This window comes from Copadichromis virginalis, linkage group LG3, assembly GCF_057382275.1.
Source record: "Copadichromis virginalis isolate Kocher_CV1m ecotype Utaka linkage group LG3, C_Virginalis_male_GT1.1, whole genome shotgun sequence".
NCBI classification, from domain to species: domain Eukaryota; kingdom Metazoa; phylum Chordata; class Actinopteri; order Cichliformes; family Cichlidae; genus Copadichromis; species Copadichromis virginalis.
Window position 1 is genome coordinate 64909785 of NC_140620.1, and position 286979 is coordinate 65196763.

The following is a 286979-nucleotide window of genomic DNA, read 5'->3' on the forward strand; positions in this document are numbered from 1 at the left end:
CCTTAATGTGAGGATAATAGCAGAGCTGAACTGAGGTCAGAAATAGTCAGGAACGGTGTCGACACAGTGAAGTCAGCTGTTTGGGAATTTGTCTGATTATCAGTTTGGGGGGGGGTCGGTGTTAAATAACAAAGGCGGTGTAGGATGGAGAGAGGAGGAGGGAGGGAGCAGTGATGATATGAAGTCAGAATACACATGTGGCAGACATAAGGGGGTCAGACAGGAGCAGCATCAGTCTCTGCTCTGTTTTGTTAATAACGTAGAAAAATAATTTTGTACAATCAAGCTACATCGACGGACGCTTTACCTCACGTACCCTAAAATGAAAAAGTAGTGACAGTAAGACGGAGGCTGCACATGACACCATGACTGAGTTCACAGCTGTTGCTTTGATTCTAACGTTTAAGACTTTTGGCATCGACTCCGTTTTAATAAATGAGTGCTGGGAGGCGTCGTTTGACTTCAGGAGCTCCTGCAATGCTCCTGCGATGCTCCTGCGATGCTCCTGCGATGCTCTTACTCTGCGGGAGAAAACCAAAAACCAAAAGTAGCAAACATGGAGCGATATGACTCGTTTAGATTTTGGGAAACGTGCATTGACAGGTACAGTGTCCTTTTCCCCGCGTCTTTAAAAATAATTCATGCATAGATCCCCCACTGAGAAAACCCTTTTATATACTTTCTCCTTTGTACACATTTTATATAGAACTATATATAATATCATTTCTCTATATCTGTATTTTCAGAAAAATTCTTTCCACACAATAAAAAACAACAATTAAACAAATGCTTCAAACAAAACAACAAAAAGAGAGAAGATGGAAGAAAGAAAATCACGACTGAGGCCAGTTTGGCACTTTGTCATGAGAACATGACAGAACTCTGTTAGTTGACGGTAAATAGCGAAACTCTATTTTTCTTTGGTTTTTCTTCTCCCTCGATGAGAAATGAAACACAGCAGTACTTACTTGGCACCTAAAAATGCTGGTCGAATGAAAGATATCAGTGTTTTCATAGTTATATGTTTAGTGTACGCCTCCCGCCTCCAGACTGCTCAGCAGATCGGGAATTTTTAGAGAAGAGCAGGAGGGAGGCATGTCAAATGAGAGGAAGAGAGCAGTAATAAAACACGGATGTAGAAAAGAGAAGCATAATGTGCACATAACACACAGGAGATGGAAAAAGAGATGACGCCAACGTAAAAAAGAGAAAACAGCGAGGAGCGAGAGAGCATTCGTCCCTTTGACAAATGTTGGAGGTCTTGAGCCTGGAAACAGCAGACCGTCTTTGAAAACAGTATCTTTGAAAGATCTGAGTCACCCACCCCAAACTGCTCATCTGCTGCTGGACACTTCAGTTGCACCTCCACATGCCACCAGTGGAGGGAGCTGCCAAGTTTCACAGCACATGACGCAGCAGGTGTAGTTGCTTTTGGAGAAAGAAGAGAATAAGAGGACAGAACGAAGGCCCACGTCTAGAGGCCTCCCTTCCAGAGCGGTAGCAGAGCCAGTGTTCCTGGTCCCTAGGTGGCGCTGTGTCGGGCCTGTCCCTACTATACCCTGGTGGTGGAGTGGGGGTGGGGCAGGGTGTTGTTGTGGCCGGTGGAGGGGAATGTGTTGAAGGCGTGAAGAGGCTGCATGCTGGTGATGGTGCTGGGGATCACGGTGATGGTGTATGGCGTCATCAGCGGCACGTTGTCGGGGGCGCGGCGCAGCGCCAGGGTGTAGTCGGGAGGGCAGGCGGGCCGCAGGATGTCGTGGGGTCGCAGGGGCTCCATGTCGTGGTGAGCGTCGTGCTCCCAGTCCTTCATCTGCAGGGACATGATCTCCTCCTCCTGGCTGTGAGCCAGGTCGTTGGCGGGGCCGCCCCGCTGAGGGGACAGCCGGTGCCGGCGCATCTCGTGCCGCTTGTCACGCTTGTAGTAAAGGGCGGCGAAGGCCAGGATGTTGAGGAAGAAGAGCGACGCTCCAACTGCAACTGTCACGCTCAGTTCGGTGGAGTAGTCGCGGGTGTGTCCGGGAAAGAGGTCCTGGGGCGGGCGCTCTGAGCCCTCGGGCTCAGGATCTGATGGGAAGGTAGGGTAAGGATGACGAGTGGTTCGAGGAACGTTGTTTCTGGGCCTCATGGTGCCGGGGTCACGGCCTGCGGGGGAGCGCGTAGTGGTGGGAAAGAGCACGTCGTGCAGGCTGTGAAGATGAGGGACTAATTCCAGCCAAAAGGCCACTTTGTTAGCTCTGTAGTTGTCTCTGACACGAGGTTTCAAACCGATGTGAAGGTACTGCTTGTCCTTCCAGTTGAACTTGGTCCAGATGACCTCCTCGAAGCGGTTGGGCTTGGTATGAATGAACTTGGTGTCCTGAGGGACGGGCAGGTTGGGGTCCCTGGTGGAGCATAAAGGTTAAACGTTTCAGTTCAAAGTTATATTCAGTCTCCATTATAAGTAACATGTGGCATCAATACACTGAATACAGACAGGAGGCCCATTCTCTGTGCAACCTTTAAACTATCTAAGACCAACCGGCTGCTCTGGGATCTGGATGCTTTTGGTGAACCAGTATGTTCAATTCTTCAAAGCCACACGGGAATTAAACTAGCAACCTAGATTCAAGTATTCAACATGACTAGAAGGCTATCAGAGAACATACAGTAACGTGTACAGTTTACACTACTGTGACATGAGGCCTACCCAGTCTTTGCGAAGTTAGTCCAGTAAGTCATGACCACAGCGCTCAGCATCACATCGTTCTTGGAGAAGTTGCACGGGAGCAGGTCCGTGGCACCGATCATCGGTACGCCGAACACGTAAGGTATCTCGTCTCCGTGCGCGGCGTCGGCCCACTCGGGCCGCGTCTCGGTTTGGCAGTGGTGGTAGAACGTGTAAAAGTAAACTGGGGACTGAAACTCAGCATGAAGTTTGGCAGTGGCCACAGCTGGTGCCACCCACTGGTGGTCCGTAAACAGGAAGCGAGTGAGAAATCTAGAGAGGAAAAAAAAGTCTTTCTGATAACAGAAGGAGTGACAGGCAGCAGAGAGGAAGCATGACTGCATTATCCAAACATATCTGTACTGTGACTGTGGTCCGGCTGTGAGGGGTTCGCAGGCCGATCTGTCAGAAACACCGACACTGAGATTGGGAGCCCACTACCTGGGGGATGATAGCATTACTGCCCACAGAGCCTCAAAGGTTAAGGCGCAGACACGCCGTGATGTGGATGAGTGGCTCTCTTTAGCACGCTTGTCTTGTTTGATGCACTTCACTGGGCTCACATGTTACTGATTCCATTCTTTACTCGCATGTTTTAAACGCTTAAAGCACTTTCACAGGTTTTGATATTCTTTTGAAAATTCATGTGAACTCAAGCTGTCAGAATTGTAATGTAAGCTTTGATAATTGTCCACATTTGTCATTTTGACGATTATCCGTTTATTTTAATGAATACAGCAAACAGAAAAAAACTAACAAATCACCAAACGCGGCTCCTAATAAGACAAAACCTGATGATGCTGCAAAATGCAGTTAAGTGAGAGGAGGCTGTAAAATGGAATAACTGAAAAAGTGGCAGTGTACAGAGGTGGCGTCCTCACCCTCTGGGTAGCCGTAGAGGTTGTCAACAAAGCTGGAGATGGTGTAGTCGAACGCCGCAGCTGAGATGCCGTCGTTGTCCTCACTGTCGTCCACAAACTTCAGCCCCTCTCCCTGGTTCACTCCTATCAAGATGTCATAGTTTAGGAGCTCCCCCTGGTGGAGCAAATAAGGAAGAACATGCTGAGTGCTGGAACAGAGCCTGTGTGCATCACAAGTCTACAACAGGAAGTGCAGCTGAAGCACAGCTTTGTGAATTGGCAGCATTTCATTTCCCAGTAAACAAAATAAAGATTAGCTGTTGCCATGAAATTCCTACTATAAACTGTAAATACTGCAATATATGCAGGGTTCATACACATTTTTTAGGGTCAAATTCAAGCACTTTTTAAGCACATTCAAGGTCAATTTTCAAGCTTTTCCAGCACATTACCAAAAAAGAAGCATGTTTCACTTTGCATCACCTCAGTAAGACCTTGTAAAAATTTAAACAAATCATCTGAGGTCGATTTAAATGTCTTTTGTTCCCCTTTTGTTAAAAGAGCAGCACACAAAAATACAGAAAAAGGAAACGGTTGCCTTACATGCATATAGTGTACAAACTCAAAAAACACATTCCTCTTAAAAATGCGCAAATGTGAACAAATCAACTTGTTAGAGATCTTCATCTCCACTGTAAATAAACAACAAGCCAGAGAACAAGAAAACTGCACCAAACACCACAAACACCAACAAATTAATGTCTTCTCATCAGACATTGAAGCTTCTTTCCTGTGTGACATAAAAAATAAGAGACAGATGTTTGTTTGTTTTTTTAACTAGTTAAGCACCCACGTTCAGTCATCCACCCATTCACGCACACATTCACACACTGGTGATGTAGCTACAGCCACCCTAGGGCGCCACCAGGCCCTCTGACCACCACCAGTAGGCAACGGGTGAAGTGTCTTGCCGGGTGAAGTGTCTTGCCCAAGGACACAACGACTGAGACTGTCCAAGCCGGGGCTCGATTACAAGGCGAACTCCTAACTCTTGAGCCACGATCGCCCAGTGGGGACATGGGGACATTTCAATTTCCAGCAGGAAGCTCCCCCTTTTTGTTAAACCCTTTAGATCAGGGGTCGGCAACCTGCGGCTCTTTAGTCCTTATAGTGCGGCTCCGCGTGGTTTGGGGAAATAAATTAGCTGAAGTGTATTTTATTTATGTTAGTTCTTTTTTTTAACTTGTAGTTCTAAATTGGAAGATTATTGTGATTTTGCAATATACAAATAAAATTATATTTTGTTATTTTTTCATCGCTCAAAATAAGCGTCACACTCGCGGAAGCCGGTGTACCCGGCGAAACGCCGTGCATTTATCGAGCCTTTCAACCCCAGATAGGCCAATTATGGCTCTTTGGCTCTTTGGGTCTTAAAGGTTGCTGACCCCTGCTTTAGATGAACAGAGTTTTTTAATTAAATACATAATCTTTAATAAATGTTCTCTTTTATAAAATAACAAAAAACTTTTATTATACCTCTATTGAGTAGAAAAAAAACTCGTGTTTTCTGTCGTCTGTTATATAATATTAGGGATGTTTGTGACAATTAATTTCTTAATCGGCTGGACTAACCAATAGTCCACAACCAGGAAACACTGAAATTTTAAGTTAAGTTTGAAAACAGTTTAAAAAAAAATACCCCATTCCAAAATGTCTTGTGACAATCTCATTGGCTTAGGGAGTGATGATGTCATAGATCTTAAGAATCTTAAGTCCTTTGATGTTTTTCCTTAAGTAGGGGTGAGAAACAGCAAGTTTTAGTTCGTTTCAGCAGCATCTGTGTTTGCAGCCTACAAAACGTTCACCACAAGCTCTTCAAAGTCATCGTATACACTGAAAAAAAGGGACTGGCCATCTCTTGGATTTATGTAAGCATCTTGCATGTATTTAACACAATTGCCTCATGTTTTAAAGATAAATGTAACTATATAGTGTAAAAACTACATGATATGCAGAAAGGGTGTATTAAATTGTTTATATCATGTTCAGGTGAAGTAAGTCAATAAGATAGCAACGTTAAATCTCGTGAAACCACGCGTGATTTCATCTCGCGGGCTTTGGATCGTGGTTTAAAAAATGCATCCATCTCAGTCAAGTCGAGCAGCCAACTCTACGTTTTTTGGTATGTCTTGATTTTTTGAATTAATATTTACCATATTTCAGCCAAATGTAGTTAAACGTCTAAAGTGCCGCCATGTAACATGCTAAAAAAGAGCCGTTAGCTTATTTGCTGTTTTATCTGTTATCAAAGAATTGGCGCTTTTTCATTTGAATTTGTCTTTGGCACAAGAGCCGTAATATCACATTAAACCTAATTACGAGGCACTCATAACATAATTTGGTTTTCTGTGTGAATAGATTTGTCAACTGACTCTTCAGTTACATTGTGTATTTACTGCACCGTGGTGTTAGTGAGATTTTGGACATCGAACAGCTTTAGCTAATATCATCAGCGGCATTATGCTAGCTTACATCCCTACCCCTCCTGCCCTCACCTGCTGTCCTTTTGTTTTTGTTTTTGTTTTTGTTGATGCACATTGAGAGACCACATCTATTCTGCATTTCACCAGGAGTCAGCTGATGGATTGTGGGTTCAAGGTGTTATGGTAAGAAAGTATATTCTATTTTCGCTTAAGGTTTCTGTAACTTATAATAGGTTTTTTATAATTATTAGGTGCATGCATACTCAAATAGACCACCCTATTAATACAACTGAGAAATCCAAAATCTGCCATAGGTTTAACTTATACCTGTATGTATTGTCAGAAAGGTGATTACTGGACTCACATTAATGCACACTTGAACTAAAATGAGGTTGTAACTTGTGGGTTGTTGGGTTGCAAATCAGAAATAAACATTTTTTTAATCCCATAAGATCTGGAAACACAGTTTTTATTCAACAAAACATTACTGATTATTAACCAAGCACAGTGCCTGCTGTTATTTCAAAATAATTTTATGTCATTTCAGATGAAATGCAGCATTCCAGTGCATCCCAACCATGCCTTTACAGGTTTCTGACGGAGCTGAGTTTCTCTCTGACAGTCTGCTGAAAGTGTTTGCAAAGTGATCGGGGGAACAGGGCACAAAGCTAAAGGATGTAGCTGCCATGATGACAGTAAGAACTTTAAAATTCTTTAACTACAAAGTGTATATGTATTGCATTAGGTCAGTAAAAGATTTTTATGCTGCATCCATTGAAACAGTCAACTATTACCTGTGAGTACTGATTCCACCGAAAGGATGCCATAATTTTCGTCATGCATTTACTGGCCCACTGAGAAAAATTGATCTTTTTAAAAAAATAAATGTTCTGGAAACTATATATCCATAAAGTGGATGTCAAACAGGAACTTTTGATATTGCTTTGTAGATGCTGGTGTTGCATGTTGACTGGTTTAAGTTTTGGTCTGGGATCATTTTCTTCTGTGCTACTGAAAAGTTCACAAATCTCTGTTTTCTTTGTTATAATACTTTAGGATGACATTAATGCTCAAAGGGAGTCTCATCAAAGTGCTCCACATCTGTGTGAAAGACAATTGCAACATCTTGGTGCAGGAGTTCATGGTGAGTGTTTTATGAGTAGATTGTGGCTTTGCAACATTTAAAAATGCATTTAGTTATCCACTTGATCCTCATTGGACCAGTTAGGACCAGTAGTCCTCTTTAATAATTTGAAGTTCACATGAGGCCTGGTAGTGAACTCAGCCGCCGGCCCTTGAGGCCCCACCCCTGTATTAGGGGTCACATCAGTGTGAAAAAACTTTAAATTTGTCATTCTAGTGAACAAAGGAAAATCCCCCCAATATTTACATTAGCTTTTGTTTGAAAAAAAAAAAGACCAACAGCTAACCAAATTGTGGGGCTGAAAGTCTAAATTCTAACATCTTCTGAGTGACAAAACCTGGATTTCTGATGGGCCGGTGTCTTTCTAAGAAAAACTAATGTAAAGCATTTGAAATTATGTTTTTCACCCTCTCTTAGAAACTCTGTTAGACCATGAATGGCAGCATGGCAGGCCACTCTTTGGCTATAGCTATTTACTATGTTGCTTGCATTGGTTTAAATTACTCTAACATTAGAACTGGTAGATTCAAAAGAGATGAGTTTAAAAAGGAATCTTAAAGAAATGTTTTGTTTTTAACCAGGACTTGACTGAGGCCACTGCACAGATTGAGAAAACCACAATGAACATCTGTCTCCAGAGGATGCGGCAGGCAATGACTTTTCTGATGTTGGCATCATCATCGAGGGTATAGTAGTTCTTCAAGATCTGGATAACGTGACCTTTGCAGTAGCCATGCTGTTTGGACCTTTTTTATTCCTTCAATATGAGTTACCCATCACAACTCTGCTACACTTTTGAGGTGATTCAAAGGGTGGTAATGGAGTTGGAAGCAACTCAGCTCTCAAGAAAAGCTCACAACTAAGACAAAACTGCTCCTGCAACGAAGCTCACTGTTATGCATGTGAGGTGACCAGCTCTAGGTGAGAAGACATTTAAATCTCACACTTGTTCTGCTGCATTTTTGAAGCTCAATTCCAGGAACAGATCGCAGGGTTCATTTTTATATACACTGCAACTGCCATGAGGACGAGCCGTTTTTTTGTTGTTGTTGTTGTTTGTTTTTCCTTTTGCTCTGTACAAGTTCTCTGTCTGTTTGGCAGCATTTTTAAATTTCTCTTTGTATTTTTTCTTTCTTTTACTAGTGAAGAGATGTAGCATGAACAGTTATGCAGTCTAAATATCCCATATGGGCCGTGTGAAATGGTATTTTCAGTTTCATTCAGTTGAAGTAAGGAACGTTGAATATTTCTAAGCTTGCTGTTTTGAACCAAGATGTCACAGTATGATCAGTGCCGTAATTTTTGACAGTCACTGTATCAATGTTATTTTTGCATCTCTTGAATAAAGGTTTTGACCTGCAAGTGCTAATTTCTTTAGTTATTGGGGTAAAATGGGTAATGTTAATAGGAAGGTGTTTGCCAATTCAGTAACCTAATTTAATGTTAATGGAAACTAACATTACCTCAAATTGTTTAGTTATAATTGTTGTTTAACTGAATCTTGACGTCAGAGGCCTTAAATAGAATGTTTTGTATTGTTCTTTCCCAACATTTTTCAAAAGAAAGAGTCTAATTTCTTTGCTGTGATTGATTCCAGAGAACACGGAAGAACTGACATTATTTAACTGTTGATTTATATAGATTCAGTAGTGGAGTAATGTCAGTTTAATTCTTTACCTACTGTCAATGCAGTGAAATTAGACATTTTGTTTTGAAAGGTTACTGGTGGATGCCAGCAACCATCTTGGAAGAGAACAATATAATCTGTTATAAGGCCTCCATTTGAAAATTGTGTATTTGATACTAGAATATAATAGCAAAATGTAATTTGAAGATAACATGTAGTATTTAAGTGACCAAGTAGTATTGGGTAAAAGTTATTGAATGGTGTTGGGATAAAGTGAGAAAATTGTGAAGGATTAAAATATTTCAAGAGCTCAAATTACTTCATCAAAACATGTTTAAGTCACATTTTATCAACACAAATTGCACAGGTTTATTGAACATGAATAAATTGTGTTAATTTAACTCAATTGTTTAAGTTGCTGCCAAAGCAAAACATCTGTGTGCAACAAATGTCCACCATTGAATTAAGTAAATCCAACAACATATTTTTTTCAGTGTAGAAACTCCAACATGTTTCCAAGAAAAAAACAACCAATTCAAAAAGATTACGCCGCCTCTCCTTCCTGGCGTGGCCGGCCAATTTCCCCAAATGGCGTCTCATCCTTCCAAAGGGCGTTAGAGGAGAGTAGGAAGGAAAACTACCTTCTCCAGAAAAAAATGCAACAAATTGAAGAAGAGAAACTTCAACTGGAGGACAAATGTAGACGAATGGAAGCCCAAAATAAAGAGCTGGAAGAAAGACAACAGCGCCAGCCGGACATAAAAATTATTAATGAGGGCTGGGGAATCAAGTTTGCTCAGAGCCGAGAGCAGATTGTGCACCTCATTAAAGAAAACAGGCAAAAGAGTGCAGAACTAAAAGAAATGACCAACCAGCTCCAAGACAAGAAAACGATGACTGATAAGATACAACGGGATCTCCAATACATGGACCGAAAAAATCGGCTCCTCCAAAGACAGCTCCATGAAGCTGTGGAAGAAAAGAAAGAATTCCTCCAACAGAAGGAAGAGCAGGACAAAAAGCAACGAGACATGCAGCACGAACTGAAGAGCATGCAGGAAAAATACCGCATGCTGAAAGAAAGCCTGGATGAAACACTGCGCCAAAATAAAGACCTTCTTCAACAGAAAGAGCAACAGCAGGAAAGACTGAAAGAAGGAAAACGTATCGTCCAGGACTTTGAGTCTAAAAATCTAAAACTGCAAGAGTTTTGTAATCAGCTGGAGGACAAAGCAACTAAAGTGGAAGAAGAAAAGGACAAACTGGAGAAACGCTGCTCACAGATGCAGAGAAGGATCGATCAGATAGCGAGAAACAACTCCGAGCTCGTTAAGGGGATTTTGGTGGAATTCAATAACTTGAAGCGTGAACACACTCAAATGCAGGCGCAAAAACAACAAGAAGACAAAATACATGAAGACCTGCAGCTCACGCTCCATAAATCCAGAAAAGAAACGAGCAGTTAGAAGACAAGCACAAAGAGGTCCAACAGAGAAATGCAGACATGCACAAGGACAAGCTGATACAGGAGGAAACATCCAAACAACTCAAAGACAAGCTTGAAGAACAACAAGCAACATTGGAAGAGGTGGAACAAAGATGTGAGAAACTTGAAGAACAAAACGCAGAAACCATCGATGAGCTGAGAAATCTCATCCTGGAGAAAAAAGCGCTCGTGGAAAAGTGCATGAAAAAAAAGAAAAAATGGTTCCACTTGTTCCGGAGGAGAGAGGCTACTGCTTCCTCACCTGATGTAGCCTCGTCTTGCTCCACCTCTGTTAACCCCCCCAACCAGTCCCGGCTGTTGACTGCCCCCTCCTGAGCCTGGTTCTGCCGGAGGTTCCTGCCCGTTTAAAGGCAGTTTTTCCTCCCCACTGTCGCCAACTGCTTGCTCAGAGGGGATTGTTGGGCTTTTCTCTCCTCTGCCTTGTTTCTTCATTTACTTGTTTAACTTTTTTCATTATTACTTCATTTTACCTTGTTTCTTCATTTACTTGCTTGTTTAACTTTTTTCAACTTATCTAAATAATAAACCAATTAAATTTATCCTTTGAGTATTTTTCATCTCATCTTTACAGAATCTTTCCAAAACATTTTCAAACATTCAGATCTGTCTTTTATTTTCTTCTTGAAGCCTCATAAATGGTGAACTAAAAACCCGGAACATGGTTTGAAACATAGTTTCAGCTGAAACTGGCATAACATGCTGTGTGTGTGTGTGTGTGTGTGTGTGTGTGTGTGTGTGTGTGTGTGTGTGTGTGTGTGTGTGTGTGTGTGTGTCAGGATATCACTAGTTAGGTCATCATGTTTAGACTCATTCACTCCAAAATTATTTAGGCCAAATCTTTAAAACAGTGTCATTTCATACACATTTTCAATTCACTTCAATCGCACAAATGCAGAAATAATTATTTGCAGTATCTTATTTATTATGAGAATGTCATGCCTGATCATTTGTACCTACACCACCAAAAATGGGGGCAAAAGGGAGGAGATCATGTTTAATCGGTTATAAGAAAAGGTCAGAAATATAAGTGCCGACATGAGCAGTGTCCACAGAAACCTCTGACTCTCAGCTCAAAGCTCATATAAACCATTTCTACAACCAGCAAACAAACAAAGACACCGAACAGTTAAAAGAGCAGTGACGTCACCACGAATCTGTGGTCAGGTAATATCCATGTTTTGATTGATGATTTTCTGGAGTTAAATGTGAACCGAAGCATATTTTGGGTGTTATATGCTATTAAATACTTTTTAATTTATTTAAAAGTATTTAATAGCATATAACACCCAAAACATGCTGGGTGTGGAAATAAGAAAATCTAAATTTCCTCTGTTTGAGTCACAGTAACTTTGACATAGTAACATTTGCAGTAAGTCCTAAATGTTCACCTTTAAAATCCCTCCCTCTGTTCATTTTGCCCACATCATGTTTCAGTGGTTGGCCTCAGGTTCTTCAGCTTCCTGACAGTCTGAAGTCAGCTGACAGAGTTTCACCTGCTAAATACACAGAAAATCTTGTTAAAGCCGCACAGTTTGCCCAACAGTAATATTCCCATTAAGCCCTTTCTAAACACTTTATAACAATGTGTCATCACTAAATTATAAACTTCTTCTCCAAATCTGCACGACTGCACTTAGTCACAGACTTTATTTAATTGTCCTGCGGCTGCTATCATATATTTTACCAAACAGTTCTTCTCACACAGTCACAGATATATTTCTCTCAATGCAAACTTCACTCATGTCTCAGACAGGAAACTTGAGTTTTTCTTTTTTTTCTGTCCCCACTCATTCAACTAATTTGCATATTGAGTCACATCTCGAGAAGTTGCCCTGACAACAGAAATGCATATTCAAAACATTGCTGCATAATTCAATTATTATTCTTTTATTTTTATTTCTACAGTCGTCACTTCTTTTGCTCAATCAGCTGGAAACCACTTCTAATTCACTATTTTAAACCTGCTTTAAGCTTCTAATCACTGGTTGGTCCTCCCAGTCACTTTTTCCTTGTCACAAAAGTCGCTCTATTGTCCTGCAACTTCCTGAGTTATTCCTCAGCTTCAGCCTTTAAGTGTGTTAAATCTACACCATTCAGCATTTATGTCATGTATTCACATTCATGAGTGTAAGCATGTCTTCATTGCGTGTATGTTGTGTATTCATATTAATATTGAGTGTAAGCTGGTCTTCGTTGCCTCGATGTGTTTTTATAATCAGATTTAATTCCTGCATCTTTGCGCTGAACTGTGGATTCAAACTGTCTCACTTCTGATTCTCTCCAAAAACAATTTCACATGTGACAATTTCTACATGTGTGTTTTCTATTTTTCTATTCATTTATGTATTATTAGTTCATTTATTTCTTTATCTCTCTCTCTCTCTTACTTTTTTTTATTTACCTTTCTGTTGCGATGCTCTGGATGTTTCTAAACCCCACAAATGCAGTCTCACTGTTCAACCCAATTTTCCTATGCTGGCATCCTGGCAGCTGCACGCTTGACTTTTCTCAGTTCATGGGCAGTTATTTTGCGCCTTGGTTTTTCCACACGCTTCTTGCGACCCTGTTGACTATTTTGAATGAAACGCTTGATTGTTCGATGATCACGCTTCAGAAGCTTTGCAATTTTGAGACTGCTGCATCCCTCTGCAAGATATCTCACTATTTTTGACTTTTCTGAGCCTGTCAAGTCCTTCTTTTGACCCATTTTGCCAAAGGAAAGGACGTTGCCTAATAATTATGCACACCTGATATAGGGTGTTGATGTCATTAGACCACACCCCTTCTCATTACAGAGATGCACATCACCTAATATGCTTAATTGGTAGTAGGCTTTCGAGCCTATACAGCTTGGAGTAAGACAACATGCATGAAGAGGATGATGTGGACAAAATACTCATTTGCCTAATAATTCTGCTCTCCCTGTAGACTTTTGTCTTATCGCCTTAACCTCCATGGTCTCAAATTCTTTAAGGATATAATTTCTTTTAACCGGATTTGGGCAAATTTCATTTATCAAAATATTCCTGATCACTTTGTTTGTAAACCTGCTGTCACCAAATTCAACTCCAGCTATGCAGAGCTGCCTCAGTCCAGGAGAAATTTTAGAGTGCACAATATCTTCTTTTATCATTGATCTCAAAGGGACTGGGATGGCTTTCACTGGGGATTTATATCTCTTAGCAGTACATCTTACATCAAATTTCTCACAAAACGTCTCATGTTTTAGTAAGACCCCATTATCATCCATAAAATGAGCTACAGCCCAAATCCCTTTAGATCTCCATTCATCCACGTACACAGATTTCCTACACAAACGGATATACCTGTTGTTCCATATAGGGGTGTTGTGAGGAGTAAAGCTATGTTTATAGATTAATTTCCAGTAGAGACGGACCTGCTGATGGAAAGCTGAGAGTTTAACAGGTAACGAACTGCAATCAAAGTCACAACGTAACAAAAAGTCTATTCCACCCATTTTGCCAAAAATCACATTGGGAATAATGTTCCAAAAGGAATTTTTGTTCCTAATGAAAGATCTTAACCATTTCAATTTTAGTACACCATTCATAACATCAAAGTCAGTGGCATTAGCCCCACCCTCTTCATAATTCTTAATCACATCATTTTTCTTTATATAATGACATTTGTTCCTCCATATGAACCTAAAATTAAGAGTATTTATAGATTTAATTAGTTTTGGAGGTATGGGCAGAGAAAAGGCTGGATAGATGAGTCTGGACAGACTGTCCATGTTGGTTAGCAAGATTCTCCCAAACAGAGTTATGTCCCTTTGCAGCCACATGTTTAAAATTGACTTACACTTTTCTATATTGGTACAGATATTCTTATTTTCTGTTGATGTCTTATCCTTGCAAATTACAATGCCCAGATACTTCACCTCTTTTTTGATCTGCATATTATTTATTGCTTGCAGGGGACACTCATGCAGAGCTAGAATTTTGCATTTATTAATATTCAGCTGTAGGCCAGAAGCTTTGGAGAAATGGTTGATCGCCTGCAAGGCTAAAGGAATCTGGTCCTCATTTTTTAGAAACAGGGTGGTATCATCTGCCAGCTGACTGATTATTATCTGTTCACCCATCACAGTTAACCCCTTAATGTGACTGTTTTTAATCAAAATAATTCCTCTGACACAGAAGACCTACATTCCTGGTTTAATTCTTGCTGTCAAAAAATCATGGACTCTGTGGCTCCTTTAAAAACCAGGCAGCTTAAGGCTAAACCTGAGCCTTGGTTTAATGAGAGCAGTCGTGCTGTTAAGAGGGAATGTCGTCGAGCAGAACGGAGGTGGAAAAAGGATAAACTGCATGTATCATTTCAAATTCTCAAAGACTGCTGGCATCGCTACCAGAACACTGTTAAAGAGGCAAAAAGGGAATATTTTGCAAATATTATTTCTTCCAACTGTCATAACCCACGTGTGTTATTTAGGACCATTGACACTGTTCTTAATACTCCTTTGAATGTCTGTTTGGAAGTTTCTCCTGAGATTTGCAATGATTTTCTGAACTTTTTTATTGAAAAGGTTGTCACCATCAGGGCTCTTATCACAGCTCCTGACTCTGACCCCTCTGTCTCTGTCCCTTGCGCTGCTGTTTTCACTCAGTTTGAGCTTGTGACGCTCTCCTCTTTAGAGGATGTGGTTCGCCATATTAAGCCCACAGGTTCCCCACGGGATCCTGTCCCTCCACAATTCTTTAAAGAAATTTTTCCTAGTATACAACAGTATGTCCTTGACATTATTAACAGCAGTCTGTCTTCTGGTGTGGTTCCTGCAAATTTCAAACATGCAGTAGTACAGCCACTGCTTAAGAAACCTGGCCTTGATCACACAGTTTTAGCGAACTATAGGCCTATTTCCAAGCTGCCTTTAGTCTCCAAGGTTTTAGAGAAAATTGTTTTTAGTCAACTGAAAGATTTTCTAGATGAAAATGGAATCTTTGAGGTTTTTCAGTCAGGTTTTAAAACCCTTCACAGCACAGAATCTGCATTACTAAGGGTTTTTAATGACATCCTTCTGGCATGTGATTCTGGTAACCATGTTGTTCTTGTCTTGCTTGACCTAACTGCTGCCTTTGACACAGTAGACCACAATATTTTAATTTCTCGATTACATGATGTAGTGGGTATTGGTGGCACTGCACTCAATTGGTTTAGGTCTTATTTGTCAGATAGAACTTTCTCTGTCAGCCTTCTCGGTTACGAATCGTCTTCTGCTCCTCTGTCATGTGGTGTCCCACAGGGCTCAATTTTAGGGCCACTGCTCTTTTCTCTGTATCTACTGCCTCTGGGTTCTATCCTTAGAAGGCATGGGATCTCATTTCACTGTTATGCCGATGACTGCCAAATTTATTTGACACTAAAACGCAAGGATGCCATCTCCATAAAACCTCTCTTGACATGTCTAGATGACATTAAAGCTTGGTTGGCTCGAAACTTTTTAAATTTTAATAAAAAGAAAACAGAAGTGTTGGTGTTTGGACCCAGTGGTCCCTGTGAGTCCTCCTCTGTTGTTTTAGGATCCCTGGAAGTCTATTTTAAATCTGTTGTTACTGACCTTGGTTTTAAGTTGGACAGTGATTTTAAATTGGACAACCAAATCAGAGCAGTGGTGAAGTCCAGTTTTTATCATTTAAGGCGACTGGCAAGACTAAAATATTTTCTTTCGAGGCAGCACCTTGAAACAGTGATCCATGCTTTTATTTCTTCCCGCCTGGACTACTGTAACTCACTTTATGTGGGGGTCAGTCAGTCATTGCTCTCACGTCTGCAGCTGGTTCAAAATGCGGCTGCACGACTCCTAACAGGAACTCGAAAAAGAGAGCATATAACCCCCGTGCTGGCCTCTCTGCACTGGCTGCCTGTGTCTTTTAGAGTTAATTTTAAAATTCTTATGTTTGTTTTTAAATGTCTACACAGTCTTGCCCCGCCTTACCTCTCTGAGCTTCTTCATCCCCACATACCCTGTCGGTCTCTCAGGTCAGCTGACCAGCTGCTCCTGGAGGTACCGAGATCCAGGAGGAAGCTCAGAGGGGACAGGGCCTTCTCTATTGTGGCTCCAAAATTATGGAATAATTTGCCCATGCATGTTAGAGAGGCCCCTTCACTGTCCACTTTTAAATCACGTCTTAAAACCCACGGCTTTTAACCTCGGTGAGACTTAGTTTCTTTTTTAATGCAGTAGTTATTTAATTAATGATTTCACTCTTCTTTTATTTGTTTTTTATTTATATCTCATGTAATTTTATTTTACAGTTCCAATGTACAGCACTTTGTGTCAGCTGTGGTTGTTTTAAAGTGCTTTATAAATAAAGTTGATGATGATGATGATGAAAATAGACAACAGCTCAGCAACCATGATGAACAGAAGTGGTGAGCTGCTACATCCCTGCCTTATCCCTCTATTAACCTCAAACCTTGAACATGTACCATGTTCTAGCAAAACAGAGCTGTTAATGTCATTATATAGCATCTCTATAACATTGATAAATTCCTCTCCAAAACCAAAAGACTGCAGAGTTTTTAATATGAACGTATGTTCAACTGAGTCAAATGCTTTGTAAAAATCCAAGAACAGGATGTACCCTCTCTCTTGGATTAATTCACTGTATTCAAGGAGATCCAAGACCAGCCTAATATTGTTATGAATTAGTCTTCCTTTCAAAAAACCTGATTGTGTTTCACTGATAATGTTTGAGATGCCTTTCTTTAGCCTCTCAGCTACAGCTCCAGACAGGATCTTATAGTCAGTGTTTAGTAAGGTGATGGGTCTTAAATTGTCTAAAATTCTTTTATCCTTACCCGATTTAGGGATCAGGGTTATCAGCCCTTGTTTCATGCTCGGCATCACTTCTTTTTTCTCTATCGATTCCTTTAATGCATCAAACAATAAAGTTCTTAGGTCCTTCCAGAAGAATTGATAAAAATTAGTAGTGAGTCCATCTGTCCCTGGGGACTTGTTTAATGCCATTTTCATGACCACCAAATCCAGTTCCTCAATTTTAAGCTCTGAATCACACAGATCTTTGAACGGCTTGTCAATACATGGGATGAGATTATGAATCTTATCAAAGAAACTATCAGAATCAGCTGCTGAATATTCTGAGGAGTACAATTTGGAATAAAAAGTGAAGACTTCTTTTCCAATCTTTCTGAAATCTTTACATTCAGTCCCATTTATCAACAAGCTTGAGATTAGATTTCTCTGCTGTCTGCACTTTTCCAGCTTACTAAAATATGATGAGTTCTTTTCACCTGCCTCAATCCACTTGGCTCTCGATCTTATAAAGGCACCCTGGGCTTTCTCTAGGTAAAGATCGTCTAATTTAGTTTGTAACTCCATCAATTTATTCTTTTCTTGCACGTATAGTTTTTCTTTACTACAGCACTGAGTTATTTCACGAAGTAAATTACTTTCATATTCCCGTTTTTCCCTGTTCAGTTCTTTGCAGAATTTTATAGTGAATTCTCTGATTTTGAATTTAATAAGTTCCCATTTCTGTATATTACCCACTACTGAGTCATCATTTTTTATATCTGTAATTTTATGTCTAATTTTATCACAATACTTGTCCTTATTTAAAAGGCTGGCATTAAATTTCCAATATCCCCTGCTACTACGTTTCATCCTTGTTGGTTCTAAGACAAGATCAATGAAACAGTGATCAGATAGGGGTGCTTTGGAGATTTTAGATGGTGAAGTACACCTCAAAATGTCATCGCTCACTAACCAATAATCAATTCTTGACCTGCTTTCTCCATTAGGTTTAAACCATGAATAATTCTTAACTCCAGGATTCAAACTTCTCCAAATGTCTGTAAAATTATTATCACTAGAAAAGTTCTCAATAATGTTATTCTGTTGCCTCCTTCCTAAGCGAGGAGGCCATCTGTCCATCCATTCATCTGAGGTCATGTTCCAGTCTCCTCCTACTAGGATGTAATCTGTGGGGTACATAACTTTAAACTCTGAAATAACATTTGTTAGATTTTCCAATAGACGTTTATTTTGACCTTCGTTATTATGTCCATAAAGATTTGTAACAATTAGAAATATACCTTCGCTCTTCAAGCTGCAGTTGACCAATGACCCTCACTATCAGCTTTATATGTTATAATCTCCCCTGGGAACTTATTAAAACAAATCGCCACACCTCCAGATCTGTTAGATCCACGACTGAAAAGAATCTTGTCTCCCCACTGATTAGCCCAAAAGGTAACATCGGCATCCACAGAGTGAGTCTCTTGTAAAAACAGACAGTGACATTTTTGCCCCTTGCAAAATAAAAAAAGTGCCTTTCTCTTAACAATTTCCTTCAAACCCCGAACGTTTAATGAACCAAAAGAAATTTTTGAGTGAACCATAATAAGAGTATGCTAAGAAAATAACTTTTTTTTAAAAAAAGAAAAGAAAAATATATAAACATGAGTTTAAATTGTAACACTTGTCACCAACTCAGTGACTAATAACCTTTAACTTTAAGTAGAACTCTTTTGTCCCATTAATAATATTCCACTGTATACAGTCTTACATCAAGTCTTTCATTCAACGTCGATGATCCTCCGTCCTTCGATGTATCCATGAGGACCCCGGAAAAAGGCCCGTTTCCCAGCCCGTCTGGCTTGTTCAATTTGCGGCCACAGCCGCCTCCTCTCTTCCCAGTCCTCCCGCGGCAGTACCTCAGCGAAGTGGAAACCCCCGTTCTTACAGACAGCCGAATCTTTGGTGCGACGCCAAATCTCCTCTTTCACGTGTCTCAGAGCAAACAGAATGATGATATGTCGGACCTTGTTCTCAATCTTCTTCCCAACTCTATGCACCACATCCACAGATTCTTCAAGCTTTGATATCATATCAGGTGCGATCTTGCCAAGAATTCCAATAACCAGCGATCTGACACCTTCATCTCTTTTCTCTTCTAATCCTTTAATCCGGAGGCACCACCTCATTTTGTACCTTTCTTGCTCTCACACTCTCTCCTTGAGATCGTAGTTATCTTTGGTCAACTGCTCGTTTCGTCTCTCCAACTCTTTAACCTTTTGTTTACATTCTTTCACCTCCTCCGAGTTGAACTGAACCGCTTTGGCTAGGCTGGCTAGCATCGTACTAGCTTGCTTGCATTGCACACTCAGGTCAGCTAGCTGCTCGTCCACTCTTTTTTCAAGGTTTTTTCTACGTAGTCATGATCCGTTCCTTCTCTGCTGTCTTCCTTTCCATCACATGGCGATGTTGTTTCTTGTTTTTTGAGGTCGAGTTTGAATTTAGCAGGTTTAACTATACTTGGGGCAGTCATTTTACTACTTTCGAGTGGAAACAATAACGAACACAAAGTAAATTCTGGGACAAGTTCAACGAGCTCCTAATTCGTGCGACTGCTCAACTCGCCATCTTGCGCCACCGTCTCACTACTAGATGAACTTGTGACACACATCTGCAGCAGAGGCTGAGTGGCTGCTCTCACACCTGGAGCATCCAAATCGACCCACAAACACGCTGAAAGATGCAATGCCATCAATGTGGATTGTCAAGACTGAGAGACCTCTTCCCTCTGACCCCTCCCCAAACCCTCAAACCCTCCTACCCACCTCGACATACAAACTCTGTGTGGCTTCACGTGTTCTGTTGATGTTTACATGATCGAAATAACTTGAACACAAACACAAACAAACAAAGAGGAAGACCGCACCGGAAGGAAACAACTACAAGTCCCAGCATCCTCTGTGTTTAGGGAGCAGCAGTGAAAGTGAAAGCAGGAGGAGGAAGGTGGAGCTGAGGCAGGTGAGTGTTAACATGAATATGTTTCTTCTTATGACATAAAATAATTCCACGCTGTTCGTGTCTGTGGGTGAAATGTGAGGCCGGTCGGCTCCTCTGAGCGCTGGTTTCCTGTAAGTAGAGAGGAAGTGAGTTTAGCTGAGCCTCCGTTTAGTGTGAGAGAGCAGGAGGAGAGTGAGAGCTGTGCTGAGGCAGGGTGAGTGTTAACACCGCTCTGACATTACTGTGTCTCTGTGGCGGGAACAACAGGCTCCGTCAGTGGAGGCAAAAATAATCAGACTTTGGTTTTTCAAAGGAAACAACTTTATGTCGGAAGTTCCCGCACGCTCATTGGATAACGATGTGTCAATCTCGAGCTATTAGCCAATGAGCGTGCGGATTCACAGAAAGACCCGCCTTTATCACGGGACTTTAAAAACTACAATGGCGACAGAAACTCCGTGAGTGGAGTTCAGGGTGACGTTATGAAACTGTGACGTTTGAGCCACTTCCCGTTGATCGTGAAACTGATGGTTTCTGGTGTTTGGGTCTGTTTTTCTGTATTTATGCAGATAAAGTGTAAACTCAGATGAATTATACCATCAAATGTTAAAGGAAAATATCAGGATGAGTGTCTGTGAGCTGAGAAGGACGTGAAGCGAGCAGTTTATCCCAGAGCTGAAGCTGCTCTGTGTGCAGAGATGAGCTCAGATTCCTGCTGTGATTGATCAACAGTCACAGAAATGTAGACTTGTAGTTATTACTGCAGTATGGTCACAGCAGATACTGATAAACATGTATTATGAGGATGGATGATCAAGTTTCTCACTCTCTCCTTTAAATCTCAGTTTTTTCTTCTTCACAGTTTATCTGTTAATTTATTAATGAATAACACTGAAAGAGTTTCTGTTATATTTCCCCTTGAACATCAGCTTATTAGGGCGGCATTAGGAAATAGCCCCCCTCCAAAGAATGAATAAATGAATGATGATAATAATAAAATGATTCAAAAGCAGAGCTCAGAGTGGTAGAATGGTCAAACATGGATCCACGGGTGGTTCAACTGCATTTGGTGACGTGACCAAAGCAAATCTTTCAAATAATCCCACCATCAACGGGATGTTGTCTCCTTTACTACGGTTACTTTACTTGGTCACCGTGTGAATTTCTTTGAAATGAACCAAATTCTTTTATTTGTTGGTTGTTGCATATTTAACCTCTACAGTCAGGAAAGGAGGAGATGAGGCCTCAACAATGTTGGGTTGTAGCTGTGCTTCAGGTTAGAGTGAGTGTCCATGGAATAAATGTAAGTCAGTGAACTGGAAACATGACTGTGTTCAAACTTTGTTTCCTTTTTATAATGAGTCTAATCAAAGGTGGACAGAAGTATCTCCACTGTGACTTTTCTGTGTCACCATCAGAGCTTCTGCACAGTGTTTCTGGGGCAGATAACATTGCAGCATTATGGAGACATTATGGAGACAAAAAGAAAAGCGTCTGGACTTCTTTAAGTTCAACTTAAAGAAATCCAGACGCTTTTCTTGGACTGTTCAGTGTTGAGTCTCATTCACACACTCCCTCAGACTCTTCACACACACTGATTTGCTGACATAAACACACTCCTGTGTGCTTCACACACACACTGAGGACCATCTACAGACTGTGAGCTCCGTCTTCTTTGTCTTTGGAGCCGAACTCTGACAAAGTTAGGAACAAAACTTTCTCCAGCGTGTGAACTTTCCTCCTAGACTCAGTCTGAGCAGTCAGACCACATATTTCTAAAGCAGCACATGAAGGTGTGGCTCACACACACACAGGTGAAGGAAACAGCTGCAGTATTAAAAACTGCTTCACTGTCTACAAATATATGAACTGAATGTTTCTTTCAGGCTGTAAAAACCTTATTTATCCTCCATTACAGTCCTGCATTCAGAGCATTACTTCTGTTATATTAGTACATGTATTTTATTCTGATGAACACATGAAACTCTGAGCTGGATTGAATCCATTGAATCAGAGTCCAGGACTCAGACTAAACACACTGAATGTGTCCTGAGCTCGGCCGCTGTTCCACAGTAACTGCTGTCAGAGTCACTGTTACTGAGTTAGCTTAGCTAGCAGAGCAGCTAGCAGTTAGAGTATGAACTCTGTAAGCAGTCAGCTCGGTCCTGGACATGGTTACTGACATAAAGCTGCTCTCTGCAGCCATGTTTGACCTGCTGCTTTGTAGGACTACAGTAATGGAGGATTTGGAGGCTGAACTGGGCTCTGTGACACTTTTTGTAGTGAACTGATGAAAGCTGCGTCTCAGATGGATGTTAGTCCAACACATCAGACACGACCTCTGCAGCTCTCAGTTGATGTGCACATGAATGATTTGTGTTTCCTCTGCAGGTGAAGGTAGAAAGTGTGTGTGAGCTGATGTGAACTGAGCAGCATGGATCAGTGTGAGGACAGAGAGGAGGGAGTCCCTCCCTCTAAAAGCACTCTGTGTGGGGAACATGAGAGCCAGACCAAAGCTCAGAGGTGAGATGACCATCTCTAACTGTCCATGACTCTTCTCCATGTCACAGCTCAGCACTCACATCACTGCTCCATCATTATTCACACTCATACCTCTGTGTGTGTTGTTTTAAAGCCCAGAGCTGTGGGGCGTACCAGGCTCAGCTGGACATAACCCTGAAACTAATCCAGAGCCTGGACCTGAACCCAGCTGTGTTTCCTTAAAGAGCAACGAGTCGAAGGGTGTTATTGTAAACTTTAACAAAAGACTGTTATGTGACAAAGAGTAAGTACATTATTTTTATGAGATTGTTCATCATGTCTTTAATTTAATGTTTCCAGTTTTTCCTTCCTGTCTCATGAAGCTGTGACATTTATTGTTTTTCTTTTAGGATCAATAAGAGGCCAGAATCTCCTGGACCTGAACCCAGCTGTGTTTCCTTAAAGAGCAACGAGTCGAAGGATGCTGTTATAAACTTTAAAGGCTGTTCTTCTGCTGCTGAGAGGTAATGTGTGTCTAGATGTTGTTCCTGACTCTGTATTTCTGAATAAATCCTCATGTTTAATATCAGCTCAGCTCTTTTTCACACATTTCTATGTTGGTATGTGAAGCGGTGTGTGTTGGAGTGTTTCCACAAACACAGCAGTCAGAGTGGAAAGAGTGGATGTTGTAGGAGGTGTTTGTGTAGTGAAGAGGCTGAGTGTCTGTAGGACTCCAGCTGCTCCAGCAGGTGTCTCCTTTGTGCTTTGCTTCAAACACAGTGTAGGGAGGAGCTTCCACTCAGGTGTTTCAGGTGTTGCTGGATGGAGGAGGACAAATAGTTTTTCCCTTCAGTGACACTTCAGCAGCTCAATGTTGTGGGAGATGTTTGTCTTTATGAAGGTTTATGGATTATTGTTCTTACTTTGGTTAAACTGAGCAATACATTTTCCATCTAACATTTAAAGTAAATTTCCAGGTGAATAAAAGATCTGCAGCTGCAGCCTCTGTGATGTTTCACAGTCTGAAAGTAACAAATTCAACCAGAGTTCAAACAAAGGCTTAATATACGTGTGTGTTTGATATAATGCCAACAAGTACAAACAGGTGTTCTTACAGGTCTTAATCACAGAGGTCTGATAAGTCTGGTGACTTTCACACTCAGCAATTTTGCTGCCTTTTATTTTATATTGGCCTTTTTAAAGCCCTTCAAAGTCTCCCACATTCATACAGAGCTTTTAACACCAAACTCCTTTACAGTCCTTCTCCTCTCACACACGATCACACGACTGATTTGTCTGCAGCAGCTGTGTTACTGCTAGTATTTTATTATGTGTGTAATCTCCTCATATTGTTCCTGTGGTTTAGTTTGACTTCCTTCTGCAAACTCAGCTGCTCTGTTGCTGATACACGTCTCCATGAATATGATTGATCAGATGCTGTCAACACCATGTGTTTCATGTGAGCGCTCAGCTGAAACCCTGGGTTGACTTATCGAGTTAATAACAAGCTTCACGTGACTGTGAATGCTAAAGTGAATCAGATAAAGGAAAGAGACCCTGCTAATGTTCGACTCACTTCTTAGTGTAGATCCCAGGAGGAAGTTCAACATAGCCATTCTTTGTGCTAGCTCGACCAAACCTGAGACCACAGTGCAGGATAATGATCATCATCTGTCTCTGTCAAGGACATTTAAAATCCACAAATAACAAACATAATTATATTTGATCATTAAAAATGATGATTAAACAAAGTGTCAAACATACTTAAGTAGAAGGACTGATGTTTGTGTTAAAATACCCTCTTAAAGCTGAAATAATGATTCAACTTCTTTACTCAAGTAAAGGTAAAAGAGTACAGGCTCTGAAATGTACTCACAGTATTAAAGTAAAAACGCCATCTTTGAAGGAAATTTCTGCCAGTTTTTGTGCAAAGTTCCCTGAATTTCTACCTCCAACATTAATATGAGAAAATTATCTGAACTTTTATTCTAATGAATTTAATCAGCTTGAACATTTTGTAGCACAAAAGTAGAAAAAACCCAAAGGGAATCAAAAATAGCTCCGTTTGCTGTTGCCTGCATTGTAGATGGGCGGCTTTGCCTCAACACCTAAACAGGAAAATGAGTTTAGTCAAGTATTAAAGTGGGATTGAAGAGGTGAGGAAACCAGAGATCAGGTGTTGTGGTGCAGCATTAAGATAAGATGGGGCCTGATTATTTAAGACCTTGTATGTGAGGAGCAGCCAATGAAGGGAAGCCAAAACAGGAGAAATCTGCTCTCTCTTTCTAGTCCCTGTCAGGACTCTTGCTGCAGCATTTTGGATTAGCTGAAGGCTTTTCAGGGAGTTTTTAGGACTTCCTGATAATAATGAATTACAGTCTGGAAGTAATAAATGCATGAACTAGTTTTTCAGCGTCACTCTTTTTAGCGTTTTTTAACAACAAGCTTCTGTCTATTAGGGCTCTTGTCTCGCCGACTGCTGCCTCAGATCCGAGTCTTTCTCCTGTGTGCTCAGCTGTCTTAGAGCAGTTTGATCCCGTCTCCCTTAATGACTTGACTGCGGTAGTTCGTAACCTAAGATCATCACACTGCCCCTCTGATTGTCGCCCCCCAACTACTCTTTCAAGGATTGTCAGGTTGGAGATCGGCCTATAATTAGCTAAGACAGCTGGGTCTAGGGATGCTTTTTAAGTAAAGGTTTAACTACAGCCAGCTAGGGATGGGTACCGTTTAGATTTGAAAACCTGCTAAATCAGAATCAGTTGCTGATGACGGCTTTTTTCTTTTCCATCAATCACGTATAATCTTAACTCAAAGTGAACATAGACTTGATTGCTCAGATCAGCCAATTCAAAATGCTAATTCAATCAACTCTGAGTTTATTTCTAGACTCAGTTTGTTGGCCCTGCACCTTAAAACTATTCCCTGTTTGTCCCTCGTGTTTTTTGGATATTGTTTTCACATCTTATGTCACGGCTAGCGGGGCGAGCCATGTTGAATTTAATAAAGGACCCAAGATGCCAACACTGCTGTGAAGTGAGTGAGCTTTATTGAAACGGTGAAGTGCAGTGGAGATGGCCTGTGCAGAAGCTAAGATAACCTCTACTGAAAAAACTACAAAACTAACCTGAAACCTTAAACGGAGACACGGGGAGACAACACAGACGAACCAGCAACAAGCAGGAGAAAACAAAGGGCTCATATATATATACACAAAAGAGCCATCAGGGAATGAGAAAAGGGAGACACAGCAGGATTCATTGGACATAACCAGACAAGGGGAAGCAAAAGTAGACACACTAACGTAGGACATGGCACTGTCAAAATAAAACAGGAAGTGAACACAGAGACACAATACTAACACAGTACAGAGGGAACACAGAAACCAAAACCTCAGAACTAGAAAATCTTAATCAGAATGAAATTGTAACAAAAGACAATAACAATCAAAACAAAACTACTGAGTCCACAGACTCGGGACATACATCGGCTCAAACTGTGGTCATAAATATTTTGTACTTGTAAATCAGACTGTGTAGTTGTGAACTGAGTTTTGTAACATTGTGAAACAAAATATCTGGAAAGTTCATGTTTTTGCGTTCATTGATTTGTGTGTGTAAAAATGTAAAAATGTAATAAATGTAAGAAACATTAGAACTACTTTTGCTGACACAAAGTTTGGCGAGCACTGCAAGTTGTCCCTTTAAACCAGTCACTGATATAAAGAGAGCACCTTGTTCCAGGGCATCTGAGCATGGAGGGAAAGCTTTATGCAGGAGATGGTAAGAGCTGTTGGGACTAAAGAAACTGAGCAGAAAACTGTCACGGCGACGGATGGCCGGTACTGAATAGGACTCAGGTGCAGAAACCCAGAGCGGAGACGGTAGATGATTTAATAGTTTATTACGGTTAAGTGCAAGGGGAACGTGGCTAGGGCGAGGGAACGAGGCCTGAGAAGTGGAACGGAGCTGAGTGGGGAACAGTCACACTGAGGGGAGAGGATATAGAAGTTAGGCAGGTAGTGAAGGCAGCTCAGAAGTGGCCAGTATAAGAGCAGCAATTCTTACTTTGCAGTTAGGGACCTGGAGTGTTTGAGAGGGGGATGATGAAGATCCAGGGGAGGCTGAGTGGCGTGGAAAGGCTGACCTGAGATCCGGGGCTCCAGATGGAGTGTGATGGCAGGAGGGCAGGCAGGTGAGGCACAGAGGGATTTCCAAAATGATCACTAGGTATTCCGAGTCCGGAGGTGGAGTGAGCCAGGGTGGGTACGGCAACTGTAGCACAAAAGAGTCCTTGTTAGTAAGATGAATCACAGCGAGAACTTGAAACACAAGACCTGTTACCAACATGGGTTGATGACGAACTGGCAGTGAGTGAACATCGATGTGTGGTTTAAATCCCTCTGGCTTGATAGCCTGCAATAGGCTCCAGGTGTGCAGGAGCTGGAGTTGGCCCTGCCCAGGGGCGGATCCCAGGTCAGTTCAGGAGCCTAATGGAAACTCCAGCCACCCACCGTAGACCATGACAAAAACTACAGACATCTGGAAACTGAGTTGTTAATTCTCAGTGGGATCAGCAGGACTAGCAAAGCTTCACCATGACAGTCATCTGATTGACTGAACCCATCCAAACATCACTTCATGGACCTTTAGCTTGTGTCTGTGTGTGGACAGACATAACATGAGCTAATTATACATTACTCCTCCACAGAGTGGACCAGCAGAGAGCAGAGGTTTCCACTGGTCAGTCTGCACAGCAGCATCAAACACACCTGGACTCTGTGGTTATGGTTTGTAGTACTACGTTTACATTTGTTCTTTTCAGTCACCTCTATGCTGCACTTTGTGGACCAGGGGATTGTCAGTGTGTCCAACATAAATCAGAGTTTGGGCTCCATGATTTCAGTCAGATTGGGGTGACTGTAGCTCAGGAGGGGAGCAGGTCAGCTACTAGTTAGGTTTGTGAATCAAACCCTGGCTGGCAAATGTACTGGGTAACGTACTAAACCCAAGCTGCCCTCTGATGCATCCATCAGAGTGTGAAAGAAAGTATTTAAGCATAGAACAATGTGCTTGGTTGAATGAGGCATGTTGTATAAATGCTTTGTGTGCACAGAGTATCAAAGAGAGCTATATAAGTACCAGTCCATTTACCACTGGGTAATTCATATAGTCTTCTTTTCCAGTGGCTGGAGGACAACATCACCATGTTTGTGAAGAACGAGCTGAAGAAGATCCAGAAGCTTCTGAGTCCAGATCACCCAGAAACTTTAAAGAGCCAGATGGAGGATGAGGAGATGTTTGAAGAAGAGGATGAAGATGAAAGAAAGAGCTGCAGAGAAGCATTTCTGAAGATCACACTCCACTTCTTGAGGAGACTTAAGCAGCATGAGATGGCTGACCATCTGCAGAGCAGTAAGAGAATTTCTCTAAAGACTGAATATTGATCTTTCCTAATAGCTCAAGAAATGGACCAATAGACATTCATCCTTTCAGGGTACTGAAAGGCTATGATATTTATTATATAATATTTTTTTCTGAATTTCTTACCTTCAGAAATATTTGCTCCACTCTGTAAACGAGAACTTAAAGCCCAACTGAAGAAGAAATTCCAGTGTGTGTTTGAGGGCATCGCTAAAGCAGGAAGCCCAACCCTCCTGAATCAGATCTACACAGAGCTCTACATCACAGAGGGAGGGACTGCAGAGGTCAATGATGAACATGAGGTCAGACAGATTGAAACAGCATCCAGGAAACCAGACAGACCAGAAACAACAATCAGACAAGAAGACATCTTTAAAGCCTCACCAGGAAGAGACGAACCAATCAGAACAGTGCTGACAAAGGGAGTGGCTGGCATTGGGAAAACAGTCTTAACACAGAAATACAGCCTGGACTGGGCTGAAGACAAAGCCAACCAGGACATCCAGTTCATATTTCCATTCACTTTCAGAGAGCTGAATGTGCTGAAAGAGGAAAAGTTCAGCTTGGTGGAACTTGTTCATCACTTCTTTAATCAAACTAACAAATCAGGAATCTGCAGGCTTGAAGACTTCCAGGTTGTGTTCATACTTGATGGTCTGGATGAGTGTCGACTTAATTTGGACTTCAACAAAACTAATATCCTGACTGAAACAAGAAAGTCCACCTCATTGGATGAGCTGCTGACAAACCTCATCAGAGGGAACCTGCTCCCTTCTGCTCGCCTTTGGATAACAACACGACCTGCAGCAGCCAATCAGATCCCTCCTCAGTGTGTCGACATGGTGACAGAGGTCAGAGGGTTCACTGACCCACAGAAGGAGGAGTACTTCAGGAAGAGATTCAGAGATGAGGAGCAGGCCAGCAGGATCATCTCCCACATCAAGAAAGCTCGAAGCCTCCACATCATGTGTCACATCCCAGTCTTCTGCTGGATCACTGCTACAGTTCTGGAGGATGTGCTGGAAACCAGAGAGGGAGCAGAGCTGCCCAACACCCTGACTGAGATGTACATCCACTTCCTGGTGGTTCAGGCCAAAGTCAAGAGGATCAAATATGATGGAGGAGCTGAGACAGATCCACACTGGAGTCCAGAGAGCAGGAAGATGATTGAGTCACTGGGAAAACTGGCTTTTGATCAGCTGCAGAAAGGAAACCTGATCTTCTATGAACCAGACCTGACAGAGTGTGGCATCGATATCAGAGCAGCCTCAGTGTACTCAGGAGTGTTCACACAGATCTTTAAAGAGGAGAAACAACTGTACCAGAACAAGGTGTTCTGCTTTGTTCATCTCAGTGTTCAGGAGTTTCTGGCTGCTCTTCATGTCCACCTGACCTTCATCAACTCTGGACTCAATCAGCTGGAAAAACAACAAACAAGCTCTCAGACAGAGAAATACTTCTACCAGTGTGCTGTGGACAAGGCCTTACAGAGCCCCAATGGACACCTGGACTTGTTCCTTCGTTTTCTCTTGGGTCTGAAGACTAATCAAACTCGTTTGCAAGGCCTCATGACACAAACAGGAAGTAGCTCAAAGAGCAATCAAGAAGCAGTTCAGTACATCAAGAAGAAGCTCAGTGAGAATCTGTCTGCAGAGAAAAGCATCAATCTGTTTCACTGTCTGAATGAACTGAATGATCGTTCTCTACTGGAGGAGATCCAACAGTCCCTGAGTTCAGGACGTCTCTCCACAGATAAACTGTCTCCTGCTCAGTGGTCAGCTCTGGTCTTCATCTTACTGTCATCAGAAAAAGATCTGGATGTGTTTGACCTGAAGAAATACTTTGCTTCAGAGGAGGCTCTTCTGAGGCTGCTGCCAGTGGTCAAAGTCTCTAAAAAAGCTCTGTAAGTTATAAAGTTTTTATTATTTAATTTGGTTGGTATGTTATGGAAAAACACACTGCATCAACTTCTGTTTTGTTTTTGTCAAAATCACTGTAATATAATCACTGTACCTTTATATACACGTGACTTGTATTAATGCTGCTGCCCTCTTGTGGCTAAAGTGTAATTATGTTCTTGTTATTAGGGAGGATTTGAGAGTAACATGCCAAGTGAGTCAGCACCTTCGCTTTAGCTTAAAAAATCCAAATTCTTATGTCATCAGTTATAGTTGCATGTATTCATTATCATAACTTAACCTTTAATATTGATGTCTTAAATTTATTTTGAGTAAACTAATGTTAAGGTTCAAATATTGGGGAAGGAGAGTACAAACAACCATGGTCCAGAACTTGGTCAAACAATTGATTTTAATGAAATACACGCGTGGGAAGACCAGCTCCGTTCGCAGACCGGGCTGATCTCCGACTTAATCAAAGCATAAACAGATATTTTATACCATCAGGGCTTGAATTTAATGACGCCCCCTCATACGTCACAAACAGAATATATGCATACGTCAAATCAAAACCACAATGACTTTTAACACAGTTTAAAAGAACATTATCTCCTATCTTCATGGCAGGTACTTCCTGTCACTGCCGGATGCTCGCTTATCATCTTGACACATCAGCAGCGGTTCTGCGACAAACTGCTCTTTTGCAACCCCGAGCAAAACATGATTAAACTTCCACCTATAAATGATTCTCTTTAACTAAGTGTGTGTCTCGTCCTTAAAGGCTCCTCAAAATAACCTGCACTTAGACTCTGCTTTCGGTTTCAGTTCTGCAAAAGACACACTCTTCAAACCTGCAACTTCCTGTCAGCCTGCAACTTAGTCTTTCTGAAAGACACACACTGTTTAAACATCTGAATGCAATATCAATTCTGTAGATTATATTATTAATGCAATGGTAATGATGATGATTATTAACAACAGCAGCAAAATATCTCTCCAATCTCAATACTCCCTCTCTCGACCTCTGGAACACCAGAGGTCACAATACATTATGTTGGGTCACTCCTCGGCCCACTCAGCTGCTTCCATGTCCATCCATGGCATCATGGACATCGGGGTCACCACTCCCGCTCTGACCCTCTCTAGCCGTCCTCTGGCTCAGCAAATCAGACAACCTCATGTCCTCTAAGTGGCCCAGTAATAAACACCAGCTCCCCCTCGAGAACACTCCATGCGTAAGATTAGGTTTTTTCTGCGTCCCTCTCTTGTGGTCCATCATGCCTCGGGCCTCCAGGATCCTCACCCCCCTGTGGTCGCCGAGATCTTGTGTAAAGCAAACCAAACACCTTTTCCTGCACCTCCCTAACTTATCATCTTTGGGACTCTTTAATCAAAAGCCTGATCCTAATTATCTTCTTGACTTATTGACTTGTATTTATATATATTCTTCAACGTTACTCATCATTTTAAAACTCTTAAAACGCTGCTTTCACGTCCCTGCATGCGTTTCCTGTCGCTTGCCTTATCTAATCATCAACATCCTGTACACAGAACTCTCGCTGCTGCAAGGCCTCCACTCTGACCTAGAATCTCCTTTCACAAGAAAATCATTATAAGCGCCTATTCTACTAAAAGATCCAAAAAAAACAACCACTTTAATCAATTAAGTTTAAACATATAAGCAATTACTCCTGCATACATTTTATCATAGCTAAACGCTGCCTTGAAACAACTCCTGTGTGTTAACACCAGTGTTGGTCAAGTTACTTGAAAAAAGTAATCAGTAACTAATTACTGATTACTTCCCCAAAAAAGTAATCCCGTTACTTTACTGATTACTTATTTTCAAAAGTAATTAATTACTTAGTTACTTAGTTACTTTTTAAAAACACGATTTACAACCTGAATAGGTGATAAAGCGATAGATCTTTCAGCCCAATTCTACTTTTTCTGCATAATCCATCATACAAAATGTAATCAAATGGAAAAGTCTCTTTTTTTAAACTTGTTTTATCAGTTTTAATCTTTTAATTTTATGCATCAAGCAAAAATTTAATTATATGCAACATTCTCTGACTTGAATAAATTAGTTTAACATTGAAACCTATTTTCTGCACATTCCAGCACATAAAATGAAATATTTTTTGTGTTTACACTCAGTCTTTCAAATAGATGCAAGTAAAACACAGCAGAAAATAAATAAAATCAAAGACTAGCGGTCCTTTGGCTCTATTTTCACCTGTAAAGCAGGACTGGGGGTAGGCGGAGGTTTACCCTGGTGCAGGTGTGCCGCGGTCAGTTGAAGAATCCGCGAGTTTCTCTGTGAATTTCCCATTACGTCGTTGCGCACTCGGTGCTTGCTTGGAAGTTTAGGGTTTTTTTTCCGCTGTAAAAGGTTTTCTTCCCACGCACAACGGACACTAATGTTTTTGTCACTTTTTATGGAATCAAACTCAAAATAAGGTCAGTACTTCCACGCTTTAAACGCTGCACGCTCATACTCTCTCCCACAATCGATTTATGATCCATTGTTGATCTGCACACAGCTGTTGTCACTAACGGCGCACTCGCTTAGGTCACTGTCGTGAGACATTCTCGCAAAAAAATCACGGTTTTAGTAACGCAGTAACGCAGCGTTCCTACGGGAAAGTAACGGTAATCTAATTACCGATTTTGCAATAGTAATCCCTTACTTTACTTGTTACTTGAAAAAAGTAATCAGATTACAGTAACGCGTTACAAGTGACGCGTTACTGCCCATCTCTGGTTAACACTAACTTCATTTTAAAACTCACATTTCCTATGTTATAACCTGTTTTTGGTACAGCCTTTTTATTTCATCTTGCTCCTTTGATGTAACAATACCTTCTCATTCTAGTTTATCAGACTTAACCAAAATATATGCTTTCCTTCCTTTGGTCCTTCTCTAAAGCAAGAAACTCCTATTCAGTTCCTCTTTTCTGTCACTTGTTACAGGGCCAGCTCAAGTTCAGTTAAACGCTAAATTAATTTGAGGCCTTTTGCCTGGAATCAATACTGTCATGTGTGTTTATGGACTCTATATGTCTGTAAGCGTGTGCAATCCTTCAATAACTCATATCATCCTCACAGTAGATTGGCTAATCATAGCGCTAGCCAAAGGCTCATGACCCTCAAGAGACGAATTGAGCCACAACTCCCTTAAAGGCACAAAATGCAATATGTATAAAAAGTCATTTCTACGTATAAGCTCTCCCCTTTATCCTAAAAATAAATCTATGTAATATCTGTATGTGTGTCTTCTATTCATTAATGTAATTGTCAGTTATTTTCTCTCTTTATTTTACCTTCTTCTTGTTTACCTCTTTGTTTGTGACGTGGACATCCCTAAACCATCCTGAGTTCCGGCTTCAATTTCAACCCAATTGTACCCTCTATTCTCGCAGTCGAACTCGTCTGGGCTTCACCTTCCCACTGGCCCCTGTGCCCTTCTCTTAGTGTCCTTTGTTGTCTTGTGCTCACCAGCAAACACAGTCTGTTTCTTCTCTGTTTCTTCTCCGTTGCTCTTTTCAGTATTTTCCTTTTAGATTAAATCCCAGCCTGGCAAAATATCCCATTCAGTGTCTTTAAACAGTTATGTCACACTGTTCTTACCAGCCTGCAGTTCACCGTGCATTTTCCATCACGTGCTTTTCTTCCATGCTGCTGCTGGTATCGTCAGTGTAGTTTCAGTTGCACTGTCTTTTGCCTGCTGTTAATTCTTGAAGTCCACGATGTTCTGTCGGTCTTCATCAGGAGATTAACTGTCCTATGAGCTTCTTCTCAGGATCGGGACAAGTGGGAGGTCAAGCTGTAAAATTTTAAGCCAAAATCTGGCCTGTTTTCCTCCCAATTCTGTTAATCAATGGTTTTGTACTCAAGATTCTAGGTTGAAAGAAGTCCACCTGTATTGACACACTAAAGCATACAATTAATATCCTTTTCATTTCTTTTCTTAAAACCTCCATTTGCTTCATCTGCCTGGAGTTTAACTCGTATGTTTCTCTCTCTGTGTGCTCACTTGTCACAGTCAGTTCCTTTTATGGGCATGCAAAGTTCCTGTCACACACACCATTTCCTGTCAACCTTGCAGCTGCTCAGAACCATATTTTCTGTTTCTATCTCTCCTGTTTTGTTTTTTTTACAGGCTAATAAAACTCTTGTTTTACTACGTCTTGATCTAAAACAATTCACCCTTATTTCACGCACACACTTCTAAATATACTAAATTCTTTGCGTTTGTCAGATCGTCTCACACACACACCGCCTTTTCTCTCACACTTCCACTTCTGCACTCACTCTACTATCAACTTTCATAGTGTTATTATTATTTATTATTTTGTACAAATCACACCCAATCACTCAAAGCCTGCTACTCACAGCATTCACACACTTAAACTGTGACAAGAGTTGAGGAATATACTCACAACACGCTTTCCTAAGAGTATTTCAGACATGCCTTTCATAATCAGAAAGAGCAAGTCAAAGAAAACAATTGAAACCTCTATTAATTCTCACAGCACACACATAGAATAGAAAAAATAAAACACACCAGCATTTATTGCTGATGAGAGGTTACTCCTAAAAGTAATATGTTAGTCTTAAATATATACAGTGCACTCACTATATTTATACATCAAAACTCAGTCAATTACTATACATCCACTACGGCAACTCAAAACTTTATTTATAGCCCTCTAATGAACATAAATGGCGTCTTAAACACACACTCAACAATGTTTGCAGCAGTATTTGTAAAACCAACTGTGGTTTAAACAGTTCACTGCTGACTAATTTGCATTTTCACACTCACACACACACAGTCTAAAAATAGCTCCAGCACTGCCTCAGACTCCTTTCACACAGAGATCTCTTATTTTATATTACAAAGACGTCTTATATTTACAACCACTGTCACATCTGTCAGCTTTAGCGCCTAAACAATTTCGACAAATTTAAGTTAACGGTCCAACCGATAAAGTCCAACTTTTTTGTGATCAATTAACCAGTATCTGTCCAACAGTTTCTGGCCTCATCTCTAAAATCCCTAACTCAATTTAAAAGCGTCAACCAACCCAAACTTTGCCTGAAGCTCTATTTTTGGCATTTCACAGCCAAGGCTTACCCCGAAGTTTTAAGTTAAAGTTACACGCCCGAAGTCCAACTTCTGCTGGCCAAAAAAGCGCAGACTACCGTTCCAAACGGTAAGGAGACTCTAACTCCTAGTTATTCTGGAGTGCCCCAAGCTCCACAGTGACCAACTGACTATCCCTCTTCGAGGACAATGCCTAAGCGTCCTTGGCATTGGCAAGCGTTACCTCTGAGCACTGCGCTTCCTATCAGTCCAACTGACGTTCTTGAATAATTTATAATACTTTGGAACAACAGTAAAACAGCCAAAAAAGTGTAAGACTGAAGCAGGTCCAACCTTATAACCAATACGGGCTCCACCCCAAACAATAACCAAATTCCCTAATATACTAAAATCACTCAGCAGTCCAACTGCTTTCCACGGTCCAACCGTATTAAATCCTTTAGCGGTCCAACCGCATTCAATCATTTTTAGCAGTCCAACTGCATTAAATCCTCAGTACTGTCATGAGATTCTCATCAAAATCAAAGCAGACATTCCCCAGTAATTTCAGTGAGTAGACTTTAATTTGTAATGTCCAATTTGGCACACTTTGGAAATAATTCAACAGGTAGTGCCTTACCTTTGGATAAGCGGCTTAGAACAACAATGAGAAAAAGAGAGCTGATTATTAGCTCATCAAAACACAAAACAAAATCACAATGAATTATCGGTTAATTTCATTTAAAATAATTCATTAAGTATTTATGTACAATTCAAATTAGTTAATTACATATTTTGTTGGTTTGTTTTCTATTTTAATTATTTTACTGACACATTTAATGAATTATTTAATGATGTATTTATTTAATTCACGTTGCTACTCCTGGCCCTGCATCGCTGTTCATAAATACATTTTATTTGTCAGCTTCACCCATCAAAGTCAGGGGGCGGGGTTAATGCTGATCAAGTCAACACCATTGCTTTGGTCTGGTGGGCGTTCTTTTAGTGGGCTTTTCTCAATACTAAGTAGGCCTACACACCAGGGTTTGGACATGTGTGGACCCAAACTATACTTTTACCCTTTTTTGTGTGTCACCAAATACACTTTAATATTTTCTAGACAAGAATGTAGTGGCATAATCTTTAACCTCTTTTGGCTCCAAACAGAAGTGACAGACTTGAGCAGGGTTCATTTAAAGGCTGACAGAAGTGGAGTGGTGACGGGGAGATGTTTGACAGGACAGTGTTTCAGCCTCCACAGGTTCATGTTGTGCTCCATCAGTCAGTGAAGATGAAGTCAGTGCTGACCAGGCTGTAGAGTGTGTGAGGGATGTGAATGAGGATGATGAAGATCTGATGATAGCAGATAAAAACAGGCTGCAGAGACTTTGAGCCATACAGGGCACACAGTGTGTGTACAGAACAGCTGAAATCATTATGGAGGCCTCACTGGAATATGGAAGCATCACAGTACAGCTTCAGTGAAGCATTAAAGTCTCTGATATGAGATGAGAAATGAAGCAGCCAGAGCTTTTTCATGAGTGGAAACCCACTGTGACTGTGAGCTGCTGCTACAGCCTCCAGATTAGCCAGCAGCTCATCCTGCTCAACATGGACCTGTGGTCAGAGTGTGTGCTGGATAATCCGGCCCAGGATGAGGCCAAACTGACATGGGATGAAATGTCTGTCACATAATTGAGCTTAGTGTAGTTTCATTTCTGCACAATTTAAAAACAACCAAAACTTTGTTCTGTCTTTTCTATGTTATACTGTAGACTTTCTTTGATACTGTGTCCAAAAGGAGCAGCTTTTACTTTGAAGGGGAGCCGTCTCTGTTTCCTCTTCAGGTTGGATGATGGAAGCAAATTAGTAGCTGTGTCCCAAAACGTCGGCTGCATCCTCCAGAGGCTGCATTTGAAGGCCGATTACGTCACAGCCAGGCGACGAAGGCTGTCCGTATTTGTCGACTCCTTCAAATGTGCCCGACAAATGCGTCCTTCATTTCCCCGAATTTGAAGGATTCGTCGGGTGTGTCCTTCGTGGCCCACCATATCCCAGAATTCATAGCGCGGCCCAGCCAAATTTCAGCTGCCAACAATGGCGGCAGCTACTAAGTTTTCAAATTACTCTTATTAATCTTTCTGGGTCACAAAATAAACTTTTAACATATTTTCAGGCGAGAAAGTAGCTGTGTAAACTTCAAATATCTGCTTGGTTTATCAAGACATCGCATATTTGCAAAAGTGTGCCGACGTTTTCGGAGACGTCTGTTACCCACCCGCTCGCTAGCAAGCCGGGGGGTTCAATGGTCACTCCAGCCGGCGAGAGCAGCGGACGCCCGGCTTCATCGTTTTCAGACCCCGCTCTTTCGCTACTCAGGTGAAACACGATATATAAGTCACTCGGAGAACTTAAAAATGTAATTGTTTGCCTTTTTTCTGTGTTTTATTTGTTCCGGAGTAAATCGGTTTGGCTGAGATCAAAGTTCCTCCGGGATTTTCACACAGCTGAATAAACGTTAAACAGGAAACTGATTAAACAGAAGTGTGAGACGGTCGAGAATTTACGCCAGTGTCCTGTTATATTTTAGATAGCAAGGAGCAGACGGCCGAGTTTATTAAACTCCACCGACACAGCGGTGACGCAAATCTGAAGTCTAGACCGTCCCATTTCACAGCCTCGCACTTCCAGCCTTTTCGGTCTTTGAAGGACCCGGCCCACGTAGACCGCGAATACCGGGTCCTCCGAAGGATGCAGCCGACGTTTTGGGACAAAGCTAGTGTGTGATGTTCTTTCAGTGTTGCACTTTGTAGACGCTCCCTGAGCACTGGTCTCACAGCCAGCTGCACATAGAGACCAGTGTTGTTAGTCCAGGTCAGAAGATGACTTGTTGGAATGAAAATGAGCTTGTAGTTTGTCTGCTTTAATAATGTGACTGGAAAAAGGTGTTGGACTTCAAATATGTCCATTTCTTTCACACTTCACCTTTAAAAGTGAAGCCTTGTGGTTCCTGGAACGGAAAAACACGACTTTTTCAAGTCTTTGTCCTGTTTTTATGAGAAATGTACGACTTTAATGTGAAACATTCAGAGTTTTTTCTCTTGTTGTGTTTGTTTGAAGCTGCTTCCTGTTGGCTTCAGCTGTTTGGAGTTTCCATTTTCTAAACTTCTACATTCTGAACCTTCTTCAGCTCTGAACAGATGATGAAACACTGAATGATTTCAAGCTCACACTTTGTCTAATAAACTTACATCTTTCATTCTTTATACAGATTGAGGGACTGTGGTTTGTCAAAGATCAGCTGTGATTATCTGGCAGCAGCACTGAAGTCCAACCCCTCCCATCTGAGAGAGCTGGAGCTGACCTGGAACTACAAGCTGCAGGATTCAGGAGTGAAGCATCTGTGTGGTTTCCTGGAGAGTCCAGGATGTGGACTTGAAACTCTGAGGTCAGTCAGCATGTTTTAGTTGTGCTGAGATGAATATGATGTGAAAGTTGTGCTGACACTAAACTGCAGACATCAGGCTGATATTATACTGATCCACACTGAGGATCTTCATGGTAAAGTCTGTTTTCTTCTTCTCTGGTTTAGTCCATTGACTGCAGCAGAACAATGTTCACATTTCAAACAGTGAGACTCAACGTATGGCCCGCGGCCCACACGCGGCCTGCCCACCTTTCCTGATTCAGAGAGAGGGGACCCTGATTAACTGTGTAGTGTTCTTCCTCACAGTTCTAAGTATCAGACACAACAATGAATAATCCACAGCTGACTGTCTTTAGCAGGTCAAAGGTCACGGCACACAGCAGACAGTGGGAAATATTATAACTCTGATCATTTATCAGCACATATCCATATGTATAAAAACAAAGCTGACACTGTGAGACTTGATCAGAGGTGTGATCATCACAGCAGAGGCCTTTGTGTCAAAGTCACTGAGGATCAAACAGAAACACATGAAGCAGATTTTCCTGTTCTGGCTTTTTATAGCAGATAACCTTCAAAATATTCTGCAGTCCATCAAAAACTGAAGCAAACCATGAATCAACATGTGAACATGAGCTGATGCTGCTGAAGTGAAGCAAAGTTACAGAGGTTTGATTACAGACACAGCTGAGAGTTTGTAATCTGTCATCATTTTAAAAGATTTACATTTCTTCAGTATATCCACATTTGCAGCTGGTACCTCAACCTCCACTTGTCCAACACAACTGCTGTCCACTGCCTCCATGACATTGTGATTTTGCTGTTGGTCTTCTGTCAGATCTTCATCAATCACTTCTGCACGGGGCACACCTTCAGACTCTGCAGCTGCATAACGAAAGCCTGTAAGATAAAATTAGACATAAGGTAAATGTACACCAATATTCCAATGACAGGTGTGTGATTCATCTGGAAGTTATGTGCGGATTAGTGTACAGTGATAGCAATTTAGTATGTTTTTAGAGGGGGGGGGTTGTTTACCTCCGATGGGTGCTCTTTTTCGCTTCCGTTGCGTACGCCTTGAGTGCCGGTCCGAGTCTGATACAGGTATGTCGTCATGCCCCATGTGCAGTGTTGGTGCCCAGTCTGGATTTGTTACATCCATTTCATATGCTGGTTTGCCTGCAATAATGCCAAATCATAAGCTACTCAGTCGACATGATGTGGTTCTGCAGCATCACACATTAGCATGTTTTATCTCATTATCTATGACCTCAGCATGTTGAAAATAACACTAAAAGCCTTTCAAGAGTGATATGAATTAATTTAGAACTCACCGGAAAGAAAATGCCGTGAGCAAACCAACAAAAAGCTGGGGATTGCAGAGAACTCGATATCCGCTCGTCTCACCGCTGCAATCCAAGCCTGACGTCTTTGTTTAGTAATATCGGATACATGGGATCCCTCACGTTGCCTCCAGGATGGAAAACGATGAAAAGAGAGCCCGTTATCCAGCTTCTTGCCTTCACGATCGTGTGATCTAACGTTGCAACCGACAACACAACACGTACGATCCATAGCTGAAATGGTATCCTTTGGCTGGCCTACTGTCATGGCGGAAGGGGGCATGGCCCATCTCCCGTGACATCACGCTCCAAAGCCCTATAGGTGGGAAAATGTACCATGTCGACCAATCAAAAATGATATGGAAACATGACATTTGGTTGTTTAGCAAAAGGGGGAAGTTTTAGGAGTGACCGGCAAGAGAGAGCGAGTGAGCGAAAGAGAGAGAGAGTTTTGATACGTGAGAGATTTGTGACGTTTACCGTGTTTGGTCTCAAGTTAGTTTGTTGTCTTGTGTATTTAGTGTGTAGCTGTTGTTTTGTTTTGTGTGTCAGTTCTACTAGTGATCGTCACAGTTGCTGCCTTAAAGCCAACAAAGGCAGATTGCAGTGTAAACGCTGAGTGACACACCTGCTGTCAGACCTGCAGGTTTATCCCTGTGCTGTTCTCATATGTGTTAGAGTGACACAAACTATTGTTTGACACCTGATTGTTCTGTAAATAGTTTGAAATGATTATATGAAAAACGTCTGAGCCTTGGCTGCATTTTTTGGTAAATAGTACCATATAACTTTGTTGTTTGCAAAACGTGTGCGTATTTTTAAAAATGTACAATCTCTATTTGCATTTCAAGTTATGAAGATGATTCGTTAAACATGTGTGTGGTTTTTACAGTCAAAATATCACTTTCTACTTGTATTTAAAATTTTGTCTGAATTTAGATAAATTGTGCTGATACAGTTGGTCAAAATGAGAAAATAACAGATTGGCAAGATAAACTGTTTTTAAAGGTAAAATATAGAGGCCACATCAAAAGTAGTCAAGAAGGGTTAAAGGCTAAAAGCAAAGTTGTCACCAAGTACTGTTTATATTTGTGTGTATTGCTGCAGCTTTTTTGAGTATTAATTTGGTGCCTTTGTGTGAAATAATGGTATTGTGAGTGATCCATATAGTCACAAAGAATAGCCACTTGTTTCTGTGCTACCAAAGTTCCCCGGCTTTCATTCAAAATGTGTTTATCGTCAGCACCTGCACATTAAACTACTTAAACATTATAAATGTCTTCAAGCTCACACTGAGGCCTGTGGGGTACTATCAGCCACTGAGACAGTACACACATTTATATGTGTTTGTATATGAATATTTCATACTTTAAGACTGCCTGTTTATTTAAGGGAGATGAACAAAATACATTGGAATTGTACAAAATAATATCATGGATGATAAATTAAATAGATTTTAAGTAGATGCTTGTGCATTCTTAAAGTCTTATATGTTGAACTGAACTATGTGATCTGTTCAAAGCCTTAATCTTAATTTGAAGTGAAATGTGCATTTTGAGTTTATACACTATGTATATAAGGCGACCGTTTCCTTTTGCAGTATTTTTGTGTGGTGTACTTTTCTATGTCTTAACAAAAGGGGAACAAAGGTGTTTAAGTTCACCTAGGATGATGTGTTTTAATTTTCACATGGTCTTGCTTGAATTTGACCCTGACAAAGGCGTATGAACTCTGTCAGCTGTTTGGAGTTTCCATTTTCTAAACTTCTACATTCTGAACCTTCTTCAGCTCTGAACAGATGATGAAACACTGAATGATTTCAAGCTCACACTTTGTCTAATAAACTTACATCTTTCATTCTTTATACAGATTGATGGGCTGTGGTTTGTCAGAGATCAGCTGTGATTATCTGGCAGCAGCACTGAAGTCCAACCCCTCCCATCTGAGACAGCTGGACCTGAGCCTGAACAACAACAAGCTGCAGGATTCAGGAGTGAAGCATCTGTGTGGTTTCCTGGAGAGTCCAGGATGTGGACTTGAAACTCTGGGGTCAGTCAGCATGTTTTAGTTGTGCTGAGATGAATATGATGTGAAAGTTGTGCTGACACTAAACTGCAGACATCAGGCTGATATTATACTGATCCACACTGAGGATCTTCATGGTAAAGTCTGTTTTCTTCTTCTCTGGTTTAGTCCATTGACTGCAGCAGAACAATGTTCACATTTCAAACCTTCAAAGAAGAAGAAAAATCCTCCACTGGATAATTCACTGTGAAACTCTCCAAGTCTTCATTCCACCTTAAAGTCTGTCTGACACTGAAATCCAAAGCAAAATGTGCGTTTGCTTTACAGACAGCAGTCCAACACAAACATACACACATCATCCAAAACACAGTCCAACATCCAAATCTCCTCCACTGCCAGCATGAATGATGGGAAAGAGAAGGAGGAACACTCTGACATTCAGGGTTAGAATGAGTTTCATGAAGCAGACTGTGAAGATCAAAGCTGCATTAGAAAGCTTACATGAATGAATGAGTGGACAGAAGTGGACAGAGATCATCTGAAGCACTTCAAAGGCTTTAAATCAGCACATTTCTCTTTATTCTTTATCAACTCTGTTAGTTTCTCTCAGTTTTCTGTGGAATGAAGCTAACAGCAGGCTAATAAGATGCTGACCAATAGGTTTCTATTAAAGGTTGTAATTTGTATATGAAAAAGTGCTTTGGCTCAGCAGGGATCAGCTTACAGGTAGAATACAGCTGCTGGATGGGATTAGCATGTCATAGCTATCTACCAAACTGCTAACTGGGGGATTTCAGGCCATCTATGGATCATTTTTGCTAACTGTTTATTCAGCTTAGGCTCACAGGGCTGCAGCCTGTGCCCTAGCTGTCATAGGGCAAGAGGCGTGGTCCACCTGCACAGGTGAGCAGTCCATCACAGGGCCAACAGAGAGAGACAGAGAAGCACTCTCTCACATCCACACCTACAGCCAATTTAGAAGCACCAATGAACCTAAGCAGCATTTCATTGGACTGTGGGAGAACATCCAACCTCCACAGAAAGGCCAACAAGCTTCAACCTACAACCTTCTTGCTTTAAGGCACTAGTGCGAACCACTTTTCCCCATTTCAGCCCAAATCCTGCATCTTCCTGTTTCTGACTCCAGGCCAGCTCCACTAACACTTTCTCATCAGACACTGCCACCTAGTGGAGGAAGTCTTAGTCCCATTTGAAGCTTCAGATGACAGTTAGTTCCTTTACAAAGAGGTGGAGGTGGTGGGGCCACAGCACCATCATCACTGAGTGCCATAGGACACTTAACCTTTGTTTCCATGTGCTGGGAACTTCCTGTTGTTCCAAGGAGGACTGGAAAATGTGTGAAAATCTCCCAGTCAGTTCCTCACAGCACACTTCAATCATTTCCCTCCCACAGCATCAGGACCAGGGCTTTTTCTCTCTTTGGTCCCACTAAGAGATTTCCACACAAACACCTCATCAGTGGGACTCTCAGAGCTACCAGCCCTTTGCTACAATCACAAAGCTCTTCATTGAAATCAATGATATCAAAGCTGGAATCCAATGAGTCCAAGTCTTCTGCTGATTCAGCATCACATTCATCTTTGCTCCTTGTCCTGCATCCCCACCATGGACTTCATTCCTTTCCAAGCCAGCCTTGAGTGTCCTTTATTCAGCTCATCCTCTGCTTTACTTTTACACCTGATTTTAGCTGCTTTATCTCTCTTTCAACAAGTTTCTGTGCCTCAATCTTTTTCTTCTCTCCCTCATAACAAGACAGCTTCTTCTGCCTGAGAACATGTTGGAGTGATTTACTAATCCAGGGCTGCTTATTGGGGAAAATACTTCCTGTTTCCAAAGTAATCCCCATTTTTCCCAGAAAGAAATGTAAGTAGAAATCGATGATCTAAGTGAGAACATGAGCCTTTAAAAAGTCCCAGTGGGTGCAGTCAAAGCAGTCCCTCAGTCCCAGTATAGAGTCTTTGGTCCAGACTGGAACAACTGTGTGCCCAGTTTGAGCTCTCTTCAGTGCTGTGACCTGACAGACCCAGAGGGGCCATCACATCACATTTAGAAGCTCCCCTAATGGAGCCACAACACATGTCCAACACTTAGTCTGTCTTGTTGGACCAACTGGAAGAAATGATTCAAGGACTTAGTCACAGAACAGAGATTCAAATCTCCAAAATCCAACTGGCTGCATCAGGACATATAGTCTGAAACTCTGCACAGTTTCCTGTTTGAAGCTGCTTCCTGTTGGCTTCAGCTGTTTGGAGTTTCCATTTTCTAAACTTCTACATTCTGAACCTTCTTCAGCTCTGAACAGATGATGAAACACTGAATGATTTCAAGCTCACACTTTGTCTAATAAACTTACATCTTTCATTCTTTATACAGATTGAGGAGCTGTGGTTTGTCAAAGATCAGCTGTGATTATCTGGCAGCAGCACTGAAGTCCAACCCCTCCCATCTGAGAGAGCTGGAGCTGAGAGGAAACTACCTGAAGCATCCAGATGTGAAGCAGCTGTCTGATCTTCAGCAGAGTCCAGACTACAGACTGGAGACTCTGTGGTCAGTAGAGTGATGGAGTGAGTGGGTGGTGCTGTCAGCAGTATTGTACTAAACACAGTCAGTATGAAACAAAGATCCAGTGTTTCCTGTAAAGCTGCAGCTTCTCAGTGAAGCTGTGAGAGGAGAACGGTGACAGGCTTCAGGATTGGACACAAACACTTCCTGTTTCTGACCTTTATGGTCACCATGGTAACGGCTGACACGCTCTGATCAAACACTGTCAACAGCCAATCAGCTCTCTGAACAAAGCAGCACGCAGACCAATGTCTGCATTCATTTCCAAGTTTAAAGCAGTGAAGAACACAGTCTGTAGGTGAGGAAGAATTTAGTGAGAGCAGATGTTTGGATGGAATTCCTCCAGTTAACAGCTGGAACCGTCCATCTGGATTGTTGGGCTTGTTGTTGGGGTTCCTACAGAGCTCAGAGTGGACACACCAAGGTTCTTCTAATGAATGAAAGTCCAAACTCAAACTAGGAGGGAAAAACATTTTCATCAACTTCAATAAAAATCCAAAGATTAGAAAAAGTGAAGCAACAATGAGTCCTAGTACAGTCCCAGCACTGAAGTCCCTGCTGCTCTTTATACTGGATGTGCTGCATCACTGACTGACAGCTGATGAAGAGTCTCTGGAAACACTCGTTTATCTCCTCTGCTCTTCCTTCTTCTCTCTGCAGGTGGAGGTGATGATGGTAAACAGGACGGTGTGTGTGCTGAGACAGGAGGAGCTGTGTCCTGATGATCCAGAGAGGTTGAAGCAGCAGCAGCTTGTGTGTAGAGACGCTCTGACTGGGCCATGTTACTGGGAGGTGGAGAGGAGAGCTTCATCCAGCAGTGACTGACAGAGGAATGAGAAGAAGTGCAGATGACTGTCAGTGCTGCAGAGTGAACTGCTCTGAGAACAGCTCCACTGTCAGACACAATGTAGAGTCCAGCATCATCCCTGTGTGTCCCTCTGGATCTGACAGAGGATCATCAGTGTATCTGGACTGCTCTGCTGCTGCTCTGTCCTTCTACAGTCTCTGCACAGTCTCTGTCTGACTCTGGCTTCAGACCCTCCTGGATCAAACTCACCTGGAAAGACTTTCAAACATCACTCAATAGATTTGAATACAGAATATATTTGATATATACTGTAGATGTACTGTAGAGTTGCAGTTTGTCACTTGTAAATACAGTCTGTGAGCAGCTGTGAGCTGAAAGATCTTTCTAGAAACAGGAAATGTTTTCACTCTTCTGTTGCTTTTTCATATATTTCCACAACATTAATATTGATCCCACCTGTCTCACCTGTTTCATGCTTTTATACATAATAACAGGACACGTGTGATCTGAGCGCTGCTGTGGTTGCTGTGCTGCACGTCTTCATTTAGATAACAGAGACATCTAGTGGTTCAGAGGGAGAACTGCAGGAGGTGGAGCTGTGTTTTAGCGTGGAAAACTTTTTATCTTTTAGGCGCAGATACAAATATGACAAGTATCAGTGTGAGATACAAAAGGTCACATCAGTCAGCAGAGGGAACAGTGATCACACAGCAATGTAAGAATAGAAACATAACAGTGAATCTGGACATGTATACAGAGGGAAGCAAACAAACAGGATGTAACACTACATTAAAGCCACAAATGGGAAGAAAACAAAGCCAAAGGAAAATATATTTGATCTCAGGAATCCAAATCAGATGCTTTAGAGCAGGGGTCGGCAACCCTGGAGGAGCAGAGACCCGAGGCGGCCGCCGGTCCGAGTGTCAGGTGAACTGAGCTTCAGGTAAGAAGTTATGACCTGCAGTCTATCTGGGTCAGATAGGCCGTCGCATATAGGTGGACGTTCCGATAGCCAAATCACTTCAAAACTTTGAGTTATGTTGCCCACACAAACACGGGGAGAACATCCAACCTCCACAGAGACTCTCTCTGCACTAAAAGCACAAAATAAAAACCACACCGTCATGTAATTTAAGAAACTGGTCTTAAAAACAGTTAATCTAATATGTCCACATGGAGCCCGTGTTAAGGTCCGTACTGGGCTTCAGAACATCAAGTGAACAACGTCAGATGGGACCTGAGTGCGTTGTCTCCTGATAGAAAGTGCTGAGGATCAGAAGGACTCAGGGACAACACGATATCTGTCCAGCAGAGGGCGGCATTATTCCAAACGGCTCATCGAACTATTAAACAAATGCACAGACTGCACAAACACAATGACTGCAACTCACAACGAATTACACCAATTACTACACCAAACTACAACATCGGCCTATGGCATCAATTAGTGCATAAAGCATACATCAAGTTACAGCCAAAAATGCATCACAATGACTCAAGCTGGGGTCAACAGGTTTCCCCTCATGCTCACCCGACCTTTCTGCTCATCAGGTGCGGTGAACAGATGAGTGCAACCACATTTATCACCTAACACGCCCACGAGTCACGCCCCACACCCGTGCACCAATACAAGGTGTGCATTTAAACCAACCCTCTTAATCCAAAACAAAAGGGAACAACTCATATGGCTCCTACACTTGTGCTCAAGAACTCAGTCCTATATTTTAGGTTATTCTGAATAAATCGTTCATGCCCTCTCTTGGGAAAGAAGCTGTTGTGGTTCCTGGTCCTAAATCTAGTCGTCCAAAAGTTCTAAACGACTTCAGGCCTGCTGCCCTCACCTCAGTCTTTGAACAAATCATCAGAAATGTGATTATGGAAGACACTGAACTTCAGCTTGATTCAATGCAGATTGCACATAAGCCCAACAGAGGAGTGGAGGACGCGCTTTTGATTCTACTTCACCTGATTGTCAAACATGTAGAGAGTAAAGGACTTCAGTTCATCGATTTCTCTGCTGCTTTCAATAACACAGCCCCAGATTTGAATCAAAAGACTTTTAGAACAGTTTGAAATCCGGACAAACCTGAGCAAGTGCAGTCATATAAATATCTTGGGGCCATTGAGTCTGTTTTATCATGAGAATGATGCAGGACAAAGTCTTATAAAAGCAGCTTTGTCCCTGCTGCCGTCACTAAACTTAATAACTAATAACTGTTTTTCTGATTTGATTCATCGCGTCTAATTTCCAAATATGTGTCTGTCAGGTTTAAATCGATGTGTGTGTTTGTGAAGGGATGACAAATGCTATTATTTTTCTGTAAAGCAAATTTACGTAAAAGTAAAGTAACCTTGATATGTCAGGATGTAGATGTCCCACCCAAAAACGTCATCAGCCCTGAAACATTGGTACTATTCCAGGCAGCATTGCTGTCCACACGTCCATCAGAGTGTTAGAGGCGGCTGTCACAGATGTTGCAGTCTGCTCTCTGTTTCCATGAAACAACCACACTTGAAATGATCATTAAAGCTACCTGTACTAAAGGAAGCTGAGAACATGGCAGACGTGGGACTGACTGTGATCAGACTGTGACGATTGTTCTTGAGCAGATCTACAGGTCAGCTGTTCCACATCATGTTTCTAGGATGGAGCCGTTTGGAATAATGCCGCCCTCTGCTGGACAGATATCGTGTTGTCCCTGAGTCCTTCTGATCCTCAGCACTTTCTATCAGGAGACAACGCACTCAGGTCCCATCTGACGTTGTTCACTTGATGTTCTGAAGCCCAGTACAGACCTTAACACGGGCTCCATGTGGACATATTAGATTAAATGTTTTTTAAGACCAGTTTCTTGAATTACATGACGGTGTGGTTTTTATTTTGTGCTTTTACTGCAGAGAGAGTCTCTGTGGAGGTTGGATGTTCTCCCCGTGTTTGTGTGGGTCCTCTCAGGGGACTCTGGCTTCCTCCCACAGTTCACACACATTCAGGTAGTGGGGTTAGGTTAACTGGTGAATAAGTGTGAGCGTGAACGGTCGTCTGTCTCCTCACCCTGTGTCTGCTGGGATCCACTCCAGCTCGTACATGCCCGTCAGGCACCGTCCTCATACCTGTTCTGGTAAATCCAGTCCTGGAAGACACAGCTCACCTGGAATCTGTGTTCATGTTATAAAATGTTACATTTCATTAGAAGTTGGTTGTATTCCAGTTTTATGTTGCAGTTTTCACTTTTGAAAGGGAAGGTTAGTCCAGCTCAGTCAGATGCTGAATGCTCTCTTTCAGTACGTTGTTGTATTAAACGATGACTCAGCAGACGACACATTGTAGCCATGTTAAAAATCATGCAACAGACCCTTGGTCACGATGTCATTGTGGGGATGTCTAAAGGCTGGCTTCCTTCTAATAACTGTAACAAGTGTTTATGGCGCTCGTTGTGATGCTGGGTCAAAGTTCAGCCTCTGAAGACCTCGATGTGTTTGAAGTTATCCACAGGGTGCGAGGTCCACTTCAAAGGTGTTCTATGTTAGATGTTGGTCAGGTTAATCAAAATGGAAACTGTTGAACGTTTCAGAAGTTTAGACATTAACCAACATGGTCCAGCACTAAACATCGTAAAGCCTTTAGTTTTTGGAGAGAGGATGCTGCCATCAAATTCAAAATGGGCTAATATTTTTCTTTAAATGTTTCATTTTCTCACTTTGTTTAAAATACTGGTTTATAGGATTTGCAAATGATTGAATTCTGTTCTTAATCATATTTAACACAGCGGATCAAACGTGGGGAAGTGGGTGTTATATTCAGATTGTGGGATACATTTAGGAAATGTAAAACTTTTGATGTTAATGTTGTTTATTTGCAGGGTTTAAAAATAAATGTGTTTATTGTTTGAAACTCATACTTGGCCTTCTACTCTTCATGGCTGCTTAACCAAGCTAACAGGGTGGACAGTCTGAGGAGCTGGGAAAGAAAAGCGTCTGAACTGCTTTAAATTTCTTGAAGACATTTTATCCAAGAAGTTTCTTCAGTTCTGAGAGAACGGCGCGGCGGTGGGTGTGGATAATGTTGCCGAAAGAAAACGGCGGAAGAGGGGCGGCTGAAGAGTAAACTTTCAGAAGTAAGTACTGAATATTATGTCACTTATTTATGTGCAAATGTTTAATAATGAAGAACATTAAAACATTCCTGTTGGCCACATGTTGGCAAAGTTATGTGACATTAGTGATGTTTGTACTTTCAGCGTTTACTTGGTTTTAAAGCCTTTACTTTAAAATATACGCTGTTCAATAGTCGACCTTAATCCTACAGAGAATGTGATGATTTTGTGGATAATTAAAGTCAGTCATTTATCCACAAACACAACAAGCTGAAAGTCAGTGATGCTGCTCGGTTTGCAGTCCTGAATATCACGGCACAAGCAGGATTCACTGCACTGTTAATGTTAGCTATGTTATATTGCTGCCTCTGTTCGGTGGTGTCGAGCCAAACGCACTTTAACGTGTGTTTGAACGAGCTGACGGTTCACTCGTTAAGCTGAAAGAAAGATGCTTTAATCACAGCAGTCACACATGTGTCCACTGCACCATCTGGGAACTCTTCTTGTTTAGCACTCGTAATAACACAAACACTAAATCCTCCTTCTCTGGTGCTGTTGTGTAGCAGTGTGTACACCTGAGACTGTCACCTGTCTGTCTGTCCTGCACAGGGCTGAACTGGGACAAAAAATCGGCCTGGGCATTTTGACTAGAGACCGGCCCACCAAAAATGTGACGTCATTCAGGGGTAAAAACTGCAAAGGATTCTGGGAACTTGTGGCAAGAGGTACTAGCGCATGCAGGCTTTCAATTGAACTCAGCTACAGAGCGATAAAAAGAAACACAAAAAATAGCCGGTGTTGTGCCAAAAAGTGATTGTCTGCCAAAAAGTGATTGCTGGTATTTAAATTGCTATAAGTAACTTGTTGGGCTATAATATGTGAAACATATGTCAAATGCATCCCTCATGGATGACATAAAGTCATCTCTCCATCTCCATCTCCTGCTCTTTTATTTCTCTCTCTTGCTCCATCTCTCTCTGCTGCTCTTCTGTCTCCTCTGTCACAGACTTCTCCACTTTTGATGATAAATCAGCCTGGTGCAACATGTAAGGATTGGCACAATTTGTTAAGATTTTGAGGAGTTTGAGAAACTAACCTTAAGCATAAAATAAAATTTACTATCAGTAACTTCATAGCACCCGCCCAGCAGTATATAAACTCCGTCATGCTAGCTAGTACCAGTTATTCTAAGCGACTGTAAAAAGTCAGCACAACGAAAACAAACTACAACTAAACTTGGTTTATATCTGACACAGATAGACAGCAGGTCATAACTTCTTACCTGAAGTTCAGTTCCTCTGCCACTATGACCGGTGGCGACCTCGGGTCTCTCCTCCTCTTGCCTCCCCTTTCCCTTATCCACCTGCTGGCCTCCACCACTTGCTGATGTTGCTAAATCTGTGGAAGCTATGCCACAGCTACCGCCAAACAATTCAGTTATTTTTACACATTTGGCAGCGTCTGCCTGAAGGGCTTGTTTCTTTTTGGCCCTAATTTTTTCTGCACCTTCTTTCCTTTTTTTGTTCTCCATTTTCTTTAGTTCATCTATAAGATTGCTAAACAAGGGGGAGGGTGCATCCGACCTCCTCGGCTGTAATTGGTCCAGCCCAGAGTCGATCATGACCAATTGGCCAATCCAACACCTTTCATTATTTATACCCTTCCAAAAGAAAAAAAAAATCGATCGGCCCATAAAAGCGGCCCACCGGGCAAATGCCCGGTATGCCCGATGGCGAGTCCAGCTATGGTCCTGCACTCTCTCTCTGTTTCTTTCTCTCTGATTGTGGAATAAAAGTATGAACATGTGTTTATAAGTCACACTTGTGTTTGAATCCTGCAGCTTATCACACATTTGATTTCCATGTGTGACGACTGCAAGTGTCCAGAGTGAGGACAGACTGAGGGAGCCACTGCTGCACATCATCTGTGAGGCTTTGCAGCCCTGATGATCCACCAGGACAAACTCAGCAGTGTGTGAGGAAGAGGAGGAGGAAGAGCCAGCAGCAGCTGACAGATGGAGAGAATAGACAGACTGTTCCCTGTTTGTGAAGGACTGCTAGGAAAGTTTAACATAACTGTCTGTCCTGAATCAGTCTTATTAGGTAATGTTCAAATAATGTTGTCATCCCAGTGTTTTCAGTGTGGGAGAAAGTACTCAGGGCCTTCAAGTTACACACTATGAAAGGCAGCAACAAGTTTAATGTTCAGAAACCTAAAGTCTGTATCAGCAGCAGAATGGAGCTAAAAATAAATGTTTGTTTCAGTTCTATGAAGCTTTGAGTGTTTTGGATCAGTAGCACTGCTGTGTTTGTTGCATCATATTGCTGTAATTGTTTATTTGCTTTATATATTCTGAGCTAAGTTGATCTATAGTGTTACATCATATTCTATAAGGATGTTATGTGTTTGTAGACTTTCTGCCCAGTTTGACCCATTTAGCAGAAGTCAGCCTGTTTAAGGCTCTGATGTCTATTCTGTATGACTTAAAGCAGTTATGACATGGTCTGATTTTCTCACCCAATAAAGGAATATTTCATTTATCAGTCTACTCTTCATTCTATCAGACACAGTTATCACAGCTCGTACATTTGCTTTTTACACATATATGTAAGCACTGAGCCACATTTAGTAATGCCAACATATTAAAATAACAATATTTCTCTCTTATATATGATACATCTATATACACACTGTCACAGATACTTGAGTGTCTTTGAGTGAAGATTTAAGGTGATAGGAAATATAAATAACTGCAACTTGAATCTTTGACACAGAGTTCATGCTTCAGAGTTCAGATGTTCAGAGTTCATGGACCGTTGAGGCTGCGAACTTTAAGGCTGCAGACCCTGAATTGGGATACAGCCATCGACTGTGGAAACCTTGCAAGTGGATCGTAAAGGTTGTTACAGAGTCTTTCATGTCTAAATTTGCCGTTAATAATTATATAATTGTAGGAATCATCTAGTTTGCTTACACTGATTACGTTGGCACTTTGTTAGCGCTACAACAACGGTCAGACCCCCGAGGCATCTAAACTTTAGTAAGAATGTGCACTTTTGACACCTCTGGTTAGCATTTAGTGGTCAGTTTCAAACGTATTTGATTTTTGCTTGTTATGAACAAATTCACTTCACTACTTTTCACGATCTGTAACATCAATGCACATTGTTCCATTTACTGCATATTGCACTTTATTCATGTCTCTCATTCCACCTGCAAAAACATTGTAAAGGTCGTCACAGAGAGTTTTATATATGTATAAATACTAATATTCTCTATTTATTCTGTTTTATTGCCAAGATGTTAGTTAGCCTTTGTTCAGTTGTCTTTTATATGTCAATAGATACGTATGTCACAAATAAAAGTTTCTTGTAAATTATGTTTTTGTAAAGAATTTTCTCCCAAATCTCTTACATGCTAACTGTAACGTGTTATTTCTGCTAAAACCTGAACTTAAATGTGTATATGGTGTTTATCTGTTTTTCTCTCTGTTTTAGATGCAAATATCAAATTGGAGTTCTGCCTCCAGGCCAGAATTGCAGGAATGCACCACGTGTTGGCTGTTTCACTGCCCTCTGTGCCCCACTCTCAGCCCTGCTGTCAGGGCAAAGATTGAGCAGCATATAAATGGACACATTCAAAGTGCTTTGCCTTTCAAAGGTATGTTGGTATTAAATATACCTCATAGTTAAAGTCATAAATATGCACTTCTTTTCAGCACCTCTGCAGGTCTTTGTTGACTTAAAAGTTATTTTTCACATTCTATAGTTCAGTTCATTCATCAGCGAGAGAAAAAAGTGTTTTCATTAAATATTTTTCCTGTTCACCACATTTCCTGACAGCTCTTGTGATCCACACCATTTTGCTTTCATTATTGAGGACGGCTTGGATATTTTTGTTAATATGTACAATCTGATTGTTAGATAAACTGACTGCATTCTATACAACTACATTTAAATTACATGTTTTTTCTTTTTTTCTCTCTTACAGACAAAATGATGTGCCGGTGCACTTTCACTGCCCTTCTGTAACATGACAGTCATACAGCGTGGGGATATGGCAAGGCAATTATTGTCATGTCAGCATTCAGGACTGCTCCCCACTGAACTCTCCGTGGAGCCCCGTCTCCCTCTCCATGTCTCGTCTCCAGCATCTAAACCATTTCCTGAATCTTGGGTAGAACATTCATGTGCTCCACCCTCTGTGCTAAATGAAACTGGGGCTTGTGGAAAGTCCATGAAAATGAAACGTCCTCACTGTGGTCTTAGTCTTCTTACAAAAAAACTTCAAGGCTCACATGATGAGGAGGCATTCAAACAGGTCAATAGATGTTTGCCTGGCCTGTCATCCACAGTGTTTTTGTGTAGAGGGACTTCTTCCTCTTTGTTTTTCAGTTTGCAGAGGACATGGAGCTCTTTTTAAAAGCATGTGCTGATGAGCAGAGACTACAGGTCAAAGCGATGTTTGACATTTAATGGACAGATGAAGGCACTGGCTGTTTGTTTGTGTTTTTTATCTGTTGTTTGTTTTTCAGTGTACAGAATTCCAGTTAAACTTATTATAAAATGCTGTTCACTTGTTTCCATACTTATAGTAAAAAATGTAAGTGTAAATGTAACAGCATTGTTTATACTTGTAACTTCAGAGTAAAAAGCTTATTGTTGATATTAACATTAATGTATTATCCTGTAATCAATAATATTTTTATGCATTTTACGCATTAACCCTCTGATCTCTATCCTGGCCATTTGGGGCCACTTCACTTCTCCTTGTTTGACTGCTACACTGCAGTGGACCAAAAGAATGACGCAGGTTTGATCTTAAGGCTCTAATAGTTGTGTGTGTTGTGCATGACATTGCAACGCAAACATGTATTTGCAAGATAGACTGGAATAAATTATGATGCATCAAATATTACACAGGCTGCAGTGAATTGTTGTTGATACAGGTTATTGAGCTTTGAGTTTCCCAGTCAAACGTAGCTTTGACACACATGCTAACACTCTTACTCTTGTACATTTCATAACAAGACACCAAAGCCAAAATATTAGCTCTCAAAAAAAATTCAAAGCTGCAGCTGCAGCACACACAGCAACAAACACTGTTAGTAAATGTGTCCTGGAGTTTCTGCAGGTGCAGAAAGTGCTGCTGCTGTAAGTCAGCCTAACAGCTTCCAGATCACTGATATTTCTGGAAAGATGGCAAGAAGGGCATCACTGCTCATTTCTACAATCTCCCAGATCTTGGAATACAAGCCCCTGTCCCATGAAAACCACTTCACAGTAGTAGGAGTCCACTAAAACCTACAAATGAAGAGTGATCCTGGAAGAAATAGGGCGCACACTAGTGACCTCAACAGTTGCAAGACAGCCTTGTCCCCGATGCTTATATGAAAAAAAATATGAAGATTTATGAAACCATTAGGACTTTATTACTGTTTTATCTGAAAAGCTACTGGTAATATTTAACCTAACTGGGATTTAAAGTGTAAAAAACAGAATGTAGATAAAATTTTGGTTTTGATGAAAAGGAGTGGAGCTTGTGAGCCACAATGTAAGCAGTGTTGCTTTGCTGACATGCACTCGATGCTGGCAGTACAAGCATTGTAGTGGTTCTTATATTTTTGTAAACTAACTGTATAATATATTGAGCCATTCAACAGTACACAAATGTTTGTAGGCTCCTTTTTGTATGCAACCTGCATGTCTTTCTGAATTAATTGTTTGTTTATATCATGTTTTTCAGGAAAAAGAAGAAGTTAAAGTCAAGTGGAAGCCTTGCTCAACATGGTATGTAGTAACAACTTTGTTGGACGGGAACAGACATTCATACTGTTGATAAATAGTTATCACCTCAATTTGAATTCATGTATTTGGACTAAACTAAATTGGGAGCTGTTAGCTGTCAAGCTGCTCCTCTGTGAGGAGCTTGATAGCTGTCCACCTCCAAAGTCCATTATGAGTTTTGGAGGTGGACATGGTCAAGACTTTTAAGAGTTGGCATAAGACTTTACTTCTTTATAGAGCTTATAGTTGGGGCTGGTTCAGGTCAGCCCTTAGTTATGCTGTCATAGCACCAGACTGCTGGGGGTTAGTGTCTACTCGTGTCATTGTATATATCCAGGAATATGTGCCTGAGGATAGTTGTCATGAAATCAATATTAAATCAAAGTTTTCCTTAATGACCACAGCTGGCATGAGTTCTCCAAAGCTGCCTGCTGTCTCAGGATCTGTCTCCAAAAAGAACCAGGGAGCGCTAACATGTTATGTTCTAGACTGATGAAGAAAATGCACATTAAACATAGTATAAACTCACTATGTTAAGTAATGTGAAGAGGATGCCTTTAGCTCCTATTGGGTTGGTTCCTTGATCAGTGCAATACAGAATCATTCATCTGGTTTGATGTAATGTCCTTCAAACACGTCAAAATGAGGCTCTGTAGTCTGTGTGGCCTCCACATGCCTGTATGACCTCACTACAACACCTGGGCATGCTCCTGATGAAGTGGCAGATGGTCTCCTGATGGATCTCCTCCCAGACTCCAGGACTAAAGCATCTGCCAACTCCTGGACAGTCTGTGGTGCAGTTGGTGGATGGAGTGAGACGTGATGTCCCAGATGTCCTCAAATGGATTCAGATCTGGGGAATGGGCGGGCCAGTCCACAGCATCAATGCCTTCGTCTTGCAGGAACTGCTGACACACTCCAGCCACATGAGGTCTAGCGCTGTCTTGCATTAGGAGGAACCCGGGGCCACCCGCACCAGCATTTAGTCTCACAAGGGGTCTGAGGATCTAATTTCAGCACCTAATGGCAGTCAGGCTACCTCTGCCGAGCACACGGGGGGCTGTGCGGTCCCCCAAAGAAATGCCACCCACACCATTAGTGACCCACTGCCCAACCATCATGCTGGTGGATGTTTCAGGCAGCAGAAGGTTCTCCAATATGTCTCCAGACTCTGTCACAAGTACTTAGTGTGAACTTGCTTTCATCTGTGAAGAGCACAGGGCGCCAGTGGCAAAGTTGCCAAGCTTGGTGTTCTCTGGCAAATGCCAAACATCCTGCACGGTGTTGGGCTGTAAGCACAACCCCCACCTGTGGACGTCGAGCCCTCATACCACCCTCATGGAGTCAGTATCTGACCGTTTGAGCAGACGTGCATATTTGTGGCCTGCTGGAGGTCATTTTGCACAGCTCTGGCCTTTCTTTCCTACCCCACAGTACCTTTCCTTATCTTTTGTTTCCTACTCTTTTACTTAGTCTTTGATCACGGTTGTCTTTCTAGATAATTAATGTCATTTGTTCTGGGGCGAGTCACTGGCTCGGGTGCATTCTGGGACTGTCAGTTCACCAGTGTGCTGGCATGCTTCTTAACAAACACACCACTACAGCAAACATCTCAGTTGTACTTGTTGATTTCTTCAACAAAACACTGAACAAAACATGTCCTTGTGAGTGTGCTGCCTGGTGCTTTTACATTTTGTGGTAATTTGAGCAGCCCAGAAAGCATCCCATGAATTCAATTATGTTATTGTATCTGAACATGTACACGAGTCATTAAATTAGATGGGAAAGAATGATTCAGGGTAAACAACTGCACCAAGGGAATTACATTTTTCTTCTCAACATGTAAAATGTCTGTTGATAAGCAATTTCTGAAACAGACATTATAAAAATCACATTAAACAGATGTGATTAACTTTTTATTCTAGCAAACATAACATCAATGATGACACAATCAGTCTTCATCAGAAGTGCTCAAATCACTCTCATCGTCTGGAACGTCCTCCTCCTCCTCCGAGTCCATTTCCAGGAGTGGTTGGTGGCTGAGGATTCTCTTGTACACGTCCTTTACTTTGAGCGTTTCAGCTTTCAGTTCACTTTGTTTTTAAACCAGGCTATGGAGTCCTTTCTGTGCATCCTCCGACATGCCAACAAGGGAGGCTGTAAAAACAACAAAACTATTAAATATAAGTAAAACAAACAAACAAACCTCACCTCATAAACAAGGAATTAGGATCATGTAATTAAGCTTTTTTTTAAGGGAGAAGGCAGTGTTAGCTAGCAACCCAAATATAGGTAAAAGATCCAGTAAGACTTTAGCATCTGCTATTATTTTCAATCAATTCATCACCAAATGTATAAATAAATAAAAGATGTGCTTACAGTCTGAGGAGATTGTCCCCAACACCACAGATCGCATTCGCAACACTGTCCAGTGATGCTGCATCTCCCTGCAAAGGATCATCTCCTCCTCTCTCAGGCGCCTCACAGCCATCACCTTCTCAAAGACCTTTCTCTTTGTCCGGAGGTCAGCAGCAGCTGCAGTTTAACAACATCAGATGGGAAAACATAGCAGCATATTATGATTCAAGAACAAAACATTCAACTGCTGCTCAGATACTGGGAGTTTGTTTAAAAAGGATATTTAGAAATCAAGAGCTTACGTTCACTTGTGCTCTGCCAGGGCCAAACGTCGCTCTGCATGAGGGCATCACTGGATACGATTTGCTTTGTTGCTTGTTTCCTTGTTGTAGTCGTCAACAGCAGCCGCCAAGCGTTTCTTCTCATCTAAGATGACCTTGTGAATTCTGTGTCGCCTCTTGTTGCTATCTGTAAATAATCATAAAAAGGAACACCTTCACATAATGCATATATTTACATTTTAATCTACACTCATCAATTCGTTTGCTAGAACAAATCACATCCAGCTTAAACAAACCTGGATCTGATTTTATTCTGTTTACAAAGTAGCTGTACAAGCTGTACAAACTGAGCATCAAACGGTCCGTTTCAAAGAAACTGTGACACCATTTTGTCTGTAAAGACTTTGTGTTCGCACTCTGATGATGACGACAAGCTCCTCTACTCGTGCCTGCAACGCTCCAAGGCTGCCATCAGTTTGATCCGTTTCTAAGTGAGAGGAATATTAATCAGAACACAGGATGAGTAACAGTCACCAAACTACAGTGGACTCTGTAATCACTGACTTGATGATATTCATTATAAGACATCTGGAGCCTTCATGTGCTGCATTATCATGAGATAACAAGTATGTTGGTGTTCAGCTTTATAAAACCAACTAGTACGACATCACTTCAACCCAGGTCCAATCCAATTTGATCAAACGCAACAACTCTGCCATCAATTCTGCTTTTACAAGCTTATTTTTCATTGTTTGTTGACACTGTCAGAAAGATCTTAACTCTAAGTTCTTTAATGAGGCCATGGTGGGTCCTGTTGTTATACACGAGTGCATTATATTGAGACTCACCTTCAGCCCACTGCTGCAGTGTGTCGTCATCCACACCCAGCTCATTTCTGCTCGCATTCAGGCTCCACTTGTTCTCTAAGGATCCTTATGATCTAAGAATACATTAATAAATGTCATTCATATGGACATTTTTAGAGTACTGGTGTTTTTGCCCCATTACCACACACATTAAAATGGGTGTTGAAAAAATGACCTTTAGATATCTCTGGCTCAAAGTGCGGCCCAGTTGTTCCACTTTCCTTTTGTTCCAGCCCAAAGCCAGGAGGCTCAGCATGTCTGTTCGCCCTGCATTTCAGTTAGTATACAAATAAGAATGAAAGAGCAGGAGACTGAGTGGAATCTCACACACAGACACACACCTGCTTTAGACATGTACTTCGTTGTGATGGCCGCCCTAGACAGGAAACTGTTTACTTGTTCCACCTCTTCTCCAACTGTAGAACCGTCCCCATCCTGAAACGCACCTCCCCATTTGATCTATAGAAAGGAGGTCACAATACATGACTGCTGAATTCATTCAACCTTATAACAAAATGTCTTAAACGTATCCAAGACTACAAGCTGCAGTATACCTCGCACATCCAAGTGTGAGCTACTCAAAATGAAGTACACATTAAGATAAAGTCAAGTAAATAGTATTACGACAACACCAAGAGAAAAACAAAATAAATATCCACCCATCCAAATATGTATCCACACACACACACGTATGAGTATATGGTTATGGCGTTAACGTCATTTTAACAAGATTAACGCTGACAGCACTGATATATATGTGTATCTTACATCATTTGTGTGTCTCTGGATGTATTTCACAAACTCAGCAACTTCCTCATCTTTCTCAATGAAGACACCTTCAAAGTTCCCCTGCTCTGAAGTGCTGAACGAACACGGTGACAGTTGTTTGAAAAGAAACATCAAAATACAATTTTTGTACAAATCCATATTTGATTTATGTACACAATGCATAACGTACCTTGCATTTGATTGAAAGCGATAAAGCTTGCAGTTTCCATCAACTGAGACGGCGAGCATGTCTGGAGTGCAGGCAGGGCAGCTAAAGCATGGCTCCTTGCACATCCTGTCCACCTCACACTTTACAGCACTCCACTCCAAGAAACTTTTGCTGAAGGCATCAGCTGATATTCGGCCAGTCTTTTAAGTAGAGGACAAACAACAGAATATTCACGGACAGTCATCATAAACATTGATTTGCACAATTTCCTTAAACTTGACAAATTTAGAAACTCACCCTTCCAAAATGGGCTGTTCGTTCATCCAGCACTTTGACAAAGGCCTTAAGTGACATCCCTGCTGCAGCTTCTTAATGTCATAGAAAGACTGAAAGACATCCATTGAAAACAGGGTGCAGAAATTTAAGGTGCCAGGCCAATATCCACCACCCTGGAAGTCCTTAACTGAGGGGGACCACATTAGGCCACAGCTGGTGCAGCTCACCACTGGCAGTGCAAGGTTATAACGGCCTTTAGGAAGGATAAGGAGAAATCCAGTCATGGCTCAACAAAGACATTCATTTTTTCCCATGTTGTTTTCAAAGCGGTCTGGTAAATCCAAATGACCTTTGACAGGTGCCCACATATACTGCGGGCCGAGGGTAATTCAAAACAATGTAGCAATGTACAATTTGCAATAAAACCTGCAAACACATCTATTGTGTATGTACTGTGTGACAAAAGAGCAACTTACCATTTATGGTTACAAGAGCCACAATTGCACCGGGTGAAACCTCAACGTTACCTGCTGGGCAGTCACACACAGTCTGGTCTTTGCACAGGCAACAGCCGAACTAACATTAAAAACACACAATATATATAAAAAGAATTGGAAATTAAATGATACACAATAAATATACAATAACAGCACACACTCATAGTACATAGCAATAAATGCATAAGACTTAAAAACCGTACATATTGGATTGTGAAACTCTGATGAAGGCTGCAAAAACCCTCCTGTTACTGCCTCTCTGCTGTGCAGGACAAAGCGTGTGTGAACTGCAATATCACAGTCAGCACAAAGGAATGGAAGAGGCAGGCAGTCCAGACACCTCACAACTACTTGTTTGCCACACTGACACACACGGTGTGACTGTGGATCCAGAGTAGCTAACATATTGTCTATAAGACAAGGCCTGGCCTCTTTCCACTTTAGCAAGGACACCATGTTTCTGATCGCCCAGTGAGTAGCAGCTGCCTCAGACGACGTCTCACAAGTCATGGCTGCGTCCTCTTCTCCATCCTCCAACAACTGAAGGAGCTCCTGACGAAGCACCTCAGTTCCACACACTAACAGAAAAAAAATAAAGAAACTCTTCCACAAAGTGAAAAACACTCTAGGCAGTATGTTTCTTAGGACTGCACAAAAGCCCTGCCTAACTCAACTATAACAACAAATATAAAAGTAAAGGAATCACAATATATACAAGAAGGTAAAGTACCTTTTGTTGGGTTGACACTGGCAACATAACTAGGTTCTTCACGTGGACACTGATGCTGATCTGCAGACACTGGGGGGAAAAAGAGATTGAAGAATATTTACTTACTGAAATTCTTTGGTGAAAACAAGTTGTGAGATAAAATCAATGGTTGTGAGAACACTGACCACGTGGCAACTAGTACTTCGACTGGATGATGGTCTTTGAGGAATAAAATCTCCCTGTCTGTCAAGGGCGGCATCACTTACATTTTGATTAGATACCTTGAGTTTGTAAATGATCAGATTACATAATTGGAATACAATGTATCCAATTCAGGGTTGCAGGAGGATGAAGCCTATCCCAGCTGATACAGGACAAAGACAGGCTGCCAGTTTATTGCAGGGCTAACACGATATGTGTAACAGAAAATCCACTTAAATGTTTGATATTTCTTATAATAATCATAATTATGACTATTATTTAAAGGTTTCTTTAAATAATACATTTTGATTTTTTATAACCTCTAAAATATAAACCTGAGCTGTTTCAGATTCTGACCTCTGACCTCACTGCAGCTCCCTCTTGGAAGTACGTCTGCTTCTTGTCTACCCCCAGTGATGACCGCCTGCCCTTGATATCACGTACTGTACCTGAGGAACAAAAAAGGACAAACACTTGCCTTCATTTAAGAAGTACATTCATACAGAGGTAATCTATGGAAACACACTAGTTCACCCTTTGGGAGAAATCAGTTCCTGTGAAACATTTCTGTAAATGAACATCATGTGGAGAATGAATGAAATGAGTTCTTCAGGTGACTCAGCAGTCCCACACTGACAAATGAAATCTAGTTAAACTATTAAGCATATTTGCTCTTCTGAAATCTGTGTTAAACAACAACAAACATAAATTAGTAACAAAAATACAGCTGAGTAGAGGCTTTACAAACCACCAGCAGCCATAATGCTAAATTTTAATCTTCAAATGTTTCTGAGCCGTCTTCAACCTGCTTTTAACACATTAAAGTCCCACAGTCAATGCAGCCTGACTCAATCCTAGATGTTCAGCACACAGAGACACAGAGGTGCCGTTTAAAGTTTAGTGATAACCTGAGTCACTGATCATTTGCAGTATTACAGAGTCTGGCAGTCTTTGCATGATGTCCACGTCACTGTGAGTTTCTAGCTGACTCTCAGGTGTGACAGGTGTGCCAGCAGGAAAGAGTAATAATAACCTGCATCCTGAGGTTTGTCATGCAGGATTAAAGCAGCCAGGCTTTGTTCACACAGCTAGGATTGTATTTTACACTGACCCTGGGTCAGTATAAGTATCATACAGTTTAAACGAAGCACTGAAACTTGCACATATTTATTACAGATGCACTGAAGCTAATCGAGATATTTGCTGTCAGTCTGTGGCTGCGATTAAACACTTTACTGGAAACTTTATTAACTAGTAACTTCATCAGTCATGACAGAAGCTAATATTTCTGTGCTAACATCGTTTAAACAGTAACAGCTTTCCTCCAATATAAGCTAACGTTTACACCGTAACTTTAAGCTAGCACCATAAAGACGGTAAAACACGTAATAACATCTACAAATGCATCTTAAAGCTGTTATATTAGCACTCGGTGTATTACTAACATAACCACATTAACATTACTGACACTCGCAGACTTTTAATAGTCATTCTATAAATGCTGTCCGTTTAAATGGTCTTACCTGGTGGTCCATATGGTCCATAAGTGAAGCAGAGGGAGCCTGACCATGCGTCACACGTTTGACGAGTTGGGAGTGAGAACGTGTTGGGCTATAAGGAACACACTCACTTCCTGAGCCCTGGGCAATAAGAGACGTTTTGTGTTTTATGATTTATTGATATGTTTGATCCTTTCTGACCTGCGTTAATGAAGCAGTCATTAGAGCACCATGTCCGCTAGAATAGTTCTGTAGTTTGATGCTTGAGTCGTTGCAGACTTGTTGAAACTCCCTCACCCGTCAAAGCAGCGTCTTTGTTATTCGCGTCCAGCAGATGGCAGTGTTTCACTGTCTGACGGCTGTCTGAAGCTTCAGCTGGATTATCCGTTTGCTATGTTTGCCATGTTACAGTGGGGAGGAAAAACTCATTTTTAACAGGAATATCTAGACATGAGTGATTACTGCAGTGGGGCACTATCTGTGCTATCTATAAGAAATGTTAGCAACAATAAAACTCTGAGGATCAGGGCTCCATTTCACTCCAGTGTTCAGTGGCATTTTAAAAGAGTGAATACCGACGCTGAATGTCTTTGTAAAGCAAAAGCACTTTGTTAGCCTTTACAGAGCAAAGCTATGGATCAATGTGCAGTGAAGAAAAATCGAGGTGGCCAGTCTGTCCTTTCCTAACCAATCACAGAGCTCCTTACATTGTTGCGCTGGAGAATAACTAAATATAATATAAAGATGATATTGAAAATAATCTTTTGTAGAGTCACTACTTAGTGGGCAGAGGACAGTTATCACTTTGCTGGATGCTTTAAAGTCGCATGTTCTGTATTTGCTGTATGCAGATTAGCAGGATATTAACAGATTAACAGCTTTTATTAGACTTCATATGATAATCAACAGTGAAGTGTTTCTCTTTCAGTGTTTATTCTTGCTCATTGAATGATCTCTGTTCAGATAATATGCTGCACTCATCTCATGTTTCTTTAAATACGGCATCACTTGTCCAGCTGTCAAACTCTGAAAGAGTTACAGTTTCACCACTGAGCACTTTGAATGGTTATTCTTTTATTTAAAAGCACTTATTCTAGCTGCATCATCAATACGACAAAAACAGTGACTTCAACAAAAATTTATCTAAAAATATTTAGGGGGAAATGTTCCTACACCCCTCATGTAAATGTTACATCTCCAAAAGGGAGAAATAATCAGAATAAGGCGTAATCATTGTCATGATAATAATGACCATGAAAATGAAACTAGGCCTACCTTTAGTTCAGCACACTCAGTGTTGCATAAAGACATGCGAACATGCCATCATCCATTCTGGAGCCTACTTTTAAAAAGAGCGAGCTGTTTATTCTGGCTGAGTAGCAAACAGAACCAACCATGAAAACCTAAACTGGGAAAACACTCGGAAACCTTGAACACTGGGAATATGGAGACACAGGGGTAGGTGAACAGACACTGACAAAGGACAGAGGAAAACAGAGACAATATATATAAGACAAGAAGTAACACAGACACCCTTTTCGGTGACAAAAATGAGAAAATATCCAGTGAAAGGCAGTTCTCTTGGAAAAACTGCCTTATTGATGTCAACGGTCAGAGAAAAATGTCTGATAGGAAGGCAACCGTAGCTCATACAACCATTTGTTGCAACCAAAGAATGCAGAAGAGCGTTTTGGTCAGCTAAGAACAGGAAATTGAAGCTACAGTTCTCAAAATTTGACATGAGAAGATTGGATAAATGTTGCCTGGTCTGATGAGTCTTGATTTCTGCTCTGACATGCAGATGGTCGGGTCAGAATTTGGCATAAATAGCATGAAAGGATGGATCCATGCTGCCTCATGTCAGCTGTGCAGACTAGTGGTGGTGGTGTCACTGTGGGGGGGAGGGGCGGTATTTTCTTGCTGAAACGTTACATAGTGTGTGTGTGTGTGTGTGTGTGTGTGTGTGTGTGTGAGAGAGAGAACAACTTGAAACAAACTGCAGCAATAAGGGCAAACTAGTGCACAGTTATGTTTACGTGAGCGTTATTTTGTATGCATTTGTACAGTTCCATAACTGTGAGAATACATTGATAGCATTTAACTCTAGTAACAGGCATTTGTACCAGTAAGCATGAAAAAGTAGGGAAAAGAACTAGTATGTAAGCACTGACTAGTACTGTAAAGTATATGTGTATATAGGGCAATCGTGGCTCAAGAGTTCGCAGTTCATCCTGTAATTGGAAGGTTGCCAGATTGAGCCCCGCCTCCGACAGTCTCGGTCGTTGTGTCCCGGGGCAAGACACTTCACCCGTTGCCTACTGGTGGTGGTCAGAGGGCCCGGTGGCGCCAGTGTCCGGCAGCCTCGCCTCTGTCAGTGCGCCCCAGGGCAGCTGTGGCTACAATGTAGCTGCCATCACCAGTGTGTGAATGTGTGAATGACTGAATGTAGTGTAAAGCTCTTTGGGGTCCTTGGGGACTAAGTAAAGCGCTGTACAAATACAGGCCATTTACTGTGCGTGTGTTTATGCTCAAGTGTATGAATAAATTAGTCAGTTTTAAACAGTTGCAATTTAAACAGTAGAAGAGTGGCACTATATTTATATATTTATAAAGAATTTCAAACAACAATTAATTGATGCTCAAAGCAGGTTTATTTAATTAATATCCAGATTTCCAATTAGTTCCCAATTCATTCAGCAGCAAATCACATCACCACTCACTTCAAGTCCCGAGCCTAAAAGGATTGCAGCGAGTCAATCCAGTCCAAAAACAAGGAACTGTTTCCTTCAAAATGATGACGTCATCTTGCTGGTGATGGAGGCTCGAATAGGTTGCGCGTGAGACTCCATTATCAGCAATATCTGGTATGAATGTGTGTGGATGTATGCATGTGACTGGACTGTGACGGACTGACGACTAAAAGTTTAACTGACTTGATATTGAGACAAAAACGGTACCGACTTTAGGATTAGTGAATGTCCACAACAATTCACCCAGCCTGTAAAAGAAGGGTGGATGTTTTGTCTTGCTTTGTTTTGTTTTTGCAAGAACAGAAGGATGATAGAGACTAAGGGGGGAGGCTGTAGCTTCACATGAGTGTGAACTGCAGACTGAACCCTTTGGTTGCTCATTTTGAGTTACTGATGTTTGCATTAAGAAAATTGTGTTTTTAGTAGCTGTAGTTCGATTAATGTATCATATTATATGGTTGGGAATGTTAAATGCTAAAGTGAAGAAAAGGTTTGATTCCACTCATGACGGAGCAGGTTATTATTAACCATAGCAGGTCACTGTAAAGAGTCAATTAACTTTTATAGAGGTAAAAAAAACAAAAAAACAAAAACCTCCACTGAGGTCTATGAATAACAGGGGAATGATAGACTTGCCACACTCAAAATGGAGATATGTAATGATAAACACTGGTCCCCGTCTTTTGGGTGCTTTCTTGAAATAGTCAGCAATTTAAAAGTAAGATAGACACAATGTCCTCCTGAGACCCAGGGAGGAAGAAAAAAGAAAAAAAGGAAAAGCATTTTCCTTTTTTCTTTTTCTTTTTTTCTTTTTCAGATAAATCAAGTGTTGGGACGGTAAAAAAAACACATTACAAAAACAAAATTGTTTTTAACCAATTTTATTTAAATTTTACAACATGTGCACTACAGTGCACAAGGGGAGTTCATTGATCACGAATGTGAAACTAACAAAATTCAAGAGCTATTTAAGAAAATTAAAAGCTCCACTGAATTTGTTGTAAGCAGGATATTAAAACTTATTTATATAACAATATAATAATAAAAATGTAGATCAGGGACCAACTTAGAAGTCACTGACACTTCACTAGCTGTAAGCCATTGGTTCAGGAACAAGTGATTGCACTGGGCTTTCTATTTCACAAAAATCAATTCATTTATGATATCTGAGGAAGTACTGTGATTTTTTTATTTGGAGACACAAAGCAACATTTGGCACTTCCCACATCTCACATATGTTTTACTGTTGCACCCAACCATTCTACAACTGAAATGCCTTGGACTGTTAACCATCTCAGGCAAGTGGAGGGAACCATATTTTGCTACACTCTCATCTGATTGGGGCCTCCTTTTCTTGATTTTTGGAGAGAACTCTTCATTACTGGTATTATTCAGGTCTTGTTCACATGTTTGTCCCTGGTTTCTCAGCCAAGAGGAGCTTGAACTCCAGATACTGGGAGTTCTTTTCGCACATTGAGATCATTGATAACTTTCAGCAAAGACGTGATCGTGTAGAAACAATCAGGTGTCATGGATTCAGCTATAAATGCGACTCTTATTTTTTACTATACTGGAAATCATTCCTGCATTTTACCCATATTTTATTTTTAACTCAAAGCAAAAATTCCAGATTCTCCTACATGTTGGTTTTGGACCAGATAGGACGACAGATTTCAGGTGGCCCTGTGTTTTTCTCTATCACATCTGCCACTGCATCTCGATAATCTTTGTGTGGCTCCTCCTGGGTTCTCACCCTCTCCTATCTGGCTCACATGACTCTCATCTTCTGAAAAATCTCTGTTTGAATCTCGCTCAATTATTCTGTTAAGAATTCTCTCTGCCTTTGTCAAAGAGTTGTCTACTAGGAAAAAGTGAAATAAATATAAGTACAAAGTCCCGACGTGCACTAGAGTACACATTAATAGATTAGTCATGTTCTCTGTGAAACTCAATAAGCCTAATTCTTAAAGACCCCTCAAATTATTTACTAGATGTTTATTTTTTTGAAAATTAATAAAAATCTGAGTTTAACAAAACATTTTAAATGTAAATATCAAGCTTACCTTTCTTTCTTCCTTAAAATGTGCTGGTGGGCATGCCAGCCATTTTGAAAAGGTGGGAAAACAATTGGCAAGGCCACACCCCCACACATGTGATATAATTTTAAAGGTACTGTTGTCCTCTCTAAGAAACATCAGGACTTAGAGGAGTGGCAAGTAGAGTATGAGAGCTACAAGAAAAAAACTAAATGTGTACTACAGTGTGCAAAAATGAATTACTGGGTCATCAGGGGGTTATGAGGGACATTTATAAAACTAAAAATCCCACAAACCTTGAAGTGCACTTGAAAAGCTCACACAAGAAGGTTAACCTAGCTTACCTTGAAGAGCTCATCAGGGGGAGCACCCCCCCCCCCCCCCCCCCCCTCCTTGAAGAGCTCCCCCACTTAACCAGCATCCCCAGAAAACAGCTAACCCCAGATAAGGCAGCGTGATGCGTCCCGAGACAACAGGACTGGGACATCTAAATAATTGTGTGAGTCAATCGCCTTCAAAAAGTTTATCAATTCACTTGAACCAAAATTAGGAACACCCGGTGCTGCAAGAGTTAATAGTCTCAATACCCAAGGATAAGCGGAAGAGCATGATTGATATGATGGAACTGGGATTTGGTTACACTTAATTTTTGCAAAACACAACTAAAACTATAACTGAAACTAATCAAAACTAAACTGAAATTAAGGATGTTCAGAAAATAAAAACTAGACTAAACTAGCGACTGATTGGTAAAAACTGATTACAACTGGTAAAAATTGAAAATCTGGAGTCGAAGCTAAATAAAAATAAAAACTAATGAAGATGGCAAAACGTTTAAAACCCTGGTCCATGTTATAAAATGGATTGTCGGAACAGCCAGCGTTAAAGTCACCTTTGACAGTCCAGACTAAGATGGCGTTGAACATCTTCAGGGCGGAAAAGGGTTGGTGTGACCAAGGTGTGGTTTGGCTTGTTGTATGTATATTTTGAGATCATATGGCTCTGGATGGACCAGTTACCAGGCCATGGAAGGAGGACAGACTCATTGACTGAGGAGAAGGAATTTTCTGGGATTGGAGATCCTCTGGGTGAGTGGTTGACTGAAAGCATGCATAAAATAAAATTTATCTGTTGTTATTGATTGGTAATAGATTGATAATTGGCCACATTTACAGCTGTATTGACTTGTTGTGGACGTAGTCGACTTCAGGTTTAAGCACTCTAATCAACAGGTTGAAAATAGTGACATTAAAGGAAGAGTATGCAGCGCCACCCTGTCAGACGCCAGTGACGGTGGAGCTCAGTGATGAATCAGGTGAGCTGCATTCATGGTTGACTCATAGCGGAGTTTCCCCTGCTGTGGTCAGTAAGGGGAGATCAGGGGGAAATAAGATTTAAAAGAGGCATTTATAAACGTTTATGTGTCAAGTGAAACGGGATAAAAGGGGGTGTTTTACTCTTATTTTGGCATCAGCTTTATTATTGCATCAGAATCATATAACTAGCATTGCATTAAACATTTATTGAAGTTTTTGACATTGTACTAACATTTGTGTTCCAGTGATTGTTATAACCGCAGGTTAATTTTCTATTTACAGGTGTCAGGATAATCATACGATCTTCTATTGCAGGTGTAACCATGATCATTTTCAGACATATTGCAGTTTGTTGCTCATTATAGAGTTGTGCTCAAGTTAATAAGGGTTAAAAGCTACAGTCAACGCGATGTTTGGCTGATCTATGGTGTGGAGTGACTTCGAGCATAGAGGGCCGCACGCGCTTACATAACATTGATATCATGTTATTCTTTGTGATTTTTATTCAATTATGTCTTTAAGCTAAGTTTTAAATAGTGGCAGTTAATTAAATGACATTCATTTAAGATTATATACTTGAGTCAGAGCATCATACGCAGATCAACTTAACAATCTGGGAAACCTTGTAGCTGCCTAACCTTTTCTTTGAATGTTCTAGCTCCGTTGATTTGACACATTGGAATGTGTCAAAAAAAGGGGGGGGGAGTTGAGTTTTAACATCAAACAAGGATTATTTGAACATTTTTATAACTTCATTTGTGTCTTTAATAACTTAGGAATGGTAAAGCTTAAGCTAATAGCGGCCCGAGAAGTTTCCGGTCTTTTGTAGAGAATCAGTGAGAAGCATAAATCATTATTTCCATGTGTAAGCATCAATCATTGAAATGAACTGAATAGCGTTTAGAAGATTTGTTAATTTGTTTATCTTTTGTTAAAAAGAGTGGTTTCAATAAGTTTCAGACACACCTTGCAAATGTGCTTATGATGAGTTGGCACTCGGCCTTTTGAAGGTCATAAGCTTCGTTCGGCGTGATGGTCCGGACTGATAAAGTGTAGGAAATGCCTTGAGTGCAGAGGGCTAAATGCAAACACGCTTACACACACATAGGATATGATTAGAATAAGTCCCTGGGACATTCTGAATGTTTTAGACCAATTCTGAATCACTAGAAGGTCAGTAGATAACAACATTAGATTATTAGGGTTAGGAAGAGAGGTGTTTTGGTTTTCTGTCTCTTACAGAGAAAGGGACAGACACCAGACGAGGTCACAGATATGCGAGGATCCTCCGCAGCAGAGACAGACACAGTGACTGCCGAGACATCAACTGGGTCCAAGTGTCATGGCGTTTGGGCTCCAGCTAGTCACCACAAAAGGATGGATCCCATAAACACAGTAATAACCATGAAGGGGTTGGCGGAAATCCAGGAACACCAGACCAACGAAGTTCGAGAGGCTCTTGGGCAAAAAGGGGGACGCGTTCCTGATCTTTTTCTGGAGGATACACAGATCGTTGTTTGAAATCGGGGCAGAATAATCCCCTGATCTGTGCCACGACTGAAGGGTTGTCTAACCCCTGAGGTTGAAGAATGAAGAGCAGGGCCCTGTTTCAGGAAGCCGGTTTAGAAAACTCAGAGTGAAAAATGATACTCAGGGTTGAGTAACCCCGAACTGTCCAACTCGGAATATTCGGTTTCAGAAAGGCTGATAACAAGTAGTTCAATCAACGCGGAGTTGCTTTAACCCCAAGTTAAGCACGCGCACGAGGATACATAAAGCCCTGATAAGCGGAGCACAGATTAAGCGAGTCACCATGGAGACGGAGGGAAAGAAGGCGCGGTCAATGTATTTTACAGCGCTTGAGGCCGAAATTCTGATGGCAGCATATGCCGATAACATGCAAATTCCGCGGAAAAAAGTAACACAGCCTCAGCTGCAAAAGACAGGGAGCATGCATGGCAAAACATAGCCGACAGAGTCAATGCGTGAGTGTTAATTTAAACATTGATCTAGGGATTTCCACCCATTTAACACGTTGTTTTATCATATGTTATTTTATTTGTTATTTTATACATTTTATTTTGTGATGTGATGTGAGCGCAGGTGCAACCCAACAGGCCCCAAACGTTCCTGGCAGCAAGTAAAAATGAAATATAAAAATATAGTCCAAACAGGTAAGGTGTAATTGTATTATGAGCCATAGTGCTTGGTCTGTTTGTCCCATGTAAATCAATTGCAGTTAGAGGCTACATTAATTTTCTTTCTGTAAGCACTTATTGAAATTATCTGAGCACATTACAAGTACATATTTGCTTACTCTGTATGCTCAAATGTGACCCGTTATAGCCAACAGAAAAAAAGCGGAGGCCCGAAAAACAGGTGGGGGTCCTCCACCACCACCACTCACAGAGGCTGAGCAGTTGCCCTCAGCCAAAACAGTGGGCGCCCTGTGGCCGAAGGCATCTCTGCGGGGACATCCTCTGAGTCAATAACCCCGCAAGACACAAGTGCCTACATAGGGGGTAAATTCAAAATAATACATGATGTGCATACATCCTTTCTTCACAGTCACCTTTGCAGTGCTGCTCATTCATTTGATAAACTCTTCACCATAATGGATTATTTTGTAGTGAAGTTATTTTCCTACTGATTTTGCCTTCCCTCAGTCTTGGTTGTCTTTGAGAGCATAATGACAATGAAGTGTAAGGTGCTTGGTATGTTTGTTAATTGCCATTTGGTCCCTTGTAAGTTATAAGTGACCTGTATAAACCTCATATTCTATCAGTTGATGGTGGTGGTGTACTGCATCTGGTGCAGCCTCCTGTTGAGCCAGACCAACATGCAGTTGTGAGTAATACTCCACAGATTATATGAGTTTACAGTAGAACAGCAATGTTGTTTATTTCTTTACTACAGGAAAATAATGAAGAAACATTGACAGCTGTTACAGAGGAGGAAGCAACAGAGACACTTTATGAGGTTTACATCTTTTAATACTTTGTGTACAGGAAACACAGGCGACCAATAAAGCCAGTTGAACAAAAAACCTGTTTATTCTTCTTTCAACATGTTGAGGTGATGGGTCAAAGGAAATGATTGTGACATATGGTGTCTCTGACTGCTCTTCCATCTTGTATGTCCGTGGGAGGGTCAGGATGTTCATGGTTTGGATCACTGCTGATGTTTGGTTCAGAAGGACAGTGTTCTCCTCTAATTGTGGCAATGTTGTGAAGAATCACACATGCCACAATAATGTCACATGCCCTTTCTGGGGTGACCCTGAGTCTTTGCAGGCACTGGAACCGGGCCTTAAGCATTCCGATAGTCATTTCAATTCTGGCTCTTGTCCTGCAATTAGCCAGATTATATCGCTGCTGTGGGCCCGGTTCAGGGTCAGGGTAAGGGGTAAGCAAATAGGGTAAACATGGATACCCCCTATCACCAAGCAAGTAGCCAGTGAACTCTCCTAAGACAGAAGGATACACTTCAGTTCAAATGTCCCTGAAGCAATTGGTCTTTATATATTTTAAAGTATTCTCAACTCACCATGTCCAAATTTTGTGCTCAGTGTACATTCACGGAATATTTGTGAGTCATGGACAGAGCCTGGCCGCTTGGCTTCCACATTTGTGATAATGTTGGCAGCATCACATATGATCTTCACAGTGCAGAGAACACAAATTAGCATCCATTACTATGATGAAATAATCTGTTAGTTTGAAATGCTACAGGGAACTATGTACCTGCACATTAATGCTGTGGAACGACTTCCTGTTCACATAGTCTCCTTCATTTACTGAAGGAGCAATGATTGGAATGTGAGTACCATCTATACAGCCAATCACGCCTGGGAACCCTGAAAATAAATGTAGAATTTAAGTAGTAGTCCAGGTATCACCACATCATACATTACGTTTTGGTCACCTTGATACCTGCAATTTTGTGGCATCCCTCTTTGATAAATCTTGTGGGTCTGTGACCGGGGAACACCACAAACGAGTACAGGAGACGTTTCAGTGCAACTGTAACATTCCTGACTGCCCGACAGACGGTAGCCTTGGAAACGTGCTCAGCGTCACCAATATTATACCGAAAGCTCCCGTTTGCAAAAAACCGAAGTGCAATACAAATAATATGTAATGGACTGAGCGCATGTCCGCGATGTGTCACATGCGTAATATATGGCCTGAGGATGTTATTCAAATAAATTATAGATTGTGCTGAAAAACGGTAACGTTCACACAGAAACTCATCAGGAAATGATAAAATGTCCAAACGCGCTCTGATCACTCTCTCCCGGCGGAGAGCTCTGCGGAGAATTTGGGCTTCAACATCTACTGGCTCTTCAAGGAAGGAGCACGCCATGTCCGACACTTCCTACTGTCAGGTTTCCGACAAAGGGGCGGAGACAGTCAGGGTTAGTTGTAGTAAACCTGCTAGGGGGCAGGTTAGCTTCACGGCGTGTGTCGTCATAGTGACTCACTCAGGCTTCAGCTGAACTCGCTTTGTGAAACCGAAAAACCAGAGTTTTCGTTAACTCAGGGTATACTTACTCAGTTTTTCCACTAAACCGGCTTCCTGAAACAGGGCCCAGAGGATCACCCAACTGGAAGACACTGGTAGCTGCAGCAATAAAATAAAGGCTAAAAGCTCCTTGGACAGAGGTTCTAGTCTGAGTACGTCGGAAGGGTATAAGGTAGCACCAAAATAAAGCTGTGGGAGAACTGGGGAGTGTCATCTGTACCTGCTATTGTTGGAATAATAGTTTTTCTTGCATCTGAACTGCGCAAACACAGAGGTCATCTCACATATGGTTCGCCCCTCAGGGGGACAAAGGGCCTCAGGAGTGAGAAGAGATGAACCCGGCGACACTGGATTATAGGGTGTTGGTGAGCTCATTATTCTAACGAGCTCATCAGGGGGAATTGTTAGATTATAATATTATTTTATGCCATGTTATACCCCTAATTAAAGATTGTGAATTATTATGTAGTTTTAGTTTGCATCATTCTCCTGAATTAGAAGAAGATGATAACTATTGCATTTGTTAAACTGATTTGCATTACATTAGACTGCTGATTTATTGTGGATGAATGATATTGTTTTATGATGCATTATACTGCTGAGTTATAAGAAATACTGTTTGCAGAAAGTCATCACCTTATTGGTCTGATTAGAAGAGAACAGAACATACTGGAGTTTTCTGCCCCATCTCAGCAGGAGCAGATAAACGGGGAGCCAAGGTCGTAGCTTAGGCGCCGTGTGAGAGAAAGGATGTGAATGTTTAGGCTTTTATGATAAGGTGGAGGCACCAGAGGCTATAAGAGTTTGAGCAATGTGTAAAGGATACTGGCAAGTGGCTTTGGCACCAGAAGCGAGAGAGCTGACAGCCTTCAAAACTCCTTTTGGTATGTACCAATTTAAAGTCATGCCATTTGGGCTTCAAGGTGCACCAGCGACATTCCAACGATTAATGGACCATGTACTGAGAGATGTGTCAGCATTCTCTGCAGCATATCTGGATGACGTGGTGGTGAACAGCCAGTCCTGGGAAGAGCATGTCATTCACCTACAGAAGGTGCTACACTCCATCAGAATGGCTGGACTGACTATCAATCCCAAGAAGTGCTCCATAGCCAAGAGAGAAGTGGAGTACTTGGGCTTTGTAGTTGGCTCTGGGAAGATAAAGCCGCAGGTTGGAAAGATTGAAGCAATTCAGTCCTTCCCAGTTCCGACAACAAAAAGGAAGGTGAGAGGTTTTCTGGGTCTAGTAGGCTGGTACCGGAAATTCATACCTTCTTTTGCAGAGCGATCCACTGTACTGAATGACCTCACAAAAGGCTCAGCCCCCAACAAAGTGCGTTGGACAGAAGACTGTGAGCAAGCATTCAGAGACCTCAAGGAAGCAGTTTGCACACATCCAGTTCTACACAGTCCAGACTTCAACAAGCCATTCATCTTGCAAACTGATGCTTCAGGAGTTGGCCTTGGTGCTGTCCTTCAGCAAGAGGTGGATGGTGAAAGAAGGCCTGTGGTGTTTCTGAGTCGGAAACTACTCGACAGGAAGACGAGGTATTCGACGGTGGAGAAAGAGTGCTTGGCCATGAAATGGGCTATTGAGGCCTTGAGGTATTATCTTCTGGGACGTCACTTCACTCTGGAGACTGATCATCGTCCCCTCCAGTGGTTGAACCGCATGAGGGATGCAAATGCCCGCATTGCAGGATGGTACTTGTCTTTGCAGCTTTATGACTTTACGGTCCAGTATAGGCCAGGGAAGTCAAATGTGGTTGCTGATTGTTTATCTAGGATGACAGAGGACTGAAGCACTTCGCGCTCAAGAGAGGGAGGAGGAAATGTAAGGAAGAGGACTCCCTTACTGTATTTTTTTTTTTTTTTTGTGCCTGTCCCGTTTGGCTCTTTTGCCATCAGAATTATTGTCTAAAGGCAAAGAAAGATGCCCAACGGATTTACTTTACCAAATTGACCATCCCAGCCTTGCCGTAATGGTCCATTTGATTCACCTTTTATTGTTCATTTCATTTTCACTTACTGAATACGGGACAGACTTGACTGTATTTATTTATATTATATGTATAGCACTTTAGAGAACACCTTTCACTTTATTAAAAGCACCTTATCAAGCAATTTATGAGCATTGCACTTTAAGCATGGATTTGCACACAAGAAGTTTAAATATTTATTGACTATTTATTGGGAATTTTAAAATCAGTTGGTAGCCTTATTTCAGATCCTGCACAGCTGCTCCTCATCAAGGAATGTGGTGGTTGTCTGTCAGGAGAGAAGAATGGTGATTGAGATTGTGATTAAGGTTTACCAGTAAGGAAAACTAATGCAAACGTGTGTGTGAAATCTAGGGATAAAAGTGGTGCAAATAAGTGTTTGTAAGTTAATGATTACTCACCTTTCTTGCCTGTGTCCTCTTCAAGGTGTTTGGGCAAATGTTTCCCCGGGGGTCCAGACACCATTTAAAGGTTCCGGGAGAGACCATTGGTAAAGAGAGTGTGGTGAATCTTTTTGTGCTTGGGTTTCTGGGTTTTTATAATATTGGGTTTGGTGTAACATTAAGTGTGAAATATTTATTAATATGTAAATGTGGAAATGTATTTATGTATTTATTTATTCTAATTAATATATTGTATACTGTGGTGGAAGGTTGGGATTTAAGAATTTACCTGAGAGTGGAATAATGGTTAAGTCTGTGACAGCTGAACATATTTAAGGCTGCCAGTTGTCATTAGAGGTGGATTTTTTGTGCCGTGAAGAAGCTCGACAAGTTAATTGTTGTAAGGAGAGCCATATAGCAAATAAATACTTTGTTCCACTACACTTGCCTTGGTCTGTCTCACTGTGTTTCCAGCCGCTAAGGGCCGCCCTGTTACAAGGACAAACAGCAGCACATGTTCTCTAAATGTTTGCAGTCATTTTTAAATGACGCTGATACTACATGAGACATTTTCCACATTTATTGTCTTTGAACAGAGAATAATAAAGCCATCAAACATACACAGGCTTCTGCAAATACAAACTTCTGTGGTGCATTTGATGACCTGCAGAGGAGAACAAGTCGGGCTTTTCAGCCCTAACACAACAAGAACAGCTGTGGAACCATTGGCCATTTGCCATAGTGTAGCTGAGTCAAAACAGCCCAAGTGCTGAGAGGGAAAACATGATGATTTATGTAAAGTCATAACTGGCTGCAGCAGCTGAGCTTTGACCTGTGAGCTGCAGCTTAAGCTTCTTTTATGGTTCAGTGTTTAATGTTTAAACTGTTTATGGCTGCACACACACCCACAGTCAGGTTGTATACATATTGAAATATTATATACAGTGTGGCAGCTGACCTTTGACCTGCAGGCTTCAGACTCATTGCTGGTGTGAGGTGTTTACTATTGAAGCTTGCAGACACACCCACATCCTCTAATTTGTTCTCAGGGTTGTTCAGTGTGTTGGAGTTGGAGCAGAAACCTGCTGCAGGTTAATTATTGATCAAACAATATCACACAAGGTGCAGCAGCTGACCTTTGACCTGCGAGCTTCAGACTCATTGCTGGTGTGAGGTGTTTAATACTATTGAAGCTTGCAGACACACCCACATCCTCTAATTTGTTCTCAGGGTTGTTCAGTGTGTCGGAGTTGGAGCAGAAACCTGCTGCAGGTTAATTATTGATCAAACAATATCACACAAGGTGCAGCAGCTGACCTTTGACCTTTGAGCTTCAGACTCTTTGCTGGTGTGAAGTGTTTAATGTGACTTCAGCCTGCAGACACAGAGGACTGATGAAGCAGAAGATTGTCTCTGTTTCTACACAGACCTGGTCCAGACAGCAGAGCTGCAGAGGGAAGACGTTCATGGGAAGAAGCTGAGTAAGTGCAACGTCCTCTTTGAATCCTGGATCAGGAAGTGAAGCCGGGGAATATTTGGTGTTTCAATAAGGTTTCTGTCTTTGACTCAGTCTGCTGTCACTTTGTTTCAGAGAGAAAAAGAGATTTCAGATTAACTGCATTATATGCTGAGTAACTAAATGCTGCTAGTCTGTGGTGTCACTCCCAGCAGCATCACGTCATTTCTTTACTCTGACCTTTAACATCAGTTAACTTAGCTAGCAGAGCAGCTAGCAGTTAGAGTATGAACTCTGTGTCAGCAGTCAGCTTGGTCCTGGTGGTCACCTGGTTTCATGTTTGCTGATGATCCAGATGTGTCCACATAATTATTTATTTCTGTAAATGTAAAGACTTTACAGATAAACAACAGCAGCCCTCTGGCTGGACTCTAACCTGTGAGTTTCCTGTGACTGAAACCACAAGCTGACATTTTCCTTCTGAAGCAGCTGAATGGATGTTTAAGTTTACCTGCATACATGGTGCAAATAAACCCGCTTTGGATGGTTTGGAGGCGGAGCCCAAAGCAGGACAGGATTCTAATGTGATTGGTCACTTTGATGAGGTGGCTGGAACTCAGGTGGTCGAGCAGGTCACCTGCTAACCAGAAGGTTGGTGGTTTAATGCCAGTCTGCATGGTGTCCTGGTGAATGTTCGACAGGAAACACTTAGACACATGGAAAAAGTGCTTGTGTGAACGTACAAGTTGTGTAAAGCTTGTGTTTGAAAAATAAAGTTTATTTCTTATTATTTATTTTATAATAAAGTTTTTTCCTGTGCAGCAGTGGAAATACTGACAACTATAGCTGGATTATTTATTTGAACTCTTTTAAACCAGAGGCTTCAGACGCAGGTTCTGCAGCCTTTAATGGTAATAGTCAAAGTGTGATCGGTGAATTGTGAGCAGCAGAAAGGAGGAAAGCACTAATGCTGGCACAAGGGGCCACAAGCCAGTGTACTCCAAGTGCCAGCCTGGGTAAATGGGGAGTGTTGCATTAGTAAGGGCCTTCTGAACTAAAGCTTTACCAAATAAAATGCGTGGATCATAATGAATAAGACTGTCATGCTACTGATGGCTGAAAGAAAAGGAAGAGGAGGAAGGAGGCATGTTAGGAGTAGGGATGGGTATCGTTTAGGTTTTATCCGATACCGGTGCCAAACCGGTACTTTTGAAACAGTGCCTGTGCTTAATCGGTGCTCGAATCAGTGATTAAAGAATGGAGAACACAAACTTTGTCCAAAAACCTCTCATGTTTTTATTTTTAGCAGTCTCTTTTTTTCTGCAAAATGATAACCAAGTTAGCCTTTTCTGTTGATACAAGATACCTCCTTTGGTTGGAACCGGTGCTTAAAGAATGGAGAACACAAACTTTGTCCTGAAACCGCTCATGTTTTGTTGTTTTTTTTGTAAAAAGATAACAATGTTAGCCTTTTGTGCAGCTATAGGGCATATATGGTATCACTCTATCAAACAAGAAGACAGCAGCATGTAACTACAACGGTGTTTGCTTGTTCACCTTACATTAATGTAATAACGTGGTTAGCCTACTCAACATAAATTACACACAAACAACATTAAGCTACACACGCAGAGAAGAACGGCTGCTGCTGCCGTCATCATCCTCATCATTTCTGCTCCTCTGGCAGGGCTAGGGGCCAGGACTCTCCTCTTCAGGTTCTTGGGGGATGTTGCTAACTCCGTGTCCGATAACAGGCACCACACCCGCAGTAGTTGTGCTCGGTGTGAGGTCTTGCAGGAAGCTATCAAATACGGTGCATTTCTCGGCTTTAAAAAAAAAAACACTATGCGTCGCCGGGTGTTTCATGGTAAACAGACTGATTCTTATATAGCGCTTTTCTACTCTCCCAGAGTACTCAACATGCCACATTCACCCAATCACACCAGCACTTTATCTGTACTCAGTGCTTTCTAAGTACATTCACACTCCGAATGTGGAGAGCAAGTTGGGGTTAGTATCTTGCCCAAGGATACTTGGCACGAGGAGCCTGGGATCGAACCATCAGCCTTCCGACCAGTAGGTGACCAGCTCTACCTCCTGAGCTACAGCCTCCCTGTTTCACCAGATTCGAGGTGTTACCTCCTTTGCACAGTATCAGCTTAAAGCACTTGTTGCAGGCTGCTGAGTTTGCATCTTTTGCTGTGAAGTACAGCCAGACTTTGACCGCTTAGCCTTGGGCATTTTTAATCTGTCGCTCTGCTCTAAAAGAACATACGTACCGGGGCCCGCCTACTATCCTTGGAAAGGTAAAATGATTGGCTAGAATCCAAAGTGTATGACATCTCAGGAAAAAAAAGCACCAAAATGTGCACTGCTTTTCAGTCTGGTTACTACCGTTTATGTCAGACCCGGTGCCATAATGACATCAGATACCGGTGCCCATCCGCAGTTAGGAGGCAATGGTAGAGAAGGAAAGACAGGAGATGGTAAATGGCCTGCATTTGTATAGCGCTTTTCTAGTCCATAGGACCCCAAAGCACTTTACACTACATTCAGTCATCCACCCATTCACACACTGGCGATAGCAAGCTACATTGTAGCCACAGCTGCCCTGGGGCGCACTGACAGAGGCGAGGCTGCCGGACACAGGCGCCACCGGGCCCTCTGACCACCACCAGTAGGCAAACACGGGGTTAGTATCTTGCCCAAGGATATTTGGCATGCAGCCAGGGTGCAGCCTGGGATCGAACCACCGACCTTCTGATTAGTGGCTGACCTGCTCTGCCACCTGAGCTACAGCCACCCAGAGTGGAGGTGATGTATCTAAATGCATCTGAACAAAGCAGAAGTGCACACCAAACTCAACGGATAGTCAAATGTAGAATCACAGAACAGAACTGCAGGCTGAGTTTGGATGTTTGTCTTTCACACCTCTCTGTGTCTCACACACACAGTGACGTCAGACACAGTCACACTCACTGTTCCATCTGCTTTGTGCACAAATTCATTACTTTCTTCCTTCAATGATCTACATACTACGTGCTGCCCAGTGAATACTTTGCAATGTATTCCATCCCCTTTCAAGGCAGAATTACCCAGTTTATTCCCCATTACAAGACAACAATCAGTCACACTCACACAGACCACGTCTGGCCCGCACTCGCTCACACGTGCGTTTACCCACCAATGAGAGCTCTATCCTCCTTACATATTGGTGGATAAACCAAACACTCAACGCCCTCAGCGGCAGAGGAAAAACCTCCTTTCGGTGGAGCAACCATCCTTAACCCTCCTTAAAAACTGGCGAAGAAACCAGACCTCCTTAGAATAATTAAAAAACTGGTGGGGAAACCAGACCTCCTTAAAAAAAATAAAGAAAAACCGGTGGAGAAACCAGGTAGCTTCTAAAACACCATCTGTTTTAGAAAACAAAACAGATGGTGAATTCTTTAGAGAATTTTCTAGAAATCTTTTTCTTTCAAAACAGAATTCAGAATATTGATCTTTGACATGGAAGCTGTTTCTACAGGATCCTGATGGACACTCAAAGCTTTTAGAAAATGTTCTCATTAGTTGTTTGCAGCAGAATATCAACCGATGTGAACCAAAACAACAAAAGTGCTCTGCACATGTGTGTGAGACTACAGATTCTAGAATCAGAACTGCTGATTTCATTACTCTGAACTTTTAAAGGCAGATTTTGTATCTGAGAGCAGGGACACTTGCTGTGACTCGTCTCTGCAGAAGGTCAGGGCTCTGATAGTTGCAGTTAGCGGGTGACTTACTGGGCAGGTGGATCCTGAGTGTCTGTTGGAGTCAGGGTTCATTATGGTCCTGGTTGCTACTGGAAATAAAGAAACAAAAGGAGGGTGTGATGTTCAGGAAGTACAGACTGTAGCTCAGCAGGTAGAATTACTAACTGGAAGGTTGGAGGTTTGATCCCTGGCTGCTCCAGTCTGCACGCCACGGTATCCTTGGGCAAGATGTGGAACCCCGACTTGCTCTCCGATGCATCCATCATAGTGTCATTGTTAGAAAAAGAAGTGCTTGTGTGAATGAAGCACGCTGTATAAAATGCTTTGACTGCTCATACAGAAAAGCAGCTCATAAGAACTGGTTCATTTTCCAGATAATTCCACTATTAAGACAACAGACATTTGGGAGGCTTTCTCTGAGAGTAACACTGAAAGTCTTGCTGCTCCTCCACAAAATGAACTTCAGATTAAAGACACAGCTCAGCTAAACACAACTCAAACTAATCTACACTATTTTTCTTTATTACGCAGCGTTTTTATAACTATTTCCAGATGTTTCTAAAGATGAAAACAGAATTAAACTCCAGCCTGATGCGTTTCTGAGGTTCCTGACTCTGACCGTCCCTCAAACGCCTCTCTGGGCGTTTCCTTCCGTCGCTTTTACTTTCGCTTTCGTGAATGTTGTGGTGCAGTTGATCGTCTTATTAAATTCAGTTCTTTGCATTCTTTTGGCGGCGAAGAAAAACTGGGCTCAAAGTGGTCAAACTCAAAAAATGATCTTTATTTTACATTCCCGGGAACGGAGAACTGTTAGCCGCTATCATGCACCCACAGCTCTGAAAAAAAAATCACAAGCTGCATGTGTATATATATTTCTGCTACGTCACATATAGTTTCGATCAAAACAACTCCTTACATAGTAGCAGTTGATGACAATGACAGCTGCAGAGTTTGTGTCTGATGTATTAAGTATGAAACACTGTTGGGTTAAAATCTGGTCAGAATGAATCCAGGTGCAGGTGTGTCAGTTTAGGACCACTGGACTAACATCCAAGTGCTCACAATATAAAGTGTATTCTGTAGTAACATCCTGGTGTTGCAGCAACAGTCCCACATGGAAACGTCAACACTCAAACTCAAAATCTCTTTTTGTCAACAATAAAATGACAGCAGACCAATTTGATCAAAGTTGGTAAAAAGCTTCAGAAATTAGTAAAATATTAAAAAGTGTCTGGATGCTCAATCATCCAGGTAAGGGTTAGGTTAGTAATGCTGTGATTGCAGACATTCCCCAACTCTCTGTGAATGGGACTCATGGCCATTGATCAGTGGTTGTTGATCAATGGTCATGACCTCCCAGCCATTGTGCAAATGTCCTGTTTATAAGGTTGGAAACCTGCAGTCAGCTGAGACTGAAGGAGTCACCTGGATGAGTCATGAAACGTTTCTCCCACTGAAAACATCCAGATGAACAGAATCAACTTTTGGGGATTAAAACGTGTCTGAATCAATCAGTGGGTGCTGAGTGGGTCAGTCAGTGTGTCGCTGGGCTGATTTGTGTTTCCTCTGCAGGTGAAGGTAGAAAGTGTGTGTGAGCTGATGTGAATTGAGCAGCATGGATCAGTGTGAGGACAGAGAGGAGGGAGTCCCTCCCTCTAAAAGCACTCTGTGTGGGGAACATGAGAGCCAGACCAAAGCTCAGAGGTGAGATGACCATCTCTAACTGTCCATGACTCTTCTCCATGTCACAGCTCAGCACTCACATCACTGCTCCATCATTATTCACAGGAACCAGCCTGGACCTCCACCCAGCTCTGTGTCCTGTAAGAGTGACGCGTCTAAAGATGACTTCATTAATTTCAAAGTCTCTGCTGCATAGAGGTGAGCTGTTAGTAACATGAACTCTCTGATTTAAATGATTTTGATGTTTCCTGGTTTCTAAAATGCATCTCTGTAGGAGAGCAGTGTCTCCAAGGACACACAGGCTCAGCTGTAACTGTCAGTTTATCTGGTTTAAGACACATTTGGACTCAATTGGCTGTTTTTAACTATGTATTTTAATCAGAGGTGTAAATCTAGACCTCACACATCTGGATCCTAAACTATGATAGAAACAGCTGCTAGCAGTGGGTAGTTTGACTTTGATACGCTGCTCTAGAAAGCAAACAAAGGTTTGTGCAGCTCCTCTTCAGAAAAGTGTTCAGAGAGCAGCTGCTGTATTAGACAAAGGCTCGTCCTGTGAGCCCAGATGTGTGTAACAGCTGGATGAAGGAGAACCATCACAGTCGCGTCTCCATCCCGCCTTTATTAATGAACTTCCTGTTGCTTGCAGATGACAGGAACACAAAGTGTTTGTGCCACGTGATGCTGCAGGATTTGTTAACGTGTCCATGATGGTAACATCTCCTCGTCTAACTGCAAACACATGAGCGCTCCTAACGGCAGCTATCACAGCCACACAGGCAGACTGTGTCTCACTGTTGCATTCAGGGACATTTGTTTTCCTGTAAAAAGCTGAACTCTAATCTAAGAGGACTGTTACTGACAGGAAACAGCTGCATTATCTGCAGTCTGTGTGATCACAGCTGCTTCAATCACTTCATCAGAGAATTGATCATTGAATAAAACATGTTTGTGTCTGCAGAGGTCAGAGGTCACAGTCTGCAGGATCCAGCTGTCCGTCTGTGAGGAGTGATGGGTCCAAAGGTCAACCTCCACACTTCAGTGCTGAACCTGGACCAACGAGGTCAGAGACCTGTGATGACTCCTTTACATGTTTGTGTTTTCCTGGATAAATATGACCAAAGATTCATTAAAAAGATAAAAATATTAGACTTTGTCCTGTAGCGCTGTGTGGCAGGCAGGATTGGACCCAAACACAACAGGATGAAGTCAAAGAGGCAGCTTTATTTCAGCTGTGAACATGCAAACAGCAGAAATAAGGAAACATAACTGTAGGTTTGCAGTGAATGAAGCCTCAGCTCGACGCTGCACTTTGTCCCTCTTTTCCTTCTCCAAACAGCCACATCAGGAGTCTTTGATGGAGTTTTAAAATATTTAATTACAAATGTCCAAAGATGGGTTCAGGATGCCTGAATCCACAATTATTAAAGCTAAAATAGTTCACAGGGTTTGGACTTTGTTAGGTGACGAGAGAACATCAAAGTGTTTTTTATCTTTAAACAGTATTTTTATCACTTCAGTTGCTCTCACAGCCCTGTTTGTTATTTTACCAGAGCTCTTATGTTTCACTCAGTGCTCCCACCAAACACCTTGGAGGACACATTACAGGGAGTGCAGAATTATTAGGCAAGTTGTATTTTTGAGGAATAATGTTATTATTGAACAACAACCATGTTCTCAATGAACCCAAAAAACTCATTAATGTCAAAGCTGAATGTTTTTGGAAGTAGTTTTTAGTTTGTTTTCAGTTTTAGCTATTTTAGGGGGATATCTGTGTGTGCAGGTGACTATTACTGTGCATAATTATTAGGCAACTTAACAAAAAACAAATATATACCCATTTCAATTATTTATTTTTACCAGTGAAACCAATATAACATCTCCACATTCACAAATATACATTTCTGACATTCAAAAACAAAACAAAAACAAATCAGCGACCAATACAGCCACCTTTCTTTGCAAGGACACTCAAAAGCCTGCCATCCATGGATTCTGTCAGTGTTTTGATCTGTTCACCATCAACATTGCGTGCAGCAGCAACCACAGCCTCCCAGACACTGTTCAGAGAGTTGTACTGTTTTCCCTCCTTGTAAATCTCACATTTGATGATGGACCACAGGTTCTCAATGGGGTTCAGATCAGGTGAACAAGGAGGCCATGTCATTAGTTTTTCTTCTTTTATACCCTTTCTTGCCAGCCACGCTGTGGAGTACTTGGACGCGTGTGATGGAGCATTGTCCTGCATGAAAATCATGTTTTTCTTGAAGGATGCAGACTTCTTCCTGTACCACTGCTTGAAGAAGGTGTTTTCCAGAAACTGGCAGTAGGACTGGGAGTTGAGCTTGACTCCATCCTCAACCCGAAAAGGCCCCACAAGCTCATCTTTGATGATACCAGCCCAAACCAGTACTCCACCTCCACCTTGCTGGCGTCTGAGTCGGACTGGAGCTCTCTGCCCTTTACCAATCCAGCCACGGGCCCATCAAGACTCACTCTCATTTCATCAGTCCATAAAACCTTAGAAAAACCAGTCTTGAGATATTTCTTGGCCCAGTCTTGACGTTTCAGCTTGTGTGTCTTGTTCAGTGGTGGTCGTCTTTCAGCCTTTCTTACCTTGGCCATGTCTCTGAGTATTGCACACCTTGTGCTTTTGGGCACTCCAGTGATGTTGCAGCTCTGAAATATGGCCAAACTGGTGGCAAGTCGCATCTTGGCAGCTGCACGCTTGACTTTTCTCAGTTCATGGGCAGTTATTTTGCACCTTGGTTTTTCCACACGCTTCTTGCGACCCTGTTGACTATTTTGAATGAAACGCTTGATTGTTCAATGATCACGCTTCAGAAGCTTTGCAATTTTGAGACTGCTGCATCCCTCTGCAAGATATCTCACTATTTTTGACTTTTCTGAGCCTGTCAAGTCCTTCTTTTGACCCATTTTGCCAAAGGAAAGGACGTTGCCTAATAATTATGCACACCTGATATAGGGTGTTGATGTCATTAGACCACACCCCTTCTCATTACAGAGATGCACATCACCTAATATGCTTAATTGGTAGTAGGCTTTCGAGCCTATACAGCTTGGAGTAAGACAACATGCATGAAGAGGATGATGTGGACAAAATACTCATTTGCCTAATAATTCTGCACTCCCTGTAGTGTGATTTAGATTTCATTGGTGTAAACACCAGTCACACAAGCTAACCCATGGAGGCAGCAGCAGGCTTTGTGTTTGGTCTGTTGGCTTAAACAAAGAGAGTTTAGTTTGTTAGCACAAAGAGCTGTCAGCTAAAGCCCCGAATGCACTTTGAATACAGACGAACTGAGAAAAACACTTTAAATACAGCAAACAGTCAAACTGACCACATGTTTTTCTGCTGATCATCCACAGCAGTACGTTTAGCATTCATGCTAGCAGCAGGCTATGACTGTCCACTCAGCACCAACACAGGTAGGAGTGAGCAGTGATGAAGCAGGACTGTGGGCAAGTTTGAGCTACAATCCTATTGGCTTCTCAGTTTCTCCAAAGAAAAGGGGAAAAATTCTTGGTGTTGTGAAGATGTGAGTTGGTCTTGTTGTCGTGGGGCTGGAAGGATGCTGGCAGTGAGAGGCTTTTCATACAGTGTTCAGTAACAGAATGAGAAGAAAGCCACTGCACATGAAACAAGGTGCTCGTAGTGTTTGTTTACTGTGTTTGTGCCACAATGTCAGATCAGTTGTAGATTCACATGCAGACTTGTCCAGTGAAACCAGTGCAAGTACTGCAGTACAGAGCAAAGACTAAGCAAGGGTGTTATTGTAAACTTTAACAAAAGACTGTTATGTGACAAATAGTAAGTACATTATTTTTATGAGATTGTTCATCATATCTTTAATTTAATATTTCCAGTTTTTCCTTCCTGTCTCATGAAGCTGTTACATTTATTGTTTTTCTTTTAGGATCAATAAGAGGCCAGAATCTCCTGGACCTGAACCCAGCTGTGTTTCCTTAAAGAGCAACGAGTCGAAGGATGTTGGTCTAAACTTTAAAGGCTGTTCTTCTGCTGCTGAGAGGTAATGTGTGTCCAGATGTTGTTCCTGACTCTGTATTTTTGAATAAATCGTCATGTTTAATATCAGCTCAGCTCTTTTTCACACATTTCTATGTTGGTATGTGAAGCGGTGTGTGTTGGAGTGTTTCCACAAACACAGCAGTCAGAGTGGAAAGAGTGGATGTTGTAGGAGGTGTTTGTGTAGTGAAGAGGCTGAGTGTCTGTAGGACTCCAGCTGCTCCAGCAGGTGTCTCCTTTGTGCTTTGCTTCAAACACAGTGTAGGGAGGAGCTTCCACTCAGGTGTTTCAGGTGTTGCTGGATGGAGGAGGACAAATAGTTTTTCCCTTCAGTGACACTTCAGCAGCTCAATGTTCTGGGAGATGTTTGTCTTTATGAAGGTTTATGGATTCTTGTTCTTACTTTGGTTAAACTGAGCAATACATTTTCCATCTAACATTTAAAGTAAATTTCCAGGTGAATAAAAGATCTGCAGCTGCAGCCTCTGTGATGTTTCACAGTCTGAAAGTAACAAATTCAACCAGAGTTCAAACAAAGGCTTAATATACGTGTGTGTTTGATATAATGCCAACAAGTACTAACAGGTGTTCTTACAGGTCTTAATCACAGAGCTCTGATAAGTCTGGTGACTTTCACACTCAGCAGTTTTGCTGCCTTTTATTTTATATTGGCCTTTTTAAAGCCCTTCAAAGTCTCCCACATTCATACAGAGCTTTTAACACCAAACTCCTTTACAGTCCTTCTCCTCTCACACACGATCACACGACTGATTTGTTTGCAGCAGCTGTGTTACTGCTAGTATTTTATTATGTGTGTAATCTCCTCATATTGTTCCTGTGGTTTAGTTTGACTTCCTTCTGCAAACTCAGCTGCTCTGTTGCTGATACACGTCTCCATGAATATGATTGATCAGATGCTGCCAACACCATGTGTTTCATGTGAGCGCTCAGCTGAAACCCTGGGTTGACTTATCGAGTTAATAACAAGCTTCACGTGACTGTGAATGCTAAAGTGAATCCAGATAAAGGAAAGAGACCCTGCTAATGTTGGACTCACTTCTTAGTGTAGATCCCAGGAGGAAGTTCAACATAGCCATTCTTTGTGCTAGCTCGACCAAACCTGAGAGCACAGTGCAGGATAATGATCATCATCTGTCTCTGTCAAGGACATTTAAAATCCACAAATAACAAACATAATTATATTTGATCATTAAAAATATGTTTTCACTTAAAAAAGCATGAGCACACTGGTGGATTACAGAAACATGAAAACTGGTTAACAGTAAAGTTAATTTAGGCGTAAACAAAGTGTCAAACATACTTAAGTAGAAGGACTGATGTTTGTGTTAAAATACCCTCTTAAAGCTGAAATACTGATTCAACTTCTTTCTCCAAAAGTTGATTCAGTTCATCTGGACGTAGCGTTTTGTGGGAGAAACATTTCGTCTCTCATCCAGGTGACTCCTTCAGTCTCAGCTGACTGCAGGATTCAATCTTATAAACAGGACATTTGCATGATGACTGAAACCAGCCCACTGAAGGAACAATGGGCTGTGAGGTCAGTTCCTTAATCTTAATTATGCAATTCTCATGACCATTGATCAACAACCACTGATCAATGGTCATGAGTACCATTCACAGAGAGTTGGGGAACGGCTGCAATCACAGCATGTAAGATGGTGACAGATGTACCCTTAGGCCCCCTCCTCAATTCAGAGATGGTCTTTCCCTTTTCACGTAAATGGCCTCCTTGACTCCGCCCTCAAACCAGCGTTCCTCCCTGTCCGGGATGTTACATCCTCATCATTGAAAGAGTGTCCACTGGCCTGTAGGTGTAAATAGACTGCAGAGTCCTGGCCTGACGAGGTGGCTCTTCTGTGTTGTAGCCAGAGGTTGTTTGGTTTCCCCGATGTATAAATCCTGCCAATCGTCCTGCACTTAACAGCGTACACTATGTTACTCTGTTTGTGTCGGGGGACCCGATCCTTGGGGTGGACCAGTTTTTGGCGCAGCGTGTTTTGGGGTTTAAAAGCCACAGAGACCCAGTGTTTAGAAAAAAATGCGACTCAGCTGCTCCGACACTCCTGACACATATGGGATAGCTACAGGTTTTCTCTTAGGCAGCGGTTGTCCTTCTCTCCTGGATCGACTGGAACTTTCTTTAGGAGCCTTTCCAGCTTTGACAAAAGTCCAGCTGGGACACATTTACGCTACGTCCAGATGAAGAGAATCAACTTTTGGAGATTTACTTTCCTGGATGATTGAGAATGCATCAAGACGTTCCTCCTAAAGTGTTATTCAGAAAAATGACAAAAAAAGTTTTAAAAATAAGGATTAAAATATTAAAAACTATGTTTTTGAGTTTCCTGATGTAGCACAAAAATATATGAACATAACTGTATATAGGACAGATATTTCACGGTTCTTTTAGGCAGCACCAAAAAACAAAAAGACTATTTTAAGCTGTCTGAGGTAGTGAGTCAACATGTCACACTGGGTCAAAGGTCAGGGAGTAAAAGTGTGTTTTAAAGGAGGTTTAAAAGCAGCGAGTGAAGGAGCCTGTCGAGGTAAATCGTTCCATAACTGATCAAATTCAGTTGGTGGACCTCTGTGTGAAATCAAGCATCTGGTTCGCAGAGAGGATAACCCTCACATGGGCTGTACAACATTATATAGGGAGACATTGTATTTTTATTTTATTTTTTATTCCTATTTATTCTATTTATCCCCTTTGTATATTTTATTTATATCTGTCTCTGTATTTAAGTGTGTGTGTGTGTGTGTGTGTGTGTGTGTGTGTGTGTATATATATATATATATATATATATATATATATATATATATATATATATATATATATATATATATATATATATATATATATATATATATATATATACATATATATACATACATAAAATAATAAAACAATTCTGTAACTGTAACTTCGGTCGTTGCTGTGCTTTTTGGAAGTCGAATTTCCCAGAGGAACCCACCCGAGGGATTAATAAAGTTCTATCTTATCTTATCTCTTATCTTATCTTAAAAACAGAGATTATCGTAGCCATCGCTCTCTCGCATGGACGTGGCAGTCTTGCTGTCTGCTGCGAGTCCTCCCCGTACCTCCGTGACCTCGTCTGGTATCTGCTCCCTCCTCTGTAAGAGACAGTAAAGGAAAACACGTCTCTGCCTAGTCTTGAAAATCTAATCTTATCATCCATTGTTCTTCTAGGGCCTCTTCTTCTTGTGGCCTCAGCTAACTGCTAATATTTAAATGGCTAACATTAACATGTGTGCCAGCCAGGTTAACATTTATGATGAACTATGATTAATTAACTGATGTTGAAACTGGAGCTTTACTGACCTCTGAAATTCCTCCTAAAGTGTTATTCAGTGTTGTGACAGTCAGCTGCTTCAGCTGCTGCTGGGATGGGCTGTGGCAAAGAGAACAGAGAAAATCTAAATCAGAGTTTTTCTCTGAATTAAAAGGAAACAACAATATATTCTACATGGTGAAACTGATGGTTTCTGGTGTTTGGGTCTGTTTTTCTGTATTTATGCAGATAAAGTGTAAACTCAGATGAATTATACCATCAAATGTTAAAGGAAAATATCAGGATGAGTGTCTGTGAGCTGAGAAGGACGTGAAGCGAGCAGTTTATCCCAGAGCTGAAGCTGCTCTGTGTGCAGAGATGAGCTCAGATTCCTGCTGTGATTGATCAACAGTCACAGAAATGTAGACTTGTAGTTATTACTGCAGTATGGTCACAGCAGATACTGATAAACATGTATTATGAGGATGGATGATCAAGTTTCTCACTCTCTCCTTTAAATCTCAGTTTTTTCTTCTTCACAGTTTATCTGTTAATTTATTAATGAATAACACTGAAAGAGTTTCTGTTATATTTCCCCTTGAACATCAGCTTATTAGGGCGGCATTAGGAAATAGCCCCCCTCCAAAGAATGAATAAATGAATGATGATAATAATAAAATGATTCAAAAGCAGAGCTCAGAGTGGTAGAATGGTCAAACATGGATCCACGGGTGGTTCAACTGCATTTGATGACGTGACCGAAGCAAATCTTTCAAATAATCCCACCATCAACGGGATGTTGTCTCCTTTACTACGGTTACTTTACTTGGTCACCGTGTGAATTTCTTTGAAATGAACCAAATTCTTTTATTTGTTGGTTGTTGCATATTTAACCTCTACAGTCAGGAAAGGAGGAGATGAGGCCTCAACAATGTTGGGTTGTAGCTGTGCTTCAGGTTAGAGTGAGTGTCCATGGAATAAATGTAAGTCAGTGAACTGGAAACATGACTGTGTTCAAACTTTGTTTTCCTTTTTATAATGAGTCTAATCAAAGGTGGACAGAAGTATCTCCACTGTGACTTTTCTGTGTCACCATCAGAGCTTCTGCACAGTGTGGAGAAAGATCCAGAAGCAGAGCTGGACTGCAGACAGCCAGTCAGAGCAGCTGTGTACAAAGTAAGACTGAACATCTGTCTGCTGATGGACTCATTTCTGAAAACTGGACTTCTTGTGTTGTTCAGACATTGAAGAGTTTTCTTTCTCTTTAGTCTCATTGTTTTTCTTTCTTTCAGCAGATGTTGGTCTGCAGGAGGTTTTAGATGAACATAAGATCAGTCTGAGGAGGAGATGTGAACGTGTGACTGAAGGAAGTGATGAAACAGGAAGTAGAACCCTCCTGAACAGGATCTACACTGAGCTCTACATCACAGAGGGACAGAGTGAAGAGGTTCATACCCAACATGAGGTGAGGCAGCTGGAGACAGCTTCCAAGATGGACGCCCTCCATGACGCTCCAATCAGGTGCCAGGACATCTTTAAAGCCTTACCTGACCAACAGAGACCCATCAGAGTGGTTCTGACCAACGGCGTGGCTGGTGTTGGAAAAACCTTCTCAGTGCAGAAGTTCACTCTGGACTGGGCAGAGGGCTTGGAGAACCAACATGTCAGTGTGGTGGTTCTGCTTTCATTCAGGGAGCTGAACCTGATCAGAGATGAGCAGTACAGTCTTCTGGAGCTGCTCCATGTTTTCCATCCAACATTACAGAAGGTCACAGCAGAGAAGCTGGCTGTCTCTCAGCTTTTGTTCATCTTTGACGGCCTGGATGAAAGCAGACTTTCATTGGATTTCACCAACAGGAAGCTGCTGTCTGATGTCACACAGAAGTCATCAGTCAGCCAGCTGCTGACAAACCTCATCCAGGGGAATCTGCTTCCCTCGGCTCTCGTCTGGATAACTTCCCGACCCGCAGCAGCCAATCAGATCCCTCCTACATGTGTTGACAGGCTAACAGAAGTACGAGGCTTCACTGACGCCCAGAAGGAGGAGTACTTCAGGAGGAGATTCAGTGATGAAGAGCTGTCCAGCAGAATCATCTCCCACATGAAGACATCCAGGAGCCTCCACATCATGTGTAGTATCCCAGTCTTCTGCTGGATCACTGCTACAGTTCTGGAGCACATGTTGACTACAGAGCAGAGAGGAGAGCTGCCCAAGACCCTGACTGACATGTACTCACACTTCCTGCTGGTTCAGACAAAGAGGAAGAAGAACAAGTACCATGAGGGACATGAGACGAGTCCACAGGAGCTGATGGAGGCTGACAGGGAAGTTCTTCTGAAGCTGGGGAGGCTGGCGTTTGAACATCTGGAGAAAGGAAACATCATGTTCTACCAAGAAGACCTGGAGCAGTGTGGTCTGGATGTGACAGAGGCCTCGGTGTACTCAGGAGTTTGTACAGAGATCTTCAAAAGAGAGTGTGTGATCTTCCAGAAACCAGTCTACTGCTTTGTTCATCTGAGCATTCAGGAGTTTCTGGCTGCTGTCTACATGTTCCACTGTCTCACCAACAGGAAGACAGAGGTGCTGAAGAACTTCTTGGGACAAAAATACAACGAGTCCTCTCTGGATGATTTCCTGAACAGAGCCATGGAGAAATCCCTCCAGAGTAAAAATGGCCACCTGGACCTGTTTGTTCGCTTCCTTCATGGCCTCTGTCTGGAGTCCAACCAGAGACTCTTAGTAGGTCTGCTGGGTCAGACAGAGATCAGTCCAGGAACCATCCAGAGAGTCATCAACAACCTGAAGGAGATGAACAGTGATGAAATCTCTCCTGACAGAAGCATCAACATCTTCCACTGTCTGATGGAGATGAACGACCTCTCAGTACATCAGGAGATCCAAGAGTTCCTGAAGTCAGAAAACAGATCAGAGAAGGAACTCTCTGAGATCCAGTGCTCAGCTCTGGCCTTCATGCTGCAGATGTCAGAGGAGGTTCTGGATAAGTTGGACCTGCAGAAGTACAACACATCAGAGCGGGGACGACAGAGACTGATTCCAGCTGTGAGGAACTGCAGAAAGGCTGGGTGAGTCCAGATGTGATCATTAGCATCATTGATCAGTGTAGGTTAGTAGTTTAATGTTGAAAATAAAATCAGATTGTAACCACAAAGTGTTTGTGTCCGTACGCTGCAACCTTCCACACCATTCCTTTATTGTACAGACTCAGCAGCAGCTCCATGGATCCCAAATCCAAGAGTGGAGAACAGATTTGAAGTGTGTCACATCCATGCAGTCACAGCTGTTTCCACCATGTTTCCACTGATATTAATCCTGTTCAATGACACGTTTAATATCAGTGAATATGTTCTTTAGGACGTCCACTGACATGTTTAAGTGTCCTGCTGGAAATCACTCAAATCATCCATGAAATCCATGAAAAATCCTTTTAGTGTTTCTAACTTCAGCCTCTGTCCTCTCTCTCTCTCCATCCTCCTCACTGCTTCTTTCACTGATAATCACACAAACATTGTATTCAGCTACAAAATAACACAATAATATCATCTGATGATCATTATTATAAGAGCAGGATCCATATTTGATATCAGAGTAACACACTGCTTGGTTATGTGCAGTCATCATCAGTGACTGTGGGTCAAACAGAAGCTCTCTGATTGGTTGCTGACCTTGGTCACCTGTCCACTCTCACCTGTTTGTGTTTGCTCTCTCTTTGCTGTCTCCATCCTCTCTCTCCTTTCTCTCCCTCTCTGTCTTTGTACGTCACTCAGGTCCAATGGAAACAGTGACATTTACAAACCAATCAAAGACAAACTGATCCATGTCAGGTTATAACAATATTCAAAGTGAATACAGGCTGCTGCTGGACACAGACAGGTAACATCATTTTGACTTGCTGTCACCTGGATCTGGACTCATAAACACTGAAGCCCTGAACAGGAATACAAATCATTTTCTACCAACTAGCGACACAGCAGCAGATAATGGCTCAGAAAGCTAAAATGAGCCAATCATTTCTGTGTTTAGTTCCCCTGAAATCAGATCTGATATCAGCAGCTCTGAGTTCATTCATCATTATTGTCCAGTGATGAGATTTCTGCTCCGTTTGGTAACAGTCAGCAGGTTTTTCCTGCGTGTGGACGTGAACAGTCGTACCTGACAGCAGGTAGCAAACAGAGATCATCTTTCCAGCTGGAACTCTTCACTGAGCTGAACTCATTCAAAATGTTCTGGAGTCAAAACAGGAAACAGTCCAAATGTGTGTCTTCACTCTGACTCTGGATCAGATCTCAGTGACAGACTGTGGACATTATGGAAGCCTAAATGTGACACCATCTTCCTCCTTCATCTGCAGATTAAAGCCAAACAAAGATTCTCATTAAAAGTCTGCAGGTCTGAGAGAGACTCAATCGTTGTGTCATGTCAAACACAGTAAGAGGAGCTGAAGCACAGATGTGAAGAGCAGATTCATCAGATTATGACCTCACTCTGTTTTGTCTTCATATACATTCAGTCTGTGTTTATAATGCAGATTTTCTGCTTTTATAATAACACATTTTATATTTTCTATCATCACAGACTGACTCAGTGTGGACTCTCAGAGTCTCACTGTGAAGTTGTGGCCTCAGCTCTGAAGTCCAACCCCTCCCATCTGACACAGCTGGACATGAGTGGAAATAAAGACCTGCAGGATTCAGGTGTGAAGCTTCTGTGTGCTGGACTGGAGAGTCCAAACTGTCGACTGGAGACTCTGAGGTGAGTTCACTGACTGCGGCTGTTGTTGTTTTTCTATATTTCAGGTCTTTGATGTTTGAAACTTTCTTCAGTTCCTAAATGTTCAGGATGTGTCTGAAGACAAATGTGAAGGAGTTTGAGTGCTTTCAGAAATGTTGTCTTTCCAAACGACTGAACAACAGTTTTTCCTTTTGGCTCCAAACAGAAGTGACAGACTTGAGCAGGGTTCATTTAAAGGCTGACAGAAGTGGAGTGGTGACGGGGAGATGTTTGACAGGACAGTGTTTCAGCCTCCGCAGGTTCATGTTGTGCTCCATCAGTCAGTGAAGATGAAGTCGGTGCTGATGAGGCTGTAGAGTGTGTGAGGGATGTGAATGAGGATGATGAAGATCTGATGATAGCAGATAAAAACAGGCTGCAGAGACTTTGAGCCATACAGGGCACACAGTGTGTGTACAGAACAGCTGAAATCATTATGGAGGCCTCACTGGGATATGGAAGCATCACAGTACAGCTTCAGTGAAGCATTAAAGTCTCTGATATGAGATGAGAAATGAAGCAGCCAGAGCTTTTTCATGAGTGGAAATCCACTGTGACTGTGAGCTGCTGCTACAGCCTCCAGATTAGCCAGCAGCTCATCCTGCTCAACATTTCCTCACCAACTTTAATGGAAGTGTGATGTTTTCAGCTGGAGTGATGGTCAGGGTGGCCTCCCTCTCCTCTTCTTCTCCTCTTCCTCTTTCATTTGTAAAGCCACTTCTGCTGCTTTCATTCATTTGGAAGTCCTGTAGCTGAGTTTGGGAGAGACTAACAGCCTCGGCAGCAGAGGGGAGAAAGGCTGTAACACCACCACTTTACTCTGTTCTACCTGTCACATCATTTTATCAGGAAACAAATATGCTCATGTTTTTACTATGTTTGTCTTGAAGATGTAAGAAGATCACTGTTAAGTCTAATTGTTGAATGTTGCCATTGTGTTTCTTAAATTTGTACAGTCTTAGTTCAAGCAGTAGGATCAAAGCCATTCCTTTGATCCTGGCCACCTCTCCAACCACTCTGTGCTGGGGGAGGTTTTATTGTAGATACATCCTATCTGGAAGATCTGTTTCTTTTGATGTAAACTTCCTGGGTTTATGACCCTTTGGTCAGCAGGAGGTCTCTCACACACACACACACACACACACACACACACACACACACACACACACACACACATTCTCACATAACACACACACTCAGTGTATACATTTACATACAGTCCTTGTCTATGTAACCAAACGGGGTTGCAGGGGGAGGTGTTTTGTAAACTATTGTTTGAAGTTTGTCAATAAAAGGCAGCGAGAGGAGGCCACCATTGTGGTCATTTCGACGTGCTGGTCACAGATGGAAGGGCCTCCCTTGCGCAAGAAATCGATCGAACACTGTTGCCTTGTTTTTCTTTCATGGGAATAAGTCCTGGATACAGCGGGGTCTGAGTTTAGACCCAACAATCACATGGTGCTTTTTATTATTGTGTTGGTTTGTTTCCTGTCTCTTGGATGGAGCCCAGCTGTGCGTGGCCCCTGGGCCTGTGGTCAGAGTGTGTGCTGGATAATCCGGCCCAGGATGAGGCCAAACTGACATGGGATGAAATGTCTGTCACATAATTGAGCTTAGTGTAGTTTCATTTCTGCACAATTTAAAAACAACCAAAACTTTGTTCTGTCTTTTCTATGTTATACTGTAGACTTTCTTTGATACTGTGTCCAAAAGGAGCAGCTTTTACTTTGAAGGGGAGCCGTCTCTGTTTCCTCTTCAGGTTGGATGATGGAAGCAAATTAGTAGCTGTGTCCCAAAACGTCGGCTGCATCCTCCAGAGGCTGCATTTGAAGGCCGATTACATCACAGCCAGGCGATGAAGGCTGTCCGTATTTGTCGACTCCTTCAAATGTGCCCGACAAATGCGTCCTTCATTTCCCCGAATTTGAAGGATTCGTCGGGTGTGTCCTTCGTGGCCCACCATATCCCAGAATTCATAGCGCGGCCCAGCCAAATTTCAGCTGCCAACAATGGCGGCAGCTACTAAGTTTTCAAATTACTCTTATTAATCTTTCTGGGTCACAAAATAAACTTTTAACATATTTTCAGGCGAGAAAGTAGCTGTGTAAACTTCAAATATCTGCTTGGTTTATCAAGACATCACATATTTGCAAAAGTGTGCCGACGTTTTCGGAGACGTCTGTTACCCACCCGCTCGCTAGCAAGCCGGGGGGTTCAATGGTCACTCCAGCCGGCGAGAGCAGCGGACGCCCAGCTTCATCGTTTTCAGACCCCGCTCTTTCACTACTCAGGTGAAACACGATATATAAGTCACTCGGATAACTTAAAAATGTAATTGTTTGCCTTTTTTCTGTGTTTTATTTGTTCCGGAGTAAATCGGTTTGGCTGAGATCAAAGTTCCTCCGGGATTTTCACACAGCTGAATAAACGTTAAACAGGAAACTGATTAAACAGAAGTGTGAGACGGTCGAGAATTTACGCCAGTGTCCTGTTATATTTTAGATAGCAAGGAGCAGACGGCCGAGTTTATTAAACTCCACCGACACAGCGGTGACGCAAATCTGAAGGCTAGACCGTCCCATTTCACAGCCTCGCACTTCCAGCCTTTTCGGTCTTTGAAGGACCCGGCCCACGTAGACCGCGAATACCGGGTCCTCCGAAGGATGCAGCCGACGTTTTGGGACACAGCTAGTGTGTGATGTTCTTTCAGTGTTGCACTTTGTAGACGCTCCCTGAGCACTGGTCTCACAGCCAGCTGCACATAGAGACCAGTGTTGTTAGTCCAGGTCAGAAGATGACTTGTTGGAATGAAAATGAGCTTGTAGTTTGTCTGCTTTAATAATGTGACTGGAAAAAGGTGTTGGACTTCAAATATGTCCATTTCTTTCACACTTCACCTTTAAAAGTGAAGCCTTGTGGTTCCTGGAAGGAAAAACAAAACTTTTTCAAGTCTTTGTCCTGTTTTTATGAGAAATGTACGACTTTAATGTGAAACATTCAGAGTTTTTTCTCTTGTTGTGTTTGTTTGAAGCTGCTTCCTGTTGGCTTCAGCTGTTTGGAGTTTCCATTTTCTAAACTTCTACATTCTGAACCTTCTTCAGCTCTGAACAGATGATGAAACACTGAATGATTTCAAGCTCACACTTTGTCTAATAAACTTACATCTTTCATTCTTTATACAGATTGTGGGACTGTGGTTTGTCAGAGATCAGCTGTGATTATCTGGCAGCAGCACTGAAGTCCAACCCCTCCCATCTGAGAGAGCTGGACCTGAGCTCCAACTACAAGCTGCAGGATTCAGGAGTGAAGCATCTGTGTGGTTTCCTGGAGAGTCCAGGATGTGGACTTGAAACTCTGGGGTCAGTCAGCATGTTTTAGTTGTGCTGAGATGAATATGATGTGAAAGTTGTGCTGACACTAAACTGCAGACATCAGGCTGATATTATACTGATCCACACTGAGGATCTTCATGGTAAAGTCTGTTTTCTTCTTCTCTGGTTTAGTCCATTGACTGCAGCAGAACAATGTTCACATTTCAAACAGTGAGACTCAACGTATGGCCCGCGGCCCACACGCGGCCTGCCCACCTTTCCTGATTCAGAGAGAGGGGACCCTGATTAACTGTGTAGTGTTCTTCCTCACAGTTCTAAGTATCAGACACAACAATGAATAATCCACAGCTGACTGTCTTTAGCAGGTCAAAGGTCACGGCACACAGCAGACAGTGGGAAATATTATAACTCTGATCATTTATCAGCACATATCCATATGTATAAAAACAAAGCTGACACTGTGAGACTTGATCAGAGGTGTGATCATCACAGCAGAGGCCTTTGTGTCAAAGTCACTGAGGATCAAACAGAAACACATGAAGCAGATTTTCCTGTTCTGGCTTTTTATAGCAGATAACCTTCAAAATATTCTGCAGTCCATCAAAAACTGAAGCAAACCATGAATCAACATGTGAACATGAGCTGATGCTGCTGAAGTGAAGCAAAGTTACAGAGGTTTGATTACAGACACAGCTGAGAGTTTGTAATCTGTCATCATTTTAAAAGGTTTACATTTCTTCAGTATATCCACATTTGCAGCTGCTACCTCAACCTCCACTTGTCCAACACAACTGCTGTCCACTGCCTCCATGACATTGTGATTTTGCTGTTGGTCTTCTGTCAGATCTTCATCAATCACTTCTGCACGGGGCACACCTTCAGACTCTGCAGCTGCATAACGAAAGCCTGTAAGATAAAATTAGACATAAGGTAAATGTACACCAATATTCCAATGACAGGTGTGTGATTCATCTGGAAGTTATGTGCGGATTAGTGTACAGTGATAGCAATTTAGTATGTTTTTAGAGGGGGGGGGGGGTTGTTTACCTCCGATGGGTGCTCTTTTTCGCTTCCGTTGCGTACGCCTTGAGTGCCGGTCCGAGTCTGATACAGGTATGTCGTCATGCCCCATGTGCAGTGTTGGTGCCCAGTCTGGATTTGTTACATCCATTTCATATGCTGGTTTGCCTGCAATAATGCCAAATCATAAGCTACTCAGTCGACATGATGTGGTTCTGCAGCATCACACATTAGCATGTTTTATCTCATTATCTATGACCTCAGCACGTTGAAAATCACACTAAAAGCCTTTCAAGAGTGATATGAATTAATTTAGAACTCACCGGAAAGAAAATGCCGTGAGCAAACCAACAAAAAGCTGGGGATTGCAGAGAACTCGATATCCGCTCGTCTCACCGCTGCAATCCAAGCCTGACGTCTTTGTTTAGTAATATCGGATACATGGGATCCCTCACGTTGCCTCCAGGATGGAAAACGATGAAAAGAGAGCCCGTTATCCAGCTTCTTGCCTTCACGATCGTGTGATCTAACGTTGCAACCGACAACACAACACGTACGATCCATAGCTGAAATGGTATCCTTTGGCTGGCCTACTGTCATGGCGGAAGGGGGCATGACCCATCTCCCGTGACATCACGCTCCAAAGCCCTATAGGTGGGAAAATGTACCATGTCGACCAATCAAAAATGATATGGAAACATGACATTTGGTTGTTTAGCAAAAGGGGGAAGTTTTAGGAGTGACCGGCAAGAGAGAGCGAGTGAGCGAAAGAGAGAGAGAGTTTTGATACGTGAGAGATTTGTGACGTTTACCGTGTTTGGTCTCAAGTTAGTTTGTTGTCTTGTGTATTTAGTGTGTAGCTGTTGTTTTGTTTTGTGTGTCAGTTCTACTAGTGATCGTCACAGTTGCTGCCTTAAAGCCAACAAAGGCAGATTGCAGTGTAAACGCTGAGTGACACACCTGCTGTCAGACCTGCAGGTTTATCCCTGTGCTGTTCTCATATGTGTTAGAGTGACACAAACTATTGTTTGACACCTGATTGTTCTGTAAATAGTTTGAAATGATTATATGAAAAACGTCTGAGCCTTGGCTGCATTTTTTGGTAAATAGTACCATATAACTTTGTTGTTTGCAAAACGTGTGCGTATTTTTAAAAATGTACAATCTCTATTTGCATTTCAAGTTATGACGATGATTCGTTAAACATGTGTGTGGTTTTTACAGTCAAAATATCACTTTCTACTTGTATTTTAAATTTTGTCTGAATTTAGATAAATTGTGCTGATACAGTTGGTCAAAATGAGAAAATAACAGATTGGCAAGATAAACTGTTTTTAAAGGTAAAATATAGAGGCCACATCAAAAGTAGTCAAGAAGGGTTAAAGGCTAAAAGCAAAGTTGTCACCAAGTACTGTTTATATTTGTGTGTATTGCTGCAGCTTTTTTGAGTATTAATTTGGTGCCTTTGTGTGAAATAATGGTATTGTGAGTGATCCATATAGTCACAAAGAATAGCCACTTGTTTCTGTGCTACCAAAGTTCCCCGGCTTTCATTCAAAATGTGTTTATCGTCAGCACCTGCACATTAAACTACTTAAACATTATAAATGTCTTCAAGCTCACACTGAGGCCTGTGGGGTACTATCAGCCACTGAGACAGTACACACATTTATATGTGTTTGTATATGAATATTTCATACTTTAAGACTGCCTGTTTATTTAAGGGAGATGAACAAAATACATTGGAATTGTACAAAATAATATCATGGATGATAAATTAAATAGATTTTAAGTAGATGCTTGTGCATCCTTAAAGTCTTATATGTTGAACTGAACTATGTGATCTGTTCAAAGCCTTAATCTTAATTTGAAGTGAAATGTGCATTTTGAGTTTATACACTATGTATATAAGGCGACCGTTTCCTTTTGCAGTATTTTTGTGTGGTGTACTTTTCTATGTCTTAACAAAAGGGGAACAAAGGTGTTTAAGTTCACCTAGGATGATGTGTTTTAATTTTCACATGGTCTTGCTTGAATTTGACCCTGACAAAGGCGTATGAACTCTGTCAGCTGTTTGGAGTTTCCATTTTCTAAACTTCTACATTCTGAACCTTCTTCAGCTCTGAACAGATGATGAAACACTGAATGATTTCAAGCTCACACTTTGTCTAATAAACTTACATCTTTCATTCTTTATACAGATTGATGGACTGTGGTTTGTCAAAGATCAGCTGTGATTATCTGGCAGCAGCACTGAAGTCCAACCCCTCCCATCTGAGACAGCTGCTCCTGTACTACAACAACCTGAAGGATCCAGATGTGAAGCAGCTGTCTGATCTTCAGCAGAGTCCAGACTACAGACTGGAGACTCTGCTGTAAGTAGAGTGATGGAGTGAGTGGGTGGTGCTGTCAGCAGTATTGTACTAAACACAGTCAGTATGAAACAAAGATCCAGTGTTTCCTGTAAAGCTGCAGCTTCTCAGTGAAGCTGTGAGAGGAGAATGGTGACAGGCTTCAGGATTGGACACAAACACTTCCTGTTTCTGACCTTTATGGTCACCATGGTAACGGCTGACACGCTCTGATCAAACACTGTCAACAGCCAATCAGCTCTCTGAACAAAGCAGCACACAGACCAATGACTGCATTCATTTCCAAGTTTAAAGCAGTGAAGAACACAGTCTGTAGGTGAGGAAGAATTTAGTGAGAGCAGATGTTTGGATGGAATTCCTCCAGTTAACAGCTGGAACCGTCCATCTGGATTGTTGGGCTTGTTGTTGGGGTTCCTACAGAGCTCAGAGTGGACACACCAAGGTTCTTCTAATGAATGAAAGTCCAAACTCAAACTAGGAGGGAAAAACATTTTCATCAACTTCAATAAAAATCCAAAGATTAGAAAAAGTGAAGCAACAATGAGTCCTAGTACAGTCCCAGCACTGAAGTCCCTGCTGCTCTTTATACTGGATGTGCTGCATCACTGACTGACAGCTGATGAAGAGTCTCTGGAAACACTCGTTTATCTCCTCTGCTCTTCCTTCTTCTCTCTGCAGGTGGAGGCGATGGTAAACAGGACGGTGTGTGTGCTGAGAGAGGAGGAGCTGTGTCCTGATGATCCAGAGAGGTTGAAGCAGCAGCAGCTTGTGTGTAGAGACGCTCTGACTGGGCCATGTTACTGGGAGGTGGAGAGGAGAGCTTCATCCAGCAGTGACTGACAGAGGAATGAGAAGAAGTGCAGATGACTGTCAGTGCTGCAGAGTGAACTGCTCTGAGAACAGCTCCACTGTCAGACACAATGTAGAGTCCAGCATCATCCCTGTGTGTCCCTCTGGATCTGACAGAGGATCATCAGTGTATCTGGACTGCTCTGCTGCTGCTCTGTCCTTCTACAGTCTCTGCACAGTCTCTGTCTGACTCTGGCTTCAGACCCTCCTGGATCAAACTCACCTGGAAAGACTTTCAAACATCACTCAATAGATTTGAATACAGAATATATTTGATATATACTGTAGATGTACTGTAGAGTTGCAGTTTGTCACTTGTAAATACAGTCTGTGAGCAGCTGTGAGCTGCAAGATCTTTCTAGAAACACGAAATGTTTTCACTCTTCTGTTGCTTTTTCATATATTTCCACAACATTAATATTGATCCCACCTGTCTCACCTGTTTCATGCTTTTATACATAATAACAGGACACGTGTGATCTGAGCGCTGCTGTGGTTGCTGTGCTGCACGTCTTCATTTAGATAACAGAGACATCTAGTGGTTCAGAGGGAGAACTGCAGGAGGTGGAGCTGTGTTTTAGCGTGGAAAACTTTTTATCTTTTAGGCGCAGATACAAATATGACAAGTATCAGTGTGAGATACAAAAGGTCACATCAGTCAGCAGAGGGAACAGTGATCACACAGCAATGTAAGAATAGAAACATAACAGTGAATCTGGACATGTATACAGAGGGAAGCAAACAAACAGGATGTAACACTAGGTGCAGTTTATTTTCCTTGTGCTGACTTTTTACAGTCAGTTACAATAACTCATACTGTGTACTAGCTAGCATGACGGAGTTTCTATACAGCTGGGTGGTGCTATGATGTTACTGATAGTGAACTTTATTTTAGTAGAGTTTCCAACCGTCCTGTAAAAAACAGAATCGTCTCGTATTCAGAGAAAATATTACGCAATTTGTCCCGGACTTCAGCTAGAATGGAAAAGACACAAAGCTGGATTTATTCTGTGTCTTTACACTGTCATTCTCTCCCCTCCCTCTACTGTTGCTACTTCAATCATGAAACTGATCAATGATCAGCTGATCGGCTTTTCTCTCTTGTTTGTTTATCGCCCACTTTGCGCCAGAAAGAGGAAACCAGCGGATGTCGCGCTAAACAACAGCAGCACGTTTAAGCTTGATCAGCTGTTGTTAGAATTTATTTAATATTAATTTCTAGTATCAGCTGATGTTTGCTGGAGCCACAGCTGTAAAGCTGCTGGTCAGGATGTCGGTTTGGATATGTGGTGAGGGGGAAACATGAAGATGAAACCAGGAGACGTCCTTACTGAATCATCAGAGCTGAACAGGTGATGGAGAAACAGGTTTACCTTTTAGGTGACATGAATGTGTTGAAGGGAAGTTATGAACTGTTTCTGAGAGACAAATAACACCAGGATCCTTTTCTAAGTAGCTGACAGTTATACCAACAAGACTCTGGAGTTCATGGAGCTGCATGTTCACCTGCTGGACATCACTACCTGACAGGTTTAACTGTCTTCAGAACATTGCAGAGGCCTTATTGACAGTATTCGGCTCTACATATCTGTGTGAGCAGATTTTCTCTCACATGAAGAGAGTCCTCAGGTCTGAATGCTGGACACTCGGAGACCTGTGTCTCTGAGTGGGAGACCAGAGATCACATTAACATGTGTGTCTCTGTATTAAGAAACATGACATATTGGCCCAGTTTATTTTTCTTATCATTGTTGTGAGGAGACCATAAATAGCATTTGTATTTTCTGTTGTACAGTTCATTTGCTGTTATGGATAAAAAGTCTTTTTTGTTTCAAAATAGCTGATAAATATTCGCTGATAGCTGCAAACATCTGCGCACAAATATAATCCTATGAAGTGGTTCTATATAGTGTGTAATTTATTGCTAATGCAATCATATGGCACATTGACTTCTGAGGAAGTTTTAGATGCACTCATCATCAGAAAGGTGTCCGACCTAAACCAGGAGGTTTAGAGTATCGGTGTCATGGTCCTGGGTCAAGCGACCCAGTATTTGAGTTTCATGTATCTTTTGTATTCATTTGCACCTAGCTTAGTTCACCTAGTTAATTTCTAGATTGCAGTTTAGTTTTGTTCCTTAGTTGTTTATGTCATCTCCCCCTGTACTAAGTCTCCCTGGTTCATGTGTCATGTCTGCGTGGTTATGTTTAGTTCTTGTCATGTTGATCATGTCATCTTGTCAAGCTGACAGCTGGTAACTGTGCAGGGGCGGATCTAGTAAAGTTTTGCCGACCTAAACCAGGGGGTTTAGAGCATCATAGAGTTTTTGTGGTTTGTTTTCTTTAAGTCATTTCACAGATTTTCTCTATAATTTCAATTCCTTGAATAAAACAACAAACTTAGGGGATGATTTTGTAATCCGACTTTATGTATGAAAGATTTGACTAAACGTAAAACAATCTTCCAACTCAGTCGTCATTCTTATCTTGTGAAATCAAACCAAATGTTCTGTTGTCTCTAAATCAGGGATTGATGAAATCTTTGGTTGCATCCATTTATGAACATGTTCTCATTCATATTAAATCGTAGTCTAAGTCCTTCTTTAGAGGGATAAATGTCATTCATTATCTTCAAATGTGTTTCTGTTGTTTTGGGGGGAAGTTTGAAGTCCATTGTTCAAAGTCTGTTAATGAAACTTTATGAAGTTTATGTAGGATGTTTTTCCTATTTTGTATTTGTTTGAATTATGATGTATTTCTGACTCTTTCTGCCATGATGCCAGGTCTCTCTTGAAAACAACATTTTTAATCTCAATTAAATTTTCACCTGGAGAAATAAAGATGATAATAATAATTTTGTCTTCAGGGAATCATTTCTCTGTAAAACAGCTTCTTCTGAAACTCTTGTTACATTTCTTGTTTATTGTTTGCTGGTTGTAGAAAAATGTCATCGTCTCTGTGTGAACTTAAACTCTACATGTGGTGTCAGCTATAAACGAGGTCTGGAAGTTTATGTGAAGCTCTGTCTTGCTGCTCAAGTCTTGTTCTCTCCATCTGCACCTCAGCCATTTGAAATCTTGGCCTTAACTATTGATCTGTTTGGAAATCAGACTGTTGTTGGCTGCTATCAGCCTCCACCTGCTTCCCCCAGCACATCACCGTCTCTGGTTCAACTTTTATCTGAGCTGCATTTTAATGACGTCTTTCAGATGGATGATTTTCATTGGGACTGGCTTTCTTCTGTGTCTGATGATTTTAAGGCACGCTGCTTGTTTTTAAAACTGACTCAAATTATTTAAAGCCTCACACGCCATGATCCTAAACACCCAGATAAATCTGCTCTTATTGACCTTTTTTAACTAATATGCTGCGTAAGTTTTCCACGTCTGCAGTTTTTGCCAACGACCTGAGTGATCACTGCGTAGTTGGTGCTGTGAGAAACACTAAAATCTCACGCTCCGAGCCCGCAGCAGTTTGAACTGGGGTCGTATTAAACAGGCTGACAATGTCAGTTTGGGAACATTTACAGGAGAGTTGTGTCTACTTTGTGGACAGACACGCCCCTTTTTGCCAGGTCAGGGTGAAAGGTCGGGACAGGCCAGGTTTGGTTCAGTACCGGCCGATCTCCTACATGAGAGAAACCAGGCCTGGGCAGGAAGTCTGGCTCTGATGCTGATTGGCTACGTTTTCATTAGCTGTGTAATCGGATTACTGCCTCCATCATCAAGATGTAACTATTTTTTACTTTAACGACTGACAGTCCAAACGACCGTAGGAGGTTTTGGCAAACTATAAAGTGTCTCTGCCAGCTGTGACTCCTCAGAGCTTCCTCCTCACTTAAATATCGACTCCACTCCTGTGTCACACAAAACTGAAATGTTGCTTTAACAAACACTTTGTTGCTTCTTGCTCTTTGTTCAGCACAGTATCTGATGGTAAACCTCTTGCACACAACTCTGCTCGTAGTTCCTGCTTACTGATACCTTTTCCTTCACACCTGTCACAGTAGAAGAGGTTTGTAAGGCTTTGAATAGCCCCAACACCAGAAACTCGTCCTCACAATCGTTCTCCTTCCTTCTTGCACTTGGCTGCAAATATCATAGCTGAGCCAGTGTCTTATATTTTTAATCTTTCTCTACAACAGAAGGCTTTACCACAGATGTGGAAGTGTGCCTCTGTACTCCCCCACTTAAAGCTGGTGATTCTTCAACAGTTAGTAATTACAGGCCAATTTCCAAACTCTGTGTCTTATCTAAGGTTCTTCAAAGGCTGGTAAATAATCAACTTCAAAGTTATCTGGATGAAAATAGGATTTTATCTTCCTTCCAGTCTGGTTTTAGGAAACTGCACAGTACTGGAACTTCGATAAAAGTTCTCAAAGACGTCTATGAAGCCCTGGATGCAAAGAACTACTGTGCAGCAATACATGTGGCAAAAAAGTGAGGTGTTGCCAACCATACTTGCCAACCTTGAAACTTCAGAATAAGGGAGACATTCAAAAGGGCTGTTGGGGGGGGTGGTGATAAATACATTTTACAGGGTTTATTTATCGGGTAAAATACATTAAATGTCACCGTTATTATTGGCTGGCCGGAAACAGCGGGGGTGTCCAAATTCAGAGGCTGCTTCCACCTGAGGACCCGGCCTTCGCGGTCTAAAGAAAGCCGGGTAGTACGTCACGAGCTCCCTCGGTGGAGTGAAACTGCCGTCTGCTCCTTGCTATCTAAAATATAACCGGACACTGACTTAAACTCTTCTGTTTAACTCATTCACTGCCATTGACGTCTATAGACGTCAATTACGTTTTTCAATGGGAGGGGCCAGAATACAACCTCGGGCAGCTTGTCAGTGAATTTTATTTTTTCATATATTTGTAAATAAATTGTTTTGATAAAACATAACCTTTCTCAGTGTTATTTCTGTTTTATAGAAGTGAAAAACTATTTTATATGTTAGAGGTGTCACAAAGCAAGAAATATTAGTGTCAAAAATACATTTCTGCTTGAAATGTATTTTTGACAAAAAGCTCGTTTTCTCCCTTTTTTTTGGTCAAAACAGGCATTTTTGGTGGAACCCACCTCTCTTCTACAGCTGATTACTAAAGAATGGAAAATGGTAGAAACAAGCTTCTTTTTTTTTTGGATGAAAGAAGAGAGTCTGTTCTTCATTTTGGTAGGTTCTCTGCTGGACAGATATCGTGTTGTCCCTGAGTCCTTCTGATCCTCAGCACTTTCTATCAGGAGACAACGCACTCAGGTCCCATCTGACGTTGTTCACTTGATGTTCTGAAGCCCAGTACGGACCTTAACACGGGCTCCATGTGGACACATTAGATTAACTGTTTTTAAGACCAGTTTCTTGAATTACATGACGGTGTGGTTTTTATTTTGTGCTTTTAGTGCAGAGAGAGTCTCTGTGGAGGTTGGATGTTCTCCCCGTGTTTGTGTGGGTCCTCTCAGGGGACTCTGGCTTCCTCCCACAGTTCACACACATTTAGGTAGTGGGGTTAGGTTAACTGGTGAATAAGTGTGAGCGTGAACGGTCGTCTGTCTCCTCACCCTGTGTTAGCTGGGATCCACTCCAGCTCGTACATGCCCGTCAGGCACCATCCTCATACCTGTTCTGGTAAATCCAGTCCTGGAAGACACAGCTCACCTGGAATCTGTGTTCATGTTATAAAATGTTACATTTCATTAGAAGTTGGTTGTATTCCAGTTTTATGTTGCAGTTTTCACTTTTGAAAGGGAAGGTTAGTCCAGCTCAGTCAGATGCTGAATGCTCTCTTTCAGTACGTTGTTGTATTAAACGATGACTCAGCAGACGACACATTGTAGCCATGTTAAAAATCATGCAACAGACCCTTGGTCACGATGTCATTGTGGGGATGTCTAAAGGCTGGCTTCCTTCTAATAACCGTAACAAGTGTTTATGGCGCTCCTTGTGATGCTGGGTCAAAGTTCAGCCTCTGAAGACCTCGACGTGTTTGAAGTTATCCACAGGCTGCGAGGTCCACTTCAAAGGTGTTCTATGTTAGATGTTGGTCAGGTTAATCAAAATGGAAACTGTTGAGTTTACACATTAACCAACATGGTCCAGCACTAAACATCGTAAAGCCTTTAGTTTATGGAGAGAGGATGCTGCCATCAAATTCAAAATGGGCTAATATTTTTCTTTAAATGTTTCATTTTCTCACTTTGTTTAAAATACTGGTTTATAGGATTTGCAAATGATTGCATTCTGTTCTTAATCATATTTAACACAGCGGATCAAACGTGGGGAAGTGGGTGTTATATTCAGATTGTGGGATACATTTAGGAAATGTAAAACTTTTGATGTTAATGTTGTTTATTTGCAGGCAGTGGCGGTCCTAGCCTGTTTGGCACCCTGGGCGAACAATCCCTCTGGCGCCCCCCCCCCCACACACACACACACGAAGACACAAATCCTTACACACATTAACATAAAGCTGCTGCACACACACACACACACACACACACAGAGAGAGAGAGTATGCATTGTATGCAGACGGCTACCAAACAGCCATCATAATTCGTCATACAATGAGAACAGGACAAATCAACAATTGACAAGGACTAATTAATATTTAAATCTGTAACATAATGTATTGTTTGGAGTTTAGTCTGTTACTGTTTGTTTTTTTACCATTTCTTCTTGGAGCAACTGTAACCCACATAATTTCTGACTCACTCTGATTCTGATAGTTTCAGGATGACCTGCCATTATCCAATCACACATCTGCTTACCTGCATCTTTTGCTCGTTTCTCCTCCTCTTCTTTTCTATTTTTTCTAAGTTGAGCACCATGATGGCTTTGAACTTTTCTTGTCCATCTTCCATTGGTTTTAATTTTGCACCCCAGTATGAACACAAATCCCCCAACACAAGGATCACCACAACATGATCTAATAGACCGACACCTTAGTTCACAGATTCACTTCATCTAGGGTGCATTTCTGAGATTTCACACAACCCAGGATTCAAATCATGAATACATAATGGACTTGGATTTACAACATTATAAATGAAATGTGCTCTTTTTGGAAGCAGCAGGGGCCCCCTCCCCTCAAACTGTAAATTTAAATTGTTATTGATCCTTTACCCCTGGTCCTAAAGTGTATATTTATTTTCTTACTCTTCTTATTGTTTGTTTACTTGCACTGCTGTAACTGGAGCCTCGTCATCTCATATCTCTGTATACTGGACTGTCTGTAGCAGAGATGACAATAAAGTTTACTTTGAGTTTGGCAGCGAGCAGGCGCACCGAGGGCTCTCGCGCTCACTTTCGTGTATAGAATTTCGAAAAAACATTGGTGCAAATTATAAGTCTGTATCATGATGCCTGGTGTTTTTGTGTTTGTTGGTTTGTTTTTATTTTTCTTTATTTTGTGAGTTGGTTATTAGATGCTGCTCCAGCCGGTCAGAGAATCCCCCGCCCTCTCCTCTCAGTGCCGCAGGCAGCAGGCGCACCTTGCAAACGGAGGGCGCCCTTACTCCCAAAACCGATAGGTGCGTATGCAATTCCCAATATGCGCTGGCTGACGTCGGGGCAGCATGAGTACAAGCAACTTTTTTTTTTTTTTTGCCGATGCCCATGATGCCGCCCCGGGCAACCGTCCGTGTCGCCCGTATCTGAAACCGCTACTGTTTGCAGGGTTTAAAAATGTGTTTACTGTTTGAAACTCATACTTGGCCTTCTACTCTTCATGGCTGCTTAACCAAGCTAACAGGGTGGACAGTCTGAGGAGCTGGGAAAGAAAAGCGTCTGAACTGCTTTAAATTTCTTGAAGACGTTTTATCCAAGAAGTTTCTTCAGTTCTGAGAGCGACTGTGGAGAATCCCAGGTTTAGGTCCGGTGTGAGTGTCCCCCTAAGAGGGTCATGGACTCCCTATTGATCCTCTGCCTAATCACGCAAGCCAAGGTGTGAAAACGGGTGTAGGTCACAATCAGCCAAGGGCTGTATCCCAATTCAGGGTCTGAAGCCTCAAAGGCCGCATTTTAAGGACGATTACGTCACAGCGACGCGACGAAGGCTGTCCCAATTCAAAGGCTGCTCGAAATGCGGCCCTCAAATGCGTCCTTCATTTCCCTGAATTTTAAGGATGTGGCGGTGTAGACTTCATGACCCAACATATCCCAGACTCCATAGCGCGGCGGTGGGTGTGGATAATTTTGCTAAAAAAACGGCGGAAGAGGGGCGGCTGAAGAGTAAACTGTGAGAAGTAAGTACTGAATATTATGTCACTTATTTATGTGCAAATGTTTAATAATGAAGAACATTAAAACATTACTGTTGGCCACATGTTGGCAAAGTTATGTGACATTAGTGATGTTTGTACTTTCAGCGTTTACTTGGTTTTAAAGCCTTTACTTTAAAATATACGCTGTTCAATAGTCGACCTTAATCCTACAGAGAATGTGATGATTTTGTGGATAATTAAAGTCAGTCATATATCCACAAACACAACAAGCTGAAAGTCAGTGATGCTGCTCGGTTTGCAGTCCTGAACATCACGGCACAAGCAGGATTCACTGCACTGTTAATGTTAGCTATGTTATATTGCTGCCTCTGTTCGGTGGTGTCGAGCCAAACGGACTTTAACGTGTGTTTGAACGAGCTGACGGTTCACTCGTTAAGCTGAAAGAAAGATGCTTTAATCACAGCAGTCACACATGTGTCCACTGCACCATCTGGAACTCTTCTTGTTTGCACTCGTAATAACACAAACACTAAATCCTCCTGTTTGTAGCAGTGTGTACACCTGAGACTGTCACCTGTCTGTCTGTCCTGCACTCTCTCTCTGTTTCTTTCTCTCTGATTGTGGAATAAAAGTATGAACATGTGTTTATAAGTTACACTTGTGTTTGAATCCTGCACCTTATCACACATTTGATTTCCATGTGTGACGACTGCAAGTGTCCAGAGTGAGGACAGACTGAGGGACCCACTGCTGCACATCATCTGTGAGGCTTTGCAGCCCTGATGATCCACCAGGACAAACTCAGCAGTGTGTGAGGAAGAGGAGGAGGAAGAGCCAGCAGCAGCTGACAGATGGAGAGAATAGACAGACTGTTCCCTGTTTGTGAAGGACTGCTAGGAAAGTTTAACATAACTGTCTGTGCTGAATCAGTTTTATTAGGTAATGTTCAAATAATGTTGTCATTCCAGTGTTTTCAGTGTGGGAGAAAGTACTCAGGGCCTTCAAGTTACACACTATGAAAGGCAGCAACAAGTTTAATGTTCAGAAACCTAAAGTCTGTATCAGCAGCAGAATGGAGCTAAAAATAAATGTTTGTTTCAGTTCTATGAAGCTTTGAGTATATCTATTCTGTGTGACTTACAGCAGTTATGACATGGTCTGATTTTCTCACCCAATAAAGGAATATTTCATATTTCAGTCTACTCTTCATTCTATCAGACACAGTTATCACAGCTCGTACATTTGCTTTTTACACATATATGTAAGCATTGAGCCAAATTTAGTAATGCCAACATATTAAAAGAACAATATTTGTCTCTTGTATGTAATACATCTATATACACACTGTCACAGACACTTGTCTTTGAGTGAAGATTTAAGGTGATAGGAAATATAAATAAATGCAACTTGAATCTTTACTGAAGCTCAGAGTTCATGTTCACTGCTGTAATAACTAATAATGATTAATATAGTGACTATAATATTGGCCATATTATATTTACATTACCACAGTGAGATGACTTTAGTCTCATGAACAACATTAACTAATTGTTATTTACTAACTAATCTTAAATGACTGTTCAGTACAGAAATGAAGCCCAACAATCATGTTTTACAGTCCTGTGGTCTCAGCCTCAGATACTTATCACATCACACAGAGCTCATGTAGAAACAAATGTACAAAATACGTCCTCCTTCATTTCTGTCAAACAAAGCTGTATGAAACGTTTCCAGCTGTTACTATCATGGTTGCTAGGCAACCTGGGCAGCGCTACGAAGGTTAGACAGTACTTTAAGGTTGCAGACCCTGAATTGGGATACAGCCATGGTTTCAGGTGAACCCACTGTGAAACGTAGCCCCACCCTATCATGTGACTTACTGAGGTCAGAAGGCCCAGGATGTGAGTGGGCAACAGTGGACAGTTCAATTACAATTAAATGATATCTTGCTGTTAGCTTTCTGTTTTAATTTCTATGAACATTTTACTCAGTAAACTTTAATGCATTAGAAAGCATGTATTCAATATCAGGTATGGGTGCTGCATTGAAGAACCTTTTAAATGCAGCAGAGACCAGTCTAATATGTTTGCAGTAATGGGAAATGTCCAAACGCTTCTTTGGTTTCTAAAAGTAAACTTGAGGCACCTTCAGTTTTAAAAACAATCAGAATTCTTAACATTTCAGTGAAATGAAATAAAAACGTGGTCTCCCAGTTGTTTCTATGAAGTGAATCATATACTACAATTGGGTTTATGATGTTACGCCTGCAGTATATCATTTTAAAAACTCACATGTACAACACTCCTGTAACTCTGAACACAGGCAAAGACAGAAAACTCTTGCGTGTTGGCACTGCAGCACTTTAAAAAGCCACCGAGTGCACTAGACCACAGATGTTTAGGTCACTGCAGTAGGGACGTCAGGGGGATGAACCCTGACAGTTTAAAACTTGGCCGTTTATGCAATGAAAATAAAGATGAAATCTATAACACTGCGTGAAGCCACCTCACCTAACTGGTCCATTAGCATTCCTCCAATTTTGTGTAAAACTGAACAAAGGTGGAATGAAAGTCAAAGCTTCACATTACACCACCTGTAGTCATACATCACTGCATGATTAAGACGAAAGCCACAGCACTCTGTTCAAAGAGAATAAGACAAACTAGGGGAAACACTCAGACTGTGCCAAATCCAGTCTTTATTCAGGAATCCAAAAATACCAACAAGGTTATGAACCGGTCCATGACAGTCCAGTGGTAAAGAGAATGAACATGCTTTGAAATACAAGTCTGAAATGGATGGTCTGCATTAAAGGTACATACAAAGCACATAAGCACATCTTGAGTTTTCACAAAAGCTATGCACATCCTGTACTCTGTATCGACTAGGTTTGGTGGCTGTGAGCTCCTTTCAAAGCTGTGAAGATTAAAAACAGAAAGGCCAAATACACGTATACATCCAAGACAAGCCGGCTGGAGCCGCCCCCCGCCCCCAAAAACCTGCAGGAGAGGGGAGGGGCCCACTATTAAAAAAACAAAACAAAAAAACCCAAAACAGACCCCACCCAGAGTAGTAAATGCACACTACCATAAAATAATGTAAGATTACTAATCTAAGACATTTAACCACTTGATGCAGACTTCATCCTGAGATGGCACAACTTGCTGAACCCTTCAGGTTATACAGTCTTCTGCTGGCCCTTCTTCCCGATCAGAGACTTGTGGATGTGTGGGATCACGCCTGAAAAAAAAAATCAATGTTATAACAGTTTATATACTTGAACAGTTAAGTTTTAATTTCAGTAACCACTTTCAGCTGCTCCCTTGTAACAAAGAGTTGCCACAATAGTGTTGATGTTACAGTTTTACACCAGATGCAACACAAAAGGGATTTGTGCCTCAACAAAATGTGTAAACCCCTAGAGTACGAGAGTATAAGACCGTAACACAGTTCTCTGTAATGTTCGTACCTCCGCCTGCAATAGTGGCCTTGATAAGTGAATCCAGCTCTTCGTCTCCTCTAATAGCCAGCTGCAAGTGGCGTGGGGTTATACGCTTTACTTTAAGGTCCTTTGATGCATTTCCTGCCAACTCTAGAACCTGAAAGAGAGACAGCCTTTACAAAAAGATCAACACTTCAAGCAACGAAGTGCAAGATAAACGGAGCTTAGGGTCACCTCAGCAGTAAGGTATTCGAGAATAGCCGCGCTGTACACCGCCGCGGTGGCTCCTACTCTGCCGTGGCTCGTTGTTCTGGACTTGAGGTGTCTGTGGATACGGCCTACCGGGAACTGCGGGGATAATGACACGAGTGAACAGAAGCAAAGCCGTGCTGGCCGCCCGATGAGAGCCCGCCACCGACAAAGAGCCACTGACTTTTGGCTAATAGCTCGTGCTTGTGCAACCGAGAAAATGAATGAAATTTGGGGACAAACCTGCAGTCCTGCTCTCTGAGAGCGCGAAATCGCTTTGGTCTTGGTCTTTCCAGAGTCTTTACCAGCTTTACCACCAGCCTGTAAAACACCAGTACTATTAGTGTGCCTCCGCCGAAACGCGCCTTATTGTAGCCCAACATTAACTTAAGGTCCGCTTAATATTCGCTAGCCATGCTAGCGCTTCCCCAGTGAAGCCAGTGGGTATTTAGCATGCTAATCCACTACACCAGCCAATGCTAGCGGCCAACTGTTAACTAATAAAGAAAACGCAACGCTACCAAATAAAGATTTATTTCAAATAAACTACCTAAACAGAGTGTGTCGTTATAATATTTTGTTAATACGACATATAATACGTACCATATTTAAAAACTTACAAAGAAACTCTGACTCGGCAGCCAAAATAATATCCTCCGTCTACACTGAATATCGACTGTTGTTTGAACTAGACCCCCTCCCCCCCACCGCGGGTCGTTATATACAGCCATGGCTACCCGGATGACGGCAGTCACGTGATTACCGCTGAAGCTTTTCAGCCAATAAATGAGCTCTCTGTGCGGTTCCGTTCTAAGAGCTTATGGGTAATGTAGTTTATGTGGCGTATCTCTTTCCCATTTTATATCGAAATGAGCTGGCTTTAGTTTTTCTTTCACATGGCATTAACTTTTAATTTAGTATAGATAGAAGTCCCCACATACATTCATCTTCTTATCTGCTTATCCAGTTTAGGGTTTAGCAGGCAGAAACCTATCAAAGTTGATGGTAAAATTAAATAGCCCCATTTGGTCAAGCCTCGCCTCAGTGCGCCCCAGGGCAGCCGTGGCTACAATGTAGCTTGCCATCACCTGTGTGTGAATGTGTGGATGACTGAATGTAGTGTGAAGTGCTTTGGGGTCCATAGGGACTAAGTAAAGCGCTATACAAATACAGGCCATTTACCATGTAGTTTAGTATATGAAGCACAGCAGAGTGCTCACCCCGCCTCCCCCACGTACCAATTATCAGGGTCTTGCACGTTACCTCTTTTCTAAAAACACATATGTACTCGAGCAGAGGTCAGTGCAATAGCCTGGAAATCTAATTGCTCTGAATATCATTTAACTCTAAGGTTGGGAAATTGCTGCTATTCTTGTATAACTGGAAGAACTTTGCTGTAGCAGCATGATCAAATGTTTAAAATAATGGGATTCCCTGTGCTGACTGGGACAACTGGCCACACCATCAACAGGATAAAGCAACCAGCCACAAGCAGACAAAGAAAGCAAACTGAAGAAAAAGTTGGTGCTCTGTGTTTGAAGTAATTTAATTACAGCCTGCATCAATCCATCCATCCTAAATGAATGTTGAATGAATCTCTGTGTGTTACATAGATGTCACAAGCTACCTGTAAAAATTCCCAGGCAGAAAGAGAGAGAGACAGAGCAACGGCCACTCATAAAGATCAGCCAGAAATCTATCACTTCCTACAGCTGTGGCTCAGATATGCAAGATTTTAGCCAAAGACTGGGTGTAGACTCTGTTCCACTCAGCCTTGATAAGGAAATGGCTCGAGCATCATAATGATCTTTTACACCACTTGTTCCAACCACCCCAGATGATACAGGAAGAGGTGAAAAGTCGTCGACCAAAAGGCCGTTCAACCTGAGCAAAAGCCTTCTCGGCACAAAAAGAGATACAACTGAATCCTCCCTGCTGTGAGCAGGGATATACTGTAGATGATATCAAAGTCTCTGCATGTTGAAATGAATATGCCCACAGGGTATGAACTTTGTCTGATCCAGAAGTATGATTTTGGCAGTATAAGTTTTCAGATGCTTAGATCTTGGTTAGTCGTTTTGCTTGGACTGAGAGGAGAGATACAGGTCTGTACTATGAGATGAAAGTAGGGTCACAGTTCTGTTTCAAAATCAGAGCGATCCTGGCCAGATAAAGTGAATCCAGTACGATGCCCACTTCTTTAGACTGATTTAACATTCAAAGGACCGGGGACCAATAATATGCTCTATGCTTGTAACAGAAGGACCTGTCAGTCTGTTTGTGCAGCTTTCCAGCTGTCACACTCCAGCTCAGTCCGGCACTGCTCGCAACAGCCGGCTAAAAGAGAGGAGGGATGATTAGCTGATGGAGATCTGCTGTGTTGGTCAGCGTCCTCTGACCCCACCCCCACCCCCCTAAGCAGGAGAGGAAATCAGCCATGGGTCTGCTGGGGGATGTGTGGTGTCAGGGGAGGCTGACTAACACAGCAGATGGACTTTGAAAAAATAAATAAATAAATCATCAGAACTTTTTGTAAAGTCATAAGAAGAGCTGTCTTGTTGGCTCTTTGTTGTACATGGCTGCATCACAATACTGTAAAATCAGTAATATTGTAGTGTGAGCCATCATGTCCTGGTTATGGAGAGATCACATCCACATGAGGGAAATACTGAGTGTAGGAGAGAAAGAGAGGGACAGCTCAGAAGAAAAAGGCATAAAGAGCGTGAGAAGCGCTGATGTCATTTTTCCTGCTGGGACTTGAGCGGAAGCAAAAATAGAAAATAAATAAACAAAATCTTTGGTGGGAAAATAGTGCAGCTGGAGAGTAGCTGACTGGGTCACTGATGAAAGACAAAAATGAAAGATAAAAATAGCTCAATGTGTTGAGTGAACTAATCCATTGCGCTAGTTATTACCAGCCAACACGGGAAATTCAACCTTTAAAGAGTGCTGAAGGAATGAGCTTTACAAACCCAACGTTATTATTTGGCATTGGTTCAATATCCATCCATCCATTCGCTTCCGCTTATCCTTTTCAGGGTCGCTGGAGCCTATCCCAGCTGTCATGGGGCGAGAGGCGGGGTACAACCTGGACAGGCCGCCAGTCTATCGCAGGGCCAACACACAGGGACAGACAACCTACTGGCAATTTGGATTAACCAATTCACCTATCCCCACAAACTGCATGTCTTTGGATGTTGGGAGGAAGCCAGAGTTAACCCACGCAAACACGGGGAGAACATGCAAACTCTACACAGAAAGACCCCGGCCTGATGGTGGAATTGAACTCAGGAACTTCTTGCTGTGCAGCAACAGTGCTAACCACCGTGCCACCGTGCTGCCCCTATTTTTCAATTATTACTGAGCACTTTTTCTCTGACTCGACCCCAAGCAATATCAAAGTAAATGGTAAATGGCCTGTATTTGTATAGCGCTTTACTAGTCCCTAAGGACCCCAAAGCGCTTTACATATCCAGTCATCCACCCATTCACACACACATTTTACAAGTCCTTTTACAATTGTAAACTTTTATATTTCGGTCACTAAAATGCCACCAAAGCCGACTAAATGAGGAAACCTGATCCAGCCTCGCCTCCAGCTTCTCCTGATGAGCCCTTGACCTGTCCTGAGTCGGGGACTGGGGCCCAGGCCACCGATAGTAACCGTGTCAGCACTCTCAAAGTAGAGTAGGAGAGTTTCACCTAACTAAAAGTAACGGTTACCGAGATGCAGCAATCCCTGTCCACCTGTACTGACGACATCATCAGCCTCCAGAGAAAAGTGGACCATCTAACTAAGGCGGTGGCCAAGTTGGAGGATAAATATGAAGATTTGGAGTCCCGGTGTCAAAACATCCGCATCATTGGTGTTCTGGAAGACGACCAATTGTCAGCGTCCACGGATGCCGATTTGCAGTTGCTAAATGTTTCCGGTTTATACTTCACGTTTTGAGGAGTGTATTTTTCTTTCTCTTGGGTAACTTTATCTTTGATGTTCAAAAAATGTAGACTTTAAATGTTAGTTTCGTACTGGTTTACCTCAAAGCCAGTATTTTCACCGCAGGCATTCTTGGTTCCTGAGAATAGTGCCTAATGTATTTTTTCATTCTATACTGCATGTCTAGTTCTGTCGGATTCACCCAGTACTTAGAGGTGTTTTTTCATTGCGCTATCTAGCTGTAAGCATAAGTTTGTCAGTGACTCCCATAGGAGTCTGCAGTGTTCCTTTGTTTGAGGAAAGACAGAGTGAAAGCAAGGGGAGCTGAGCTCCTGGACCAGGTACGCACTGCTCGTTTTTTCACAACACTGGATTTGACCACGGGCTGGCTGGGTACTACTGTCAGTTCATGCCAGGCTTCACGGAACTGATCAGCCCGTTGACTGATCTCGCCCCAGGTCTGGTCCAGTGGACGAAGCAGTGTCAGGCAGCGTTCGTACAGAGAAGGCTGTGGCGGAGATGTGGTCCCTGCCTCAGCTGCAGGGGAGGGGTGGTGCAGCGAGCTCAAGGGGCAGTGGCAGTAGGGTTGGAGGGACAGGTGTGCATGATAAAACTAATGAGGTTTCTCTCCTTTATATAGTGAAGCTGGAGACCACTGTACTGGGTACTGAAAGAACACTCCCAATGTGACAAGCATGACAGGGTGTCGGGTCGGTCGTCACATTACTCTGTGGGGAACCCCTGCTCTACACTCCAAGTAAAGGGGATCAGCTGCCCGAACATTTACATGAGCAGGAAACTGTCAGAGCAGGAGGCCAGATACACATCAACTCTCTTTATTATTACCTCCTGGGCCGCCCTCTGTTCGGATGCACTGGCTCCACTGCATGAAGGATGCCAATGCCCAGAGTCTATCTGTAAAATTAGCGGTAAAGTAGTGAAATTAGGATAAAGTGATGCTCGTTTTGGCAGCACGGTGGCACGGTGGTTAGCACTGTTGTCACACAGCAAGAAGGTCCTGAGTTCAATTCCACCATCAGGCCGGGGTCTTTCTGTGTGGAGTTTGCATGTTCTCCCTGTGTTTGCGTGGGTTCTCTCCGGGTACTCCGGCTTCCTCCCACCGTCCAAAGACATGCAGCTTGTGGGGATAGGTTAATTGGATAATCCAAATTGCCACTAAGTGCGAATGGTTGTCTGTCTCTGTGTGTTAGACTGGCGACCTGTCCGGGTTGTACCCTGCCTCTCGCCCCATGACAGCTGGGATAGGCTCCAGCGCCCCCCGCGACCCTGAAAAGGATAAGTGGAAGCGACTGGATGGATGGATGGATGGATGATGCTCTTTTTTATTTTCAGGCATTTTCCATGTTAGTCAATGAAATGTTTCAAACTTGTCCACAACTTTAGCCTCATGTGTGCTTTCCCTGGCAGTAGTAAATGCATAAAAATAAAGCTGTTATGATAACACTGAACAAAAACTTGCTTCCTTAAAAAGACTTAGTTTACAATTCAGTATTAAATATTACATAAAATAAACTATATACAAAGTGTCTTTGTGCATGTAGCCATGGTTCATTGTCTGGGTGTTTAAATTAGTCTATTATTATATTATAATTCCCAACTTGTTTGAGCTGCTGTGCACCACAAACAAGTACAAGCAGAATGGACTTTAACAGCGTTTCCTGCTGATAAAAACCTCCCTTATTGGCCTTCATACTACAAAAAGTCATTAAGCTATAAACGGGTAAACGACAGAAAAATGTCTCTTTTTTACTTTCTACTATACAATTTAAAAAAAAATTCACTGTAGTAATTTTTATGACCACAGTTACACACAGCAACACAGCATGATTGAAAGATGTACCCTTAGGCCCCCTCCTCGAATCAGAGATGGTCTTTCCCTTTTCACGTAAATGGCCTCCTTGACTCCGCCCTCAAACCAGCGTTCCTCCCTGTCCAGGATGTTACATCCTCATCATTGAAAGAGTGTCCACTGGCCTGTAGGTGTAAATAGACTGCAGAGTCCTGGCCTGACGAGGTGGCTCTGCTGTGTTGTAGCCAGAGGTTGTTTGGTTTCCCCGATGAATAAATCCTGACAATCCTCCTGCACTTAGCAGCTACACTATGTTACTCTGTTTGTGTCGGGGGACCCGATCCTTGGGGTGGACCAGTTTTTGGCGCAGCGTGTTTTGGGGTTTAAAAGCCACAGAGACCCGGTGTTTAGAAAAAATGCGTCTCAGTTGCTCCGATACTCCTGACACATACGGGATCACTACAGGTTTTCGCTTGGGCAGCGGTTGTCCTTCTCTCCTGGATCGGCTGGAGCTTTCTTTAGGCGTTTTTCCAGCTTTGACAAAAGTCCAGCTGGGATAACCACATTTACTCAGGGCCTTCTTGCTGTTCTTCTGCCTCCCTGGCTGCTGTGTCTGTGGGGATGGTGTTCGCTCTGTGTTGTAGCGTCCTGATGACACCCAGTTTGTGGGTGTCCTTAAATACTGATCCGTATATGTAGGTTTACGGTACACGTCAGCTTTTAGATGTCCCCCATTACTGATGGAAATCTCACAGTCTAAGAAGGCTAACTTGCCACTTTTCATATCTTCCCTGGTGAATTTGATGTGTCGGTCCACAGAGTTAATGTGATCCATGAATTGTGGAACATCCTGAGATTTGATTTTCACCCAGGTGTCATCCACATATCTGAACCAAAGGCTTGGTGGTGTTCCAGGGTAGGATAGCAAAGCCCTCTTTTTTGCTTCTTCCATGTACAAATTGGCCACGATGGGTGAAACTGGGGAGCCCATGACACACCCATGTTTCTGCCTGTAGTACTGACCCTGACTGCCTGAAGTAGGTGGAATGAAGACAGTTCAAACACACTTGGTCGATGCTGAGAGTGGTCCTGTTGCTGAGGTTGGGGTCATCCTGTAATCTCTTACGAACTACCTCCAACACTTCTGTGACTGGGATGCAAGTGAAGAGAGATGTAACGTCGTAGGAGACCATGGTTTCATCTGCCTCCATCATGACATCTCTCACCTTCTCAACAAAACCCAGGATGTTCTGGATGTGGTGTTCAGAGCTGCCCACCAGCGGGTTGAAGATCGAAGCCAGAAAATCTATCACCTTCTTCCTGTAACCACAACCTGGGTCTGGTTTTAAGGCCTCATAAGTATTTTTGTCTATTTCTCATGACAGTCTTTCTGGTTTAGCAGAGCTGTGCACCTACCCTTGTCTGAAGGATGATAATATTGTTGTCATTACTAAGTGATGTGAGTGCCTTCCTCTCCTCCATGCTGCATGGCTCTGTCTTCTCCATTTGGATCAGTTTTGGGTGTCCTCTACGGCGAGATTGGTGATTGCGTCCATCCACCGCTTCTTCGGTCTTCCTTGCAGTCGGCAGATCCAGGGTCAAGTCAGAGGGCTGTTCTTGACACCAAATTCTCCTCACTGCACATGACGTGTCCATACCACTGTAGGTGCGCTTGCCTCATCTTCTTTTCAATTGGGGCAACTTCGAGTTGTTTTCAAACACCTTCATTCGTCACATGATCCAGGCGGGTTACGCCCACCATCCACCTGAGCATCTTCATCTCCATCTTCTGCTCCTATAGGGCCACCGGCCGTATGACTCTCTTGTTGATCTTAGCTTTGAGGTGTTTGGGCATCCTCTTAACGCACTGGATGCCAGTGGATTCGCACCATTTAGGCCATGCTGCGTAGGCTCGTGAGCCTACATCCGGAGGGTCTGGTGAAACCCCAACACCACCTCCTCATGGTGCCAGCTGGAAACAAGGATCCTTGGTCCTGGGCCAACGGTGTGGGTCCCTGGCGACACATGACGTGACACATCGGTCAGGGCATCTTTTGTCACATCACATGGAACGTCAGCTCGGTTTGGATCAACATGCTAGGGTGTCCCCCCGAGGCGACTCGCGACGTGACTAATATACAAAGGCAGACAAATGGTTAGTATGACACAACAAAGAACTGAAGTGAGACAAAGGATACAACTCTTATATGGCGCTTTTCTACTGTCACTGAGCACTCAAAGAGCTTTATACAACTCGTGCATCCACCCATTCACACACTTTATCTAAGGGTTTTAGTGCTTCTATCTAACATCCACTCACATTCATGCTCTGATGGATGCATCGGAACATGGGCGTTGCCCAAGGCATGCAGACTAGAGCAGACGGGGATCGAACCACTAACCTTCCGGTGAGTAGGTGACCCGCTCTACCACCTGAAATGAAAAGCACAATGTGCACATTTTGTGCACAGCTGGAACAGGTAAAACAAAACACAGGACACAAAGCTAAATACAGTGCACAGGAGGGAAGAAGCTATAATAAAACAGGAAATAACGAAACGTGAACATCTGACACCAAAGCTGACTTAAGAACAGGGAACAGGGTAAGAAGATTGAAGAGTAGGGAATGACTTTAACTGTGGATAAAAGTAGGGAAATCAGAGAGTAGACTCATGAAAAATAAACTCAGATTTAAACTTAAATACAAACTTCAAAGGATGTAAATGAAGAGCAGACTATGTGGAAAACGTCATATTAAACAGAACTAAAACATTATGCTACGCTCAGAATCCAGGACCATGACAAAGTTATGGTGGAGAATAAACAAACATTATTTACACTGTAATTATCAACGATCAGTCAGAGAACTGAAACAACACATTGCCAGAAGAAATAAAGGGATAAGAAACTGCATTTCTTTAATAATGTAAACTATTTTACAACCATCACACTTTAAAATGGGGACATTGAATGTAGATTAAAGAAGGACAAACCTATGATTCCTGCAGGATGATGAATCCTCCATATCAACTATTTATAAACCCAAACAACCCTCCAACAAGAGCCACACACTGCAAACCGGAATGCATCCGAATCACAAACACACAGTGAATCACTCTATAACTATAGCTATAGTATGTCTCATATGGATGCTTAAAACATGAAAATACTGGACACAGTAATATTGAATTTAATCCCGACGGTACTACAATGAAAATGAAAGATTAAAGAAAATTTCATTAACTTCTGCCTTCGTTTGGAAAAAGCTTGTGTGTGATTATGATTGTGTTGTAAAAAGTTTACACTCTGAAACTTTAATGTAGATATAAATACATTTATTATATTAACAGGCTTCACATAGTCTCCGCCTCCTCAGTCTGCCTCAAAAATACTTTCATTGAGGCGACGCCCATGCTTCCCTCTACCCTCGCGTTGGCCGCACCCCTTATAACTCCCGTGAAAGCTACGTCGACAAACACAGCGTTGCTTCACTTCCGGTCAATCCTAACAAAATAAAACCCAGAATAGGCAACATAACTGCGTTCCAACGCTTAATAGACAAAGTTAATTCAAATGGCCATTTCATCTGTCTTAGCTCAAAGCGATTAGTTTTTCAAGACTTTTGAATAATTACAGATTTAACCAGGAGTGCTGTGACTGCACAGAGGCTTTAAATTAATCCTTCATGGACACTGATTTGACTTTTGTTTGGCAATATTAGTAAATGAACACCAACAGGCACGGGATTTCTGTACTCATCAATAGAGGTCAACTGGCAGATAAAGTCTGCAGGGATATTTGTGAACTGAGCAGTGTCTACATTAAATTTCCCAGCGCTGCTGACCAAGTCGACCACGGTGTGGGAGGTCGCCAAGAATGAGTATTTGTGTAGGTGGCTGTCATGTTTCCATCAGCTGCCCATCAGCACCTGGTGCTGAGGGTTATGCAACCATACAACTGGATTTCAGTCATCACGGTGAGCGTATGTAGTCGTAATTTCTACAAAGATCATTCTAGTTGGAAAGGTGGAACTTGTGATTCAATATTTCTTTTTAAATTCTACGCTCGGTTTCAGAGAGGATTAAATGGTCACAGTAACCTTTTTACTAATTCTATATCTCAGTTCAACAATGAGCAGCAAATATTCAACAGAAATCATTTCTGCACAGTTTTCATTTAATATATGTATTTTGAACCCATGAATACTTTCAGCACTATGTATGATTACTTATCCTTATGAGGTTTAACCCACGTGTTCTAATTTAACCTTACTTAACTCAGTCCTGATTATTGTAGAGTTTAAGCCACATTCAGGAAGGACACTTAAATATTCTGTAATGAGTATAGATTAGGGCCTCCTCCTGTACTCCTGGACCAAACCAAGCCTTGTTCAGCAGCAGCTACACTTCCTCCGTGTCCTGAGGAAGAATAACCTGGACCAGAAGCTGATGCTGGCCTTCTACTGCATCCCTTGCATCCCTCTGGCCATTCAGACTGTTAACAAACACTATCCCTCCCACACCCCACCCCTACCCACCCACTTACCAATCTGAGCCATGGTCTGATTAACCTTCATCAGTTTCAAAACTGTAATGTGCGCCCTCCTCCTGTTTTGTATATGGTTCTCTTGTTTGTATGTACTCCTCTTGGCTGTTATTAATTCTGTCTATACAACTGTTTATATTTTATTCCACACACACATTCACCAGTGTGTGAATGTGTGTGTGAATGGGTGGATGACTGGATGTGTAAAGCGCTTTTACCATTTACCATTTCATGCACAGTTAGTGTGGAGCACCCACAATTTCACCGTACATGTACAATGACAATAAAAGGCTATTCTACTTTTCATGTAACCTATCAACATTTATTTCTCTATATATTTCTTTGTGATGGACCGTACATCATTTGACATGTAAAGCGAATAGATATGTGCTGTAAAGCCAGTTCATTCTAAACTGAACCCTTATGATAGTGCCAGTGTTACAGTTCCCAACATTTTGCAATTCTTCTTCATGTAACGAGGAGCCTAGAAGTCAAAATCTGAACCTAAAATTATCACAACTGACGATAAAATGTCCAAACCATATCATCTATCGCTAAAAATGAGTTTAGTTAGTTACTTAAAATATGCACAGTTGTCAGGATTGTGAGCTCTTTTATTGGTGCAATGTTATTTTTCTGTTTGCTCTGCTAAAAGCCTGCCACATACAGAGCAGCACTCATAACCGTCGGAGGTTTACTACACTATTTTATTTTGGTTCTGGTATTTTATTTTGAAGGAGAAACCCGGGCTTCCCGTAAAACAGTTGCGACATTTTGTAGCTTGGCGCGACTTCCTGGAAGATTGACAGCCCCTGGTTCAGTAACGGAATCGAGAGCTTCCGTTGTTGAGCGAAGCCTGCGTTAAAAAAAGAAATAATTCCCTGCTTTGAAAGTGTCCACGAAGAACGCCCACTCTGGATTTTACACGGACCTACAGGGTATGAACGTGGAGTGGCCGCTTCAAACAAAGTGTAAGAGGAGGTAGACCTGTACGTTTGATGGCTGCTGGGGATGGAGCCCAGCTGCCTGCCACAGTAGCGGCCAGTCGTAGCGTGGAAAAAGCGCTCGAGGAGGCTGCCACGAGCGGGGCTCTCAACTTGTCAAACCGTAAACTGAAGGAGTTTCCTCGGAGCGCCAAGAACTATGACCTGTCCGACATAACACACGCAGGTTAGCTTGTTTTTCACTTTTCTAAGTAAGTTGAAAAAGCCTGCCATCATGCTAGCTTTAATTATGAGAGACGCCTTTTGTTGTATCGCCACCTGCTTCTTTCTGCTCAGGGCGAACACTCATCCTTCCCCTCCCCGCCGCGTTGCACAACACTGTTTTCAAAGAAACAAGTTTCCCCGATCCTGTCCTAGCTACATGGCCAGCCTCTCTACGTTTTAACTGACTTGTTTTATATGTTTCATAGCGACTTCTTGCTTCGGCAGGTTAACGTGACTAACCGTATGAACGTCAAGTATCTCTAACAGGGATTCAGCCTCGTACAGCTGGCCCGTCTCCCACCGGCCTGAGCGGCGCCGTTAGCGGCCAATATAACTCCCAAATACGTTTCTGCTTAAGAGCTTCAAACATATGAGGTTGTAGTTCCGTTTCTAGTTGAGCACAGTCATAAGTATCGCTTTTAAGAAAGCTGCTATTCTCAGGAAGCTAACTTCCAACGAGAAAAGGAAAAAACGCCAGACGGGTTCCTCTTCCTCAACTTATCATGTGAAACCCTCAACGGGGTTTAGACTTTGTGTTTACCGGTGATTCATGCTAGTTATCATTATCAAAGCAGAGTGCTGTTGGTAACAGAGTAAAAGTAGTAAAAACAGTGAAGTAGGTGTGGATTAGCCTAGCGATGGTGAAAGAGGATTACCTCATCCAAGCGGGTGAAATTAGTCTGATCGCAGTGCTGCTGCTGCTGCTGCTTTGCATATTGTAACCATCTGGCTCTTTGCTTTACGGGCATGAGTGGGGCACTCATGACTGTGGGGGATAGCTGTGTACAGCATTAATGTTGGGATGTCGTGGTTTTACATTAAAGATCAGTAGTGGAAGAAGTGTGAACCTGTTCAAGAACCTGTGTTGGATGAAAGAGTCAAGCACAGCATTTAAAGCCACTACTCTGTTGTGAAATGGGCCCTCGTGGCCTGAAGGAGAGGCATCTGAACGACATCCTCTGCAACAGTGACTTGATCAGCTTGCAGCAGAGAAACTGGACTTGAAACTGGGCTAGCTGGTTAGCAGCATCTGATCTTTCAAAATAAGAGGTGGGATCCAGTAATCCCCAACAGTAAAAATCTTTTGTAACATTTTTTGGGCGGATTCGGTTCAGTGTATATAGGCCCAAATCACAACAGTCACCTCGGCACTTTAGGTAAAGACTTAACGCTAATACAGATAAACCCAAACAACCACATTCCTCCTGATTGTTGGCAACAGTGGGAAGGAAAACTCCCTTTTAACAGGAAGAAACCTCTGGCAGAACCAGGCTCAGGGAGGTCAGGCATGTGCTGTGACAGGGTGGGAGGCTAAAAAATAAAAGCTAAAATAAGCTGCAAAATATACCTGGACATCTATTAGTTACAGTATTGCTGTCCTAATCTTTATCATTTATCTGGGTGTTTGAGTTTATCCATCAGCTTAAGCTCTGCTTTCTCTCACTGTGTGGTGACTGTGATATGAAAGAGGCTACGATGCTTGGATTCTGATTGGGTGTTTATGTCCCAAGGCCTCGCTTAAATGCCTACTTGACACATCATTTTTCCTGTGTGTCACTCAGTCAGTGCTTTTTGATAATAAAGGATGAGGAAGTATTTCAGGCTTTCATCACTATATCATCAAAGTGAATGCCGCTGAGACTGTTAATGATAATTCTGTTTACATACTCTTCACTCTATAAGGTTAAGTGTATGAATTGAACATTTGGAGACTGAAGTCTTAGCAGAGAATTAAATTTTCAGATGCAGTGGTGCACAGACTTTCATATACTACGCGTTTGTGGCTTGATTGGAGAAGCGGTGACACACAGCCCTTTAACAAATGTGTTAGTTACTTAATAAAGCATTTTTTATTTAAAGTTTAATACATTTGCGAGGCATGTGGCAGAATCTTGAAATCAGCGTTTCAGTTGTCCTCATTAACAAGGCAGCTGCTGACATCTGTCATTCACACTGGCTCACAGTGACTCAGTTGTTGTTTAGCAGGAAACAGTCAGTTTTGTAGCATCTAGCCTGTATTTGAGTGTCTTGCCTAATGAGATGCTTTGAGTTTCACAGAAGTACCTGGTAGTTGTGCCTCCTGACACAGACGTTATATCAGCAGAAAACTGCACCCACTGATTCTGTGATTGTAAGGGACGTACTCAGCTAGTGCTGATTCACCAAGCTGTTCTGGAGCTATAGTGCTGTGAGGTTAGGTTTCGGCTAATCCCCAAGTATGCTTCAATGCAGCAAGCAGATTAAATGGACTGCTGAGAAACTTAGGTAACTTTTTCTTAAGCATTTTAAGAAGAAAATTGTTGAAGAATTGAAGTTGTCCTGTAGTGTCGTTCGCCACGTCTCCAAATTCCTAATAAAGGCTGCTGGGGTCCTGCTGGTCGTACAGCTATGCTGAGAGCACGAGGGGATTTGGACAGCCGGCACTGAGAACCCCAGCTGCTCACTTGGTGTGTGTGTGTGTGTGTGTGTGTGTGTGTGTGTGTGTGTGTGTGTGTGTGCGTGCGCGTGCGCATTTACTTATGTTTTACATTTTTCATATAGATACAGTTATGTGCCAAAGTCTAGAGACACCCATCATGTCTTCATATTTGGAAATGAAGCGTATAAGGCAAAAACAATACGATAGAGTACTGGTATTACCACCTCGGTCCCATACTGTTATTTATTCTAATAAATCCTCCTCGGTCCTGTCCCTTCTGGTTATTGACAGCTTCTGTTTGTGAGGCTCACACATCAACATCAGAGCTGATTCTAGACCTGACATCTCAGATAATGTTGGAGTAATTATCTTATCTTGGCAAATCGACCGCAACAACATTCTTGCTTTAAAAAAATCTCATGTATTGCATATTTGGTGATACATAAACAAAAGTATGTTAGAACGTACTTTTTGGGACACGTTCCTTCACCATTGCTCCTGGTGATCCTGTTTGAAATGCATTCTGTGATGACTGGCTGCCTCATGTCCACACCACCACCCGTTCAATTGACGGACATCGTTCATAGCCACCAACAGCTTTAGTGAAGGTTACAAATGATCTTCTTATGGCCTCTGACAGTGGACTCATCTCTGTGCTTGTCCTGCTAGACCTCAGTGCAGCGTTCGATACTGTCGACCATAATATCCTATTAGAGCGATTAGAACATGCTGTAGGTATTACAGGTACTGTGCTGCAGTGGTTTGTATCATATCTATCTAATAGACTCCAATTTGTTCATGTAAATGGAGAGTCCTCTTCACACACTGAGGTTAATTATGGAGTTCCACAGGGTTCAGTGCTAGGACCAATTCTGTTTACATTATACATGCTTACATGTATAATGCAGCTGCAGCAAGAGTCCTGACAGGGACTAGAAAGAGAGCAGATTTCTCCTGTTTTGGCTTCCTGTTAAATCCAGAATTCAAAATCCTGCTCCGCACATACAAGGTCTTAAATAATCAGGCCCCATCTTATCTTAATGACCTTGTAGTACCATATCACCCTATTAGAGCACTTCGCTCTCGCTCTGCAGGCCTACTTGTTGTTCCTAGAGTATTTAAAAGTAGAATGGGAGGCAGAGCCTTCAGTTTTCAGGCCCCTCTTCTGTGGAACCAGCTTCCAGTTTGGATTCAGGAGACAGACACTATCTCTACTTTTAAGATTAGACTTCAAACCTTCCTTTTTGCTAAAGCATATAGTTAGGGCTGGACCAGGTGACCCTGAATCCTCCCTTAGTTATGCTGCAATAGGTGTAGGCTGCTGGGGGACTCCATTGATGCACTGGGTGTTTCTCTTTCAGTCACCTTTCTCACTCACTATATGTTTATACACCACTACATTCAATTATCAGTTATTATTAATCTCCAGCCATCACACTGTCAGCAAGGGGCAGAGAAAGGGTGATGGAGACCTTATTGATGTACTGCTGACCAACTAAAGAAGTCAATGATATTAGGCCACATGTGATTATCTTATTTTCTGTAAACAGCTCCATAGTATATCTTGTTGAGTCTGGGTAGAGACATAAATCCCTTGGGGGTTCTTGTCCACACTTGAGCAGTTGTGTGTGGGCATAATGTAGGTATGCTAGCACCAACCCCTGCAGGGGCCCACAGTGCAGTGTGTGTCTGCCCACGGTGCCTCCACAGGGGATCCAAGGGAACATATTTGGGAAGTGTTGCTAGAAGCTACAAAGCTATTCTGTACTTTGTGAACTGGGTGAACACACTTTAACACACAGTGGGTAAAATAAGTATTGAACAAATTAAATATATTTCTAAAGATGCTAATGAGATGAAATTCTCACCAGACGTCTGTAGCGACCCATTCAGCCCACGGATGCTAAAGAAATTAATCACAGAGGTCCATAAGTTATGTGTAATAATGAGATCTGGGCCAAAATCACACCTGAGCAATTCGTGCTACTACAAATATATGTACTACGAAAATTGGTGATGTGTTCAATACTTATTTTACCTGCTGTGTGGCTTCAGTATGGATTCTGTATGGCTTCGAGCCTTGTTGTCAGTAGCTGGCATCTGCTCTGTGAGAGAGAGGTCTTATTTCCTTTACTCTGCGGATGTGGGCGGCATGTTCACTCAGTCTTTAGTTCTGCTTTTTCTTCTGTGAGCCTCCCTGCTTTCCCTTTCCGATTACCGAGCAGGTTCTGTTAGCCAGGCACCATGTTTCCATCCAGCTGTCATGTCAGTGTAAGAGACTAAAAACATCACAGTGAGTCAATGAACCAACCAGCAGTTTCCTCAAACATATCCATGGGAATACTGAAGGAGCGTCTCATGAACTGATAAGACTGGATGGGACATCTCATTGTGAGGAAAAGGGTTTTCTTTTTTGTTGGTGAACAGGGCAGCCTGGTGGTCTTCATGGATGGCTCTGTTAATCAGAGTCTTTCACTTTAGTTCAGAGTGAGTTTTCAGTATGACATCTTTTCATGGTGGTGCTTTTAGTAACAAACAGCTGTTTGCTTTAAAGGTTGCTGCTGTTTTTTCTCTCTGATCCAGAGTCTGTCTTCAGCTTTAAGGACGATAACTAGTTTGGGTCTGTGGCCTGTGTGTGTCTGTGTGTAGTCAGAACTCCAATGTTCCCATAGCTGTTGGTCTTCAGTGTGTAGGAAGTTGTGAGACATGTTACTGTTATTTTGATCTGTTTGTAAGGACTGACAATAGTTTATGGTTTGTCCCATCTTTCTAAGCCCCGCCCCTCCCTGAGCCTGGTTCTTCCAAAGGTTTCTTCCTGTTTAAGGGGAATTCTTCCTTCCCACTGTCACCAAAGTGCTTGCTCATAGGGGGTCGTCTGATTATTGGAGTTTTCTGTGTTCTTGTGGGGTCCTTTTCTTACACTAGTAAGTGACTTGAGGTGACTGTTGTTGTGATTTGGTGCTAGTTTAAATAGAGCTGAACTGAACGTTGTATTTGGAACTTGAATAAGTTGCACTGTATGTGAGTGTAGAGTTTCCTCCTGCTGATATGTTTTCTTTCCTTGTTAAAGCTGTTTGTTGTTGTTTAACCACATTGTTTTAAATGCATTAAATTCCAACAGGTCCGGGCGATCGTGGCTCAAGAGTTGGGAGTTCGCCTTGTAATCGGAAGGTTGCCGGTTCGAGCCCCGGCTTGGACAGTCTTGGTTGTTGTGTCCTTGGGCAAGACACTTCACCCGTTGCCTACTGGTGGTGGTCAGAGGGCCCGGTGGCGCCAGTGTCCGGCAGCCTCGCCTCTGTCAGTGCGCCCCAGGGTGGCTGTGGCTACAATGTAGCTGCCATCACCAGTGTGTGAATGGGTGGATGACTGGATATGTAAAGCGCTTTGGGGTCCTTAGGGACTAGTAAAGCGCTATATAAATACAGGCCATTTACCATTTACCATTATTCAGGAAGTCGTAGCCTGCTAACCACTACAAACTGGATGTAAATTCCAACAATAAGTTTCCATTTTTCCAGTTAAAAGTTTAAAGTTAACCTGTTTCATTAAAAAAAATATGAAGTAATCTACCATCTTCAATTCCCAAAAAGGACAGCTTTTACAACAGGGCAATAGCCCTGATCAGTGCAAATAGCTGACCTGACTGGCTACCTCCCTGGACTTTTTTGGGGGGGGAATGATGTTTAAAACAATAATAATATTTATATTTATAACAAGGTGCAATTATAATTAATGTGCAATAATAACAGTTTGCAATACACATGCACTTATTCTTCTTTTTTTTTATTACTAAGTTAATATACTGTGTTGTGTTGTTTGTGTTGCGTTGTGATGTGATGTCTCATATCGTGTTGTGTTATATGTAGTGCCGACGTAGGACAGTTTTCCAATCTCATTGTACTATGTATGACTGTGCAATGACAATAAAGAGAGTTATCTGATCTTAAATAGTCCGGTATAGGAGAAAAAATAACACGTTCTGTGTTACGGGGCCATGACAACACACATGACCTAGAGACCACATGATCCATAAACCCAGGTCACATAGTCCTGTGTTTTTCCCTGAAACACAATCTACTACTATTGGTGTGTAAATAATCGAATTGTGTGGAGAGGACCGCCTCCTCTATAATGAAAGCTGAGGCCGTCCCTCTCTTACGTAACAGCAGATTCACTGTGCAAGTGGGTAGAAGACGGGGCCTCGAGGGGTTGAAGTAAATACTGTATGTGCACATATACCCATTTATTATTATTATTGTTATTATTGTAGCAAACGTCAAAGTTTTTACAATTTGATAGATGAAATATGTGCTTCTTAATAATGTGGCTGTAGGTTGTTGGTGTCTTTAATCAAGAGGTAGGTTCAGGCGAGTTTAAATGAAAGGAAAGTAGTTTAACAGATTTATACGAACTGTAGTTTAGGTCAGTTATGGAGCCTCCCTGTTCTCAAACTGTGCAACTGCATTTAAGACATAAGTGCTCAGAGTTTCTAGAACACGTTTGGTGCCAGTACAAACCTTTACGTCACTGGGTTTGGTTGGTTGGTAGCAGTTAGACTTACAATAGTTTCTGTTAGCTAACCAGTGACAAAGCTGATAACTCAGTGGAAAACAAACTAAAACTAAAAAGAAGTCTTTAAACAATGTTATTTATGTTTTTACCTCCAACCACCATGGGACATTTATTTAGTTAGATTTAGTTTTTCATGCCCATCATGCATTGTGTCGTATTATTTGTTTGTCAGTGTGCTGAGCAGCATGTTCTGCCTTTTGCATGGACACACTGAGCTTTGCATATGGAGCTAAAGCAAAACCTGCAGTCTGTATGGCTTTAACAGAACGAAGACGGGAGGTGTGACAGGATAAAAGATAATGAATAAAATAATAAGGGCTTCAAATAATGAGGCAACATTCTCAGTCTGTTTCACATGAGTCAGACAGAGCTGCTAGTTATACTGCTGGTAGGAAACACGCTGCTGGAACACGCTGCTGGTTAAGATCGGGTCATATCCAAACATCTCGCTATGATTTAAATGGTAACTTGCTGCACGTCTCCATCACTCACAGAAACATTTAGATTCCCACCTAATGAAATAGTGCAGTTTCTGTCTACTCTCACACACGCTGTACCGATTGCCTTTAGCTTCTGTCTGTAGTGCTGCTCATCGGCTTGCTATCACTAACACTGTAACAGGAATCCACACAGCCACATCCTGTCTTTCAGCAGACACAGAGTTGTGTTGTCACTGGCAACATTGCGAAACAAACAGCATCAGAACAGACGTTGTGGTCTGATGCTGTCTTATGAAAAAGAGCCAGGGTGAGGGGAAGAGGTAGCTGGTTGCTACATGGCGCTAAACCGAATGTATAATAAAGCTTGATGTCACTGTAGTCGCTCACAGCAGCAGGAATGCTTGTTCAGTGCATATTTAATGCTGTAAAGTAGTCAAATGAGGTCATTTCCAAGACGCGTGGTTGGTCGAACTCTAGTAAAGTAACTTTAGTCTATAACTGTCAGTCAGTATTAGATGTTCTGACACACACGAATACAAATGTAAGGTTGTCTCATATGTCGAGCACTTGTTGCTAAGTTGTTTCATGTTATTACAAAAAGCGACGCACACGTTTGCCTACAGCCTCTCCTTGTGACTCATTTATTTGTGTCTTCTCAGTTCTTTTGTTGTCTCCTGGCAGTGGTGCCTGCCCACTAACTCAGGCTCATGTTGTTAACGTGAACACACCTCAGCACAGGCAGGTGGAGAATGTGCAGGAAACGTGATATGGGACAATCAGTAATGGAGCCAGTTTTTCATAAGATCTGCTAAACAGATCCTGCAATGACAGTTTCAAATCTGGATTCATCACTCTGAGCTGTGTTGCTACTGATTTTCAGTGCAGTGTTTGTGTAATTGGATCCACCTCAGTGTTTATCTCATTTCCCTTCCTTAGAGATGGCTTCTTGACAACACATCTTCCAATGAGAGTTTGTGATGAAGCGTCTGCAAACAAAGGATCAGATTTCATTTTAAATGTCATTTTTAGCCCCGTCACGTCTTTGAGTTATCCAGTTCCCTCTAATTGTTTTAAGCGCAGCATGCTAAAGGTGCCAACATTTTGGCTAATAGCTTTTTGGGAATCACCTCATTGGTGCAGAAATACTATTTTTATGATGTCAAACTGTAATGTTTGTGTCTATGTTTCACAAATTCAACTAAAGAAATATTATTTTATTTTGTTTGTAAAATGTGCTTATGTTGTTTATATGATATCAGCCACCGCAGTTAAAGTGAACAACAATGAAATGCTATTTCTATAATATGTCATTCACAATGTGGTCTTCACCTGGTCAGTTTCATGCAGAGCATCAGTCACATCCTAGAAACGACTAAAGCTGGTAAATAAATGTACAGCAGGGGTGGACAGCATAGCCAATGGATTATATAATGATATTTATATTTACATAAATACTCGACCAGGTACTTGCCCAAGTACTCGCCCAAGTACTCGTGGGAGACACTGCTGTGTTTTGTAGTAGTGGTGACTTTCTCATGAAACATAGATGCGTTTTGTGCAGATGAAGTCCAGGTTATGTCCATCTGTCCATCTTACCTGGATAAATATTCAGACTTTGAAGGCTGTAATGTTTCAGTGTGTCAGCTGTGATCAAATGAAGCTCATAACACAAACAAACGTGTGCTGAGCAGCTCCTCAGGCCCGCTGTTATGCAATACAGGGTGGAACATAAGAGGGCCGATGACTTCATTTGACTTTTTTCTTTTTTAAACAATGAGTTTAAACCTGTTTGATGTCTCGAGCTCGTGTCCTGTGTTATCATGCTGTAGGTGTTTGGAAGCCCTCCACAGAGTTCTGTCTGATCAATGTGTGAGAGGTGACGTAAGTGTCCAGGATAAAGCCTCCTGCAGAGCCTGTAATTAGATGCAGAGCTTTGCTCTGACAGGAAAATCCTCCTCTTTCTACTGATCTGTTTAAAACCTTCAGCCCCCTTTTAAGCCTCATGATCTGCTTTCATTGTTCCAGTAAATACACCTTCCCTACTTTCACATTTTGGAAAACTTGCCCAGCTCCAGCTGAAGGTAAGGCAGCATAATAACAGATATTTATTATTAAAAATGAATTTATTCTGACCAGTCAGGTGCAGAGGGTGAATTAAGTATTTAAAAGTAAACGTGCTGCCATTGTGACCGAATGTCAGTAATAGCCATGCAATCCACACATGCAAAGAAATGAAACAATAGATGTTGACTTGTGTGTAATGACACAGTGAAACAGGAAAGTATTGAACAAAAATGTATTTAATACTTTGTACAGAAGCCTATTGATGAGGACACGTCCTGTATAGAGAAACTAGTCACATGACTTTGGCCCATTCTGCCACATAAACAGTGCTCCATAACCTGCTCCATAAGCCCCTACTTTGAACTCTGACCTTTAGCTCTTTCCACAGATGTTCGATTAGAGTCAGGCGATTGGCTGCGCCAGCTTTATTTTCTTAACCAATTCAGTCTCGTTGGCCGTGTGTTTGGGATCATTGTTTTCATTTCATCTTCGTCATCCTGGTAGCAGAAGGTCTCGGTACGTCTTCCATTCATCCTTCCTTCAGTTACATGAAGCGTGCCCAGAGCGTGCTGGTCCTACCTCCAGACGTGTCTCATCTGACCAGTTATTCACAGGCTCGTCTGAATGTTTGTCACCAATCTTTAAACACGCCTCACCATGCTTTCTTCTTTAGCTCTGGAGTGTGTGGTGAGGGTGAGCGTAGGCCATGGCGCTCTTGGATCTTGGAGAACTCTTCTGATCATTCTTCTCACTCGTCTGTCTGGCATCTCGTGGCGAGCACCTGCTCGCGGTCTTTGCTTTTGGAGCCGTCAGTATGTTTTCCAACAACAGGTTTGTGAAGAGAGAGAGCTCATTGGTTTTAACCCTGATCAGATGTTTCTTGTGGGGCACCTCAGTAATGACTAGAGATGGACCGATCCAATATTACGTATCGGTCCGATACTGACCTAAATTACTGGATCGGATATCGGAGAAAAATAAAAAATGTAATCCGATCCATTAAATATCACGAAAGCACCTCATAAAACTTGCAACACGCCGTACCTCACCTCAGAACGTTAGCACTCGGAGCAGTATGCATCACGTGATAGAGCGGCTGTGGCATGCGGGACCTGTCGGTGGTCTGGATAGCATTTGGAGCTTCGCTAGCAACCCGGCATTTCATCTCCGACAAAGTTATCCCGAGAGAAGTAAAGCAAGTGTGTAAGTCCATCTCTGAATGTTTGTAAAGCATTCCTGCGTTAAGCTTACCAAACGATATATGGAGCGACTGCCTCTTCTGGCTGCTACTTCAATCATGAAACTGCTTAATGATCAGCTGATCGGCTTTTCTGTCGTGAGTCTCTCTTGTTTGTTTTTGGTCCACTTTGCACCAGAAAGAGGAAACCAGCGGCTGAACAACAGCAGCACGTTTAAGCTTGATAAGCTTTTGTTAGAATTTATTTAATATTACTTTCTACTCGAGGATCTTTTTCTACGTAGCTGACGCTGGTAACTGTGCAGGGGCGGATCTAGCAAAGTTTAGCCAGGGGGGCCGATAGGGCATTAACAGGGAAAAGGGGGCACAAAGACATACTTTTCTTTCTTATTCTCATTTAAAATGTCTAGCTTTTAATAAATAATTATCCGAATCTTACACCCAAAGTTTTAATTTGATGTAAAATGAATAGAAGTCAATTACTGTATATAGTAACTATTAAGTCTAATATATATACCCTAGTAAGCTATAGTACTTTTTCCTTTGGAAAGGTACCATCTGTGCAGTCTGCAATTTTGTTGAAGAAAGATGTTGAATCTATTTAATATTTCTTGAAAAATAATTGATTTCTGTGCATTTTTTTTCACACTGCATCAAATTAAGGTTGATTACGTCGATTAAGCATCATGAGGTGGAGCGTGAGGGGTGGTTCCCTATTTTTTATTTATTTATTTTTGTTGTTGCTGGGAGTTGGAACCCTATTAGTTAGGTTGCTTAATATTTACGCTAAGTACTCTTTAAAATACCAGAATAGGGAGGATGGTGTAGGTCTAAGTTTATTAGATTGATCAGTATTGCTGAACTATGAAATATATTTTTTTTTGCATACAGGTATAACAGAATAGCTTTAGTGTAGTTGTTGTTTTAAACTTGAGTATGAACTTATACAAAATGCAGCAAGATATTTAAAAAACAGTTTTGTTGATTAAAAAACACTATATCGGATTCATATCGGTATCGGCAGATATCCAAATTTATGATATCGGTATCGGTATCGGACATAAAAAAGTGGTATCGTGCCATCTCTAGTAATGACACACCTTTTTATGGCCCATTAGTTGGATCTCAACCAGCTGATATTCATCTGTACTAAGTGGGAGGACTGGTTTCTAGTTACTGGTAGATTTCAGCTGGTCTCATGACTTTCCATGTGGTTTTGCACCTCTCTTTCTTCATGCGTTCAATCCTGTTCCATTTCTTATTATTACACATAAATTATGGACATCTATGGTTGGATTTCTTTGCGTCAGGAGCAGCTTTAGAAATATATTTACTGGGAAACTTGGTGACGTGTACCTGCTGTATGTGATGGACGTGTTGATATGCCAGCTCACTGTCTGCCATATCATTTGTGGCAATAAACAAACTCCATCCATTGCTGATACGGTTGAGAACAAAAAGCATCAATGAACCTGATGGATGCACAAATGCTGTGAAATGTCACGTTCCAATGAGCTTCACCATGATGTCTGTAGTTAATGGCATTGACAGTGAGGCGTTATGGTTAATCTGACAGTGTTTATATGTATTTAGGTCCCTTATAGCAGACGTTGAGCTTCAGAGCTGCCGTCTTACTGCTGACAGGGTTCATTACCCTGTGTTTTACTGTGCCCTCTGGCCACAGCACAATCATTGATCCACAGCAGCTGTTAACGGCTCTCTGCTCACTGTCAGAGTGTCTGCATATGGACCAGGGCTCAAACTGGTTAGGCCTGTGACTTTTACTGGAAAATACCCACAGAGTGTGACGGTGGCACAGGGCAAGTGAGAGCTTGCTATAACCTGCATACTGTTTTTTCTTGTTGTGTGCTTTTTCTTGTTTATATTTTTGATCCAGTTTCTCCGAGCTAATAATCGCTGACCCTGTTCTTAAGCCTGGTGAAACATCTCCACACCCACTGTGGTAATTTAACGGGAGTCGATCCAGGTCAGCAGGTATCCTGAAGTGGCCGATAATCCTGTGAGACAGGGTAACACTGAACGACCTGTGACATGAAGGTAGAGGGTTACTCGCCACCCCTGCAGAAATGAATATATTCAGGTCTATATTTGTACACATGCATTACTTACCCTTGATATTCAAGACGCAGAAAGTAGCTCTGATGATGTGTTAGCTTAACAGCGATCCAACATTTGTTCCTGCTTGGTTAGATTTGAACTTTTTCCAGAGTGTGCAGCAGCATGTGCAATGCTTAGCAATGAAAGTCGTTGTTACTTCTCATTGAGTGAACACATACAGATCTAGCTGGTCTGAATTTTCTTTGATTGAAATACAGCCAACAAGGAGGAGTCATTTAATAACCATAAACATGATATATATTTATATTAACAAAGCATTTTTATATCTAAGTAATCGAGCAATGACAGGTAAAGTGAGTCAGGGAAAAGAAAACGCAACATTCAAACCTAACAAAGCTAGCAGCAGTCGTCCATCAGACCAGCGGACCAACAAACCGTGATGAAAAACAAACTTTGTAGCTCCTCCATCCACCGCTGTTTGTTTCACACAGACAAGTCTGCTGTAAGCCTCCACAGGGGGTTTCAGATATGCAGATGAACTGTTAACTCAGACCACGTCCACACCAGCCCGGATAGATTTGAAAACGCCTGAAAACGCTCCGCGTCCACACTAGTGTTTTCAGTCGTTTTCACAGAGTTGTCCGTCCACATTGAAACGGCCGAAAACGCTTACGTTGCAGTCCTGCGTGTGCGCGAAACGCAAGAAGATTCGACCTGCCTCATTTCTGTCTGCTGCTTATTTACTTTCTGGCTCTTTGAAACGTCGCAACAAAAAGTTTTTTAAACAGACTAACAATGAGGTGTTGTTGTTGCTGCGAGTAACACAAAAGTACAAAGTTGCAAAAGCGAGTGAGAATTAAAGAATTTGAAGAAAAGCTCTCTGGAGCACGTGCAGGCTGATATTAATCTTTAATAGCGCTGTCAAACAAAACTGCTGTATAATGCCCTCTGCTATCTATGTTTAGTTGGTCACATGACTGCATCACATGACTAAAATGTGTCATCATTTTAGAAAGTCTGTGTTTTCGAGTGTCCACGCTGCGACGGGACAGCTCCGTTTTGAAATGTATGCGTTTTCGAGAGTGTTTTCAAAACGCTGCATTTTTGCTTGAGGAAAATGGCGTCTCAGTGTGGACGGGAGGCCAAAACGGAGAGAAAACGCATTAGTGTGGACGTAGCCTTAGCTTGGTGCCATCTTTAAATGATACAGCTCGCTGAAGGCTGACGGCAGCCGTCATAGTTTATATGGAAGCAAACAGGGGTGAGTCTAAAGGGGGGCCCGGGGTGTACTAGACCACATTTATTTCAAGGCTTTCATAACATTTTTAAAGTGAAATAATAATAAAATTTTGTCTTAATATCTAAAAATATGAAATTGTAAAGTTTTTCACAGGCCCATAAAAAAATACATGGACCAGTAAAACTGAGGCCATGAGGGTGTTGGGTGGATTTTAACATGTGCACCTTCATAACGTCTCGTTGCCTCCTATTAATGTCAGAAACAACACAGAGCATTTTTTAAGCCTTAGTGCAGTTTGCATATTTATCTTATTTACTCTGTATTTGACTGTACTTGAAATTATAGATTTTTTTTCAAGAAAATGTTTTCTTTAGATAATGACACTTTAATGTAGCACGTAAATACAAATGTGGTAGTTAAACATTAAAACATTGTTCATTTTGTCTTTTTGCTTTTGTATAATCACTCGATTAACTAATAGAGTAATTGATAGATTATTACAGCCCTACACACTATGTGGACAAAGTTTTTGTCATATATTTGAGTTTCTGTTCTGCTTCTTCAACACGCGTTTTACTTTTTTCAGTTCTTAATGTTTTGTCTTTTGGGTTGTGTGCAGCTGAACTGCTTTGAGTCCCAGAGTGGGAGCGAGGACTAAATAATAAGAGAATAAAATAAATGTAAATAAAAAGAACATTCAGGTTTTTTAATCGTATATTAGATTTTATAGAGTATCGTGGATTTGTTCTCTTCACCTCTACTGTAGACACTGAAGGAAGTAAGAAGCTGCACCGTGTGTCCTGACGAGGAAATCCAATCACATTTCAGCTCAGCTGAATGTGAGTTGATTCCCCAGAGAGGACAGAGAAAACAGCAGTGTTTGAAGAGAGCTGGTCTGAGTCAGCTTTGACAAAAGGTTTCAGTTCTTATCATGGTGACGTGCTGGGCCTCCTCCTGCTCCTCGCTGTGGAGCGTTTCTGCTTAATGCCAGGCTGAAACACAGCAGGACACTTTCTAATGTGAAATCAGTCTGACTCTGCTAACAAGGTCAGCAGAGTTTGGGCTGGTGAGGTTTTCTTGGGTAAGGTTAGGGAATAACTAGCCGACTAATCATCGGTGTTGTCACTACCTGGTACCAGGCTTACTAGTCATTTAATCTATTTCTTAACTAAACTGAAAGAGATTTTACAAAAACTCCACACCCACACAGTGACGGTGTCCTGTTCTCACCAGCCGAGATCTTTGATTTAGGCTTCAGCAGGAAATATTTGTAGACCTACGACCTGCTTGTGCTGGTGTGTTTGGTGCTAATTACTGTACCGTGTGTTTGTGTCCCAGTTAATTATCTATTTGTTTTTATGTGTTTCTGCCCATGATAGAAAAAAATTACATGCAGTAACCTTTTCCCTCCTTAGTCTCTACTCTTTCGTGAGGTCAGACATATTTGTCCCTCCATTTCTTTTTATGTTCCCTCATGTCCTTTCAGATGATGTCAGCAACCTCCCTCTGGGAATTTGCTGACATTTCTGAGTCCTTATATTGGTGATTGTTATCGTCTCACTCATAAATGAGGAAACTTGCATCTAAAAATTAGCCATAAATGTCCAGGAGGATCTGATGGTATCGAACGGCCCAATGACAATAGTTGGGACCTGCACTGACCCAACGTTAAGTTACATTTTTAGCCCTCGGCCATGAAAGGCTGATGTGATATCGTCGTCATTATGCCAGGCAGGAGGTGGGTGACCGGAATACCCGAGGTTATGAATGCAATAACTCAAGAACGAAGCAAAGTAGGAGTTTTACACTGATCCCATTGGTGTATCTCTTAAAAATCTTGGAGTTTGATGAATCTCAGTGACCTTGACCTCAAAGTCAGGGGTCAGAGGTGCAATAATTCCAGATAACAATGCGATGTAGGATTTTGAAATCAATGCAGGGGCGTGCACATCAGGATATACCTCGGGTCACAGTGTCGGGTTTCAGGGGTGTGTGCGATTACATAGACACAGCTACAGCACAGATGTCCTGTTGAAGCATGAACATGTCAGCCTCTGACCTCTGACCTGAGATTCAACCTTGTTTGAGATTATTAGTGGATACACTCGTGGTATCAAATGCAAAGTGCTAGGTGACTTCTTTCAGGGTTATTGCATTCATGAGATTATCAGGAAACTTGACCTTTGACCTTTAAGTTTACCAACATATACAAAATATAAACAAATAAAAACAATTTGTAAAGTAATTAAAACAAAAAAAATGTATCAAGTTGATCCTTTGACTGCATTTGTTCATTTAAATGTCTAATTTGAGCTGAGACGTGACTGCTGCGCCACGCTGTCTTCATGGTGACTGACAGTGTTGTACAGTAATGTGAAAGGCAGGAGGCGGTGGTGGTTAAGTCTATGCTGCAGGTTTTACAGTGCAAGCTGCTGTATGTGGCATAAAACAAAGATCTCATTCATAAAAACATTTAATAAACATTTGGTCCATTTTAACATTTGTATCAATGTATCTACAACTGTTGAAGTTTGGGCCGTTTGATGTTTTCCAGATCTGTCAAAGAACCGCCTGTGTGAGCTGCCAGAGGAGCTGTGTCAGTTCATCTCCCTGGAGACACTGAGCCTGTACCACAATGGGATGCGGTCCCTGTCCTCCAGCCTCAGCAACCTGCAGGCTCTCACCTACCTCAACCTCAGGTAACTCCTACACACCGCAACACGTGACTCTGATTACTGCACTGCATTGTTTAGCAGTAGCGTTGTATTCTGTTGTAGTAAGTAATGTTGTGACAAATGTAGACCTCCAACAGTTCTTAGAGCCGTGGTAATGGAAGAGCAGAGGTAACGCGCTTCTGTCGTAACGTCAGATGGAGGCCAGTCCTACTTCAAAAACAGTGAGAAACACTGTTACTGCAGCTGTTCTGCAGCAACATTTGAACATTTCTGGCAAAATGGAAACAGGTTTAGCTTTGGTCCTGAACTATTTTAGGTGGACTGTTGGGCCACGTTCAGTCCAATAAAAATGCTGTTTTTGTTCATATAAAATGATACATTTTAAAAACAAACTTACTGAGTAGTCAGCAGTCATAGTTTGGTATCAGTGACACAAACAGTGATCATTCCATCTGTACACTGTTCATCCAGTCTATATAAAACAATCATGGGCTGATCACTAATCCAACTGTTGATAATAATCAGAGAGCACACAAATGCTCTCAGTAGGCTGGTAGAACCAGGCGCTGGTTAGTGCAAAGGCAGCAGTCGGTAATCAGGTTCACCTCTGAGGCGAGCCTCTGTGTCTTAGTGTTTGTTAATGTGGGCCTGGACACTTTCATTTTGCTGTTGCTAGGAGACAAGGCGAACCCTCCAGGTTGTTGTTAGTTAGAGCAGGAAAAGTGCAGCTCACAGCAAACACACTGTGTAACGTAGTAAAGCATCTAACTGTGTTTGTGTGCAGTCCCAGGTCACACCTCCTAAACTGCATCACTCTCTCTGTGACTCCACAGTCGTAATCTCCTGTCCAGTTTACAGCCTTCGGTCTTTCAGCTCCCCCTCCTTCGAGTGCTCATCATCAGTAACAACAAGCTGTCTTCACTGCCCGCCTCCATATACTCCCTCACACAACTCAGACAGCTGGTACGACACACTCACACCGTCATTTCTCCTTGAAATGTTCTGTTTGTACTGTGGAGGGTACAGTGGTACCCCTCACAGCATCCCTTTCACCTTCCTGTGATTCACAGTCAGACGTCCAGTCTTACAGTTTAATCACTGTCACATTTCTGTGTTGCAGTTTTCCTCTTGGTTTATTAGTTTTTTCTCTCTCAGGATGTAAGCTGTAATGAACTTCAGCGTCTGCCAGCAGAGCTCGGGCAGTTGGAGTGTTTGAGAGACTTGAACCTAAGAAGGAACCGGCTCACCACGTTGCCTGAAGGTACAAATAAACTTGGAGCCCTTTGCCACTCATGCTTACTTGAAAATCCACAGTAGGAATAGAGAGTGCTGAACAGGCCAATCAGAGAGGGAATGTAGATAATATAATATAGAAGTGAGTTCTTATTGGATCGACGTCCAGTGGTGAAGGAGTTGAGGTTTCAACTGTATGAAGTCAGTTTAATGTTTACGAAGCTCCAAGCCCGGCGCGACTGACTCTTACCTTCTCTGTTCCCCACACAGAAATATCCGAGCTGCCCCTCGTTAGGCTCGATGTCTCCTGCAACCGAGTTTCCCATCTGCCTTTGTGCTACCGTCACCTCAGGCATCTGCAAAGCATCTCACTGGATAGCAATCCACTGCAGATGCCACCAGCGCAGATCTGCTCCAAGGGCAAATACCACATCTTCAAGTACCTCAACATGGAGGCCTGTAAGAGGAGCCAAGAAGAGCTGGAGAAACACCTGAGACCCACTGGATTTAACAGCTGGTAAGGACAAAGGTCTAAGAGATAGTCAAGACTTCTTTAACTGGTTGGGTTAAGTCAGTGAAGACGCTGTGTGCAATTTCCTGCTGTAACAGTCAGATCCTAAGAACACGTGTGACGATACATATTTCTATGTGGAGGTGCTACGCCAGCGTGTTTGGATTGTCTGGATATTATAATCCTGTAAATTTACCTCTGTGAGTAACAAATACTTTGGAAGTTGATTTCCTAAGCGAGACAACAAAATAAAATGATACGACCAAGACACAAACTGTGGGATTTGGTAAATATAATGATAAATGCAGATTCACTGTGTAACTTTATTAGCAGCGTCCTCCTGAAATGCGCCAACAACATTTAGCGTAACTTCCTCCTCTGTGCCTCTTAACGCTTTAAACCCCAACCCCAATGTTCTCTGGTCGCTATGGTAACGCATAAATATTTCTTTCAAAATAAGACGCACAACTGCAACACGGGAAAAGACCCAGGGAAGCCGAGTTAACGATAAAAACCCTGAAAACTGGCAATTTCACATCCAAACCTCAACTCTCGCGGCCCCGTACCGGTCCGTGGCCCGGGGGTTGGGCACCGCTCAGTATCCATCTACACTCAAATGAAAATAGTACCATTGTAATTCAATGCATTCCATTTAGCCGCCCAGTAACATTGTAGTACTTGAACCAAGGACAGAGATAAGAGGAGTAACTCTGCTGTGGGAAATCCACTCTAACACTGCACCAGAGCCTAAAAACATGAGTCACTGCCCTTTAGAGCGGCGCTCTTTCACAGTTTGCCCCGACTAACACAATGTTTGCTCTTCTTCATTTTAATGGGTGCTTATGGTGTTTTCCCTGCAGTCTGTCAGACCAGGAACTGTTTCCAGGTCAGTTAGGAGGGCTGGACTCTGGCTTCAACAGCGTTGACAGCGGCAGCAAACGATGGTCTGGGAACGAGGTAACGTTACAGGATACACACTGTCACATGTGACTGCATTATATATTCTTCTATTAATATCTATAATAGTGGATATAAAAATGCATTGTGTAGTATTAGATAAACAGATCAGTGTTTCACTGACATGTGCTGTGTGTTCAGTCTGCTGACGACTTCTCAGAGCGCTCCCTCCGCATGGCTGAGGTCAACAGAGACCAAAGTAACCTGGCGGAGGAAGAAGAGGAATCCAACAGAGGTGAGGAAAGAGGCACAGGCCATAAATCATTGTTTGTGCTGTGAGACGTGTTGAACACCATCGTACTCTTCACAGTGAATGGAAATGCGGAGCAGGTTGACTTCATTGACAGCAGTGTGACAGAGGAAGAGGACGACATCAGGACCAATACATCCACGCCTCCTTCGGTACCAGTCATCCTCACGCCGATCTGCAGCTGTCACGCAGTGTCGTGTCCTGTGTTTGTGTTGATTATGTTGACCGCGAATTGGTTTTTCAGGATCAGAAGGACAGATCGTCACCGTTGCAATCCCAGGAGTCAACAACATCCAGGTCAGTGGTGTGAAGCACAGTCAGAGCTTTGCATGGCTGTATCACCTGCAGTAGGTTCAAACCTCAGAGCGCAGGGTCTGCTCTGTAACACCACAAGCAGAAATCTGAATTCAAAATTAAAAGAGGAATATTGATTATCTGCACAAATCTCACCTCCCAAAGTGTAGCTGCAATACTTGCTTTGTGCAGCACAAAAGTTCTCCAGGTTAAATATGTTGCAGGTTCACACAACATGAATCCACTTCATACTGTATTATAACACTGGAACCCAGAGTGATACATGTTATTAGAAGAAACTTTAGGCCTTTAGTGTGATTGAGCAATGCTGATGCATAACTTTATATTCTGCACACAGCACACTAAACAAAACAAGACTTGGCAAATATATTAAGACTGTTTGCATTTAGTTAGCTAAAAGCTAAAGCTTTGGTAGATGTTGGTGGTGGAAAGTGGTATTAAGGTGCAGTGGCTGATGTCTGTGGTGTAGAGATTGAAGAGGCCCCCTGTGGTTCCCTGTGTTGCTGATCACCTGGTCAGACACGCAGTGTTGAAGACGCACATATTCTAGTCTTCCTGTCAGGTAATCAACAATCCAGGACGAGCGAGGCATCCACCTGCATCGCTGTCAGATCATCACCCAGCAGGTCTGTCTGATGCTGCTGAATGCACCAGGAAACTGAAACAACATGACGCTCACGCTCCTCTCTGGCTGGTCCAGGGCGTAGACTCGATTGAGTAGGTAGATGCTGGTGTCCTCAGCTCTGGTGTCAGTCTAATGTCAGTCCACATCTGGACCCCTTCAGTTCATCTTCAGTGTCGGCTTGTTATCTGGGTAACAATGGAGGGACAACAGAGTCTGTGCAGGAGGTTATGCGCTCAGTGATACGCTGGGTGAGCCCACTGATGTCCTCACCGTGGGTCTCAGTGGGGGCTTGTCACCCCAAAACAGCCCTCTGACCACCGGTCACACTCTGCATCTTCACAGTAGGCACATAGAGCTGAAAGGAGGAGAAACTGTATGCCTCCCTGACATTAGCATCGACTCGGTCCGTGGCACAGACCACGTCCTGTGTGAAGGGTGGAAGTGTCATGTCCAAGGTGACGTGGTTGAAGTCACCCGAGACAGCAATGGAGACGCCAGGGTGCTGATTCTGTAACCACGCTGTGGCCGAGTGGATAGTGTCACGTGCACTGTGGGTTAGTAGAGGAAGGAACATCCACAGCCACCAAGGTCACGTGGGTAAATTCACTTGCAAATGACACAACTCGAGTCCAGCAGCGCACAGTTCAGGCACGCAGTGGGCTCTGTGATGGAGACGTGAGCAGGGTTACACCAGCTGTTAACAAGAACAGCCTCTCTCCTTTCTGACGATCTGAGGGAATGTTTGACTCGGTGTGACGATTGTCGTGGACCTTTGCTCGCACTGCCGTTGTGATAAAGCTTTTTGTATTTTATGCTGGTGGGTGAGGAAAACTGGAGCCATAGTGCCATGTGTGACTTTTTAAGATCAAATATTTGACATTGACGGGGTTTTGCTGTTTCTGATCTTGGACTTTTCCTACAGATTTCACTGGATCAGCATGATGTTTGGGAAGTTCAGTCCAAAGACCTCTGCAAAGCTTTTGAGTTGTGGTTGAAGGGTCTGTCTGTGGTGGTATGTCCAATTCCAGTCAATCACCACAGGACCAGTCCATCCCAAGTTTGAGATGCTTGATGAAAGTCCGGGTCTGGAGGTATCAGACCCTTTCATACCTGTCACTTGTGCTCAGGGTGAACCTGCTCTCATCTGTGGAAAGGACGGAGCACCGCTCCTGGACCTGTCAGGCCCCAGGGCAGGCAGTGAGCACAGGGCCCAAGTCTGATTGTTGGTCAGAGACGGTCACGCTCGTGGCTTGCTGAAGGTCATTTTGTAGCTCATGGCACAAAGGAGCAGATCCTGGTAATGCTGTTGGGTTAAGCACCTTCTCTGGCAATGTCAAGCTAGAGTTAGCTGTGTCCTTCATGCTTCTGAGACTGTGCTGGGAGGCAGCAAACCTTGTGTCAGTGGCACGTATTGATGTGCCGTCCTGGAGGAGTCGGACTACCTGTGCAGCCTCTGTATGATCCAGGTGTCAGCCAGTCAGCAGGAACACTGACCAAACTCAGCGGCTTTCACCTATAAAACCATTTTATTTATTTTGGACTTTGTCTCATTGTTGCTCCTGTTAGTTTAATTAATAGCAGAGCAGCTCCTTAGATGACCAGATCAGTATCTCACATGTTGAACCGACTTGATGCCATTCTCTGATTAAAACGATATTTGGAACAGCGTATGTGTTTTTCTTTTGTTTAGTTGTGCACGTTTAGCCCTCCGTATTTGCCCGACTTCCTTTGGATAAAGTAAAAGGTTCAAACGTCTGTGAATGTAAATCGTACGTAAACATCAGTAATGGGAAACATTTGGATATGAAAGTTTGTGTTGTTGAAGAGGAATCAGAGTTTAAATGTTGGAAGCTTCCTCTCAGAGAGTCCTAGTTTAGTTTGTATGTCAGCAGCGTCTCTAACAGACAAGCTGCCAGTGATAAGTAATAAGAAGTCCTGGAAGTCGGCTCACGAGCTTGGAAACAATCGGATAAAAAACTCTGATTGTATCCATTTTGTGTCTGTCACTCCCAGATCTAGCCTCCACATCGAGCTGGGCTCTTCATCTTCAGCCTCCTCGTCTCCTCTGTCCCCCTCCAGCCCCTCCCTAGAGGAGCGAAGGAGACCTGGTACCTTGTTTATCTGGCAGGAGAGAGAACGGCTTCAGCAGCAGCAAAAGGAGAAAGCAAGGTTGATACTGACGGAGATATTCTGCTTTTAGCGTCTGCACATTTCTTTTATTTTGAAGATGACTCGGCGTTTCTGCTTACCTTACGTGTCCCTCGAGTCAACGCTGTAACTGTGCTCTCACGTCTAATTATACGCTGTTGCCTGTCTTAACCTGTTATTTTGTAGTTCGCTGAAGTTCTCCACCAAAACAGGAAGTCATGTGGCCACTGCACAGCAGATGGGAAGTAGTTCATGGTAAGGATGGCGTGCAGATAAACACACGTGAGGCCTGCCATAGAGACAAACGCCTGTTCAAAAATCTATGTTAAAGTGGTAACAAAGGGCTGAGGTTCTGCTGCTGATAGTGGCGTGTGTCTCTCTCTAGTGGTACATCACCAGAAAGCAGCAAAGCAGAGAATGGCACATCTGGCCTGCGACACAGATGTGCAGTGAGTACTGTCCTTGTCTTCAGTTCACTGAGGTAAACGGGTTTGTGTGTCTGCTGTTTTAAATCACACTTGTTTCTCCCTCAGAGCGCTGACCAAATGAGCACAGGCGCTCCTTCAGTCTCTCTGCAGCGATCGAGCAGCAAGACAGGTAACAAAGGAGAGAGAGTGTGTGTGGGTGGAATGTTTCACAATTACACGCTCTTTTAAATCCCACTGTGCAACATGTGCTGTAACACATCAAAGTGTAGTTCCTCAGAAGCGCACATTTCAGTGAAGCAATCAAGTCTTCCACATACGAGTGGTTGCAGTCACGCTTTGATGAAGAGGAGCCGTGTTGTAATTATGAAATATGTTCGATTCAGTTTGTATGTGTGTGTCATTTTGTGTTGTGATGTGAGTGAGAGTGCGTCTTTAACACTTTGCATTGTTGACGTTTGCATCAGATTTCCCGTCCTCCCCCAAGACGTCCCCTCCTCCTGGTCAGGCCCAGAAACCCAGCAGCTTCCTGTTTCGGACGTCCTCTCACAGCAGCGTCAAACCCACAGGTACCCAAAGAACACGCCACAGCGTCACTCCACAATCCACACACCTTTACACCTTTATTTACCTGTCTGCTTTCAGGGGCCATCTTTTCTCTTGGGGAGTCTGGCAGAAGCGAGTCTCGCACGACGCTGCGCTTGCCTAAAGAGGAAAGACCGGACATCACTCAGCTACGCAAGGTCAGCCCCACAGACCAACACTTCCTCGTGATCTAAACGGGAAACTGGACGCTTGGTGTCACAGTCAGGCTCCTCATAGGACGAACTAATAAGAGTTGTGTTAGTGTCATGGCACCTGAGTGGGGTCTACTTTAAACCATGACGCTCTGTGTCCTTAATCAGACTCTAGAGTCCCGGCTGAAGATCACTCTACCAGAGGATATGGGTGAAGCTCTGGCCAATGGCACCATCCTCTGCCAGCTGGTGAATCACATCCGCCCACGCTCTGTGTCCATCATCCACATTCCTTCCCCAGCGGTGGTGAGTCTGGAAGCCTTGAAACGAAATATGACGCTGCTGTTAGCAGTAGAGTCTGTATGACTCACCTGGTCATTGTCCACTCACCTGTCGGTCGCGTCACCTTTCTTTGTAAAACAAGCAGTTTGTGAGAGCTGCAGCGCGTCTGTGCAGATAAAGTCGGCTCGCTATGATCAGAAACACGAAGTGCTCCTACAGGCAGAACGATTCATGTCACAACTAACACTGCTGTTACATATTTGTAGCTTCTTCCTACTTCCTTCTCAGATTTCACATTAAAAGCTTCCAGAAGATGTTGAATGTGAAACAGCAAAGAGAGTGTAAAAGTACAGCTGCAGCTTCCTGCTGTGATGGAGAATAACTCGCGTGTGTGTGTGTGTGTGTGTGTGTGTGTGTGTGTGTGTGTGTGTGTGTGTGTGTGTGTGTGTGTGTGTGTGTGTGTGTGTGTGGTTCGCAGCCCAAACTGAGCCTGGCAAAGTGTCGACTCAACGTGGAAAACTTTGTCGCCGCCTGTCGCCGGCTGGGAGTCCCCGAGGTAACGTGTGCATGTCCCGACGCTGTCCTGGTGTAGTCTGCTGTGATGACAGTGCTTTGAATCAAGTCTAAATCTGCTTTTTGCTGTTCTGCCCTTTGTCCTGTCGTCTCTGATGTCCTAGCTTTAACAATATAACTACTCATATTGTCTTTCTGTGCGTTTGCGTGCGTGTGTGTCCTCTCCTGTCCAGACTGAAGTGTGTGTGTGCTCTGATGTGCTTCTGTGTAAGCTGCCCAATGTGCTGCGCTGTGTGACAGCCCTGCTGGCCGTGGAGGGGGAGGAGAAGGACCGGCCCCGCCTCCACTCCTCGCCTGAGGCTTCGTCGTCCTCCACCTCGCTGCTGTCCGCAGACTTCTTGCTCTTCTACTGTGCAGTCATGGCGCTGCTCTACGTCCTCTACTGCTACCTGCTCCCTTAAAGCAACGACATGTGACACGGAGTACGTTCGCCATAGCAACAGGCTGTTAGCATAGAAAGCAAACGGTGCTCGTGTTGTAAGACCTGTAAGTGTGCTGCTTTGTACTGGTGACTGAACAGAAGCGCTCCGTGATGATTGTCTGTGTCACAGCTGCCTGCACCATCACCAACCATCTCCTGGAAGTTCGTTTAAACCTGGGTCGCTCCATTAGTGACAAGTGAAAGGTAACTGCTATCTGTCCTGATGACACTGGTTATACTGGTGGAAGTCTGAGGGAAACAGAGCCCAGCTGTTCTGTGTATTTGAAATCTCAGGTTAACCAAGTGTCTCATTAGACATGCAGGAGGATGTTCACAGAGAGAAGCTGTGACCAAGTCTCACTGTGTGTGTTTGTGTTGTTGGGCTCGATGCTTTGCATGATTCACAGTTCCTGATGTTTCCTACGCTGGCCCTTGCTGCAGCCCTCTCCCCTCCAGATAATCCTCGCTCTTAGCCAGTCTGTCTGATTAGCTGTACCTGACAGGTGGGCGGGGCCTCTATGCCTGACACACCCATCTAAGGGATCTCTGCTTTTGCTGACCTCGTGAGGAGCTCATAGAGAGCATCTGCACCTCATTATTTAATACAAGAATACACAAAATAAAGGATAATGTTTCCTGATGTGAGCGAGTGAAACATGCCTGCGCTTCAGCAGGGGGCGCCGTTACTGCCTCAGACCTGAGGTTCAAACCCCTCCAGGACGCTCTCTGTGTCAGCTCCATTACTGTCAATGGTCTGTTTGACCAATCACGGTTAACCCTGACTCTAACCTGTCTGTATAAATGTAAACAGGTCATTAAATTATTGCTTTATTTATTTTGTTCTATGTTTGGTTGTCTCGGTGAAACAAGTCCAACATCTTAGTAGTTTTAAAACTTTGTGAGATTAGTGTGCGCACTTTAAGTCACTCCAGCAGGTCAATTAGATGTATCCAGGTAAAATAACCCTGTTACAAAGTTTCCTTTGGAGATTCACAGATGTGATTGGCTCAGCGTGGAAACTTTGCTGTTTCTACTCAGGGCCAGTGTGTGCAACCAACATGACACACTCGTTACTGCAGCTGTTTAACCCGCAGGACGAGACATTTGGGAGATTCAGGCTACATTCAGTGTTTGAGCAAATATTCAAACATCTGAAACTCTGAGTGTAGGCGATAGTGTTTCACTGGGAGAAATAGGAAATGAAAACGGTTTCCTTTTAGCTTCATACACGTCGTCACTTCAACTTCCTTAAAAAAGTTGCTGTGCTTCCTTTCCTGTGATGAGCCCTGATTAAAAGTCCCTCTGTGTAACTCTGGGCTTTCTTTATGTGCTGACTTTATTATTTCTATAACTTTCTGTTTGGCTTTACAGCAGTGTCCTTGCTAAGTGAGTGAGTGTGCACATCACCACAGCCTGGTGTTGATCTCACCTCAGACCTTCTCGTCTTCCACTTTAAGGAACTCTGAGGAGCCGGTTTAGCCCGTCAGCGTGGTGTAAACTTCCTGTGATGTCACTCTGCTGAGACACAGTTTGTTGTTTATTCATGATGAGTTTGGCACTGCTGTTAGACGTAACAGCAACTGAATCAGCCCGCTGACTAAAATGGGAGATTATTCATGTAAAAACCATTGATTTAAAGACGATGGCTCTTTTTACAAACGATTCATTTCCATCACTGTTGTTGTTGTGGGACTAAAACTAGACGCTGCAGTCTGGCTTTTGGCTTCAGGGCCACTTTACCTAAAGGCTGCTTCAGTCTATCAGCTGTATGTTGTGGGCCAGCTGATTGGATCAGTTTATATAAATGGCACCAAATATGAAGCGACAGTAGCTGCCTCGAGCCTTTAATCTGACGAGATGAGAGAGCAGCACAGCTCAGAGCGGCGAGCAGCGCCTTCCTGTTACACGTGTCTATTGTTTCATATGAACTTTGGTTATCCCAGACTTACCTGTAATTCTCTATGTAAATAGATTATGGGCTCATTTACATGTAGCACACTGCATTCATCATTATTATTTAATGTGAAGCACTCGGTACCTGAATCAGAAGCTATTGTAAATTTAGTTGTGTAACAAACGTCTAAACAAACAGTAAGTGTGCACATTTGTGTGTGAGCACTTACTTCTGTGCTGTAACTGTGCTGCTTGGCAGGAGCCGCTGTTTCCCCTTAAATGTGCCACATTTGTGAGGAAATAACAGGACAAACTTGCCAGACCTTCTCTGCTGATGCCAAACAGCTTATTCTGCTTGTTGGATTGAAACACGACTCATCGGCCTGTGGAAGAACCGTACGCAGGTACAGCAGCCTGGGTTCATGCAGCTCACACGCTGCTGTTGGACGGCCTCTGACCAGCATGCGTCACAAGTCAACTGGTGTGATTGTGTTGGTTAGTCTGGGACAAACAGGCTGATCCTAGGAGTGTTTGATGGGACTGAGGTCAGCACTGTGGCTAGGCTATTCCAACCTCACCGTCCCCAAACTCTGAACAGAGCACCTTTGGCGCATCTCCCACCAAAGGTGCTTTCTTACCTTATCAGGTAAGAGTCCCGTTATGTCACCTCCACACTTTGACCTGTTCAGGCTCCAGTCAGCACCTGACTGTCAGCACCACATGGTCAGCGTAAGAGTGTCAGAATAGGCTGCTTGGTGCTGACAGAGAAGCTGTGGCAGGTTTTCATGGTGAAGGACACGCTGTGTGAGAACAGACGCCTCGTTGCAACAAACAGCGTTTCCTTACTTTCTGTTTAAAGCTTATTTAACAATTCTCACTTTCTGGAGTTCCTGTTTCAACAGGTTCTTCTGAAGGAAATTTTATTGTATTTATTGTTTTATGGTGTTTAAATTTCTATTTTTGTAGTGGTTACAGACCAATGACCGAGCAAAATCAAGGACACAAGTGTTTATTTCAGTTTAGACATGATATATGAAGTAGGTGCAAGTGATAGTTGTAGAAGCTGAGCTCCGTTCACGATGGCGATGTTGGCTCTGCTCCGCCCCCTCAGTGTGAGTGCAGTGGGATTGATTGGCTCTGGTGTGAGGACGCTGTTTTATACTGATTTAGATTTTTGTCCATTGTAAAACCAAAATAACTGCTTCTTATATCTGACAGTTTTATGAGCACTCTGCTGTTGTTTCAGCTCAGATGTATATTTTTGTAGGTCAAACTGGACGAACACTAACTGATAAAATCCACAATGATGCAGACATATTCTTTAATGTTAGTCCAAATGCATTTGTATTGTATATTTCTACACCTTTTACTAACGAGGATGATTTTTGACTCTGTCTGTTGTAATTAAATGATTTCAAAAGAACTTTTTGGTGCTTCTCTGCTGTGTTTGCTTTGCTGCTGTTGTCTTCCTGCAGCTTCAGTGTCTCATTTTGTGAAGCTTACATGCGTCCACCTCGCCTCCTGAAACTGTCTCATCTGTCTTCATTGTCGACCCGTCATGTGTGAGTTGTGACAAACCATCAAACTAATATCAAAACTGCTAATGAGTCTGAAACCTCTCGGTTCAGTTTTTTCTGTTAGAAGAACAAAAACCTTTCAGAGTTTCTATAATACAGTGACAGCAGCATCTGTATTTCAAACCCATTTAAACACCTGCATTAGTCCTGAGGCAGCTCGTGCTCACACAGGTAAGTACACACAGTCAAATGCATCATCTTCAGTAAAGAATGAATACGTCAGTAAAAGTCATGCTCTGGTATTCAGGGGGACATTTGCACTGTGATGTAGCTGCATCCTCTCATTAAGTGACAGGACTCCTTGGTTTTGTCTCATTAGCAAAGTTTTTCAAATCTGATCAAACCACACTTAGAAATATGCAGCATTATCAAAGTTATAAAGCTGGACATACTGTTACTTTGATATTAATGAGTGACTGCTTACTGGTGAATGTGTAGAAGTGTATGTTTCTTACTTGGATCTACTTCCTGCTCTTTCCCTCCCCTTCCAGGATTCTTTGTGTTCACCTCAACTCATCATGGAGGACGAAGGCCTGAGTCGGTTGGCCCAGACTGTCCAGACGTTGTCCGATCTGGCAGACCAGCGAGCCCCAAAAACATGAAGCCTTTGTGGCTGCTAGCTCAAAGCAGTCTCGGCACCCCAGTGCCACGCCAGCAGTATCTCAGGGCCAGTGTTTTATTTTTATATGCTTCATATTTGATCAACTTTACAGAGTTTGTATTAAGAACAGCTTTCAAATTTCATAAAAAAGGTAACGGTTCAAATAGATCTGTAAATCACTCAAGCGCTCGTTGTATCCGTACCATTTTAGAGAGTCTGTGACGTTTTTGTGTACCTGTAGTCGTACTGCAGTGAGTTCAAAACAAACACAAGTGGTTAATGAACAATAAAAAATATATCAAAGCTACAATTTGTTGATGTGAGCGATGGAAAACGGTTTCTATGACTTGAAATATGAACTGCGAAGGATGCAAGTCGTCAGTTCAGCAGGAACCAGCAAGCTGCTCTCACTGCCAAGCACGCTGGGAGGGTAAGTTCAGCTGAACATTATCAGTGAGTTGCTGCAGCTCAATATTCAGTCCTGACAGCACAGTAAACAATAACTTAATGTCACTGCTTTCGCCTCAGAGTTCAGTTTGAATGAATGTGGGTCACTCGACGCGTTCCATCTTCTAACCGTAGACATGGACAGAACCTGTTGCGTGTGAATCTGGTTTCCTTTAGTTCCATGATGGTCTGCACGGCCTGGAGCACACCAACAATGAAAGAATCACCTGAATAATTTCTAATGGTTCTGTTTGCACAGCAGCTCTAGGACCAAAGGCTTGTGCCATCCCTTATTTCTTTATTTTGCCAAAAAAAAAAGCAAATGAAGTGATTTATTGCAATGTGCAAACATAAATGGGCAGTACATATGGAAAAAAGATTCTAAAGATAAATTATACAGCCTGACTTTTTTTTGCTATTACAAAGGCTGTCTGCAATGTGTAGACATAATAATGGTTCATCCCCTGGGAGCAGACCAAAAGTGGCAAAACAAGCAGGAAACCGGTAAACGTTGAAGTCCGAGTTTGAGTCTTTCCAACCGCTATACCACACCATACCACGTGGGGGCGGTATAGTGCCTAACAGCTAATGGCCAATCGTCTTCAAACACAAGAAGAAGAGAGGAAGCGGAGGGAGAGTGTGGAAACAGCTACCCCACACTTGACTTCATTGAATGAGATTCAACATCAATTAGCGTTTGTTTTGGGTCAGTGTTGTGCACACAGAATACGCTCACATTCTGTCAGAAGAACGCGGATAGAGATTTCTACACCCCTACAGATCAAGGGTAAGCATGCAGTGGCAACATTTAGCTAGGAAACAAACACACACTGGGCGGTTTATTTTTCTGCTAGCATGGTATCTGCCTACAGTCCGCTTAGCTAGCTGAGGACAACATGGTTATAGCTCAAAGGTTAGCCCGCACACTCAACAGATAATTAAAGAACTCGGCAAATTTGAATAACTTCACCTTATTCCTTATGTTCGTGTTGATGCTTTGGTTGTCAATAGTCATGATATATTATAATAAAAAGGAGTTTGCAGTTGGTGTGAGCTTTATTCAGTCTAATTTGATGAAACAACGGTAAGCTAGCTATTAGCATTCACGAGATAGCATTGGTGTAGACTATTTCCTGCAGAAGTGTTCATAATGGAAGAGTTTTATTGAGAAGAGGATTTATTTGGTAATTTATTTTTTTAATCCTGCACGTAAACAGTTAAGTCCATAACTACGTGTAGTTCCTGTCGCTTTTTGTCGATGCCGCTGTCATCACACAGTGGTCGGAGTGAAGCTAGCAAGACAAACTGCAGGACTAACATCAGTGAGCAGGATAAGTGAAGCAGCGTGGAGGCACCGGGACGTGTATTCTGTCTGTGTAGCAAAGCCTGTGGCTGCCCACTGAAACGGTCCCACGCGTTAGTTGTAAAATTACGGCGTGGGGGTTTTAGGTCATTATTACTGCCTTTATATTCCTAGTAGTTGTTTTGTAATAATTGTGCCAAAATTAGCTTCAGTACTTCGTAACAACAAGTCAAGACTATGTAACGGCTTGTTTACATTCCAAGTGTTCAGTAAGATTAGAAAAGCGCTGCCATGTCAAATTAATGAAATTTACTAATACTTCTACTTTTTATTGAACCATAGGCTTTCATTCGTGTGAAGTTGTCTTTTATAGGCTACTTATGAATATGTTTTGTAACCACCCAGTTCTTATTTTATTGTAAGACATGGCGGGTCCACGGTAGCCCTAAAGTGTTAGAGACTCCCCTACAAAATACAATATCCCAGGCTATCCCAGGGTCCTGAGTGTCCTGTACTGCCTATGGAGCACTGTCTCAGTGTTGGATCTATGCTGAATCAGATCAACTCATGTATAAATGCTGTGAAAACACTCAACTGCATATCATTGTAATTTACAAACTAGAATAATCTGCATGGAAATGTGTACTTTCATCTTTACATTTTGGTATATAACACTGCATCTCTATGAAGCAAAGTGATTCATAGAGTTTTCTTTTTGTCACTTAAAAATCCAAACAGACAGAAGCAGCTACTGTGTTATTCTGATGTCCACTGTGGACTTCATGAACTGACTGTATTCTCTCCCACCGTTGCAGACTGTGTTTGTTTGTAGGTGACGAGCTGGCGCAGGTTGTGGGTTTTTCTTGGATAATGCGAGACAGTGGTGGTAGCCTAGCCCAGAACCGCTGGCAGAGAGACCTGGGTCTGACCGCTGTGGGGCAGAACGACACAGGAGGAGGTTAGCACTCACTGTTTGTGTGTAAAATATTTACCCCCCAGTAGGGTGGACGTTCAGACCACTGGGTCAGGCATCTGTGGAAACCCTAAGAGGTTGATGGACACGAGGTCACTTCCATTTTTGAAATGAAATGTCACAACACACAACACTTAAAAGTAAAGAGGAACAACTTTACGGAGTTACTTGTGGCCTTCATCAGGGTCATCATCACCCTGATGACGTGTTGCTGGAGTCCCTGCACTGACTTTCTCATCCTCTCTGTGCCCCTGAAGTTAAATGTCGGTGATAAATGAGTGAATATTCAACAACAGTGTGGTGTAGGTTTATAAAACTTGCCTCAATTTGTTTTCCTTTTTCTTTATTGTGTCTCATGTATGTTTTAAGAACTTGCTTTTTATGCCATTTTAAAAAAATCGATCTAGTAACCAGTGAAGTCCAGCAGTGAGCTGTGGCCCTCAGGGGCCCCAGAAAGTCTTTGATTTCAAAGTCTTCATCAGGGGTGGGGAACTCCAGGCCTCGAGGGCCTGTGTCCTGCAGGTTTAGATGTGTCAGCTGATTTAAATGACCTCCTCAACATGTCTTGAAGTTCTCCAGAGGCCTGTGAATGAACTCGTTTGATTCAGGTGTGTTGACCCAGTGTGAGGTCTAAAACCTGCAGGACCTGAGGCCTGGAGTTCCCCACCCCCGATCTACTTGGTATCTAAAACGTGGACGGTGTGTGAAACCAGCATGCAGCTTAGGTTTCCCACCAGGATATTTCATTCATTTCATCGAGGATGGAGTGATCACAGCACACATCGATACCTTAATAAACACGGACTGAATGTATGCACACATGCTCTCATCTTATTATAACTGCTGCTTTTCTATAGTGTCTTTAAGCTCTTTTTGGTGATCATACAACAAACACTAATCAGACTCTGGTAGTCTCTCTTTGCCAGGATACAAAGGATGTCGGATTAACCGATACTAAACACACAGACGAATGATTGAATGTGTTCCCAGGCAGAACGTTTCCTCGTGGTTTTGCAGGGTCGACCCAAATTTGGACATACTTTTCCAGATTTCGATTTTGACAAGATCCCCAACGTCACTGAGTGAAATGAGGCCAAAAACCAAACCTCCAAAAATAAAAAATTAATGATGTCCCAAGGAAAACTGAAGCAGCAGCTAGAGCTGTTACTTAAGGCTGTGTTCAAATATTCAAAGTAAGCCTGAGGGGGTGACTCAAGGCCTTTGGACAGCACTGTGGGGTAGATGTTATTTTTTAGTGAAATGAAGACGATACGATGCTTTTTTTAATGTGTCAGAGGTCCATGCTCACTACAAATGGGATAGTTTGGCCTGTTGGTAGGTGGTTGCTAAGTAATGTGATACAGATAAGTACAGATAAGTGTGCCTTGTTTATATTGTGTAGGAAGAGCTCATAGATACATTGTTACCTGTTGTAATGAGCTGCAGCAGTACTTTTGGGCTGTCGTGATGCCTGATTGGTCAATAATCACTGCTGTTTGTTTCATAGGTGGGATTCCAGCGGACCGCCTCATAGTCCCAGTGTCAGATCACAGTGTATCCACCCCCATGCACCTGAGACTGGAACATAAAGAAAAGGTGTGGACGGGTGAATATGTAGTGGATGAGGAAGATGGCATAGGTGGGACTGAAGCTGTAGGTGACGATGAAGTTAACAACTTTGATGGTGAAGACATGGGTAAGTTTGACAGCAAGAGTTTGGAAAACAACGAGGATGAAGATGTTGAAGAGGATGGAGACCAGGAGGTGGAGGAGTGGGGAATCTCAGATTTTTCTTCCCAGTCTTCCGAGCACCTTCATTCACAGCAGCACGATCATCAGAGACCAGAACAGAAGGCTGAAGAGATCGGCGAGGCCCCCGTAGCTCACGCACTAAGCCAGGCTGAAGCGGGAGACTTGTTTAGGTCCCGCCTAAGCAAGTACAGGGCTCTGAGAAGACTCGGGCGCTTGCGATGCCGTGGAGGTCTTGGATTTCGGCTCTCTCAGCACTGGAAGAGCTGGCGCCAGCAGGCCCGGTGGATGTGCTCCGTAAGACCCAGGTGCAGCCACAAAGGGCAAAGGAACACTCAAAGAGAACAGAGGAGACTGAAACGGTATGAGGGCCCCCCGTACGGGCACGAGGAGTATGACGGCAGTGATGACGGGCACACAGAGTCTGACAGAGGTACGTATTCGTGTGGGAATGCTAAGTAATGGGAATAGCAGGCATTTAAAATGATATGTTTTGTCAGTGGCAACAATCAGAGTACCATAACAAAAGTAACAGATGTTTTCAGTCTGCTTCAGTCGCCAGTTTTACTGCTTTTGTGAAAAAATCCCCACGAGGCATTTGAATAAGTGGGAATAATAATACATTTCCATAACCTGCAGTGACACCAGCTGTGATACGCTGCAGCGTCATGCTTAGTAGAGTTTAGTTTAGCCTCCCTGTTACTGTTAAAAGTTGCAGTTAAGTTACCTTTGACCCAAATTGATTTAACTGTTATTTTTGGAATTTGATAAAAATGCCTGAGTCTGCAGATTCCATAACAAATATGATTTCTTTCCTTTGGCAGATCAGCAAATAAACGGCTCCTCCTCAAGAAAGCAGGAGGACCGAGTGACCCTGGAGGCAGAGGTCAGGCCGGCAGAGCTGGCTCTTACTGAAGAACACACAAGTTGTGTGAATGGTATGTATCACAAATACTTCTAGCCTTGCCTTAAATGTTTGTGCAGTACCAGCGTGGGCAGCACGGACGCTCAAGGTCGTGAATGTGAGAACGAGGCGACGTAGGCGCTTCAAACTTCTACAGCATGGGCATCAAGTCTTGGACGAGTTTGAATATCAGCGAGCTGAAGAGGTCAGGTTTTCTGAATGTGAGAGCTTGTGAATGAGGCGACGTAGGCTTTGAAAATGAAAAACATCGGTGTGTCTAGCAGGAGGCTGACGGGCAGCAGCGGTGATTGCCAGCTCGCATCAAACATGACGTCTGCTCTGTCTTAATACCCAAAGACTTGAATCAGTCTTGGAGTTAAACACGTATCCTTACTGAACAGTCTGAGCTGCAGATGCTGAATGTGTCGTACTGATAGTGAGGAAGGCTGTTTCCACATAACTGTTTTCATGTTCCTTACGTCACATGTCTGAGTCGGGGGGACACTCTACACGGCAGCCCGGGACCCCATAACTCGAGATTCATCCAGCTGTCATTGCTTTTATCTCATATATATATGGAGGCACCAATCAGTCCACACACTTGTTGCTCCTCCATAATGTCCTATTATCCTCAGCTGTAAACCTCACGTAACAGCTGCTTTGACTGCAGCGATCCGGACTTTACGTCCAGGGTCTGAGGTGTCCGCTGTCTTTGTTGGGTCTAGAGTTTGTCTTTAGCTGTGAGTCTCTAAACTGCTTTTAGACTGACACGTGTTTCCTGCAGTGCGTCCCTTCATTGTGACTGGGTGACGTCCTGGTTCATGTCCGTCCTTGTGTACCTCCCTGTTGTGTTTCAGTGTGCGCTGCTTCTCATGTCAGCATCAATGTGAGGTCCTACAGTGTTCATGTTACAGAGTGTACTGTAACACATGCTCACACATGTGTGATGCATCAGTAACAGTTCATGCTGTGTCTGTGGCCTTGTATGTCTCGTGTGTAACTGTGTCAGCAGTGCCGTGTCGGTCCAACCTGGTTCTGTAAAGTCTTTCTGGACCCGTGTAAAGCAGAGCTGTGTCTTTGTACCCACTCGTTCCCTGTTGTTGCCTCTGTGGCAGGTGGGTCAGATTATCCTAGTAATCGAGTATTCCACTGATTTCCATCATTGGCCAAGAAATATTTGGATGTCATTAATGAGCCGTGATAAGAGGAAAAGACGTCTCAACATGAACTGCTCGTTGGTTTCATCTTACAAATGTTTTTCATTTAAAGTTTGACATCTGTCAAAAAACAAATGAAACCTTTGTGTTCATGTTCTCAAATAAACTGTTTTCAGCTTAGCGGTATCGTTTTCATGAATGTGGTTTATATGAAATCTAAATGAAGTACAAAACTAACGAGTTGCTGTGCTTTTGTGGAAGACTGACACTTCTGTTTAGTGTGTGTGGACATTAAACTATGGCAGCATCATCTTCACTGGTGCTTTTTGTTTAAAAACTGGGAGCTGTGGGGCTTAACGTTGTCACTCGCTGCTCCCAGATAGTTTGAAATGTGGGTGAAACGCTGGCATTTACATGGTGACAGCTAAGAGTTAAAGTGAAGTATTGACACAAAGAATATGAGTTGAATATAGACTATAGCTCGACTGCACTAAACACTGAACATGAATAATGTGGCGTTTCCACAGTGCTGCAGCTGCACACTGTTATTTATCCAGAGGGTAGCAGGGAGACCGTTTGTATGGTTAACATCATGTGTGATGGAGGCGGAACATGTGAACGTTAGCAGCACGTGAGCCAGAGCTTGTACAGTCTCACAGGTTTGTAACCCTGCTGCGTCACAGCCTTGTGCTCTTCATGGAGGAGCACAGAGTGTGTTTCAGTTTGTGCTGGACGTCCTCTGTTGTTGAACATCAGCCAGTATGAAACTCACTGCTCGGGTTTGCTCATTGTTGGTGCTCGCAAATGTAAATGCATGTATCTCAGCTGGACATGTTGTATGATGTTACCTGTATTATACCTGTGTGTGGCGCAGCCCTCATTCATGTGGCTGTCATCTGTCTCGAGGTATTCTGGAAGAGTCGCTACGGCAGTACGGCAGTTTGATCCCCATCCACGTGGATGATGTTGTGGAGAAACTTCAGGACATCTTCAATGAAAACTTCTCACACCCACACAGGTGAGACGTGGTGATACTGTTGTGTTAACAGTGTTCTGTGTTGTTACCATCCTTCTCTCATCCTTCTGTGCAGTAAAGGTTAAGCTGGTGTCCATATCTACGCTGTAATCTGCAGCACTACTCTGAGGGCGGTTGAGACCACGTAGAGCTTCAACACCATCACTTACTGATGCATATTTGAGACATGTGTGCGTCTCGTAATCAAATGTGTTTTGCTCCTTCAGGATTTTCTGGATAACTTGGGAGCATTTCCCACTATTGAAGTGTGTTTAGCTCCAATTTCAGCCATGTTGCATTTGGGAATGAAGCAGTTGATAAGGGGCCCCACCGCCTGACGCCTGCTGTTAAACAGGTTGTTCCCTCCTGGGACTTAGCCGCAGTGTCAGAGTTTCAGGGCTGAGTTTTGAGCCTGTGGAGTGTGTGGGGATGAGTGAATTTTATGTAGCAATACTTCCTGTGGAAACTTTCCCTCCAACCACAGTGAGGTAGTTCTGCTGTGGACCTGCTAAGTCCACCAGAGGAAGGTGGACCCTTTAGGGGCTCTCTTTTTAAGGGTGTTGCATCCCCACACATGTGTTAGGGTTTTGTTTTTGGCCTTGATGTGACTGTGCACTCACTGGACTCTTGATGCTTAGCATGCTGTTAGCTCCATACCGAGCTCGGGCGTGTCCTCGGTCGAGGTGTTATAGTCTCTGGAGCATGCAGTCTCCTGTAGTGAGATACACACTGTTTGGTTACACGAGCAACCCCAGTTCTCTGAAAACCAAAGCCGGTATCTCACCATGCTGCCGGACTTCATGGTCACATCAAAGAAACACTTGCCTGGTGTGGAGCCAGGGGCTCCTATAGAGGGGGTCTGGGGACCCTGTGTGCTTGAACCATCTTCTTGATGTGGTGGAAGCGGAGCTCCCGTGATTGGTCACACCAGGATGGCATACTTCATAGCTCACTTGGTTTTCAGAGAACCGGGGTTAGTGTGGCTGTGAACGTAGAGCAGGTCATCTACTCATCGGAAAATTGGTGTTTTCTTTATCCATTAGCTTTTCCAGGCTGCATGCTTCAGTATCCTTGGGGAAGCTGCAGAATCTTGAGTTGCTCGTGAGGCATTCAGCGGCGTGTGGAGATGGATAAAAGCTCTTAGATGTACAGAAACATGCTTGCATGAATGTTTGGGTGAATGAGACGTTAAGCTTTGTTTTCACAACTCACAACTTAATGTTCACAGAATCACTATGTAACTGCAGTTGTTTTGTTTTTGCAGCAAAGGTGTCCTCTTTCACTTGCTGTAGCGATCCTTTGATTTGGGCTGTGTAGTGAAAGCTTTCATTAGCGATGTCTGAATACATGGAGCTAACTGTACATCTGATTTTGATTCGTTCTTCCTTAGAAAAGCAGTGGTCCAACATCTAATACACTCCTTCCACCGCTCATCAGGATCTGTTGTAGCTAAAACCTTCAGAGTCAACTACAAGCGGCATGTTCTGACCATGGACGACCTGGGCACTCTGTATGGACAGAACTGGCTCAATGACCAGGTATGCTAGTACACTCTAACTGGGGCTTTTGGGGGGAATTTTGACTTAATCTTAGGCATTAGTGCACCTAAGTCCAAAGGGAGTCATTAAAATGTGATTCAGTACACCTGTGTTGTTCCTGCGGTGGCACATTTTAGAGATACTGCTGTTAATACTTCGTAACTTGTACGTGCTGTAAATGATGCAGGTGCATGGCATCGGCTGAGTTAGGTACGTCAGTATATGTTCTCGTTCTCCAAAGTCCAGATGTTACAACATCCAATGTTTCATCATCAAGAAAAGCAAAACAAATTAAAGCTGTGAGCAGTGATGACAGGACACTCACTCTTTGGTTTATTGTAGAGTCTTTACGTTCCAGAATAAAGTGCCATGAAGCGACTGCTGTTGTGCTTTGGGGCTATCGAAGTTAAACTGAACTGAATTGAAAATTTCAGTTGGCTGGAGGTGGAGTGGTGCAGTTGAGCCATTTCCTGTAATCATATTTAAATCAAACTCCTCAACGATCACGTCAAATATGCAGGTTTGTGCTTCCTGTCGTAACTTTGAGGCAAACTGTAAAACAAACTACTGAAGACTTTCCAAACCAAGGTTTCAACATTCCTTGTCAACCACAAAGTGTAATATCTGGAAATGACAAACGACAGACTTCCTGTTGGGTTTGTCTCAAAGCTTCTCTGAACTGGGCCCTGTGCTTCGTACGTCGCTTACTACATCCAAGATCAAATGAAACATCCAAGATCAAATCATCGCGCTAACCGTGAGCTCGCTAATCCGGTTCCCCGAACACACCTGCTGTTGACGATTACTACAGCTGGACGCAGTAATGTGACATCACTGGGTGCCGTAAAAGGGGATACGCATCGATAGCAGAAACAGTGATCGGCAACCCGCTGATTGGTTGGCGAAAATGGCGAAGGAGCGCGCTCGGTATTTTTCGGCAGCAGAGCAAGAACTCTTGATTGAGGGATTTCAGGAGTTTCAGAGTTTAATTAAAACGCAAGGGAACACTGCAAAGGCTGCAAAAGCAAGGAGAGAGGGCTGGCAGAAAGTTGCTGACAAATCAAACTCGTAAGTAATCCAATAATAACAATAATAATGGAGTGGATTTATATAGCGCTTTTCAAGGCACCCAAAGCGCTTTACAATGCCACTATTCAGTCACTCTCACATTCACACACTGGTGGAGGCAGCTACGGTTGTAGCCACAGCTGCCCTGGGGCAGACTGACAGAAGCCAGGCTGCCATATTGCGCCATCGGCCCCTCTGGCCAACACCAGTAGGCGGTAGGGTAGATTTATCATATCACACCATATTATCCAATATTATATTACATTATATTATATTATAATATGTTATATTATATCCCCTTTCACATTAGAGCCACAACAGGACCCACTAGAACATGGGAACAAGTAAAAGTGAAATATAAGAATATTCTACAGAATGGTAATATTTATCACTTATATTGCTTTTAGTCTCTTGGACAGAGACCCTGGAATAATCTGTTTGTTTGTTTATAACAGCAACCAAGAAAAGGGCAGAGCAAAAAAAGACAGGTGGTGGTCCTGCACCCCCTCGTCAACAAGTTGGTTAAGTGAATAATATCCTCACGGGAAAATCGATATCTCTCTATGAGCACACTGTCGCGCTGAGCTAAAGGATCCTGTCTATCCCGCAATATACGCTGAATTCTGAGGACTCTCCTTATCAATCTTGCACCTTCCGCATAAACGGTCGCATAAACGGACAGAATATGACTGCGACAGACTTCCCAAATCCACCTTCGCTTTTATAGCCGTGGTCTCTCATCTTGATTACACGAAGTAATTTGCAATTACTACTCTGAAATATGAATTACATCTGTAATAATCACATACATGTAATAGAATGTTAATAGTACATTTCCCTTTTTTAGGAAATGACCTGTATGTATCTGTGTGACATCAATAAAAGGATCAAGTGCTGCATTATCTTTAGTTACATTGATGTTATTTATTTATGGTGAAACAGTGGAAAAATATCGCTGTTGCTTTCGTATGAATGACGCGGACATACCTGCGTGGCTGCGATCTAATCCTGTTTACATAAAGTAAACCTGCTCCCGAGCAGGTTTACACTTACGGCTCTGTTGCTATGACAGCAAGTCCCGGATGAGCTTCGGGGAACCGAACGATCCAGGATCACGCGAAATCGTCAACAATCTAATCCAGCTAACTTACTTAGCGCGGTACGAAGAACAGGCCCCTGATCTTGGAAAGTTGCACACGTGTACCAAATTTCACCCACACAGGTGGAACCATGTATGCAGAATCATTTTGTACTGTCCACATGCCAGACCCATAAAATATGTACGTTTTCACCAGAGCAGATGCGTGTGCAAAGTTTAGGCCCTCAGCGAGGCTTTAAAATCAGACTGTGTTTATGAAAACGGCTGCTTGGTTTCACACTCGGGCCTTAAAAGTAAAGAGAATTGTATCAAAAGTGTTGCTGCCTGAGAACATTTCTCTTTGCACTTTAATTCTTACATTGTTTTTGTGTTATTCAGGTGATGAACATGTACGGTGAGCTGGTCATGGACTCTGTGCCAAAGAAGGTGAGGAAGCTGCAAACGAAACTGTTGCAGCTTGTGCTGTGGATGGTTTACCTACCCACAGTTATTATTGTGTCGTTGCAAAAGCCATATGTAACATCTTCTGAGATTCTTCAGCCTTGTTTGAACCTTCTGTGCTGAACACACTGAAACCATGCTTCACTCGATACATCAGTGCACAAGATCAACTACATCAAATACTTGATGTATCATAATGAAAACAGCCACTCAGAATATATAAGCTGAGTATACAAAGATCTTACAGCTGTGATATGTTCCTTCGTTTTTCATTGTTATTATGGTAAATATTTTTGTGGAGGGTCTAATAACTGAATAATAATAATAATATATTTAGAGCAGAAACTATTGATTATTTGAATTGGTGTAGTTCAATTCAGTGTTAATTATAGAGCACCAAATCAACACAGTTGCCTCAAACCGCTTTATATTATCAGGTTGGAGATCCTACAATAGTGCAAAGAAAACAGAAAAGCCAACAATCACATGACCCCCTATGAGCAAGCGCTGTGGTGACAGTGGGAAGGAAAAACTCCCTTTTAACAGGAAGAAACCTCCGGCAGAACCAGGCTCAGGGAGGGGCGGGGCCATCTAACGGGATCTGTTGGGGTGATGGAGGAAGACGGGACGAAGACAAGCTGTGGAAGAGATTAACAGTAACTAACAATTCAGTGCAGAGAGGTCTACTAACACACAGTTAGTGAAGAAGAAACACCCAGTGCATCATGGGAATCCCCCAGCAGCCTACACCTACTGCAGCATAACTAAGAGAGGATTCAGGGTCACCTGGTCCAGCCCTAACTATATGCTTTAGCAAAAAGGAAAGTTTGAAGCCTAATCTTGAAAGTAGAGATAGTGTCTGTCTCCTGAATCCAAACTGGAAGCTGGTTCCACAGAAGAGGGGCCTGAAAACTGAAGGCTCTCCCTCCCATTCTACTTTTAAATACTCTAGGAACAACAAGTAGGCCTGCAGAGCAAGAGCGAAGTGCTCTAATAGGGTGATATGGTACTACAAGGTCATTAAGATAAGATGGGGCCTGACTATTCCTCATCACTTGATGTTTGCTGTCTGTACTGTATCACTCTCTGTTCCTTTTCAAACATACACTGTTGTTTTTGTGTAGCTTATCTGTGTAGTCGATTTAATTGGAAACTTACAGATAACGTCTTATTTCAGAGTGTAATCTTCACGTGGTTTGTCCAGAGCACTCTCTGATTCACACACTAGTTATTTTCAGTTTTCACTCACTGTGTCTTCAGCGATTCACTAGCTTAGCTCATAGCCGACTTGTTAGCAGTGTGGCCTCTTGACCTGTTCCTCCTGCACTTTCCTGCTCATTAGGTCAGATGTTAATGAATAAGAAATACATGTAATAAATGTAGCCCGTTTGTGGAGGCCAGGATCACTGATTGGAAAAACCCGTAACTAGCCAGGCCGCTGTAGCCGGTGCAGTCAAAGGTAGCGTAGGCTCCGTTAGCTCTCCCCTGGCAGATTGACCTGAGAATAAAAAGATGGCTGGGTGACGGGGATGAGGAAGCATAGTTCTAAACAGAAGCCCCCGGTACACCACCAACACCTTCTTGTGTCTAATCGTTCTGCTGCCAGACAAAAACAAACCAAACTTGAGCAAATGATTTAAATACAAATAACCAAGAAAGAACAATATCGTGTCCTCAACAGCACCAAAGAGTAAAACAGTTAAATGTTAAACTTTAAACATTGCGTCCCTCTCTTCTAAGTCCCTGTTAGTACATTAATTAATAAACAAATGGATTTACCTGGTTACAGCAGGATGATTATGTTAGTTTAAAGGGAACCCCGGTTATTAAGACATGTTTGCGCTAAAATGTGTACTGTGCTTTCAATAACACATGTGGTATTAAAATATACTAAATGTTTTCCTTCTAAGCACATTTTATATAAAACCGATTTACCAGTAGGTCGCCATTGTTATTTACTTCTCAATGCACTCTGGGTAGTGACGTCACACGGTTGCACCGCATCCAGTTCACAGTTAGCAGCGCACTGGAAATCACTTCTGTTCAACCTTTCCAGTTTGAACCAGAGCAAACCGAAAACAGTCAACCAGCACTTAGTTTAGATGAAGATGAAAACAATCCGTCAAACGATGACGAGAGAGTGAGGGAAAACTACTGGTGTCTATGCGGCTACTGCTTGCCAATGGCAACGGCGTCTCAGAGCGTTTGTCTTAATCCAGATGTTCTTTGGGCAGCCCTTGTTAGCCTCCATGACCGGTATCCGGTCTTTAAGTGATAACGTGATGAATCCTGCTTCCGGGCCCAAAGTAGTCTGCCTTTAATAAGACTGTTGTGTTTTTAACATGTTTTAATGTTTTGTATCTTGTTCGATTTAAACTCAACAAGCCCCTAAAAACAGTCAGTGATCACTGTCGGCTTCTCACGGTTTTTATTACCGCCAATCATTTTAAAGCTCAGATTTTAAACCCTTACGATGTAACTGCAGCCCAGCCCATGTAGCAGCAGTATATTAATGACTAACCTGGTATTGTGGATGGATTATCTCAGTCCTGACTGAAGTTTGGTCCGTTTACAGCATCCTGCCATGCGATTACATTCGTCCCTAACCATTGGGAACTCTCATATGAACTTTTATCAAGTGGGAAAAAAGTCCTCAGTTTGTTAGCGTTCATCCTCCAGCTTTACTGTTTATGTTATGCTAACATAGCGTTCACGTAGCACATCATTATATACCAGCTAGCCCAACTTCAGTAACCCTACAAACGTCACTGCTGTTTAGTCTTCATTTATGTTGGAGGAGATAGCAGAGCTGTACGTTTGAATTTGATAATAAATCTCTCAGTCAGAACACAGTGGTACAGGTACAGTGGAACCCCGGCTTACAAAGACCCCATTTAACGAAAAATTCAAGTTACGAAGGCACTTAACGGCAATATTTCTGCCCGTGGTACGGCAAAGTGCCCGCGTAACGAAATGGATAATATAGAAAATTTTAAAAAATTAAATTAAATTCCATAATGTTATGTACATGTACGTATGTATGTATGCATGCGTATGCTTTCTTCAACCTCCTCCACCAAGAACTTCGTCTTCAGCCAGCATCGCCTCACTCAAAAGGCGATGGAAAAAGGTGCTTCGACTTAGGAAAATTTGACTTACGAAAGACCCTCTGGAACGAATTAATTTCATAATTCGGGGTTCCACTGTATATTATATTTAGATGGAAACTAGTGAGCTAACTTCCTGCTAACTCCTAATTCAGTTAAATGTCATAAATTCAGTTTTCATGGATCCCTGGATATTAAACTTAATTGATACACCTGGCAGAGCAGCCACACTGATCATTTTATTACAGATGAACAACTTTAGACAGTTTTTTAACTCTCAGTAATGCCGCAGTGATCATTTGACTTTTGCAGCTGAGTTTGGGCCCAGACATGGCTAATAACATCAGACTCAAAGACCGCATAGTGCTGGTCTACCAAGTCGTAACCAGGTAATAGGCAAGTTAATTAATACGGTTGCTACACTTTAAAAAACAAAACAGGTTAGCTGAACGAAAGCACCTATACTACCGACAACCAATACACGTCATCGTCCCAGAATGCATTGTGTGCGAAAAAACATGGCTGCTCCCACGGCTCCAAGATAGTTTCAACCAACAAAGATTTAATGAATAACAAATTTTTTTTAGTTTTTCTCAAGTATGTCTTTATGTAGTGGAGATAATTTGTAACATGTTTAGAGTAACTTGTCATAATAGTCGGGGTTCAACACCCCTGAGTCGTTCTAACCATCGGAAACCTCGAAGCACAGGCCGAGGTTTGAAGGCCTGATGCTCAGCCTTGTCCACCCCAGCTGGAAAAACCAAAACCAGTCTTATCTGTTGTTCTCGTCCACCTGGGCCTCACAGAGTTTGTCTGAATGCTAATTGATGTTCTTTTTATAAAGTGTGGAAACACGCCTGGCAGGATGTGTGGCTATCAGCAGACGGGTATAACGAGCTGCCAATTATGGATTAAGGAGCTTTTTTCCTTTTGCTGTCATGTTATGATGGTAAAAAAATAAAAAATAAAACGTTGGACTGTGCCAAGTCCTGTCTCTGGCTGCGATGACTGGAGCCTTGCTGCTCCCGTAGTAATGGTCTGTGTAATCCCATTACTACAGGTTTACTGTCATCAATCAAAATCATTTTTTTTCTTTTTCAGGTCCATTTTTTCAACAGCTTCTTTTACGATAAGCTAAGGACAAAAGGCTACGAAGGAGTCAAGCGGTGGACAAAAAATGTAAGTGAATGTGGCCAACATACTCGGAGTAGTTTAGCAGCATATTAACACTTTGTATCAATATGCAGGAATAAAACAATGAGGAGTGTCGTTAGAGCTGGATGATAAAAGACATTCAGTCTTGTCTTTAAATTACAATGTAACACAAATTTATGAAGGTGGTCTAAATAATTCAGACCTCTCATGCAGACAGTTGCAACTAAGAACTTTCTGAACATCAGTAGCACATTTCAAACGTCATGACAGGCTGCACACGAGTGGAAACCGTGTTTCATCTGCTTAGAAGAGTTTGAGTTTTTCATTAAGTCGGTACATAATATCAGAGTCAAAGAATCTCTATACGACTCTGTGTGTGATGCATGATTGTATGATCTGCACTGGTCTAGGTTAAAGCCTCACTGTCCGTGGGGTTTTCTTACACATCTGGAGTAAGAGTGGGGAAAACCCTCTGCTTTTAAAACTACACAGATTAGTCTTCTCACTTTACTAACTCCACAAAGGTCTTGAGCCAGCCGCCCATTTCTTGAAGTCTTTGCTTCCAAGGAGAAAGACCCGAGTGGTGTTGAGCAGTAGTTTTTTTTTTTCTGGGGGATGAAACATTGTCACAGTTTCGAAACACATAATTGGTTCAGATTTCTTTTGTTTGAACACTGCCGTGTAGTTCTGTGACCAACACGGTGACAAAAAGAGCTTTTTCCTGTAAACTCCTGCAGATGTTGGCATTGTATGCAGTCAAGAAACTGGACAAGTGGAGGACAAAAGTAGTAGTAGCTGTCTTAAATATCTAAAGAAGCAGGGTAAACTGACAACAAGCTGAGGAGTGCCAGACAACTCAACAACTACACTAAAAATTGGTGGCAACCAGTCTGATAGAGTGATGCGTCCAAATGTGAGATTTTAGCTTCAGATTGTAGATGAACAGGTGCAGTAACGGTCTCGTCTGTACAACAGAGACTGCATGTCAGCCAGCTCAGGATCTTCTTAAACCTGAAGTAATACTGAATGCAGAACAAACTGAGATTTTGCGCCACCCTTCAGTTCCAGCTGGAAAGCATCTGACTGCTTTATTTTACAGCAGCGATGTCAAACACACAGGTAATGCAGCAAAGACCTGGATAGAAAAACAATGAAACCTGGTCAGTCGTAGAATGACCCACTCAGGGTTTGGACCTCAGAGATGTTGAAACTGGAATCCTCAAGATTCCTCCCTTTGTTCCCTTTGTTCCCTTCTCAAGGGAACAAAGGGAACAAAGAAGACCTTTGGACTGATCTTTATTCAAGCTAGAAAGTTTTTACTGAACCTGACCTTGGAGAGTTCAGGCTGGTCTCACCAAATGTATTTTTGCCTTAGATTTCCATGTGTGTTTGCATGTTTCAGTACATTTCTGACCGTTGACCATTTTCTGATGGCTCAGTGCTGTAAATGTCAGTTTGCTTCAGTTTGAACTTTCAAAGAACGTTGTGACATCAAAATGAAAATGAACATATATTTTTATGTCTTAGTTTTTTTTTTAGATCTGACTGTTTATGTGCTCTTTTCATTCAAACATAACAAAGCCTGAGCTGTACGCACAGTTGTGTCTGCTCTGTGCTTTGGCTTTAGATGGAAATCAGCTGTTTGTCCAAACACCACTGTGGTTCAGCTTTTTTGTTTGGTATCTACTGACACTACCAATGGACCATTTTGATCTTCTCTGGGATCTTTAGTCAAAAACAAGGCGTCAGACTAACTTTGGTTAAGACAAAAGTCTAGTTTGTATTTCAAACATAAGAGCTCTGCAGCAAGCAGAGCACGGAGAGTTCATCTGAAACTGAGTCCAGTTCTTTCAAACTTCAAAGGTTCTTTGTTACAAAATGAACTTAAACTGTCTCCTGTATAGTTTCAGATAAGCATGTTGTCTTTACATGATTACTGTTACAGCTTGTTACAAACCCCTGAAAGGAGCCGCCCTGACTCGCTCTTTTAGTGCTTGAATAAAAAACAGTCAACTTTATACGTTTAGTTAGCTGCTTCTCCAAGTTAAGATTTGAAAGCCCGTCCCAGTTTTCATGAGAGGAATAATATAAACAACACAATTACAATTTATTTTTTCAAAGGTTTAAACAGAATATTTTTTAACATTTAAATTGTAATTGTTTATCCACAGTTCCAGCTCACTTGTAAATATAAAATAGTTTTGGTTTCTAAATCATCCTAATATTATACACATAGAAGGCACATCATCATCATCATGCAACCTTACGATCTGATGACTAAAAAGATCCCACGAGTGTCTGGAGATTAAAGTTTTACTTTAAAGTTTTTTGTTGAGATAACGTGTGTGCCTCCGTTTCTGTTCGACCCTGATCATCCAGCATTGTTGAGCAAGGATATGCCCCGTTCCTCATTTCTTAGTTTCCTGCACGTTTGTCTTGTTCACACATTTTAAGATAATCAAACATAATGAAATATTAGACAATATTCAGTCCTGCTGCATTGCCCACCTGTGGTTAAGCTTACTGAGTGACCTGATGGCTGGACATGGTCAGAATTCATGGTTGAATCAATTGCAGTCGTCCAGGTCCCGAAGCAGCAGAGCAGCCATGGACATTACTCCGTCCTCGTCTTGTTATATTAATATATCATTGTTTAATATCACATGTTACCATATATTATCATATTCAATGCTGTTAGTTTTTTGAGAATATTCTGTGTAAAACTCTTTGATCATCAAGGTGTTTTTGGATAAATGTGAGTAAAATTAGTTTGGTCTGAAACGTGTAACAAATATACACCAAAGCAATGAAATACTTGCATGTGGTTTATCTGCAGTACCTGTAAAATCCCATGGAAAAATGTTGTGACGGGTTTTTATAGAACTGAAAGCGATGATGTGATGACAGCCTTACTCATCTGCTTGTCTTAATAGGAAGAACATACTTCTCACATTGTTAGCGTCTGGCTTTGTTTGGTTCATAACTGAATTAGCTCTTGGCTAGCAGCCGCATACACCACTTTACAAGCTTTTCCATCTGTGTGTTGGTTACATTGCTTCAGACCACATTAGGAGCACTGCTGGCTTAGTGTTACAGGGTGGGGGCATCGTATAATTGAAAACCGACAGCTTAACCAAGATTTTTGTTACGTCTCTCAAACTCTCGTTTATTTCTGTTCATTTATCAGGTCGACATCTTTCAGAAGGATCTGTTGTTGATCCCCATCCATCTTGAGGTCCACTGGTCGCTGGTCAGTGTTGACATTCCTCGTCGAGCCATCACCTACTTTGACTCTCAGAGGACTTTGAACAGGCGTTGCCCAAAGGTAGGGATGTCACACCTATAGTGTATCCATGAATCTACTGCTCAAAGTCAGAATCTCTGTTTTTGGAAACAGGTGTCTCAGTCTCTTTGAACATGTTCATTTTGATTCCAGCACATTTACAAATACCTGCAAGCTGAAGCCATCAAAAAAGACCAGCAAGACTTCCTGACAGGATGGACCGGCTTTTTCAAAATGGTAACACGACTTTTCTTTATAACACTTACCAAAGCTCTGGTGAGACTTTGAGTAAAAATCAAACGAGAAGTAGACTTTAGTTGAAATGGTACCATTGCTAATGCTAATGTATTTGTAATGTTGCAGAATGTGGGCCGCCAGAACAATGACAGTGACTGTGGGGCTTTTGTGTTACAGGTGAGTTTTCTACAGTGTGCATGAGGGCTGGGTGATATGAGGAAACTCTAATATTGCCATATTGTTTGGCTATATCGCGATATGTCTTGAGCAGCAAAGGGGGTGGGCTGCAGTGTGAGCCTCAGTGAGGTCGGGTTTTTTATGTAAATACCAACATGTGTGGTATCCACAGAAACTTTCAAGTCTCAGCCACAAGCTCATAGAAACCATTTCTGCAAACACCAAACGGCCAACACAACAATTAAAAAGGTTATGTGCCTAAACACAAACAACAAAGCCACACTCAGCTTCATGTAACCCAGCAAACGTCACATTGTCTAACATCAAAGGTTTCGTCACTCTCCAACCAAAACGATCTGAACCAGCAGCAAAAGAAGGCCACAAATATGCTTCAGGAACGATAAACAATAACGTGAACGGTTTCCTTCAACAGAGGCCGTCGTAGCTCTAATCACAGCTGGTGTATTTAACGTTTCCTTTGGTGTGTGGGGAGATGTTGACATGCAGAGTTTATTCATGTTGTTCGACAACCTTCTCGTGAAATCCAGACGACAGCGAGTCCGAAACTCCCGCTGTCACCATATTTCTCCCATCTGCTAGCATATAAACACGCATGCTCAGCACAGTGTGGCAGGTAGAACATTTTCCAGCTAGGAGGGGGGATTGATGATGCATTTGCAGCGTGCGGGAACCTACACTCGATGGTTACGATAAAACCATTTTAACCATCGTACGTATCAAATATACTCGATATATCGCCCAGCCCTGATATAAACACGAACTCTCGTTGTTGAGAGCTAGCCATAGACAATTTGGATTAGTCTGTTCCACTTCTTTATAGCATTTATGAGGGAAACATGTACCTACTGCATAGATGGTAATTACCACACATCAGATTGTTTTAAATGTGTTTCAGTATCTGACCCTGACCTTTCCTTATCTGCTATCCTGCAGTACTGCAAGTGTCTGGCACTCGGGCAGCAGTTCAACTTTGGGCAGCAAGACATGCCCCGCCTCAGAAGACAGATGTACAAAGAACTGTGTCACTGCAAGCTTATGGTGTGACCCTTCATTTCCATCGTTTGTGGCCAGCTACACCTGCTCCGTCCCTGAAGTCTAACAGGATGGAGGGACAGTGTTAAAACAAGAGGAAAATGGGAGCAAGTGACTGGGGGAAAATAAACATTACAAACCTAACTTTTTCTCTTCCACCATGCAGAGAAATTCTTCTAGATGCGAACATTGTTTGACTTTATTTTTTCAGGTTCTGCTTCCCTCGGTTTGTTTGAAAAACACTGATTTAAATATCTGTCATAGTTCTTTGTGGTTGTGAGAGGCCAAGACTAGCTGTCTTATTTTGGGGATGTGCTAGTTATCCGTGTAAAGATAGTCCACTAGTTTTCTGGTTGGAGAGGGAGCACTGAGGTACGGAAAAGCCTGCGTCCAGGAGGTATGAAGGGAAGTCCCACAGTGGAGTTTGTGTTTAGAGGGCTGCAGTGACTTTTCCATCCAGCCAGTCATTACTTGACATCTTTGCAAATGAAACGTACCCCATGCAATGGCCACCGTTGTGGACGAGCTGTTCAGCACAAAATGTTTGCCAGTGTATTACAGTGTGAAACTTCCATGTACAATATTTTTAACTGTTTCCTGCGGTCTGCTCAGCTGGAGTTTAGTGGGAATCCATGGTTATGTTGGCAGGTAAAACTTTTTTCTGGTGAATCTCAGGGAAAGTTGGATTTCTGCAGCATCCATGAGTCCCGCCTCATGCTGGCCCACACAGTAGAAACTTTCCCCCTCGATCGCTTTCAAGTCATAAACCTTGAAAGCGATTGAACTGAAATGGCTCAAAGAAGTATATTTACAATGCATTTAATTTTTAATGTGTTTCAATCTCTGTCAGTAATTGTGGTAACATGTTTGGGTTTCATAAAAGATCAAGAAAAAAGACGATTTGTTTTTTTTCTTGTTATTTTTTTTGTTTTTGTTTAGATTTTCTGGTTAGTATAAAAGCCATTTTGTTGAGGACCACAAATACACACCAGGCATATGTCCACAGTGGAGATACAGTGCTCTCTTATTCTTTTTATAACAAAAGAAAACTTGTGAATAGTTGTTTTTGGCTTTGCTTTTTTTTTTTTCCAAGAAGGAGCTGATGCAAGAGAGCTGTTTTATATATCTTCTACAATACGTTATGACTGCTAAAAATAAAAATATGTGGCAAACGTGTGTGTGTGTGTGTGTGTGTGTGTGTGTGTGAAGGTTTTCACTCGTCCACATCATAGTAATTGAAGGACTACGTTCAGTTTCTTCAAGACGTTTCGTCTGAGAATCAGTCCCAGATTTTAAGCCCTGTTGTCCCTAAGAGGGCCGTTGACCCCCTATTGATTCTCTACATAATCACATGAGCCAAGGTGTGAAAATGGGGTGGGTCACACTCAGCCAAGGTTTCAGGTGAACCCATTGCCCCCCATCATGTGACTTACTGAAGTCAAAAGGCCCAGGATGTGTGTTAAGGCGTCTGGGAAGGATCTCAAAGCTGTATCGTAGATGGCAGACGCTGTCGGTGTGAGACGCCACGTCTGTTCAAAGAGGGTCGTTCACTCCTCTTTCAAACCTGTGTCCAAAATGTGGACATTAGCATTTTGAAAGAGTGTGTTTAACCGGCACGCAGATGTAGACAGCTATGCAGTCTCCATCAGAACCACTGTTTCTTCCTGCAAACGGGGAACACCCCATAAGCTCTGCAGATGTAATTTAGTCCTAGTCAAACTTTCTAGTCACAAACAGCTTGTGGGAGATTGAAATGACCTGTTGGCTCAAAGAACTATATTTACATTGCATTTAATTTTTTCCTGTCTCTGTCAGTGATTGTGGTAATATGTTTGGGTTTCATGAAAAGTTAAAGTAGTTAGAGGTCTTCTTGGGTCATTTCTTCATCACATTATGGTTTGTTCCTCGTGATAGTGATCCCAGTTCTGAACTGTCTGCTTTGAGCTTCCGTGCTCTGTGGCTGCACCAAACCAGACTCTTTCTCTGGGGAAGCTGGGGGTGCACAGCTGACGGCCTTGAACATGTCGCTAAACTAACTGCATCTAGATATTATAGGATATCATTCAGTCCCATATTGATTGCATCATCCACAAAGTACAAAGGGGGCCTTGCAGTGACTACTACCAGGATGTGGTGGGTGAGGGGTGTGAATGCGTGCCTCATTAACCTGCAGTATCAGGTATTCAGCCAGCTCTTTGCAGAGGGGATGGTTGCAGACCCTTTCACACTGATACCTGCTGTAATGGGCGCTTCGATCACTGCCACAACACCTTTTCACAGTCCCTTTCTAACGGCTGTGAAAGTGAGGAAAGCCACTGCAGTATTTTTTGTGATAGGTGTCGACACTCAGACGATACATAAGCACTGAGAGAACAAGTCGTAACCAAAACCCAAGTGCTTTTTTGTTTTTGCTGCCCACATGGTGTGAAGTCCAAATCGGCCCCATACAGAAAAGCAATACCTGATGAGGGAATCCACAAAGAAAAAGCATCAATCTGTGTAGAAAGTGAATATTAGTACAGTGGTACAATCATCTGATGATCTGGTGAATTTGTAAGTTTGCTCACAAAGAAATGAGCAGCCTAGTTGTTTATGGTAGTTTAATTTTAATGGAGACAGAATATTAGATCAAGAAATAAAAAACACATTACATGAAAGTAATAAAACCCCATTTCAGAGCAAATATCTGAATGATTCTCAGCACATGTAGAGACTAGAAAGACACGATGGGTTCTTCATATATATGATAACACTTAAAAAGTTCTAAACCAGGTACAGATGCCACATTATTGTCACTGGGACAATGTTCAGTTTAATTTCATGGTGTCATTTTGTGGTTATGGTTTTTTTTAAAGCATTAAAATGTGCCATTATAGACATTAGTTTTTCAAGCTTTATTTATTTATTTACATTTATGGAGCTAACCTACTGCACTGTCATTAGATTTGTCCATTATCCAGATTCAGCACGAAATTGAGATAATCAACAGAAAGTTTTTTTTAACTCTTTCCCGTGATAGAGTATGAGTGAATGTAAAGAGCAGTGTGTTGATGCATATTACACAGGAGCCTCATTTCTGATAGGCTGTAAATACTCGACGTAATGCTGGAACATTAACACGTTGCATGACCCGAATTAAAAATTGTGTTTATTTTTAATTTTTAAAAATTGTGTTTATTTTTAATTTTTAAAAATTGTGTTTATTTTTAATTCGGCGTTTTTTAATGTCTGAACAAAGCAGCGGGGACACACCTGGGCAGGCGGACTGAAGAAACCCGGTTGCGTCACCAACGGATTCCGTAAAAACTGAAACCCCGCCTCTTTGGCTAAAGAACTCGGGCACGAGCGTGAATTACGAGCATACTGTAAACGGAAACGGTCCGCCCCGTGGGTCTGCTTACTTTTACGTGACGTAGAGCTCGTCCAATCGCAAGTGCCTGTGGGCGGGACCACAGCTAAGTGACGGTGAGCTTTTACAATGAGAAAGCCTCTTTGTGCGCATAACCTATATAAGAGATTTCTGCTGCGGATTCTTTCTTTGAAATAATGTCGGCTGAATATGATAACAGGTAAGGAGGGCTACTTTTGGTCGCATAAAGTGTGAGTTCTAGGGCGTATTTTCTTCTTCAATCCGTCATATTTTACTTGATGTTCTCAAGAATGCAGATTTTTAACCGAGTTTTGTAGTCGAGTAACATTCGGGGACTTTTTGTCTTAGATGAACATTAGGACTCTGCGCGTTTCAGGAGACGAGTGTGAAATAAGATTGAATGTTTTAGATCGTTAAAGTCATGCTAGTCAGAAGTTATATTAGTCTTAATGCTTCAGATGTGGATACAGACTGCGGTCGTTATCGGCATCCGGCGACAGCACGTGAACAAGCCTGATGTAGGCCTTTAAAAATTCTTCCTCTTTTCATTTGTAGTAACTTGATATTGAAGCCAAAACATCGGAACTACGATATTTTCGGGTGTAATACACGTAACGAACCTTATTTTGTCTGTAAAGGTGAATTAATGCCGTTTCGTGCTGTTCGATGGAGTCACATGGTCTTAGTACGGATGGTCGGCGTTTTAAACAAAGGCCGCTTTAAGGCCGCTGAAAATGGTCGTTTTTCCACTTACACACGCTGCATGTGGTGGAGCTGTGTGCTGCCTCCATAAAGCGCTGTGCCTTACGTGTCTAAATGAACAATAGCTTTCGCCGACTTTCGCCGACAGTTACAGACTAGCAGGCCCTGTTGCTAGCAGCTAATGCGGAGCAGGCCGCGGCGGAAAGCCGCGAAGCTTCTTCTGCCGCTTTCTTCATAGCATCGCGGACAGCTCTAAATGATCCGAACGCTTTGAACACAAAGATGTCGGCGTTTGTCGACTACTTGGCCACATTCGACGTGGCTGTGGCTCTGTTTCCTCCGTGAAGCGTCCACCCGCCCCTGTCTTTTCCTCCCTGAATGGAGAAACGACCATCTTGATTGTATGTAGCAAAAATGGCGGCCTCTCCACAAGGCCGCGCGTCACAGCACAAGGGGCGAAGGCTTCTTTTTTCATGCCAAGTTTGGGAAGAATGATATAACGGCGAGCCTGGTAATGATTATATCAGCACGTTTACTTAAAGGGGGATATTTTTGTGCCACAGAAGATTCTTTTTATTCTCATTATTCGTGGGCAGAGAGGATTTAGTGCATTAAGGTCATTTACAAGTGCAGCTTGAGAGGAAAGATAACTGAGTTTCTGTCATTCACAGAGACAATGGCCCTGAAGGCATGGAGCCAGATGGGATCATTGAGGTAAGTCTCCTATGAAACTCACCAACACTGTGACGTTCTTCACAGCACAGCATGTAATGAACTGACAATAAACCTGTGCTCTTTCTAACCTTTCCAGAGCAATTGGAACCAGATTGTGGATAGTTTTGATGAGATGAGTCTACGTGAGACCCTGCTCAGGGGAATTTATGCCTATGGTTTTGAGAAACCTTCAGCTATCCAGCAAAGGGCCATTATGCCTTGTATCAAGGGTAAGCGTGCTTCAATATGTAATGATGTGTTTCTAACACTTAGCAGTTAACAACCCCAAGAATTCCCTGGATACTAAATTGCACATGTTTTAATTTCAGGTTACGATGTGATTGCTCAGGCCCAATCTGGCACTGGGAAGACTGCCACCTTTGCCATTTCCATCCTTCAGCAGATTGATGTGGAGCTGAAAGGCACTCAGGCTCTGGTCTTGGCTCCCACTAGGGAGCTGGCTCAGCAGGTAGGCTTCCACACCTGCCCTCTTACACTAGTGACATATTGTGCTATTGTTTCTTAAGGATCTCTCATGTAGCCTTTTGCATGGCTTAACGTCTGGTCTTTGACTTTCTTTCAGATTCAGAAAGTGGTCCTTGCCCTGGGCGACTACATGGGAGCCAGCTGCTATGCCTGCATTGGAGGGACCAACATCCGCAGTGAGGTCCAGAAACTGCAGGCTGAAGCCCCACACATCGTGGTGGGAACTCCCGGACGCGTCTTTGACATGCTAACTCGCAAAAACCTTTGTAAGTCTTCCTGAGAAGGAGTTAAATCAGGCTTAGTTTGAAATGTGTGACCACAAAGAAAGAAATTAACACGAGTCTCTGGTGACTTTGATCACCTCGGAGGTCAGTTATTGTATAATGCTGTATAATGATGAAACCCATGCGTGTCAGCTGACACTGTAAGCCCCTGCTGTGGTGTAGCTGTGGTCGGCGTTCTGCTGGCTCGAGCTTTCATGACAACAGAGGTCCAGAGGCATGATCATACGTTCATTATTTCTGAATACGGCACCTTTACACCTGAAGACGCTTCATTACCGAAACCTCATTAGTGGCACGTGATTCCTAAATCCAACATGAATCAGTTGTATCGGTGTACAAGCGTATGGCTGTGTTATGTGCCCGTATGTGTAACATGGTGGTTCCCTTTTTGCAGCTTCTAAATACATCAAAATGTTCGTGTTGGACGAGGCTGATGAGATGCTTAGTCGAGGATTCAAGGATCAGATCTACGAGATCTTCCAGAAGCTGTCGAGCAACATCCAGGTTAGAACTTTGGTGTCAGCGCCGTAACGGCCGAGCCAAAGATCCTTGCTTGAAATATGAACTCTGCTTGTAGCTGACGGATATCTCTGTAAATCTTTTTAAGGTTGTCCTACTGTCTGCCACCATGCCAGCTGATGTTTTGGAGGTCACAAAGAAGTTTATGCGTGAGCCTATCAGAATCCTCGTGAAGAAGGAGGAGCTGACACTTGAGGGCATCCGCCAGTTTTACATAAATGTGGAAAAAGAGGTGAAAAACGTGCACTCGCTTTCCCTGTAATCAGGGTGTTCATGCTGAGCTTGCTGTGCTAACAGTCTGACCTGGTGGTCCTCAGGAATGGAAGCTGGATACCTTGTGCGACTTGTACGAAACCTTGACCATCACACAAGCTGTGATCTTCATCAACACAAGGAGAAAAGTGGACTGGCTTACTGAGAAGATGCATGCCAGAGACTTCACAGTTTCTGCTCTGGTACGAACCTCTTTGTGTGACTGACACATTTGGTACAAGTGTGGAAACTTTCAGTGCATGTTGTAAGATTTCATTCTGTCTTTTCAGCACGGTGACATGGACCAGAAGGAGAGAGACCTGATCATGAGGGAGTTCCGCTCGGGCTCCAGTCGAGTCCTTATTACCACTGACCTGTTGGTATGTAACTGCTTCTTATTAGTGCTGTTTGCAGTCCAAGGTTCCCTCTCCTGCCAGCTGCAGTGTTGGTAAAGGACTGAAAGTTCCTTGGTAGAGCAGAGATCTGCCCTCCACTGTAGCTGGGTTGAAATCCCTGACTCACAACTAATTGGCAGATTACATTTATTCCTGTAGCTCACCTGTGAGAGTTCTGGGTAAAGCTGTGGTGGGTCATAGAAACTGGACCCACCACCAGTTTGTATGTGGGGTTAGCTCTTATTCAGGACATGAGTGCAAAGAAACATCCAGTTTACGACCCAATTTTAATTGATAGATGGCCATAAAGATCAAACTGAGGTTATTGTGCTCGGCCCTGACAGCCAGATTCCTCTTGGATGGCATGACCTCGGCCTCCTGTTTGACCAGGACATGTCCTTCAATGCACATATTAAACAAATATGTAAGGCTGCTTAGCATCTCTAAAATATCCTGTCTCAGAGTGATGCAGAGAAACTCCAGGGGAAGGGGGGAGCAGTACATTTTCAGAGACCATCCTTCTCCTGCTTTGGCTCGCTGTTAGATCCAAAATTGAGTTGTGCCATGTAAGTAAAGGTGTTTGTTTCTTCTCAGGCCAGAGGTATTGATGTTCAGCAGGTTTCCCTTGTCATCAACTACGACCTGCCAACCAACAGGGAAAACTACATCCACAGGTGAGGACATAAACGGTTTGCAGACATGATTGGCAGCTATGCACAACAGGCAAATGAAATGTTCACGTCAACTCTTTGTCCAACGTGAGCATGAGCAGCAAACCCAAAGAGATGATATCTGCAGTGACGGTGATCCCTTTTGTTTTTGACAGGATCGGTCGGGGAGGTCGTTTCGGCAGAAAGGGAGTAGCCATTAACATGATAACCGAGGATGACAAGCGAACACTGAGGGACATTGAGACATTCTACAACACCACCGTGGAGGAGATGCCCATGAACGTGGCCGATCTTATCTAGAAGACTCCCCGCTTCTGTTTGTCCACCCATATCCGATTGTTTTAGAAGTAAAAGCTTGTTTCCTACAATACGAATACTAAAAACTTCCTTTTTCTAAATTCCACCCTGAATTTACTCAGCATTTGACATGATTTTGGAAGAATGACTTGCTGACCCGCTCCATTTGCCATTGTCTTTTATCGACCCTGAAATTTTCCCAGCGGTTAAATACTCTGCTTCACGCCAGAACTGTTTCCAAAAGCACATTTAAAGTCCAGTGATGACATTATACTTGCTGATTGTTGGCAAAGAGACACTGTTGATTTGCAGCTTGTGTGAGGTTTGGCTGTTGCAGCGTCGGTCGGCTGACCCGAGCAGTCTGGACTCGACGGTGTTCTGAATGAACAGCGGTGTGATTGACTAGCTCAGTATTTAAACAATCTTCAGTGTATTTGCACAACGCACGCCCACGGTCATGTTTACAGCAGGTTTTGGGTTCTGGAAGTAAACAGGACATGATCAATAAAATGAGCTGTACAGTGGCTGACAAATTTGATCCTCTTTACTGCTGTGCTTCTCTGCTTTTCCTCCTTTCCCATTGCGGCCGTAACCCTGTTCAGCCATTTGTACAGTAGAGTTCAGATGAGGAGTGCTTGCAGGCAGAAACGGTGAGTTGTAGCGATTTGGCCTCCTGACCCAGATCCAAGCGGCTTTTTGGTTTTTATTTTTTTTCCCCGTCTCCAGTTAGTTGAGATTGGAGTTTTTTTTGTTTGTTTGTTTGTTTGGTTTTTTTTTTTTTTTTTTTTTTTGGTTTTTTTTTTTTTGTTTTTTTTTTTTTACAGGGAATATAAGATTTCAAATGGTTGTGGTCATGTTTTGTAACCTACCTCATCCAAATCTTATAGATGAATGGGGAGTGTCATCTGGACCAAACTACAAATATAAAAGTATATAGAGATTTTTATCTTGCTTTCCACTCCACCAAAAGTTTCTGAGCTCTCGTATTATGAGGTGTGTGCTATCAGTGCTAATATTTTTTATTTTTCCCCCAAATGTATGGATTGTTTCCCCTCTCTTTTTTTTTTTTTTTTTTTTTTTTTTGAGACAGTGTATCAGGTTTTCTACATTGGATACTGTATAGTATTTATTTTATTGGTCTTTAAAAGAAAAACAATAAAAACATCCTTTTCTTTTCCTTTTCTTTAAAGCTGTAAAGCAGCCCTCTGTTGGCCAAATCCTGTGTGGTGTCTACTTTTGTGGCAAAGCTCACTCAGTGACGTGGGCGATGGAGTGGAGCAGTCAATGTTAGAGCTGGAACTCTTATAATATTCACATCTTCAGACACGTTTGTGTCCCATCAGAGGAGAACGTGTCAGTGTCTCTGTTGCATTTCCCATCATTTATTTTCCCGTTGTCTTTTTTTTCTTTCTCCCAATTAAAGAGAGCTCATTAAGATCTGAATCTTCATTAAAAAGAGACAGCCCTGAGACAACAGGAGCGTCATAGGACTGAATTAATTTGCTCTTATTCAAATATTTGGTGTTTGTGTGAAACGGTGTTGAGGTTGACTCACCCACCGTGGGTGCAGCAGCTACAGACCGTACCAGTTTACTGAGGCTGCGGCTGGTTGACGGACTCTTGCATAGAGTGCAGTTCTTCATAATAAAGTACTAAACATGTAACGGCATAAGGCATGTCTACGATAAGGTAAAGATACATGTGTGCATTTGTAATAAAGCTGGAATATAAAATGATGAAATAGAGACGCATACAGTGTTTTTCCTGCTGAGCAAATAGAAGCTGTCTGAGAAGCAGCACCATCAGCATGTCCTGCAGGAGGCCAACAAATGTATGAACGATAACGTCTCCGTCCACTAGAGGGAGACGTCGATTCAGCCTTGCTAACATAATCAGCCCTGTACTCTCTGTAGCACACATGCACACTCTTGTGGATTTGCATTTTCTTTCTCTCCCAGCCTGCTGGAGGAGCGACACTGACAGTTTATCCACAGACTAATTTCCAGCTCACAGGCACAGACGTAAGATAGAGAAATGTTAGCCCTGGGATGGACGGGCAGCCTTATTCCAGCTTCCCGTGGTTCTATAATCGTGTCTGCACAGCCTCAAAACATGGTGCACAGCTCAACTTTGTGGCCTGCTTCTCAGGTTAGGTGGTCCCTTTTCCAAAGGCGCTGTTTGTGGTGAATGTACCCTGTGCCCATCCCCCAAATGCCACATGCACACTGTGGGTACCAACTCGCTCCCTGTTGGGTGTTGGATCGCAGGGTTGAGAGATGGTGGGATGGGGTGGGTGGATTATGTGAGTGTGAGGCTTGTAAAAAGGCTGCCATGGTCTTTCTTTGTGTGACGGATGGCTGGGAGGCTGAACGGGCCTGTTTTGCATGATAAGAGAAGCCAGCGTAGGGAAGAATAGAGGTCTATTCAAGCCCTGTCATCCAAATCCACCCTCCTGCACCAACCCATCACCCACCCCTTCATCATCCATCCCTTCATCATTGCATCCCTCCTCCTTTCTTTTCACCTTCATTTTCTGGCCTTCCCTGTTTTCATTGGTTATTTCTCCCCCTATAAATCTATAGCCTTTACCCACTTCTCTGACCTCCAAACCCCAGCGTATTTTATCCAACTTTATTTCTGTTCATTCAGATTTCCCCTCCTTTCCATCAAGCTGTTTGGACTTTGATGCGTTCCAAAACATTTGAATCTCATCATTATTTCGTGGGTCTGCTGAATGAGGAGATATAATGGAAATGTCACGGTCCAAGCTCTTTAACATTAAAAGAGTCTCTGATTCTCTGACATGTTCACAAAGTCAGCAGGAGATAGTACGGCATAATTAAAGTAATCGAAACAGCCACATCGTACTCTATTATCATTCTTTAAGGCTCTGATTGTGAGTACTAATCAGAGCTGGCTACATTGTAGAGGTCTTTACCTTCCAATATAAAACACGTTGTTGTGATTTGGTATAAATAACGTTGAAGTTCTTGGAACTAAATTCGACCCAAACTCTCATCTGAAGCTTCTCGTTATGATTGTCTCATCAGTGTTGGCTTTAAGGACACTCTGATAACTGATGTTAACACATGATTTGGTTACGTACCAACAGAACAAACACTTTTAATTCAGCTTTTTCAAGCAACTTCACTTCACGGTGATAAAATCATTTTACAAAACTACCAGGGTTGTCGACATTGCTGCAGTCGTTTGCTGTGGTTCAACAAGACTCGCACATCTCCAAAGTAATCCCAGTACATTCTTAGCGACTTTCAAGCTCCTCCAAATTAAACTGTCAAGGACTTTCAATGGAATTCAAGTCAGAGCTTTTTTACTTGTTGTTCTGAAGGTGGTTCACCATGAGGGATGTGTGCTTGGTGTTGTTGTCATGTTGGAAGATAAAGCAGCGACCCAGACCCAGCTTTGCTGCCGACTGCTTCAGGGTTCCAGATTTTCCCGATTCCTTCCACTTTGACGACATTCACAGTTCCAGATGCTCCGAAGCATCCCTGCAGATTAGTACTCTCGTCATTGTGTGTCACTGTGGGGATTGTGTTCTTTCTCCAAACATAAGCAGCGTCTCTATGGCTAGTTCTCTCTGACCAAAGGACGGGCTTCCAGTGTGCATAGTCTTTCTCCAGGTTGTCTTTAGCGTATCTCAGTCTGACTTGAAGGTGTCTGCACAGTTTCCATTGCTCTGCTTCCTGTGCAGGGTGCAAGTAACTGTCTTCCTTGAAATAACAATTGTGACTGTCCTACTGGGGTCACTTGTGTGTCGGCAGTTGTTCTGGGATCTTTGGATGCATCTCTCACTAGTCTTTTACTTCCTACCTCTGTAAGGCTTGTTCTGGCTCTCTTTGAGTTTCTCGATGACACTTCCACTCCAGTTCTTGACAGTTGGAACTTTTCATATCCACCTCCTGAGTTATGAACACCAACATATCTTTTCCTCAAGCTAAACTGATTTCTTTCGCTTTTGGCATGAAGCTTTCTAAAGCTGCAGCTCAAACTTCTGTTGGATGTAAACTGGAAGATAAGCCTCAGTCAGATTTTACCAGCTACAAGTTTTACAAAGCCATTGCACACCCATGGTTTGTGCTATTACTCAATAACATGGTTAGTTTTCAGGAGCTATTTTTACATAATTCTGTTACTGTGTGCAAATAATTTACTCTTTCTAGAAAAACTTTTAGGTTTGAAATGCTAAGTTGAAAGTCTCTTGCTCTTTTAAAAACTCTGGAACCAGAGCTGCGTGTGTGAAACAGTCCCGACAGGCTGTGCGACACAATATGTCTCTGTTGAAATGAAATTATTGGATCTTTGATGGTTTTTCTCTTGCACCTCCCTAACCAACCAGCGGCAGCATGCGCTCCTCTCTCAGCCTGGCCCTGGCTAACAGTTAGAGGGAGTTGTGTCCCCCGTGTTGCCCACAGAGGAGCTCTCATCGTTGGGGGTTTCTTTGTGATATTGTCGGACGGTTACCCCGCAGTTTCAAACACTGTTGTTGTTGTGCTTTATAAATGAAATCGAACTGGTTATAAACACAAAACCCTGTTTACTCTTTTAGTTTTTGTTGTTTGTACTATTTCAACTTTCATGATTATAGATACATTTATATTTGAGGATCTTTCGAACCATATTTTAAGCCCGGAGACGCGTGACAGCCTGCGTGGCTGCCTCCACGGACAACTTTGCTAAAACCTCGTTTTCAGTATATAGTTTACAGTTGCCCGGGGATTATTAAGATCGTCTTGTCTTACTGGAATGCTTCCTCTCACCAACTCCGTCATCAACAAGTGTCTCACGCACCCCCGGAGCCCTTTCATTTGCAAATGCACACGCACAGAATGAAGCTTTTTGCCATTCCCATTGGTTCATGCCTGACTGCACGAGAATAGGAGAACTTTGGGAGTGAACAGACAGATGAGTTCAGTGTGTGAGCTGGCTGTCTGACAACAAGTGGTTTTCCGTAAACTCTTTCACTGCACTGAAACCGCAAAACTTTACTGTGAAAGTGTATCTCAGTGCTAGTTTAATGACTGCCTCGAGAGACTTTTAATTTAAGAAAGGGGGGCAGGTTGTCCGCTGCAGTCTCACGGGTGTGTCGTGCGTAAGCCCCGGGGAAACGTGTAACTGAACCTGGCCAAAAGTCGCCAGATTGACGGCGACGAAGGCTCCTGAGTGCTCGATCGTTTATTTGTAACTCAACTTTCCTACTTTTCCCAGCATGTACAGCATGATGGAACACGAGCTGAAGCCGACTGGCCAGCCCCCTTCTCATCAGACCTCCCAGGGAATGTCACCGGTCACCGGCACCATGACCGGGAGCATGGGCAGCAATGGAAACTCTCACCCGAGCTCTAAAACGGCATGCGCACCTGGAGCCGACCCCATGGATAAAGTCAAGCGGCCCATGAACGCTTTCATGGTCTGGTCCAGGGGGCAGAGGCGCAAGATGGCACAAGAAAACCCGAAAATGCACAACTCTGAAATCAGCAAGCGGCTGGGGGCCGAGTGGAAACTTCTGAACGATGCTGAGAAGCGGCCTTTCATTGACGAGGCCAAGCGGCTCCGTGCGGTCCATATGAAGGAGTACCCTGACTACAAGTACAAGCCACGACGCAAGACAAAGCCTTTACTCAAAAAAGACACTCAGGTAGGCAAGTACCCACTGACAGCGGGAAACCTGCTGGTGGCAGCGGCACAGAGCCAAGGTGGGAGCCCCAGGATGGAGAGCTATGGCTGGGGCCCCACCGGAGGATACGCCGGCATGCAGGGCGAGGCACTGGGCTACACACAGCAGCTCCACCGGTATGAGCTGTCAGCTCTCCAGTACCCACCTGCAATGACGGCGCCGCAGACGTACATGAACGGGGCCAACTCATACAGGTGAGTGTGTGTCTGCGTTTCTGCAAAACAACAACCGCGCATGTTCCCAGCGCTCGTTAAAGATGGCAAAGCGCGCAGATACGATACTGAGCAGCAGCGTTTAAACTGTAGGTTACTTCTTCATTGAGTTCTCCAAACTCAGGTCAAAGGTGTTCAAATCTGGTGGAAACGGAGCGTGCAATCCTTCGTTAGTGCGACTTCATGGTTCCTTGGACTTTCACTCGGTGAATTTATTTCTCTGTGCTGAAAATCCCCTCACTGTTATATTGTTTTACATAATTTCCTTGGGGATTTATAAAGTATCCTGATTCTGATTTTAAAAAACGAGTCTGAGAAATGTCTTTTTTACTGAATGAAAATTAAGATACCAGAAATAAGTAATGCTGGATGTTCTCAAACTGCCACAGGACTCATCATGCTGAGTTTATTCAAATGAGGCACATATGTTGCATCCATTCCCACCGAATCACAAAGAAGTCCACATATGATTGAGCAACGAGGTTTGTCTGCATTCCTCTGCCTGCAGTCTTTATCAGTATAACTTGTTGGCAAGCAGGCTTGCTCCGTGTGTGGTCCCCTGCCCACAGACCCCCGTCCAAACCATTGTCCTGTGTTAGGGGAGATTTTGCCTCCTAGCACAGATCTCATGACCCTAAACAAAGTCTGAACACTTGATAAATTTTCAGGTGTAAGGATGGATGCTGCTGCAATTTATTGCAGTAGTTCCCAGTTTGATTGGTTCTGCTGACTGGTCTGCAGCTGTATCTGTCACTGCATTTTTAATACAGCAGTGGAATCATTGAAGCTTGAGATTTTTCCTTTAAGCTTTTAAACACAAGTCGAATCCAAATTGTAAAAATTTTCTCAGACAGTATTTTGAAGATTTATCAGGAACACGTATCAACTTTATAATCCATCCAGTCTCTTCCAACACTGAAAATATCTCTCTACATGTATTTAATGAATGCATTTTAGTGTCGAAAATCAAGACAAGTTTGCATCAGTGTACATTAATACGCATTTAACTATGATAGAGGATTCAGATAGAAAAGCAGATGTACTGAAAGAAAACAGCTGTGACACATAGACCAGTCAGTTTTCCTACAAAATCAAACATAGTCTGCTGTGCGCTCACTCATGTCTGTTGTAGAGTTCACGCTGTGGTTTGTTAACATATTGGGAATTTTTATACGTGATGATAGCAACAAAATCCCCAGTGCAAGATAAAAATATGTATGTATAAATTCTCAGTGTAAGAGAAGTAATTCTGTATTTCGCTCTGCGGCATTATTATCTATGTTACACAGAACTGAAAATATCTGGTGCTTAAAAGTTAACTGGATATAATTACTACACCGGATTCAAATAACTATTGCAGAGTTTCCAGTAATGCAGGAGTGTGTTTGATGATAAAGTGCTGTAACTAGCTCGGTGCACACTGGTTTTTATGGTGGACAAAGACAGGACAGAATTGTAGTTCAGCAGTACATCCTGACGTTTTTATTCCAAAACAATTACGTTGTTTTGATGTTGTTTAACTTGTAATGCCGTCTTCACCCCACAGCCCCATGTCATACAGCAGCAGTCCACAGCAGCCCAGCCCTGTCACTATGTCCATGGTGAAATCAGAACCGGTGTCCCACTCTCCTCCCACGGGAACACCAAACCACCATCGGGGGGCTTTGCAGGGTGACCTCAGAGACATGATCAGCATGTACATTCCTGGACCGGGAGGAGATGCCAGCGACCCTTCGACAGCACAGAGGGGCTACACCAGTGTGCAGCAGCACTACCTCACTGGAACGGTTCCTCTCACACACATCTAGGACTGACGAACAGTTCACGAGCAGCTAGAGAGGAGATGGAATCGGGTGTGGAGTACTTCAGAATGTCAGCATAAAGAAGTTGTGAAGTTTTTGATGATGTGTCTGCAGTACGACAAGTATCCGAATGTACTCTTTGGTGCCACGACGCATCCAGGCCACACACGCAGCGCTGAGACTCCACCCACCACCCTGCCACAGACGTCTCTCACTGAATGTCTGGAGTGAAGCCGGGGTGTCTGTTGTACATAACATGTAATATTTTCTAGTGTTTTGTGTATTATAGAACTTGTGTTTTAGAACCACCCTAAATACTTGCGATACTGGCTTTCATTATGGTTCCAGCACAGTCAGTGCTGGTTGGACTGGTTCCCGTGGCCACGTCTTCGAATGGCGACTGTCACTTTCTGCCATCTGAAATCATGTGATAGCCACATCACCTGAGCTGCTGGCCATTTGTTAGTGCTGCTGTGACGCGTCAGCAGGAAACTCGAGAATGAAATGCACAACTTGAATAACAGAGCTTTTTAAAATCTAACTCTTTGCCATGTGGCTTTGGTTTAGTAGCCTTGTGTTAGATCTGGACTTCTACTCTTCAGTTACATTTGAATGAAATGAAACAAACTTCTGTTGGACAATCACCACCGTGTCTACGAGGAAAAGGACTGGCTTTGTGCAGTAGTACCTCCTACATGCAGTAATACAAGCAGCCTCAGTCAGAATCACACTTTCAGCTCTAAGATCTGACTGTGTTCACTGTGTGCAGGTGTTTTATTTGCTATAATTTAGTTTTAGGACATTTTCATGTTTCGATGCATCGATCTGAACTGAGCATGCTGAATTTATATTCATGTCCTCTTGCGCTAGGCAGGTGTAGTATTTCTTTTTCTATGCTTTTAAATAATTGAAAGGATTTTTATGTGAACTGCTAGATTTTCAGTTGGTCTTTCAAATGTCTCCATACAAGGACGCTGGATTGGAAAAAGACCAGAGTTGTTTTTAAATGAACTGTCAGTTGTATTTTTATAACTTTTAAAGAGAATGGATGCGTGTTCCTGATTAAACCTCAGAAAACCTTTATTCTTGTTTCTAAACTTTTTGCAGTAACAAACGTTGAGATAATGCTAATTTCTTTTTTAAGTTTAGTCCTGGTTGGATTCAAAGTGTGATCTTCAAACACAAGCGGGACATGTCAGTCACGTACTGTGATATAATTCTGTTCTAGTCATCATAGCTGAACTATGTCCAGCATTCGGGGTTTAACCTGCCCAGTGTCATGTGTAAGTTACCGTAGGCAGCATTTATGCAAACAGTATGTATATGAAGCTCTTAGACTAAGAGTCTGATTCCTTTTTGATGGAAAAGATTTGTGGCTTTCATAACAACATTAATAAATTAGGTATATGCCAACACGTTTCATGAAAATGAAATTACAGCAGCTCACTTTGTCTCCAATCCAATAACTCACTAATCCAGCCTTCATGCTCTCGCCGGCTTCTTAGTTTATATTGTAATCATTCATCCATTTGCACAGTGCTGGGCTGGATTAGGTGGGTAGGTTGTGGGTTAGAATACTACAATTATATAGTGAATACAAGTAATTCTGGAAACGATTTCCCCTTAAAACTACTCAAGAGAACAATCATGAGCCACATTTACACAGACTGATGATTCTGACATTGTTTTAATACAATTTGATTTTTCACCATTTTAATGTCGGCCTAGTATTTACCTGCTTTGACACTTGAACTTTTATTGAATTATAATATTTGCATTATGAATGCAGTATGAGTGTACCCCACTATAAGCCTTAATGGAGGGTTTTGAGTACGAACGGCGGTCAGGATTTAAGTCAGCACTTTGTCCAGGCCGCTCCAAAACCATTGTTTTGTTCACTTTTCCCCTTTTTAAAGGGGACTGGTGTGTTTTAGATCATCATTCTGCTCCATAACCTGAAACCCTGAAGGCCGAACATCATTTCATGCTTCAGGGCACAAACTGACATCCGACATCCTCCTTTGGGATTTTCTGGTAGAGAGCAGAACTCATTGTTCCATCAATTTGCAAATTCGTGGTTCCAGCAAGTCATCGATCCTGAAGCACCAGAGCAGCCCCAGACCGTCACGCTGCAGCCATGTTCGACTGTTGGTAAGGTTTCATTTTTATGAAACGTGTCGGCTCCCAAAGTTGACACCAACAAACACTAACACATCCCTGATGGATGGGACAGAGTTACATTTCTGTATCAGACTCCTGTGATTTTCCCCGAGACTTTTTAGCTCTTTTTCACTCTGAAATCTATGAATGCCATTTTGTCCCAGTCTATTTCTCCCTGTTGAATCATGAACACTTAGCTGAGGTAAGTGAGGCCTGAGGTTCTTTTCATGTAGTTCTGGTTCTTTTATCGCCTCCTGGACACATCAGCGACACAGGCTTGGAGTCATTTGGTAGGCCGGTCACTCCCGGGAAGACAGCCGCTCTGCTAAGTTCGTTGATAATAGTTGTCACCGTGGTCCGCTGGAGACTTGGACATGATATCGATGATTTTGTTTCTGATCCGTTAGTGAGTTTCTTTAGATCACAACATAAAGTGTTGCTTTGAGATGTCTTAACCTTCACTTAACCCAACTTCACTTAGCCCGGTTTAAGTGATTTGTTGTTCATCAGTTCTGGCAGTAATCAGGCCTGCGTGTTAATTTATGATTTAAAAATGGACAATTCCTTTTTCACTTTGGACCGCAGGTTTGGTAACTTTGTTCCTCTTAATAAATGAAATTGTCCTTCAACAGAAGGACAGGACTTTTGTTTTACTTGGGTTATTGTTGCCTAATATGAAAATTTGTTTGAAGATCTGAAAACTGTTACAAATATGCAAAAAAAGAAAAACAGGAAAACCTTTTTTTCCTGTTGTCACAATGTTCTGAGTTTATCAGTCGTAAATTTTTGCTTTGCATCAAAAAAAGAGAATCTTTGACTTTAAAGCTGAATTGAACAAGTTTAAATTGTGTTTCTCAGCATTCCAGAGACACTTTTCCTCCTACCGGGTGGAGCCATTAGCTCTGCCCGAGGCAGGATAACACTTGGGACAAAAATGAACTTAAAGCGGGAGAACACAGGGGATCATGTGATATGGGAGGATGAATTTTGGGGGCTGGGAAGGCAGGACAGGGTGTCCTCTATTGTCCCCAGAATTATTTAGAGCTCGATTATTTACTTTCTTATCTTTACCCTCTTTAAAAATTCACTTTCCTTAGTCTCTTCCTTCCTTTAGACTCGTCTTTCCTCCTCCCCCACGTCTTTCCACAGAAAAAGCGAGTGGATGGCCCGTTCGTAATTGGCCGTTTCAGAAGCACATTGTCCGTGGCTTTTCAAGTCGCAGGTGCATATAGTAAACCCAGAGTCCCCGCTCCTCCCCTGGGCGTCTTTGTTCCCACTCCCCGCTTTCCTCACTCCCCCACCGAGCAGAAAATTAGGGTTGCTTTTTAGGACTTAGTCCACAGGCTTAACCCTTTCACCGAGCAGCGCCTTTCTCATGGAAATGGGAGGGAATCACGCACTGGCTAATCGGTCACTGAGGGGAGGGGATAGGATCCTGAGGAAAGGGAGAAAAGATGAGCGCACCGAGACCAACAACAGGAGGGGCATAACAACATAGAGCACATATAAGAGACTGCAAAAACCTATAGCTTCTCAGCCCTTCAACATGACATATTTTAGGGTGACACACATCTCTATATCCATCCATCTCTTGGAAGGCGGTATGGACCCTCCTAGGATGTGGACCTTTAACACTTTCCCACAACACTCTTGATTCTTAAAATGTAAAACAGGGATCTTTTAGGGAGTAGCTATAAAAATATAAAAACCAAGAACAGCAAACCATGTGACATGACAACAGAAGTAGCACGGGAACAATCGTTGACCATTTGTTCTAAGTGGGAGACGTTGAAGCACACACGTTGGTGTTTTTGCTGAGGTCCATGGGACCATGCGAGGATAGGAATTGGATAGAAGGGGGAGAAAGAGTAGTGTGGGAGGAGGAGGAGGTGGAGGGAGTGTCAATGGAAGGATTTTCTGGTCCAGTACATCTCCTCACCTAGCAACAAGCAATGAGGCTTCAAAAAGTGGTTGCCATGGATATGCCAAGAGTGACTTAAAAGTCTTTACAAAGAGCTGCAGTCATTCTCTGTTTGTGTGAGTGTTGTGTGTGAGCATCAGGTGGTGGTTACCAACAGAGCTTTAAAGTGTGATTCAGTGTTTACATTCAAGATTCAATTTAGTTTTATTTAAATGACAACAAATCACAACAACAACAACTCTTTATTTTGTAAGGTAAAGACCCAAAAACCTGAGATCCACAAACTCTTTGCAGGACGTGGACGTTCTTCAAAGTTAACCGGCGAGTAAATATGCACACGTTCAGCTCTCAGTCTCTGGTTTCTGCATCACTTCACTGAACTTATAAGAAAACAGGAAAAAAATATGTACACACACACACACACACAAGCCCGTTCAGCTATCTTAGTGAGGACCTTCATTGACATAATGGTTTCCCTAGCCCCTTACCCTAATCTTAACCATTAAAAATGAATGCCTCACCCTTACTCTAAACCTGACCATAACCTAATTGTAACCCTGACACTAAAACCACATTTTGAGCCTCAAAATGGCTTCACACTTGTGAGGACCGGTGAGTGCGTCCTCACAAGTGCCTGTTGGTTCTCACAACTATAGTAGAATGCAGATTTCGGTCCTCACAAAGATAGCTAGACAGGAACACACACGCGCGCACACACACACGCGCACACACACACACACACACACACACACACACACACACACACACACTCTTTATGTGATGATGCAGAAAAGAAAAACTGTAAACCTCCAACTTAGAATCACAATATTTTATTTCAGCTGAAGAGAAATTCAATATAAGGATATGTTGTGTCGCTCGCTGCTGTTACAATACAAGTCAGTGGAATATATATGATAAACAAATGTGCAATGGTTACTCGTCGTGTTTCCTCCACAGGGCCTACAGATTTAACCCTGTGATGATTAAAACCAGTGTGAACCACAATCAGGGAAACTGCATCAAAAGGAATGTAAGGACAGTGCAGGGAGGGAGAGGACTAGAGCAGCAGCTCGACCCATAATTTAACCCCACCACCAAAGCTGTTCATCATAAAAGCTGAATGATCAGCCTGGCTTGTTACAATTTCACCTGTACGTCAGTCAGGTGCACATCTATAATACCATGTGTCCCAAAGGCTTTGTACAAACATTTCATGTGTAAGTTTGGTCTTCCAAGTTTAAAGACACACATAGTGTCTAACGAACATGTAGATGGCTCTCTGTTATCCACGTTTAGTGACGGTTATTTGTCTAATCCTCTTTTTTCTTCTGAGGTGAACTGTTCCAGTAGTAAAGAACCTGCAGAGTAATAATGCCGTTACAGGTTGAGGATATGACGTAGGTGAGCGCCATCAGTGAGTCTCCAGTTTCCTGTAAAAAGACAGCATAAAGCTCAATAATTTACTTTTTGCAGAATGTGAACCATGTCCTCTATAATGAGATCTTAGTTCAATAAAGAGCTAACGCTCTGATGAGGAATGGTCCCCGTAAAAACTGCTCAAACCAGGGCAAAGACACGGAGGTGTGCATTGTATTTTAATCGTCTCACCTGTACTGAGGTAAAGATGCGTGCGAGGGACCCAGCGAACAGCAGGAAAACAGACACGGCGGAGAGCTGGCCGGTGTGACCGTTAGCGTAGTTGGTGGATGCCTGGATGAGCTGAGAGAACCGGACAGATTATCACGTGTTACTCAAGCTCGAGCGTTTGTTTGTGGAGGCTGACACGTTCTTCTATCTGCATGTTGTTAGTGGACACTGTAAAGATGGATTCATCTGATGACACGTGTTAGCTGACATATCATACACACAATGAGGTCTTGAAAATGTATTACAAGCTAATCACTCTGAGTACTGTCAGTCTGTCTGGATGCACTGTACTGTGTTACAGGAATGCCTGAAAAGACAACGTCTGAAAAAAGCTACAGATGATTTAAAACCACGCGTGTGACGTGTGCAGGCCTACCCTCCCAATGATGATCGCCGGCATGTTGAAGGCCTGCAAGGAGGTAACCACTGACATAGGAGTCACTGGAGACAGCAGCAGGACCAGCAGGATAAAGTATATAACCATGAATAGGAGACCTGCAAGGGAAGCAACATGTCGATGTAACAATGTTAAACTGAATGATTCGTCTCATGTGGAAGCACGTTTCCGCCACAAAAACAAACAAACAAAAAGGTATCCGTTCAGTTAAGACTAGCTGTGAGATGTAAAATGTCTTTTTCATGTATATTTTGGTATTTAATAACATCAAGGGGAGAAGTCAAACCATTGGTCACAGTTATACGCCACATGAATACATGCTCGAAGCGACTATAAGCTTCACAAAATTCTACAACGACCGAAGCAGTTCTGGTAACAGTTCAGTTTGCATGAAGTCTTACCTGTGCTGGTTCTTTTTCCATAATGCTGAATGAGGAAGCCAATGGTGACTGTTTGCAGCATGAGGAAAAGAGCCTCACCCCAGGAACTGCAGTGACATACGGCATAAAGAAAACCTGGACCCTTAATAAACACTGATTACAATAACATGCAGAATTCAGAGCGCCTTGTGTCCATTTCTACTTCAACCAAACATGGTCCAACCTGAAAGGGAAGTTGTTGGCAACACTGTAAGCCATTGTCCCTGTGATCGCCAACAGCTCCAGCAGCACAGACTTGAAGCTCAGCCCCTCAGCGCTCTTCGCTCCAAGAAGCTTTAAGATCTGAGGAAGCTTCACTGTTAAAAAACAATTGGGGAAAAAGTTATAAAATAATTTAACACACAGTACCGTACAGAAGTCCTGCACCGCCCCTCGCCTCTTTATATTTTCAAGGAAAATAGGTGGAAGATGGGTGCAGCGATTTACTGAAGCAAACAATACAGTGTATACACTACCAGTCAAGAGCTTGAAATGGTACAAAGTGTTGAACTGTCAGAGGTTAAACAACATAATGCTCATTCACAATGATACAAAAAGCCCTTTTTCAGGAACAACATGGGCTAACAGTTTGAAGCTGCTCTGCAGCAGTGCAGAAGCTGCTGCTCCTACAGCTCCAGCCCCCTCTGTCTGCATAAAGCAGTGCTGGACACACTGTGGTACCAAAGCCTCGTCAGCATCAGCTGAACAGTGCTGTACTGCAGAAAGTAGAGTGATGTGAGGAAAAGGCGATTAACAATGAAAGAGAGACAGAAGATCACAACACTTATACATGCAGGTCTGAAAAAAAAGAACAAGATGGAGAGCTTGGAAACACGGAGTGTCCATCACAGCCTCCAGACTGAAACCCCATCGAGCTGGTTTGAACTGGACAGAAGACTGAAAGCAAAGCAACCATAAATTCCCACATTCATGGGAACTTCTGCTACAGATACGGGAGAAGATTTGATTTCTGTTGCAGAAAGAAGCCACGACTGTGTTCAGCTGTTACATTTTGGTCCATAAAGTGATCCCATGATTTCTTTTTAACTCCAATTGCTTATTAATTATTTTATTTATTATTGGTCTGAAAGGGCCCTTCATAAACTCCAACTTCTTCAAAGTTCTGCAGCTCGGGTCATAACTTGCACTCCGTGAAGAGCTCATATTACCCCAGCTCTTCAGCAGCTTCACTGGTCGCCCATAGAAGCCAGGATAAATTTTAACATCTTACTTCTTACGTACAAGTGTATCCATAAATCTGCTCCTTCATATTTGTGTGAGCTGCTCCACTGTTTCCCTCTCAGATCCTCATCTGCTATTCATCTTACTGTTCCTGACGTCTTCTCACAAGCTGGCTGTAGTTAAACCTTTACTCAAAAAGCATCTCTAGACCCAGCAGTCTTAGCTAATTATAGGCCAATCGCCAACCTTCCTTTACCTCATGATATAAAGCACCTTGAGGCAAATATGGGCCTATACTACATAGGATATATGACTATAATTAATTATTTCACTAAAATTAAATGAAATTGATGTTTATTTATAATTAAAAACAAATAAGCCAAACAATATATTCTATCTTTTGATTGACTAAGGCAGCAATTCAGATAACAGCAGGTACAAAGAGAGGTGGAGGAAGCATTTTACCCATCACTGATCCCAGTATGATGCCGATCCCCAGGCCTTTGCTCAGTACAATCTTCAGACATGGCACTGGAAGAAAACACAGGCTGAATGATTATCAGGACCTTTGGAATGTAATGTCTGCAGCAATACATTCATTATTTATTATTATTTTATTTATTATTTTTTTATTTGCAGTAAAGGAAAACAGTTAAGTGAAGAAAAAAAAATCACTGCACTGTTAAACTGATTTTGAATAAAAATCGTAAAGTTGCAAAACAAACCAAACAAACAGGCCTTTGTTTCTACAGCAGGGATATTAAAGTTAACTGAACCTATTAGTGAACAAACATTTAGGCATCTTTAATTTCATATTTAGTAATAAAGCCGAAACTAAAACCAGAAAAACTATTTTGGAAACTAACCGAAAAGGAAACAACTCAACTCGGTTCAAAGCATCCATCAGAATCAGAAATACTTTATTAATCCTGAAGGAAATTATAGAGTAATTTTTCTGCTGTGTATCTGGGCTCAGGTTGCAAGTCTGACTGAGGCCAGGCAGGAGGTAGGACATGGCTGGAACACGTCACCTAGCTGGTGTCCAGGATTCATCCTAGTGGATGCCTCCGCTGGCTCCTTTCAATGTGGAGGAGCTATGGCTCTACTCTGTCCCTCTTCAATGACCAAGCTCACCATTTCTGTAAGGGAGAGCCCGGCCGCTCTTTGAATGAAACTCATCTCTTGGCACTTGTAGCCGTAACCTCTTTAGTCACTACTCAGAGCTTGTTCCACAGGTGAGGTAGGAATATAGACCGCTAAATCGACAGCCTTGCTCTCATACTCAGCTCTCTCTTCACCTCAACAAACTGCGTCCGCATCGCTCCAGATACCGCCCCAATCCGGCGTTCCCCTCGCTCAGGAACACGACCCCGAGAACTTCTGTATTTCAGGCAGTAACCTATCCCAGATTCAGAGTGGGCTCGCCACCCTTTTCTGTCTGGGAACCATGGTCTTTGACATGGAGGCGCTAATTCTCTTCTCCACAGACAGCTCCAGTGCAAGCTGGAGGTCATGATCCCAAGAAGCTAAAAGAACCGCATCGCCCGCAAAAACCAAAGATCAGATCCTGAGGCCCCCAAAGTGAACAAGAACAAAAACTAATTTAAATATTCAATTATAATAACTCTGTACCACAGTCTGTGTCGTAAATACATTTTCCTCTCTCAATAAGATTCACTTCTAACTCCAGTGAAACAGAACACACGGCAAACAGGATTACACTAAGTTTACTTCAACATTACAGAGATTGGAACTGCCAGCGTTTCGATTTTGTGAAAAAGAAATCACGGAGACATTTGCTACAATTCTTTTATAATCTCACGAAAATGAAGCCATCTGCTTGTAAACCTACATTTGTGAATAATGAACTTGGCAAAAATCAGCATGTGATTAATAAGAGAAAAGGTAGAATAATCAGAGCTAACAAAACGACGTTTCTACAGTAAATGACATCGTGACTTAAATCTGTGAATCAACTTTAAAGACATTTCCTTCACCTGATTTTTTAAATGAACTTTTTGAAATAAATTGAGAGAATAAAAACACAAATATTCCTCCAATAACTTTTTCCCGTTTGCTGTTTTTCTGACTTTGTAGTTCGTAGTTGGAGTAACAGAGTGGAACTGACACGGTGTTGCCAGTCGTGTCGAACCCGTGTTCAGGTACATTCGTGTCGTTACTTTGTAGCAGACTGCTGGTTCAAACGAGCTCCCTCATTGTTTGCATGCAGCTGTATTCAAATATCGTTACATTTTAACTAAGCGTTCCGACACCACATGACTCACTTTATTTACACCTAACGTGGAAACGTCGCTCGTGTCCTGTCATCAGACCCTCAGAGTTACACTTTCCGGGAATAAACTGCGCTTGTCAAACTACGACGAGCCTCTTACCGTCTAGAAAGTTGAACTTGAGGAAGAACTCGTCGTAGCATGATTCTGGCATAAAATATGTCAACAGAAGCCCTTTGAAAGGATCCATGAAAGACAAACCCTCAACAACAACGGCTTCTTCCGCCATTGTCAAGATGTGACGTCGCCGTTAATGTGTAACAGAAACAAGATCCCACCGGTTCAAATGACATCACAAGTGTTCCGCTAACAGTGTGCTGTCATAAAGTGCTCGACTCCATCATGTAACATTACAGTACGTGTTTAGTTAATTTCTTACATATATATCAGTTACACAGGTACCACCTAAAAGATAAAAACAACATTTCTAGAAGCTGAAAAAGTGTCTTTTACAAACGATGGAGCTGTAACTAACTGTAAGGGATCGGATAGCAATCAAATTCACCGCATTATTACAGTGGAATTAAAGTAAATCACACTTATTATGGTTTTAGGTCGATTACTATTTCAATTCAATTTCTATAGCCATAGTTCACAAGAACTAAGCCTGACGCTTGGTGACAGTGGGAAGAACAGGAAGAAATCTCTGACAGAATCAGGCTGAGACATCAGGTTGGCCATCTGGCACGATCGTTTGGGGATGAGGAGAGAAAGCCAGAGATCAACTAATAAATAAATGCAGAGTGGTGTATAAACACACAGTGAGTGAAAAAAGTACGTGAAGAAGAAAGACTAAACCTTTTGTAGTATAACCAAGACAGGATTCAGGGTCATCTTATCCAGCCCTAACTATGCATTTTTTAATAAGGAAATTTTTAAGTGCAATTCTAATAGTAGAGACGGTGTCTGTGTCTGAGCTGAAGGCTCTGCCTCCCATTCTACTTTTAAATACTCTATGTAGTTAAACCACAAGTAAAGCAGCAGGGGCCTGAAGACATTGTGTGTGATGAGAATGATTATACATTTGATTCTGGACCTAACAGGGAGCCAATGAAGAGAAGCCATTATGGGCAAAATACACACACTATTTCTAGTCCCTGTCAGGACTCTTGCTGCAGCATTTTGGATTAACTGAAGGCTTTTCAGGGAGTTTTTAGGACTTCCTGATAATAATGAATTACAGTCGTCCAGCCTGGAAGTAATAAATGCATGAACTAGTTTTTCAGTGTCACTCTGAGACAGGATATTTCTAATTTTAGAGATGTTGCGCAAATGGAAGAACGCAGTCCTACCAGTGGGATTCCATTAGGACAAGCAAGGGAAGCAGTTTGTCAAATCTAAAACATAATTTAAGATTTAGACCAATCTCTGTCCTTTCAGAATCAGAAAACTTTATTAAGCCTTACGAAAATTATGTCTTGGTTTTTGAAAAGAAAGCTATTGAAACAAATGAATACTCTAAAATACTGAGTGAAAGTCAAAGAAAAAAGTGAGGAGAAAAAGTCAGGAGCAGCTGAAACAGATTTGATCATAAAGCTCCTGTCTGTTAATATGTGCATCCAGCCTTTCCATTACTACCATCTTGTGGCTGCAGTTAGCTATTGTTGCTGAAAGCTGTATTTAGTCTCATTACAAAGTGTAGTCGTCTTTCTCTCTGAGGGCTTTTGGTGTTCTGAGATCCGTTATGATCTCCACTTTCATATGGAAAGGAAGCTAGAATTAACAAATAGATGAGCTTCACTTATTTAGCATAGTAACAGATGAGTTTCCTTTTAGAAAACATGAAATAAGACAAAAAGTCAGAGAGATCAGATAGAAGCTCAGAGTATGGGCCAAGTGAACACAAATAAAACCGTGTTTGAGTTTTCCAGGGTAGACAAGCGTCAGGCTTTGAAACGAATTGAAACACTGTCTGTGTCTTTGGTTGCTATGCTACAGGGGGTGATTGCTGCCATTTCCTCGCTTCAGCCTGTGCGGCAAGTATTCAGATAGTTAGTATGGGTCGGGGTGGTGCTTAAACTAACATAATCATAACCTTTATGTTTCTGTAAGACAGAGTCAATCAATATATTAATTCATCATTCATTTGTATACTAACAGGGACCTAATGTTTCACTGTGTTACTCTGTGGTGGAGCTGTGGACACTATATTGTTCTTTCTGTGCGATTTCCTTTATGTTTAACTTGTTTTTTGGTTAGTTTGCTCCATCATCTGTCTACACTTAGCTATTCTGTCCATAAAAGCTATGACTAAAACTGCTGATAAAGGGTAACAAAGACACAGTCCAACACCTACTGGAAGCTAGTTGAACTTACTGCTGGCAATACAAACCAAGCTTTATGGTTGTACAGGGATTGAATGGCCCCTAACAACAGGCCAGACACCTCATACTCCAAAAGCACCCAGAGGATACCCTGAGATACCTGGTTAGATGCCTTCTCCTTAAAAACACGTGTAGACTGGTTGGGCAACCTCCCACACCCCCCCGAATATCCTTGAGAGGATAACGAGCTGGTCCAGTGTTTCAATGACCAGGATGAAAACCACATGTGTCCTCCTGAATCCAAGGTTCAACTAACAGATAAACTCTCTCTTCATTACCCTGGGATAGACTTTATTGGGGAGTATAATCCCTCAATAGTTGGAGCCACATCCTACAGGCCCCTTCTTAATCAGGGGAACCATCACTTCAGTTTGCCCATCTAGAGGCCACCCCAACCTCAACGTTGCAGACACATGTCAGCCAGGACAGTCCTAAGAGATCTACGAGAAACCCAAAGTCACCTTACAAAGAACAAAATTAATAAAAGGAACAATAGTCATAAAATACATAAAATAAGTTAAAATTGCAAAACAGAACTTGACAACAGATCAAATCAGCACTAAAGTGAATAAACCAGTTTGAACAGATGTGTTTTGAGCTGTGACTTAAACACAGAAAGGGAGTCAATATTTCTTATGGCTGGAGGAAGAGAGTTCCAGAGCCGAGCGACTGAAAGCTCACTGAAAGCTCTGTGACCCACAGTGATGAGACCCGCGGACGGAACAGTAAGATGAATAGCAGATGAGGATCTGAGAGGGCGGGAAACAGTGGAGCAGCTCACACAAATATGAAGGAGCAGATTTATGGAGACACTTGTACGTGAGAAATAAGATTTTAAAATTTATCCTGGCTTCTATGGGCAACCAGTGAAGCTTCTGAAGAGCTGGGGTAATATGAGCTCTTCACGGAGTGCAAGTTATGACCCGAGCTGCAGAACTTTGAAGAAGTTGGAGTTTATGAAGGGACCTTTCAGGAAGACCAAACAGGAGGGAATTACAGTAATCAATCCAGGACGTAATAAAACTTCAGTTTTATTACTGTTAAGTTTGAGAAAATTGGAGGAGAACCATGAGCTTCAGCTTCCCTTGTAATGCAACTGAAGCTTTGCTTGAGGTGGAAGTCGAAGAACTGGCAGACTGGGGCCTCAGACATTCCCAGTGTCTCATCCAGAAGCTTCTTCAGTTCCAGGCTTCTCGGATATGAAGTGACACGTCTTCAGGAAACTTAAGAAGTCCAGTTGCTCTTATTTCTAAACTCTAGATTCCCATGACCTAGATGATGGTGAACCTACACAGACCACTTGACCAGCTGTCTTACTGTGTCTTGTGAAACAACATACATCGTCTTTTTTCACGAGGGTGTAACTATCTGTATGCTGGCATCTGTCTTATTTCCAGCCATTTCATTTCCTGCTTTCTGTTCCATCTCTTCATTGTCTTTATTCTTATCACCACACTGTGTTTGTGCTGAAAGAGAAATCATTTCCTATGACTAAAACTGACTCTGAAGTATGATCTCATTAACTCATCTACAGAAGGCGTTTTGCAGAGGCCGATAATCACCACAGACTTTTTTTTAATAATAAAGAGAGTAAAGTCCAGAGTATTATTTCAGCTTTATTCTCAAACTGATCAATAATATATTTTTCTGAATAAAGCCCTAATACTCCTTCGTGCTTTGCTCCAACCCAATGACTATATAAAAGATGCTTTCAGTCGTCGGTTTAAACCCGCAGTAACAGATAACAACCATTAGAGGGCAGCAGACTTCTCTGTTTATTCCGCTTTTTCAGGAAGAAGAAGAAACGCTCCACACCACTTCCGTAACTGCAGTGATGGAGGTAACCTCTGGTGGATGTTGTTCCCTTAAGAAAGTCCCTCTGTCAGAGACGGAGTTGGATTTCTGCGGTCAGGCGTATTCCGTGTCCGTCCTGAAACCCGGATATTGTTGTCCGGAGACTGACGGGAACTTCAGAGCCGACGGGACCATCACTCTGATAACGGGACTGAAGAATATCCTGGTCGACACTGGGGGGCCGTGGGACCGGGACTTCCTTCTGACGACCTTAAAAAAGAGAGGTTTGGACCCAGAAAACATTGAGTTGGTCGTGGGCACCCACGGACACTCAGACCACATTGGAAATCTGAGTCTTTTCCCAACTGCAAAGATGATTGTAGGATATGACGTCAGTGAAGGGGACAGATACAGTCCCAGCGAGCTGGCAGAGGGACAGACTTACACCGTTGATGAACATGTGAGTTTTTCATTTTTGTCACAACACACACTGAAATTTAAAGGTTGAACCGAGAGATTTATTTCTTATTTTGATCTTCATTTAGCTGGAATACAACACACTGAAACCACCGCGATGCAAACACGGACTGTGTGTGTGTGTGTGTGTGTGTGTGTGTGTACCAGTTGTCATTACTATTTACGCAGTAATGAACTATTACACTATTTACATTTACATAATTACCTTAGGGATTAATAAAGTATTCTCATTCGGATTACATTAATTCTCGCTGAAGGCATCAGAACTATGAATAAACATGAAATTCTGTAGTAAACAAGAAAAGTGTGAAATAACTCAGGACATGTTTGATATTTCAGGTTCTTCCAAACAGCCTTTGCTTTGAGTCCTGCTTTGCTCCCTCTTGGCGTTCTCTCCATGAGCTTCATGAGGTCGTCTCCTGAAACGGTTTCCAACAGTCTTGAAGGAGTTCCCAGAGATGCTGAGCACTTGTTGGTCCTTTGCCTTCACTCTGAGCTCCATCTCATCCCAAACCATCCACACTGGGTTTAGGTCAGGTGACTGTGGAGGCCAGGACCCATCAGACCAAAGCACAGATGTCCTCTGGTCTAATGTCCACTCCTTGTGTTTCTCAGCAGCTGTTTGACCATAAAGGCCTGATTCACACAGTCTCCTCTGAACATGTAGAGATGTGTCTGCTACTGGAGCTCTGTGTGGCATCTATCTGGGCTCTGATCTGAGCTGCTGTTAACTTGTGATTTCTGAGGCTGGTGACTCGGATGAATGTAGAGGGGACTCCTGCTCTTCCTTTCCTGGGGCGTCCTCATGTCAGACAGTTTCATCGTGGTCTTGATGGTTTTTGTGACAGCACTTGGGGACACATTCAAAGTTTTAGCAGTTTTACAGCCTGACTGAGCTTCAGTTCTGAAAGTAATGATGGGCTGTTGTTTCTCTCAGCTGATTGGTTCTTGCCATAATATGAATTCTAACAGTCGTCAAATATGGCTGCCAGCTGTGCACCAACCTGACTGCTGCACAACACACCTGATGGTCCCAACCTCATTAAGAAGGCAAGAAATTCAGCAAATGAGCCCTGACAGGCTCACCTGTGAGGGGAAACACGTCAGGTGACCCCATCATGAAGCTCACTGAGAGAAGGCCGAGGGTTTGCAGCGCTGCCAACAAAGCAAAGGCTGGAACTTAAAATATAAAACATATTTATCACGTTTGTCTTTACTACATAATCCCATATATCTTGCTTCATATAGGTGACGTCTTCAGTTTGTATCTACAATGTAGAAAGTAGTAAAAATAAAGAAAAACTATTAAATAATTTCAACAATAATCTCAAAATTTGAGTCCTGTGACAGAGTTGGTGATCTCGTTGGTTTTTCTAAATGTATGTAGTGTTTTTAAATAGTCTTGTTTCATCCACAGGTGTCTATAGTTCCCACTCCAGGCCACACAGGACAAGATATCAGCGTGCAGGTGAAGGGGACCTCAGCAGGCACCGTGCTGATCGCAGGAGATCTGTTTGAGTGCTGCTCAGACGAGAACAGCTGGCGGGATCTAAGTATGAACGCTGCAGTACACGAGGTCAGCCGCCAGGAGGCCTTACGTACTGCCGACGTGATCATACCAGGACACGGACTTCCATTCAGAGTTCTCAGGAACAAGTGACTCCAACTTGTGAATTGAAGGGACTTTACTGAATACTAGGAGCTCGACTCGGATCATTCAAGCCAAAGTTAAGAACTTCTGGCAGGAAGACAAACTTCCACATACACCACTGTGACACTGAATGTAGTTTTCTGTGAATTGCTGTGGGATTTTCTACATTTCTGCCTTAATTCGCTTACCTTTCACAGTGGACTGAGAAAAAACATTCTCTGGTTAATGTTAAATGAACTCATAATAAAACTTGTATGGACTTTTCAACATGTAGCTGCAAAATTGTGGTGGAACCACTGACATCAGCACACGACACAAATGAGGTCAGTGACAGGAAATGTTTATTGTTCCACTATTAAAGCCTCAAATATCAAACTGGTGTCTACAGAACATTTGTTCACAAAGAAATCTCCATTGTTTCTTTATCACTGTTGGTCAGCAAGTTTATAACCGATCCTGAACTTCCAAAGAAATCCAAACTCCGTTGTCTGTAATCATTAATGCGTCATCTAATAAAGACTATTCAAAACGAGCTGGGTTTTGAAACGATGTAATGGATTAAAGACGAAGAAACAAACTTTTCTGTCCCACATGTGAAGTTAGTCTCGGACATACAGCTAAACAAACAGGTGAGCCTGAAGCTACATGTATCTGCTCGTGTCTGGTTAAAGTCATTTCCACGGCCCAAAGACAAATTCTTCTCTGAAAAGATCAAAATCATCGACGTACCCTCACACAGACCCACAGCTTGTTATCAGTGTGTTATCAACACAAATGCATGGAGGTGCATCTGTGACATGTGACTCAGCTGATTTAGGGCTCGTGATGAGAAAATACATTTTCTTTTTTAAACATTTAGTGCTGTTGACCTTTAGAGGACTCTATATCAAAGAAGCAAGGATCGATGAGTTAAAGAGAACTCCTTTGAAGGGGTGATTTGTTAAAGCCCCACCTTTAGCTGCATCTGAGGACCCATGAGAGCTAAAACACAAACATGAACATTTTATCTGTAAACTTGAAAATGTGGACACTTGGTGAAAAGCAGAACTCTGCAGACTCAGCGTGTACAGGAGGGTGTGCGACGAGCCTCCTACATAAACTGTCTGCAGACTCACTCGTTCGCACCGTCGCGCTCTTCCTCACTGATTTGAAGAACTGTGGGAAGAACTATGGCCCACTCAGGAAGTCAGATATGTGGGAGGGTTGATAGGAGGAGGAGGACCAGCCAGTCTGGATCCTGACATGCAGTTTTGTGTGTGGTTGATATCCGACTGTGATGAAAGGTCACGTGTTTGACGATTTTAAAAAAACAGCAGAAAAATAGAAAAAACAAAAACTTGAATTAAAAAATTTATTTTTACATAGTGAAAATATTTGACAAACACGAGAGAGCCGAATTAAACTCTACAGATTAATATGTTAATATGCCACAGCATGTCTAATACTGAAACACTCTTTAAGCCTGACACTTGTTCTGCTCCTTCAGTCACATTTACATCTACATAGTTCTGCCACTGTAGAACTATGTAGCCCCAAAACGATGCCAGTTTTGGGGCTTGTTTTGTGTTTTTTCCTATTTCCGTTGTGTTTTGTGTTATTTTGCAGCTTTTTTCTATTTGCTGTTGTTTTCTTAAGTTGCAGTCCACTTGACCTCTCAGGGTCACTGTTAGTTGGGGTTTGGGGAAGGTTGGGGTAACATCCTGTCAGCTGTGACTGAAGAAAGGTTTGTTCCACTGATGTTTCCTCCAACATCCAGATGAACAGAACCCGGGTGATTTGCTCGCCTCTAGAGGGATCTCTCTTCTAAGATATAAATATGATGTAAATTTAACATCAAGCTAGAAGTAAATCAAGCTCAGCATTATTCATGTAAGCCAGTCAATAATAACTAAAACTTAAAAAAGACAACGAGCCTCGTCTGTTTTGTCACATGACTTTGAATTTAGAAAATAGTCATTTTTATTTTAATACAAAGATTTTTAGATCTGCTTGGAGATGACCCAATAACATTTGTAACATAATAAATTTTGTTTATGTTTACACAAACAATAACGATATGAGAGCAAACTACAGACTGTGTGTGGATACATTTCCATAACACGTACAGAAAATGTAAAGAAAGTATTCGTACCACACACACGTGTGAAAACTGAGCAGAGAGAAGCTGACCGATGTCAGCACAGGAAGCTGCCTTGTGGCAAAGATATCAGCTCACCACAGAAGTGCTCTTCTTCTGCTTCCACTGGATCTTTATAAATTTAATCATCAAACAGGTAAAACTCACACTATCAGCGCATTTACAAATTACCTTTAAACACTATTTTATACTATTTAACACTATTTTAGTACTTGTCACTCAGCTCTACAGAGGGTAAAACCAAACCAGAAAATTGTGGGGAATGTTATTTGTGTATCTTCCTGTCCTTACCTTAGTCTGTGTGAACGACATGAAACTGAAAGAAATGTACTGGTTTGAAAATGCACTGACTATTTCATGTTATTTCAAACATACACAAATAATGTTTAGAAACAGAGATACTGTTGTACCTTTGCATGTCTTCATGGTGTGAAATGTTTTACAAATTGTCAAAAAAACAAAAACCCAGTAAACTAAAGTAAAGCGCAACATTTGGCCAAACGTGGATTTTCATTTACAAGCTCTCAGCTAAAATCTTCCAGGTAGCCAATGACTTTTCAGCTATTTGTTATAACCAAATGGAAATGTTACAGTGAATGAGCTGTAAACCCAGAGCACTTGTATGATGTGTAATTATGAAAGGTAACATTAGAAGTACTTTTAAGTACTCTGCAATAGGCTCTTATGGTGGATTTGGGATCTTGTAACAAAAGAATACATAGGACGACTAATTTTTCATCATGTCCATTCATTTCTTTTCTCACATACATATTTGAGTAGGTTGGGGGATATGCATGGCAACATATGTGATAGACTGTTTTACATTCGTCCTCCCAAACTACTTAAGGACATATGCCATTTAAAGTGCTATCTTTCCTGATAACGTGTTAGTGAAGCAATAAGTTTATACTGTGTATGTACTGTTGGAGCTACAATGCCTTTTGAGTACAGCTTTTACAGATTATGTAGCAAAAACTCCACAGAGGGGGATTATTTTTCCACGATTGCACCCTGTGGAAACAGCTTTGCCAGACTCCAGATTTTTATTTCCTGTGCGTACACGCAGCATGATGTGCTGTTCTGTTATGAATGGTTAAACTGGAGGCATGCAGACTAAGTGCAAGTGCAAGGCCTAGACGAGAACAGGCAAGAGAGCAGGACTGAGTTGCATGTTCTCAGTTAAACACATGCACACACTTGGGCCATATGGTGGTGAGGGTTTAAGTGAAGCCAGTGGACTGTGACTCGAGGAACAGATATGGTCTGGGGGAAGGAAGACAGGAGAATTAGTCCATGCATCATTTTCGAGTAATCTCTCCACAACCATAATTTACTCAAATGAGAGGGATACACTGAGTCCAAATTCCTCGGAGTCATGCAGAGAGGCTGAGAGGGTGAGCAGGCAGGAGAGGAGAGGTGGAGTTTTGAGAAGGAGGTGCTGTAAGAAAAACCATTGGGTGCAAACATGTTAATCTCCTCCCTCAATAGCTGTCTTACCTTCTGCTGCTGTGCTGGAGAAGGGGAACTGGCCACGCCCATCTGCCTGTGCCACCAGCACGCACTCTTCTCGCCTCAGCCCCCAGCTCCTCACTACCACTGCCCCAGCCTTCTACCAAACTCGTGACAAATAAGCTCTCCAACTCTATTACCTCACACAACCCTCGTCTTCCTCTCTCCGTGTCCACTAGAGTTGGATGTCTTAAGACCTGTCTTGGTCTCGATACCAGTCTCGAGACCACTTTTACGTGGCCTTGGTCTTGTCTCGACTTTGTCTTGGTCTTGGTTTTGGTCTCGATACCTTGTGGTCTTGGTATTGTCTTGGTTTAGGCGGTCTTGACTACAAGTCTAGTGTCCACTCAGTAATCTCTGCTCCCTTTTCTTCCCATAGACCGTTCAAGTCCTCCGCCAGTTATCCCTGCAATCCCAGAACTGTTATTGTTACTCTGTCACTGTAGATAAGTCATTTACACTCTAGCTAAATGCGTACTGTGATCTGCTGCTGGGGTCCGCCTGAGTTGCTCCTAACAAACTCACCTTTAAAAAGACTTCCGCTTTCTTACAGTCAGTGGAGAATACTGTGCTAACATCCTCCTTCACAGCACGAGGCGGCTCTATTCCCCTCTCTAACATGTGTTCAATCACATTGAAGCCAGTGATTGGCTCCTCTGCCACCCTATCTTCCTGAGCTACTAATACTGGTACTAGAAGCTTTGACTGCGGAGCCTCTTCTGTGGGTAACCTGAATGTGATTTCAGCCCACCCAGCAAATAGCCAATGATAGAGCTCAATCATCCTTGTAGTGTCCCTTCAGTGGTATGAAGCTGTGCGAGGGCGAGGTCTGTTTTAATCACTAACATATTGCAAAGACTTAGGCCTGACGACGGCTTCAGTAATTCCAGCTTCACTGTGATTCGTTTTAAGTCCAGTTTCGATTTGGTGAATCAGGTTGGAGTCTGACAGTTTGTCTTTCTTACACCAATTCAGAACTGTGTGTGACTGTGTGTAGTCACTTCAGTGAGCTGCTTCACTTATGGTTCTGATCAGCGTGTGCTTCTTTGACTGTTTCCCAGCTGAGATAGTAGTTTGTAACATTGCTGCCGTAGTAATCAAAGAAGCTTTATGTTGACATGACATAAGTTACAGTTATTTGATTGACGACATCTGAGCTGAACATGAATTGTTCTTTGATACTTAAACCTGCAACAAACCTGTTTTTTTCATGCATTATTTTTTCTGCTTTCTCACAGGTCACGATGTCCATCAGCAACACCACTACCTGCACCAATGACAGTACGAACCACTTCGACATCATCCACGTGTGCTTGTACTCCTTCATCTTCATCGTGGGTCTTACTTTGAATGTTATAGCTCTGGTATTTTTTTTTTGTCAAATCAAATCCAGATCCCCAACAGTTGTCTACATGACCAACCTGACCGTGGCGGACTTTTTACTCATCCTCACATTGCCAGTGAGAATCTACTACCACCTTGGATTAGAAGGCATTCCTCTGGTGTTGTGTGATTGCCTTGGCTTGATCCTGAAGGCCAACATGTATGGGAGCATCTTATTCCTCGCTTGTATTTGCTTTGACCGCTGTGTCGCTGTCAGCTTTCCTATGTCTACAAGAATTCAGAGAGCAAGACAGAAGTCATGGTTGATTTGTCTTGGAGTCTGGATACTGTCCTTTGGTCCAAGTGTGCCAATCTACATCCTCAAGCGTGAAAATGTTTCTTTAAATGTTACTAAACATTGCTTTGATAACCCACCGGTTTATGCCACACAACCAGCAGTAGTTTTTTCCACTTTATTTCTGGGGTTTGGGCTCCCTTTAGCAATTATGCTAGTATGCTCCTGGATATTGGTTCATACTGTTCAAAAAAGCACTGTGGCTCAGACAAATCTGCTGAACAGCAGAAAGATCCGGAGGATGATTGCTACAAGTCTGCTTATTTTCCTATTCAGTTTCTCTCCATACCATGCTACCCTAGTTGTCCTCTCCCTGCACAGAGAGCCTATAACCTCTAGAACTTGTAGCGGTATGCACCCCATGTTGGCTGCATACCGCTACAGCCTGGCGGTGGCTTGTCTAAACACAGTGCTTAACCCCATTGCGTATTATTTCACCACAGATACCTTCAGGAAGAACATGGTGATAGGCACTGTTCAAAAGATGTTCCCCCTGTACAATCTGAGTTCAGGGCAGAGATAGCTGAGTGCTCACAATAGCTGAAAGATGTTGGAGGATCTCTTAGTCCCACTTAGCCCCATGGGTCACTGTTATCCTGAAAGGTGCATTCTGGGCATGTTTTCCTCAGTTGTCTGTATCTGTCTGTCTTTGGTTTATGTTCTCACCAACATCATCACCAGCACGAGTTCTGTTTTTCTCCTTTGTGCTCTTTCCTTGAAATACAAGCAGACTGTGAAATGACTTTTGCTTTTCTCTATATTGCTACTCAACCTTTAACGTCTTATTTATGAGGTGTTCTTTAAATGAGGGTCCTTCCAAAAGGTTCTTAACTCACTGGCATTAATTTTAGTTTTAATATCAAACCTGCAGCACAGCACAGTGCAGCCAGAGACACTGTTTCATCAACCACCAAGGCACGTATTATGCTTGCACAATACTAAGCCATCACAGGGAAGTGTTTCTCCACAACAACACATCTTGCATAATCTTGTATATACTATGTCTTCACAATGGTCATAAAGGTTTTTTTTTTTGGTTTTTTTTACCATGCAATAACAGATTCTAAAAACAAACAATGTAATGCACAAAGCTCATGGAGATGCAATAAAATAATATTCTATTATAAAAAAGTAGAAGATAATATCTTTTATTATACACGTTTGAACTACGTAAACATGAATTGCTATTGCTCTGCAAGGGTCCATTTATTCTGTTCCAAATTTTTTTAGTGCTGTCCGCATTAATGCGGCAAATCTCAGCGAGTTAAAGTGGATCGCCCCGTGCATAGAGCTGCATGGCATCAATGCGTTAGCGTGGTTAGCTCGTCAACACGTTGATGCTGTGCAGCCCCACGCACGGGGAGATCCACCTTAACTCGCTAACTGAGATTTGCCGCATTAATGCGGTCATGGCGTTAACATCATTTTAAAGAGATTAACACTGACAGCACTAAAAAATTTATATAAGAAGCACATAAACAGATTATCTGATTATTAGCAGCTAGCGGCTACGTGACTCCCGCTGAAGCAGTAATATTGTATTTAATTTTTCACACACTGCTTCTGTGTGTTGGCTTCGTTTTGTTAAATAAATAATTATACGATGTAATACGTCTGATTTTGTTGTTCACCTGAAATTGTATGTGCATCATCTGAAGACCATATTATTTATTACTATGTTCTGTTATGTTGGATAGCACAGGGGCCAAGACTTGATTGTATTCTTTCATCATTTCTAAACCTGTTTCCAAAAAAGTCAGGACACTGGACACAACAAATCGAATGTTGTAACTTTATCTTGCAAGTTCAGCACCTGGACTCTTTTACCAGAAAGCAATGCTGTTGGAAACTGTAGATAATGCGTCTGGTTAAAAGCCCATCTCTGAAACAGAGCTTGTCTGTACACCAGCATATTGCAGCTCCAAAACATGTATAATGAATAAATGAAATGATATTCTTGTATTCTCTGTGTCAAGTCGCTAAATGAAAAGTCCCCTGCTGTTATCTCCTGTCTCTTTATTGTTGTCTGTCCACTTTGAAAAGGTCACAAAACTAAAAAAAACAAACAAACAACAACCTGGTGGCTGTTTTATTTTGCATTCTGATTGGATGAGGACATGATGATAACAACCTTCAATCATCCTCCTCATTAGGTTCCTCATCGTGGGAGTTTCAAAGGAATATCAAAATTGGACCTCTTAGGCTTCAAGTTTGCTTATTTCAGCCTTTATGGCCAAACATTTTGTTCCATCAGTTTACTGGGGAGTTCTCACTAAAGTAAGATTGTTGGGAAGTTGGAAACTTTATCCTGGCTTTTCATTGTAAAGCAGTGGCTTCTTAGGTGCTGAGCAGCCTTGGAATTGTGATAAAGTGAATTTAAAGTCAAATAATCTTTCTATAAACACATTTTGGACTAAATGTATGAATGCATGATGCATGAAATAGATGCAGCAGTTATGCGATAAATCTAAAGAAATCAAACCATCGATGTGTAACAATAAGAAAAGATGCGGGGAAAAAGTACCGAACACATAAAGAAAGGGAAATCACATGGAAAGTCATGACATCAGCTGAAATCTGTCAGTAATTAGAAAGCAATCCTGTCACTTAGTACTGATTATTATCAGCTGGTTCAGGCCTAATTGATGGCCAATAAAACGTTGTGTCATTACCAATGTGCCACACAATGGACATTTCATGATATATAAAACCAGTGAGCATCTAAGGACTGTTGCAATCGTATTGCTGCGAAACATAACGATGACATTGGTTACAGAAGAATGTCTAAACTACCGAAGCTTCCACTGAGGACTCTGGGAGCTGAATTTGCATGAATGGAATAATGTACTGAGACATTCCTGACAAAAATCTACCAGGAGGATGAACAAAGAGTGCATGTTTCAGCAAGACAATGATGCCAAACACACGGCCAAGGAAACTCTAAACTGGTACCAGCCAATCAGCTGCCCTGAATCCAAATCTATGGGGAGTTATAGCACAGGCCACGGGACCTTCAGGATTTGAATGTGTGGGAGAATGGGCCAAAGCCACACCTGAGCAGTGCCTGCAGCATGTTTCTTCATACAGACGGTGTCTTCAAAGGTCATTATACCTCAGCATCATACAAAGTATTCAACTTAAGAATTTACACAGCGTTTTTCTTGTAATTACAATTGTTTGCTGAAGTGAATAAAACAGTGTGCTCTGTAATTGAAGGGCAGGAACAGCTTTGGTGTTTCAGACTGTGTGGCCACCCATGGCTCCAACACCATTGTGAAGTTTGCTGATGACACAGTGGTGTTGGGTGCCATCTCCAACAACGATGAGGCGGCCTACATGGATGAAGTGAAGAATCTGGCATCGTGGTGCCAGGACAACCACCTCCAGCTGAACGTCTGCAAGACCAAGGAGCTGGTGGTGGACTTCAGAAGGGGTCAGCACAGAGACTACAAGCCCATTATCATCAATGGAGCTCCAGTGGAGAGGGTGCAGTCCTTCAAGTATCTTGGTGTCCACATCTCCTCAGACCTGACATGGGCTGCCCACATTCAGGTCCAGACCAAAAAGGCTAGGCAGCGCCTGTATCACCTACGACAACTGAGGAAGTTCAGGGTCTCTCCAAAGATCCTCAGGATTTTCTATACAGGCGCTGTGGAGAGCATCCTCACACAGAACATGACATCGTGGTTCGGGAACAGCTGTGTGAAGGACCAAAAAGCTCTCCAGAGAGTGATCCGTACAGCAGAACGCTGCTGCAGGATTGCTCTCCCCCCACTTCAGGACACCTACACCAGGAGATGCCGGACTAGAGCAGCGCAGATACTGAAGGACCCGTCCCATCCTGGCAACAAACTGTTCCAACTTCTGCAATCTGGTAGAAGGTTCCGCATCTTCCGGGCAAGGACAGAGAGACTCAAGAGGAGCTTCTATCCCCAAGCCATCCGTGCCCTAAACACACACACCCGCCCTCTCACATCATCTATAATTGACTGAGACAGGACTCTTCCAGACACTAAACCAAGGCACAATGTACATTTCAATTCCTTTAATTTTAAATATGTTTATATTGTCTATCCTGTAAAATAGTCAGATATCTATTCATATTAATGTACAGAATTCACCTGCTTGCTGCTGCTACTGCACATTCACCCAATGTGTATATACTATATATATATATATATAATGTTCTTCCTCTACACCCCCCCCCCCCCCCCCCATTTTTTTGCACATGTCGAGGAGTGTGTCAGGCTACATTTCACTGTGTGTTATACTTGTATAACTATGCATGTGACAAATAAAGAACCTTGAACCTTCTGCTTTTGCTTTGACTGCACAACTTTAACAGACAGATCTTTATGAGAAGTTGAAATTGTGTTCATGTCTGTGGCTTCCTGTGGTGTGGTTGTCTATGTGTGTGATCTCTAAAAACAACAGACCTTAGACACAAAGGCTCTAGTTTTGCTGTAACTTCCTCTTGTTCAAACTGAAATGCTTGAATGTGTAAAGAAACTGTATTTTTACTTGTGAAAAGCATGCCGCTGTGGCTGTTTCTTTGCGAGGACCAAATTAAGTTTAAAATCAACATTTAGAATCAAAGCAATCGGAAGGTTCAGCTGAGAATGCTACTTTAAAAATCTGAACACTTCATCCAGCATTAGGACCTGGAATATCAACCATGTCTTTATTGGAAGGCTACACATTTTATTTTTCATCATACAACTGTACAGTTTTACATTGGCATCAGATCATTTCCCTTATGTTTTAAAGTAGTATAATAATGTAATATTTAAAGACACACAGAGGTGGATCAGCCCTATAATAACACATCAGTAGAGCAGAGAGCAGAGTACTGCACAAGCCTTCAAATGAAAAAGTATAAATACTCAGAGGGTCTCAGGCAAGGAGGCGTTTGCTAAATCGCTACTTTAGTTAGTGGTGGATACGCGACGATTCCTGACCAATAAGTGCTTTTATTTTTGTAGCTATGGTACAGAAGTGTTTGTCATTTCGATGTATTACAGTGACAATGTAGGACAACTATTAATAACAAAATGCATTAAAAATAAAAAGAAGAACAGCATTTTTTCACTTTTTCTAGGATTATACTTTCTGGCTTTGAAGCTTTATCAGAAGCTCACAATCACATCTTCTTTATAATAAAGGCTGTAAGGACATATCTGCAAATACTCAGTCAATCAATCAGAATAATTGGTTGATGTGGAGACCGAGGCCACATGGACGACACAGTCGTTACTAAACACAGTAGCATTCCTACGTTATGGTGAAACGGTTTACATATTAGTTAGTTATTTGTACACTTGGGCAATGAAGCGTACATCTCAGTGTAAATCATGCAGTGTAAAATATAAGCTTTTGGTGACTCCAAGTGGTTGAACAAAAGGATGGGAAAAGTTCTTGCAGACATTCATGTAAAACTGAACATCAGCAAGAACATCTACTTCAAAATGATCAATAATTTATATTATTGATCATGAAAACAATGTGCACACTTACATTCTTGGGCAATGCACAGTACCTACAGTGCATCTCGTAAATTAATTCATTTGTAATCCAAAAACACAAGATTGTTTAAAAGGCTTTTTTGAGTTAATTTTCCTTTGTTAGGATAATCTGTGAGCACTTTTTTGTTTCTTTGGCTGTAGTGTTTAATATGATGGTAGGTTCTAAAAGATTTACCGCAAAACAAGTCTAATTTATATCACCAAATTCCACAACAATTCCTTATTTAACATATCACCAGGACCGTTGTGAAGTGCCAGGAAGATTGCAAAGATTTACACTCCAGGGAAACTAAACAACCTCTTGCTGAGCCAGTGGCACAACACAGAAGAGCTAACTCTCCTAGGCTTGCAGATTTAACTGAATTAACCAACATGCCACTTTTAATGAAAGTAGAAGACAATCTGACTCGAGGGAAGTCTCTGTCCCTATCACTCATGGGAAGGATTGCTTCAAGAAAAATGGTGGTTTGATTATTTTATGTGATCCCGAGTGAACCATCAGCTGCCTGGTTCAGATCTCTGGATTCGTACATTTCTAAATTCCTTTGGAAATATAAACCTGCACGTATCAGCTGAAAAATGCTACAAAGGGCCAAGGATAAAGGAGGACTAGAGCCGCCTAACTTTCAACACTACTTTTTAACCAACAGGCTTCAGTTCATCTCCGGATGGTTAAAACACGCCCACTAAGATGAGCCTTGTAGAACAGGCACTGTGCAATAATCTGGAGATTTCTGACCATTTATCAGCTCAAACATCAAACGACATGAATGCTTTAAAAGCATCAACATCAGCTCCTCTCTGACAGCATGGTGGGAGTTTCTAAAAATAACAGTCTTCATGAATCCCATGCAAACGTACACCTATCTGGAACAATCCGGACATATTACAAAACAATAATATGATAAACTTCACAGATTGAAGTCGTAAAGGAATCAAATACTTGGAACATATTTTAGAAGGAACAGACTTTATTCTGTTCGACAGATTAGTTCTACAGTACGGGTTCAACAAGAAAAGATTTTTAGAATATCAACAAATTAAATTTATAATAAAAAAGAAATTTAAACCTAATCAAGTCTAAATGAAAAACACCATCAAGTGTGCACAGTTTCTCAGAACTCCCAAGTTATATATAGGACGCTCCTGTCACGGCCTGGGGGGTCAGCAGGACGTTGATCGGCCATTTCTACCTTTCTCTCTCTCCTCCTCTCTGTCGCCGGGGAAGAACTCACTGTGGGTTCACGCCCACGGAAGGGGAACACACCTGATGCCCATCAAGGCGATCGGCATTTAAGCCAGAAGGAGTCTGCTGGTCTTCGCTGGATCGTTGTCTGCCACCCGTCAGTGAGAGTCAAAGTTACAGCTCAGTTAACATTGTGAACGTTGTAATTAATTCTCGTTTCCTCGTCTACAGGACTCCTGGATACCTTCCCGTGTGAATCAGTGTGTGGAGAGTGGAGAGTGGACCTGTGGTCATGTGTGTGTGTGGAGAATTGGAGAACGAGTGACTACCCCTTTGGATTTCCCTGGAGCGCCGTCCCTCACCTTGTTGTATATAGCACTGCCCTGCACTTCCTGTTTATACACCTGGTGGATTCTGTAAATAAATTCTTGTGTACAGCTGATTCTGGCTTCCTGCGCTTGAGTCCCCCACGCTGAACCGTAACAGCTCCCCAAAATAGATGAATCAATATCCCTTCATATTATGTCTGTGAAGGTTCTCAGTCATCCAGGTCATCGAAGTCTAAAGAGCCTGGAAAGAAAAGTTTCTTGAAAAACTTCAAGAAGTCCACACATTTTTCTTTAGAAGCTGCTTAGATCCCTTCCTATTGGGAAATGGGCGGTGGATCTATCAGTCAGAACAAACTTCTGGTGTTAGATTTATTTAAAAACCCATCCATCCATTTGTCCTTCTCAGGGGCGCTGCAGCCTACGGAGCCCATGTTGTACTCGTATAACGATGCATGTGACAAATAAATAATTTTGGATCTTGAATTTAGTTTCTGGTTTTCTTTAATGAGTTTTAGATCTTGGGTTTTGTTATTGTGCCTCCTTTGTGCTCCATGTGTCACGTCTAGTCAAGTTTTCATGTCTGCTCTCATGGTTTCCTTTTTAATTTTGCGTGTCTGTCTCACAGATGCAGGCTCCCCCCACCTACGAGCCTGCATTTGGGCCGTTTCATGACAGCTGCCGGTCACGGACAATGACTCCCACCCTCTCCGTAACACACTGAAGAGCGATTTCTTCAACCTTGCAGTCTGAGGGAATGACACAGGAGGTTGTTCCTGCCTCCCTCTATCAAACTAATGCATCTACTTGGGTCAGACCTGTTAGGTATTTTAGTACCATGGGAGCATTTACTGGATATTGTTTTATAGTGACATTATGCAGGAAAACTCTGTCATTCAATAAGGCCCCTTTTGTTTTAGTTATTTTTCTCTTTGACCCAAGAATTGATGTGTGAGAATCACAGGCTGGTACAAGGTTGAAATACCACAGAGATCACTCCCTCAGCTACATTAGTTTCTTAATCTTTTAGACGCCTGTTGAAGGCCAAATGGTTTGTTTCAGATTTCACTAATGTAAGAACTCTTCGTTTTGTGCCTTGAAAATATGTCGCTGAGATAATCACAATTGTAGCTGAACTAATAAACTACACAAAGGATGCTTCTTCACCCAAGGGCAGGAAGACACTGCCTTATCTTGGTCTGTACTGGTTTAAACTGATAATCTGCTGTCTCATGAATTTTACCCTCTATATAAACTGTTGTACTTGTGAATAAAGTTGAGTCACTTTGGGAAGACAATCTAAAGCAGTCTCTGTTTTCTTGTTCTCCCAAGCTGCTCCCGAGCTGCTCGTACTAACACGCTGAATGGCATGCTTGAATATTACTTGAGAATATATTTGACTGTGTTACAGACTAAGGGACATTCTCTGCTGATAGGTGAAGGTACATTCTCTGCTGATAGACGTCCACGCCTCGGAGGAAGCCGATCCACGGAGTAGGCCCTGGAAACAGTTTCCTTCAAGACCCACACACTGAACCAGACACTCTGTCACTTTTTGTACGCCACAAAGTATATTTGTGCACCTGTGCACTCACACCTGTAATATCCCAGAAACATTAGTGTTAATACTTTAATATTTATGTTTATATCTCTATTTCTACACTTTATATGATTGCTTGGTGTCTGTTGTACGTTTCATTGATTCTGATTCTGAAATAGTCAACGATTTGATCTAGCTAAAAATTAAGCCATGTACGAAAAACAAATGCTGTATTCAAATTGGAAAGACAGCAGCAATGTGGAGGATTCAGTCAGCAATTTGAAATAGTGCAGTATATGCAGATTCTGTTTCCTGTAAGCTGTCAAGAGTCTTTTATCTAACTTAAACTTGTGATGTTACTATTCTAAAACGAATTCAAAGCTCTGAATTTCTAAAATAACAATCACAACCCATTAAACGTTCACAAGATGACCACAAGATGTCTCTGCAGCACGTGCCGTGGACAGCGCAAAAAGCAAAGAAACACAAAGCAGGACAGACAAATGCGTCTGGAATGAAAGTGCGAGAACAGAGATGCTGTTGTTAAAGGTGAAACATGACTATCAACATACTTTAGCTGCAGTATAGTTTGTAACCAGTGTGACATAAACTAACTAACAACGCGCAGTGAATGGTAGCTACACAAAAGCCTGTTTCATCACGTATTTGACCCCGGGATCTATTTTTTCTCCAAGCTTCATTTTTTAATTGTGGTGAACTTCACGTAGCTGCCTGATGCGCATTCTGCTCATCAGTGGACTGAATTGTCTTTGGGTCATCAGTAATAAAGCGCCTTCAGGCGACTGTGGTTGTGATTTGGCGCTATATAAATAAAATAAACTTGAATTGAATCAGTATAATTCAGGGTTGTATATTATAATAAACGTGTTGAGACATTTTCCAGCTCACATGTATTCATTACTGTTTCCCCCAATACCGAATTTAAAACTTTTTTATTCAGGAGCTAAAGTTAAAAACGGGAAAGTGGGTAAGTGACGTGTCCGTGATGGTGTTTGTGTGGCGCAGAGGAACCACATGACACGGTAACTTCAGAGGTCTTTCTCAGCCGTCTGCTGAGCCAACAGGAGCAGTGCAACAAGGACGCCCTTTGTTTTCTTCACTAACCGGACACCGCTATACGAGGAAGACCTGCTGAACCGCACCGTGAGTGTATTTTGCTTTTAAAACATCCAAACAGCGACGTTGTAAACTGCGCAACATCAGGGTGTTAACCTGGAGGTGGCAATAAAACGAGGCAGTCTGATTTCCCTTTAATGAAACATAAAACTTGAATCTGAAGTTAAGACAAAATTATTAGAGAGAAAGATTTGTGACAGGTTTATTACAGCTTCACAGCAGTGAAGCATTAACCTGCCTCACGCCTGTACCTTCTTACTAAAGGTGTAAAAGGTGGCACTGAATCATGGAGCATTCTTAGTTTTTCACAGGAAAAGTCATTTTACAAAAGCATAAACGGTGCAGTTTGGTGCACATGATGTCACATTGATTCAGGGATGTAACACTGATGTTGTAAAACGATTCCCTTCATAAGGCTTTATAAAACTTATAAAAGCTTTATAAAAATAAACTGACACAGTTTGTTTTCTCTTTTTTCTGATAATGTAATGATGAGTATTACTGTACTTGTCGTCATTATTAGAAAACCATGCTGGGACAAAACATTAACGCAACCACTAAGCACACCGTTACTTATTCTAAACACAGTGACTTCATCAGTTCCTCTTTGCAGCTGTTTTTGTGTTTAATAGAACAAAAGCAGATATCGCAGTGCATGTTTTCTTGTGCTCGTTTTTGTTACGACTCTCTGAACTGGGCCATGTAGATTAAAGTGGAGTAGACTCTGGTCAGGAGCAGCAGGTGTTGTGCTCCTTAACAAAGGCACCAGTGAACTGATAAGAGGCTTTGCTTCTAAATTTAGAATCAGGACGGCTTCCTGTCCCCACAGTGTGAGCAGTGGTGAGTTTCTGCAAAGTTAACTTGTTTTTTAATTGGGAATTAATTACATTTAAACTCCTAAATAAATACACACTTTTAGATTCTGGATTTGCTTTTCGGATTTGGGGAATTTCATTGCCCTGCGACAGACTGGCGACCTGTCCAGGGTGTACCCTGCCTCTCACCCTAAGACAGCTGGGATAGGCTCCAGCACCCATGACCCTGAAAAAGGATAAGCGGAAGAGAATGGTTGGATCGATGGGAACTTCATCTAGTTTTTCAACTATGTGTCCATCCTGAAGTCTTGGGAAAATGGAGTGTGTGTAAATGAATGCAAACAAATCCCCAAATACACACTGTCATGGTCCTCGGTCAGTTGTTTTCAGTGTTTTGGACTGTTTTGGTTATTTATCAAGGGATGGTTTTTTATAATGTTTAGGTTATTTCCTGTATTGGTTCTCTTTGTGAACTTAATCCAGTTATTTGTTCCAAATTCTTCCCTCAGCGTTTCTCCCTCTTGTGTGAAGTCTGTTGTATTAGGTCACACATCACTTCCTGTTTTATAGAGAGCAGCATAAACACAGTTGAGCAGATTGTGTGAATCTTCGTTGTAACTGCATTTTGCGTTTCATTGTTTATAACACAGTTGCTGCAGGAGGAAGAACATGGAACGCTATATTAGATATTAACTGATAAAAGTGTGATTAGCGGTCTGTGATGTATGGAGGACAAGAGTTACACAGCAAGTACATCAAAGAAAATTAGATGTATTTTATTTTATATGCAAAATGAGAGGAGGCTGAAGGAATATAAATGTGCCTTTAAGAAACATTTTAAGAAATATAAGGAACAACTCTTCTGAACACTGTGCAAAGGGGTCTCGGGATTAGGACTGCAGATTGATTCAGAGGCTCAAATTATGGTCATAAATATTTTGTACTTGTAAATCAGACTGTCTAGTTGTGAAGTGAGTTTTGTAACCTTGTAAATCAAAATATCTAAAATGTGTGCCTAAAAAAGATTTGTATTTGTAAAAGATAATTAAACAAGTTACAAGTTGTTTGGTTAATGTCTGTTTACGGATAGAAGGCAAAAAAATATGTGTGAAGCTTCCTGTTCAAGTTCCCTCACATGCGTGTGAGTTTCAACTTGCACATACAAATTTTGACAAGATTTTTCTTCCTTTCAGCTGATTGGTCGATGTCAAGTTGTCAGGCGTCACACTGTAGAGAGAGGGCGAGTGGACCCAAATGCAGGACTCGCAGGCAGATTGAAGGTGTGGATGGTATTTATTAGTGAGGCTGGACGGACAGAAGCTATCTGAAACTGAAAGACTGGCTGACTGAAGTAGACCTGGAAACACACCTGTGGATTAGACGATGATAAGACGAGGAACTGAGAGAAACTGAGGGTTTAAATACACCGGCTCATGATGGCAAGAAACAGGTGAGTACACACAGCTGGACTAAATCTAACTAATGACACAGGAAGTGGAACATACACACAGTCCGAGGCTAACACAATAAAACAGGAAATGTGAAAACTAAACAGTGATAAGGTCCAATACGGAAAACACTGATAAGAACCCTGGCGCTTTACTTAACTTCAGGTCCTGGAAGGGTAATACATTTTAAAGATGGAGGATGGCGACAGCCATTCTGTTCATGCAAACATCGTTGGGTCTGCCGTGATATGTTTGACATGGGACTTTTGCTCCTGAACCTCTGCGCACAGCGTCTGGAGACCGGGGCTGTACGAAGTCACTTTCATCTTTACGCAGGACTGTAAGCTGTTGTCTGTGAGGCGTGAGCGGTTTTTGTTTTTAACATAGTTCATGGTGGAGAAAAGCTGCTCAAATACGTATGAGGATCTGAAGATCGACAATCCACAAATTAGGCATTGTCACGGTTTGCCAGGGCAAGCCGTGGGGATGTGGGGATTTTATTTTTTTCAAGATATTTCAAGATCACGATAATCTTCCAATTTAGAACTACAAGTTAAAAAAAAAACTAACATAAATAAAATACACTTCAGCTAAATACTTTTACAATTTATTTCCCCAAACCACGGAGCCGCAGTATAAAGACTAAAGAGCCGCATGTGGCTCCGGAGCCGCAGGTTGCCGACCCCTGGTTTAGTTGAACAAAAAACAAAATCATTGTCCAGATATATCTTTTTGAATATCACGTTTGGTTACTACACTGTGTAATTTTTCGAGGTGCACATTAGAAAAGTTGCTCCCATTAAACGTGATATTCCAAAATATATATCTGTGTGGATTCTGGAGACAAGGCAATCTACAAGTAGTCCTTGGTGTGTTGTATAAAGACGAGCAGTACTTAATCCAACCAGGAGTTTGTCGACCCAGGGCAGTGAATAAGCATCAAATAATCCACAGAGAACCATATAGACCCATCTTTCGCATCTCTTCCCTTAACCAAGTGCTTTTAGCCTTCTTCATGCTTTCAGGTGGCTAATGTGATATACCTAATGTGTATGTGTTAGTCCCTGTAGGGAAATTACTCCTCTGCATTTAACCCATTCACCCAGTGAAGCAGTGGGCAGCCACCAGTGCAGCACCCAGGCAGCAGTGTGTAGGGACGGTACCTGGCTCAGGGGTACCTCAGGGTAGCCGTTCAGTGGATTGAAACCCCTGACCTTCCGATCATGGGGCAACCACTACCTTTGTGACAGAGAGACAGAGAGAGATAACAGGCAGGAAAGCATGAGAAGATTCAGGGACAATGACAGCCCCTGTCTTTATGATGGATGTTTTTAAATGTATTCCACTACAGATTAATTCAATTCAACTTTATTCATACAATAACAACAGTCACCTCAAGGTGCTTTATATTGTACAGTATACCCTATAATAATAGATACAGAGAAAACCCCAACAATCATATGACCCCCTATGAGCAGCACTTTGGCGACAGTGGGAAGGAAAAACTCCCTTTTAACAGGAAGAAACCTCCGGCAGAACCAGGCTCAGGGAGGGGCGGGGCCATCTGCTGTGATTGGTTGGGGTGAGAGAAGGAAGACAGGATAAAGACATGCTGTGGAAGAGAGACAGAGGTTGATAACTCTCCATAGCTGGACTGGCCATCGGCCCACCGCCTGGTGTCAATGCTTTTTTGTTGTCTTTCTTCCCTTAACGGTACAAACAATGAACGGTGGTGGATTGGCCAGATGCTGGCAGATGTGTAAAAATAAGTCAGTTGTTTGGTGGTGGCTATGGCGGAGCTTCCACAGAGGCAACAGGTGGATGAGGGAAAGGGGAGGCAGGAGGAGCAGAGACCCGAGGTAGCAGCGGCCGGAGTGTCAGGTGAACTGAACTTCAGGTAAGAAGTTATGACCTGCAGTCTGTCTGGGTCAGATATAAACCAAGTTTAGGTGGAGTTTATTTTCATTATGCTGACTTTTTACAGTCAGTTACAATAACTCGTACTGCGTACTAGCTAGCATGACGGAGTTTATACAGCTGGGTGGTGCTATGATGTTACTGATAGTGAACTTTATTCATAAGGTTAGTTAGTAGAGTTGCCAACCGTCCTGTAAAAAACGGAATCGTCTCGTATTCAGAGAAAATATTACGCGTTTCGTGTTGATCTGAAAAGGAACACAGTTTGTCCTGTACTTCAGCTACAATGAAAAAAAAAACCACACAAAGCTGGAGTCATTCTGTCGTTACGCTGCACAGCTGTTTCTTCTTCTCTCATTCTCTCCCCTCCCTCTCCTGTTTCTACTTCAATCATGAAACTGATCAATGATCAGCTGATCGGCTTTTCTCTCTTGTTTGTTTATCGCCCACTTTGCGCCAGAAAGAGGAAACCAGCGGATGTCGCGCTAAACAACAGCAGCACGTTTAAGCTTGATCAGCTGTTGTTAGAATTTATTTAATATTAATTTCTAGTATCAGCTGATGTTTGCTGGAGCCACAGCTGTAAAGCTGCTGGTCATGATATCGGTTTGGATATGTGGTGAGAGGGAAACATGAGGATGAAACCAGGAGATGTCCTTACTGAATCATCAGAGCTGAGCAGGTGATGGAGAAACAGGTTTACCTTTTAGGTGACATGAATGAGTTGAAGGGAAGTTATGAACTGTTTCTGAGAGACAAATAACACCAGGATCCTTTTTTATGTAGCTGACAGCTGGTAACTGTGCAGGGGCGGATCTAGGAAAGTGTTGCCAGGGGGGCATGTAGGGCATTAACAGGGAGAGGGGGGCACAAAGACATACTTTCTTATTCTCATTTAAAATATCTAGTTTTTATTAAATAATTATCTAAATCTTACAACCAAAGTTTTTATCTGACGTAAAATGTATAGAAATCATACATATACCAACAAGACTGTACATCACTGTCACAACAGGGTTTGTTTTCATTCAAAGTCTTTATGGCTTTAATACCTGGTGGGCCGGTCTGTAGTCAAAATGCCCGATTTTCTGTCCCAGTCCAGCCCTGCAGGTTAATACTGGCAGTGTCACCATGCCAGCTGAATGTATTTCATCATCAGCCAGTGTTGTTCTTTATCAATATTACCAAAGTTTACCATAAGGCAGCAGAGAAAGTATTTACTTGCTTTCAGGTTTTATTCAAATGTTAGTCTTTTCAGTTGTTTCTCCACTTTTTTCCTGTTTCAAAATAAATCACCAGTTTGTGAGAAGATTATCTTCTTTTTTTAACAGGCAGAGAAAGTTTTACATTGGAACTGGCTAATTTGTCAATTGTTTGTTACAAATGTTCGTATTTTAATATTCAAAAATGTTTTTGCCCAAAACATATGTGCACTATATGTCAGTAAAAATACTATGCAACTATTGATGTCCTTGAATGCTGAATAAACACTGACTGATTGTATCTCTTGTACTTTATCAACGCAGTATCTAAAAACTTTGCACCGTAGTGGTTAAAATCTCATTCTAATAAGAGTTAAAAGCGCATTCGGTTATTAGGTTTACAGGGTTATTGAATTATGGTTAAGGGTTGGTGGAATTGTTTTTAACATTATCTGCCAATTACATCTGCCACCCTTCTCCAAATCTGTGCCCCTACCTGGCCCCCCCAACAAAAATTAGACACGCCACTGATTTCAGGGTCCCATCATAATTTCTTCAGAAGTAAGTACTGTATATGATGCCAGTATTTCCCCACATTTTCTAGATTCTGCACCAGTACTGTGTGTAAAATGGCATCAAAAAGTTCATTAAGTTTTATTCTTTCCCACCTGTCTTTCTGTCTCCTTTCACTTTTTAAAGGTTGCCATGTTAGAAAAAACATTTTGCGCCGTCATGGTGTTTATTGATGTGGTAAATGAATAGTTTATGAAAATATCACCAAACCTGTCATTTATTACTTTTAATATTCAGTAATGGCAGTGAGACCAAATCAGGAAAGTGTGACAGTGATTAGTGGAATTTTGTGTCAAAAGGTATTAGATCTTTTTCAACATTAAGCCCCAAATTGTAGACTAAGGTAGCTTTTACTGATTCCTACAGGGAAAATAACTTTATGCTGACCTTAAGATTAGGTGTAGTGGGCAGCCACCAGCTATAAGATTGCTTATTCTCTCAGGGAAACCTCCAAGAAGTTATGATGAGGTATATCCCAGACATTTGAGGACTGTTGTGATGAAACGTTTCTGAAAACACTGAATCAACTTTCTGGGATTTTCTTACCAGAGCATGGATCAGGATGATACATTTTACACATTCGTCCCAATGTTTCTTCAACCCTATATTTTTAGTTTTAGCAACAGCCTGTTAAATGCACAGCTGCACTCTGAACATTACACAACAGGAATAAAAACAACTTTTAGTTGAGTCCATCCATCCATCCATCTTCATCCGCTTATCCGAGGTCGGGTCGCGGGGGTAGCAGCCTAAGCAAAGAGGTCCAGACCTCCCTCTCCCCAGCCACCTCCTCCAGCTTGTCCGGGGGAATACCAAGGCGTTCCCAGGCCAGCCGAGAGATATAATCTCTCCAGCGTGTCCTGGGTCTGCCCCGGGGCCTCCTCCCGGTGGGACATGCCTGGAACACCTCGCCCAGGAGGCGCCCAGGGGGCATCCTTGCCAGATGCCCGAACCACCTCAGCTGGCTCCTTTCGATGTGGAGCAGCAGCTGCTCTACTCTAAGCCCCTCCCGGATGGCCGAACTTCTCACCCTATCTCTAAGGGAGAGGCCAGCCACCCTTCGGAGGAAGCTCATTTCCGCAGCTTGTATCCGCGATCTCGTTCTTTCGGTCACTACCCACAGCTCGTGGCCATAGGTGAGGGTAGGGACGTAGATCGACCGGTAAATTGAGAGCTTCGCTTTTACACTCAGCTCCCTCTTCACCACAACTGACCGGTGCAGCGTCCGCATTACTGCAGCCGCAGCCCCAATCCGTCTGTCGATCTCCAGCTCCCTTCTCCCATCACTCGCGAACAAGACCCCGAGATACTTGAACTCCTCCACTTGGGGCAGGAACTCATCCCCGACCCGGAGTGGGCACTCCACCCTTTTCCGGCTGAGAACCATGGCCTCAGATTTGGAGGTGCTGATCCTCATTCCCGCTGCGTTACACTCGGCTGCGAACCGCTCCAGTGCGAGCTGGAGGCCCTCACCCGATGAAGCCAACAGAACCACATCATCCGCAAAAATCAGAGATGAGATTCTGAGGCCACCAAAGCGAAAGCCCTCCGCCACTTGGCTGCGCCTAGAAATCCTGTCCATAAAAATTATGAACAGAACCGGAGACAAAGGGCAGCCCTGGCGGAGCCCATCACCCACCGGGAACGAGTCCGACTTATTGCCGGCAATGCGAACCAAGCTCTTGCAACGGTTGTATAGGGATTGAATGGCCCGTAGCAATGGGCCAGACACCCCATACTCGCGCAACACCTCCCACAGGACGCCCCGAGGGACACGGTCGAATGCCTTCTCCAGGTCCACAAAACACATGTAGACTGGTTGGGCAAACTCCCATGCACCCTCAAGTATCCTCGAGAGGACAAAGAGCTGGTCCAGTGTTCCGCGACCAGGACGAAAACCGCATTGTTCCTCCTGTATCCGAGGTTCGACTAGCGGACGAACCCTCCTCTCCAGCACCCTGGCATAGACTTTCCCGGGGAGGCTGAGGAGTGTGATCCCCCTGTAGTTGGAACACACCCTCCGGTCCCCCTTCTTAAAGATGGGGACCACCACCCCGGTCTGCCAGTCCACAGGTACTGCCCCTGATCTCCACGCAACATTGCAGAGACGTGTCAACCAAGACAGCCCTACAACGTCCAGAGCCTTCAGGAACTCGGGGCGGACCTCATCGACACCAGGGGCTCTGCCACCAAGGAGTTGTTTAACTGCCTCAGTGACCTCGCCCCCGGAAATTGGTGGGTCACACCCCTCATCCCCAGACTCTGCTTCCTCCCCGGAAGACGTGTCAGTGGGATTAAGGAGGTCCTCGAAGTATTCCTTCCACCGCCCGACAATTTTCTCAGTCGACGTCAACAGCGCTCCGCCAGCACTATACACAGTGCAGGTAGAGCACCGCTTTCCCCTCCTGAGACGCCTGACGGTTTGCCAGAATCTCTTCGAGGCAGTCCGAAAGTCTTTTTCCATGGCCTCTCCGAACTCCTCCCACACCCGAGTTTTTGCTTCAGCCACTGCCCGAGCCGCATTCCGCTTGGCCTGTCGATACCTGTCGGCTGCCTCCGGAGTCCCACAGGCTAACCAAGCCCGATAGGCCTCCTTCTTCAGCCTGGTGGCTCCCTTCACCTCTGGTGTCCACCATTTGGTTCGGGGATTACCACCACGGCAGGCACCAACCACCTTGCGGCCGCAGCTCAATGCAGCAGCTTCGGCAATGGAGACGCTGAACATGGTCCATTCGGACTCAATGTCCCCAGTCTCCCTCGGAATGTTGTTGAAGCTCTGCCGGAGGTGTGCGTTGAAGATCTCGCGGACTGGGGCCTCTGCTAGACGTTCCCAGCACACCCTCACTACGCGTTTAGGTGCACCAGGTCTGTCCAGCGTCCTCCCCCGCCACCTGATCCAACTCACCACCAGGTGGTGATCAGTTGACAGCTCAGCCCCTCTCTTTACCCGAGTGTCCAGAACATATGGTCGCAGGTCTGGTGATACGATTACAAAATCGATCATCGACCTACGGCCTAGAGCATCCTGGTGCCACGTGCACTTATGGACACTCTTATGTTCGAACAGGGTGTTCGTTATGGCCAAACTGTGATTAGCACAGAAGTCCAATAACAAAGCACCGACTTTTAGTTGAGTCGCGGTCTCCTATTAAGAAGGCAGATTTAGAAGATAAAAATTCTGATATATATTTACTGATAACAGTCTGTCTGAGGTTCTGTACAGTTAGTTTGCATTATTGGTAATGCTCTTTGTCACATTGCAGACTTTATTCAATTCAATCACCAAACCACATAAACAGTTGCTTTAAGGCACATTCGATTGTACAGTTAAGTGCCAGCAGAAACAGGCTTCTACAGAAGAGCAGGCTCTGCCTCCCATTACTACGTCTACCTGGGAACCACAAGTAAGCCAGCAGTCTTAGAGCAAAGTACTCTAAAGAGGAGATACAGTACAATGAGTTCTTGAAGATGAGATGGGTCCTTTTAGGGACATCATAAACTTTTACTTCTTTTGATAAACTTTTGATGGATGGATGTACTGCAGTCACACAAATCCTAACCGTGGAGGAAAGGAGTTCCACTAGATCACAGCAGGTTAATACGAGAAAATAAGATGTATTGTGTGCACACTGCTGAGAAAGAGAATCTGAGTTGTGGTTGTTTTTGTAGTTTTACATGAAAATCCCAGAATTATTGAAGAGCAATACGCGGGGCTCGCCTATAAGCTTGAGTGCAAAGTTTTACTGAGACATGGTTTTGGCACAGCTTTGCAACATCCACATCACCATCTATCTCCTGTCTTTAAGCAACAAACAAACAAAAAGATGTAGCTATCACAACAGCAGCAGGCATAAGACATGATTTTTGGGGCTTTAGATATTATGCAATTTGCAATAAACTGTGTGGCACAGATTTTGTAGTGACTCATTTAAATATTCTCCTCTTTACAAATACATGTCACAAGGCCATGTATTTTTACTCCCCCTTGCGTTAGTAAATCTGGCCTAATTTTTCCGTTTTCGTCAAATTTCCAACCTTTGTAATAAAGGTCCAAATACTGCCGAGATTCGATTAAAGGAGTAGAACGTGCACTTAGTAGTTTAAATATGGCGGATATCCGGCATCACACTGATAACGAGACAAGCGCAGGGTCTTTCGGATTTTCAGAGCATTTTCCTAACTCCTTATCAGTTCTCTTACCACCTTTCCTGGACTTGGATTTGTTTCCCTGGAGGTCAAGGAAAAGCGATGGGAACGAATCTTTCTTTTTCTGCGGATGCCTTTCTAACAGCGTCACCGTGTGACGTCACATATGGCGAACCCCCTTCGCCAAGCTGACATCAATAAATTAAACCGAAGCGGAATAACGCACTTAATAAAAGCACGGTGTGCGACAGCAAGAGCAGCCGGATACAACGCGGAGCCACTTTTACAGGCGACATGTCAAATTCAAACCTGTAGACTGAGTATGTGTATAGTTCATCGGACGGGGTACAGTGAGTTTTATGAACGGACCCAGACCCCCCGACCCACTGCTCGGCACCCACGTCGACTAACGCTAATACCCTTCACGGCTTGTTCACGGTCCAGACACATGAATGCTTTTATTTTGATGTTTCCCGGAAGTACGCCACATCCTCTGTTCTTTTCTTGACTCTACTGTATTCTCATTATCAGCACAATAGGCAGGAAGGTTTACAGCTGGAAGAAAGAAAATTTCGTTTTACGTCCTCGGAACTAGACGGGCTTTCAGCCCAACAGGGACGTATTCCGGCCCGTGTCCCTCCGCGGGGCTGATCCGGGTCCACGGCCCGAGCAGTGGATCTGCCGCAGCTGAAGCCTCCGAGATGCTCCGAGCTCTCTGCAGCTGCACAATAACAGCGTCACCGATACCGGCCTGGGGACACAGCTATGATTTTCAGACGGAGAGCCAGGTAACTTGAAATAGCTAGCAATAGATGTGAGAATGGAACAAGTGGGCACAGAACAAGATGCTGATAGCAAAACCATAACGGGGTTATTAGGATGGAGAGACTGTGGTGTACAATGGGCGGCGCTAGGCTGCGATTTTGCAGACATGGGCGAAGGTGTGGGTGTAGGGATTCTTCACACGCCAAGTCTTAACATGGTCACAAGTTCGGGAACCATATACATATATACAGCCTCTCCCTCCAACTCCGCTTGGGCATTTCAGACTTGTAATATGTGGTGAACAGGGTGGTGGCTGCTGCCCTAATATTAATCTCACATTGGTCTGCAGAAGTGACAATCAGACGGAGAGGCAGTGTGATCAGATCTGATCAAAGTGAACAGTGAAATGCACAAATCTATTTAGAGGAAGTGTGATTTCAGCTGTCATATGACATACCACACTGTAACGTGCCTGACTGCAATGTTATGAATCCGTCTGGGTTTAAATGTCAAATAATCATAGAGAACTAGTCCATCACATATTAGGAGAGTGTCAGAAGATTATTCTAGTCATCAACGTCTCCAAGTCCACTGAAGAAGTTTTTCCCCAAACTTTTCCAGTGTCCCATTAGCCAGTAACGTAACTGGGTCGATTGAAATAGTAATATACATCAGTATAAGACATTTTTAACTGTAGAGGTTTTTTTAAATTAATTTTTTAGGGTTAAATAAAAAAAATAAAGTTAATAAAGATGTTTTTACAAAATTGTAATAGAAGCATAAATTCTATGCACGTATTAACAGTACAAAGCTAATGTGGCAAAGTCGACAAAGTTGCCTTTATCCTCTGAAAACAATATTGCTGTAATAGTGCGAATGGTCTCTTTCTTTTTCTGTTCGCCCAGCTGGATGGAACGAGGCATCACTGTTAAGTTGGATAGATATGAATATGAGCCTGGTTCTGCCGGAGGTTTCTTCCTGTTAAAGGGAGTTTTTCCTTCCCACTGTCGCCAGCACAGTGCTTGCTCATAGGTATCATATGATTGTTTTAGTAGTGTCTACCTTACAATATAAAGCGCCTTGAGGGGACAGTTGTTGTGATTTGGTGCTATAAAAATAAAATTGAATTGATGTGAATCATATGTTATGGTCTTTACACTGAGCCCCTCTCAGCTTTAAAGACCCGGGGGAGGCTTTGATAAGTGTATCAGCTCTTTATCAGTATGATAAAAACCAAAAGTGAGGAAATACGCTTCCTTTCAACAGAGTTGCAAGGTTGTTTTGGCAATATGTAGCAGCTTATTACCAATAAGCATTTTACTAAAATGCATTAGGTTAAATTAGGTTTAATATACGTGCAATTGTATGACATAACAGCCACTTCCTGTGAGTGTTCCTTTGTTATCAAACACAAAAAGACCATGCCAGTTGTGTTCACGCTCTGATGACACCTGTGTGTGATTCCAAACCAATGAACACACATCTATCACAAATCCTGTTACATTGATCTGTTCCAGTGTGATTGTGTGACAGCAATCAATGTCACTGAAAAACAGACTGTCTGAAAGTACTATTTCATTTGACAGCTCACTACAGGCTCTTTTACATAGAACTTGTTACATATGCATGAATATGTTAAAAAAAAGACTTTTATTGATGTATATTTTTATCCCTTTTCTAGTGGTGTTGGGTTTTTATTTAAATGCTTGATAATGGAAAGTATTGTCACACTTACTGTTTAAGATGGGCAAACCCTTTTAATAATTAGTAGTGCCAACTATGGAAACACCATAGACATCAATAGACATTAGGGCTGCCACGATTAGTCGACCAGTCACGATTACGTCGACTATCAAAATCGTCGACGACTGATTTAATAGTCGACGCGTCATTTGAAGCTTTGTAAGATCCCAAAAGACGCAGGAATAAGTAGCAGGATTTAAGAGTGTAATAACGGACTGAAACAGAAGATGGCAGCACTGCATGTTCAAGGATGCCAGCTGCCGTTAAACCCCGAAGAAGAAGAAGAAGCTGTGTCCAGTATCGTAGCTGTGTACAAATTCAGGGGCTGCATCCTTCGCAGGCCACATTTGTTGGCCGATTACGTTACAGTGACGTGACAAATGTCTAAATTCGAAGACTCAGAAAAATGTGTCCTCCTTCTCCCCAGATTTGAAGGATGGGTGTATCCTTCGTGGACCAACCTTTCCCAGAATTCATAGCACAACTCAGCCAATTCCAGTTTCCAACAATGGCAGCAGCTACTTAGTTTTAATATTACTCTTATTATTTCTGGGTCACAAAATAAACCTTTAACACATTTTCAGGCGATACTGTAGCTGTGTAAACTTCAAATATCTGCTCGGTTTATCAAGACACCACATATTTGCAAAAGCGCTCCGACGTTTTCGGAGACGTTTGGCTGAGGTTAAAGTTACAGTTACAGACATTAATACATACATGTTTACAATGAACAGATACACATTTGAACACATTTTTAAAAATCTTTATTACATATACACCCCATTATTTTAGGTTTCACAATTACCTCATAATTTGTTCTAACATTACTACACAAATATGTATCATAGAATAGAGTGTTGTAAGAGAATGCCACACCCATACATATAAACCCACAGGAAAAATCAAGACACTGGTATCAGAGGCAGACTGGTACACGGATACTAACTAAAACACAGCATAAACAGGGAGGACCCCCCCGTCCCCCCTTAGGAATTTTTGGGGAATGAATTCATTGGAGATGGTGCAGCACGGTACAAAAATTTCAAGGTGTCAAGAGTTTCACTCTCCAGTGGACTGACTCGAGAAGAGAGGCGGTTGCCATGGTAAAGTAGAGAGGAGTCGTCTTTCTTCTCATTACAGAGACAAGCCCCCTGCACAAAGTGTAAGGGGAAACATGAGCCAGACACCAGAACAAAGACCAGTAGGGAGGCCAGGTTTAAACTGTGACCCCTCCCCAACTTTTTCAAACCAATCACATTCATGCCTTGTTTGTGCCACATTATAAAAAACTCTGTTCAATGGCGAGTGGTAGCCTTTCCTAGCCAAGGAAAAGTCCATGGTGCTATGTAAAATTAACTTGAACCTTTAACTGATTAGTATTTAAATTTTGGTTAAAAGTATGCTTTGAGTTTATTCATCTTCTGTTATAAGAATGAACCGGACATCAGTATCTAAGGAATCTAAGGAATACAAGATCTATTTTCAGACTGGTTTCCTTCCCGAAGATACTTCAGTCATTTTTGTTTTATGACTCATCCAGCTGTCCCCGTCTCTTCATGCCTTTTCTCCTCTTCAAACCCTATCCTGTCACTTTAATGACATTATCTTACTGTGTTTGATTCTTCCATCCATCCATCCATCCATCCATCCATCCATCCATCCATCCATCCATCCATCCAATTGTCCGACTACCATCCATCCATCCATCCATCCATCCATCCATCCATCCATCCATCCAATCGTCTGACTACCATCCATCCATCCATCCATCCATCCATCCATCCATCCATCCATCCATCCAATCGTCCGACTACCATCCATCCATCCAATCGTCCGACTACCATCCATCCATCCATCCATCCATCCATCCATCCATCTATCCATCCATCCATCCAATCGTCTGACTACCATCCATCCATCCATCCATCCATCCATCCATCCATCCATCCATCCATCCAATCGTCCGACTACCATCCATCCATCCAATCGTCCGACTACCATCCATCCATCCATCCATCCATCCATCCATCCATCCATCCATCCATCCATCCATCCATCCAATCGTCTGACTACCATCCATCCATCCATCCATCCATCCATCCATCCATCCATCCATCCATCCAATCGTCCGACTACCATCCATCCATCCAATCGTCCGACTACCATCCATCCATCCATCCATCCATCCATCCATCCATCCATCCATCTATCCATCTATCCAATCGTCCGACTACCATCCATCCATCCATCCATCCATCCATCCATCCATCCATCCATCCATCCATCCATCCAATCGTCCGACTACCATCCATCCATCCATCCATCCGTATTACTCTCTTTCCACACACTTTTCCCCTTCTTTTTCTGTATCTTCCTCTTCCACTGACTGCTTTGGGCTCACAACTATGTGCATCATTCCATTCATCCATCCTTCTCTCCTCCTCACAGGATGTTGCGATCGCTGGTTTGTGGTCGGCTGGGTCCAGTTTGGATGTGGAAAGCGCTGCTATTCTTTGTGGCCATTGCTTTTGCCACCCAGCTGCTGGGAATCATCTTCAACAAGAGGTATGGTTTTGCTTTTTCAATTTGAACTGCATTGGATTTTTACATTTTTGCGTCAGATTTAGTTTTCTTTCTCTCTATTATGAGGAAATTATGTTGGCAGTTCATGGACAACTGTGGGCTGCCCGTGTTCCTATAGAGTGGGTTTTTGTCACATGGTAACAGTGTCACAAATATGTGGTAGAGCTGGTACAACCATTGGATGTCCTTTTTTCGTCCATCTGTGAAGAAAAGTGAAGTTGTACAGACCGAAAGTGAAACAGAGATCACTGGTTTGTGGTCATAAACAGCTCTCTCTACGTTTCATACTAACTCAGCATAAACGAGTGTGTAATGTCTTTGTACTTGTCTCATTCCTGGTCAACTATTATCGCGCTAGTACCTGTTGACTTGTCAACCAGTTGGCATTAACTAACATACAGCATCATCCATGTCGAGCAACATGCAGTTGGTATTGTGGAGGACTACAGCATGGGAGTACATTTGCAGTGGTTGAAAACCCCCTCTCTGTAAGCTCTACATAGGCAAATTTATGCTCAACAGTATTGCATATAGCAATATATATACTATAATACAGTAATAGTAAAATAAAAGCCAAACCGCTAGATGCTGCTCTGGGTTCATTACATGCAAAGCGAAATATTTCAAGCCTTTATTTGTTATAATTTTGATGATTATGGCTTACAGCTTATGAAAACTTCAAATTCAAAAGCTCAGCAAATTTGAATATTTTGAAAAAGTTCAATATCGTAGGTTCAAAGTGTCACGCTCTCATCAGCTAATTAATCCAAAACACCTGCAAAGAGCCTTTAAATGGTCTCTCAGTCTGGTTCATGGGGAAGACTACTGACCTGACAGTTGTGCAGAAAACCATCACTACAGCCTCCATAAAGAGGGAACACCTCAAAAGGTAATTGCAAAAGAGGTTGGATGTTCTCAAAGTGCTGCATCAAAGCACATTAATAGAAAGTTCTGTGGAAGAAAACGGTGCACAAGCAGCAGGGATGACCTCAGCCTGGACAGGATTGTTAGGAAAAGGCCGTTCAACAGTGTGAGAGACCTTCACAAGGAGTGACTGAGGCTGGAGTTAGTGCAACACACAGACGGATCCTGGAGTTGAGCTTCAAATGCTCTATTCCTCATGTCAAGCTGATCCTGAACAACAAACAGAATCACCTGGCTAAAGAATAAAAGAACTGCTCTGTTAATCTGTGGCACAAAGTCCAGTTTCTGGTGGGAGCAAATTTTGCATCTCATTTGGAAACCAAGGTCCTAAAGTCTGGAGGAAGAATGGCGAGCAGTGTTGGTCAAGTTATTTGAAAAAGTAATTAGTTACTAATTACTGATTACTTTTCCAAGAAAGCAATCCTGTTACTTTACTGATTACTTATTTTCAAAAGTAATTAGTTACTTAGTTACATTTTAAAACCATGATAAACAACCTGAATATGTAATAGAGCAACAGACCTTTCAGCCCAGTTCTACTTTTTCTGCATAATCCATCATATAAAATGTAATCAAATGAAAAACTTGTTTTGTTAGTTTTAATCTTTTAACTTCATGCATGAAGCAAAAATTAAATAATATGCGACATTCTCTGACTGGAAGAATGTTTAACATTTAAATCTATTTTCTGCATATTCCAGCACATAAAATAAAATAATGTTTTGTGTTTTCACTCTTTCAAATAGATGCGAGTAAAACACAGCAGAAAATAAATAAAATCAAAGACTCAGCAGCTCTTAAATCTATTGTCACCTGTTTAGCAGGAGTGGGACAGGTGGAGGTTTGCCCACAGTGGTCCTGTCAGTGGGAGGATCCGGGGGTTTCTCTGTGAACGTCACATTCCCGTGGCAGCGTGCTCGCTGCTCGCTCAGAGTTGAAGTTTAATGTTTCGGTGTAGAAAGAAGTTTTCTTTCCGCGCAGAGTGTGCAGCAAACGCTGATGTTTTTGTCACTTTTTACAGAATCAAACTCAAAGTAATGTGATTACTTTCACGCTTTAAACGCTGCATGGTCGTCCATTATTGATCTGCAAACATCTGTTGCTGCCACGGACGTCGCACGGGCTTACGTCATTGTCATGAGACACTCTCAGAAACAAAGTCATGACGGTTTAGTAAAACCTTGTTCAATGACCATGGGATAATTGTGCTTGATTGGCCAGCAAACTCACGTGACCTGAACGGGCTTTGCCAAGAGAAAGATGAGACACATGAGACCAAACAATGCAGAAGAGCCGAAGGCTGCTATTGAAGCATCCTGGTCTTCTATAACACGTCACTGCTGACGTGCCACGCCGCACTGAGGCAGTAATTCATGCAAAAGGGGCCCGAGACAAGTACTGAGTACATATGTATGATTATACTATCCAGGGTTTTCATAAGTGTAAGCCATGATCATCATAATTATAACAAGTAAAGTCTTGAAATATCTCGCTGTGCATGTAATGAGTCTACATTAGTTTCACCTTTTAAGTAGAATTACTGAAAATTTTTTTGCACTATATTCTAATATTTCGAGTTTCACATGTACATGGTGAGACCCAGGGGAAAAAAATATTTTGATTTTGATTTTTTTCAGATAAATCAAGTGTTGGGATGGTAAAATAAATACATTACAAAAACAAATTTTTTTTTAACTAATTTTATTTAAATTTTACAACATGTGCACTACAGTGCACAAGGGGAGTTCATTGATCACGAATGTGAAACTAACAACATTCAAGAGCTATTTAAGAAAATTAAATGCTCCACTGAAATTTTTGTAAGCAGGATATTAAAACTTATTTATATAACAATATAATAATAAAAATGTAGATCAGGGATCAACTTAGAAGTCACTGACACTTCACTAGCTGTAAGCCATTGGTTCAGGAACAAGTGATTGCACTGGGCTTTCTATTTCACAAAAATCAATTCATTTATGATATCTGAGGAAGTACTGTGATTTTTTTATTTGGAGACACAAAGCAACATTTGGCACTTCCCACATCTCACATATGTTTTACTGTTGCACCCAACCATTCTACAACTGAAATGCTTTGGACTGTTAACCATCTCAGGCAAGTGGAGGGAACCATATTTTGCTACACTCTCATCTGATTGGGGCCTCCTTTTCTTGATTTTTGGAGAGAACTCTTCATTACTGGTATTATTCAGGTCTTGTTCACATGTTTGTCCCTGGTTTCTCAGCCAAGAGGAGCTTGAACTCCAGATACTGGGAGTTCTTTTTGCACATTGAGATCATTGACAACTTTCAGCAAAGACGTGATCGTGTAGAAACAATCAGGTGTCATGGATTCAGCTATAAATGCGACTCTTATTTTTTACTATACTGGAAATCATTCCTGCATTTTACCCATATTTTATTTTTAACTCAAAGCAAAAATTCCAGATTCTCCTACATGTTGGTTTTGGACCAGATAGGACGACAGATTTCAGGTGGCCCTGTGTTTTTCTCTATCACATCTGCCACTGCATCTCGATAATCTTTGTGTGGCTCCTCCTGGGTTCTCACCCTCTCCTATCTGGCTCACATGACTCTCATCTTCTGAAGAATCTATGTTTGAATCTCGCTCAATTATTCTGTTGAGAATTCTCTCTGCCTTTGTCAAAGAGTTGTCTACTAGGAAAAAGTGAAATAAATATAAGTACAAAGTCCCGACGTGCACTAGAGTACACATTAATAGATTAGTCATGTTCTCTGTGAAACTCAATAAGCTTAATTCTTAAAAACCCCTCAAATTATTTACTAGATGTTTATTTTTGAAAATTAAAAAACATTTTAAATGTAAATATCAAGTTTACCTTTCTTTCTTCCATAAAATATGCTGGTAGGCATGCCAACCATTTTGAAAAGGTGGGTAAAAGACAATTGGCAAGGCCACACCCCCACACATGTGATATCATTTTAAAGGTACTGTTGTCCTCTCTAAGAAACATCAGGACTTAGAAGAGTGGCAAGTAGACTATAAGAGCTACAAGCAAAAACTAAATGTGTACTACAGTGCACAAAAATGAATTACTGGGTCTCAGGAGGATAACAAGCCTCCACACTGCGCCCCCTGGTGGATACACAAGATATTACCACCGGTTTTCCTAAATGCTGCTTTTGGGACGTTACCACCCATGGTTGCATCTTCCAGGTGAGGATATCATTACAGCCACCCATCAGCTGGCAATTGGTCAGAAATCCGTCACGCGCCCACCCACGGTCCTGTCAGGGATGAGACAGCCGTTTTTAAAGTGGCTGTATCTGTAAGCCTAGTCTTCAAAGTAGAGATACTGTCTGTCTCCTGAACCCTGGTTCCACAGAACAGGGCCCTGAATGTTGTGAAATACTGTTGTCCTTGCTGTCCCACTATTACCCAACCATTAAGCCACAGCTGCAGGACAAATGCTACCCAATCACATGCTTCTCATTCAGTTTGCTATTAATGATGAAGAAATGATTGCTGCTGCTTTCTTGGAGTATTTGTGCCTGTGTGAAATGAAATCCCCGTGCTACCACAGTATAGCTTTGAACATTTTGGCTGTGATGTGTCTGTGTTTATGTAACATCTGCTTAGAAGGAAACCATCCAGACAGGAATAAAACTCAGTTATAAAATCAGTTCACAGCAACTAATAAATTCAAAGCTCATACGTTTATACTTCTTTAAGACATTTTAACTTTGCATGAAGTAAGGAGTTAGGTTCAAAGTGTACTCAGCAACTGAACTGTTTCTGTTTGTTGTCCTTTCTTGAATCACCTTGTTGTTGAATTGTGCTATACAAATAAACTTGCCTTGCCTTTCTTTTACATTTCCTGTGAACAGCCACATCAGTTCTATCGGTTGAGACAGTGTGATGCTGCTAAGCTGTTTGGTTTAAACATGATTTCTGATGTGGGGTGAAAACCTACTGATTTTGTAGTACAAGTAAGACCAAGAATTGATTTGCATTGATTGTAGAAATGTCAATACTATCATATGGTGAGTAGATTTGAGTTGTGGTAAAATCCCAGAGATGTCCTGAACAATAATTATTTACAGTTTGCTCCTCTCTTCCCACTCGTCCAACAGCAGTGCCCAACCAGCTGCTCACTCCATCTTTTCATCCCCTGATGCCCAGGGGCCGTCTCTGGGCTCCTGTCAGCCCCACACTCACATCATGTTCCTCAAGACACACAAGACAGCAAGCAGCACAGTGCTCAACATGCTGTACCGCTTTGGAGAGGAACGCAACCTTCGCTTTGCCCTTCCACTGGGCTACCAGCTGGGGTACCCACTACCCTTCAATGCTCACAGAGTCAAAGGTTATCGAGGTCCCCGAGCCACGGAGTTTCACATCATGGGCAATCACATGAGGTTTAATAAGCCAGAGGTAAGTCGTTCACACGAAGAGAATGGTGGGTAAAATAGAAGGCTGACAGTAATGACTGAAAATGGTTTGATAATCATACAGCCATCTGTATAATCCTCCACTGTTCAAATTTCCAACATGGCTGGACATCTTAAAGAGACTCATTTTATAGTTTATATATAGAAAATGAAAGTGTACAAACTCATATACAGATGTGACATCAGTAGCCTCAGCCATATAATAAAAATTGGCAGAAGATAATCAACAACAACTAATGAACAAAATACACAAAAATAATACACAGAGGTCGTTTTGTGGGCTAAAGTGATGTTCATTTAGAAATTTGCTCAAATTGGACTAAAAACACTACAGACACTAAACTCCATGCTTAGTCTGACTTAACCTAACCGCCTGTATGACTGTAGGAGGACTGCCAGCCCATCCAAACCTTCAGACTCTTAGGAAACTGAACCCTTCAACCAGCACTAGAAGGTCCCAGTGGGATTGGTTAGCCTAACTCTGCCGGGCTGTGCATTAGCACTATTTGTCATTCTGGCTAATCACCAGACTGCTAGTGTAAATACCTGTAAATACCCGTGTCAGCAAGCCAAACCCTCTGTCCAGATTGAGCATGCTCAGCGGTAGAATGACATCAGAGGAGCTTCTGTTGGTTTCATAATTAAAACAATGGATAGTTGAACCGTTGCTGATGTCAGAGACAATACGTGATGCTACTGCAGTAGTATCGTTATTTGTAACTGTTTCAATTTTTGTCTTCCAGGTGGAGAAAGTGATGCCTGCAGACACATTCTACTTTTCTATCATCAGGGATCCTGTCGCGCTGGCGGAGTCCTCTTTTGCTTATTACAAAGAAGTAGCTCCTGCCTTTCGGAAGGCAAAAGGGCTGGGCGACTTTGTCGACGACCCAAATAAATACTATGACCCTCGTCTTCGCAACAACCACTATGCCCGCAACCTGCTGTGGTTTGATTTTGGCATGGACAATAATGCTAATTTCTCAGTGGAATTAGCTCAGCATGGTGAGGCCATGATCCGCCAGACATTCAGACTGATTCTTGTGTCCGAGTACTTTGACCAGTCTATGATCCTGCTGAGACATGCCCTCTGCTGGCCACTGGATGCTGTAGTCTCATTTAGCCTTAACGCTCGGCAGCAAAAGCCCAGCAGCAACAGCGTAATGAGCGGAAGCTGGGTCGGCAAAGCTGCCGTAGCAGCTGGCGTCGGTGCTAGAGCTGGACGCTCACAAGGCAAGATGTTGCCCAATCTGTCGCTAACGGATCATCAGCGGGAGAAGCTACGCCAGTGGAACGCCTTAGATTGGTACCTATACAAAGCCTTCAACCGCACGTTCTGGGAGGATATCGACAAGTTTGGTCGTGCCCAGATGGAGCAAGAAGTAGCTCTTCTCAGGATGCGGCGGGAAATCCTGGGCCGGGTTTGTCTGAAGGATGGTGGAAAGCCCGTAGAAGCGTACCGGATACGAGACAAAAATATCCGACCCTTTCAGAGCGGAGTAGTAAAGATTCTTGGATACGAGCTCCAGCCGGGTCTCGACAATGCTACCAGGACGGCCTGTCTGAGGATGATTAGGCCCGAGATCCAATACAAAGATTTGCTGGATAGTAAACAGTTCCCACGGGCTGTCCAACCCCAGCTGGGACAGCAGGGACAGCTAGCAGCTGGTGGTGCTTTTGTAAGACATGATTCATCTAGGACAGGAGAGAAAATGATGATGGGAGAAGCTGAGATGGAAAGAGAAAGAGACTGGGATGGAAGCCGTATAATGAAGAGTAACCAGACTTTAAAAGGAGTGCGAGAAAAAGAAAGATTGAGATAGTTTAAGGTGAGTTACATGTTACCTTTGATTTGTGAGGGGAAACGGACCAGAGACGCCTGAGCCAAATTTAGTTTACATGTGAGAAAGAAACAAGCTTCTCTGCAGCACTTCCAGTTTTCTTTCTTTTCCTGAACACAATCTCTGGTTTGGTATGTTTTCATCTTTGGCAATTACTCCCAGTGACAGTCTATTTTATCATTGGAACTGCATTTTCTTATTGTGTTGATGCTTAAATTAAATGAAAGTTACAAGCTGTCCCAAGGTTACAGAGGAGGGGTACACCGCTCGGGTCTTGTGGCTGATCCGACACAGGCGGGAGTTTGTGAAAATAAAAACATGAAGACAGTCTCGCTGGACAGAGCACTGCAGAAAACCAAGACATTTTAGGTTTGTTGTTGCATTAACAGCTGTTATTGATTTCATCAGACAAATGATCGCTTCCTTGCTCAAATCTTTTTTTGTATTTTAACATACAGACTGTTTTTTACATAAGCTTGCCTTTAAACGCGGCTCAGAGACAGCAAATCTCATCTATAAGAGAAGTCCGCAGATAGCAGCTGTGGTGGTGCAGGTACATCTTCCAGATGAATTTTTAAAAATTCACTTTTAGGCAGGATTTTAAATGTTTTGATTTACATCAGGTTTGTGTAATGATTTTTTTCCCAGTGAAATTAAGGTAGTGCTTCAAAATAAGTGCCTGTGGGCGTGTCTCCTGAAACACCACAGGCTTGTTTGTGCTGTTGAGTGGTGAGTCTGGACTCTAAAAGCTATTTCTGGATTATGAGTTTCAGTTTTCTGCCACAGTTTGTTTACATTTAGGAAAATACATCTTTTAGCTTTAGACTAAGATTGCTATATTGTTTCAGATCCACACTTTCAGCAACATTAACCACGTCTGCACCTGTCGGGCAGAAAGCTTATGGCTCGCTGTTGTTTCCAGTGACTCCCAGCAGTCCCAGTTTCATTTTGTCATTGAGCTGCTCTTCCATAGTGAGGTCCAAAGCTACATTGGGCAAGTGCAGGGCCAGCATGCTTACCTTTCCCTCCTTTCTGAGGACGTGCCTGTGGAAGGAAAGTAGAGTCACAGACCATATTAGGAGTTTTAGCAGGTAAAGTGCTAAAGCTAGACGACTGTTTCAGTTGTGTTCTTCACCAACTGCTGTCCGTACAGTCTAACACAGACTGAAAACAACGTTTCTTTGATTGCATAAGAAGTGTCACAGAGTGGGTTCACTGACAGTGTTGGCCCTGCCTTAGTGAGGGTCATCCCTGCATGCGAGGTAGCACAGGTGACAGACAGCGTCAGACGTGACTGCATGCATATACAGGAAATATGCATGCGCCACTTTGTTTTTAAATGAACCTCCTTACAACAGGTTGTTTCCTAGATCGTACATGTTCGTTCATTGTTGAAAGTATTGAATTTATTGCCCAGTGTCAAACATTCGATCGTCTTGTTCTCCGTCCAGAGTCGGCCACCCTACACAGCGCACATCTGGTCACCTCAGCAGTGGCCCGTAAGGGAGATTCAGGCATACTGTGTTTGAGTGGCTACCTCCTCTGATGAAAGGATATTATTCATCTCTTACAGTCAGTGTGTTTAAAGAGAGTCAATACTGAACAACGTCTTAAAATCAAAGGGACATAAGGTGTTTATTTCCCTTCACTCAGGAAACCAGTGATTTATTTTAGTTTACTCTAAAACTCTGACTTTCTCTTCATTCATAAATAAGCCATCATTAACAGTGAAACTCTTGCTTCAGGAGTGTCATAGTCCTGTCTGGGGTCTCAACAACATTGTTTCAGTCGCGCTAATTAAAATGTGCTCGATGTCACATCCAGAAAGGTCTCTGGAGGTCAAGCCTACGCAGACGTTTGGAATGACAGAAGCTGCTTCTATGTCACAGCAGCGTAACTGAAGTAAATGGTTTCCTTTCCCGTGGTTTTCCTGGTTTCCAAGTCACGTCGTGTTGACTTCACTGAAAGAGACCTTTCTGTCTTTTGCACCTGCCAGCTTTCGTTTAGATTTCGAAGAATATCGCTTCCTATTCTGCTTGTTCGTGTTTTACACCAGTAACAGCTGAACATTCAAAAAATTACACAATATGGATTTTTTTTATCATAGAGTGCTACTACATGCTGTAACATAAGTGTCCCTTATATTTTGGTTATTAGATAACTGTGACTATTATATCCAGGTACATTTTGTCACTCTCTGAAGGTTAGTGGTGATAAGTCATATTTACACACAGCATACATGTCGGTACTCAATCGCTGACGAATGCCAATCAATTCTTGCCAACATGGACGACAAACAGTTAATACGCTGAAAACTCCATCATAATGTTTTTGTGCTTTTCGAGCGCCCTTCTATAGGATACCACAGTCGTGTCATGTAATCAGCACAGTGCAATAAAGAAATAAAAAGACTTTATTAATGCTGAGGAAATTTCTTTATTACACACTTAATTCCAATATAAATATGGAAGATGGCAAACAAGTTGAAAAATGTAAACAAGTAAAAATAAAATGAGGTGAAACATTTTCACATAAATAAATAACAAAGTTAAACCTGTTTCTTAAATTCAGGACAGTAACTGTGTTGTCACCTCTGTCTGCTCATACTTTTTATTGGTGTTTAAACACGTGTGTGTGTGTTTTCTTCCTTTTAATTGCACTCCATTAAAAACAGCTTCTGGTACTAGAAGGTACCAGAAAGTCAAACTTTGCTTCCCGATCTAGGATAAAGCTTTATTTGAATTTTCGCAAATACTGTAATGTGACTCATTTTGTAGCTCGTTTTCAGTATTAAAGTTCCATGTTGTACATAGTGGACAAGAGCGGTACAGGTCAGAGTAAGAAGCAGTGGTAGGTGGTGTGATTTACCTTCTGTCATGCCCACTTCGCCAACGATCTCTATTCAGCCACTCCCACAGCCCTGACAGGACATTTCACAGAGAACTCCTCATGTTGCTCCAGATGTTACTGAGCAGGCCGAGCAGCTGCAGTATATGTGGCTATGATCTTACTTGAAACTGTATTCTGTCGGAAATTTGTAGTAGATCACGCTCTTTGTGTGCATCTGTTGTGTTTGTTTTCTTGTACTAAATAATTAAAAAAATCTTTAACTCTCCTACGTCTTTTTGCCTCCTTGTTTGTAACATTTGACAGCAGCTGTGTGATACGGTGGTTGTTCTGTGCTGCATTAAAATGTCCTGAGTAAAAAGATCAAAGAACTTTATGTGTAAATTGTTACATTTATAATCATGAAACAGAAAATGCAGTGAGTGCAAAGCAAACTGTAAGTTTACAGCTGCCGTTGCATCTGTGCAAATATCAGCCTCCATATTTGTGACTATTTTCACAATTGTTTCATCTTTAAATTTAAGAATTAAAACTTGTTATTCAAGCTTGTGTACATCGTTAGATCATATTCAAGTTGAACATATTGAACATCTTCATAGACTCCACATTTTATTCAATGAAAAATGTCTTTAAAAATCTTTTTACTGAGCTCACAGACCTACACAATCATTTCCCGTAGACTTCTATGCAGTGTTCATGCAACCCGAGGATGCCCTGCCAGCATTAGAAACACTGCAGGTTTAAATGACGTAGAATTAGTAGATACGTGAAACCATGTCATTTTATAACTATTCTGTGAAACAACCATATTTGATCGACAGGTTGGACTGCTCAGTTATCAGCTAAAGCTAGTGAGTTTAGTTAGCAGGCTGCTTTGTACATTATAGTTAGCACTCAGAAATATACTGAGGTATAAACTGTCTCGAATCAGATCATACAGCAGGCCAAGGAGTTCATAACACTCCTCCCGAGACATGTTTTGATATTTAGATTCTTTTAGATAATTTAATTTAATTTCACAGAAACATTTTTTTTGTAATATTCTGTTCCTTGAAGTGGACATCAGCTTGTTTGATCACAGAATGTGAAGCTGAGTGAAGCTGAAAAATATTTTATTCAGAACTGTGGAAGTTGTCAGAGATGCAGGACAGACAGGGCAAACAAAAAGATTAAAGGACGTGCCAGCGTTTGAGGAGCCTGAGAACGGGCAAAATGATGACACCCACAGTCTATTATGGACAAGATGTATAAGCTCTGAAGTTATGAGGTTTGGTTTCTCAGACAGGAAATCGCCTGTGAAGGGAAACATCTTTCCTTGGCAGCCTTGTTGAGGACATTTGTTCTCATTTGTTGCCTTAATGGACTTGCTAATATTTATTTCAAAGTGTTGCCTATTTTCTGTTTGATGTAGTCAGAGAATCACGTGGTTGTGGGCCACGTTGTTTGATACTGTTGTGCCTAAAAACTTCACAGCCCTACATTTAACAGTTCTTATTTTGGATGAGGTGCATCAACTCCTTTTAGCTTTCACCTTCCCTCTCTGATGTCTGGCCTTCCTCCACTTCATCGTTTGACTGATTCCTTTTCGACAGCTCTGAGTAAAATCCTTTCTGCCTCATTCTGCCATCTACTTCCTGAAGTATAGACACTGTTCCAATCGGTTATGAGGTAGTAAGTTCTGCTGACTTAAAAGAACACAGAATAAAAGTTTTGTTTTGGAAAGCCTGTAATTACTACGCATTTGAGAAATCTAGATCTAAGTTAAGATGCTCAAATTAAAGAAGGAACAATTTGAGTTTAAGCAATAGAATCTACAAAAAACAGAAGTATCACTTAATCTCTCATGGCCATAAAATATGGAAGCTGATGTGTTCTGTTTGCCCAGCCCACACAAAAGCCAGGATGCCCCCTGACAGTACAGCAGGAGTCATATATATGGTGCATGATGTAGAAGTATCAGACTCGTGTCCCCAAAGGAGGACAAAAGTTAATTGCTGGGTCTTAGGAGGATATCGCCAACTGACACAGTTATAATGAAGTGGACGTGATTGGGAATGAAAGAGGCTGCCAGCAAACCTCCAAGACTGTGGCTGTAATATTACCTTAAGAACAGTGTGCAGAGAGCTTCATGGATTTCAGCTTCATGCTCCCAGTGATGGGTACGACCCCTCCCTGTTCATGGATCAGACAGTTTGGTGTGAATGAACACCTGACAGAACACCTCAGGAAATAACTAGAGCAGAGATTGTGATTCGGGCGTCTGGTTCAACATCAGTGTCTGACCTCACAAATGGTCAGACTGGTCAGATTTCCCATAAACACAGACCTGCACCTTGTGGAAAGCAAGGTTCCCAGGTGAGCTGATTAAGAATGGGATCTCACTCAGGTTCATGTGTGTGTTTGCAGATGAGCAAATATTGTTGGCAATATCGTGTGGCAGCTGTCAGTTAGGGCTGCATGGGCTTAGAGTTAAGCTTTAGTAGGAAGTCACTGCAAGGTGACGTAAAATGATCTTATTATAAATGTTATTTATGTAAACTGCATCCTGGTACAGCATGCCTTCGTTTTTCTGGTTTTCGTCACTGACTTTTGATTGCATTGGTCTGATTCGTCTTCTCTACATCGATTAATCGTCCTGTTGTTTTGTCGCTATTAGTGAAAGGAAGCAGGATGCACACATCGGTGGGCGCTTTCAGTAAGCTCCTGTTCAGGCGCGGTGAAATGCAGAGGCAGAGTTAGCCACCGCCACGATGGAGTCGCAATACAAGTTTTGTTTGTATTTTCCTGTCGCCCAAATATCGAGTTTATCAGACGCAGCAAACTACACAACGCTTCCTCAGCGAAAGAACGTCTACCTCGGGGAGACTCTCCAGTTTCTGCTGGTGTTGCGGTTTCGGGGCTTAACGGACAGGGACGATGGTGCTCTGTCTCGGAAGGACCTGGGGGGTTCTTTGTGCGCTCTGGCGAGCGTGTGCGCCGCGGAGAGCTGGAGGCAGACACCGGCTGAGCAGTGTGACCGCATGAGCAGCTGCAGTGAAGACAGCGAGGATGTAGAGTGTAGGACCGCAGAACAGAGCGGAAGAAGACGGGGGGACAAGCAGACCTTCACACAGTGTCACCAACTCCTCAGTCATAAGTGCTCACCCAGTAGTGCAGCGATGCACAGCGAGACAGAACAAGCCAAGGTAAAATAAGCCAGTACTGAAGAAGAGGAAGTCCATAGATTTACACACATCTAATGTTTCTGCAGAACTGTCATCACTCATTGTCGCATGTTACCTACAACGAGACAGGAAAAAAATTGGTTTTTAAGTAACCTACACATATGTCCTAATTAGATAAAAAACAAAACAAAAAACAGGGTGGTTTAGATTGTCTGTACTCGAGTAGAAGTGCAGATACTACTAGTAAAAATACTCCAGTAAAAGTTACAGTACTGATTCTACTTATTTACTTGAATAAAAAAAAGTAAAGGCTCTAAATGTGCTCGAAGTAAAGGAAGTAAAGGAGGATGCTGAACCCTGTGCTATGTGAACATAATGATAGAATAATATCAGTAGAGGGGAACACAAACTTTAGTCTATTTTTGATTCTAATTATACTCAGCTAGAGTCTGAAGAAAAAGGAAAATCAAATCTATTTGCTGTTGCCTCCATTGTGGAGGGGACTTTGCCTGTAAATAGGAAGTGTGCACAGTCAGAGGTTAAAGTGGGTTCAGCAGGTGGGGAACCTAAAACTGGTTGTCACGGCTCAGTGTGGGGAACTGAATCAAACTCACACTCATTTCTCCTGAGAGCTCCAGTAGGTGTTCTTACTGTGCAGGCTGTGATCAGCTGACCTGCTGCTCTCTGTGGATGGACACACCTGGATTCAACCAGATGTGAGCAGATGTTTCATCCTCCACAATTTATACTGTCGTTATACTAGATGCTATAAAACCAGTATCAAGGTGGAGTTCATCAGTGGATCTAAGCTCATCAAATTCATGTGACTCTCTGCTACATGTGATTTAAGCTAACTGTGGCCATGAACCCACAGCCACTGTGCACCAGGCACACACTGTGCTTTACTTTAAGTCCTCACAGTGCAGCAAACTAACCTGCAGAGGGTTTTCATGCCTTAGTTTGATTTGCAGCATGTTTCAAAATTTAAAAAAAGTCACATATACAAACAAAGTATCTCGTTTTAAAAAATCCCACGAGCATCCTTACCTTTAAATGTAAGCTCTCTTCTTCCTGCCACGTCCTGTCTGTCTGAGTGAAGTTAGCTCTTTCTTTTCTCTCCCTGTCAAATAAGCAGCTGGACCTTTAGCCGCAACACACTGTTACACAAACTGCACAAAAACAATTTGTGTGTTTGCAGAAATGCTGCATTTGAAATGACCTTCAGTAACACATTACTCCCTTTATGTTCACTCACCTTCTGTGGGGCTGACTAGATGCTGAAGCCCTGCAGCTCATGAAGCCCAGTTTTAACCCCTGACTTTGACACACTTCAGCTCTTTTATGCATCATCCTCTGCTGACGATTACACAACAGGACTGCCATGGATGTGTTACTGTTTACACATAAATCAGTTTGATGTTTGGAGGCTCGCAGTAACAAATAATAACTCCTCTTGAATGCAAAGTAATGAGTCTGTTTTTGAAAATGTGAGGAGTGAAAGTAAAAGGTTACTTTTAGAAAAACAAACTACGTAAGTACAAAAACACTCTCAGCACTCTCCTGTCTAGTCCCTGTTGTTACAACCCGTCTGCGGGCCAGGAGATGGCATGGATGAGGCACTTGCTCCCCACCAACACCCACGCAGCCACAGGAAACAATCACTGGTCATTACATGGCATTTATTTACAAAGTAATGAGGCAAAAACAACAGAACAGGAGTGTCAACACTTCAGGGTGACCCGAGGCCAAAATAGTAAATAAAACAAAGCTAAGGTCTGATGGATGCCAACATACACGACCTCACAGAGGAAAGGAACCAAAATAAAGACAGAGTCTGACCTCCTGTCCAAAAACAGGAGAAAACGATGTGTTCAAAGTAACGGAAGCTCACCCACTCCACTTCCTCAGCTGTTAGGAGAAGCGTGTGAAGCGCTCCAGGCTTTATATATAAGGCTGCAGCCAGTCATTCAGGAGCCGTACATCCATGCACCAGTGGCAGCAGGGCACCTGCACAGTTGAATTACCATAACATGCAGAGTTAAAAGAGTTGCTACAACAAACTGTTCAGGAAAAAACAAACACATACAACAAATGATTGTAAAACTATTCTTTAAATTTTAATTTATCAGCTGTTGTAAATGTCTATACATAAATATCTGCAAACAGAAAACTGAAACGCATACATTATTTTCCACCACAATTAAAGCTAAACTAGCATTAAGCGAGCACAGGTTTCATTTTTTATTTACCAAAGTGTTTGTTTTAAGAGTTTTACCTGTGATGGCAGCTGTTAGATATCGTACTGTTGTGACTGATTGTTTAACTCAGTCCATATTATTTTATTTATTTAAACAAAAATTGTCTTATGTTGATCTCCTGCAGTCTGCTTGGGTGTTGGAAGACCAGCTTATCTTCTGTCTCACTGTCTCTTTGGACAAGCTGCCAGTCAGTACACGTAAAGCCAAGGTTGGACACACCTGTATGCATGTACACGTAGTGTGTGTGTGTGTGTGTGTGTGTGTGTGTGTGTGTGTGTGTGTGTGTGTGTGTGTATAGCTGTAGATAGATTGACAGCGCTGCAAACCCTCGGCCTTCTCTCAGTGAGCTTCATGCTGTCGTCACCTGACGTGTTTCCCCTCACAGGTGAGCCTGTCAGGGCTCATTTGCTGAATTTCTTGCCTTCTTAATGAGGTTGGGACCATCAGGTGTGTTGTGCAGCAGTCAGGTTGGTACACAGCTGGCAGCCATATTTGACGACTGTTAGAATTCATATTATGGCAAGAACCAATCAGCTGAGAGAAACAACAGCCCATCATTACTTTCAGAACTGAAGGTCAGTCAGGCTGTAAAACTGCTAAAACTTTGAATGTGTCCCCAAGTGCTGTCACAAAAACCATCAAGACCACGATGAAACTGTCTGACATGAGGACGCCCCAGGAAAGGAAGAGCAGGAGTCCCCTCTGCTGCTGAGGAGACATCCGAGTCACCAGCCTCAGAAATCACAAGTTAACAGCAGCTCAGATCAGAGCCCAGATAGATGCCACACAGAGCTCCAGTAGCAGACACATCTCTACATGTTCAGAGGAGACTGTGTGAATCAGGCCTTTATGGTCAAACAGCTGCTGAGAAACACAAGGAGTGGACATTAGACCAGAGGACATCTGTGCTTTGGTCTGATGGGTCCTGGCCTCCACAGTCACCTGACCTAAACCCAGTGTGGATGGTTTGGGATGAGATGGAGCTCAGAGTGAAGGCAAAGGACCAACAAGTGCTCAGCATCTCTGGGAACTCCTTCAAGACTGTTGGAAACCGTTTCAGGAGACGACCTCATGAAGCTCATGGAGAGAACGCCAAGAGGGAGCAAAGCAGGAATCAAAGCAAAGGCTGTTTGGAAGAACCTGAAATATCAAACATGTCCTGAGTTATTTCACACTTTTTTGTTATTACAGAATTCCACATGTGTTCATTCATAGTTCTGATGCCTTCAGTAAAAGGAATTTAAATGGTGTAAAAAAACGTAAACATGTATTGTATAGGTTCTAGTGTTTATATTTGTTAGTGTTTGTTTGTACTGTGCTTATTATTCCTAAATGGTACAAAACTGTTCAAAAGTCTTGACTCATCCCTGATTTCTTTATACACTCAAACTAATTACAGGAACTCTTTTTAATCAAAGTAAAGCATTAAATAAATTCAACCCTTGGTATATTAATCTGGTCAGTTAAGTTGCAGAGGGGATTTTTAATCGGTTTCAGTTGCTTTGGTGTTAATTACATTAACTACAGGCCTACTAGAGGGCCAATAACAAGACCACTCCATCTATCCTTTCATTTTCTTCCACAAATCTGCGACCGGGTCACGGGGGCAACAGCCTAAGCAGAGACGCCCAGACCTCCTGCCTCCTCCTCTAGCCTATCCCGTGGAACACTAAAGCGTTCGCAGGCCTGTAGAGACATATAATCTCTCCAACATGTCCTGTGTCTGCCCCGAGGCCTCCACCTGGTAGGACATGCCTGGAACACCTCACCCAGGAGGCACCCAACTCCTGAACAACCTCAACCAGGAACTTGTCGCTGACCCGGCGTGGGCTCTCCGCCCTTTGCCAGCTGAGGTACATGGCCTCAGACTTGGAGGTGCTGATAAAAACCAATTCATTTACCTCTTAACAGGTTCACCCTGAGTGGATGTGGCAAATGTGAAAGTAATGGAGAAGTCATGGGGGATGTTATGCTGCCTGTAATAATGCTCAGCATGACTGGTTTGTTTGTAGGTTAGGGAATGGGCAACCTCATCCATGGAGGGATGCACATCCCTCTGCAAGCTAGGCAACGGCAGCTTGATGGCCGTTAGGTGTCAGAGTGAAATCTTTGGAGCCACTGTCAGATGATACGCTGGTGTAGCAGGTCCTGGGTTTCTTGTGTTGCACCAGAATGGTCACATGGTCTCATGTGACAAGAGTATGATGAAGGAACTGATACTATTGACCAGCCCCCACACATGCCTGACCTCAATCTAGACATTGTTTCGGTCAATCTGAGACTATGCACCTGAGACGATCCAGCTCAGTGATACCCTGGATCAGTTCTGCCTGATATTGTCAGGCTTGCACACTACTGAGTAGAAATGTTATTACAATCAACCAAAACTAAACTAAAAACAAAAACTAGATGACAAAATTTTTAAAACCAAACTAAAGTAAAAAAGAGGAGTAAAAGCGTACCTGAAGAGAAAAACACACAATGGAGTACATCATGGATCGGCCTCCTCGGAGCCCGCATCATCTTTACAGAGAACAGCAGCAGCCAACAACCCTATTAGACCTCTGGAAAGCCCTTCAAGAAGCCCGGAAAAATCTTTGTGAAGACAGAAATGACAAGAAAGCTTATCTTATCTACAAACTCTTGTTTTTGCCTTATTTCCACTGTGGTGGACTCCACTCACACGCAGGAAGTGTGTTGCTGAGTTTTGTGGTACGATGTTTGCAGTTGTTGTTTGTTCAAGAATAACGTTAGAGTGAGAAACGTTGGCGTGTGAGAGCTCTCGTCTCGTCTGTGTTTACCTCCACATTGGTGACCCCTGACTCGAACACGTTAGGAGCCGAGGATGACGACGCTCCAGCAGCTGCTGGCCCTCTGCCTCCTGCTGCAGCTGCGTCTGCTGTGGCGCATAAGCTGCCGGATCCCCGGGAGGCTGGAGGTTCAGTTCGCCCTTCGCAGCGTCTCAGGGACAAGGCTGGCACTGGCAGTCAGGAAACGCTGCAGACAACTTGAGTTTCAGTAAAACTTTATGTATTTATGTATAAGGGCGATCGTGGCTCAAAGAGTTGGCAGTTCGTCTTGTAACCGGAATGTTGCCGAGCCCCGGCTCGGACAGTCTCGGTCGTTGTGTCCTTGGGCAAGACACTTCACCCACCGCCTACTGGTGTTGGCCAGAGGGGCCGATGGCGCGATATGGCAGCCTGGCTTCTGTCAGTCTGCCCCAGGGCAGCTGTGGCTACAACCGTAGCTGCCTCCACCAGTGTGTGAATGTGAGAGTGAATGAATAGTGGCATTGTAAAGTGCTTTGGGGCCCCGAAAAGCGCTGTATAAATGCAATCCATTATTATTATTTCCAGTTTTCCTAACAAAGTGTAAGAAATTAAAGGTGGCTTAAGACTTTTGCATAGTACCCTGTATGATGAACTCTAGAGGTGGAACCTGTAGTTGAATGCCTCTCTGTGATGACAGATTGTAGTCACTGTGTGGAAGCAGATGGAGGAAAATGCAGAATTAAGGGAGCTTGGCTACCTGACTCTGCTGCAGTTTAGGAGTCCAACATGCACCTTCAGACAAGATCTTAGCACCTTCAAGGCACAAGGTAAACACGCCATCTCAACATACTGAATGAGCTCTGTGTGTCACAAGAGTTAAAAAGGATTGTAGTCTAAAACCTACAACTAATGAGGTCATAAGACTAGGAAACCAGTATCTGTCCCATTGGATTACATATAAATTATAATTCCATTGTCCAGTCTGATAGTAAACAAACACCATGGTTTCCTCTTTCCTAGTCAGCACTACCCTGGATGTTCTTCCACCTCCCAGTGTCCAGTGTCGACATATGACTGTTTCTGGAAAACATCTGACCGTCCTCAAGGGTAGAACAGCAGCTCATGCACACACAGACACAAAACGTGGACTTTTATTATTTTTTTAATTGTATTTTCCCAAATCTGGATCTCTCCTAAACGACAGCTACCTGTCTCAGTATTAAGTGAAACAGCAGCCGCTATATCACGACCCTTAAACTAAAGCAGCTACGTGTAATGTTTAATGTTGATCATTAACCATGTCAGACGCCACACAGTTAAGCGCCATGATTCATTACTAAACAGTGTGATACGTGGTTTCAAATCCCTTTTGTTATTATGGAATTGACATTTTTTCATCATACAGTTCTCAAATGAATATTTGAGTGTTTCTTAGTTTTAAGCAAGTGTCTCATTTCCCCCCCCCACATAGTTAGTCAAGTAAGAAATTCGTTGCCAGGAGTAGTCCTAACATAAACCCAAACACGTTTAAATACGGTTTAAATGCAACAGTAGGGGGCAGCCCACTGGGGTTTAAATAGGGTGTAATTACTTGTGACTCGCCACTATTTGATTTTAGAGCTTAAGTATGAGGTGAAACGTCTTCAAGAAACTTAAAGAAGCCCAGCTGGTTGCTTTCCGAGCTCCTTAGAATTATCCATCACGTAGTCCTGCCTCATTTTTGTGTAATCAAAGTAAACGTCTGTCACGCTACCTTCATCTGATTTTTACTGCATTTTAAACTTCAAACAAAATGAATATACACAATATACAATACTATTCTGTTAAATTTAGCAAAAATTGGGAATTTGAATGGTCCAGAAAACTGCGTCAAGTTAGCAAAACACCAAAATGATGCAATTGTACCTAGAAGTACAATAAGCTCATAAACAGCTAATGATTAGTGGGTTACTTTTTCCTCAGTGATGAACTGCAGCTCACAGGACAGAATGTGTGTCAAAGATGTCAAGATTCTTCCAAACTATAACTCGTCTTACCTTCCCATGATGCCTGATGGCTCAGTGCTCGTAGTCGACAATGTCTGGTAAGTACATATGCACTCGGTGTGCAAATGCTTTGTAAGCAGGGAAGTAATTGGCAAGTTGTTTTCTGTGTTCTTTAGCCTCCTAATGAGCATAACGCTTTATACTTTCTATTAAAGCCACCAGTCAGCAGAGATCAGCATGGCTTCATTCTGTCGGATAGACAACAAATCATCACATTTACCTTGTATGCTTAGTGCCCTGGAGGAGCAGACCTTCATTTTTCAGCTGCAGCTACAAGAGAAAGAAGAACAGCAATCCAGCAAGGTGAGAAGGCACACTGGAGAGTGTGTCGTTACTTTTTTAAAACCAGTGCGATTTTGTGAAAACAAGTTTTAGTGCAAAGTTAAAGCTGCCAAATGATTACAATAAATAGTAAGGAAGTAAAGTTTATTTATATATTACCTTTCACAGACACGTGTCACAAAGTGCTTTACAAGGTAAAAACACATATATCATAAAACCCTGTTCCAATTAAAAGCTTTTTGAAATAAACACGTCTTTAGCTGCTTTTTGAAGGTCTCCACTGAGTCCACACACGGTAGAAATAAAGGAAGTGATTGTACTAACAATTTGCTTGCATAAACCGTGATTTATATATGATTTACAGACGTGGACAAAATTCTTGGTACCCTTCAGTCAATGAGCGAAAAACTCACAATGGTCACAGAAATAACTGTAAAACAAAAGTATAAGTAAATACAAATTCTATGAATGTTAACCATTGAAAGTCACACATTGCTTTTTAACCATGCTTGAACAGAATTATTTAAAAAAAACTAAATGCATGAAACAGACCTGGACAAAAACGATGGTGCCCACAACTTAATATTTTGTTGCACAACCTTTTGAGGCAAACACTGCAGTCAAGCGATTCCTGTAACTGTCAATGAGACTTCTGCACCTCTCAGTAGGTATTTTGGCCCACTTCTCCTGATCAAACTGCTCCAGTTGTTTCCAGTTTGAAGGGCGCCTTTTCCACACGGCATGTTTCATCCAAAGATGCTCAACAGGATTGAGGTCAGGGCTCATAGAAGGCCACTTTAGAATAGTCCAGTGTTTTCCTCTCAGCCATTCTTGGGTGTTTCTGTGTGTTTTTGGGTCATTGTCCTGTTGCAAGACCCATGACCTGCGACTGAGACCAAGCTGTCTGACACTGGCCAGCACATTTCTCTCTAGGATACCTTGACAATCTTCAGATTTCAATGTACCCTGCACAGATTCAACCCCAGAGGACGCCCCAGAACATAACCGAGCCTCCTCCTCCTTCATTTTTCTGTCAGTGAACATAGAGCTGATGTGTCTTGGCAAAAAGTAAAATTTTGGTCTCATCTGTCCACAGGACATCTTCCCAGAAGCTTTGTGGCTTGTCAACATGTAGTTTGGAAAATTCCAGTCCGGCTTTTTGATGATTTGTTTTCAACAATGGTGTCCTCCTTGGTTGTCTCCCATGTAGCCCACTTTGGTTCAAACAGCGACGGATGGTGCGATCTGACACTGATGTTCACTGAGCATGAAGTTCACCTTGGATCTCTTTAGAAGTCTTTCTGGGCTCTTTTGTTACCATTCGGATTATCCGTCTCTTTGATCTGTCATCAATTTTCCTCCTACGGCCACGTCCAGGGAGGTTGGCTACAGTCCCATGGATCTTAAATTTCTGAATAATATGTGCAGCTGTAGTCACAGGAACATCTAGCTGCTTGGAGATGGTCTTATAGCCTTTACCTTTAACATGCTTGTCTATGATTTTCTTTCTAATCTCCTGAGACAACTCTTTCCTTTGCTTCCTCTGGTCCATGTTGAGTGTGGTACACACCCTGTCACCAAACATGACATAGGTAGGTAGGACCGCAGAGTCATAATTCTCCCTCACAGACAGAATTATGACTTTGTTTTCTGCTTGGCCGTCACCCAAGGATTTACGTCCCTGATAAACAGGAGGCTCACTATCTGTTTAACCTCTCCCATGAACTAACACTGGCCTCACTGCGTCAAGTGTGTGTGTGTAGAGCATAAGGCCCATTTGTAGTGCACATGCATACAACTAAGTGACAGGAGTGCTCTTGCTATTACTATTACTAATGTGACACGATAAAAATGTATGATTAATACATCAGAAAAGAAATCTGCCACATCACAGTGCTGCTTTCATTACTGGTCACCACCGTTTGTATTACAGAGGTTAGAACATGCCATAGGAATTAAAGGCACTCTGCCTTTTCTGTTTACTTTATACATGCTTCCCTTAGCCTGTATTATTCAAACTCTTGCAGTCTCAGGCGCCTGCTCTGTCTACCAGTAGCTGGGGATTCACTCCTCTAGTATTCCTGCTGATTCCTTTCTGTGCGCCACTCTTGTATTGAACCATTTGCCTGTTCAGCCTCCGATATGATGCCTGACAGGAGCTTCCATGTGGTACTGAGGCAGGTTATCATGCTTGCTGTATTTCTTTCTACTTCAATACCGATAACTTCCCTCCACGCTACCTTGATCTTGACCTCCAGTCTCCTTCTCCAGGGTACTGAAGGGTATTGATTAGTCTCAGTGATGGTTACAGTAGGAACTGTCCGTAGTGCTGCATTCACATCATCTAGTAGACCTTCAGAGAGTGCTTCACGTAATCTTGGTAACCGAATACGGAGGGTCCAAATTTAAAGCTTCACCATGATCCTACCTTTCAGGTCAGTTTCTCTCACACTCAGCGCTCCTTCTTCCATCGTACCTGGGCTTGGTACCCAAGCTCGGGTGGGGGTGATGATGATATCTCCCCCCAACTTGTCTTCCTGGCTCCCCCTTGCCGTAGCTTGTGTGTTGTACCTCGTCAGTCTCTAGCTGTGACAGCAGTTCCTTCCTCCAAATGTTGGAACACTGAGTTAGTAGTTGTTTTGCTGACAATCTGGATGCTGGAGATACCAGAGGTCCCACATCCCGCTCATGTAACCTCTTCTCCTGGGGTTACTTGCATATTAGTACTCCAACAGTGCCCTGTTCTCATCTCTTGCCGACTTGAGCCTTCTTGTTTCAGTACACTTTTCATCAGTATCCTGGCTCCTCAACACCTGACAGGGACCTTGTTAATCCTGGCGATGGTATGGTTTCCCTTTTCTCTTGCCCATATCCGAGGTAGGCTTGGTTAGCATGGGGCATCTAGCCTAGGGACCTTATCCCACCTGTAAAAACTGAAAATTTAATGAGGATGCATGGAAATCACATGGAAAGACCATACCTCATAATGCCTCTCATCACCTTGTCACTTCTCTGCCCTCTATGGGGCTTTCAGTCTGAAGCCTCCCGGAGAGTCCAATGTGAGAGGTAGAGGGGTCGAAGAGGAGGTTTTAATTATTAAATAATGTTGTTGTCTTTTCATAGGGTTTGGAAGTCCCATTGTTGGCTGTCCTACAGTGGCACAGTCCAGTACATCCTGCCATGAGGTAACTATTTGTCTTCTTGTTGAGGTATTTCTGTAGCAGTACATAACAATCCTGGAGTCTGCATGTACTGTGTATATGAAACGACTGCTGTGTATTTTAAAGTAATTACAGCTGCTGCTTGCATCCAGTAAAGGATGGCAAACAGACTTAAAGTTCCCTTTGAGTTTTTATTTATCTTTTGCTTAGTGTGGTCTACAAATAAAGATCGTACAAGTTTATTTAACAGAAATAACATTAATTTCCCAGTTGATCACTATTTCACATGAGTCACTAGAGGGCACCAAAGGATCATCAAAAGGCTGCAGGCTGCTAAATACAAATAACCTTTAATATACATATATATATATATATATATATGGAGAGAGAGAGAGAGAGAGATCTATAATCCTATATTTTTGGATCTACAGCACTATTATGTTATTTGACTGAACACAAACATATAACAGGATTTAGAGAAAATTAGTATAAAAATAAATTGATTAATTTCACCAACTGTGGCAAAATAAAAACAATTTTTTAAACAATTTAAGAGATGATATTAATATGACTTCCAGAATTTGTAGTTTAACATCTATTTTAAATAACAACTGAGTGCGTGTTTGCACCCTTAGCGCAGACTGTAGCAACTATGGATCATGTATGTGGCTGCACTACATTAGACCTTTGACCACTATGCATTGCTGTAGAAGGACAGCAATTGCTCAACAAACGCAAGCAGGAGTAACACAGTTCCAGCGCCTGGGGCCTTTCTGTGTGGAGTTTGCGTGGGTTCTCTTCCTCCCACAGTCCAAAGACCAAAGTTTAGTGGGATTAAGTTAACTTATAATTCTAAATTGCCCATAAGTACGACTGTGAGTGGGAATGGTTGTCTGTCTCTATGTATCAGTCTTGCAATAGACTGGTCGACCTGTCCGGGGTGTACCCTGTCTCTCGCCCTGTGGTAGCCGAGCTAGGCTCCTGCCCCCCGTGACCCTGACAGGGATAAGCACATTGTGTCATTTTGTATGCCTTTATGTGTGAAATACAAAATGTATTAAAGAAGAAACCAAAACACTCTCCATATAAGAACATTAAATGACTTTTTTCTGTTTATAATTGTATAGAATTGAAATTGTAGTCTTGTTGTGCTATTTGTTTTCTCTTATAAGAAGAATTCCTGCTATATGTTCTAATAATAGAAATATAATACTTATCATGCTCTCTCCAGATGCATCTCTACTTGTTACTCGATACCCAGTGTTCACTTAAATCGTCCGGAGTTGGTGATGATGGCGTCCTGCCCAAGGACCGTCAGGCCTCAACAACACTTCTGGGTGAAATATACGCTGCTCAACAATTTGCAAGATTTCCTTGCTGTTCGTCTGATCTGGAATTCAGAGGGTGAGTATCAAATCCTACAGACAGTTCCTAGTGTGTGGGAAATAATTATTTGCTCCCTCTCCTGAATCTGCAGCAAGTCAATGGACAGAAACTGAGGTTTTGGACTTGATTAGCATGGAGAGAAATTGATAGACTGCTGCAACAACACCTACTAGATCCGTAGCCACCATTTTTACTTCCGTAAACAGAGCGCGTTGTGTGTGACGTCTGCTTTTGCACATGCGGGCCGCTTTGAGGGTTCACCCTAGAGCGCGTTTGCTGTCACATTTTATTTGTATTGTGAACAAGCAGCCAAAACAATTGGATTTGATAAAAAAAATCAGATTTGAGCATTAAGACCTGCAGTGTGAACGTAGTCTTAGATTCTTGCATTGGATAAATATTCTCTGCTCCAATCCTCTATCGGATACCTAATCCAGTCTAAATTCTCATTCTTCCCCCTGCTTATGTTTGTTACCTGCTCCTCACTGTCCATGCATCCATCTAGGAGGAAGTGAGCAGGATCCCAGTGTGGGAGCGGTTGTGTGCCAGTCTCCACTCAACAACCTGGGCCAGTGTAAGAAAGGTTCCATGCTGTCCTTCACTGTGGCCTTCCAGATTCTCAAAACTGGGATTTTTGAGGTACCAAAGGAAATAAGTTGTTAAATGTATTGACATTGTCTTAATATTAACAGTGCACAAACCCAGCCCAGTAAATCCTGTTTATGCTGCGTTTAATGTTTGATCCTTGAAGAACTTTAAACCAGGAATTACTACACCGCTCATACTGCTGTATTGTTTTTATTTGGCACAGTTTTGCTTGACAAAAAATGTAAGTAATGGCTTTCCATCTTCCACATGTCTATGATAACGCGGTAGCTGAGCCAGCATATGAAGTTTACAGCTTCTGTGCCCGCACCGCCCACGGAGCCTCAGTCACCTTTGAAAAACACCTTCGAAGGACGAAGCCTGAGCCGGTTAAAGAGCTTCCCCCACCACCAGCCATTTTGGTCAGTAAATCTCAGGTATGGAGGGTCATTGTACAAGACTGCTTCTCAAACTGTGGGGCACTGAGATACTTCCACTGGGGTGTGGGCGACTGGGAAAAAAAGTTTTTATTAAATGAGTAAAGTTAAGTTGAATTAATTGAAAACTGTAAAAAGGGAAGAAATGACCTTTTATCAACTTGGGTGGGCGAGGGTTGTGACCAAGATCAAAGATACAAGAAACAGAAACGAGCTTTCTCCAGAGGGTGGCTGCCCTTTCCCTTAGAGATGGTGAGAAGTTCAGTCATTCAAGAAGTGCTCAGAGTCGAGCTATTGCTTCTGGAAATGAGCCGGGTCATTGTTTTGGGCATCTATAGGTTGCCTCATTGGCTCCTCTCAGGTCAGGTGTTCCAAGGTGTCCCACCTGGAGGAAGCCCTGTAGCTGACCCAAGACAAACTGGTAAGACTATATCTCTCTGCTGCCATGGAAACGACTTGGCGTCCCCCTGAATAAGCTGTGGGAGGTGGCTGGAGACTTCTCTGCTTAGGTTGTTTCCAGAAGAAGAAGATGGATGGATGGAAATTCCTTTGAGCTATGTCAGATTTAAGCCAAATATGTTTGTATAAAAGATTCACATAATAGACGATACACTTTTTAGAGACATTGTAGTAGTTATGCAAGATTTGAGACGCATTTAAGACAATCTTTCATATTGCACTCCACACTCCACAATGATGTCTGTGATATCTTTGTTCTGGGTCCAGGTCAGGCGCTATGGCAGAGCTCCAGACAACAACCTCTCCTGCAGGAACTGTTAATCGAGCCCCTCACCTGCCCCCCGACCCCAGCTTTGTTTCACTGATAAAAATAGCCAAGAGAGAGTGTAAGGTGCTAGTGCTGGAATGAATCAAAGATGTACACAAAAGGTAGGAAACTTTGGTGCATGTACTGTTCAACATTACCTGTTTTATTGAGGTGAAACATTAACCGCCTTCTGTAGTTGCACAATCAAAATGGACTGGCTCTTAATGTTGTAAAAATAAGACAAAACTTAGGAAGCTGGAGTGAAATACGTTTCATGTTACTTAATGTTCATGGTTAACATTCAGCTTCTGGCTGTAGAAAAACAATACAACAAGCTATCATGGGACTAAAGCAACACGACAGCCGAAAGTGTTAGTAACCTTTGTCCAAGCTGACTGGAAGGAGCGGTTTGATTCTAAGTAACTTTAGACCCCCTAAAATTAATTGGAATGAAATTTGTATTTCGATTATTTGCCATCAAATGGATAGTGGTGAAAAATGTCCATCTATCAAAATGTACACAAATGTAAATCTACTGCAAACTGGTCTAATGTTGGTACATTTCCTAGGAGCATTTTAAACTTCTTCTCACTCTGTTTCTCCGTTCAGGTGATCTGGACTGTGGGAGCTTATGACAAAAGCATCACTGTTCTGTGGCTGTGCTTCAACACAGAGCAGCCGTCAGATCTTTGTCTTCATGAAGAAGAAGCAGCAGTCCTACTATAATAAATGGTAAAGATGGAGTCAGTGAATGAGGAATGAAAGATGAGTCAGAGGACTGGTGCTGATGAGATTCTGATGTGAGCTCAGGTCAGTGGAGGGATACTTCTGTTTGTTACGCTTCTCCCTGATGACAAATTCCCTCCATCACATCAACATTTTTATTTCCTTTAAAGACCTTTTAAAAATGTTTGTTTTTGCTAAACCTGTTTAACTGTGTATAACTGTTCATACACGTCTCTGTTTATGCTTGAATCTGTTGGTTTCGCTCGAGTTTCCTTTTAGCATCATTGAGTCAGGCTCAATAGCACAAAGTAAGCTCCAGTATGTTCATGTCTCAAAATGTGGATGTGATAACAAAACTTTTTACTTTTTACGTTTTTGTAAAGAAATGTTTTTTGTTTTGTTTTGCATACTGTGCCATGTGGCCTTTATATGTAACAATAAAAATGTAATTACTCATTCTATTTAACATGTCAAAGGTTTACAGCTGGTTCTTGGCTTCTTGCCTCAAACTTAAAGGATTTATGTCTTAAACTATTCTTATGTCAGCCTCTATGGTTTGCACAGAGACTGATGGGCTAAAAGTTTTGTTTTATAGTAGGATCCAGTCAGAGTGTGTCGAGCCCTTGCAGTAGTTACTTACTTACTTTCAGTTTATCTTTTGATTTAACTTCTAGCAGCACTGTCTAATATTTCAGACCTTCCTGCTGTGATATTTGCCCCCTCCTTCATTTCCTTCTTGTTTTTGATTTATTAGACTTGCATGTTCCAGATCATAAAAAGACGAGGATAACCAGAGTAAATATCCCAGCAGCTGAGCTGGCGGGCAGCGCACTCAACTTTGTGAACGTGGACCAAAAATGGGCCCGATGCGGCTTAGAAACAGCTGCTTGATTTTTTTTTACATAAAAAACATTAACAATTATAAAATCTGCACTTTAGTTGTGAATATAATTTTTGCTAACACTGATTTTATTAAAACTGCTTTTTCTGTGCAGTAGAAAACGAGCGATACTGTAGGAGGCTGACAGTTTAAAGAGGACGTACAGTGGGATGCAAACGTTTGTGCAACCTTGTTAATAGTCATTATTTTCCTGTATAAATCGTTGGTTGTTACAATAATTATTGCACACTTTCTGTAAATCCAATAAACTTCATTTCACTTCTCAAATATCACTGTGTGTGTGTATGATATATTTAACTGACATTTTTTATTAACCAACGATTTATGCAGGAAAATAAGGACTATTAACAAGGCTGCCAAACGTTTGCATCCCACTGTAACTCATTTTTATTGAGACTGAAGATGATTGCATGTGCGAGTGCATGTTTGGAGTCATTGCACTGGTGGTACCAATGTCTTAGAATCTGAGCATCTGCCTAAACATTGTGCACAGTTTAGTAGAGTTAAATGCAAAAATAGGCTTACAATTAAAAAACGGACGTAACAGTTACAGGTATGTGCAGTGACTGTCAGGGTCAGATGATGTAATACTTTGTGAATGTATTAGGGTTAGGGCATCATGGGCCATCAAAGTTCTCATTCTCATTAGAACAGTTGTGTTCAGCACAGTGTACATAGGACACAACATCCTGAATATGTGCGGCTGAGACTGTAATCTTAGTGAGTCTGTGCACAGCTGCTGGGTTTTTGCTTTTGTTAAAAGTATTGAGCGACCTTTCTAACAACGTAACCCAGTTTGGAAATATACGTTCCTGGTTCTCTAGTGCAGCAAGTGGCATCAACCACACTGTGGGTGCTACACAGTACTTCTGTCATGGTCCTGGGTCGTGTGACCCAGTGTGTTATGCTTAACCTATTTTGATGTTTATTGTTTGCTTAGGTTCTTTAAGGTAGTCCAGTCCTTTTTGTAATTATGTTACCCTTGCATTACGTCTCCCTTGCCCTTCGTGTGTTTATGTCTGTGTGTCTTGTACTGTCAAGTTCATGCTGTCAGTTATGTCACCTCCCCCTGTACTACGTCTCCCCGGTTCATGTCTCATGTTTCCTGTTTTACTTTGAAGGCCTGCATTCACTGTCTGTGTATTCAGCTCACTCCTCCTGTCCTGTCGTTAAGTTCATGTGTGTCAGCTGCGTTCCAATGTGTGGCCACTTCCCCTGATCATCCCTCATGTGTATTTAGTCTCTGTGTTTCTTACAGTCTGTGTCGCGTCGTCTGTGTTCCCACCCTCCGTGTTTCCATGCCTGGTCTGTTGTTTTCCAAGCCATAGCCTCACCATAGTTTGTTCCCAGTTTAGGTTTTTGTTTAGCCACGCCATCCCTGCTGTATTTGCACACCTTGTTTTCAGCCATAATAAAGGCTCGCCTTCTGTTAAAGCTCACTCCCGTCTGTTCACTTGTGTACGCACCTGGGTCCATTACACGCATTCTCCACTCGGTCCGTCACAGCGGACCGTGACAACTTCCTGATTATTTAGTATTTTGTACCGCGTGAGAAACTATGAAGTCTGTGCGTTTGTGCGTGCGTGCATAGATCGATCTAGATTCTTCTTTTTTATGACTGACTGTAAGTTTGAGCTCACTTTCTTAATAAATTTGGGATTTCATAGTGTCATCAGTTGTTCTACACTGTATAAAGCTGTGAATAAAAATATGTATAAAACCTCTGCAAAATATTCTCTATTCATACTTTCAGACGTGTATTTTTAGTAGAGTTGACCAGCTGGTCATTAGTTAGATGTTCTCCCACGTTTTAGAGGCTAAACTTGTAAATATAGGAGTTTGTTTTTTAAATATATGAATAAAATCCTTTGCAGTCAGTGACCCTAAAATCTAGAGCTCATTTACATCATCAGATGCCCGTGACATGCTCTGGCAGGCTTTTATTGCCCTGCCTTCAGTTCCTGGGTTTTCTGCATTGTTCTTTGATAACTCTGTTGAGTAGAGGACAGTTGACTTGCTGGGCTCGTGAACAATTTCCTGTGTTTTGCCTTTAAAAACATGTAGCTTGCATTTACAGTATACTGTGTGAGATAAAGGTCTAATCATCTCTTACTTTACTCAGATTGCACAGAATGTATATTTGTTAATAATTTGAATTAGTTTGGATAAGTGTAAGATAATAGGGAATTTCAGTTTTTACTATATAATTTTGTTTAGCGTAATATTTACAATTAAATTGTATTTTCTTTCCTTATTTAATTTTGACGTACTGTTCCTTTAATACATGGTAACCGTGCACGAGTGTGGAGTAACGGGGCTTTAACTAGCTGTGGAGTCAAACAGTTTTCTTACCGTGTACAGGAACATTCAAACGGATCACTGTATTTCAAGACTGGAAATAAATGTTTGCCTGTTTGTTTTCAACTACAAGCGGACTTTGTTGATTATGTTCAACTGCACAAGGACACGCATGTGGCCCGACTACCAGCTACTGCTTGCGCGGTAATAGTATCCATTTTCCCCCCATTTGCAGTGTGTTATAGCACTTTGCTGACTCTCCACAGTGATTGTAGCCCGGCACACTTCACGTTCCACGGTGTTTCACAGATGATGATGTGCTTTGGATCATGCGGTGTTCCTTTCCTTCTCTATATTTTTATCTTCCCATCATTTGGATACAAGTTAAACTTGATTGTATCTGTCCACAGACTTTTTCCAGAAATGTGCCACCCCTCTTACAAATGCTCTGAAAACGTTTGGACTCCATGTAAAAGGTAAATACAAACAGAGCGGGCCAGTTTTGTAAAAACATTTATTATTCACAACAGAACTTCCAGTATTTAAAATGGATTTTTTGGGAAAAATAATTTGAAATTTGATAACAGCAACATTTATCAAAAAAGAGGAGATATGGCAGTGCGTACTAATGTGCAGCGTTTCCTATTCGTTCAACAGTCTGCAAATATTTCAGAACAGGTTTCTTTGAGAGGAATGTTGTCCTATTCTTGTTTTAATATATGATTTTAGTGACTCCATCAGATTGTCTGGAGTTCATGTTTTCCCAAAAGAATAAAAAAATGTTTGATTTGCCTGAATACAGAATGGTTTTCTACTTTCAGTCGTTTTTTCCATGAGCTTTGGTGCAGAGGGGACAGTGGTGTTTCGCTTTGCTGTCTCTCTCTACATCTACTGGCTGGTTATTAGACAGCAGGTTAGTAATGGGCACACTCTGAAGTAAAGACAGGGTGGAACTTATTACTCTGAAAAACTGTGGGCAGACACTACAAGAAGCACATACACATATAACTATTTATTTAATTAAACATTCACTTCAAATGACATGTTCAAGCATAACTTAAAAAAGCAACAAATAAACAAATAAGCAAGTCTTATCTTCATTTTTACTCTTCTTTGACATGACAAGTGGTTACATAGAGAAAAAATAGTTTCATTGAAGTTTGTCATCAAAAAGCAGTGACTTTCTCCTTTTTCTGGTTATCAATGTTTGTGTATGAAACACCTAAAACAGAAGACATGGGAGACATATTAGAGCTGAAAAATAAGTAAAATACACACACATTATATACATACGAGTATTTATACACAAAGCTTTAGTTGTCAGAGAGATGACATCACATTTGACTCTGGTATACAGAGGAGTTCATGTTGCCCCTTCATCACCCCCTGTGGTGGATTTTTGTATGACATGTATACCTATATAACTCTATACACTGTATATCTATCTGTACTAGATAGCTTTCACGTAGAATATTAGGCACGAGGTATTTTGCCCTTATGCACACACACACACACACACACACACACACACACACACACACACACACACACACACACACACACACACACACACACACACACAATAAACATTTTTCATGCAGCTCTTAGAAAATAGTAACATGGTAACAGAGATACTGAAACACACTATTAACCTACGATGGAGTGTTTATTATTATGTAAAGTATTTAACCCATATATTTGATGTAGTTAGGCCAAGTATTATTCACATGTACATCATAAGATTATCACAAAAAGTACGCTGTTTGCTGTAGTAATGTGTGACCTTTGACCATGTTGTGACCTATTGTCAGAAGGCAAAGCAAAGGGTTAATTTAAGGGTGCCCCTTTGTGCTGGGCCCTCAGCCAGAGTCCTGGCCCGTACTTGACCCTGCACCTGCTGTTTTTGGGCGCGTGGGAAAGTTACTCCACAGCAGGGAGGTGGGTTCCTGTAGAAGGGGATCTGGGAAAGTCCTCTGGGCTTTTTCCTGCTGTCTGTCCGTTGGGGTTGGTCCCAACCTGCATGCGCTAACAGCGAACACCCTAGGGGAGCTTTGCCTTTCCTTCTGTTTTGCTGAGCTTCTCTGTTTAATAAAACAGCTGGCGTAGACCTTTGCTCCTCTCCTGTGATTTTTGTGTTTTTGACTTTAATTGGACTCGAGAAGCAGAAACCCACCTACTTCTAATTTGTGGAATTACTCACACTTGCGACCAGCACATCCCTCCTCTACTATTGTTGACAGTTTGACAGGAAGAGAAGTCTTTGCAGACCTAAGGTGGGCTGCCATGCTCCTTTTTTTAAGAGAGAAAAAGCTTCCGAACAAGCGACACTTATTCTTATTCGAAGGACGCTGTCGTGGATTTTTACCCATAACATGCTGAGCGAGGCACACAGAGTCTGAGATTTTTATATTTTGCTCTTTCGTTGTGCTTTTTACTGTCAGACCTTTGAGTGGATTTGCTGGCACATCCTTGCCTGGTGGTGTAGTGTTAATATACACCTGAATGTTCCAGCCCAGCAAACTGGTCACTCTGATGGTCATGTGGATTTGATGAGCAGGAGCTTGACTGCTACACACCCTTTCAATTTGATGCTTATAGTGACATTATGGAAACAACAACAACAACTACTAACAGTAGCAAGTGTTACACTAACTAGATGTTTATTGTGGTAGAGCAGCTTTATTGCGTTTTGCAGATTTGTTTTTAAGCTCATTTAATCTTTTTCCTGATCCTTACTTGTTGATTCCATGCTGATATTTGTCTCCTTCTTCTTCTTTTTCCTGAAAAGAGAAAAACGGAGGTTAGAGACTTTAATGTGTGCATGCATAGTTATTTATTTATTTGAAGTTTTATAACGGTATTTGGAAAAAACAAAAAATATTGGCCCAGATATATTTTTAAGACATGTATTTGTGTTCATACAGTGGACACAGACATACTTATTCAAGCGCATATTTTTGTTAAGATGATCTGTTAACACTCACATGGTTTTCTTTTTGCAAACAAGAACAATGGTAGTCACGGTGATGATAATGACAGCAACTGGGACCAGAACCGCAATCAGGATAATCCACTTAGTTTCTGAAACACACAAAAATGAGAAACAAAGTCTTTAACCGTTAACCACATGTCCTCCACTCTCAGTGAAATAATTCATTTGACCAATCACAGTGAGTGCAGGGTCCTTACATGAATTTGAAACTGAGCTTGGAGGAGATATTAAGTCAATATTTTATATGATACCTCTTATCTCGACATTATATTGTCACTTTTCTGGGTTATATCAACCACGGACATTATAATTCTACTTTAGTCCAGAACGCCGTGTTGGCTAATACCTCTGATATCAGCTGATCCTAGTGCAAACAGATCTTATGATGATAAACAGTGAAGTATGAGACATCTAGCTGAACGTTAGTTTTTCAGTGTTAGATACTAAAATGTTTCTGTGTTTAGTCTTGCATCCACAAAGACACACAAAGACATCGCAGACACAAAGAGTAGTATAGAAACAGGAAAGTTCACGAGGAAATGTGACAGCTTTAAAGAATGAAGTCATGTTTCAGTCGTACCAAGTCCTCCACCGGTGGGTGGCATCACTTCCATCTCACAGTTTGTGCCTTCAAAGCCTTCTGCACACAGACAGGTGTACGTGTTGTTGCCTGAGTCCTGACATGTGCCTTCGTTCAAACAGGGGTAATTGAGGCAGGGACTTGCTGCAAGAAGACAAAAATAGGTGTTGTTGTTGACAGTTTAATTTAGTTCATTTCTCAGTTAATTTGTAAGATATTTTATTCACAACAGGAAACACATAATCACGGAATTAAACTGAGAATCTATAAAGTTTTAGGAAAAAACGAGGTAATTGTGAAAAAACATCAGTTTTTTAACAGCTGTCCATAAACAGCTGTGAACTGGGACCAGTTAGTGGAGTGAATGTTGTCCCATTCCTGTTTACTGTGGGATTAGAGATGCTCCATGGTCCTGGATTTTCTTTGTTGTATTTTTGCTTTTATGTTATCAGCCTGGACTGCACACAGACCAGTTCAGCACCCAGACTCTCCCACACAGCCCTGCTGTATGATTGTATGATTCAAAATACACAGTGCTCAAACACTTGCATGAACACGTACCTTTGTAGCAGTCACGTTTGAAGTTGTAGATGGTGCACACGTAAGCGTCCTGGCAGGTCTTCGGCTCACACACAGCACCGGTACTGCTACACTCACAAGACTGAGAGCAGTCCTCGGTCACAAACTTCTCTTTGAGCTGCAGGATGGAGAGATATGAGCGCACATCGTCACGTGGTCACATAGATACACAGTCACTCGTGTAACTGAAGGCCACTTACAGGGTAGTATCTGTTTAGGAAGGTGCAGCCACACTGTGCATATGGCACACAAGTCCCCTCACTCATAACAAAGCCGGCGGCACACTGGCAGCCTTCGACACACGAAGTGACTTCACACTCCGAGGGTGCTGCCAGGTTGGCGCAGGAGGCGGGGCAAGATGACATGCAGGGGGAGTAAGTGCTGTTGGCGGTGCAAGAGAGGACTGGGAAAGAGAAACGTGATGTTATTTACAGCAAACCGTTCGACAGAATGTAATTCTTTGTTTTGCAAATGTGTCTTAGTTCAATGCCTCACGTTTACAGGAGATTTGATAATGTGCAAGAGTATCTATATAAGAAACTATAAAGAAGAAATAAGAAACTGTAAACTATATAAGATGAATACAAACTGCATTACCACATATCTGTCTCAGTGAGGACAGCACATTACAATCTGCGTTTTCTGACAGTTTTGGAATGCAGTTTGTTTTTTTTTTTACTTCAAATTATGAATACAAACAAAAACACACAACAAGTGGAGTGAGGAGATGGACTCTGAACTGTTTGTCTTCCCACATGATGTGAATGAAGGGCAGCATTTCTTACCGCAGTCCAGCTGCTGCCTCCACAATCCTAATGTAACTCCAGCCTGTTGACAAGCTGCTGCATATGCTTCATAACTGGCACAGCGCATAGCTTCACTGCCTCCCTCAGCACACAGGTCAAACAGACAGTCACTGAAAGGACAAACATGAGCACAAGCAAAAAGCTCACACATGCACGTTGGTTCATACAGCTGCTGTCATGTGTTATATTGAATATGTCTTGATGCACGCTCAATCATCCAGGTACGTAAATCCCAAAAGGCTGATTCTGTTCATCTAGACGTTGCGTTTTTCAGATGAATTATATCGATTATGCTCAAGTTAACATTGTACTGAAATGTGTCCAGAAGACAGCTTCATACATATCCCCACTTAAGTGCAGACTACTTACTCCTGGTAGATTTGGGGTGACACGGTGGCGTGGCAGGCAGCAAATGGCCCACTGGAATCAGACAGCGCCCCACACTTCGTCGGGCTGTTGTAGTCGCTGAGCTGTGACTGAGAGCAGTCTGACACCTCGAACCCTGAGTCTGGATCAGTCTCTGCTTCTTGTCTGGAGACAGAGAAACTGTTGTGTAACAGCCGTGTGTAACATGAAGTTTAGTTTCCACAAAAACTGTAACATGAAACGAGCCTATTCCGTTTGAAGATTTTCTTTTATCAAGCACTTAACAGGCAGACAGACTTGGGCCAAGCTCTGCTAATTATTGTCGGGCAGCAATAATTATCTTTATTTTATAACATAAGGCAGTTTTCTTTAACAACAATATTCTCTGTTAAATAGTGACAGAAATCTGTAGAAGCAGTGAGCCTGGTTGTAATCGTACCTCAGTGCACGGATAGGACGGTCCAAGATCCTAAGTCTGTTGGCAGGTCGATCATTGACCTTCCAACTATCTCCAAATTCTTTAAGATCCCTGACTACTGTCCCATCTGGCTTCATGTATTCATTTCTGGTGATGCCATCATAGTTCCCACACAGTCCTCTAACAGAATTCTTATAGGTACCAGGAAGTATGATTTCTGATACACAAACAGAGAGACATAAGAGGAACGTGAACAGATTTGTACAAAAGCCTAAGACGTTCTCAGACAGAACTGTCTTCTTCTTTTACCTCCTCGACTGTTGCCATCAAAGCGTACAGTGAGTCCAAAGTCAGTGGTGAGCTGGATCTGCCTGGAGTTCCTTGTGATGGTCAAACCATCAACTGGTGTGAGAGGAGGTGTTACATACTCCCCCTTGACCTACAGGAGATCAGGTAGGATTGCGTTACATCATTTTTACCATTAGAAATGCATGAAAACCTGCTCTTTTTTAACAAAGTGTCAGCTGACCAGGACAGTCTTCTTCTGCAGGAATTTAACATTGACACCGTAAACATTGATGTCCATCTCCTCCAGGAACGACACCCTCTTGTTCATTCCACGTCTAACGTTCTTTCCTCTCACCACCAGGGGCGTCAGGGAGCTCGACAGGTTGTGACCCAGAGCAAGTTCATAGGTGTCGACACCTTGGAAGTGATGCTTGAAGCCATCGAATGTTAGGTAGTGAGGATCCCCACAGATGCTGCACTGATTGAACTCTAACAATGGTGGGAAATGGGAGGATTCATGGTCAAAAACCACAGTCATTTTTGTTACTTTGCTTGTTTATTAAGGTTTGAAGTCTCTCAAACTCACCGGTGGGTCTGCAGTAGCGGTTTCCATTCTTGTCCAGGTCACACAGTGAATTCGAATTACAGCTGTGGTCCTCACATCTGACTTCACCACCAGGGTTACAGGTACACGACTCAGTGCATTTATCTGTTAGCCACAAATCTCCTACCTGTGGGCGCACACACAGACATGCATGGGACTGGTTATACCTGGACTTAGAATAAAGGGTTTTCAATATGCTAATATTAAATCCTCATAGCCTCTGTGTACTTTTGAGCTCAGGATTTTCTATTATGGAACATCCCACTGAGTCCATCATCTAGCAACAGTACGGGCAGTACTGTACTCACATCATGGTACTCCCTGTTTGAGTCCAGACAGCCACACTGGTCCAGAGTAACACACTTGCCGTCACTGAGGACGTAACCAGCATTGCACTGGCAGCCCTCGAGACAAGTAGTTGGAGGCAGATGGCAGAAGACAGGGAAGAGGTCAGAGCACGTGGGAGGGCAGGGGGCTGTGCAGTCTGAGTAATGGCTGTTAGGAAGACAGGGCAGGGCTGCAGAGAGGGACGAGAATGAGGTAAGACAAACAATAAATTCAAATCTTTATGTGAATCTTTGTTACTGTAACTCACGGCAAAAGCTGCTGTTTCTCCAGCTGATGGTGACACCGGCACTCTGACAGGCCTGAGCATATGCCTCCACGTTGTCACAGAGCGTAGTCTGCATGCCGTCATACTCGCACATGTCATAGACGCAGTTAGCCAGGAAAGCCTCAGGGGGCACTAGAGCGTGGCACGGCTTGAAGTTATTGGAGAGAATGACCCCACCACACTGAGCCTCATACAGCATCTCTTCTTCTTTGCTACACTTTGGGTGGATGTCTGGACGGGTGTCTGGCTGACAACTGAACAGAAGAACATTTGGATCAGGGTGTAATTTCGCCAACATGGACAGCATACATTTGATTCATTAGAGTAACCACTATCTGGAACCAGGGGTGTTTTGCGTGTTTGGTGAATCTGGAGACCACTACTATCTTTAAGTCTGACGTCCAAACTCCGCTGCAGGTCCCAAAGTCAAACGATCACTGCAGCATCACTGAGAGTTAAAAACTGTCTAAATTCTTTCATCTTTAATAAAATGATCAGCGTTGCTGCTTTACCAGGTGGAACAATTAAGTTTAATGTCCAGGAATCCATGGAAACCGAATTTATGAAATGTAATGGAGTTAGAAGTTAGCAAGCAGTTAGCTCGCTAGTTTCCATCTATATGTAATATAGCATGTTTGAATGAGGGATTTCCAAAATGTACAGCTCTGCTATCATTTCCAGCATAAATGAAGACAGAAAACTAAACAGCAGTGGCGTTTGTAGGCTAGCTGGTATATAATCATGTGCTACATGTTTATATATCGCTTTTTCCACTCGATAAAAGTTAACATGAGGGTTCCAGATGGTTAGGGAAAAATGCAATCGCATGGCAGGATGCTGTAAACGGACCAAACTTCAGTCAGGAGAACAACTGAGATAATCCATCCACAATACGAGGTTAGTCATTAATGTACTGCTGCATGGGCTGGGCTGTAGTTACATGTAAGGTTTTAAAAACTGAGCTTTAAAATGAACAGTGGTAAAAAAACAGAAAAGAAAAACAAGAGAAGCCGACTGTTTTTAGGGGCTTGTTCAGATTAAATAGAACAAGATACAAAGCATTAAAACATGTTAAAAACACAACAGCCTTATTAAACGCAGAGTAGTTTGGACCTGGAAGCAGGATTCAACATGTCATCACTTAAAGACCGGATAGAGTTACAACTAATATCCGCATAACAACACTAAAAGTTGTTCACTGGTTGTTACCCACTGACCCAGGATCACTGTCTCCATTTGATTTCCAGCTGTTTCCCAGTTCAATGTCATCCTTGGCTGGTTTCTTGTTGGGCATTAGGTTGTCATCAGAGGGGTTCTGGTTGTAGTTTCCACACATGCCACACACCTGGAGAAGAGGCCAGTGGAACAAGGTTATTGCAATGTTTCTGTAATATACAGCAGAGCAGCTACTACAAGCAGCCATGACTAGCATACACAATTTGTAATTTTTAATTTCCTCATGTGACTTGACATTGAAAGAGTTGTGATGCAGACACTAGAAAACATGGTCTTAATTTCTGATACCTTATCAAAATATTCTCCTGGAACAGTGATCTCAACGTGATGGACTCCGTCAAATTTCACCTGTAGACCAAAGTTTGTGTCCAGCAGACTATAGGCTCCACTGGTTATCACTTTAGCTCCAGCCAAGTCAACGGAAACTGGGGTTTTCACCCGCTGTCCGTTCACCTGAGCACAGAAAAGTGAAATCATGTCAGCTGCTGATTGTTTCAGTATGGCGTAGTTCCTCTATATTTGAATGTCTGTAAAATCATAAACTATGTCACATACCAGAACTCTGCGGCCCTTTTGCAGTTCAATAACAGTGCCAGGGTACAGGGTGACTTTCACAGAGCGAACATATGATGCCTCTGGTTGACCACGTTCCTCATTCTTAGCCACTATGTTGAAAGGAGTGACTTGGGTGGCGTTGCACACCTTTAAAATAGTGTATATTTTGTTTTCAAAGACAAAACAGCACCACAGGAATATCTGTTGTGTACAAAGTAAGTTAAACTCCTCCCATACCTCCACCAGAGTATATGTGCAAGTTCCCATGAACGTATGCATCACACCATCAAAAGTGTAGTAGTGCGGATCTCCAGCTACATGACACACTCCTTTACCTGAGGTCGGATATGAGACTCGGTAAAAGGGCAAAAACATACACTGACACAGCTTTAGGTGACGTGAACATGTAATTATCCAGCCCTTCGTTCAGTTTACCTGTAGAATGACAGCCTAGTACTCCTTCCACCACTTTGCACTCCTGTGCAGGGCTGCACTGCCAAGACTCACAGCTGATGTTGTTGTTTCCAGCACACTTGCATTGCTCTGAGCAGTCAGCCTTTGTGAACCAAGTGTCTCCAACCTAAACATATACCAAAAAAGTTTAATGCACCCTTACATAAAACACATTTTCTTGCAAAAAGGAAAATCTCCCACTGCACACCCACCGGCCTGTATTTCCCATCACCATCAGTGCATCCACACTGGCTGATTGGGACACATTTGTCTCCGCTGAGGATGAGGCCAGTGTCACAGATGCAGCCCTCCACACAGGGAAGATCGCAAGAGCCGCCGTGTCCTGCAGGGTTCTGACAGCTCGGCTGAGGACATGCAGGGCCGCATGAGGTGTAATGACTGCCTGGGGGGCACTTCAGAGCTGGAGGGAGTCAAGCAATTTTTAGGGTTGTTTGTAAAAATGCACAACAGTTGTTACATATCTATAAACAAAAAGAAGGTTGTATTTGTCTACAGGAAACATGTTACAGCAAAACTCATAAAGTTTGTGTACATCATTTCTTTTTGAACCATTGTTGGCCCCTAACTCAGAAGAGGGACAGTTTTGGTGCTCGCAGTGGAATTATCTAAACCTTGTGAGAGATGTAACCTAGTGAAAGTGAAACAAATGAGAGTATATAGTTTAAACTGCACTATTTTCACCAGGATATTTTTCTGAAAAAAACAAACAAACAAATATTGGTAAATTTTCTTGAAATCTGGGAGGGTCTGGAATGTCCACTATATGTTTCTGTGGACCAATAAACCTTTGTGTTTCCCATAAAGCAGCATATAAGCATTATTCCTTAGCACCTAAAAATCAAGCGTATGTAACCTCTGTTAGACAGCAGACACTGCAGTTTTAAATGGAAATATAAACTACATACTATAATGTAACTAGTAGTAAAGAAAGTGGAAGATGACCTGGGTGTATTGGACAAATCATGGGGATTTTCTTACTTTATACTCAACTTTTTATATTTAAACTGATCATTTTGTCACGCTCAAAATGAAGGCACTGATTTCTCAGGGAAACATCTAATATTGTTATTATTACTTTAGTAATACGTTTGGTAGCAATGGAAAAAGTATTACTTAAGATCCTATTTTTTCTCTATACACACACAAAGAAAAACAGGACTCACGACAGAAGGTGTTCGTCCTCCATTCGATGGGGACTCCTGCAGCAGCACACATGTCGGCGTAGGTCTCTATGGCCTGGCACAGAGCCACGGTCTCACCTCCAGTGGCACACATGTCGAATACACAACTCTCAAAGTATGGCTCAGGGGATACAACAGAGTGGCAGGGCTTAAAGATTCCTGAGGTTAAGATCAAAGATAGAACAAAGTGTAGTTGAAGCGACTGCTTGGGGATGATTTTCACCACATTGTCTAGCCTAACAGTGATATATATCAGAGAGGCCAGCCCACAAGTTTTAAGGTAAATGTAAAGATTGTTTAATATATGTGAGACATATACAAAGTGGGAAAAAGGCATGAAGGGCTTACTTCAGCTAACAGCACATATCTATATTTCACATCACCAAACCAATTGGTTGTTTTACTGCATGTATACGTCATATCATTTCCCAAGCATCGCTTCCACAGTTCCTGGCTTGTGCTGAGAGCCATGTTTTGTCTACAAGGGTGCTGAAGTCATCAAATGTCAGTGCTTAATAAGATTAAGTACACTCTGTAAACCAGCATATTGTTTCAGTGCAGGAGTTTGTGTGTTCTAGTCACGTGCTTGTGACAATACAAAGCATCATATAAGAATCAGTCTATTTAATATTTACAGGCATCCAACAGGTACCTGCGGGCCAAATGGAGTGAAAGGCAGTAGATGAAAAAGGAGGAGTTTGGTGAGTCCATTAAAATGGCAAACAATCCTACAGTCAGGTCTTCTGTAATGGAAGCAGAGTCTGTGCACCAACTATAAGGGATCACATTTCTCACCCTCCCTGGGAAAATCAGTGGTAGGCTGCCAGGGGCGGCCTTTCTCACTGATTCTGTTCATAGTTTTTATGTAAGAATATCTCGGCACAGCCAAGTAATGAAGGCTGTCCATTTGGTGGCATCAGGATTCCATCTTTGCCTTTTGCAGATTTTGTTGTTCATCACATGGTGAGCTCCAGCTTCCACTGGAACGTTTCGCAGCTGAGTGTAAAGCGAGAACCTCCAAGTCCAAGACCACGGTTCTCAGCCAGAAAAAGGTGGAGCACTCACTCCAGGTCAGGGATGAGTTCAGGGGTCTTGGGATCTTGTGCATATGTATTATTGTAGGGTCTACCTTTCAATATAAAGTGCCTTGAGGCAACTGTTATTGTGATTTGTGGCTGTACAAATAAAATTTAATTGATTTGACAGACGGATTGGGATAGCATCTGGGTAATCTATGATCCTTCCCTGACCTACGGTTCAGAGCTCTGGGTAGCGACCGAAAAAAATGAGGTTATGTACATAAGCGGCGGAAATGAGCTTCCTTCGAAGGGTGGCTGGGCTCCAAGATAGGGTGAAGAGCTTGGAGTAGAGTGGCAGCTCCTCCACATTCAAAGGAGCCAATTAGGTGGTTCGGGCATTGACTAGGATGCCATCTGGACACATTTGAGTTAAGGTATTCTGTGATTGAAGGAGGCGGGTCAGTTCCAGGACTTGTTGGAGTGAGAGATCGCTGGAAATATAACTTATTAATGTCAGAAGAGCTGACTAGGATGAGGAAAGTCTGGGCTTGTCTCCTTAAACTACTGCCCCCAGGACCATAGATGGATGGATGGATGGATGGATGGATGGATAGATAGATGGGTAGATGATATTAGACTATTAGTTGTAATGATAACCTTCTTTTATGTGTGTATGTGTGTATCTTAGTGAGAGAGCGAGAGAGAGAGCGTGCACACACATGTGTTTTTCATACCGTTGGGATCAGTGATCATGCCACAGCTGGTAGGCTTCGTGGCCTCTTCCTCCACCTTTACATCACAATCTTCTTCTTCTGTACCATCAGTACAGCTGAGAGGAAATGGGAGAATTCATTGCAATGGAGTCAACATGTTTGTGTATGGTAATTCTAAGGCTAAGATTAGCAGGAGACTGGTGACATGTACAGGACAATTTCTGGGAAGAACTTGAAAAGTTTAATAGCGATATTTAATGCAGACGTAGCAGTCAAAGCCGAATGACAATGAAATAAAAGGAACTTAGGAATAAAGTAGGATCAACAATTCTTGTATTGACATAATGATGAAGAAATGAAAATCTACAAATAGATAAAATTAAAGGTCTTATATTCTGTTTTCTGTAATGTGACTCACTCGGGGTCTGAGTCAGCAACCTGCCAGCTGTCTCCTAGCTCATTGGTGTTAGCAGCTGGTGTGTTATCTGGTTTCAAGTTGTCATCGTTAGGGTTCCCATTGAAATTTCCTGTGGAGACAACAGATATTCAAAATCACTCTATTTTAATTAGTCAAATCCTGTGTTTTATTCACTTAGTAAGGAACAACAGCAAATAATTGCACTGGCTCTTACCACACATCCCACAGAGTAGGCCATTGTAGGAAGTTGGCAAAGTGACATCAGCATGATGGTTTCCATCAAAACGCACCCTCAGATTAAAAGATGTTTCTAAGACAACAAACTTTCCACTCAAGTAGATCTTAACTCCCCTGATGGAGGTAACAGGTGGAACAACCGCAGTGCCATTGACCTGACAACAGCCAGAGATCACAATATTATTGCCAGAAAAACACAGCTTATTATGTGTACTTGTTCTTTGTTCCTCTACAGTAGACTTTTCCTTTAAATCAACCATCTTTATATACAAATGCAGCAGGGGACAGTTTCCACCTTCTACTGAGACGAGGCTGAATCTGTTATTAAAACACATGTTAGGAAAACACATTCAGTAAAGAGGCTGCTATAAATATAGCTTTGTTATACTTGCATTCTGTTGATTTAAATTTGGTGGAGAACTAGTTTAATTTTTTAAAAATTGTGTTTTATTTTGACTGCTGCAGATTATAAAAATCTTAAATCTGATTATGAAGAGATTTAAAGAAAATCTTACAAGTGGTTCTTGTTCCAATAGGCCTAGGCTGTACATATTGGCCTTAAAATTATTCAGTTGGTAGTAAATAAAATGGGTAAAAGCACTAAGATAGCAAACAGAGATACTGTTTATTGTATGAGTGACTGGAAGAACCCTCTGCCTACCTGGACCGTGTGTCCCTTGCCAAGGATGACAGTGATACCATTCACATTGATCACCACAGCCCTCACATAGGAAACCTTCTTATTACTTCCTCTGTGCTCATTCTGGGTATGGACCGTGAAATGTGGCAAGCCAGAGGAGACATTGCAGAGTTTGGTCAAGGTGTAGGAGCATGAACCCATGTAATGGTGAGTACGTTTATCAAAGGTTATGTAGTGAGGATCACCAGAAACTGAGCAGATACCATTTCCTGAACAAAGAAGGCAGGGAGTTACTTTATCATTTACCATGATGAGCAAAACAAATGCAGATTTCAGTGGAACTATATAAAATGGATAATGCACTGAGATGTCAGATGTGTTAAATGAAATAATAATCTTTAGATGTATGTGAAGCGGTGTGATTAATATACCAATAGGGTGGCATTCATATTCTCCATCTTGTAGTTGGCAGCTCTCAGTAGTTGGGTTACAGCTGGTGTTATGACACTGTAGCAGACCTCCACTGTGACACATACACTTTTGTTCACAACCCTCCAAGTACCAGTCATCGCCCACCTGAAAAATGTACACAGAATACAAAAAACAATCAAAATTTTGTCATGTAATTCTCTCTTATACATCACACGAATATAAAGATAAGATAAGATAAGATAACCTTTATTAGTCCCACACGTGGGAAATTTGTGGGAAAGATCAAAAATGATAAATAAATATATAAATATAAAGATCAAAATGATAAATATACATGTGGATGCAAACCAGGGATTCTGTATGCCACTAACTAATTAGGCCAACCTTTACTCATTTATTTATTGATTTTGGGCTTGCTAATTGTGGTGGCACCCGTATGTAAATGCTGTGACATAAATACAAATTCTATAACACCAGTGTCTTTTAAATTCAGGTAAAATACAGTATAATAAATATAATCTGTGCTTGATAAGTTGAAAGTAAAAATCTTTGTTGTAAAACCAATATTTATGTGCCAACAGTTCACTGCAGTCTATGCACCCTTAATTTAGTTGAGTTTTAATTTCTTTTGTACTGTAGGGTCTTTGTGTCTCTTGGCGTCTCTCCTGTTGAAGTCATAAAGAGAACTGAAAATGATGTTAGCATGAGCTTAGCACATTTTAAAGGTAAATGGAATATGGTTTTAATTGTTTGGAGGCTGTTTCCACTTACAGGGTGATAGGTTCCACTGGGGTCCACACAACCACAGTCTCTCAGTTCCACACATTTGTCATCACTGAGAATGAAGCCAGGGTTACACTCACAACCCTCCACACACACTTCCTCACAGCCAGGTGGTCCCACCACACCAAGACATGTCTCAGGACATGAATTCACACAAAGGGAGTAGGAGCTATTGGGAGGACAGGTCAGAGCTGTGTGGACAAACACAGGGATGAACAATAATGAGAGGGAACAATGGTGGACAAATAGCAACAGAGAAGGGAGTGGGAGTAGGATGATTCAAAGACAGGGCACCTACGTATCTCATATTGATTTAACTCAGTGTCATAAATGAAAGCAAGGATAATATTAACTGCATTGAATATTTTACATTGGTTTCAGCATTGTGCACTGTATCTTAAACTCTCCTCCCTATACAATTATAAATATGATTATAAGTTCAATTATAATGTTGGTGAGCAGGATGTAATATATCGTGGTTATATTTACAGGTGGAGACAACTTCCAAATGGAGAAGCTATGGCATGCACCCCATTTAAAAGGGAAAATGCTGAAGGCTCATTTTTCCAAAATGAAAAGGTATTATTCAAGTCTTTATTCATTTATGCTTCAGAATGGGGCTTATCAAGCCAATGGGTGATGTCACTGTGACTATGTTTTATATATCATATATCTTTTAGATATATTTGGTATATCTCAGATTCAAACTTACGGCAGAAGTCTGGAGTTCTCCATTGGTAGACTTTGGCTCCAGCACTATGACATGCGTCAGTGTAGGCCTGGAGCTGGTCACACAGCACGTGCTGCTGGCCGTTGAACTGACACATGTCATACACACAGCTTTGGAAGAATGGAGTGGGATTAACTACACTGATGCACTCCCTGTAACAGAGAAAAGCACTCACTTAGCTTAGGTAGGAAAAGGCAGAGGCTCATATACTGAAAATCTGAGTTCAAACAAACAAACAAACAAGCTACATTTGGTGGTGAAACAGTCAACAACTGTTGCATAAGTTTAGCAACAATTCACTAGCTGGGGCCAGTGAATAAAGGTGAATGGCTTAAACATGAATTGAACTGCGGTTTGGGGAAGGCCTCGCTGGGGACTGGCGGCGGCTCCTGGGCTGGCAGATCCCCATGTACTAATGAGAAGTGAAACAGTGAAAGAATTGAAATTGAAAAAGGGGAGGGAGGGTTGGGAATGAATGGAAGAACAAACAGCTAGTAGAACTGGGGGATTATATATAGATAAGAACAGGAAGGGAAGTGTTTGGATACTTTATCTCTAACTCACTAACTGAGTCCACATTGTCATTTTACATTTTACAGTGTTCCTATTAGAAAAAGGTGAATGGCTTAAGCATGAGTTGAACTGAGCTTTAGGGAAGGGCGCAAAGGGGACTGGTGCCTCCTGGGCTGGCAGATCCCCAAAGAAGGCATCCCCTAGAAGCAGCAATAATTGTGCATTGTGAAGGTGAAAGACCTCTGCAGTAATAATTCAATTTTTCAATTCAATTTATTTATACAGCCCCAAATCACAACAACAATCGCCTCAAGGCGCTTTATATGTAAGGTAGACCCTGCAGTAATACCTACAGAAACAACCCAACAATCATATGACTAACTATGAGCAAGCACTTTGGCGACAGTAGGAAGGAACAACTCCTTTCAACAGGAAGAAACCTCTGGCAAAACCATTCCCATGGAAGGACAGCCATCTGCCGCTACAGGTTGAGGTGGAAGAAGGAAAGCAGGACAAAAGAGAAGCGCAGAGAGAAGGTGGTCAAGGATTCCAGAGAGTAGAGTGGTTGAGCTTGGAAAATTACGAAGGAATGGTGGGAGAAGACCACAAAGCAGATTTCAGAAAACGAAAGACCTTTAATAGCTGAATGAGGAGAACCCCTGATCGAGTGGCAACGTGGCTCGACTGGTGTGGAGGCTGGATGGATGCATGTTTGTATTTTAAGACATGAGGCAATGGCTTGACGGCTCGTAAAAGCTTTTACTGCTGTGTTTGAAAATGATCGATATGGAGACAGAGACTGGCAATATGGTGTCAGGAATGTGCACTGTTACATTTTGTGAAAGATAGATAGATGTATGGACCCTGGCATCCAAGTTATTGGGGAAAGAGGAAAGAGAAACTGGCTTCCAGGTGCCAAAAAGCACGCTGCTGCATTTTGCTCAGGAGAGATAGAGGGAAGAAAAGCTTGCTACTGCAAATGAAGGAAAAGAACCTGGCATCCCGGTACCTGATGTATGCAGGCGAATTTGAAAAAGAAGGACAGAGAAATAGAACCTGGAATACCATTGCAAAAAGTATTCACTTTTTGCAATGGTATTCCATGGTTTTGTAAAGGAGGAAAAGAGAAAGAAAACATGGCATCCCAGCGCTAAAAGCCTGCTGCTGCATTTGTAAAGGAGGAACAGAGAAAGGAACCAGGAATCCCGGGCCCAAAAGCTTGCTGGTATATTTGCAAAGGAGGGACAGAGAAAGAGAACCTGGCATTCCAGTGCCAAAAAACATGCTGCTGTATTTTTGTGAAAAGGGGAGGGACGGAAGAGGAACTGGCAACCCGGTGCTAAAAGCGTGCTACTGCATTTGTGAACGAGGGATAGAGAAAGAAAGAGAACCTGGCATTCCTGTGCCAAAAAACATGCTGCTGCATTTTTGTGAAAAAGGGAGGGACGGAAGAGGAACTGGCAACCCGGTTCTAAAAGCTTGCTCCTGCATTTAAGAAGGAGGGATAGAGAAAGAAAGCCTGACATCCTAGTGCCAAGAAGCATGCTGCTGCATTTTGCGAGGGAGGGACAGAGGGGAAGGGAAACTGGAATCTCCTGGGTAGAAAACCTTGTTGATGCATTTGCAAATGAGGAATAATAACTTGGCATCCTGGTGCCAAAAGCTCACTGTTGTATTTGCAAAGGAGGGTTATAGAAAGAACCTGGTATCCCAGGTTTTTTGCAACGATAGATAGAGATAAACTGGCAAGTCATTGGTAAAAACTTACTGCTGCGTTTGAGAATGAGGGACAAAGAACAAAACTGGCATCCCAGTGCCAGAAGGGTTCATTACAGCATTACAGTAATAGTACTGAAAATATTTATTCATATTTTACAGGTCAGTTGGGTGATTACCAGGCATGCTGCCATCTATTTCATGATTTTATAAGGTCAGGAAAAAAACGTTGTAAAATCCCAGGAATCCCATCAGTTTAACCAAGTCAATAACCAAAAGTGGAGGGGTTGTGAATTCTTACCGGAAGGGTCCAGTAGGGTCTGTAATTTTACCACATTTCTCTGGTTTTACAACTTCAGCTTCCAAGTTGGGGTCACAGTCTGGATCAGGCTTTGTTCCTGGGGTACATCTGGTCAATACAAATACAAAACACAGTTACATCCTCTTCAGTTTGTCAGAAAGAGTCCAACAGTAAGGTAACAAAAGACATAACCAGAAGAAATCCAAAAGACAGAAAGATAGATATGTTGGAACTCACGAGTCATCTTCATCGTCTTTGGTCTGCCAGCTGTTCCCAAAGTCATTACTATTTCCTGCCACAGTGCCATCTGGTTTAGTGAAGTCATTGTCTGGGTTCCCATCATAGTCACCACAAAGGCCACACATTTGGTCATAGTAGGAGCTGGTAGGACAAAGTCAAGGCAG

General features: G+C 42.3%; 14 protein-coding genes, 3 long non-coding RNA genes, 1 other non-coding gene and 1 pseudogene across 23 annotated transcripts; 13 read left to right on the top strand and 6 right to left on the bottom strand.

Annotated features, from left to right (window-relative positions):
* Positions 1-1078: 1078 nt before the first annotated feature.
* LOC146716639 (neuroligin-4, X-linked-like) lies at positions 1079-2867 on the bottom strand. Its single transcript, XM_085452509.1, has 2 exons — positions 2687-2867; positions 1079-2381 (listed from the first exon to the last, which is right to left on the bottom strand). The coding sequence occupies exons 1-2, from the start codon at positions 2785-2787 to the stop codon at positions 1553-1555; spliced, it is 930 nt and encodes a 309-aa protein (XP_085308635.1). The 5' UTR covers positions 2788-2867; the 3' UTR covers positions 1079-1552.
* A 2593-nt stretch (positions 2868-5460) lies between these two features.
* Positions 5461-8553, top strand: LOC146716640 (uncharacterized). The gene is made up of 4 exons (XR_014919154.1): positions 5461-6230; positions 6595-6742; positions 7104-7191; positions 7773-8553. It is a non-coding gene; the product is annotated as an uncharacterized LOC146716640 (long non-coding RNA).
* Positions 8554-9321: 768 nt separating this feature from the next.
* On the top strand, positions 9322-10858 carry LOC146716641 (uncharacterized; annotated as a pseudogene).
* A 16922-nt stretch (positions 10859-27780) lies between these two features.
* LOC146716642 (protein NLRC3-like) lies at positions 27781-38467 on the top strand. Its single transcript, XM_085452552.1, has 3 exons — positions 27781-28001; positions 28143-29913; positions 38272-38467. The coding sequence occupies exons 1-3, from the start codon at positions 27794-27796 to the stop codon at positions 38465-38467; spliced, it is 2175 nt and encodes a 724-aa protein (XP_085308678.1). The 5' UTR covers positions 27781-27793.
* A 20412-nt stretch (positions 38468-58879) lies between these two features.
* On the bottom strand, positions 58880-62910 carry LOC146716643 (uncharacterized). 2 transcript variants are annotated; one of them, XR_014919156.1, is made up of 3 exons: positions 62715-62910; positions 61176-61640; positions 58880-61080 (listed from the first exon to the last, which is right to left on the bottom strand). It is a non-coding gene; the product is annotated as an uncharacterized LOC146716643 (long non-coding RNA). The 2 variants fall into 2 exon arrangements; XR_014919155.1 differs by having other exon boundaries at positions 58880-60859; positions 61012-61640.
* Positions 62911-91054: 28144 nt separating this feature from the next.
* On the top strand, positions 91055-98122 carry LOC146716644 (protein NLRC3-like). The gene is made up of 4 exons (XM_085452539.1): positions 91055-91131; positions 91248-93039; positions 94550-94726; positions 97927-98122. Exons 2-4 carry the CDS (start codon positions 91448-91450, stop codon positions 98120-98122), a joined length of 1965 nt encoding a protein of 654 aa, XP_085308665.1. The 5' UTR covers positions 91055-91131; positions 91248-91447.
* A 6038-nt stretch (positions 98123-104160) lies between these two features.
* On the bottom strand, positions 104161-104669 carry LOC146716645 (uncharacterized). The gene is made up of 2 exons (XR_014919000.1): positions 104611-104669; positions 104161-104313 (listed from the first exon to the last, which is right to left on the bottom strand). It is a non-coding gene; the product is annotated as an uncharacterized LOC146716645 (long non-coding RNA).
* Positions 104670-113213: 8544 nt separating this feature from the next.
* LOC146716646 (histone H2A.Z) lies at positions 113214-114985 on the bottom strand. Its single transcript, XM_085451871.1, has 5 exons — positions 114847-114985; positions 114470-114547; positions 114212-114325; positions 114005-114134; positions 113214-113775 (listed from the first exon to the last, which is right to left on the bottom strand). Exons 1-5 carry the CDS (start codon positions 114955-114957, stop codon positions 113714-113716), a joined length of 495 nt encoding a protein of 164 aa, XP_085307997.1. The 5' UTR covers positions 114958-114985; the 3' UTR covers positions 113214-113713.
* Positions 114986-125304: 10319 nt separating this feature from the next.
* On the top strand, positions 125305-155284 carry lrch4 (leucine-rich repeats and calponin homology (CH) domain containing 4). 2 transcript variants are annotated; one of them, XM_085451873.1, is made up of 18 exons: positions 125305-125688; positions 142293-142437; positions 143247-143376; positions 143569-143674; positions 143917-144163; positions 145018-145114; positions 145256-145349; positions 145425-145516; positions 145609-145661; positions 148318-148473; positions 148639-148707; positions 148838-148901; positions 148986-149049; positions 149345-149446; positions 149523-149620; positions 149783-149920; positions 150375-150452; positions 154852-155284. In XM_085451873.1, exons 1-18 carry the CDS (start codon positions 125517-125519, stop codon positions 154960-154962), a joined length of 2016 nt encoding a protein of 671 aa, XP_085307999.1. In that variant the 5' UTR covers positions 125305-125516; the 3' UTR covers positions 154963-155284. The 2 variants fall into 2 exon arrangements, with proteins under 2 accessions (XP_085307999.1, XP_085307998.1); XM_085451872.1 differs by lacking the exon at positions 154852-155284 and adding an exon at positions 150643-154192.
* Positions 155285-156092: 808 nt separating this feature from the next.
* senp3b (SUMO specific peptidase 3b) lies at positions 156093-176843 on the top strand. 3 transcript variants are annotated; one of them, XM_085451876.1, is made up of 12 exons: positions 156093-156195; positions 157527-157669; positions 159192-159866; positions 160258-160371; positions 162401-162512; positions 163900-164047; positions 166593-166640; positions 170864-170941; positions 174105-174242; positions 174354-174437; positions 174564-174614; positions 175569-176843. In XM_085451876.1, exons 2-12 carry the CDS (start codon positions 157582-157584, stop codon positions 175677-175679), a joined length of 1647 nt encoding a protein of 548 aa, XP_085308002.1. In that variant the 5' UTR covers positions 156093-156195; positions 157527-157581; the 3' UTR covers positions 175680-176843. The 3 variants fall into 3 exon arrangements, with proteins under 3 accessions (XP_085308002.1, XP_085308000.1, XP_085308001.1); XM_085451874.1 differs by lacking the exon at positions 156093-156195 and adding an exon at positions 156247-156321; XM_085451875.1 differs by lacking the exon at positions 156093-156195 and adding an exon at positions 156697-156730.
* A 2075-nt stretch (positions 176844-178918) lies between these two features.
* On the top strand, positions 178919-183881 carry eif4a1a (eukaryotic translation initiation factor 4A1A). Of its 2 annotated transcripts, none has more exons than XM_085451878.1 (11): positions 178919-179132; positions 180411-180453; positions 180551-180683; positions 180783-180922; positions 181037-181205; positions 181618-181727; positions 181831-181974; positions 182060-182197; positions 182285-182374; positions 182984-183063; positions 183216-183881. In XM_085451878.1, the coding sequence occupies exons 2-11, from the start codon at positions 180430-180432 to the stop codon at positions 183358-183360; spliced, it is 1173 nt and encodes a 390-aa protein (XP_085308004.1). In that variant the 5' UTR covers positions 178919-179132; positions 180411-180429; the 3' UTR covers positions 183361-183881. The 2 variants fall into 2 exon arrangements, with proteins under 2 accessions (XP_085308004.1, XP_085308003.1); XM_085451877.1 differs by lacking the exon at positions 178919-179132 and adding an exon at positions 179145-179236.
* Positions 181328-181468, top strand: LOC146716650 (small nucleolar RNA SNORD10). The gene has a single exon (XR_014919479.1). It is a non-coding gene; the product is annotated as a small nucleolar RNA SNORD10 (small nucleolar RNA).
* Positions 183882-188086: 4205 nt separating the features above from the next.
* Positions 188087-192149, top strand: sox19b (SRY-box transcription factor 19b). Its single transcript, XM_085451879.1, has 2 exons — positions 188087-189246; positions 190811-192149. The coding sequence occupies exons 1-2, from the start codon at positions 188585-188587 to the stop codon at positions 191070-191072; spliced, it is 924 nt and encodes a 307-aa protein (XP_085308005.1). The 5' UTR covers positions 188087-188584; the 3' UTR covers positions 191073-192149.
* Positions 192150-195961: 3812 nt separating this feature from the next.
* On the bottom strand, positions 195962-201352 carry mpdu1b (mannose-P-dolichol utilization defect 1b). Its single transcript, XM_085451880.1, has 7 exons — positions 201186-201352; positions 199258-199323; positions 197795-197927; positions 197593-197678; positions 197171-197289; positions 196756-196866; positions 195962-196577 (listed from the first exon to the last, which is right to left on the bottom strand). Exons 1-7 carry the CDS (start codon positions 201310-201312, stop codon positions 196458-196460), a joined length of 762 nt encoding a protein of 253 aa, XP_085308006.1. The 5' UTR covers positions 201313-201352; the 3' UTR covers positions 195962-196457.
* A 3848-nt stretch (positions 201353-205200) lies between these two features.
* mblac1 (metallo-beta-lactamase domain containing 1) lies at positions 205201-207886 on the top strand. Its single transcript, XM_085451882.1, has 2 exons — positions 205201-205661; positions 207096-207886. The coding sequence occupies exons 1-2, from the start codon at positions 205242-205244 to the stop codon at positions 207336-207338; spliced, it is 663 nt and encodes a 220-aa protein (XP_085308008.1). The 5' UTR covers positions 205201-205241; the 3' UTR covers positions 207339-207886.
* A 1100-nt stretch (positions 207887-208986) lies between these two features.
* On the top strand, positions 208987-213908 carry LOC146716654 (lysophosphatidic acid receptor 6). The gene is made up of 2 exons (XM_085452835.1): positions 208987-209602; positions 212214-213908. Exons 1-2 carry the CDS (start codon positions 209501-209503, stop codon positions 213174-213176), a joined length of 1065 nt encoding a protein of 354 aa, XP_085308961.1. The 5' UTR covers positions 208987-209500; the 3' UTR covers positions 213177-213908.
* An 18774-nt stretch (positions 213909-232682) lies between these two features.
* On the top strand, positions 232683-247869 carry gal3st4 (galactose-3-O-sulfotransferase 4). Its single transcript, XM_085451883.1, has 4 exons — positions 232683-233253; positions 237422-237538; positions 242599-242899; positions 243660-247869. The coding sequence occupies exons 1-4, from the start codon at positions 233231-233233 to the stop codon at positions 244734-244736; spliced, it is 1518 nt and encodes a 505-aa protein (XP_085308009.1). The 5' UTR covers positions 232683-233230; the 3' UTR covers positions 244737-247869.
* Positions 247870-250293: 2424 nt separating this feature from the next.
* trappc14 (trafficking protein particle complex subunit 14) lies at positions 250294-267808 on the top strand. The gene is made up of 12 exons (XM_085451884.1): positions 250294-250786; positions 253148-253231; positions 256492-256621; positions 256815-256901; positions 257757-257877; positions 257995-258142; positions 261245-261306; positions 262514-262686; positions 263174-263307; positions 263545-263690; positions 264417-264578; positions 265066-267808. Exons 1-11 carry the CDS (start codon positions 250352-250354, stop codon positions 264556-264558), a joined length of 1662 nt encoding a protein of 553 aa, XP_085308010.1. The 5' UTR covers positions 250294-250351; the 3' UTR covers positions 264559-264578; positions 265066-267808.
* A 1364-nt stretch (positions 267809-269172) lies between these two features.
* Positions 269173-286967, bottom strand: LOC146716657 (zonadhesin-like; the record flags this gene model as incomplete). Its single annotated transcript, XM_085441685.1, has 30 exons — positions 269173-269603; positions 271118-271161; positions 271366-271462; positions 271954-272097; positions 272515-272650; positions 272733-272935; positions 273318-273448; positions 273708-273869; positions 274144-274339; positions 274432-274561; positions 274652-274899; positions 274997-275141; positions 275323-275531; positions 275610-275881; positions 276845-276972; positions 277152-277316; positions 277419-277565; positions 277656-277753; positions 277854-277998; positions 278084-278292; positions 279056-279232; positions 280827-280921; positions 281224-281332; positions 281438-281615; positions 282122-282369; positions 282532-282676; positions 283304-283506; positions 284028-284197; positions 286576-286683; positions 286813-286967. Coding segments are annotated over 30 exons (4653 nt in total), but the record flags the coding sequence as incomplete, so codon positions are not given.
* Positions 286968-286979: the final 12 nt, after the last annotated feature.

What these genes read in the sequence shown, in the direction of transcription:
- LOC146716639 (XM_085452509.1), bottom strand. Translation starts at nt 2,787, where the DNA reads ATGATCGGTGCCACGGACCTGCTCCCGTGCAACTTCTCCAAGAACGAT. An exon ending in ACTAACTTCGCAAAGACTGG is followed by an intron (nt 2,382 to 2,686) that starts GTAGGCCTCATG and finishes ATGCTCCACCAG; the next exon opens with GGACCCCAACCTGCCCGTCC.
- LOC146716642 (XM_085452552.1), top strand. Translation starts at nt 27,794, where the DNA reads ATGTTTGTGAAGAACGAGCTGAAGAAGATCCAGAAGCTTCTGAGTCCA. An exon ending in GGCTGACCATCTGCAGAGCA is followed by an intron (nt 28,002 to 28,142) that starts GTAAGAGAATTT and finishes TCTTACCTTCAG; the next exon opens with AAATATTTGCTCCACTCTGT. An exon ending in AAAGTCTCTAAAAAAGCTCT is followed by an intron (nt 29,914 to 38,271) that starts GTAAGTTATAAA and finishes TTCTTTATACAG; the next exon opens with ATTGAGGGACTGTGGTTTGT.
- LOC146716644 (XM_085452539.1), top strand. Translation starts at nt 91,448, where the DNA reads ATGGACGCCCTCCATGACGCTCCAATCAGGTGCCAGGACATCTTTAAA. An exon ending in AGGAACTGCAGAAAGGCTGG is followed by an intron (nt 93,040 to 94,549) that starts GTGAGTCCAGAT and finishes CTATCATCACAG; the next exon opens with ACTGACTCAGTGTGGACTCT. An exon ending in TGTCGACTGGAGACTCTGAG is followed by an intron (nt 94,727 to 97,926) that starts GTGAGTTCACTG and finishes TTCTTTATACAG; the next exon opens with ATTGTGGGACTGTGGTTTGT.
- LOC146716646 (XM_085451871.1), bottom strand. Translation starts at nt 114,957, where the DNA reads ATGGCTGTATATAACGACCCGCGGTGGGGGGGAGGGGGTCTAGTTCAA. An exon ending in CTCAGAGAGCAGGACTGCAG is followed by an intron (nt 114,326 to 114,469) that starts GTTTGTCCCCAA and finishes TTATCCCCGCAG; the next exon opens with TTCCCGGTAGGCCGTATCCA. An exon ending in GGCCACTATTGCAGGCGGAG is followed by an intron (nt 113,776 to 114,004) that starts GTACGAACATTA and finishes TTTTTTTTTCAG; the next exon opens with GCGTGATCCCACACATCCAC.
- lrch4 (XM_085451872.1), top strand. Translation starts at nt 125,517, where the DNA reads ATGGCTGCTGGGGATGGAGCCCAGCTGCCTGCCACAGTAGCGGCCAGT. An exon ending in AGAAGAGGAATCCAACAGAG is followed by an intron (nt 145,350 to 145,424) that starts GTGAGGAAAGAG and finishes TACTCTTCACAG; the next exon opens with TGAATGGAAATGCGGAGCAG. An exon ending in GCGATCGAGCAGCAAGACAG is followed by an intron (nt 149,050 to 149,344) that starts GTAACAAAGGAG and finishes CGTTTGCATCAG; the next exon opens with ATTTCCCGTCCTCCCCCAAG.
- senp3b (XM_085451874.1), top strand. An exon ending in ACACACAAGTTGTGTGAATG is followed by an intron (nt 160,372 to 162,400) that starts GTATGTATCACA and finishes ATCTGTCTCGAG; the next exon opens with GTATTCTGGAAGAGTCGCTA. An exon ending in TCAAGCGGTGGACAAAAAAT is followed by an intron (nt 170,942 to 174,104) that starts GTAAGTGAATGT and finishes TTCATTTATCAG; the next exon opens with GTCGACATCTTTCAGAAGGA.
- eif4a1a (XM_085451877.1), top strand. Translation starts at nt 179,214, where the DNA reads ATGTCGGCTGAATATGATAACAG. An exon ending in CTAGGGAGCTGGCTCAGCAG is followed by an intron (nt 180,923 to 181,036) that starts GTAGGCTTCCAC and finishes ACTTTCTTTCAG; the next exon opens with ATTCAGAAAGTGGTCCTTGC. An exon ending in AGCTGTCGAGCAACATCCAG is followed by an intron (nt 181,728 to 181,830) that starts GTTAGAACTTTG and finishes AATCTTTTTAAG; the next exon opens with GTTGTCCTACTGTCTGCCAC.
- sox19b (XM_085451879.1), top strand. Translation starts at nt 188,585, where the DNA reads ATGTACAGCATGATGGAACACGAGCTGAAGCCGACTGGCCAGCCCCCT. An exon ending in AACGGGGCCAACTCATACAG is followed by an intron (nt 189,247 to 190,810) that starts GTGAGTGTGTGT and finishes TTCACCCCACAG; the next exon opens with CCCCATGTCATACAGCAGCA.
- mpdu1b (XM_085451880.1), bottom strand. Translation starts at nt 201,312, where the DNA reads ATGGCGGAAGAAGCCGTTGTTGTTGAGGGTTTGTCTTTCATGGATCCT. An exon ending in TGGAAAAAGAACCAGCACAG is followed by an intron (nt 197,290 to 197,592) that starts GTAAGACTTCAT and finishes CTTCCCTTGCAG; the next exon opens with GTCTCCTATTCATGGTTATA. An exon ending in GCATCTTTACCTCAGTACAG is followed by an intron (nt 196,578 to 196,755) that starts GTGAGACGATTA and finishes GTCTTTTTACAG; the next exon opens with GAAACTGGAGACTCACTGAT.
- mblac1 (XM_085451882.1), top strand. Translation starts at nt 205,242, where the DNA reads ATGGAGGTAACCTCTGGTGGATGTTGTTCCCTTAAGAAAGTCCCTCTG. An exon ending in CTTACACCGTTGATGAACAT is followed by an intron (nt 205,662 to 207,095) that starts GTGAGTTTTTCA and finishes TTTCATCCACAG; the next exon opens with GTGTCTATAGTTCCCACTCC.
- LOC146716654 (XM_085452835.1), top strand. Translation starts at nt 209,501, where the DNA reads ATGTCAGCACAGGAAGCTGCCTTGTGGCAAAGATATCAGCTCACCACA. An exon ending in TAAATTTAATCATCAAACAG is followed by an intron (nt 209,603 to 212,213) that starts GTAAAACTCACA and finishes GCTTTCTCACAG; the next exon opens with GTCACGATGTCCATCAGCAA.
- gal3st4 (XM_085451883.1), top strand. Translation starts at nt 233,231, where the DNA reads ATGATTTTCAGACGGAGAGCCAG. An exon ending in ATTTTCAGACGGAGAGCCAG is followed by an intron (nt 233,254 to 237,421) that starts GTAACTTGAAAT and finishes TCCTCCTCACAG; the next exon opens with GATGTTGCGATCGCTGGTTT. An exon ending in TGAGGTTTAATAAGCCAGAG is followed by an intron (nt 242,900 to 243,659) that starts GTAAGTCGTTCA and finishes TTTGTCTTCCAG; the next exon opens with GTGGAGAAAGTGATGCCTGC.
- trappc14 (XM_085451884.1), top strand. Translation starts at nt 250,352, where the DNA reads ATGGAGTCGCAATACAAGTTTTGTTTGTATTTTCCTGTCGCCCAAATA. An exon ending in TCTGATCTGGAATTCAGAGG is followed by an intron (nt 262,687 to 263,173) that starts GTGAGTATCAAA and finishes GCATCCATCTAG; the next exon opens with GAGGAAGTGAGCAGGATCCC. An exon ending in TTTTGGTCAGTAAATCTCAG is followed by an intron (nt 263,691 to 264,416) that starts GTATGGAGGGTC and finishes TTCTGGGTCCAG; the next exon opens with GTCAGGCGCTATGGCAGAGC.